The following is a 288,358-nucleotide window of genomic DNA, read 5'->3' on the forward strand; positions in this document are numbered from 1 at the left end:
ATGTATGGCAAATGCCTTGACCTTTAAATTACAACGTAAATGTCAACCATTATGATTCTTGTCAAAATGATCATAATTATTATTTTTGTTATTACATTTCATTTGCCGAGATTGTTAAGTGATATATCTGAAGAATCAACAAAATGTGAGGAATCTGGCTTTCTCTTGGCCATTTCTGTACCAATCAATCATATGCCTTTCCCTCTGTAAATAAGCAATGAATACTAAGAAATCATAGAAAAAATTAACAAGACCTTTTGGGAATGTAAGCATTTGTTCTTTAAGGGGAGGGAAAGGGTCTTTTCTTTTTAATCTGTATCCCCTCAGTACTTAGAATGGTACTGGGCACATAGTAGAAAACATTTATTAAATGTTTGTCGATTTAGATTGAACTAAAATGAAATTGTTTACGAAAGGAACAGAAAATATTTTTTTCTCAAACTAATAGCATTTTGAGACTGACAATACAAATCACTCATGCTCATTTGCCCTCCTCATTCCCTGTTTTCCATGCCACTATCTGGCAGATGAAATGTGTTAACAGGGGCACTTTGCCAAGACCCTGGGCAGAAAATGTCAAATGAATTTCAAAATGTCCAAGACTGTGAAAAAAATCAAGAATATTTTAGATGCATGTAGATAAGGAAAATAGAATTTTTCAGTTTCAAATTTCAAACATAATACACTTAACAAAATCTCAGTTTAAGTGAGGAATACAGCCTGTACTTGCAGATTTTGAAATTCAATATGACCTCAAATTCAGCTCCAATTTATCAAATGAGAGGCAGCACCAACTCTTAGGCTCATGTCTAACATGTATATAGTGCTTGCAATCTGAAAGGAAAAAAAATCGGTGTAGAATTCTGATCTTAGTTCTTAAAGACTCAAAGTAGTCACAGTCCAGCAACCCACAGCAGAAATCCCAAGTGGATGAAGAAAGTTTGTTGTCCAAATGCTGAAATTCAGTTGTGTGGACAGCCAGCCCTTCAGGGTAGTTTATCAACACATATTTCTTAGATAGATGTGGTAGATAAACAATGATCTGCATCCAGAATTTAAAAGAAAAAAGCAAAATAGGTTCAATAGAATAAGGGATGCTGTGCAACACTTTCGTTGATCCTTAGCTGATCCTCATAACAATACTTGAGTATTTTCAATGCACTTTTTATGTGTTATCTCATTTGGTCTTATGGCAACCCTATGAGACAGGTGCTGTGAATATTCCCATTTTATAGATGAAAAAACTGAGGCATAGAAAGGTTAAGACATTTACCCAGGGTCATATACTTAAAATGTTTGAGGCAGGATTTAAACTCCAATCTTCCTGACTCTGAGTTCTATGTACTATGTCACCTAGTCACCTATAACTCCCCAAAGAAATATATTACCAACTTACCAGGGAAAAATAAAAATAAAGATATCTTGAATGACATGTATTACCAGAAAAGGATGTAATTCAATGGTATAGCCAGAGGGAGAGATGGTAAATGGATTGCTGAAGGCTTCAGGGATGCCCACAAAATCTCAAAAGAACCTGATGTAAATCAATTTAATACAGATATACTTCTCTTTTCTTAAGTATAAAACAGAAAGTCATTTCTTATAGTGCTTGCTCTCTCTCTCTCTCTCTCTCTCTCTCTCTCTCTCTCTCTCTCTCTCTCTCTCTAGCTTTTGCTCTCTCTTTCTCTCTCCATCCCCTCTCCCCTCTCTCTTTCTTCTGTTTTTCTCCTCTCCTTTCTCTTTCCTCCCTTTCTCTCCCTGTTCTTTCTCACTATTCTTTCTCTTGTTCCTCCTTTTTTCTCTCTTCTCTCTGTCTCACTCCCCTTTGTCTCTTCTCTTTCCTCCTCTCTTCTCTTGCCTTTCTCTTTCCTACTGTTATCTCTCCTCTCTCTTTTCACTCTCTTCTCTCTTACTCTTATCACTGGATGTCTATCTTTCTGTCTGTCTCTGTCTCTCTGTCTCTCTCTGTTTGTGTCTATATGTTTCTCCCCCTTTTATATTTTGAAATCATAATAACATAGACTTATGGCTTTTGAGGTCTTAGGGGATCTTAGAATACCCCTAAACCCTTTATTTTACAAATGAGGATATGGAAAATATTTGCATTGGTTGTTAAGTTTGTAGTGGGGATGGATTAAGCCTCTGAATTCATCAGTAGAGGGAACTTTCAAATGAGGAAGCCCATTCTGCTAATGCAGGTCCACACCTTCTGTGCATCTTTCAGTCTTAAAGGATTCCTGAGACTTTAAATCACTATACAGACAGTAATCTGAGGTGGGTTCTTCAACTCAGCTTTGCCTGACTCCAATTTCTGCTCCAATACAGTCCATTGCCTCCCTTCAAATATATATAATTAAATTGTTTAGCTACTAGAGGAAGTGTTTCCAGTACTTTGGGCAGTTCCTCTGTGATGGATTAATGGGAAGACAAGGACAAAAATCGTGTAATATAAGAAGATATGAACAGCTTAAAGTCTGCAAAGCTAAAGGAAATATCCAAATCAATGACAACTCAGTAATATACTTTTAAACTTTCTTTAGATATTTAAACTCCTTAAGAGTAGTGACTGGGGGGGGGGCTTTAATTCTTTTTAAAAAGAGCTTAGCATAGTGTTCTGGAAATGATTAGCTTTTATCAAATGCTTATAGAATAAAATTAATAAATCTAGTATACCATAAATATGTCCAATCAAATTTCAAGTCATAAGACCATGGATTTAGAATTGGAGGACCTTAGAGGTCGTTCTGTCCAATATCTTCATTTTGCAGATAAGGAAACTGAGGCCACAAGAAATAAGTTGACTTTCCAGAGGTCATGGAGGTATTAACTAGGAGAGTTAGGATTTGAAACTTTGGCCCATGGCTTCTTTCCACCCAGATGCCATCAGGATTCTCAAGAATGAACTTTGTGGGCCCTGGGCCTTTTTGCCTGCATTTCCACTAAGGACCATTAGGTCTTTCCCTCCACCCTATAGCTGAATTCTTCTATGTTGTCTCCCTCAATTAGAATGTGAGTTCTTTGAAAGCAAGGATTATCTCCCTTTTTTATTTCTATTTCTGGTACTTAGCACAGTGCTTGGCCCAAAGTAAGTATTTAGTAAATGCTTTTCCATTTCTTTACATAAATATAATGCTTAAAATAAGGAGACCACTGTCTGGGAGGTCTTTTTTTCTTTTTACAAAGACATTGTTATAATCAGATTTGACCTGTACCACACTGGTCTCTTAGGGTCACAGAATTAGAGTATTGTAGATATAGAGTTGAAAATGACTCATTTCACTTCCTCTATTATATTGTTGCATATTAGTTTTCATTTGGATTTTGACAAGAGAAAAGAGCATAATTAAGTTAACGATAAATTCCCATAAGTCTTAAGAGTTTGAGTAAATTTTTGTTAACTTTCCAATTAGAATGTCCCCCCTCCACCAAAAAATAGCCCCATAATGTAAATAGTCTGGAAAATATTGAGATATCACGTAGCTAGAGCTTCAAATATGAGGTCATAAGGAAAGGAGAATTTTTTTGCCCAAACTTTTCCAAGCCTTCACATCTCTATATATGCCAAACATGACATTATGCATAATTCTTTCTGTTCCTAAACTAAGAAAGTGACTTTAGATCTGGGGGGAAAGCATTAAAAGATACAAGTATTACATATATTTTCTTCTTTCTCAAGATGTCCACTTACCCCCTAACCAGGGCTTCAAAATGTCTAGGTTCATATCACTCCATATAATGAAATCAAAATCAAAATGCTAGGGTAGTTTCTACCATGGAAAATTGAATAATGTACTAATAATCAGAGTTTTCACTTCAAGGGAGAAAGACACCAAAATCCTCTAGCTCTCAGAGAAATGTGCCTTGGGACTGACCAGCTTGGACTGGCCAGAGACCTCAGGTCCAGAAGCAGATAGAAAAGAGAACAAAAAGGAGTTAGACTAGATGATGTCAAAAGTACCTTCCAAGCTGATGTTAAATGATGCTCTGTGCAGAAATTTGATTATAAACATTGACTTTCTCTGGTCTGTGGTTTCTTTTAATAATGTAATTAAAAGAAGAAAAAAAATCTTATTGACAATACAATCAAATCCAGCACATTGTTAATATGCCTCTTATCTGAAAGCTATAACTCTATCTTTCCCAAAAAGTTGAAGTTATTTCTAGTTTCTAGAGTGAAATGTCACCTATCAGTGCTCTAGAGAGCATCATCATCAAGTTGAATTATTAAATCTATTAAAACTTGTTGCAGAAGCTACTTTTTAAATGTAATTGTTCTGGCAAAAAAAAGATAGTACATTTTTTGCCCTTTGGAAGGCATATGGAACCAGGAAGAGACAGAGCAAAGAAAGAAAACTATAGACCAATAGTTCTAGTGAACATTGATATGAAAATTTAAGTAAAATGTTAACAATAATATAATTCAAAAAGATTTTACTCTGTAAGGTTGAATTTGTAGCATATTACAAAGGCAACTCAACATAAGGAAGACTCTAAGTATGACAAACCATGGTAATAATGTAAATAATTAAAACCATGTGATTATATCAATAGATGCTAAAAAGGCTTTTTGATAAATTCCTTCACTTATTTTCTCTTCAAAACTCTAGAAACCATAACAATAAATGGGCATTTCCCTTCATGTAATAAATAGTATTTATCTAAATTCAAAAGTAAACATGCAATTGAAAAGTGTTTAAGGCCATTTTAATAATATCAGGAGTAATTCAAAGGTACTACTTAGAACATTACTAAGAGTCTTCCATTCAAGATGGCAGCTTAGAGAAAGCTAAAGTTCAGAGCTCCAGAAACCCTTCCTTACCAATCTCAAACTGAATATTCCTAGGGCACTGAAGTTTAAAACAAACAACAGAATAGCCCCGGGAACACTCCTCCTAGACCTGGATCAAAAGGTACGGCCCCCCAAAAGTCAGAACCCGAGATCACTCGGATCTAAGGGGTAGGCAAACGGAAAGGTCCCAGGACCCAACCCCCCAACCCAGAGCGCTGAATGCGAGGCAGCAGCAGGAACCTCAGGGCAGGCAAAAGGGCCTCGGGAGCTAGCTATTCTGAAGGCCGCTTCCTGAAAATAACCTGACCCAGTCGCGGGGGCACCCAGACAGCAGGGAAACAGAGAGAAACAGGAGGAGCCTGTAGCCCCCTGGCCAGATCCTTCCATCTGAGTCTCACCAAAGGTCCCTGCCCCAGGGCATACTCAGTCTGAGGTAAATCCTATCACCAGCCCTCAGAGCTCCTGGAAGCCACGGCCCCTCCCCCTCAGAGTGCAGGCTCCTCTGGCCAGCAAAGGCATTGAAATACATCTGAGAGTGTCAAGCCAGGCTCAGAATATAGAAGTAAGGTGACAGAAAAGCATCGGGAGGGAACTGAGGAGGGTAGTAACACCAAAACACCGAAACACCAGCAATTCCAGGCTTCCTGGGGAAGACAGACAATTTGCCTGGGGCTAAAGACACTGAAAACCAGACAGATAACAGAAGAGCCAGCCCCCTCACTCAGATACAGATGGCAAACAGCACAGAAGCAAAAAAGCCTCAAAACAACAAGAAAAACAAGAAGGGGGCAACTTTGGACACATTTTATGGAGCAAAAACACAAAATACAGAGAAGATAGAAGAGGAAACACAAGCAAATGCTCCGAAACCTTCCAAAGGAAATGGAAACTCTCCACAAACTTTTGAAGAATTTGAATCAAAAATTATCAAAAAGATGGAAGCCTTCTGACAGAAAAAGTGGGAATTAATGCAAAAGAATTTCATGCAACAACAAAACCGATTTGACCAAACTGAAAAGGAAAACCAGGCTTTAAAGGTCAGAATTAGGCAACTCGAAGACAACAAGCAGGTAAAAGAACAAGAATCAATAAAGCAAAGCCAAAAGATCAAGAAATTAGAAGAGAACATAAAATATCGCACTGACAAGGTGACAGACTTGGAAAATAGAGGAAGAAGAGATAATTTAAGAATAATTGGACTACCAGAAAATCCAGAAATAAACAGGAAACTCTACATCGTAATACAAGATATAATCAAAGAAAATTACCCAGAGATTCTAGAGCAAGGGGGCAATAAAGCCACCGAAAGAGCTCACAGAGCACCCTCTACACTAAATCCCCAAAAGACAACTCCCAGGAATGTAATTGCCAAATTCCAAAGCTTTCAAGCAAAAGGAAAAATCCTACAAGAAGCCAGAAAAAGACAATTGAGATATAAAGGAATGCCAATCAGGGTCACACAAGACCCTGCAAGTTCCACTCTGAATGATCGTAAGGCATGGAACGTGATTTTCAGAAAGGCAAGAGAGCTGGGTCTTCAACCAAGAATCAGCTATCCAGAAAAAACTGACTATATACTTCCAAGGGAAAGTATGGGCATTCAACAAAATAGAAGATTTCCAACTTTTTGCAAAGAAAAGACCAGAGCTCTGTGGAAAGTTCGATATTAAAAAACAAAGAGCATGGAATACCTGAAAAGGGAAATATGATGGAAAGGGAAAAGGAGAAAATTGTTATCTTTTCATTTATTCAAACTCTCTTCTATAAGGACTACATTTATATCAATCAATATATATTAATATATGGAAAATGTAATGGGTAAATAGGGGGAAAATAAAGACCAAATAGAATAATCTTTCTCACACAAAGATTCACACGGGAAGGGGAGGGGAAGAAAACTTTTATAAGAAGGAGAGGAAGAGAATTTTTACTTAAAACTTACTCTCAGGGAAATCAACTCTGAGAGGGAAAAACATCCAGATCCTTTGGGATCTTGAATTCTATCTTACTGAACAAGGGAAGGGAGAAGGGAAAACCAAGGGGGGAGGGAGGGGAAAAAAAGGGGATGGAAGGAGAGGGGGGAGGGGGAGGGAACAAAAAGGGTGGGGCTAGAAAGGGAAACATATCAAGGGAGGGGACAAGGGGGACTGATTTAAAGTAAATAACTGGATTAAAAGGTTAGAGCTAAAGAAGAAAGGTTAGAATTAGGGAAGGATATCAAAATGCCAGAGAATTCACAAGTCACAATCATAACTTTGAACGTGAATGGGATGAACTCACCCATAAAATGTAGACGAATCGCAGAATGGGTTAGAATCCAAAACCCTACCATATGTTGTCTTCAAGAAACACATATGAGGCGGGCACACACCCACAAGGTCAGAATTAAAGGATGGGGTAAGACCTTCTGGGCCTCAACTGATAGAAAGAAGGCAGGAGTTGCAATCATGATATCTGATAAAGCCAAGGCAAAAATAGACCTGATTAAAAGGGATAGGGAAGGTAATTATATTTTGTTAAAAGGGACTTTAGATAATGAGGAAATATCACTAATCAACATGTATGCACCAAATAATATAGCACCCAAATTTCTAATGGAGAAACTAGGAGAATTGAAGGAATAAATAGACAGTAAAACAATATTAGTGGGAGATTTGAACCAACCATTATCAAATTTAGATAAATCAAATCAAAAAATAAATAAGAAAGAGGTAAAAGAAGTGAATGAAATCTTAGAAAAATTAGAGTTAATAGACATATGGAGAAAAATAAATAGGGATAAAAAGGAATACACCTTCTTCTCAGCACCACATGGCACATTCACAAAGATTGACCATACATTAGGTCACAGAAACATGGCACACAAATGCAGAAAAGCAGAAATAATAAATGCAGCCTTTTCAGATCACAGGCAATAAAAATAATGATCAGTAATGCTACATGGAAAACCAAATAAAAAACTAATTGGAAATTAAACAATATGATACTCCAAAATTGTTTAGTTAGAGAAGAAATCACAGAAACAATAATTTCATCAAGGAAAATGACAATGGCGAGACATCCTTTCAAACCTTTTGGGATGCAGCCAAAGCGGTAATCAGAGGTAAATTCATATCCCTGAGTGCATATATTAACAAACTAGGGTGAGCAGAAATCAATCAATTGGAAATGCAAATAAAAAAACTCAAAATAAAACAAATTAAAACCCCCCAGCAGAAAACCAAACTAGAAATCCTAAAAATTAAGGGAGAAATTAATAAAATTGAAAGTGATAGAACTATTGATTTAACAAATAAGACTAGAAGCTGGTACTTTGAAAAAATAAATAAAATAGACAAAGTACTGGTCAATCTAATTAAAAAAAAGGAAAGAAGAAAAGCAAATTAAGAGCATCAAAGATGAAAAGGGGGACATCACCTCCAATGAAGAGGAAATCAAGGCAATCATTGAAAATTACTTTGCCCAGTTATATGGCAATAAATACACCAATTTAGGTGATATGGATGAATATATACAAAAATACAAACTGCCTAGACTAACAGAAGAAGAAATAGAATTCTTAAATAATCCCATATCAGAAAATGAAATCCAACAAGCCATCAAAGAACTTCCTAAGAAAAAATCCCTAGGGCCCGACGGATTCACAAGTGAATTCTATCAAACATTCAGAGAACAGTTCATCCCAATACTATACAAACTATTTGACATAATAAGCAAAGAGCGAATTCTACCAAACTCCTTTTATGACACAAACATGGTACTGATTCCAAAACCAGGCAGATCAAAAACAGAGAAAGAAAATTATAGACCAATCTCCCTAATGAATATAGATGCAAAAATCTTAAATAGGATACTAGCAAAAAGACTCCAGCAAGTGATCAGAAGGGTCATCCACCATGATCAAGTAGGATTTATACCAGGGATGCAGGGCTGGTTCAATATTAGGAAAACCATCCACATAATCGACCATATCAACAAGCAAACCAAAAACTCACATGATTATTTCAATAGACGCAGAAAAAGCATTTGATAAAATACAACACCCATTCCTATTGAAAACACTAGAAAGCATAGGAATAGAAGGGTCGTTCCTAAAAATAATAAACAGTATATATCTAAAACCATCAGCCAATATCATCTTCAATGGGGATAAACTAAATGCATTCCCAATAAGATCAGGAGTGAAACAAGGATGCCCATTATCACCTCTACTATTTGACATTGTACTAGAAACACTAGCAGTAGCAATTAGAGAAGAAAAAGAAATTGAAGGCATCAAAATAGGCAAGCTATCGCTCTTTGCAGATGACATGATGGTCTACTTAAAGAATCCTAGAGATTCAACCAAAAAGCTAATTGAAATAATCAACAACTTTAGCAAAGTTGCAGGATACAAAATAAGCCCACATAAGTCATCAGCATTTCTATACATCTCCAACATAGTTCAGCAGCAAGAACTAGAAAGAGAAATCCCATTCAAAATTACCTTAGACAAAATAAAATACTTAGGAATATCTCCCAAGACAAACACAGGAACTATATGAACATAACTACAAAACACTCTCCACACAACTAAAACTAGACTTGAGCAATTGGAAAAACATTAACTGCTCATGGGTAGGACGAGCCAATATAGTAAAAATGACCATCCTACCCAAACTTATCTATCTATTTAGTGCCATACCCATAGAACTTCCAAAAATTTTCTTTACTGATTTAGAAAAAACCATAACAAAGTTCATTTGGAAGAACAAAGGATCAAGGATATCCAGGGAAATAATGAAAAAAAAATACAAAGGAAGGGGGCCTTGCAGTCCCAGATCTCAAACTATATTACAAAGCAGCAGTCATCAAAACAATTTGGTACTGGCTAAGAGAAAGAAAGGAGGATCAGTGGAATAGACTTGGGGCAAGTGACCTCAGCAAGACAATATATGATAAACCCAAAGATCCCAGCTTTTGGGTCAAAAATCCACTATTTGATAAAAACTGCTGGGAAAACTAGAAGACAGTGTGGGAGAGATTCGGATTAGAACAACACTTCACACCCTACACCAAGATAAATTCAAAATGGGTGACTGACATGAACATAAAGAAGGAAATTATAAGTAAATTAGGTAAACACAGAATAGTATACACGTCAGACCTTTTGGAAGGGAAAGACTTTAAAACCAAGCAAGACATAGAAAGAGTCACAAAATGTAAAATAAATAATTTTGACTACATCAAATTAAAAAGCTTTTGTACAAACAAAGCCAATATATAACTAAAATCAGAAGGAAAGCAACAAATTGGGAAGCAATCTTCATAAAAACCTCTGAGAAAGGTTTAATTACTCAAATTTACAAAGAGCTAAATCAATTGTGCAAAAAGTCAAGCCATTCTCCAATTGATAAATGGGCAAGGGACATGAATAGGCAGTTCTCAGCCAAAGAAATCAAAACTATTAATAAGACATGAAAAAGTGCTCTACATCTCTTATAATCAGATAGATGCAAATCAAAACAACTCTGAGGTATCACCTCACACCTAGCAGATTGGCTAACATGACAGCTATGGAGAGTAATGAATTCTGGAGGGGATGCGGCAAAGTCGGGTCATTGATTCATTGCTGGTGGAGTTGTGAACTGATCCGGCCATTCTGGTGGGCAATTTGGAGTTATGCCCAAAGGGCGATAAAAGACTGTCTGCCCTTTGATCCAGCCATAGCACTGCTGGGTTTGTACCCCAAAGAGATAATGAGGAAAAGGACTTATACAAGAATATTCATAGCTGCGCTCTTTGTGGTGGCCAAAAATTGGAGGATGGAGGGATGCCCTTCAATTGGGGAATGGATGAACAAATCGTGGTATATGTTGGTGATGGAATACTATTGTGCTAAAAGGAATAATAAAGTAGAGGAATTCCACAGAGACTGGAACAACCTCCAGGAAGTGATGCAGAGCGAAAGGAGCAGAACTAGGAAAACATTGTACACAGAGACTGATACACTGTGGTACAGTCGAAGTTAGTGGACTCCTCTACTAGGGACAATGCAATGTCTCTGAACAATCTGCAGGGATCTAAAAAACACTATCCACAAGCAGAGGATAAACTGTGGGAGTAAAAACACCAATGAAAAGCAACTGCTTGACTACAGGGGCTGAGAGAAAATGACTGAGGAGAGACTCTAAATGAACACTCTAGTGCAAATACCAACAACATGGAAATGGGTTCGAACCAAGAACACATATGAAACCCAGTGGAATTGTGGGCCGGCTATGGGAGAAGTGGTGGGAGGGGGGCGGGGGGAGGAAAAGATAATGATCATTGTTTCCAATGAATAATGTTTGTAAATAACCAAATAAAATAAAGTTTAAAAAGTCTAAAAAAAAAAAGAACATTACTAAGAATGGCAACCATGGTAACAGGACAAGAAAACAATATTGAAGCAATAAGCATAGGCAACAAGAAAATAAAATTATTGTTCTCTTGCAAATTATATGATTGTGTATTCATAGAATCCTAAAGAATAGACTAAAAATTAATTCAAACAAAAACCAGAAAATGAGTATGATATAAGATAAAGTCACATAAATCACTAGCATTCCTATATATAACCAACAAAACTTAGCAGAAAGGGCTAGAATGAAAAATTCCCTTACAAACAATTGCCAAAGGAATAAGATTTTCAGAGTCTAATTACCAAGATTCAAGGTCTGTATGAATCTAATTATAAAACACTCTTTGTAGAAATAAAAACAGAACAAAACAATTAGAGAAACATTATGTATGAGTAGTTCAAGCCACTATCATAAAAATGACAGTACTACTAAAATTAATTTACTTATTCAGCACTATATCAATCAAGCCCCCAAAAGAATATTTATAGACCTAGAACAAATGAAAGCAAAATTCATATAGTGTAACAAAAGTTCAAGAATCTGAAGGGTAATACTGGGGAGTGGTGGTGGCCACAGGGGGGAATGGGAAAGAAGAGACTCTTATCAGTACTAGATCTCAAACTACACTACAAAGTGGTAATCATTAAAACAGCTTAACACTAGTCCAGAAAAAGAAAGGTCTATCAGTGGAATAGATTAGGTAGACAACATATAGAAACAAACAAAGTAGCATAGAGTTTGATAAACCCAAAGACTTTAGTTGTTGAGTGAAGGACTTATTCTTTGACGAAAACTGCTAGGAAAATTCGACCACAACCTGGAAGAAATCTTTATTAAATTAATATCATACTATATATCAATTTAAACTCCAAATGGATACATAATATTAATATAAACTGTTGTATCATAAACAAATTAGAGGACCAAGAGGGATAGGGGAGAGCACTGTCATATCTTTAAGAAAGAGTGATGGTAAAGAGTTCATGGCTAAAGAAATGATTTTTTTAAAAGGAGCACTCAATATAAAATGGATAATTTTAGTTACATAAAATTTAAAGGTTTTTGCACAAACAAGTCTAATGTGAAAATTAGAAAAGAAACAGGTATGGGCAAGAAATCTTTGCAATAACATATGCCCTTGCTGATAAAGATAACATATCCAAAGCTGATTCAAATATATAGGACAAAGAGCTATTCCTCAGCAGATAAAAGGTCAAAAAATGAAAACAAGCAGCTTTCAAAGAAAGTAATTCAAGCTATAAATAATCATATGGAAGAAATGCTCTAAATCGCTAATATTTAGAGAAATGCACTTTATTTTAATATTCTACTTCACATCTATCAGAATGACAAAAGAGCAAAATCACAAATGTGGAAGGACTATGGGAAAATAGATACACTAGTGCATCATTGGTGAAACTGTGGTTTGGTCCAGCCATTCTGGAAAGAGATTTGGAACTATGCTCAATAAGTTACTAAACTCTATACTACTGACTATTCTCTAAAAAATAGGAAAAGGGTCTATATATTTTTATAAATATAGATATTTTATACATATAGACATATGATAAATATTTTATATTGTAACATTTTATGTTAGACAAAAATTGGAAACTAAGGAAGTATTCTCCAACTAGGGAAAGTATATGCAAATTGTGATATGAATGTAATGGAATTGAGTCATAAGAAATGATGAAATGGACAAATTCAGAGGAGACTAGAAAGCTCTCTATGAACTGATACAAAATGAAATGAACAGAACTAGGAGAATGATTTGTAAAATGATAAGAACATTATCCAAAAGCAAACTTTGAAAGACTTTGAAGTTCTCTTCAATGGAATGATAAACTACAAATGTGAATTAGTATTAAACACACTTCTTGCCTGCTGATCAAGGAGTTATGAACAGAATATGGAAAGAAATATACATTTTCAGATATGGCTAATGTGATCATTTGTTTGCCAGACTATGCAGCTATGTATTGAGGGCTTCTTAAAAAATTTGCTCAGTTGAAAGGCTAGTAGAAGGAATAAATTAATTTTTAAGTCCTTGTAAATTTTAAAAAATGAAAAATATTCAAAAAAGAAGCAAAACATAAGGGAATAGTCTAGTGATAGATTTCTAACCTCAAAAATGGCTTCCTTTAGAAAAGAAAGAACATGACAAAGTTCTTCATGTCAATTCAGTGTACAAAGGCAGCCAAATCAATTTCAGACTGCAACGTTTCCTAAGGCAGGAGGCAGACTTCCCTGGGAAGACCACCCCACACACATCAGCAAACCCCATTTAAGTACCAGAAGAGTGGCTGAGCAAAACAATTTTCTTTTAGGTTTATGATATGTTCAATCTCAGCTCCACCATTGATTTGTTGCAGTAACTTTGGCAACTTAACCACTCGTGCCTGGGTTTTTCCATCCCATTAAGTTCAAGTAATAATATTTGTCCTTTCCTCACATGCTAGGGAAGGGAGGGTGGGGAGAGGTTAGCTAATTGGAACAGAAGTGTTTAAAGTTTGGCAATGTAAGGAGAAGGTTCCTCAACTTAGGAAATAAAGTTAAATTTACCTGAAATACAGAAATCATTTATGCTAGGATCACAATACACATTGATTGTTCAGTAATGAAAAAAAAAATTCCCTAGGAAATCAAAATGAAAAAGTGAAAATAAAGATGTTTAAAAAAACCCTGTATAACTTCCAAAGGGACAAAATTAAAATATTGCCATATTATGTGTATTTATCTAACTAATTAAAACACAGTACAGCAGAGTGGATAGAAGGCGGGTGTTTTGATTCATTCTTTCAACAAGCCTTTATATAGCATCTTCTTTTTTCCAAAAGATCTGAGTTCAAGTCCTGATTCTGTCATAGACACATTACCCTGGGCAAATCTTCTAATTTCTCAGTGACCCCTAAGCAACTCTTTAAGTGTACAGTTGCCAATCTGTGTCTGTGAAAGAAGTTTCCACACTTACAGGAACAGTAATAGGATCATAGGTTCAGGGAATCTGGAGAACAGCTTTAGAAGGCATGGAATTTAATTTACTTGTTTTACAGATGAAAAAAACTGAGATGTAAAGAGGTAAACTGACTTACCTAAGATCCACACAAAAGAGCTGAGATTCAAAGGCACTGAACAAATCAAGGGCTCTTTAGTTTTCATGTCTTGGAATCCTCAGGCAGTCTAGGGAAACCAACAAAAACCCTTCTCAGGATAATGTTTTCAAATTCATAAAATATAGCACATAAAATTACAAAATAAATCAGTTATGTTGAAATAAAGATAGGGAGGGAAAATGGAGAGAGACAGAGAAAGGGGGAGAGATAAAGAGACAAATAAAAACATACATAACAAATTTATGCATATAATATATATTTGTGCAAGCATGTGAGTATATGTAAATGCAAATATATAAGTTTATTATATATAATTTCCTAGCTATTTTAATAGTCAAATGACAATTTATTCCATTTTTCAGAGGGAAAAGAAAAAAGCAAACTGATTTACTACCTGTTGTAGAGAACAGTTCAGGAAAAAAAATTCTTGTGTAAAATTGATAGGTCTAACACCCTTTTTAGTCTGCAAATAAATCGATAGATTTTTATATAGCTCTTAAAAATAATAGAGTGGGAAACTGAGACTCAAATTATATTCAAATCTTCCTTTAACTCAGTTTGAGATTTTTCAAGGAAATAAAGAGAATTTGTTTAGATTAAGGTCTAATAATTAGAAGTTAATTACTAAATGTTGGCTAGAAAAATAACTGGTGGGAAAATGTCATGAGAATTGCAGTGTAACTTTCCCATTTTTTTAATAGGAAGCATTTAATATATGTGCTTGAAAGCATTTAGAATCATTTGCATTCATTATTCAGTTCACAAATTTGATGAGACAAATTGAGAAATTAGCAGAATTTTTTAACATTAAAGAAAAGTGGAGAATTCTATGGTCAACAGCCAAGGTAGAATTCAAACTCATAGTCTCTAAATTATAATACCCCTTCCATATATCTGAATTTGGACCTCATATTTTCTCATATTTAAAAAAATTTTCTATTTGCTGGAAAGTCAAGTATAAGCGCTTTTTTGAATCTCAGAGGCAGTGAGGCAATATTTTTAGGTTATTTTTAGACTTAAAGGAACTTTAGGATACAATTTGAACATTATTTATCAATCATTTAGAAAAAAACTGTTAATATAATGGTTAGGTTTCTCCCACAATACTTAAAAAAGTTATCAACACAATGGGGCTTTTGTGCCTTTTAGTGACTTTAGGACTGAGTCAGAGCATTGTGGTAATTCAAAATTCTCCACAAACAATTCTCAGAACAATGACAGTAGGCCAAATGAGGCTTAAGGTTTAGTACAAAGTACTGTGGATCCCCCAAATTGGCCTCAGGTTTGACATTGTTGTTGCTGAAGTCAAATAAGATAAAACCAGGAGCATCTAGCTTGTTGCCAAATTGCTTAGGACTCTATTCTTCCAGAAAAAATCTTCTTATAATCCCCTATGACTTTCCACATGTACAGGAACCTCCTAAAGCTCTTTCCCTCCTATCTTTTCTTTCTAAGCTCAGACAAACCTTGCCACATTTCTTTGATAGTGGATCATCCTGTTCTCCATAAAGTTATTCTGGGAAAAGTAAAAAGTGTGCTTTCCACCCACTCTTATGCCCTAACTCCCCCCCCACCCTCCTGTTAAACAACATATAGGTTTAAGTGAGTTAAGTGCTCAGTGGTGGTCAATTCCAATAAATATTTCAATAGCTTTCCAGCTCTCAATTCAAAGTCAAGGGATTTTCCTCTTGCAAGGATAGCGATGGTTGCAAAGAAGAGCAACTCCAAACTCGAGCAAAGAGACAGTTAGCTACTCGCCCTTTTTTGTGTTGATAATAATTACTTCTTATTAAAAGGGAGGATGGATTGAGTGTAAAAGAGATGATCTAGAAGGCACACAGAATTAGAGCAAAAAGGTAATAAATGCAGACTTGAGTTGCCATTGCAGAGCCCACCAGCATTCCTCGCAGCTAGTTACCCATCAGATCTCTGTATAACTCTTGCCAGACCATGCACTATTAGATACAATGAGTAGTAAGTCCGGGAAATGGGCATCCATAACCCTGACTCCTCTTGAATTCATCCCATACCACCTGCTCCTTCAATACCCAGATTCTTCCTCCTATAAAAGTAGCTTTGTCAAAATCTAGAGAACGTGTTCAGAAGAGGAAATGTTTTTTTTAAAAAACATAATTAAAAGAGTGTTTTACTAACTGCACCACCACAGAAGAGAAATGAAAGGGCAAAGAATCAAGAGGTGGACTTCGAGGGAATGACTAAAAAACTATGATGAGTTCTATGTCGAAATTAGTTAATCTAAGCAAAAAGGGTTATCAAGCAAGTTTAATTAGTTGTGTTGAGTTCAGGATTAAGTTTTTTTAAGATAAAACTAGTTTAGCAACCAGTGGAAAAGCATACCTAATATGGATGCCAAGAGATAGTTGGAAGGCTGACTCCTATACTCCAGTGTACCCTACTATTTTCCCTGCTTCTCCATCATTCGCACTCTTCTGCTTATTCTCCAAGATTTTTCTACTGGAGTATCCAATTGAGAAGGAAGCACCAGATTGGAAAATAAGACTGTACCCTCACCCTCCCAGGCACACGCATGCACACACACACACACACACACGCACACACACACACACACACACACCACACTCTTACCTACTATTCCCTTGTGTCTACAGTCCCAGTATCCAAGAATAAGAACCCAAGAAAAGGAACCAGAATAGCATTTCATTGAAGGAAAGAGCCATTAGTGAGAAGAGGATTCAATTGCCTACCACGGTTAGTCATCACAACATGTAATTGTGATGGCTTCATTGACAAAGAATCACAATTGTAGCTCTGATCAAACCCAAAATCTTCTATTTGGCTTTCGAAGCCTTTCATTAGCTGACTCCTTCCTATGATTCCAGTTCTGTGGTCTAGTCCTGACTTCCCTTCACATACCTTACAGGGTACCAAATATCCATGCTATTCCCCACACATAACACTTTATCTCTAGGTATTTTTACTAGCTTTCCTCCAGTCCTGAAATTCTCTCCTTTCTCATGTCTGCCTCCTGATTTCTCTGATTTCCTTTAAGTTTCATCCAAAATTCAACCTTCTACAAAAGTTTTTCCAAAACTTTTTAAATTTAATGCCTTCTCTGAGACTATTTCCAGTTTTTCCTGTATATATCTTGTTTATACAGAGTTGTTTATATTTTGTCTCTCCCAAAAGGCTCTGAGTTTTTTCAAAGCAAGAACAGGTTTTTTTGTCTTTCTTTGAATATCCAGTGCTTAGAAAAATGCCTGGCATATAGTAGACCATAAATAAATGCTAGTTGCTGCTAGGTGACACAGTGGAAAGAGCACTAGACCTGAAGTAAAAAAAGACTCATCTTCTGAGTTCAAATTTGACCTCAGATGCTTACTAGTTTTGTGACCCTAAGCAAGTCACTTAGCCCTGTTTGCCTCAGTTTCTCAATTGAAATAGCAAACCACTCCAGTATCTTTGCAAGACAACCCCAAATGGAGTGTCAAAGACTCAGACATAACTGAAATGACAAAACAACAAAAAACTGACTATGAAATGTATATGTAAAATCTTAAATATGTATTGCATGCATATCTTAGGATGCAAGAAACTATAACTTCTGATGATACACCATCTCCCAAATATGCTTTGTGCTGTTTTCCAAATTAATTCATTAAGTTGTTTACAGACAAGCCTCTATGTTTTCCTTGGGCCAGTTCCCCTCCCCCAAAATATCCTTACTGCCCCCATTCCTTCTTTTTTCCTATCCAAATGCTACTCACTTTTCAAGTCAGTTGAAACCACCCTTTTCTCTATGAAATCTTCTCAGAACCGAGCAGTTCACAGTCGGTTATCTCTCCCTCTTCTGAACTGCCAGAACAATAATTGTCCACACAATCCATTTGGCATTTAGTCATATATTGTTTTAGACAGTATTCTCTCTCTTTCCTCATTGCCTGGAACCATCACTTAAATCTTTTATTGTTTGACTTTACAACATCAAACAAATCTATCCCTTCTCAACTAGACTGGAAGCCCTCTAAGGGAAAGGGTTGGATTGCTACCAAACTAACTAGGAGTCCCAAGAATGCAATTCCAGAGCCAGAATTTAACCCTGACTAGCTATGTAGTCTTGAACAAATCTGTGTGCCTTGGTTTCTAGTCTATAAAAATGGTGACTTGGAGTAGATAATCTCTAAGCCCTCCAGTTATAACATTCTATGATCTATGATCTTTGGGACCTCTACATTCCTTTCCCAGTTTTAGATATACAACCATGCTATACCACAAGCTTTCCATTTCATAAACAGTTCCATTAAAGTTGCATAACTGCATTAACAAAGGGAATTTTGCCCATACAAAAGGACTGATCACAGGTTTCCTTTGGATCCTGAGTTTATAATGTCGTCTGATTTACACTCAACTTTTCAGGAAATTGTTCTTGTCTAGTGGTATCCGTTGTGTCCAACTCTTCCTGGTCCCATTTAGGGTTTTGTTGGCAAAGATCCTGTAGTGGTTTGCCATTTCTGTCTCCAGATCATTTTACAGATGAGGAAACTGAGACCAACAGGATTAAGTGCCTGGACCTGAGTCACATAGCTAGTCACTGTCCAAGGCCAGATTTGAACTTTCAGTGAGTCTTCCCTATGTCTAGACCCAGCATTCTATTTACTGTACCACCTAACTGCCCTTGCAGGAACATATCTATTGTAATAAAACCAAGTTCATACTCTTCTTTTTCTAAGCACTTATTCTTAGTGTGCAGATACTGCCATCATAAACACCTTTGATGTCTACATCAAGTCAATATCTGAGCTGTGCTCCTGACTCCATCATAAGGAGATTTAACTGACTTCACAAAGGATTGAATGTTGAAGAAAATCTGTCCAAGACTACAACTTTCCTGGAGAGCCCAAAAGGAAGCACACTATCAGATTAACACTAAGATACAACTGGGGATGGGTATTTGGGGATATTTAGAAAACAGCAACTGACTTTGGGCAGATTTAATTCTCAGTTTTATTTAAGTTATTTATTTATATGCCTACTTGCTCACTTGATTGTTTTTTATTAGGAATGAAGATCAGGGAAACGATGTTAGCAATTTATAGAATTTTTTCTCCCTTTAGATATTTAAGAGGGATAAAAGGAACAAGCATTTATTAAATGTCTACTATTTCCCAGGTACTGTGATAAGCACATTACAAAAATAATCTCATTTGATCCTCACAACAAATGCAATGAAATAGATGCTGTTATTATCTTTATTTTACAGTTGAGGAAACTGAGGCAGAAAGAGGTTAAGTGTTTTTTTCCCAGGATCACAATTCTAGGAATTTCTTGATTCTGGATTTGAACTCAGATCTGCCTGGCTCCAAGCCCAGAACTTTATCTACTACCATTTAAATATCCCTCAGCATAATAGTCCTAGCTGGGAGGTACTCAGAGCCAGTAACTTTGTGGAGATCAAACAATTGACAAAAACTTATTAAGTGCAAACTATATGACAGACACTGTGCAAGGCACTGGTCATACAAAGACAAAAGCAAAACAATTCTAACCTTCAAAGAATTTTAGTCCTACCTGGGAGACAACATATACAGAAATAAGTAGATACAATATAATTAAAAGAGTTGGATGAGATGACTGAGTGTTATTTCCACTTCTCTGAATTCTATATTTCTATGGCATGTTCTAGTTGATCAAAGGATTATGCAGTATGTTCAGACATTTCAACTGGGTCCAACTCTTTGCAACTCCCGTTTGGGACTTTCTTGGCAAAGATACTGGAATGGTTTGCTTTGTCCTTCTCAAGACCATGTGATAGATGAAGAAACTGAGATAGACAGAATTAAATGACCTACCCAAGGTCCCACAGCTAATAAATATGTGAGACCAGATTTTATTCATCAGGTCTTTCTGACTTCATGCTGGGAGCTCTATCCACTGCAGCCACCTAAATTATCCAACAATTCAACAATAATCAACCCTTTATTCCTTTCTAGGCACTATCCTATACCCCAGGGATACAAATTAAAATATTAAAATAACTGCTGCCCTCGAGGAGCTAGAAATCTAGTAGAATCACAGATTTAATAACTGGAAGGGACCTTAGAGATCAAAAAGTGCAACCCCTCTATTTTATTGATGAAGGATCAGGGTCACCCAGGAAATATCAGAGACTGGATTCCAACTCAGACCTCTCACATCAATAGCCCAAGAATATGGAAGTTTAGGAATATACCTTTAAGGCTATTCAGTTTTAGAAATATGGCAACTTTTGTGGGAGTGCCTAATGCATAAATGCAAAAAGATACATAAAGACAATAAATACAAATAAAGAATCATCTTTGTCTTTTTTAGGAGCTAAGAAGTTCTCACTCTTATATGGTGGTGATTTCGTTCTCCCAAATTCTCTCTTCCCATCTGGGCTCATATTTGTACTTTCTTCTCTCCTTTTCAACAATATTACCTATTTATTTGTATGTATGTACATGGAGAGAGAGAGAGAGAGAGAGAGAGAGAGAGAGAGAGAGAGAGAGAGAGAGAGAGACTGAGAGAGAGAGAGAGAGAGTGAGAGAGAGTGAGAGAGTGAGAGAGAGAGAGAGAGAGAGAGAGAGAGAGAGAGAGAGAGAGAGAGAGGTCTTTATTTTACTAGACCTGAGATTTCATTTCTGTAAGAACTTGTAATGAACTCTTACCAATGCAGGTGAAATTCCTGTTTAGTACTTTAAGTCTTAGAGCTTCCCAAGGGCACATAGCCAGTGTGTCAGAGGTAAGACTCAAACTCAGCTCTTCCTTACTCTGTGGGTGACTATACATATATAGGTATTTATATTTGTTAGGGGATAGGAATAGGACTTGAACCTGAGATTTCATTGTTTTAGGTACATATATGCATGTGTGTATGTATATAATTATATTGCGTATTATTATTTGTATTAATTTATATAATACATTTACATTATTATATATGCAATATGATATAATAACTATATAATTGTTGTATATAATTATGCTATAGGTCCCATATAATTATGCTATTATATACCATATACCATTATATTATCACATATATATACATATATATATGTGATCTTCATATACTATCAAGTCCACATCTGGTCTTTGTCTTAGTTTAGATGCCTTCTAGAATTTTGGCAGATCCTATTTTGCCCACTACAGTAAGGTTAATAGCCATTGAAAAAAGGAGAGAAGAAAATCCAAATATGAGCCTTAATGGGAAGAGAGTATCTGAGAGGAAAAAATCACCGGCATGGAAGGGTGAGATCTCCCCATCCCCTAAAAAAACAAAGATGATTCTTTATTTGTTCTTTTATTTTGTAATTTTAAAAATGTTCTCTCAATGGTTTACATTTTCTTTTAATAATCCCAAGTCCTTCATGCTTGCTGTTGTTAGCTACTGTCTCACAAACTACAGAACTGCCTTCCCACAGAGTCAAAATTGAGAGACCTTCTTGGGTTGTATTTGCTTTCTACTCAGAAATGAATTTCCCTTTTTAATTTTGATATCACGGTTCTTGAACGCATCAGCCAAGCAAATGAGAAGTCAGGTGGCCCATCAAACACCTCTCCCTCATTACTGAAGCCTAATATTTGCCATAGGCATTACTAGGAACGGGAGATCATTAGAGCCCTATTATGGATATACTAAATTCTCCACATGATAATGAGATGGGGACAAATACTAGCCATCAGCCGTTACTTTCTTCTGGAATTAAACTGAGAGACAGAAGGTAAAGCCCATTCAGGCTATTATTCATGTTGCTGGAAAAGAAGAATTCTACTCCTCCATTCTCTCTGAGATCAAGTAAGTCTCTGCAAGAAATTGAGCCTGGATGCTATCAGGAATGGGAAGATGTCCAAAGGCTACAAGGTTGTGATAAGCCTCTAAAAATAGTGGATCTTATTCAGAATTCAGGACTAAGAACGACAGAATCAGGGCCAAGAAACATGTGTGGTTATCAAAACCTTCTGATGCAATTCCACTATCAGGATAGCCTGCCCTGTGACATTTCCCTAGAACTACACTCAGAAAGCTGGGGTGCCCTCAGACTCAAAGCCCAAGTCCTCCTAGTCGTGCTCTTCTTTCCCAGCTGGTGTTCTCAGCACTGTTTGGTTTCCTTGAAGCCTCTTTCTTTTTAAAATAGTATTAATTATTTAATCCTCATCTATTCAGACCAAGAGTTTGGAACCTATTTTGTGTCATGAGCCCATTTGGGCAGTCCTGGTGAAATCTACGGACCTCTTCTCAAAATAATGTTTGCAGATTCAAATAAAATTCATAAGATTACAAAGAAAACAGCTATACTAAAATCCAGCTATCAGAATAGCATAGAAACCAAGTTCATGGACTCCAGGTTAAAGACATCCATTTGTCAACATCGAATCTAGAAACCCCAAACTTGTAGACTAGGAATATCTGATGAACCCCAAGTTTCAGGACTAGCTTGTAAGTTGGAGACCCCAAAGCTTGTCCTTGTTCCTTGTTCCCTGAGAATCCATCCTGAAGGGAATCTCAAGATAGCAGTTTCACACTGAATAATGGACCCTAAGGTAAAGACATCCACTTGAAGTGGAGGCTAAGCCCAAGCCCAGTGACTTCTTGTCTCCAGAAGCCTCTCCCAGTATATCACACCCTCCTTCTAAGGATCAAACTTGGGACCTTCAGCTTATGAGACTGACATGCTGTCTGCTGTGCTAAAGAGTCACTCAGCTTGGGCTTAGCCTCCACCTCAAGTGGATGTCTTTACTCCACCTCAAGTGTGTACCTCTGTACATACATATGTATAAATACACATGAATATTTTATGTATGTGGATACATACATACATTTGTATCTCACATTAGACTCTAATCCCATACTCTAATGATTAGAGTATAAACTTCTAGCAACTTGGGATTGTTTTATTCTTGCACTTATTTCCCATTCACATATGGATGGGAAATAAACATACAGACAGGCAGACAGGCAGGATATGCAGACGGGCAGACAGATAAGTAGACAGGTGGACAAGCAGGCAGGCAGACAAAGAGGTGGACAGACAGACAGATAAGCAGACAGGCAGGCAGAAAGACAGGCAGACAGACAGACAGGTAGATAGATAGATAGATAGATAGATAGATAGATAGATAGATAGATAGACAGACAGACAGACAGACAGACAGACAGACAGACAGACAGACAGATAGATAGATAGATAGATAGATAGATAGATAGATAGATAGATAGATAGATAGATAGATAGATAAACACATACATATATACACACATTTGCTATCTCCTATTAGAATATAAACTTCCAGGAAGCTAGAATATTTATATTTATATGCATATCTAAATATGCACATACTTGTATACATATGTATCTGTGTTTGCATTTACAAATATATTATATATAATATATCTATATACTTATGCTTAAATATAAAGTGAATAAATACAAATGTATATAATAGTGGCATACAGGGTGGCTTAAAGGGAAGGGTTCTAGGAGTTATGGGGATCATGAAAGGCTTCTTGCAAAAGATGGTGCTTGAGCTAAGTCCTAAAGAAAGACAAGGACTGCCTAAGATGGGGGTTAAAATAGGGGGTACATTTAGGGCCCATGGACTCCCAGTGTAAAGACATAGAGCAGTTTTGTGTGCAATTAACAGAAAAAAGGCCAACTATTGTAGGAGGGGAAGTCACATCCAGGGAGGATGAAAAGATCAGTTTGGGGGGTCAGTCTGTGCAGGGCTTTAAAAGCTAAACAAAGGAGTTTATGTTTTATCCTAGAGGAGATGGGAAACCATTGGAATTGGGGGTATAGGGAGTCACCGGTCAAAGTAACAAAGAGAATTTACTTTGGAGGCAGTGTTTGTTTGGGATGGACCAGAGTGGTGAGACATGGGGCAGGAAATGAATTAGAAGCTGTTGAATAATCCAGGGAGGAAAAACTAAGGTGGTAAGGAGCTGTGGGAGAAGAGAAAAAGGTGCCAGAAGAAAGAAACCCTAAGATCTGCCAATTGAAGAGATGAGGTTAGTGAGAAGTTTAAAAAAATGCAATAAATGCCTGCTCTGCATGATGTGTTGTGCTAAGTACCTAGGATCTATAAAAATAAATATGACAATGGCCCCTACCTTCAGGGCACTCATAGACTAGAACATATACAAGAAGAGAACCATCATGTGAAGTAGAGCAAAATACACAAGAGAACATTTTGAGAGTCCTGAAAATGCAGCAATGTTTTCTATTTTTGTGGAACAGATAGCATTTGAATTGGACTTGAAGGATTTCAAAAGGGAACAATTATGGGTGACAGAAGGGAGATATTCCAGGTATGGGGAACAAGATAAACAAAGAAGTAGAGGTGGAAAAGAGTGTTAAGCTCCCCATTAGTTTGGGAGCTCCTTGAGATCAAAGACTATCTTTCCCCTCCTTTTATAACCCCAGTTCTTAGCACAGTGCCTGCCACCATTACTCAATTCTGCCTCACTTAAATCCAATTTATGCATGAGTCAAAAGACATCATCAGTGATGTCATTTTTGTCCTCTCTGGGTATGAAGGACAACAACTACCCCTGGACATGATAGGTGATTAATAAATGTTTATTGATTAGTTGACTGATGTGAATCAGAAGTTATGGGACAATCCCTCAAGAAACCCATGGCATCTCTACAAGATCCAAGTCTCACCACTGCTTTGGAGATGGAAGAGCATAATCATGTCCCTTTGGCTGGCTCTACTGGTTCCATGACTGGTATTTTTTTGTGACTAGCCCTGTAAGCAGGTCAGCACTCTTCATCTAAGTCATTATAAAAACAATGATTAGAAACCTGAATCACTGAGGGGTTCAAAATACTATCCCTCACAGAGCAAAATCCAGAGACCCAGATTAGATCCCATGGACCCTCCTAGAGCTACCCCATTCCCACCTTCCACCCTACTTAGCAGTGGGTAAGTTCACACATGCCATGCTGTGCTGCCAAATGACAGGGCCAATTTCAGACTCATGACAATCTCTATTTTTTAAATTCTTCCTATCATTATTCTTCTTCCTAGAACACTATGCCCTTCCCCTACTCTATTTCCCTATCCATTCTCCTCTTTCTTTCTCCTTTCTTACAAAACCCCATTTCCCCTCAACCCTTTATGCCATTTTTCTTCCTTAATCCTCAGAGTGTACTTGAGCAATTGATAAATTTTCAGTGTGAGTATTTTATACCTTAGACATTGGCAAATGCAACAAATCAAAGCAGGAAGGGATGGAAAGAACTAGCATTTATTAAGCACTTTCAATACACTATCTTTTGATCCTTACAACACCCCTGGTGCTATTACTGTCTCTAGTTCACAAATAAGAAAACCAAGGCAGACAGATATTAAATGACTTGCCCAGGATCACACAGCTCGTAATTGTTCAAGGCCACATTTGAACTCATTTTCCTAACTCCAGCCCAGTACAAATCTTTTTAAAGGAGAGCCTTCTCTAAATTTTTTTTGTATTTACAATTCCACATGCTACAAATGGTTTCCAAGTATCTTTGCTATGTTTACATTTAATTCTTTCTCTTTTTGTTTTGTTTCTTTTTCCAATGGACTGTAATGGAAAATGTGCAAAAGAATGGGGTGGAGAGTGAAAAGGGGGCCCTGGATTACAGATTGGGAGTTCAAGACCCAGCTTTGCCAGTGACTATTCAAATCTCCACTTCAGTTTCTTCTGTAAAATTAGAGGCTTAGACTTTCCAGCCCTGGCATTCCATGATTCTATGTTCTGTGACTTTCTATAGATTGCTATTTAGCATGATCACAGATTTGTGTACCAGAAAATTGTGTAGGGCTAGAGCCTTAAACACTCTTTGGAAAGAGCTGAAAAGTAGCACTCATGCTATTAAGCATGATATTATCTCCACATTGAGATTTACAGAGTTTCCCACAAAGATCTCAGGTAGAAAATAAAAAACTTATTAATAACTAAAATCTACATATAATTTTAACATTGACAGAGCATGCTTCATAGGCAACATCTCATTTGATCTTCAAAAGAATCCTTCAAGTACTACAAATTATTTATTTTTTATTTTACAGATAGACTCTGGGTCTCTAGGATGTTTAGTGACTTGCCTGGAGTCAATTCAGAGATGTCTGATGCAATATATTCCAGTCTAGGTCCTCCTGACTCCAGTTCAGTGGCCTCTCCACTACTCAGGTTGCCCCTCAAATGTACACAACCCCAAATGGTCTTCCAAAAGATAAGGTGAGAAATTGGTTGTGTTTGTGGGATATGGTTTCATGAGAAGCCGACCTTGAAAATGTGTGACTTCTGAATTCTATCCCACAATTCCAAGCATAACAATTAATTACTGCATGACTCAGAGGAAAATGCTCCTGATACTCTGTTCTCTGGTTTTTTTTAATAGTTCATTCACAAACATGTGACTGATTATCAGGTTGATCAGCTATCTCAGGGATTGACGAAGATGCTATCTCATTGATCTAAAAGGCTTGGGGTTTGGGGGGGAGGTTGACAAAAATGTTTGTATTCCCTTGCATTTGTTCTAAGGGAAACATACCTATTACCCATCATTGGAGATGAGGGCCAAAGGTTATATTCTCTGGCAAATATGGAGAGGTCAGCATAAACATCCATATAAAAAAAGTCTTCAGAATTTCAATTGCTGAATGGTGGGCAAAAAAGGATCTGTTTAATAATTAGTGCCATAAAAAGTGACTAATATTTACCTGGTCATAATTGTGCCATGTGGAAGTCACTTATCTCCCTGCCAGGTGCTATATTTCTCACAATTATTAAGAAGAATGAGTAGAAATCTTTACTTTGTCATTCTTCTTGAAAGGCAGCTACACCACCATGTCTAGTTGACATAAGAGAAAAAGACTCAAAAGGTGAAAGATAAAGATACAATCTTTGCTCTGTTTTTATATTAGGTCATTTAAGACACTAGTAGTGAATTCAGATAGAAACAGATCCCTTCGGGCCACATTTTGATTTTTTTTTTCAGTTTAGTTGCTTTATGACCTCATTTGAGGTTTTCTTGGCAAAGATCCAGGAGTGGTTTGCCATTTCCTTCTCCAGCTCATTTTATAGAGGAGGGAATTGAGATAAACAGGGTTAAGTGACTTACCCAGGGTCACACAGTCAATAAATGTCTGAGACCAGATTTGAACTCAGGAAGATGAAATTTCTGGCCTGAAACTCTATCCACTATGTCACTTAGCTGACATAATATTTTTATTTAGAAAACCACAAATTAACATTATTCATGCTGTATTGTATTTCTGTTTATTTTGTTAAACATTTCCTCATTCTATTTTAATGTAGCCCCGGACCTCGTTTGACACCTCTATGTCAGAAGAATCTGAAGTGGAAGGAATCTTAGATAGAGCTCATGCAATCCAACCCCCCTTGCCTAACATATGAAGACACCAAAACCCAGAGGAGGCATAGGTGACCACTAGTGATTGCCTCTAGTATTGAAGAAATTGACCAAAATATGTCATAAAACTCAGACTTGGCATGAACTGGTTCAATATTTATAACTTTAAATAAACTTTCTAACCTCTAATGAAATGAGATCCCTATCTTTGTATATTCCAATCTTACAATTTTAAAATGTTCTCTCTCGTTCACACTTTAATGCTTCAATATGGTCCATGATTTCATCAGAGTGAATCCTCTCTCCTGAATGCAGAAAGAAGCAAATTCACATCTCCTAAATCATAGCTATTTCTATATCATGTGTTTCCAGGAGACACAGTATTGGACTTAGAGTTAGGAAGTTCTGAGTTCAAATAGGATTCAAACACTTACTGGCTTTATGACCATGGGCTACTCACTTAACTTCTGCCTGCCTCCATTTCCTAATCTGTAAAATGGGGATAATAAAAGCACTTACTCTCAGGATAGTTGTGAGTTAGCATGTACAAAATGTTTTACATACCTTTAAAATGCTATATAAATTATAGCTATTATTATTAATATTATGGATCTGCCAAAAATGCTATATGTCTTCTCCTGAGGCTTTGGCTAGGATTGCCATTTTCATTTGTACAAGACTTTAAGACTTAAAAGGTACTTACTTTACAACCTGAATGAATGAATTGACTCAATGTTTACAATGTGCCAGCCAGTGTTCTAAGCAAGGTTGTCCTCTGAAAGCTCCATTCTGCTGGGGAAGGGAACCCATAAGAGACAAGTGATGAGGAGTAGGGGAGAGAGAAGATGGAGGTGAGGAGAGCATACTCACTACTCTGGCTAGGCTGTCTGGTGTGAAATTTCTGAGAAGTTAGATAAAGGCTTGATTCCCAGCAAAATAAGGCAAAAAACTGACCTTTCAGAACTTGGTATCCCAGGGAAAAGTCCACAGTTCTGGTGGGAGGAGTATCAGAAAGATGTGTAGGTTGACTGTAGTACAGGCAGTGTGGGGTAATGGCAAGAGTGCTGGCCCCAAAGCCAAGAAAAATTAAGTTCAAACAGTCACTGATACATCTGGACTGTAGTTGCTGACCATCACTGAGAAAGAGTTTCTTTACTTTAGAGTTCCCATAAAATCATAGGTCCACTCCCCATTCCCATCTTCCTCACTCCAAGATCAGTACTTTATCTATTGGAAAGACATCATCTAGAATTCCCTAAGACTTAGGAGATCTGAATTGGTTTTTTTCTGCATCCAGGAGAGAGGATTCATCCCAATGAAATGATCTTTATACCATTTCTAGAAAGTATAACTATAGTTTGGTTGAAGATTTAAGGTTGAAGATTATTGTTGTTTTCCATCTGGTCTGGTTTCTGTTTTTTAGCATATAGAGATTAAGTAACTTATTTAGGATCATATAGGTCACAGAGATGGAGTCTAAACCCCTAGGTCTGTCCAGATTCCAATCCAATTTATATCCTATTACTTCATGTTGCTAGTAATTCATCAGATAGAGCTGCAATACCCACGTGATCCTGCTGCCATCCATTCCTCTCCTTATCTAAGCAACCCTCTTTCTTCATTCTTGACCTGGATGATCTTTTCCACTGTTTCTCACATATACCCAAGTAATTGTAAGCAACAAATGTCAGCCTATTTATGTCCACCAAAGGTCTGACCAGTGCCCTTGGGGATACCTACCATTTTGATTCTTCAAAGGTCATGGTGCTCAATGACTCACAGCCACAGGACACCACTGGGTCAATATGGTCTTTGAAAAAGATCATCAGAGCAAAATGTAGATAATTGGAATGCTTATCAACATGCTGAACATATCGAAGTTTTTACATGTGATTTTGCAAAAAAAAAATTAGATTTTCCCTCTTCCAATGCAAATGAGTCCCTCAAGTGCAACTCATAGTTTTGGAGGGCTACCTGGGTCAAGAAAGCTTAGGATCCCTCAGTCAGTCATCATCCAAAGGGGAACTTGAACTCTGGTGTTCCTGACTCCAAGGTCAGACAGATCTCTATCCATTCTGCTTCCCACTGTGGGAAGTAGCTCACCCAAAATCTAACTTTATACAAATGGAAATTTCTAACTAATATTTTGGACCACTAAGTCTCATGGAAGCCATCTCTTCAGGAAGTTTACAGTGGCTGTAACTCATTAACTGAACTTGAACGTTATCATAGGATGTGCTTTCATAGGATGTCATTGTATGCCTTTTAGATTTTGGCAAAGATGCCTTGGAGTCATTAGTCATCTGTCAAACATTTACAATTCTTTCAAGAATCAGTAAACAGATAGCATTTTGTCATTATAAGAATATATTCTTATAAATGTGAGTGACTGTAAGTATACTCTGTGGTGTGTGTAGCCTAGAGGATCCTAGCCAGGAGTGAGCAATATGAAAGCAGAATGCTAGAATGGAAAGTGCTGAGATGGATCAAATAGAAGGCTGAGTCTTCCTGGGAGAACTCAACACTCTAATTCCACGGTTCCCATTGAATGTGTATCTTTCCTTAGCTTTGTTATGATTTGCTTGTTATGTGTCTGCAGAGGCTGAGTTCTGAGCACCTGTTATTTGTACCACATGTGAAAGTTACTCCATTTCCTCTTTCAAAAAAATCTGTTCTTTTCTCACAAAGTCAAGTTCTAAGTGACTATTTCTACTAAATTAGTCTGTCAGATAAGCTTCAAAAGGCCATAGTCACTCATTAATAAAATGTTTCCTCAACATGCCAAAAAATTGGATGGAAGAGTGAATAAGAAGGTGGCACACAGCAAATAAAAAGGTTTTAAAGATTCAGGTGTATAACCCAGCCTAGGGATGTTATCATCCATTGCAATTTTTTTTGTACTTTTCTTTAACCATTTCTGCAGTCTGATCAGAAGCAGGTGGCATAGCTTGAAATTCAATCTTTGTACTGTTATATGTTTCATTAACCATATAGAAAAAGGAAGGGAATAAAAACAAATCATTTTATAATGCTATTAAATTATATGGTCTCTTTTTCAGGAAGTGTGTGAATCATATTAAGCCTTCTATAGTGTGTGCAATAGCATTTGTGACTAAGCTAGCAGTGAATAGAAGGGAATGATAAATATCTACCAAAATTCCAATATAGGAAATCCAACAATACCTCACAATCCCAATCATTCATACACTTCATCCCCATCAACATTTCCCAATGTTGTATTTTATTTGTGATCAAATAAACTTAGATCATTTAAAAATATGTCAACTGGGATAAAATAATGACAAAAGGTTACTATTAAAACATTACAGATGCTCTAGAGTGAAAAAAAACATTAATTGATGTTATTTTTTGCACTTGAGTCTGTGATTTCATTCCTGTAGAGGACTCACAGTAAAGAGATTCCCTCTACCAAAGCAGATCTGCAATGTTCTGAAAAATATAGTCTTGTCAAATTTCCTGGGGGACTAAGAGCAAGTGACTTGCCCAGGGTGTCACAGTATTATCAGATGCAGGGCTTTAATCCAGGGCATCCCAGCTTCAAAGCCACTTCTATTTACTACACCCCTGTTACTCATAATGACAGTTAAAAGTTCCTAAAGTTTATAAACTTGACTATTTAAATGCAAATATATAACTATACCTTATTTGACAAGAATAGATCCTTTCCTGAAAAGTTGCCTGTAAAGTAAATTTCTGTGTACAGAGGCTTTGTTGGTTCAATTATAAAACTGAAGCTTTCTTCCATGAAGGGGGAATAATGGCTGGCTCCAAGAAAATCACACCACAGGATGTGGCATGCCATTTGCAATCACATATTTAATAGAACATTTACTTTAATGCTAAAATAAATACTAATTGAAGTGAGATGGACATAGCTAGTGTTGGTGCTTAAAGGTATAAGCAAAATAGCAATGGCAGATGAACAAAAAAGATTTTTCAATCAGCAGAATAAAGGTTATTCAACTCTCCCAAACCCCTCCTAATCCAAGAAAATACCCTTTTCCATGGCATGATTCCAATACTGGACCACATTTAGTCTAACTGAAAACATTCTATTTTGGACAAGCTTCATCTAAGGGATAAGAGCCCAACTTCCATCCCGTCTCAGAGCTGTCTGTTATATTGGGTTTTACAGGTGCTGCTCCTACCTCTGCCTTCCAGAGGGCGCCCAGACTCCAACCAACCTCGTAAACTGGAGCCAGAAGAGAACGATTTTCTGCTAGATGTCTGAAGCCAAGGTAGGGTGTGGTCCAGGCTGGGAATAGCCACTAAAAGACTAGGAATAAGGGATGCAAATATATTTTCTTCACATTCTCCCCCATACCACTAACACCTCAGTTTCCCTGTGTGCTCCTTCACGGAGCTCTCTTTCTAGTATATGTGTGTGTGTGTGTGTGTGTGTGTGTGTATGCATATATATAGATACACAAATATTTTTTCAGAGCATAAATAAATTCATAGATGGGAATCTCCTTCTAGATATATACACACACACATATATATGCATATGTATGCATGTATATGTATATATAGAATCCCCCAGATTTTATACATATTATATTTGTGGGATGTGTATGTTTATATATATATATATATATACATATGTGTGTATATACATATATAATCTAGAGTATTCGACTCACATTTATATTATATGCAATATTACATATATAAAATATGGTGTCCAAATATAGTTCTATATATATTGACACATACATGTTCATATATTTATACATTTGCACATATATACACATATGCGCACATTTATGCACCTATAGACTGGGTCTCTCCATATAGCACAGGGATTATTTATTCATGGTCCAGCCCCATTCTTAATAGCACAAAGCTTTGGCTTGGTCCATTTCTGGGCAGTCTCTCTCTTCCTACGACATCTTGATGTACCCCAATCCCACAGGCTCAACATATTAACGCTGAATTTAATGTGAACACCTGACTGACTCAGTCCATTGCAGCTCAGGATGCCTAAGGTCAAGAGATAAAGCTAGCTTCAATTTGCCTAGATCCAGAGAGGACAGGTTTGCACTACTCAGCTCGGGCTTTATTTTCCAGGATGTTGAAAATGGCTGACTTTTTTTCAAATGAATAAGATAGTATGGCATGGTGGGGAAATCACCGAGTTTTAGAGTCAGAGTTTGGGGTTTCAATCGAGATTCTATTTACCCCTTATTTGAATGTGAGCAGTCATTTCACCTCTTTGAGACTCAGTTTCCTTGTCTGCCAAATTAGAGAATTAATCTAAATCACTACTGATACCTGTGCCAGTTCTAAATCCCTACCTGAAAGATCCAGAGTTATGGGAAAATAAAATATTGGGAACATGTCAGAAACAAAAATACAGAGTAGTGGTCAAAGGAATAATGGAGAAATATATACACATATATTAATGAACATAGCATTTATAAAATATTCTCTAAAACAACCCTATGAAGCAGACAGTATAAGTATTAGTCACTTTATTTTATAGATAAGGGAACTGGCTCAGAGAGTTTAAAAGACTTGCCTGAAAGAATATGGTAAAGGGCAGAGCCAGGATTAGAACTTGGGACTCCTGTCTTCAAGCCTTTGCTGCCTTTCTGATTATAGAGTTATAGAAACATGACTTGAAGTGAAAAATTAACTCATGGTTTGGTTTTAATATATGAAGCTATTTGTCAGTAGTTTGTTTATTGAATTCTGCCTAAAAGGGGATACATAGAAATCAATAAAATGAATGCTTTTAGTTAAAAGGTGTATCAATGGCATCATCTTTTAGTGCCACATTAGGTCTGGTAATCCCTTAGAGGTTGATGAAAAGGAATACACCTGATGGTTGGCCACAGGTACTGAAGCCCCAAAAAGAAAATTATTACTACCAAAGTCCTTGGAACCATTGAGTAGTTCAACATTTAAATGGCTAAGATTGTATGCATGGAAATGGCAGTAAAGAAGATGCATTACCATGTGCTTACCATATGCTTCTGCAGCCTAAGGACCATGGGACCTTGCCATATGACTTGAAGATGAAACCTTCCATATATATTATTTCCATAAACTCCTGGAGAGCAGAGACTGTCTTCACTTTTCTATTTGTATCCCCAACAGTTAGCACAATGCTTTGCACACAGAAAGTGCTTAATATGTTTTATCATTCATTTAAATAGCCTTTAAGGCTTTCAAAGCTTGCTTTGAAGAAATTATTGTATTTACTCCTCACAACGACCCTTTGAGATAGGAATTGCTTGAATTATATTTCCTAATTTTTAGACTTTAGGACCCTAAAGTACAGAGAAGGTAATCATCAGGATCACATAACCAGGAACAGTCTGAAACAAGATTCGAATCTAGACCTTTCCTGACTCTAATTTCAATATACTTTTCACTACACATTACAGTGCTTTCTCTAAGGATAATGCTTTTCTGAAACACCAACTAAAAATCAACCAAGTCATAAATTTTAAATTCGAGGCCCCAAGACTACAATTTCAGAAAATTCCCATGTAACTCCGTAATTCTTAATTATTCTATAATAACTGCAAAATAAATGAACCTCACCTAGTCCTCCTTTCTAACCAATGGCATACATTATTAGAAACTTACTAGGGCTAGAGGATTTCCAGGCAAAAGAAGATTTCTCTATTCAAAGCTGACCTCCACATGGATCAAAACCATGACCTTGAGTTTCAGATGAAGAAGTCAAAGCTATCAATAATCACATGAAAAAATGTTCTAAATCTCTCTTGATTAAAGAAATGCAAATTAAAACAGCTCTTGGGTACCATCTCACACCTATCAGATTGGCCAAGATGAATGTAAAGAAAAATGATAAGTGTTAGAGGGGATGTGGCAAAATTGAGACCCTAATACATTGCTGGTGGAGTTGTAAACTGATCCAACCATTCTGGAGGGAAATTTTGAATTATGCACAAAAGGCTATAAAATAATGTCTTCTCTTTGATCCAATAATATCACTATTGGGTCTGCATCCCAGAGATTTTTTAAAATGGGAAAGGACCTGTTTGTACAAAAATATAGCTACTCTTTTTGAGGTGGCAAAGAATTGGAAACTAAAGAGATGTCCCTTAATTGGAGAATGGCTAGACAAATTATGGTATATGATGGTGATGGAATACAATTGTGCTATGAACTTTTATGAGTGAGATGATTTCAGAAAGATCTGGAAAGACCTTCATGAACTGATGCAGAATAAAATAAGCAGATCCAGGAAAACATTGTACACAGTAACAGCAATATTGTGGGAAGATCAAATGTGATAGACTTTGTTACTAACAGCAATATAATGATCCAGGACAATTCTGAGGGACTTATGAAAAAGAATGCTATCTGCTTCTAGAGAAAGAAGCATTAGAGTAGGAATGCAGATGAAAGCATATGGTTTATCATTGTTTACTTGGGTATATGTTTGGGGGTTTTGTTTTATTCGGTTATTCACTTACAAAAATGAATATGGAAATATGTTTTGCATGATAATACATGTACAACTCAGATCGAATTGTCTGCCAGCTCTAGCAGTGGGAGGAGAAGAAGGGAGAGAGACAATTCAGATCATATAACTGCAGAAAACTTCTGTGGAAATTTGTTATTAAGATAAAAAAAAATTTAAATCATGACCTTGTCCTCATTAGGAATCTGCTATGAACAATGAACTAATTGGAACAAGGTTATAAGAATCTAAGAAGTCAAAATGAAAACATCAACTCCTGTTTGTTTGGTTGTTGTTTTGTCTTTAATTCTTGGGCTCTTGGCCTGAAGTATAGTATTTCTGTTAGCAATTTAGACCTATACTTTTGGTAATAGAAACCTAAATAATATTTGTTTTGGTAATAGAAACCTAAATCCATCAATCTAGAGAATTTGGTTTGTTAGGATGTTAGAAAATGTCCTTGAATGTTCCAGCCATACTGCCCTAAAGAAAATGAATAAAAAGCTGTTTGTCCAGAGATCAGTTTTTCAACCAGATGACAATGTATCCAAATGAAGGGAGTTAAGTTTAAAAATAATCTTGACTCTTGTTTCAAAGAAGCAATGACAAGCAAGTCTGGCAACCCAAATCATGGGTGTCTATAGTTTGCATCCCTCTCCCCCATGTTCTGAGAATTCTTTTACATGTTCCAAACAAGGGACCAATGGAGCTGTGATACTGACCCTGATGAGAAAGTGAAAAGTTTCTAGCCACAGAAAAAAATTTGCTACATTTCTCATTTTCCAACCTTTTTTCAGGGAGAATATTCACAAAGGAAGAAAGCACCTATTATTAACCTAATTCAGGATTTATTCTTCCATAACCCTACACTCTCTCTCTCTCTCTCTCTCTCTCTCTCTCTCTCTCTCTCTCTCTCTCTCTCTCTCTCTCTCTCTCTCTCTCTCTCTCTCTCTCTCTCCTCTCTCTAACAAAAATGAGAGCTTCTAGAAAAGACCAATGCCTGTTTCATGAAGAATTTTTGCTATACAAAAAAAGTCATCCCCTGGGTTTCTTTGAATAGACTCCTTTAGTGTGCTTAACATTAGATTGGGCTTGACAAAAATAAATAAACAAAAGCAACTTTTCACATTTTGTCTATTTCCTGAAGCAAAGTCCATCTGTTATTGAACCAACCTATAAGATTAACTGTTCCTTCAAGTTTCTTAGCTTTTCCATTTTACAAGTATGGATGCAGTCCAAACTATTTTGGCTTATGCATAATCATTTGCATAGTAGTAGATATATGATGCTTGTAATTTTATATGTTTTTTAAATGGTTCTTGTAAGCATACTTAAAGTCTAAACACCTTTTCATAGCATAAAAATAACCCTGGGTTCTGCCAGTAGAATATAAATTCTGGCAAGTGACACTAAACTGGAAGAGCTCCTAGTATCTGCCAAATAATAGATTAGATGTTTGTCATCTAGGAACTGACCTAACCAAGCTTCAGCATAGTTTTGGTCATTATTTTTTTTCCTCTTTTTGACCCCAGCATCTCTTTAAGTCACCGACTGAAGTATGGAAAGAGAATGAGAGAATGGTCTGCATCAGTTAGTCGATCACTGTGTGAGCCTTGGCAAGTGATGTTAGCCTCTCAGTCTCAGTTTCCTATACTCCAAAATGGGAATAACAGTCCTGACCTCAGAGGGTTATTGTGAGGATTAAATGAGATAATATTTATAAAGTTCTAAATCTTAAAGAACTACATTAACATTCACTATTAATAGTAGTAAATCTACTGGGGCAGCTAGGTGGTTTAGTGGTTAGAGAGCCAGGCCTAGAGATAGGAGGTCCTGGGTTCAAATGTGGCCTCAGGCGCTTCCTGGCTGTGTGACTGGGCAAGCTTCCAATGGCTTAGCCCTTACTGCTCTTCTGTCTGTGGACCCCAATAGATTGAAAGAAAGGTTTTGTTTTATTTTTTTAATAGTAAATCAACTCTCATTAAAATTAAAATCCTGTGTGCTTAAAATTTGAAATTGTTTATTAAATTTCTTCTTTAAGCCAAAATATTTTAAATTGGATTGAGAAAACAGAATAAGGAAGAGAAAAGGGGAGGAAAAAGATAGAATTATAAGTCACTTAAAAAACTGATCACCAATGAACTTCCTGAGAAAGATAAGTTCTTCATCATCAAGGAGTTTAACATATATTTCTTAAGCTGAGGATACACAAATGTATAGATGATGACCTTGAAGCATATCTAAAATGGAGTTAGGGAACCTAGATTCTAGTCCAATTCTGCCATTAAATTACTCTGGGCTTTGGACAAGTCACTTCAACCCTCTGAGCCTTGAGTTTCCCATTTGCATAATGAAAAGACTTGACTTCATGACCCTTTTGGTTTCTTTCAATTTTATAGTTCTGTGATTAGATGGTGTCATCTCTACAAAGACTCCTCTGTTTCCTCCATCAACTCCATCCCATTCCGATCTAAGAGTGTTTTCTCTCTTCTAAGAGTTTTTTATCATGTGCTGACTACATTTCTTCTTTTCTCCTCATCACAATTTACCTTATATCACATTTATTTGCATTCTTGTTGCATTGATTTTCTTCATTGTCCCACCCCCATTAACTGTTCTCAATATTTCTTTGTGTGTGTGTGTGTATGTCTCTCTCTCTGTGTATATATCTCTGTATCTCTCTTTGTGGGTGTGTTTCTGTCTCTCTCTGTCTCTCTCTTACACACACACACACACACACACACACCTCTCTTTATATATTTATTTATTTATATATATGTATATATATATATACATATATATATATATACATGTGTGTGTCCCCCATACTTCATGTGAAGGGCCCTATCAAGAGTTTAAAGGATATTATTTGTCTGAAAGAATCTTACTGTAATAAAGGAAATCACCATAAGAAGCTAAACATCCAGTAGGAGACCAGGAGATGCCCAGACTGACCTCTTCACAATTTGAAGAAGACCAAAAACTGAGCAACCCTCCCAAAAACTGCATTATGTGAGTGGTGAGATGACAGGGTTTTCAGGGCTGGGGATCCAGGGGGGAAGACCAGAGAGGACAGTCATTCCTGTGCCTTCTATCAATTTTTGTTTCACCATTTTAAGTCATGTCTGATTCTGAGACCCCATTTGGATTTTTCTTGATAAAGATACTAGAAAGGTTTGCCATTTCCTTCTCCTATTCATTTGTAGATGAGGAAACTAGTTAAATAGGATTAAATGGCTCTCCCAGGGGTCACACATCTATTAAGTGTCTAAGGCCAGATTTGAACTCAGGATGATGAGTCTTCCTGATTCCAGGTTCAATGGGCCGTCTGGCTGCCTATAATATAAGTAGCATCATCCTATCTATAATCTTACCCAGTTAAAATGTGTTTGTGGATTCTTTAAGTTAAACACCGACAGTCATTTATGGCTCCTGACCCCTGATTTCTAGAATTTTTCTTTCTCTGATTTATTGTCATTCTATCATAATCGACATAATCGACAAGAGATCATAACAGGCAATAAGTTAGGACATAATATTCAGAAGGTTCTTAAATAGAACTCTTTATATATACATACATCCTTACCCCAGAAAGTCCTACTCTCCACAATGCAAAGATATTTATTATATAACATCAAAAATGGTAATAATTTTTATCACAACTGTGATGATAATTAGCATTAATATAATACTTTTAGATTTTCTAAGCATTTTATAAATATTATCCCCCTAAATATTATCAAATCCCATAGGCTCTAATAAAGGCTAGCATCTCTGGTAGTACCTCATGGTAGGGAAGAGGGAAAAGGGAGGAGAATTACACAATTTTCATATCTTATTTAAGACACATGTAGATCAGGTTTCCTTATGCCTCTATGTTATCATTTGTAAAGATGGGCAATAGCATGGATTGAGGTGCACCCAAAATTAGAATTCCTGATGAAATATAGGATGTAAAGAGAAAATGTGAGACCATTGAACCATAGCAAATAGGAACTCACCTTCTACAAGAAGTCTTTCCCAGCCCCCTTTAATGCTAATGCCATCGTTCCTTTGATTATCACCATTTATCCTGTATATATCTTGTTTAGACAACTATTTAAATATTGTTTCCCCAGTCAGACTCTAAATTCCTTGAGAGTAGGAAATGTATTGGTTTTCCGGTTTGGGGTTTTGTCTTTAGTCTCTTTGGATCCCTAGTGCTTACTGGAACTTTGTTGTTGTTCATCCTGCAAGCTTAAAAAAGACCAATGATATTGCAGTCTTAGAGTCAGGATGTAATGTGTTACACTGGAGCTGACCAGTCTGGTGTGAGCTTGGAAGGATCTGCTACAGTCCTTTAGAACATCTGGGATGGAGATGTCTCTAGATTTACACATCTCACATTTCCTTTGGCTTACTGAGATTCTGCTTTGTTCATGGAGCCTTCTTTGCTGTGGGTTCAAGAGCCTTCTTTGATGTGGGTACACCACGATGGATGGTCCTGTGCCAGTGTCTCCCGTGTCTCACAACTGATATCAAAGTTCTTCAGAGAGACCTCGAGAGTGTCTTGGTCCTGCTTCTGACAATCCTGTGAGCACTTGCCTTATGTGAGTTCTCTGTAAAACCATCTTTTAGATTGGTGCATGTAGTAAACTAAAGCCTTGTTGACTTGGCTTGGCCATAATGCAGGGACCATTGGCTATTCAAGAGCTGCTAGTACCTCAGAGGAAGACAAGAGGAATCTCTCATGTCTAGTACCAGTGAGCTCCATGCACTCCAAAAAAGTCCACTACTTCCTTCACCTGAATATCCAGGAGTCTTTAGTTGTCCAAGAGACCAATACAAGAAGCAATCTTTGTAGAATATAGTATTAAAATTTGTGTTAGCTGATACTTTGGGGGGAAAAAACAAATAAAATAGACAAAGTACTGATCAATCTAATTTAAAAAAGGAAAAAAGAAAACCAAATTGACAGTATCAAAGATGAAAAGGGAGACCTCACCTCTAATGAAGAGGAAATTAAGGCAATCGTTAAAAACAATTTTGCCCAATTATATGGCAATAAATATGGCAATCTAGGTGATATGGATGAATATTTACAAAAATATAAATTGTCTAGACTAACAGAAGAAGAAATAGAATACTTAAATAACACAGTATCAAAAAAAGAAATTGAACAACCCATCAAAGAACTTCCTAAGAAACAATCCCCAGGACCTGATGGATTCACAAGTGAATTCTATCAAACATTCAAAGAAATTTGTGACTTTACTTACCAGTTCAGCCAAAGCCTGGAGAAGGGCTAGGGTTAAATCATATCACAACACAGATGGCTCAAGACTCTTTGGGATCAGGACAGCTAGGTGGCTCAGTAGATTAAGAATCAGGTCTAGAGAGGTAAGGTCCTAGATTCAGTGTGACCTCAGACCCTTCCTAGCCACTTAGCTGTTGCCTAACCCTTACCACTCTTCTGCCTTGGAACCAAAACACAGTACTGATTCTAAGTTACAAGGTGAAGGTTTTGGTTTTTTAAGAGTCTTTGGTGGAGAGGATCTCTACAGAGAACTGGCTCTCTCTGAAATTGAAGCTGCTGAAGTTATATTTTTCCCATTATTGCCCAGCCCCAGAGTCCTTTTTAATCAGGAAAGTTTTTGTTAATAAGAGCGTTCACAATAGCAGATCTCTACTAATGGGAACCAATGCCTGCAGGTTAGGAAGTATCCCTTCTCTGTCTGATGAACAGTATGAGCAAACGAAGAACGGCCCAACTGGACATTTTGTATGATGAGGGATCTGCTAGTGTTTCCAGGGTTAGGATGGAATTGTTTCTCCCCACTTTTGAAAGGTAACTTGGTGTTTGAAAAAGTACTGATCTGGAAGCCTGATGTATATAAATGGGATATAGTGCTAGCTCTGTGACCTTAGGCAAGTCGATAGACGTCCAAAGGCCTCATTCCCCTCACCTACACAATACAAAGTTTGGATTAGATCATTTCCACAGTTTTGTTCATCTTTAGGAAAGGTCTGACTTTTGTCCACCTCTGGAAAACTATTAATTGCACCATAATTTTGGTAAAGGCGTTTATTTCTTTCATGAAAATTCAGAGTTGTGATTTTGAGGAATAATCTAGCATATCTAAAAACCAGACATGGGAAAAATAAATAGGTAAAAACCACTCTTGGTCCTTTTAGCAATACAGTAATTAGGTTCAGTAAAAAAGCCACCAATCAAACTATTCAATGATGGCAGCCAGGAAAAGACATTTTTTTTTAATGGGTAAGATGTATTCAACATACATGATTTTCCCAGCATAGCAATACTTAACCTCAGAGTAAAAGTTTTACTTTATTGGGGAGGTGGGGGGGGGGGGAATAGGTTGCCCTCTTAACCAATTGACCAACTTACAAACAAGGTAAGGTTAGCCCTCTGTCTAATGAGTAGGTGCAATAAAAAAGGTCTGGTCAGCCAAAAGTGAATAAATAAATAACCATAGACTGGAAAATCTTACTCCTAGTGAGTCAAAGTGTCAATCATATTCACAGTCATCTCTCAAGGAATTAATGTCAGCCAGTGTTATCATCTAAAGCCTATTTGCAGAAGCCACAACAGCCATGTCTACTGTCCAGGATGCAAAGCAGTGACGACATCCAGAGGACATGTCACAAGCCCAAATTTATAGTTACAAGACTTAAGTTGGTGTGGAGTTTTGTCCACTAAGTATGATCCTCTGACCCCGCAGTTTTACAACTTTTCACTCTCTGCTGTATAGCACCTCTCCCCTTCTGAGTTAATCATTTCTCTGCCTTTATCTGCCAGGAGTTCTTATCTCTTTTGCTGTCACTTTATAACAGGGTCCTCTTATCAATCTGCAGAAAGTCACGTGATAGGACCGAGCCTATCGTAAGTTTCAATTCTTCTGATTAGAGACCATCATGAAACTGGATACATGGTTTACAGCAGGTCACTAATGTTGGAAAAAAGTACAGAGTCCAGCGAAAGACCTGCTTGTTACTTTCTGAATTCTTGGACATTTTGTGTGTGTGTGTGTCTGTGTCTGTGTCTGTGTGTGTGTATGTATGTGTGTGTCTGTGTGTGTCTGTGAGTGTATGTGTGTGTATGTGTGTGTATGTGTGTGTGGTTTGGGGTTTGGGTTTGTTTTGTTTTTTTTTTTTTTCGGTTAACTTTCACTGAAGGTTACTGTAGCCTGTGGAATCTTCCTCAAGGCCAGAAAAATTGACAAGCTTCACCTTTGTCTTCCTCAATGGTATAATGCTTTAAGTTCAAGAGGGACTTATAACTATACTTCAGAATGTCTTCTAATTCTGATACTGACGGCATCCAGGAATCACTAAAGCATGGAGTAACACCTATCAGTAAGTACAAGTTACTCTGCTTGTTATGATGTATCTGCTTTAATGTATAAAATCTTCTCCATGGATTCACTATTGCAAATCATGGCTTTTCACTTTGTTTTCCACAAAGCTGAACTTCCTGGAGGTAACAGGCACAGAGATGCACATGTGTAGCTCAAACATTTTAAAGGAAGAAATAATTTCTTTCAGCAGATAAAAATTATCTCACTATGTACAGAATAAGTGAAGTTTTTCATCTATCATTTATATGATCTAAAGTAGTTGGAAAATATAATTCATCGTATATGATTTCCACTTGTCTTACTGTTCTTAAAAAATTATTTTGTTTCAGTAAATAGTAAGTTTGAAAAGAGGAGGCATTTAGGGTGATCTAAGCATAACCTAGATATTTTTGTTTTGTTGGGTTTTTTTTTCAAATAATGCTTATGCACTTTGCAGGATTACTTCTGCAATGCAAAGTTGGTGTCCTAGTACTCTGTGACACTGATGAAAGCTTATAGTGTGCTTGTGCTTTAGAAACACATAGCCTTGCTAAATCTAGGCTTAACTGAATGTAAAAAAAATGAATGGTCACAAATATGTTATTTAAGGCTAGTTAGCCCCACAATTAAATGACTAAGGGGAAATTATTCAGAGTCTAGACTGATTGGCATGTTGTCTATTCCTCCCTGACTTTTGATTAATTCATTAATTCCAAAACAAGTGTTCCTTTCTAGCTGCATATGTTGTACCCTGCTAAACTTTCAGACTGAGGTTTCTCTGGAGTTTCCAGTTACCTATCATGAACTTCACAAAGTCTGAGTTCTTCTGTAACAAGAAGGGAAATTAGCAAGATTTCTTTTTTAATCCCTTCCCCTTTCTATAACAGGTTCAATCCACTGAATGCTCTGATAATTTTTTAAAAGGTAACAATACCCTAAAACATGTGAATTGAGGAAATGGTTACAAAAATGTGCTGTCCTCCGGGAAAAAAAAAGTCAATGGAGCATACATGGTACAACACAGGCTCAGTGGATTTGAGGAAAGAAGGCAGGAAGGAAGGCAGGAAGGAAGGCAGGAAGGCAGGAAGGAAGGCAGGAAGGAAGGAAGGAAGGAAGGAAGGAAGGAAGGAAGGAAGGAAGGAAGGAAGGAAGGAAGGAAGGAAGGAAGGAAGGCAGGCAGGAAGGCAGGCAGGAAGGCAGGCAGGAAGGCAGGCAGGAAGGCAGGAAGGAAGGAAGGAAGGAAGGAAGGAAGGAAGGAAGGAAGGAAGGAAGGAAGGAAGGAAGGAAGGAAGGAAGGAAGGAAGGAAGGAAGGAAGGAAGGAAGGAAGGAAGGAAAGAGGGGTGGGGTGGGGGACAAATATGTGGAGAAGAGAACTGAAAGAAAGACAGAACATTATTCATTTTCACCAGACAAGATCTTCTGCCGTGCATAATAGGGTTGTTGAATTGCTGGGAGGAAAAACTCTAGAGAAGTGTTACATGGTATATAAAGAGAGCTCAAGTGCACTTATAGCAAGTGTCATTTGGGTTTAAGATCCTGGACTGAGCAAAGCCTCAGAACTGTACCTAAACCCTGCCATTAGGAGCAATAACACTGAATACTTTTATGGCACTCCAAATGAGGGTTAGGGGTGAAAAAGGAACCCCCAGTCGGGGGAAACAGGGTGTACATTATAAATATATTTGACCAACAGATCCCAGGGGAATACAAAGACAACATTCCCTATTCTCCCCATATTTCCAACATGCAGCACAGGTACTAACTCATTCATATTTCATTCTTCAGGGACTAATAACAGTGAATGGTAGTGATTTGCTCCCTAAGGCTAGAGATAGCAGGGGAGGAAGGCAGGACCAGAGACGCTGAGCTGCTCCCCTGTGGCTGCTTTTCTTTGCTGGACTCCTGCAGCCTTGGGAGTTTTTTTTTTTTCCTAGGCTGATGAAAAAGATGGTCTGGAGAAGTTGAGGAGGGGTTGATACGAGTATGTGATGGAGGAAGAAGGAGGAGAAAAATGGACACTTTTCCCTTTCTCTCTAAGGCCAATGAAGAATACCACTTGCTCTCCCTCCTCCCTTGCAGCCCCCTCACTAAGAGAGACAGTGATAGAGGCAAAGAGTTAAAAATAGAGACATTAAGACAAACTGCTCCAAGTGATTTTCCCAACTCCTTCAGAAATGAAAGCTTTCTCCCAGGCTAAAAGGCTAAGGATGCCTTGGCCCAGGATACTGGGCCACTGCTTCCTCCTTTATCAAAGGATCTAGGGAGATGAGAGGCTTGAGTCACAGACCTCTCAAGCCAACTATGCCTCTGGGGTTTATCCTGACTGAGTTCAGACGTCAGTACTCACTCAGCGCCCCAGCCAGTACCCATTCCCCCTGACACTCTGACACCTTAAACCTGTCCTAGGGCTTCCTGGCGCCAGACCCAGGTGGGAGATAGAATTCCACAGTTGGTTCCCCAGAACCAGGGGCCTCTTTTGGGGTCCCAATCCTTCTCACAACACTTATACCCCTTCCCCCACTGTACTCCCATTGCAGTCATACTGGGCTATGCTTCAGTTTGACCTGAAGACCTCTAGGGGCATCTAGTTTGCATATCTACTATATATATGCCTGTCACTACTACACTAAACTGAAGTTTTATACAGAGGGTTCTAGGCTAGTGTGAACTGACAGCCTTTAGGGGAGAAGGGAGGTAGTCAAATGGGGTAAATGAGATAGAGCATAGATCATTCCCTTTCAAAAAAGGATGGGGGGGGATTAAGGCCCTCCAATTATCTGCCTAGGGTTATCTGGTTCCAAAGATATTATTTATGCAACTTTCAGAAGATTGACAGGATGCCCTAGTTGCTTAGAATGGAAACAAAATCCAAAGAGGGGTTGATATGCCATAGACATTATAGGCACTCAAATATGGATTTAAATTTATAGTTATGCAACCATAACTAGCCATGTATGGTTAGATATTTATGCAAAGGGAGAGCATTGAGTGGTGTCCTCTAGTCATGTTTGTGGTTATGGTAGAAAGCAGAATTAGAATTAGAAAGTAAGTATGGGAAATATACCCATTCAACCCTGGTGAAGAATATTGGGCCTGAGAGGCAGGAAACCAGGGTTCAATTACCAGCTTTGCCACTAATTAGACTAAGCTGCTTCCACTCTTTGAACCTCAGTTTCCCCCTTTATAAAACGAGTAGCCTGGAGCAGGTGATTTCTGAAGTGCCTTCAAGTTCTAATATTCCATGATTCTGTGGGGATACCTTCATCCTGAAGTTGATTAATCAGTACATTTAAGTTTTTTCTATGATTCAACAAGTCTTCTTTAGCTGATTAATGTGCTTGCAGGTATTGATATATTCATGAGGGAATGAATAATGTCAATCAAGTATTTGTAAGCTCAAAATGTGCTTTGCTTTTTATTTTACATATGTATGACTATTTTGTGGATATTGCATAGAACACTTTTTTAATACAGTTTTTTATACTCAATTACATATGCATGTGTAATGTAATATAAAAAATGTGGTGCACCTTACATTCTATCCACATAGCTCTCTGCACCTCCCCACCTCACCCCACCCCACCTCCATCCCCCATGATCCCATACAAAGCTCAAAAGCGTCTTGCTGGAATCCAGCGCCAAGAAAAAAATTCTCAAATTCTGTGAATATTTTGATCTTTGAAAGAGCATATCAGTCAATGAAAAATGAGATATCTAAGTATGTCACCCTAACCCGGGCTCTAGCATCCTTTCTCCAGCAGCTAGGAATGCCAGTTACCCAAAGAAGGCTTTGGTTCCCTTGTGAAATGGCTGTAGTCCGCATCTCTGCGGTGGAGACGAAGTTAGTTTGTTCTCTCTCTCGTTCTCCCTCCTTCTCTCTCTGTCTCTGTCTCTGCCTCTTTCCCTCCCTCTCTCCGTCTCTTCCTCCCTCATTCTCTTCCTCCCTGGCTTCCGCGGGGCTCTTCGGGTCCCTTTTCATTGGCTGAGAGAACAGCAAATTACTTACTGGGGGGCGGAGGGGGGGGGGGAGGTTTCCGCTAGGAGCACGGCGGCAGAAAGGGCAGAATATTCTGTTCTTCAGAGCCATGGGAGAGGGAGAAGCAAGAAGGTTGCAGATAGCCAGTGCCTTTTACAAATCCTTTCAATTCCAGTTTCTAGAAGTAACTTTGATTCTCTCTCTCTCTCTCTCTCTCTCTCTCTCTCTCTCTCTCTCTCTCTCTCTCTCTCTCTCTCTCTCTCTCTCTCTCCACTCCCCGTCCCCTTCGTCCCCCTAGGTCCCCCGAGACCCCAGTCGCTTCTTGCTTTTTTGCTTGGAGCAGAAGAGTCTGGTATCTCTCTTCCCTTCCCTCATTCCACAATCCCTCAGAGTCCGGCTCAGGACACCTATCTGGAAGTTATTTGACCACTTCCTTACCCTTATTTTGATTGAGCTTTACCTAGAAACTCTTCAGAGAATCCCGAGAGGTAGGGGCATTTGGACTTGAGGAGAAATAGAAAGAAAGCACGACCACTCTTAACTTGAGAAATTGAGAGATCAGGGGAATAAATACAAGCCTGCTTTATTGACGTTTCTCTAAAGGGAAGAGAGACACAGATAGACAGACTGATAAGGGCTGACTGACAGTCACTGTGACAAAGAAAGGAAGAGATACAGAGAAAGAGATTTTTAATTACAAGTGACTTAAAAGTCCAGATGACAGTTTTGGTAGGGGGAACGTAGTGGAGATGTTCGAGAAGAATCGTGTTGAGCGTTTGAGTTTGATAAAAACATGTAAGGAGGCATGTCCCATTTCAAGTTTACTTTTGCAATGATTCCCTAATGATTCCAAATTACGTATTGATAATTCTCCCCCTCCCTCCCTAAGTAATAGTTTGCAACTTCTCTTTAACATATGTAATGAGTTTTTTAAGTATTTGTTGGTACTTGTTAGGTCTTTTTTGAGGGAGGGGGATTTGGTTGTTACACACTCACCCTTTTAGGAGAAGGGAGAAAGGCCAGGAGACAGAGAATGACACAATTTGTACGTGTTAGTACAGAATTGAGGGCTGTAGTAACATATGTAAAGATACTGTTTTGGTTTCTCCTACTATAGTCAGCTGTATAACTGATGCCCCTCCGGAGTATCATGGGGCAAGGATCTAAATGAAAGAAGGGGGGGGGGGGGAGGGAGGGAAAGAGGGAGGAGGCTAGGTCTCAGAGTTTACAGGCAACTGAAAGCACTGGCCATTCTTACTAAGGGAAATCTATTGTAGAGGTACTGCTTACCGCTTAGTGTTAGATTTCTCTAGAAATACTCCCAAAGCTGGTGGGATGGAAGGGTGAACGTTAAGATACTGCAAGCTGTGTGGTCTCCAATGACAACCAGCAGAAGGAGCGAGACTGACAGACAGACAGGGTGCTGAAAAGGAACTGGGAGGAAAAGCAAGGCATCTAATTGTTACAAAAGCTTCTGTGGAGCGCAGATGGCAGCAGAATCACTCAAAATGAGCTACTGAGTTTAAGAAAAGGGAGCTAGAGGGGGATTAGAAAGGGAGGGGAGGGAAGGGAATGATGAAGGAGGTCGTCATAAGGACATCAGTGACTGGACTGCATGGGGGATGGAAGGATGGGAAAAGACTAGGACAGAATCCAGAAAAGGGGGGGGGGGGGGGCTGTGAAAGAGGATAATCTCAGAACAGGCATAAATGAATGTGTGTATTTTTTTTGCATATGTGTGTAGATGCATGTCCATGCTGTTTTTGCCTATAGCATGAAAAGGTGCTGGTCTCATATCCCAGGTTAAGGTTCTCAGTTTCATTCATTAAGATCCTGCTTTACTAAGTCAGGAACTGTGTAGAATCTGTTTTCCTTCTTCAAACTCAATATGTACCATCCCTTCTCCTAGAATTTGACCCAAATAACCTTACTATGAATGGAAATTCTTCTGGGAAGATCAGACAGGGAACCATAAGCAACCTTGTACAAGCCATGTGAGGGAAAGAATCATTGAGAAAGTCAGTGAATTCATCTAGATGTTGTACTTTCTCATTATTAAAATGGGACAGAACCTAAAACGTGGTGCCAAAAAGGCAACATGCTAGTTAACATTTTTCTTTTAATAAGTTGGGAAGCATAAGGGAGTTGATGGAAGATGCACCTTGAACCCCTGTTTAAAAATTCTACAGGGTAAGGACTCCAATTACAGTTACTTTAGCTGCTAATCCAAGCAACATCTATCTTCTTTAAGAGACTTGTCCTTTATAATTTTCTCCTATTAACAAAGATGAAGTTGGTTGGCCCCACAGCAACACCAAGTACAGTCAATCACTATCATTAGGTCTCAATGAAAATGGAAACCTTCAGAGTTTACCTTCAATCTGCAACTTTTTATTTAATTCCTACATTGGTGGGTGCAATGGACAGAATACAAAAGAATCTCTATGAGACCCAAATTTAGTTGAGCCTACAAATCTAACCTGAGATGACAGCACAGTGTTAAGGCTTGGTTGCTGCCCTTAGTGATCAATAGTAAGTTCATTTTGCCACAACTAAATGTTTTCTAACATTAAGCTCTGTAGAATTATGTGTACGTGTTCATTTTATTTCCCCAGAAACATCACAGTTTCTGGTGGCCTCTTTGACTGCATAGTGTTCAAACTAAAATAATAGTCACTTATGGTTGAGTGGAATGTAACTAATGTTCTGTGGTTGGTAGCAGATGGACTGGAAGGTACATAAGCCTAGTGAGTTCTACTTTTAAAGGAAGAAGACTTACACACCCATTTACAATTACAGTAAAGAGGAGAGATTAGACTACTTCTAGGAATTCATTTCTTCCCATCATCCTCAGAGAATTTTGCAAGACTTAGCAAGGAAGATCTAGATCTCAAAATTCCCTGTGAAATGCACTGAAGGAGAAAGTGGGTACATGGTCCTAGAACTTGACACAAGGATCTACAATAAGAAAAAGGGGGGGGGGAGGGTTCAGTAATTTTCCAGGAAAGTAGCTGTGTGTCAGGCAATTCAAAAGATTAAGGCCCAGATAACCCAGCAATGGCAGTAATGTTTGGGGATGGGGTGGGGGAAGTTTAGGGTAGTTTTTTTGTTTGTTTTTGCCTAAAGTACTCAACTAACTGCTTCAAATCTACATTTCATATTTCCATTACAGAAAAGATCTTTAAATTGGTAAAGTACATTGCAGATTTGGTATAAAAGACACTTGTTTCCTAGTTTGTTGGGGGTAACAAGGCATGCCTCTGACACTGGGCTTTTGAAAGAAATATGGCTACTGTATTTACAAAGGGAGGTGCAATGTGTTTTGTTTTGTTTTTCCCCAGAAAAGGTATGCTTTCCAGAAGAGAAATGTGCTCCAGTTGAATGTAGAGGCTTTCTTTCAGAAACCCCTGGGCTTGTAAATACTGTTTAGCAAATATGTAAAGTTCTACTTAAATGTATTGCCTCTCCCTGAAACATGAACTGGAAAGCTCCAGAAATATTAATAATAATCATAATAATAACCCATTTATATAGCACTCTTAAGGTTTGCCAAGAGCTTTCTTCAGGAACACATTGTTATTGATATCCCCATTTTCCAGAAGAAGTCAGGAGTAACTTTGAGGTTCTTTACTGCATGAACGCTTTCAGATATGCATTCCCTGTCGGGATGCAAAACTAAGTGGTAGTGGGGATCTGTGGAAGATCGCTAAGTTTTCTATTCTCCCCGCCACGGATTTCTGCCGTCTGCTTGTGTGCTAATGTTTATATAGTCTCTGCTGCTCCTAGCGCTGTTAAAGTTGAGCAGACACCAGATACATTGGTGAGAGAAAGAATAAACTCTCCTGGCTTTTCTAATAGCTCTAATTGGCCACCACTAGCGGCGGGTTAACATGGGGTGGGGGGGGTTAGGCACTGTGGGATGATCCCATGGGAAATAAATTTGTTGGGACAAAAGTAGAGACTTTCTAGTTAAGGAAGAACCAACATCAGCTCTTTAGGGGAACCTGCGTCCAGGATTCCTCTATCTTCTTTCTCCACAGCGCTCGACTAGCTGAGAGCCCAGGGAAACTTACAAAGTCTGTAAAGCTCGGATTGCTCACTAGAAGCCGGGAAACTAGAACCACTCTTGAAAATCTTGACATTTCACTGCCCTGTCCAGCCTGCACCAGGTTAAAAGTCCTCAGGGTTGAGCGACCCTGCACTTGTCATGTCAAGTACCGGCTGTTCTCAGTGCCCTCTCTGGAGTGCGGAGCTGAGGAAGTGAAAGGTTGGAACGATAATTGGGGAGGAGAAGCGGGGGGCTGGTGGGGGAAGGGCCGCTAGAGAAGAAACGGGGAAGTGGATGAGGGGGAATGAGACAATGCAAGTGTATGCAATGGGGGGCGGAGGGAGGGAGGCGGGGAGTGCAGAATAGATCTCCTTGGCTTCCCAGCCTTTGGTGTTAATGGAAGCACACACATCCATTGGAGCCCCGTGGATGGATAAAATATTCTAGGACCGTGCTCTTAGGGCTAATCAAGGCTACGGGAGCCTCCCCAAGCCATCATCTTTTATAATTGGAACCGTCAATCAAGACCTTCAAGACAAAGTCAGAACCAAGACGGGTGAACTCAGGAGAGAAGTCTTGGTTGTAAGAAGGGAGGATGAGCTGAAGGGGGTGGGGGGAGCACTTTGCAAGAAGTTGGCAGAGAGGCCTAGAAGAAATGGGAGTAAAATGATAATTAAATTGGAGCTTCCTCCAAGGGTTGCTCAAGGTGCCTGATTCTCAGGCCTGGCTTTGAGGAGCTCCAAGTTAAATTATCCCCAGAAACTAGAGCCCAGTCACCCCCAGATTGGGAAAGACGTTTTGCCAAATAATGGAAAGCTACCTGTTGTCTGTTCGCACCCCACCAACAGAAAGGGGGGGGGGGTCTTACGTTTCTGGGAAATGGTCCATCTGACTTGCACTGGTCCATCCGTCCATAATTCCAATCTCTCTGTCCCGTCATAGATTTAGTGTCCCCGCTCCCCCCGCCCCCCCCATATACACTTTCTAGCTCCAGTGACTGAGAAACTAATAATTTAGTCCAAATCTTTTACAGCCACGGGGCTAAATATTTACAGACTATTTCGTGGCGTCAATCCTGAACGGTTAGAAGCACTTTGAAATTAGATGATGGGGAGGGGGGCGGGGTGTGGAAAAGTGAAGGCAGGTGCGGTGAAACTTGCTTCCTGAGGATCCAACATGGGGGAGTAAGGGTGTGTCGCCGGGGGTGAGAGTGGTCCATTAGCACTGCCACCCTATTTGTATCAAACTACTTCAGTGTGATATTTAAAGGTAAAGCCAGTGACTCAGGGAGTTGTCCGGTCTCATTCTGAAGTGATGCAAAGGATCCCCTGAATAGGACCTGGTTTTAAGTAAACAATTCGTTTCAACTTTTCCCCATCCTGACTGGCTTGTTGTGAAGACGTCACAGTAGATCTGCTTCAAGCCCTAAGCGTGACCAGGCTGCTCGAAGAAGCCTCAAGAACATGGTTTGAGGTGAATGGAGAGGCTAACCTGAAAGAACAGGCTAGGCCGCCAGGCCATCCACTGGAGATTTGCTGAATGCAGGGTTTCCTTTGGCCACAGGTTTCCATTATTTTAGGTTCTACTCCCAGAAAAAGCTCTCCGCATCTTGTGCCTCTTGGAAGCTAAAGACAGTAACCAAATGAGGTTCAAATGAGAAGCCCCCAAGGCCAGCGGAAAAGCAAGAGTCAGGGCACCAGTTGGCAGTCCTCTCTGATATTAATGTGAGTTCTCCTCCTCCACCTCCCACAGGCCCCGGCAATCGCGACACAGTTTGGGGGCTGAAGGGAGAGGAGGTTCGTTTACCCCCCTAGGAAGGTTCACTACAGGAAAATAATGGACTCTGTCTATTTGCTCCTATAATAATTACCACTCATTCTCACCAGCTTCCAACCTCTCCCTTGGTAATGAAGGTTCTAGGTGTTCTGGGAGTGGGCTGGTTTAAGAGTTAGGTAGGGTCTAAGCTGTAGCGGCTGCTGATTCACCCCCACGACAATTTTGTTTTATTTTTGCTTTTTTTTTCTATACTCAAAAGTTGGAGTTTTCTACTCGCCAGCTCACTCGCCAGTTGGTAATCAAAAAGCCCCCAGATTGTTTGTAGAAAGGACAACAACCTAGTAATCCCAGGAGTCCTAAAAGATTTCTCCCTCTTGGCGCCCCACCCCCAAACCCCCACCCAAACCCTGCTCCACCATTCCGCAACTGTCCCTAAATCCGGAACCCCTCCTCCAGGTTTTAGAGAACCTGAATCTCAAGACACCCAACTCAGGTCAATATAAAGACCTCAGAACATGATCTTCTCTGGATCAGAGAAACTAGTGGTGCCAGTTTGGAAAGGGGTACATAAGTGATTTAGAGAGGTTTTTTGAATTGCTGTAAAGGGCATTTTGTGAGTTTTTTAAAATATTCATTAATCTTCAGAGTTTAGACGAAGAGTACTCTCTAACCATAGCAGAAAAGGTCAAAGCCATTGGTGACTCTTTCTAAGCTTTAGAGAAATTAAATTATGAAGATGTTACTTTTTGTTGGGTGTTGGGGATGCAATTTAATATCATCTGAATTATTTAGATTTAAAGGAGTAAAAGGCCTTAGTGGTTATCTAACCTAATTCCATTTTACAGATGTGGAAACTGAGACTCAGAGTTTAAACTGCTTGTCCATGGGGAATATGTAGCAAAACCCGGATTTGAACCCTTATGTTTTCCAACTCCAAATAAACTATCAAGTTGTAAATGCAATTTTGAAAGCCCGAGGCACTTGAAAGTCACTATCTTTTAAAATCATAATATAATAACAATAATAATCCGAAATCTATGTCTTTGATTTTTTTCTTTGAAACCTGACAACTTGGCTAAAAAAAACCACATTATATAATCTTGTGGCTTCAGAAACTTTGAAAAGCAAAATGAAAGTTGTCAGATGGAAAGGGGGAGTAAGCAGTTGGACATACTCCATTTAATATAAAAATGCAGATTATGCAAGGCACTGATTCCAATATTTTTCTTTTAACGTTACCCTAACTAGTGGACAGTGGGGTCTTGAATGCATAATCCCAGTGCTATTCAAATAGACGCCGTTTCGGATCTTTTGAGATTCAAATCCTTCCCAGTGTATTGAGATAGGCAGCAATAATTATGGGATCACAGTCGCAGATCCTGAATATGAGGCATTTGGAATGCACGCAGAATGTTGGAAAGAATGTTTTCATCTTGTTGGGATGAGGTCTGAGAACTTTGAAGAGATCGCTACTCACTGAATGCTGAGGCGGAGGTTGGTGCTATTGCGTAGCAGATGGTTCTTTAAAACGTCTTTAAAATGCTGGACCTCATGCAGATCCATCCCCCAAAGAGGCAGAGGCACCAGAATGAAAACTGAAAGCCCAGACTGATCTTTGTGTCTTTTATAAAAGACAAAAAAAGTTCACAAAATCTGCGAAGTCTGAAGAGCAGAACATACAGGTTCGGCTATGTCAAAGTAGGAAGCAAAAAAAAAAAAGAAGAAGAAGAAGAAGAAAGTAAGACCCCCCACCCCCGCCCAAGGACCCTCAGAAATAAAAAGGAAAGGTGTGAAAAGATGGTTTATTGACACCACTACCACCACCACCCACTCCGGCAACTGTTGGTTTTCACCTTGTTAGCCTGTCATGTGTCGTCCTCAGGGGCGACCTTTGGGGACTTGCAGAATCAGAGAGCCATTCTTGCCATATGACTGGAGAGGCCAAGAGGGGAACAGGTTATGAAGCAAAGGAGACCTTTGAACAAGTGACACCCTCCCCTCCCCAGCACAATGCATTTCAGAAAAACGCTGAAATGAGTTCAATCCACTGGTTCTCTATTTCCTTTAAGTGGTTATCTCTCCACCTCTGTTCACCCCACCTGCAACCCAGTCTCTTTTCCTTATTCCCTAAGACCCAAGCCTAGATCAGTTTCTTTGATTCCAGGACTTCCCAACGCTCCTTAGACAGAGGTTGCCTCTTTACTAGCAACAGGATCTCGGAATGATTTAGCAGCTACCCTGAGGGTGGAGGCATAAGAGGCTGAGGCATGAAAGAAAATTACGGTGTGCAACTCTTCCTCATTGGTTAGACCGGTGGTGTCAGAACCCTGGAGTCCCCAACCGCCACCCCTACTCCAATCCCCACCTTTTCACCCCTTCCTCAAACCATCTCCCTCTATCCCCAGAACTTACCTCCCTCCTTCCCATCTCCCTTTTCCCCTCCCTGCACCAGTACCACTTGGTTGAAAAGTCCTGCTTTTTGCTAGAGGAATAAACCAGGCAAGAAAGCTAAATCTAAACTTCAGAACTCAACACTTCTGATAAAGAGAAAGAGACAGAGAAGGGAGGGTAGGAGGAGAGAGAGAGAGAGAGAGAGAGAGAGAGAGAGAGAGAGAGAGAGAGAGAGAGAGAGAGAGAGAGAGAGAGAGACCCCTGCTGATCCAGAGCATGAGGGAAGGTGGGAGGGAGGGAGAAGAGGGAAAGGAGTCAAGGGAAGACCCTGTCCAGGAGCAGCAGTAGTAAGCGGCAGCAGCAGCCAGAAGCCGCTGCCGCAGCAGCCACAGCAAAGGGCTCCCGGACTGGGAGCTCCGCATGCATCAAGCCTCCGGGCAGCAGTAATAATTGCTGCTGCCGCTTTAGGCAAAGCCAGACTGAGGCGTCCGGGCTCTTCGCTCTTCGCTTAGCCCCTTAACCTGCGCTCCCCCTTTTTCTCAGCTCTAGGGTAGCGCGGGAGCAGAGTAGAGCAGAACGTACATAAAAGGGCAGGGCAGGGCCGGACAGCACTGGGCAGGAGGGGTCTCAGAGGCCGGAGGCGGAGAGCAGCCGAGGCCGGAGGAGGAGGAAAAGGGAGGGGAGGGGAGGAGAAGGGTGGGTGATCCCTCTCCGATCGCCCCCTTTCTCCTGTCCGCTCGAGTTGAATCTGTACTGCCCGTGTCCAGGTGCTGGGCTTCCGGACGGACACGGACACCCCATCCCCGCCCGCAGCCGTCTTGTCATGCTGCCCAAAGTGGAGACGGAAGCCCTAGGACTCGCCCGATCGCATGGGGAACAGGGGCAGATGCCGGAAAACATGCAAGGTAAGGCGGCACCGGTCGGCGCCTTCTCTCTCCCTTCTTCCCTTGCTCCCCGGCTCTGACTCCCCGGTGAGGCTTGGCTGCCTTCTCGCTTGCCGGGCATTGTGATTGACCGACTCGGGTTCAGGCTACGAATTGGTCTGAAACTGGGGTCATCCCTCTCCCTAGGTGCCTTCAATAAAAGTTTATGACTTCTGAAAAATTCAGGGCGGAGGTTTCCCGAGCTAGGGCTAATTACCGCTTCTAATTAATTGGTGATGTTGAGATCTTCGGCCGGGAGTCTCGAGGCTGGTCAGAACTTTAAACAGTAACGTTGATAATGATGATAATAGCAATAACCCAAACAGGAGAAGCTTTCTTTAGAAGTGAGAGTACGTTATGAACCTGGAGGAATTGGTTAGAACTTTACTTTGACTTTCAGAGTTCCTGACTTCAGGTGAGGAATGTGTTAGGAAAAGGAACGATTCTGCTTAAGTAAATTGCCGAGAGAGAGAGAGAGAGAGAGAGAGAGAGAGAGAGAGAGAGAGAGAGAGAGAGAGAGAGAGAGGACGAGAGGACTGCCTAAGAAGGGATTGCCTTTAGAGGCTCCCAGGCTAAAAGTTCTGGGAGCTAGGACGTGGCCAACTTCAAAGCCATCAAAAGAGGGACCAGAAGGGCACCCCCTCCCGGACACAACCTAGCGCAAAGGGAAGGGGTGGGGGTGGGAGACCGGCGGGATTAGCCTGATGCACTTAGTTCAATCAGAGTATTGGGAATATGCAAGTCCCATTTGTTTCTCTGGCTCTTGATTGCTAACAAGAAAACAAATAAATTCCGATGGCTATATTTTCACCGCACTCCTAAATAGCAACTCCAGATCTGGCTTGCATTAAAGCTGCTTAGAAGTTTATCACAGTTGCCCTGGGGTGGGGGAACGCAGGCTGGCTGGAGTGGGAGGGAACAATGTGAGGAAAAGTCACCGGTGCTCTTCCATCTTCACCGCCTCCGCCGCTCAGGATGTGGTGTTTGCCTGGTCTGTGATCTCGGAATACTTCCTGCCATCCCCCTTTAGCGAACTTTAAAGGGACCGGGACTGAAAGCACAGAGTTAAGGGCCAAGGGATAGAAGGACTTCGTCCCCTCTTGGGCTCATGGGGACTACACTCCTGCAGAAGGCCTATCCCGAGAATGGAGTTTGCTTGGGAGGGGTGGCTGAGGGAGTGGGAGGTTAAAATTAGTAACCTTTCTGCCCCTACAGAGTTATTCGGGGGGGGGGGGGGTTCCCAATTCATTTCTGAACCTTTACAGAGGGCAAGGTGACTCGCTATCTGAGATCTCCCCCAAGATCAGCTCTTGAGTATCTAAATGGATTGCCCCAGCCGTTCAGTTCACCCCAAGCGGCAAAAACTCCATAAACGATCTGGCGATGTAGATTAAGATGAAGAGGGTAGAGTTGAAGAGAGATTCCCTTTAAACTCTTTTACTTGAAAGGGACTTCAGTTAAGAATGGGCTTGTATCCTTGTGGCTGTTTCAGACACCCAAGTCTGAATAGGAAAAGTTACTCATTCCTCATTTGTACTCCGGAGTATGTTTCGTAGAGTTTTTTTTTTGTTTTTGTTTTCTAATTTTTAAAGAGGAGGAGGTGCTAAAAGCATTTTAAAGAAAGGGAGAAATAAGGAAGAACTTGTTTTTAAGTTATTCAGCTTTTTCAGTACTTATTTCTTAAAAGTAGGACGGTTTCTACCCTATTAGTGAGCTGAGAAAAAGTTGGTCCCACACAATCTTATTTCTCAAAGGATTGGGTGGTGGGTTCAATGCCTAGCTTGAGATGAGGGAGGCCTATAGACATTGTTGATTCTATCAGACCCCCATCTTTGGTAGGAGAGAGAATCAGGTAGGAAAGAGAAATTTCGTTCCCAAGTATCTTCAGTGTTTCTAGCCATAACCAAACCAGGTAGCAGGCAGGTGTCTGTCTGAGGACTAAAAGAGAAATCAAGAAGAACAAGATTCTTTTCTCCTTTGGAAAATGTCCACTAGTGAAAAGGGCCTTTTTATTTAGTTCCACTTCAGGACTGCTCAGCCAGTGAGCCTTAGTTGGGCAACTTCTCTGCCTGTCACTCAGTTTCTTAGTTTCCAGTCTTAGTCCCTCATTTCTCACGCAACGTCCCTCTTTTCTCTAGAGCTGCAAGAGGGACTCTAGAGCTGGAGAGGAAGCATGCCTTTGGATGGGTTCTGTTCGCCCAAGTTATTAAATGAGTCTGACCAGGGTATAGTGACCCTGTCCATCTAGATCACTGGGAAGTTCTGAAAAGTGGGTCCTCCTCTTCCTCCTCCCTCCTTCGCTCACACCCCTCTCCGGTCTGGCTTTGGCTTTTTTCTGAAGCTAGAGAAGTACTACCCCCTCCCCCCACACACACACCTTCATCACCACCATCTTCTTCATGCCCTATCCTGGAAAGTGGGAGCATCTGAATGGGAGGCAGTTCGGCATTCTCTGAGCCTCCTCCAATCTATAGGACGAGTATTGGGGGGGGGGGAGGCGCGTTGGGGGCAGGGGACAATTTTACGTGAAGTCTACTTCGTTTTTGGTTTGGTTTTTTTGTTTTTTGTTTTTTTACTGTTCCAAAAGTCCCATGAAAACAAAATCAAGAATCATTGGGAGCGATTTGCGCATAAACAAACAAGTCTCCAACCTCTAGCCTTGCGACACACATTCTCCAAGCCCCGAAGGCTGGGCTATAGAAGTGGGGGAGCCTGAATAACAGCCCCCTCAGACGCTAACTGGGCTCTCCATAAGACGTGAAGAACCTTTATTTCTTTATCTGCTTTTCCTTGAGCCTCATAACCTTGCCGCCAGCTCCGCGGAACATTTCTCCTCTTGGCATGGTATAAATTTCATTCAGAAGCAAGGGTAGAACTGGAGTTCTTCCTCAAGTACCCCGCATCTCCAGGGGTCCGTCGAGTACATTTTTGAAGCAATCCTCGACTTTCGCTATTGCTGTTGCTGCTGCTGTGTGCTCCAACTTTAAGACATCACGTTCTGCTCTGCAGACTTGGGACTGTTACCAGCTGCCCTAGATCCGAGGGCCCCCCAAAACCCACAGGCAAAGAGAACTTTGCTTGTCATTGCTGAGATGACGGCAAATGGAACAGGTAGTTAGAGTGTGCTGTACATTGGGGTTCTTGGGAGTCCGGGAGGCTTTGGGGAGAAAACATTTTTCTCCCTTTAGCGGGTAAACAAATGAAAGGAAACTTCTGTTATTGCCCCGGCGTCCGTTTCCCCCATCCCGCCCCCGCCAGGCTGCAAAATGCCATTGATTAACCTAAAACAAACTCAGCTCGGGCTCTGTTTTCGAAGCAGGTCGACAGGAGCCAAGCTGGGTAGGGGTGGAGAGTGGGACTGAGACGAGGGATTAACTAGGGGAGATCTCGCCTTTACTTTGGGAGTGAAAGGGGAGGGTCCGCAGGAGTGGGTGCCGGCAAAGCAGAGCTGGGCAATTGCCTTTTTATCCAGTTCCTTTTCCCGCTCGGAGATTTCTCCTAATAGCTCAAGGCAGCATTTTTCTCCCCTTGGAAGACGGCAGCCGCCTCTTGCGAATGCACTAAAGAGAGAGTGGTTGGATCAGGTAGATATACATAGATATATTTCAGTGTCTCCTAACTGCTGACCTTCCTGTTTACATTTTATTCATCTTTTAAGCTACAGCGAGCCATTCGCAGTCCTTTCTCTATAGGAAGTTGGTTACTTGATCTAGGGATGGTTAGCCGGCGCGTCTTTGGAAACTGACTAGGTTTAACTTGACCAGGGAAATCTAAAGGTGTTTATATTTTGCAACGATGATCGGAAACATGTGAAATGCATTACGGGTCTTCAATACTTCACCCAGAAACCAAATCCTAGTGTGTACCTCCCAACCCTCCTGTTTGATTTTCTTTGGGTCCCCTTCCCTCTCCTCCCTCCTTCTCTCTCCTCCACCTTTCCCCCCCCCTTTCACAGGAGAATTTCCACCGTGGGGAGATGAAAGTGTAGATACAGAACAGGAGTCCTGTCGATACGGAAACTTGGATGTTTCGATTAATCTAGCAGATCTGAGCCCAGGGAGTGTCAGACTTTTGTTAAAGAGGGGCTGTTTCTCAGAATCAAATTTCTAGGGTTTTAGATTGCAGTAGAGTCTTTTAAACCTGCAGCAGTGTAAGTAGAATGGCCAAGAGGGGAGCGAACTTGTTTGGTAGATTAATTGGTGCAGTCCCTTGGTATTATCATAACAGACATTTAAGGGAAGCCAGGCTGCTGGAAGGATTGTGTTGGGAGGAGAAAGGGGAAATACCACCACCACCACCCCCCTTCAAGTGTTATTTTGGAGTTAGCCTTTTTCAGGGCGGTTTGAATGACACTTAAAGAGTTAATTTTAAGTAAGTGTTTCTTCTCTAATTTGTGGTGCTCTAGAGTAATTCAATTTCTGTGCCATGATGATTTTAACACTTTTAAAGATAACTTTAGAAATTAAAACAAAGTCTACACTCTCTGGCTCCATAAGCTGTTTATTGTTTTACTTTCAATATGTTTTTTTTCTTTTCTCATGCCAACAGGAGTTATGTAAAAGTTTCTTCATTTTGTAGGATCTCTGAAAAGTCTGCCCCCACCCCACCAGGTCCTGAAATCTTTTTGAGCACAGCATCAAAACTCCTGGAACTGAGTAGGATGTATATAAAAATATGTCTCTGTGTGCATGTGTATATGTCTCTACTTTTTTTTTTTTGGCTTCTTTCAGTGTCTCAGTTTAAAATGGTGAATTACTCTTACGATGAAGATCTTGAAGAACTTTGTCCAGTTTGTGGAGATAAAGTGTCTGGGTACCACTATGGGCTTCTCACCTGTGAAAGCTGCAAGGTTTGGTACACATTGCTAACTAGAAATTTTTAAAAGTTAGAACCAAAATTAATGTGCCACTAAATGGGCTCTTTAGGCTATTTTCTTTTAAATGATGGGAGGTCACTTCTTGGGAAAATTCTTAGAAAAGCACCTCTGTTTTACATCAAAAAGCAGAGAAAACAATGTTGTTCCAAATTACCGTTGCCATTTTCAATACTTTGAAATATTTTATTGCTTCAAAGTGATGTGACTGGAGAAAGACCTCCAACAGCCCTAACTATTGATTTCAGGTGATTAATAAATACTTAGAGCATTGTTTTTCTTCAAGGGAAACATCAATATAGTTCTCAAATATATTTTCTTTTACCCTCATGGTCAGTATTCAGTGATAAGATTACTTTTTAGCCATTAAAATAAAAATATCCATTTACCTTTCTATAGTTTCATTCTCATTTATCCTTTAAAGGGATTATGTAAGTATATATTTGGAAATGTATGTCAAAGAAGCAAAGCACAATGAATAATACCCTATAACAGTATTATTATCATTTTCATATTATGTCATGCATAACTTATTTCAACTAAGGAAATGGTATTGTATGAATTAAGGACCTTTAAACCTTAAAATGAAATGATAAGCTTTTTTATTAGTGCATTTTTAATGTGGAAAAATCTATATAATTATTTAAATCAAGTATTATGTAAACTTCCTCAATGAGAAATGAGGTTTCATTATATGACTAACAGGATGAACCTAGAAAGCAACATTCTTATAGATCTGTTATAAAACTACAAATGTAATTTATTCAAAATTCCTCTGAAATGAGAAGTAAAGAAAGATAGGGAAAACACTACCAGCATCCAAACTTGTGTTTTCTTATGGAAAATGCTGGCTAAATTTTTTTTTTACCATTTTCCCCATTTAAAAAAAAAAGTTTCAATATTTGAATATATCTCATCACAGTTATAACTTCCCTCTATTACTCTTTAATTCTCCCAAGTGCTAACTTTCCAGTGTTGGCATTTACGAAAGATCTGTGGTGCCACACAATTCTATTTTCACTGCATTTAAGGTATTTATTACTTAATTTGTATCAGATTGTTTTAAAATAACAATCCCCCAAAAATATCTAGATATGAAATACAAATATTAAAAGCAGGACATATTTTAAACCCACATACATAGAAAACAGTGGTCAATATAGGGTGTCTTATTCTCAGGCTATTAGGAAAAGAACAGTCTCCAGCCAAGTCTCTGCAAAATTTGACGTAAATCTACAGTAATATAGCCCTGTTGCCAGAAAATCTGAATTATAGCCTGGCACTTTTTTGGAGGGTCTGTCCTGCTGAAATGTAAAATAAACCACAGAACCACATCAGGGCTCAAATTGGGTAATGAAAAAGGATTTTATGTTTTATTTTAAGGAAATCACCAACAGAGAAGCCTGGTGCTTGAGTTATTATATATCTTACTCTTTTCTCTCTTTTACAGGGTTTTTTTAAGCGAACAGTTCAAAATAACAAAAGGTACACATGCATAGAAAATCAGAACTGCCAAATTGACAAAACACAGAGAAAACGGTGTCCTTACTGTCGATTTCAAAAATGTCTAAGTGTCGGAATGAAATTAGAAGGTAAGAAGACTCTTCTGAAGATTATACTGCCTACTCATCTCCTACAAGATTTTAGCTTCAGAGGAAAAAAAAAACTACCTTGTTTCCTTGTCTACCCTGTAAAATATGTCAGCTTTTTATATTTTGACTGCCATCAACTACCTAGTCATAAATTCTAGCTATTTATCAACAAAAAGTAGATAAATCCCAATGGAAACAAACAAATAGCAACCAACTTAATCAAATAGTTTTATTAAGGGAAGGAGAGGAAGGCAAGTATATTTAAGATTACACATAAGGTCAGGCCAGTTAAGAAGAGAAGTCTAACCAAAAGTTCAATTTAGGACAAATAGGAACATGAATAAAGATCTTTTTTTAATCTATTACAGATTTTCATCACTTGGTTTGGGTCTGTATTTTTATATGTGATTATAACTGTCATTTGGTTATATATATTGACATGAGCCTCAAAGTAATTACTAAAGAGTCTTAATTGTGATGGTAATTTCTCATGTGACATCTTTCCCATATGTTTTTCTCTTGAGCTATTTTTTGAATCTATATGAGAAAAATGAGAAGTGGTATGAGTTCACTGAAGGATTTTCTTTAATTCTTTTATGAATTCTAAAAGAAATCTATGTGAAAAAATCACATAGTCTGAAGTGGCTAGCATTGGTTTGGCAAAAGAGAATGATTCCTTATGCTTCTCTAAACTTGGTATTGAAAGATGAATATTTGTGATTGTTATGTACTAAGTATGAGTATATAAGGTGAATATATTCTGGGACTGCTGCAAATAATTTGAAACTCATCATTTATTGCTGTGTTTGTTTTCCACTCTTTGACCTATGAAGTGTCCAGGGCTTAAAAACAAATCTTATAAACTCAGTATGGCCCCTCAATGGATGCATCTGATATCAAATGCTTATTTGTTTTAGTTGTTCAAAAATGACCACTTTAATTTATTCTTCTTTTATATAAAACTCAGGAGTTATACAAATACTCAAAGAGATCCAAATAATTCCTACTGAATTTTTTTTAATTTCCTTTAGCTTCCATTTAAAAACTTAGAGATAGCTACTTCACCTTATTATCAGTGTCATTGCTAATATGAAATCAGGAAAGCCTTTTAATTTGAGGGTACCATTTTACTACATTCAGAGTTCTGGTATCCTCACTGAAAGGTTATCAAAAAAGTATGACTATACTTAGTAGTAATAACTAAAAGATAATTAAAATTTTGTACAATACGGGGAAAATTTTCACTCAGAAAGCACAAAATTCTCTCCCATATGCCATATATATGTGGAGTCAATAACTAAGGTTGAGTTTCATTTTTATTGATATTATCCAAAATGAATATATTATTACACACCCTCATTAAAAGTCCAAACTCAGAGTTTCTACAGTACAAAGTTATATCAGTTTCATTTATTTTTTTCTTAAATTACATATTTCATTGTCCCAATCATAGTGTAACATTCCGTTAAGTATATTTCAATGACAGGAGGATAATAGACTAGATATAGATATAGATATTGGAAAGAATATCCTTTTGCAATTTTAAATGCCCAGTAGTGTATCTATTTTCCTCTCCATGACTTGCGAATTTGGATATTTTAAAAACAACACAGATTTTTAAATCTTATAAAGTACAAGAGCCTTTATGATAATGTGCTATATAATTAATACCCAGAATTTATGTAATAGTTTTAATGTTACATCTCTAGGATAAGAAGCTCAAAAAATTAACCTCTCCAAATTTAAACAATCTACTTAGAGTCACCTAGGTTCAGATCATAGCTTTGTCACTGAGTAGCCTCTATGATTTGGGGGAATCTATTTAATGTGTCCTTATCTGGGAAAAGATATAGTAGTACTACATAATTTCTAAGACCTCTTCAAGCTGTAAATCCTATGCCAACAAGCTGTCAGAGGGTTCTGTTTTCTGTCTAACTGTCATTGGCTTGTGTGAGCTTGACAATAACTACTGACTGATATGTTAGACAAAAAAAAAAAGCTTGAGAAACGTCTTCTTGTGTTGAAAAAAAAAAAGCTGGATTTTGGAGTTAAAAAGCCTGGGATATGGTATTTTTAAGTAGCTACCTGATGTTAGATATATCACTTTGGGTAGAAACTTCTTCATTGATAAAGTGATAAGGATCCCAGGTCTGTTGCTTACTTAGTTATGTGACCTTGGACAAGTAATTTAACCCCTCCAGCCTTTACTTTCCTTATCTATAAAATGAGGTGTAAGGCTAAATGATCTCTAAGGTATCTTTCCCCTCTAGACCTAAGATTCTGTGATCTTAGGGATCTCTGAGGTCCCTTAGAAGGTCAACAGTTTCTATGACTCTCTCTATATATATCATGATGAGAAATGTTTGCATGACAAAACCCAGCAAAATATACTTCTAAGACAGTTACTGAACTAAATTTGTTTTCGTTATTTCTAATGCTAATAATAGTAAAGTAATAATAGCACCAACATGTTCCAAATTACCTCTTATTTTCTCTGGGAAATTATAATATGACATACTTTTCGAAGGGAATCAAAAATTATTTCCCCAAAATAGCATGCCCTTAACACTTTTATCATGAAATGACCATGATGGTTTTGCAAGGGAAAGATGTCCTAGTGAAAATAGTCAGAGTTCAAGCTAGGAATATGTTACTGAATAGGTTGTTTTTTTTTTAATTTCTATGCAATTTGGGTCTATGAACAGAATCCCAAGTCAACATGACACTCTCTCCCAAGAACACTAACATTCATTCCTAATAAAAGTGTCAAAGAGCAACACAAAAAGTCCTTTTTATTTTGTGACAGATATAAAGCCCCCCTCCAAGTCCACAGAAGGGTTAATATAACCCAACATGTCCAAAATATTTTTCTGATGACAAAACACATTTGCAGGAAAGAATTCATAAATAAAAAGACATGACTTTTTTGGAATCCTGCAGCTATTGTGATGAAAACAACCACACAAAAAAACAGTTCTGGTCAATTTCCAACATTTCCGAACTGTGTTTTTTGAACTGAAGAATGCTATTGGTTTGCACTTTATTTATACTCCTACTTCCTTCTTCTTTTTTCTTTTTTCTTTTTTTTTGACCAACAGCTGTAAGGGCAGATCGAATGCGAGGGGGAAGAAATAAGTTTGGACCAATGTACAAAAGAGACAGGGCCCTGAAGCAACAGAAAAAAGCTCTTATCCGAGCCAATGGACTTAAACTGGAAGCCATGACTCAGGTGATCCAAGCAATGCCCACTGATCTGACAATATCCTCTGCGATTCAGAACATCCATTCTGTTTCCAAAGGCCTACCTCTGAACCATACTGCCTTGCCTCCTACAGACTATGACCGAAGTCCCTTTGTAACCTCCCCCATTAGCATGGCCATGCCACCCCATGGAAGCCTGCAAGGTTACCAAACCTACGGCCACTTTCCAAGTCGAGCTATCAAGTCTGAGTACCCCGATCCTTACACTAGTTCTCCAGAGTCAATAATGGGTTACTCATACATGGACAGTTGTTACCAGACGAGCTCGCCGGCAAGTATTCCACATCTGATCTTGGAACTTTTGAAGTGTGAGCCAGATGAGCCACAAGTCCAAGCCAAAATCATGGCATACTTGCAGCAAGAGCAAGCCAACAGAAGCAAACATGAAAAGCTCAATACGTTTGGGCTTATGTGCAAAATGGCTGACCAAACGCTCTTTTCCATTGTTGAGTGGGCCAGAAGTAGCATATTCTTCCGAGAACTCAAGGTAGGTCATGAACCATTACCGATTATTCCCTGCAAGGAGAGGAATAACTGCTTTTGGCCCTAATAAGTTACTGGCACCGAGATGACATTTTACATTTCTTCATGTATGTTTTATAGAGTTAGAACCTCTTATAAAAATGATAGCAGGGGGGACAGAAACAAGACCATTGTCACATAGCTTTATAAGGGACTTGTATCGTGTGCCATATTGGGAAAGGAAATTTGACCCAAGATAGCTAGTCATAATGAACTATGTGATGATAGGTTTTTACTGTATAACTCAATTAAACTTTCAGATTTATTACACTAAACCAGTAGCATCAATGCCAGAAATGGGATTTATTCTGTCATTTATCAAATGAAATCACATATGTAAAGTGCTTTGCAAACCTTTCATTCTATATTTGTCAGTTGTTAATGTTATTAACTAGTTTTCTGAAATGTGGTGTGCTTATTTCTTAGTTTCTTTAGGAGTTTGCTTTTAACTTTAAAAAAAAAAAAAGACCAACATCTTGAGACAGTTATATATAGTTTTCAAAGAATGCAAAAGACACCATTTGTCAGTTGTGTCTAACAAGTATTTACAACCTGTTTACCTAGACGTTTGGTTAGTAAAGTGGTTACCTAGGGAAGCAGATACCAATGAGATGTTTATAGTCTTTTGGATGACATTTTACCCATTTGAGAATGAGTAAAATAACCAGGGCTAATCTATTTGATTCAGGTTTTAGACCTCTAATGGATTGGTTTATCGTAAATGTTTAATCTCTTGTGTTATTTGCTTACCTAAGGATCTTTATTTGACTACATCATTGCACTTTTAATTGTATCTTACCTTGAAAAAATATGGGTAGGGTACTGACAAGTAAGTAGTGGTCCACGAACAGCTAAGTCTCTGGTTGAATTAGTCAGTAATCTAAAGAGCCAGAAAAGTCTGTTTCTCTGCTTTTTGATGCCCTCTGGGAAAGGGCAGTAGCCTCTACAATCTCTGGTCACTGCACATCTTGTAACATTCTAAGAGACATTTTAAGCCTCAGGTGCCTATCATGTGCCAGGCATTGTTTTCAGCTCAGGGGATGTAAAGAAAAGCAAAAGACAGTTTCTGCTCTCAAAGACCTCAATGAAAGGGAAAATCTTTATCCAACTCAACTTCTGATGTTAGTGGTTATCAAGTGGACTATAGGCTCTGGAGGATACTGGACAAAGAAAAAGAATACTCACCATGGAAGCTTTTTCATTTGATTCTTGGTTTCCTTAAGTATAAAATAAAGAGTTTGGACTAGACCCGAGGTTCTTACTTAACCTGGGGATAAAGCACTTGCCCATTTTTCTATTGTGACATCAACATTGTAAGAAAGAATGCTGATTCTAGGGAATTGATGAAAAATGTTGATGGTCTGAGAAGTTTGCAAAGCAGTAATAAGATATCTACAGCAAAAAAATTGATTGGACTTAGAGAGAGAAGTATCCTTAGAGAACAAATAGTTCAATTCTTTCATTTTTACAGGTAGGGAAGCCCAGAAGACTATTTCTTCAGTAGATGTATGCTTCTGGAGGGCAGAGACTATTTTGTTTTTTGACTTTGTATCCTCAGTGCCTAGTAGAGTGATCTGAACAATAGTAATTACTTAAGAAATGTTTGTTTAATTGAATCAAATTATTTACCTGAGGTCACATAGGAAGTAAATGGTAAAGTCAGGACTTGAAAAAAGGTCCTCATTTGCCATATCCAGTGTTCCTTCCACTATCCATGAAGTCTCTGACTCCTATAAGCATGATACCATTAACTAGGATAATCTAAATTTTTTAAAAGGCCATGTGTATTTACTATAGCTGAAAGATGAAATCTTCCCTCTTGAAATTTCCCACATTCAAAATAGATTCAAAGATGTCACAGCAACTGACAGGTACACAACTTTTGTACCGGACAAAACATACTATGTTCCCTTCACCTCCAAAAAGATAAGTGTTGGCTACTGAAGAAATCTCCAGGCTTTCATTAATATCTCAATAATCTAATAATAGTATTACTAGTAATCAGTGAGAGAAATTTTCTCAGGGTTCCTCTGCAGGGCATTCAGAGCTTGCCTCTTTGGAGTAAATGATCAGGACCATTCAGGAAACTGCGATGATTCTTTGAGAACACTAAAGTACCATTTAGAGCAGTGCATCAGTAACAAACTAAATGGCATCCAGTGCCTTATAAAAATCTCAAGAATTTTACAAATGTTCCTAACATCCTGGAAATAATTGATTCTTTAAAGCAGTGGTTGTCCAAGGTTGGCCTAGGGTCCCCTGAAGGTTTCTGATATCCTTTCAGGGAATACCCAAAATTAAAAAAAATTTTTTTTGAGAAAAGAAAGGAGTAGAGGGTTGTAGTCTAAGCCAAAGAGATCTTTTCTTTATTTCTTTTCTTTTTCTTTTTGGGATGGAGGGAAGGTCTTCAAAAAATTTTAAGAGGATTAAGGTCATTTTTTTTTTGTATTCTACCTTGTAGATACTATGGCAGATTGGCAAATGGCAAATTCTTAACCCTCAGTGCTACATTTAGGATGCATTAATTCATATAAAGTATATAGATATATGTATAGATAGATTGATAGAAAGAAAGAAATATATGTCTATAGGCATCTCTTGTGTTAATATATATACATGTATAGAAATGTATGCATATATATGCATATATATATATATATATCTTCCATTCCCTCCTAAGAAGAATTAGGGGTAAATACAAAATATAGAGAGTGTGCAGAGAATAGAGAACAGTAAAAAAGACAATAGACTGACCAATAGTGAGCTTTTAAAAATTTACTTTAACCACAGCCTTCCAAATCATTTGTGAGATGATGTCTTCTGGTTAGCATTAGCTCCTTCTAGTCATTTGGAAGTGATATGTGTCAAATAGTAGCCTGTGATCTTTAATTTAATTTTTTATTCCATCTTTGGAAATGATGCAAAAACAAGACCTCCATGAAGAAAAAAACTATGTTTATGAATCCAGAGGATACTAAATTAGCTTCCAATTATTTCACCTCAACTTTGAGTGATGGCAATTCTCCTAGGCAAGAAAATAAGAATAGGAAGTCTAGAGTAGCTAATGAATATCAGTTTCAAATCTAAAGAGACTAGATATCCTAAATGATGATGATGATGATATTAACAGAAATAATAAACATTTCTTCATACAAAAAAAACAGAACAAGGGGATAAAATTATGAATTTTCATTATATAGTTTGCTTTTTAAATAGCAAGTATTATGCTTATTATATAGTTCTAAGAACAACTCCTTCTGAACTTCTTATTTCCTTTAAACATTTCATTGGCACTCCTTTCCTTTTTTCAAGAAAAATCATTCTATGATCCTTCCCCATTTTTTCCCAAAAACTTTTGCCACCAAAAGTTCTCTTTTGTAACAAGTGTATTTAAACAAAACAAATCCACACAATTGATTTATTCTGAACATCTAGTCCATCACTGCTCTGCCAAGAAATAGAAAGAATGATTCATCATTAGTTCTCCAGAGTCATGATTAGTCATTACACTGACCTGAGTCCTTAAGTCTTATAGTTTCTAAGGGTTTTTTCAGTTATAGTATTAACACATAGTCATCATGTAAACTGATCCCCTGGGTCTAGTCATTTCACTCTGTATCAGTTGATAAAAGCCTGATTTTTCTGATTTTGTGTACCATTGGCCCAATAATATTCCATTACATGTACCTCATTATTTGTCCAGTTCTTCCTTAACTAATGGGTATTCCCTTTGTTTTTACTTTTTTTTAAAACAAAAAATGCTGCTGTCAATATGCTATGTCATATGGGTTTTTTTCCTCTTTCTTTTATCCCTTTAGAGGTATATTCCTAGTAGTGGTATCACTGGGTCAAAGGAACCACACAGCCCTAAGAGGATTCTGGGTATGGAGATTAAAACCCTCCCTTAGATAAACGAGTCTAACCTGTGCAATAGCAGCAAATCTAAAGTAATTTTGCCACATAATTTCTTAACTAGTTTTGCTGGGGGTGGGGAGGAAGATTTTTAAAGTTACTTTAAAAATGTATGGCACAGGAACTTGGCAATTTCCAAAGTCAAATCAAAACAGTTCCTATATAGCCCTTTATAAAGCAGAGAAGTTTTTATATGGAAGAGGCTTCATTTTCTTGTGGTCAATCTTCAAAGCCATCCTCAGACAGATTTTAGTAGGCTTAAAAACTATTTCTGATACCTTTCTTCAAACCTCAGTGATAAAAACTCACAATTCCCAAGACACTTCACAGTTTACAAAGAATTTTCCTTAGAACAACTCAGTGAAGTAGGTCTTATATGTCTTATTAACTAACATCACTTGATATATGAGGAAGGTGACATGAAGAGTTTAAGTCTATCCATAGTCCCAGGGCTAGTCTATGGTTGAATACAAGTCAAACTTGCAACCAGGTCTTTTAACTCTAAATCCAGTCATCTTTCTACTCTGGCTATACCATACTGCCTCACTCATCAGTCTAAAAGCCTATGGAATATGACCCAATCTAAGCTTGATTCTTAAGTAAACTTGTTTGGGCATTCCTTTCTTAAGAAGTGTGATAAGGAAAGCATGTGCACAATACCTAAGTCTGCCAGCTGATTCTGCTGGACTTTTCCTTTCTTCCTGTCATTCACCAGGAGACTGGTCCTTGGACTGATGAGTTCTAATTATAGCTTTCTTGCCAATTCATTTGGCACCCTACAGGTAAGTCTGAATGACACCCACTATCCATCCATCCACAGACACAGACATAGGACACACACAGGCACACACAAACACATACAAACAGGTTTTTTTTTTCTCTGACTGCAAAATTAAATAATCTAATAAGGAGTTTGAGAGAAGGAAGAAAACCTTTTTTTAAAAAACCCTTTTAATGTCAGGGCTAATATTGTTCCCAAAAGCACATTCAATCTCTCAAAATTACAGAACAGAGTTAGAAGAGGCTTTAGTGGCCATCCAGTTTAACCTATGAAAAAATAAAAAATCTCATCTACAGCATATCCAATAAATGGTCTTTTTTAGTCTTTGCTTGAAGTCTGCCAGTGAGGGGGGTGGGCAGGGGGTCAGCTACTTTCTAAAGTAGCTTCTCCTATGTCAGGGAAAGAAGTAAAAGATGTTTCTGTGTTTTGTTGTGGTAGTTGTAGCTGCGGTTGCGGCTCTGGATGTTTTTAATTTTTCTCTCTACCTGGATTTAGAGAGTATATTGTCAGGATGGGCAGGGCTGGAAGAGTATAATTGAGCTAATGACCCTGAAAATATTTATTACTTATTCAGAAACTACTGGGGGCAGCTGGGTTGCTCAGTAGATTGAGAGCCAGGCCTAGAGATGGGAGGTCCTAGGTTCAAATTTGGCCCCAGACACTTCCCAGCTGTGTGACCCTGGGCAAGTCACTTGACCCCCATTGTCTAGCCCTTACAACTCTTCTGCATTGGAACCAATATACAGTATTGATTCCAAGACAGAAGGTAAGGGTTTTATTAAAAACAAAACAAGAAAAAAACTACTGCTCAAACACAAAGATTACCATTCCCACTGGCTTTTCCTTGCCTATAGAGTATTGAATGAACCAGTTCTTCAAATAAGTCCTTTGAATGGAATAGGGTCTATTCTAAAGAAGGCAACTCAAAATTCCTAATCTGCATTAGTCTTATCTGTTCTGTGGGTAACCATTTTGTATTTAAAGATTTTGCAAGTTAAAAATCTTAATTGAAATGTATAAATTTTATTCAGTTGATAACTATCCAGGGCACCATGAACTAGAAAAAAAAGTCATAGATTCATAGCTCTAGGGTTTGAAGGAAGCACAGAGGTCATGGGATCCAACACCATCATATTACAGGTGAAGGTTCAGAGACTCACTGGAGTTCCATGACTTGTCTAAGTTTACACAGGTAGTTACCATCAGAAGAAGGAATTGAAATGAGACCCTCTGATTCTATGGCCTGTGAACTTTTTCGCTGTACCTTATGAATAATCTTATGCTTTGTTTAAAAAAAAAGTTTAATACTCTTTAATAATAGTTCAGAGTTTTGTAGCCCTTTAGTACTTACAAAGAATTTTCCCCACAACAACCTAGTCAATTAGGTAAGGTAGATGTTTTTATTCCAAATGAGAACATCCTCAAACAGAAGTCGGTCTAAATCCTAGAGTGGTCAGAGGGACAGAACATAGGACTTGAAGGAGGGAAGACATGAGTTCAGATCCTACTTGTGACACTTCATATGAGCCTAAACAAATCTAAACTCTCTGGGCTTCAATTTCCTTATCTATAAAAGAGAAGTTAAATTCATTGTATTTATATCATCAGGGTCTGGAGGAAGGAGTTTTGTATGCAAATTTCTGAGGATCCCTTAACTTAGATGAGAAAAAAATACATGTTGATTTTCACCAACATCTGGGTTCCTTTGTAATCCCACATATTTCATTTTATTCATTTAAAAACATCCTGAGAAACATTCACCAGTAAGAATCCCAAGCCTAGACAGTGCCTAGCATATTGTAGGCATTTAATATATACCTGTTGATAGGCACCTAATAAATCCTTGTTGATTGATTGGTGTTGATTAAGTGATTTGTCTGAGTTTACACAACTTGATTCAGTGTGTCTTATCCTTTGATATGACTCTGACAGGCATCCTATGGTCTTTGCTACCAGAGTGCCATGCAATAGTTATCTTTCTTTTAAAAACAAACAAAACCCTTACCTTCTGCCTTAGTATCAATGCCGATCCAAGACAGAAGTGTGGAAAGGGCAAGGCATCTTGCCCAGATCATACAGCTAGGAAGTGTCTGAGGCCACATTTGAACCCAGGACCTCCTGTCTCCTAGCTTGGCTCTCCATCCTCTGAGCCCCCCAGTACTTAACTTTCAATTAGCGATAGACAGAAAACTTGATTTAAACTCCAGTTTACAGATTCTAAAGTTCACCTCCATTGGAGTCAAAAGTATAGCATAATAAGGCAGCAAAGTGGCTCTGTGAATTGAGAGCCTGGGGGTCCTGGGTTCAAATTTGACTTCAGATACTTCCTAGCTGTGGGACCCTGGACAAGTCACCTCACTCCTATTGAGTAGCCCTTACCAATCTTCTGCCTTGGAAGCAATATGCAATATTGATTCTAAGAAGGAAGTAAGGGTCTAAAAAAAAAATAGTTCGACATGCTAACTAACTCTTCATGGGAACATATCCTGTATGAAAATCCAGGCTATTTGGTGGTGACATGAGCCATAATAGCCTAACCTCCCTCTGAGTTTGCTCATTCACATTGTGGAGACACTTCCTGTTCCTATTAATCTCTTTATTATCTCCTGGCTTGGGTGAGCACAACCACCACACCCAGGGGCTGGGTGTAAAGACTAACAACCTGCAAAGCTCTCTTCTCGCTTATGGCTGCATTCTCCTCTCCTGCGGTCTAGAAGGAGCAGCCACCTGGTCCAGGAGACTGTCCCCTGAAGACTAAAGGAAAGGTGGGTCAGAGGGAGGGAGAACGTGGGCGAGGGCGCTCATCACAGTCCATGCCCGAGGCTCTACGTGTATTTAGATACAAACCAGCCAGAGCCATTTTGGCACTAAGAGATCACTGATGGGTTGCCACTAGGTACTAGTCTGTTCGTTCTACAGTACGCAGACAGGTAGAAACTAACCCCAACTCCTGAAAGGATTGAGGAGAAAGGTTCCGGCTGAACCTGGAGATAAGAGGAAAGAAGCGCCAAACCAAACGGATTAATCCGCCTCTGTAGATGGGATTGAGCTGTTCAGGGAAAACGCTGCTGTCCTCAAAAAGAAAGTGTTCCCAATCCCAGAGTGGCCATAGAGAGACAGGGCATTGACTTGGAGAGAGGAAGATGTGAATTCAGATTCTGCCTCCGACACTATTTGTATGAGCCTAAACCAGTCTTCAACTCCCTGGGTTTCGATTCCTAATTTAGAAACTTGAAAATCTCTGGTCTTCCTTCCAACTCTAAAGCTATGATCTATTCCTGACTCTAGTTAGAGCCAAGGGCTCTGTTGATTAAAATGCCGACTTCAGAAGAGAACTGGTTATGAGGAAAGATTCGCCTATCTGTTAGATTGTAGGAGAAAGACTTCGCAGAGAGTTGTGGACCTACAGAAAGAATAACTAGCCTTAAGGTTTTCAAAGGGCTTTACAAATACTGTCTGGTTTCACTCTCATAACAACTCTGGGAGGTAGGTTCCATTATTATCCCTGTTTTACAAATGTGGAGAGTGAGGCAGAGAAGATGTGACTTGTTCAAGGTTATACAGCTTCTATGTCTCTGAAGCTGGATTTGATTCCAGGTCATCTTGACCTTACCTGAGGCTTGGCTGTTTCAGAAAATTACATCTGGTGCCCAGAAACTTAATTCTGGTGGAATCATATGATAGGCACTCATTTGAAATAACTGCTACCCTATCTCTGTTCTTCCCCTGAGGCAGCAAGTTGTTCTTGGAGTGATCACCACCAGCGTAGGATGTTCACTTAGCTTAGTGATCCTGAGCAAGTCATTTAACTTTTGCCTCAGTTGTTCAGTCTTGGTTCAGTAGTGTCCCACTCTTCATGACCTCATTTGGGGTTTTCTTTACAAAGGTAGTGTAGTAGTTCTTATTTCCTTCTCCAGTTATTTTTATAGATGAGGAAACTGAGGCAAATAGAGTTACGAGACACTGAATCACACAGCTAGTAAGTGTCTAGTGTCCAGATTTGAACTCAGGAAGATGAGTTTTCCTAGACTCCAGACCTGGTACTGTATCCACCTAGCTGCCCCTCCTCAAACTGGGAGATAATAATAGTACTTACTTCTCCAGGTTATTGTGAGGGTCAAGTGAGATAATATTTGTAAAAAGCACTTACTTCTTCCCTTCTTTATACCAACCTCCAAATAACATAGCAGGAAGGTATAAGACCATCATAATGAAGCTAGACTGAACCATGGAGATCAGCTAGACTTCCCTTCTCATATCACAGATGAGAAAACACAGAAGTATGTGAGTTGCTGAAAGTCACTGGGGTTCAGAATCAAATTCAGATGCCCTGCCTTTGAATCTGCCATGCCTTAATGCTTCCATTCAGTAGCCAGAAATTTTGAACCAGGTTATTTTAGTGGTAGGTGTAACCCTATCTGCTGAAGGCTGTGAGATGGAAACAATTACCATCCCATGTCCACTGGCCCAAAAAGGCCAACAACTCACAGCTTTCCTTCCAAGGCAAAGTTTAATAATGTTGCTTGTTAGACATGATGAGTTTTTAGGAGCAAAAGACCCCTCCCCACCCACTCTGAATTCTTCCTTCTGATGGAGGCAACTCCCTTGTGCTCCAAATTAGCTTTCAAAACCAGTTAGTCAATAAGGGGGTGGAGGGAATCCCAAATCTATGACTCAGAAGTGACAGCCCTCAGCACACTTTAGAAGGACTTTGGCCTCTGAACTGAAAAGGCAAATCAGGGCTTTTTTCTTCTCTTTTCTTTTCTTTCTTTTTGCTTAAGCCAGTATTGGTAAAGAATGACTGTTGTGACCTATTTTTCAGCAGCTTAAGAAGTTGGTCCTATGGGTCCTACAGGATTTGAAATCCATTTGCACAATGGCTCTAGAGATTGGCCATTTAAGCCTGCTCCAAGCTAAAGTCATTAAGTTCTTACTTGAGGACACCACCCATACTCTGGGACAATGACCCTGGATCACCTAACAAGACAGTTTGTTCAATCTCTCCCATTCTTACTTAAGGTTGGATTTTCCACTCCCTCCTTTGACTTTAATTTTCTAGGTTATAGATAGCAATAGCTGCCATCTATAGTACCAGTACTACTGGGGGGATCCTGAAGTAATGGATTATAGCATTTTGCCACCTAATTCCCAGCCCCTCATTTTCTTCTTCTCCCAACCAATGGTTAAATTAGTGCAGAGGATTCCCAATGTGAAAATGCTCTCCTTGATTCTTGCAGATCAACAACTCATCCATAATATATTGTCTTGGAGTTCTCTACAACATTGATTCATTGCTAGGAAATAAAAGGAACATTAAGGATCATCTGCTCCAACCCTCTTATTTGACAGATGAAAAAACTGAAGTCCAAAGAGTTTAAATCATTTTCCCAAAATCACAGAATAGCTATCACATGATTCCTCCAGAATACTACTGTTAATGTCTAGATTTGAAACCATTTTGGCTTCAAAGTGCAAATTCAAATCTAACCATTTCAGATTCAAAACTCTTTTTTCCACTTAGTTGATGTCTTGTCTATGGTCACAAGTTGGTATTTGTCAGAGGCACAATTTGAACTTAGATCTTCTTGACTCCTCACTTTGAACTTCTAGATTCCCATCCAACACCAAAGTTTCCTTGTCTTTCCCTTTCTCTCTTTCTCATCCTTTCCTTTCTCTTTCCTTATTCTCATTTATTTTTTCCTGTCCCCTTCAACAATATAGAGACATTACTTTGTGTAGCATTAGGACCAAAGAGGTCATTGATCCCTGAATCAGGCTTGAATTAAAGTGAAGTTGAGGGGGCAGCTAAGTGGCTCAGTGGATTGAGACCCAGGCCCAAAGACAAGTTCAAATCTGCTCTCAGACACTTCCTAGCTCTATGACCCCTGGCAAGTCACTTGATCCCCATTGCCTAGCCTTTACTACTCTTCTGCCTTAGAACCAATGCACAGTATTGATTCTATGGTAGAAGGTAAGTTTTTTTGCTTTTTTTCTGAAGTTAAATGGGGACTGAGAGCAGCAGTCCAATGGGGATTTGAGATCAGAAGAAAAGAAATGAAACAGAAAAGAAATCACAAAACAAGTGCTTTTAAAAAAGTTATTATTATCATTATTTAAGTGCTATTATTATTCTTTATTGGCACAGAATGCCAATACTAGGCAACATGTATAATTTCTACTTGTGATCATTTCTATTAGTGGCAGCAGTTTGAAGGTGAGGATAGAGAAGAGTCCCAGAAGGGCTTGGGAAGAGAAGTGGAGAAAAGTATAATTTCATTGCAGCAGATTTTCCCATTTAGATCTTTATGCAGTCTATGTAGCTTGAACACCGAGAGAACTACAAACCAAGCCCCCTACCTTATTTTTGCTCCAGGCTGGTCATGAGAGCAAGTTTTACATGGTATGTTGGAAGGCAGACATGACTCAACTCATCAACACAACAATTCCCCAGGATTACTCACGTTCATTTTCCCTTATAGTATAATTTTCTTGCTTCTTCTCATTTTGTTGATATCTTTTGTTTTTACATCACTTTCAATTCCAAATATACCCTCTCCACCCCTTCCCCGGAGAGCCAATTTTTTTTTTAAAACAAAGAATAATGGGGGGGGGGGGGCATTTCAGCAAAAATAACAAACACATTGAAAAAATTTGACATGATATAAAGTGTTTCATAGACATAGTCCCCTGCCTCTGTGAGGAAGGGAGGGGAGGTGCATTCAGGGCCAAGTTTGATCATTACAATTAGGCAGGGATCATTTTTTTTATTTTGTTTGGTTCTTTTCGTGTACACTGCTTCAGGCACTGTGTAATGTTCTCCTGGTTCTGCTTACTTCACTTGTACCAGTCCATGTAAATTTTGCCAGGTTTCTCTGTAGTGGTCTTATTCCATTACGTATATGCATCACAGTTAATATAGCCATTCCCCAGTTGACCACTCGGTATTTCTTTTGTTTCCAGTTTCTATATGGGATTATTTTAAAATGTCATATTCTTCTAACCTGAGGAGCCAAGTGTATATGTGTCTCAGAAGTCATCTATTAATAAAGACTATTGAAAATTATCAGGAAGGTGAAAAATGAATCTTCAGTATCCTCTGTTATCAGGTTGTGTAGCTTATCCTGGGAATATACTTTTCTTGAAGAAAAAAATGCTTTTAAAAATCATGTTACCTAGGGGCAACTTGGTAGCTCAGTGGATTGATGGCCAGATCTAAAGATAGGAAGTGCTTGGTTCAAATCTGACCTCAGGCACTTTCTACCTGTATAACTCTGGGCAAGTCACCTAACCCCCATTACTTAGCCCTTACCATTCTTTTGCTTTGGAACCAATGCAGAGTGTTGATTCTAAGACAAAAGGTAAGAGTTTAAAATAAATAAATTTAATTTAATTTAAAAATCATATTATTTGGGGGCAGCTGGGTGGCTCATTGGATAGAGAGCCAGGCCTGGAGTTGGAAGGACCTGGGTTCAAATATGTCCTCAGACAGTTAGTCCTTCCTAACTTTGTGACCCTGGGCAAATCACTTAATCCCGATTGCCCAGTTATTACTGCTCTTCTGCCTTTGAACCAACATGTAGTATGGCTTCTAAGACAGAAGGTAAGAGTCTTGTTTGTTTTTTTTTAATCACATTATCTGGAATATTTGGTAGTGTAGCTGGAATTGCTTAACAGTGAGGATTAAACTTTTTGACCAAGGGCCAACACTGATCCTGTAGGATTGCTTTTCCCTTACATGACATATGATGGAATCATTGGCCAATAGGGCTAAAGTCTCTCCTCCATTATGCAATGAGAATATGCAAAGGCAGAATTTAACCTCCAATTAGTATCCTTAACCCAGCAATGTTATTTCTTTTTTTTCTTTCCCCTTCACTTTAAGAGGATGGATGTAAATGGTTTGCCATCATTCTCCTATGTTTAAGTATTTTCCAAAAAACTCTCCTACATGAAGACCACCTCCTGTGGATTGACTCTCACATTTCTAGATAGGTTGTTTACATAAATATTTTATCTGGGAGAACAGTATTATTGTACCATTTAAATCAGAAACACATTTTTCATGTGAATGAAATAGATAGTAGATATTCAACAAATGCTGGTTAAAGTGAATTGAATTAAGATGCACAAGACTTAAAGGAGACAAAATCCTTAGTGGTAAAGGTTGCACATATGTAGCCCACTGAACCATGAATCTAAATTTGTTGGATCACGCATATTTCATTTTCTCCTTTTTTTCCTCCAAAAACTGAGATTAAAAGCAGATCCCAACTCTTGATTTTATTTTTAAGCAACATCAGGCAAACTAGAGCATTTTTAGTGGAAAAGGACCTCAGAGACCTTCATCCTATTAGATGAAACCTTGAACTGAAGTCTAAAGTCACAAGGCTAGTTAGTAACAAAACCATACCTAGAACTCACAGCTGCTGAATCCCTAGTCTTTTCTAAATGTCACACTCCAAATATTCTGAACAATCTTAAAAGGATCTATTAACTATCTCCTTAACTACCCCTTCTCATTTTATATATGCCTGCACGCTCATTTGCAAGAAAACCATTGGATACCCAAACAGGATTTCAGTTCTAAGGAACTTGTCAAGGCAGATTTCTTTGTGTATGCATGCCATTTAAGTAAAAGATTTGTAAATGCATATCCTGTTTTTAGATACCATTTCTCTGAAATGTTGGCTCATTCTAAGACCTCTTTTATTTTGACCATTGTATCCTGTCTCTTCTGAAATCACCTCCCCCCACAAGTGAGTGAGATTATTTACAACACACTTCTTATCATAACAGTCTTTTTTCTTTAATCTAAAAGTTACGGTGAATAGAGGTCTTTACTTATTGCTTATTTTTAAAAGATTCAAAAATTTAATAAATATTAAACTTCCTCTAGTAAAATAATGATTTAGATTACTGTTTGTGAGAAAATATTAGCAGCAGACTACTTCAAAAAGTTTTCCTTAGGGTGATGAAAAGCTGTTATATTATTTTGACTAACTAATCAAATGTAATTGGGTAGCTTGAAGTGCCTTAGATTTTCCTTCCACAGTTATCAAAGCAGGAAATGTAACTTGGAGAGCTGATGAAAGGCATCTCTCACAGTATTCTTTCAATTATAGATCTTACGGCGAGAATAAAAGAGCAGCTCGGCTGCTGAAATCATGGAGGCTCAAGAGTACCCTTAATGTTAACCGTCATATTAGCTAGTTAACATACTATTATATATTTTAATTGATTTCTGCTTGAGAAAAGAAGAAAAAATTGTTCCGGGGCTGCTCTATCTACATGTGACTAGGGAAAGACGTGGCAGTTCCATGATCTATGTTGATGCCCTCGTGGTTAGAAGAGGATCAAATATGTCAGATGCTTTTCAGTGAAAATTTGTAGATCTGCTATCCTGCTTTCAAAAGGAGGGATGACTGGTTTTATTAATTTAGCACTGACACTGTTCAGTCATATATCAGTGCTGGTATATTGAGATGAGTTATATTTCATATGCTCAAGAGTTTAGATCAGAAAGGGATCTCAGAAATCAGCCAGTTTAACTCCCACATTTTACAAATGTGGAAAAGGAGGCTTTTTGTTGTTCAGACATTTCAGGCAAGCTCCATTTGGGATTTTCTTGGCAAAGATAACAGAATGATTGGCCATTTCCTTCAAGAGACCATTTTACAGATGAGGAACTGAGTGTGTTAAATGATTTGCCCAGAATCACACAGCTAGTAAGTGTCTGAGACCAGATTTGAACTCGGGGAGATGCCTCTTGCTGGGCCAGTGCTCTGTGCTAGCCACCTAGCTGTCCACAGCTTACAGAGCTTAAATTATTTGCCCAAGGTCATACATGTCATAAGTGTCAGAAGAAGATTTGAACCCAGGACTCTTGACTCTAAAGCTAACACCATCCACACATGGTGTCTCAACAGATTGACTAAGAGCAGAAACAGATTTTTAAATGTAGCAAATCCCATGAGGGTAGTTTTTTGGGAAAAAAAAAAAAAAGATCTCAGACCATTTCCACAGACCCCACAGAACAAAGTTTGAGGGTAGGCAAGAGCAAAGAAGTTATGGATTCATGAACTTCCAACATGTAAGAGGACATTACCTCTGGGGGCGGGGGGAACATTTTTTTCCCTTTTGATATAAGTAAGTGAAGTTCTTCCCCAACAAAGAGGTTTATAGAATATTGTTTGAGTTGAATCTGTAACTCTATAGGGGACCAACCTAGGAGACACCTTCCCCTACCCCAAACTTATTTCTAGGCTTAAAAAAATGTAGCTCCTTTTTAATCAGCCCCAAAGCCCTATTTCAAAACCTTTAAAATTATTTCCTTTGACTTTCCATCATCTTGAAAGAGCAAGAAGGAGAACATAAGATCACAGATTTTTCAGCTGGAAGGAAGCATCTCTTGGCCTGTCTCCCAATCTACTGAGCCACCTAGCTGTCCCCCAGACCATATTATTGATACCCAATATGTGTGTAGGCTTGTGTACATATAGGACATATAGTTACATATATATGTATATGGGACATTACTGTCTACTGCTTCTAGATCTGCATGATGCTACCACAGCAATCTCATGAAATCATGAATCATGAATCTGGAACAGAAAAGAACTAAGAGTTCATTTAGTCCAAACTCTTTGTTTTACTGAAGAGAAAGCATCAAGGGAAGTTAAGTGAACTTGCCCAAAGGCAATCAGGTAGGACCATGGAGAGAGTGCTGAGCAAGGAGTCAGAAAGACCTGAGTTCATATCTAGTCTCAGATACTTACTAGCTGGGTGACTGTGGGCAAGTCATTTAATCTCTGCCTCTGTTTTCTCAAAATGGAGATAATAATGGTGTCTACCTCAGAGGATTGGTGTGAGGATCAGCTGAGATAGGAGAGATTTGAAGAGCACTTAGTTCAGTGCCTGGCACACAGCAGGCACTTAACAAATGCTTGTTCCTTTCTTTTCCCTTCACAAGGTCAAACAGGCAGTAAGAGCCAAAGGAAAGATTTGGGGTGCTCTGATCTAGAGCCAATACTCTTCCTGTTGTACAAAAGAAGATTCAATTAGTGTCATGAGACTCGATGCCTACTGACTAGTACTACATGCACATATCTTCTTGTCTTCTGAGTGTTAAAAATCATTTTGACTTTTACAATTATTTTTGGAGTTAAGAAAGCTTCTTGGTAGCCTACTTGCTAAGGCTAATGCCTGAATGAAGTATACTGAATTCTCTCAGACCTTGCCCTTCTTCCTTCTATTCACCAATAGCCAGAGGGAACTGAGAATAAGAATCGACAGGTATTTTCAAGTATAACCTGATAAGGATTTCAATTTATGCCACCAGAATTGATTAAAAGTGGCACTAATGTGAAGCAATGGTGAACTAGTTAAAAAAAAAAAACTCTTACTTTCCACCTGAGAATCAATATTGTACATTGGTTTCAAGGTAGACAAGCAGCAAGGGCTAGGCAATCGGGGTCAAGTGACTTGCTCAGGGTCACACAGCTAGGAAATATCTGATTCAAGATTTGAACCCAGGACTTCTCATCTCTAGGCCTGGCTCTCTATCCACTGAGCCACTGCTCTGTCCCCAGGGATCAGGTAGTTTTAATTTCCTCAAAAGTTTTTCATTTAATGTAAGTTTGAGGAAAATAATCCAGATTAGCAGAATAGTGAACTAAATTAACCATTTCCCCACAAGCCAGAATTAATATTCTTTGGCATCAAACTTGAGGAAGCATCTCCCCAAGCTCTTAATTAGTGTAACTCAACTTACCTCTGGCTTTCTTCTTTAACTAGAAAGATCCTCTCTAATGGGATCCAGCAAGGTCCCATTCCCTCTATTTTGTGAGTTCTAATTTAAGCATCACACTATTGGACAGAAGGAGCTACTTCTCCCATTTAAATCCTAATAATAGCTATAAATTCACATAGTTCAGTGAAAGGTGAACATCATCATCAAAAGATGATGTGGCCGTGTGAATCTGAGCAAGTCACTTAACCGCCATTGTCTAGCTCTTACCACTCTTCTGCCTTGGAACCAATACCAAGTATCAATTCTAAGAAAGAGGATAAGGGTAAAAAAATGCCATTGTGGTATAATGGAAAGAGTTATGGATTCAAAGTCAGAGGATGTGGGTTCAAATGACTCTTTGTGACCTTGACCTTTAGTTTGCTCATCTGTAAAATAAGGCTTTGGGACCAGATGATCTTGCAAGACCCTTCCAGCTCTACATCTATGATGCTATGATCCATTATCAAAACTATGGTCTCACCTCACAGCTATGGAGTTTCCTTAAGAAAACAGCATAAAATTCTAGTAAAAGTATTGATGCTTCTTCCTTTCATTGGTATTTGATTCTGATAGGCTAAACTAGGTTCATGCATTGGGAATATTGGCTAAATAAACACTAAATGTCTGGTTGCCTTTCAGCCGTTCATCTCATTCCACATTTGAAATCTGTTCAAAACAAACCCAATAAAACCCTCTTAAATAAGCACTTTAGGGTAGCCTCCAAAGTCCTATATCTAATTAGGAGACAACTCTGTGCACTTGTCTTTTAAGAGGTCATCTATAAACTGAACTTCAACTGGATTTAATGGCAGATACTAGAGAGGACTGAAGGAGGATGACAGTCTTGGACAGCTGTTACTCATTCCACAAACCTAGAACATATCAGGGTAGGGAGGCTTCCTGGAAAGTTAAGTAGTCAGCACTTTGCTCTGATTTTAAGTTGTGATGAACAAACGCAACCTATTTTCTAGTTACTTTCTCTTAAGAAAGAACAAATTTGATAAGAATTGGGAAGGAGGCCAAATGAGAAATCAGATACACATTCTGATTTCACAGGGATCTGAATTTGTGATGAAATATCATTTTTTAAACCCTTATCTTCTGACTTAGAATCAATACTAAGTATCAATTCTTAGGTAGAAAAGAAGTAAAGAGAGGCAATTGAGTCTAAGTGACATGTCCAGAGTCACACAGCTAGAAAGTGTCTGAGACCAAATTTGTACCCAGGACCTCCTTTCTCTAGCCCTACCTTTTTATCCCCTGTGCCACCTTATTGTCCCAGGTGAAATATTCTTTAGTCTTGTACTTTTTAAATGGGGAATGGAAGGAGAGAGGTATTGGAAGAGAGATCATAGACATGAAGCTAAGTTAAGAGTAAACAGAATAATAAAATGAATGAATGAATAACATTCATTAATTGTTCCCTATGTACTAGAGATTGTATTAAGTACTGAAAATATAATTTTTTAAAGCCTCTGACCTCTAAGAACTTACATTCTGATGGGGCAGACATCATGTATTATGGAGAGGTGACTTGGAAAGGTGGTTCTATTTGAGGGAGATAAGAAGGGAATAAGAGGAGGGACAGATGGAGAAGTAACTGGTATAGATGACTGGACTGGACATGAAAATGTAGTAATGCACTGCTTTAAAGCAACTATTTTGCCCACTAGCTAAATTGACCAATCAGAAGATTGACATAAAAGCCCCTGAATAACTTGTGCTCTCTCTCTCTCTCTCTCTCTCTCTCTCTCTCTCTCTCTCTCTCTCTCTCTCTCTAGCTCTCTCTCTCTCTCTGTTTCTCTTTCTGTATCTCTCAGTATCTCTGTCTCTCTCAGTCTCTTTTTCTGTCTCTGTTTCTGTCTCTCTCTTAGACTAATAGTTTTTGTTTTCTGAGGATATAGTGCAACTAATTGTTCATTAACAGGGTAGGCATAATTTCATTTGGGGCACATAGCTACTCAAAATGAGTGGGAATGAGCAATCTAAGAAATTCTCCAAATGACTATTGGCAACAGTGGCAGCAACTTTTGCAAAAGGAAGCAAGAGTCTCATTTCACTTTTCCAATATAACTTACAGGATCATAGGATTTTGAGTTAGAAAGGACCTCAGAGTCCAAGGCCTCATCTTACAGAGGAGAAAACTGAGGCCAAGAGGAATTGTGAGATTTTCCCAAGGTCACACCATAGCAGAGCATAAAATCAGATCTAGGTCTTCTTACTCCAAATTCAATGCTCTTTCTACTAAAACAAAACATTACTTATTTGGCTTTCATTTAACATACATTTCAAGGTTTCATGAAAGTGACTTTCTAAAAGGAATTTTCTAGTATTATTATCATTACAGTTATTTCAGTTTTGTTTGCCCCTTTCATGGTACAGGAAGGGATAAAAGATGACTAAATCTACCCCTTTGACAACTGAATTTATTCTATAATTTATCCAAATGAAAGATCTAGTGAGGAATTAGAAATCAGGCATACAAATTTCCTCATCTAGGAGAAGGACATTTTAGTTGCTAATTCTAATTTCTAATGAATTCAGTGAATTTATTAAATACACCTGGTTTGAAGAGAAAGGACTTGAGTTCAAAACCAAGCACTACCCCTTACTATTTGTCTGACTGAGAACAAGACATTTGACCTCTTCATGCCTTAGTTTCCCCAACTATAAAAAAGATGAGTTTATAATAGATGATTTCAAAGTTCCTTTCCAGCTGGAAATTAATGATCCTAAGAATGAACAGTTCCTTGTACATAGTGAACACTTAATAAATGCCTTATTCAACCAGTCATTCTAGTGTATGCTCCCCAAGGTTTGCTCTCCTAACCTAAAATTTCAAAACTCTTCTAGCTCATGCTGCCTTCCCAATCCTAGATACCAATATTTTAGGGAGTTTAGTGAAGTTCAGAAATTGAGTGAAAATAGAACATATTTAAACATAGTTTGTTAAATATTAAAAAAAGAAAGGACAAAAGAAAATAATTAACCAGTCAAACTTTAACCTGACTCTAAATTAGAATCAAAATGTACTGAGTAAAAAAAAATTCTTCTTGGAGTCTAGGGAATTTTCAAAGAAAATATAATTTTAAAAAATCTTCAGAAATGAAGAAGTATATCCACAGAATGATGTTCACATGGTTTTGGTCCTCTATTCATCATGACTTTAAGCCCTGTACTACTTCATTTTATGAGGCAGAGAAAATATTATATGCCAATAATTAGTTTATATCTCTTGCAGTCCAAATGCAGTATTTCCCAGAGGTTTAAGGAATAAGAAACATTTAGCTTTAACTTTATGAAAATAAAACATTAAGCAAAAGCTAATGTAGTGGTACTTAAAACGACAACTATGTCCAAAATCCATTGTTCCATTAAATTCAAGTGTAAGCCAGATCCAGTAGTTAAATTATCTTATATTGAGAAATGGTGGATAAATGGTCACATAATTATTCCCACTTTTGTTGAATCTCCTAGCTTAATCAGTTTTAAGAGCAGAGTAGTTAAAAATATTGTTATTAAGAGAGCTTTGGGGATTGAAATGTTCTAATCAATTGGTACTTGTCCATTGATTGTTTCCCTAAGTCTACCATATTTTTGATTTTTTTAAAAAATCTAATTACTTCCATTCCAGTAGGTCTTAAAAGTGTACAATGGATACCATTAATGAAAACAGAGCTGATATTCAGAGTAGAGAGGAGTGAGTATGGCCTACAGTAAGGCTTACTTCAGCAACTAAACTCAGCACATCATTTTTTCAGATAGTTTTTTTTCTTCATGTTGTCCTAAAAAGGAGTCTTTAAAACATACTCCAAGCTACCATTTGTTTGCAGTGACAATAAAGGGTCTTGTACTAAATGATGCAGAGTGTGGGAAACATGTTCAGGTAAACATAAGGCTGTGAATTTTTGTTTTATTTAATATGATATAGAAATTGATTTATGCTGGATGTCTTTGTCTTCTGAAGGAAATGCACAAAAATTGATAGGTCCTACCCTAACCAAAGACCAGCAGAAGCAACAGAATAAAACAAATTTAGAGTTTAGTTCCTTAGCCTCCAATTCCCCTTCATATGGGAAATCCCCACTGACTTCAAAGGGAATTCCCAGGTCAAGCCATTGAAGAGTCTCTCCAGAAGTGCAGAGCTGGAAGGAAGCTTAGACAGAGGCTAGTTAATCCAAAACCACCCTCCCTCCCCCAGAAGCATGAATTTCATCTCAGACATTTCCTTTAAATCTCTTTTTAATGTGTGCAGTATTTCTTCCTTACCCCAAACACCTCAATGAGTAGGCAACCAAATGACTTTTCTATTTCACAATTTTGAACCATATTCTGTCAGCCTTAATGGGCAAAATGGTGGGCAAAATGGCCCATGGATTTAACAACAACTTTGCTCTAAGGTCTAAAGGCAAAACTAATCCATGTCACTTTGAAATGAATGAACTATCATTCATTCCCAAAGATTCTTCTTTAACTAAATATACTAAGTTAAATGTTATGGCAAGACTTTACAACCAGCTTTCATTTGGAAGGAAAACAAAAGATCAATTCCCCACTGAAATCTGTTTTTAGTTCATACGGAAACAGGAGTAAAATATTTTATTGAATCTAAATATAGACTTTCAGGTATTAAAAGAAATGCTATTTACAACTAATTTGTTTCTAAATAAAATCTTGGATGAACATTTTTAATTACCAAAAAAAGTTAAGGTAACAATAAACACAGGAAATATACATGAATCAAGTGTTCAGAAAGTCAGCCTCTTTTAAGACTATAAATATCCCCCCAGCTATGGCACTATTATTAGAGAGTATGAACAAAGGAAGGTATCCAGAAATAGAAGGGGGAAGGGGGAGAAAGCATCTTGGTGAGCTTGATATTCCATGGCATAGGAAATGTTTCTAACAAGCTCATGACTTTGGAGGGTTAATTGGTTTTTAAAAGGACATTTCCACGCTGCGTGTTTGCCAAGAAAATTCTTTCCCTGCCATGTTTGTTAAATTGGCAGGCTGATATTTCCTCTGAGTGACACAAGATGTGATGAAGAATTTTATCTTCACTTCCTTGCTAAAATCAGCACTGAATACGAGCCCCTCTTTGTGAATTTATTTGATCGTTATCAGATAATATTTATGAATATTAATTCAAACTGTTTTACATCTATACTTAAGACATTAATGGGAAGTGGTTTGATATAGCAGAAAGAACATTGAGCTGATAGTAAGAAGACATGAGTTCTATACCCAAAATGACTAACAAGATAGTTGATCCCAGACAAGTCTCTTAGCTTCACTGTGCTTTAAAAAAAAATGAAGCTTTATCTTGCCTACCTTATGGAATCATTGTGTGAATATAGTAAAAAATAAATTTTGACAGTGCTCTGAAAATGAGGCTTTCTGCATCATACCTAAGATATTAAAATTTTATATCCTTCTTCTACCTGAATAGATTTCCCACATGTTGAATTATCTGGTAATAAAACCCTGAGTTGTCAATGAAATAAATGGTAGCTGAAGGTATCATTTAAAGACTCATTGTTTTTAGAACTATATATATATATGCATATATATATATATAATTGTCTGAAAAAAGTGAAGCATAGTGAAAATTAAAGGATCATTATTAAACAAGAAACACTCATAAACCAAACTTGTATATAAAAGAGACTTTGAATATATCCCCAAATATTTATATCTTTATGAGTGGTTTTCTTTCTGCTGTTTCTATTTTGCACAATGAAACTGTTAATTTAGAAAGATCTATCACCTCTATCATTTCATTCTTTAAAAAAATTTTTTAATATATTGAGCAGGGTTATAACTAAGGCAAAGTGACTAGAGCTCTGCCCCAAGGTGCAGAAATTTAGAGGCTTTAGCAGCACTTACATTTCTTCAGCTTAAAAATAACTAAGTTTAGCACCTCCTTAGCTAGAATAATGTTAAAATAAGAAGTTAACAGATAGGACGCTTCTGCCTCCATCAGGGCCACCCCTCTACCTTCTACCTCTTACAGTATCCTCTTCAAAAGAGACTTCATAGTGTCCCAACATCTTCATCTCCTCACCAAAGGATGGCATTGTGGAATATCCCTCTCTCCACACCCACTTTTGGCCCCAAAGGTATTCTTAGTTGTTCCTTGTTACCTGAAAACTATTTATAAGATACATTTCTAACACCTTGAGTGTTGTTAGTGATTATTGGTGTGAACCAAACTTGTATATAAAAGAGACTTTGAATATATCCCCAAATATTTATATCTTTATGAGTGTAATAATGGTCAATTGGATAATTATGAGAAGATATTTTGTATTTTGATGTTACATTTTGAAACAAGAAAATTATTGAATTCAAGGAAATAGAAATCACTAAACTGTAAACCATGTGAATTTACTTCCCTTTTTGGAAAAAATAAGCTAAATTCCACAACTCGAAGAATTCAAGAAGCTGCCTTCCCCTCCCCATGTTGCCATTCATTCTTCATTTTCTAAAAGCACCAATGACATTCCCAAGACATTTTATCTTCACTTCCTTGCTAAAATCGGCATGAATATGAGCCCTTCTTTGTGAACTTAATCAATCATTATCAGATAATAGTTATGAATATTAATTCAAAAATTGTTATACATATATATTTATACATGTAAACACATTAATGGGAAGAGGTCAATCATTTCTTTCAACTGTCTATCTTCAGCAGTAAATGAATGTCAAGAATCAGCCAGCATTTCAGTTGATGTCCCATAGAATCCAATCCAACAACATGTATGAAGAGCCTACAATGTGCAAGGCACTCTGCTGGGCATTGGGATGACAAAGCCAAAACGTAAGCCAAGCCCTGACCTCAAGGGGCTTACTTACATTCTACTGGGGCATACAACATGCCAACTGATCAATACATACATACATAATAAGGTGACAAGCAGGGAGAATGCACTAATCACTGAAGTGATCAGGAAATGCTTTTCATAGAAGATTGCTTAGAACTGAGCCTTGTAGGAAGCTCGAGATTCCAAGAGACAAATGTGCCTTCTGGATAAGGAGGACTGTTCATGCAGTTCTGAGTTTTGGAACATCAGATAGCCATATAGTGTGCAAAGGAGAAAAATAGGCAATAAGCCTGGAAAGGTGTGTTCCTCTATTACCCTAAAATGCTGGAGTGGGGGTGGGGTTAAAATATAATGTTTATATCGTCTTTGCACAGTCTATTCTTGTTCTACCTTCATTATTTCCATCAACAGTAATTGCCCCATTTTTAGCAGCGTAAATGAAAGGTAACATAATTTGTCTTTCTCCTTCCTTAGACAGGAAACACATTTTAAGAACATACAACTAATTTGACTAGAAATAGAGATAGGGTTACCAAAATGAGCAATTTCTATGTCTATCTTTACCCATTTCAACTATCCTGCTCATAGAATGGGCTTAAAATTTACTAGAAATATTTGCTTACTGTTTTTTCAGACTAATTTTGATGTTCTGCAAGTTCAAATGTCTAAGAGTGCATAGATCTGTACTCTAACCCCCCCCCCATCAGAACCTTCCCTATGGAATATTTTTCTTTCTATTAATATTTCTGATCAAGAGTGAAGACTCACCCAGTCAGGAGTCAGCTTTCTGCCCCCAATCAACCCATCAATCAATAAGGATTTAAGAACCACCCATTATGAGCACCTCAGGGTGGCAGTGCTTCCAGGAAAGACAGGCTTCTCTGGATAGTTGGAAGATTAACGAAATCAAACAAAAACTTCATACCTTAAAGCATTTTGAGTTTCATTTGATTTTTTTAAAGTAAAAGTAGTGTTTGTTCACCATCTTTGCTAGGAATCTTTGGATATATGGTCCTCGGTGTCTCCTAGAAGAGAGTTAGACACCAGGTCAGAACTTAACACAGTACCTGGCACACAGCAAGCTCTTAATAAATGCATGTTGATTGTCAACTGACTAGATGGCATCTTAAAACAGAAAAAATAGCTTTTGGTCAAAGATGGAAGGGGCAGCTTTGTGAGCACCCAAGGGTGCATTAGAGTAGGTTTGGGGCTTGAGTGGGGGTTTTTTATGCTTCAGAAGTAGCTCCATGTGGTTTAATGTGCTAACATAACCCCAGTTCCAATATTTCAAAAGATACAGAACTTCCCAGCATGATGATAAAGTTTTCCTGTGTTCCAATAATAAAGCCCCAGTGTCCCAATAGTTTCCAGTTCCTTTGTAGCCCAGCAGTTTGTGAAGACTAACTCGGTCCTAAGTGCCCAACCTGCAATATCAGTGTGGGAGTCGGAAACAGATGTTCACGGGACAATGCAATTTGTTGTCACTGTCGATACTATGTGGCACTTTTCCCAACTGAAATTGTTTGTGGATGGAAAAGAATGTAAGGAGTGATTCATGCCCAGAAGGATTTTTTTTTTCATTTGCTTTATACCTGTCTTTTTATTTGTTCTAAATGATAAGATGTGAGGAAATTATTCAAAATTGAAACAAACTGATAATTTTGCAACTCCCCGGGGCTTTCTTCCTTATATACTTCCTCCTCTTCCCCTCGCCCCCACAACTATTATATATAGCTTATTGAAAATGTTAAATGTCTTATTTACTATTATCAGGAAACTCTCCCAGAGTTATCTTTATTTTTTCAGGATTATTAACTATCTTTGTCATATGATATGCACAGAATTTCCATTTTATCATTTTTTTGATAGCATGCCTTTTTCTTGATAATTTTTAAAGTAATCTCTGAGGGAAAAAAAAAGAATATCTCCAATGGTCAAACATTGACTTCGAAACCATCTATTGGTCAAAGACAGCCCTGGATGATCTTCATTTGAAATCATCACTAACCCATAGTTACTTTAAGAGACGATGGATTTGTCTGGGTAAATTCAATATTAATTTTTTTAGTTAATCTTAAAATACATTTAACAATGTGACAGACTCATCAAAGCTCCTTAAAAATTGAGTCTGACATTTCATACAGTATTGATGACGACACTTTTTTTTTTCCAAAAAAGAAGAAAAATCTAACTACAATTGAACACACTGGATTTTGCAGGAGGAAGGGAATCCAGGTTCATTTCAGAATAGAAATTCTTAAAATCAACAGCTCCAAATAATATGAGAAATGAAGTTCTTCTACTTAAATATGAGTTTGAGTTTGTTTTTTCAAGATATTTGTTATTAGACTTAAACAAACAACCAACAGACTACTACTACCATGACTGATATTAGTTAGCATGTACATAGCACCTTCTATATGCCAGGCACTGGGCTAAGAGTTTTACAGATGTCTCATTTCATCCTCACAACCACATGGAGAGATAGGTGCTATTATTATCCCCATTTTACAGTTAAGAAAATATTCTCATAATTAGAGGTTCTAAATTAGAAGAAAAAAAAAGTCTTTTAAGCCAGAGAAATGCATATTTATGTTTTAAAAGGTAAATGGAGTGGCTGTGTATTGGCAATCAGAAATCCTTATTTCTTATCTTGGCTCTGCCTCTAGCTATCTGTGTGTGACCTTGTATAGATCACTTAGCCTCTCTGATCTCCAATTTCCTCTTCAGTGAAATTAGAAGATTAGATTAGATGGTCTATGAAGTCTCTTCTAGCTCTAAAAGTCTGTTGTTCCAACTTTAGATGTTTTTAGTGTTTCCAGCGTTACTTCAGATTTTGTGAGGTTTCAATTTGCATTTGACCTAAGAGCTGGCATTTAAAAATTCCTCCAAAAGTTAACGGCGGAATTATCTGTTTTGTGTGGTTCTTTTCAAGTTTGTCTTTATTTGAACCTGCTTTAAAGTTAAGACACGTGAATGTTGGTAAAATACTTTGGAATATATCGAATCTGCTCTTACTGGTTGACGAATGAAATAAATTCACTAGTTGCCCAGGGAAAGACCAAGACAATGCTTGTAAGTGATACTGGACATGTACATCTGCCAAGCAGATTCCCCTGCACCATAGGGACAGAGAGACAAGGGATTGAATAAAGCAAGTCCCACTTAGATGACCTGAAAGGGAAGATCAATCAAGTGCAAGTCCAGCTTTCCCTTTATTTGGGTGTCTTGTGATGTCCCAATAAGCTGATTTTCAAATTTAATGAATTTTTTAAAAAGGCAAAATTCAACATTCACTCTGACAAGTTGATGGGCCTCATCAGGCACTATATTAGGCCTTATCCTTTGCTCTACACCCAGGAGAAAAATATTAAATGTAAAAAAACACCAGGAAGAATCCAGAAGGAGAGTGTCTTTTGGATAATTAATCTGAATTAGAAATTTCTATAAAATTTGAGAATTTTAAAAAAAATAAAATTAAAATTCAGCAGCTGGTTTCCTCAAAGTTTTATCCTAGCTTAAAAATAATATCTTCTTATGTAATTTGACAACTCTTTTAATAATAGCCATATTTGACTGTCTCAATACATCCTGCCTTTTAAAGTGAATTTATATGTGCTCATTCATCTGATCCAGTCATTATTCCCTTCCATATTCTTATTAACTTTCTTTAACTAGAAATTGGGTGCATTTCATTCCAATGAATAGTAAGAGTTGTGAAAAACCATTGGATTAAACTGCCCTCTACTTTACTTAGTAGAGCCATCTTATCAGAGCTTCAGTGAAACTTACTTCCTATCTTAATAACCGTGGAATTTTCAAAGTCCTTAAATTGCAAAATTTCCCATCTGCTTACTATTACATCTTTCAAACGCTGCTGATTTTTGCATATTAAGCTTCAGTTGGGTAGATTTATGCTGTCTATTCCTGATATTCACATCAAGCAAGAGACCTTCTAGAGGAAACAGAAATTCCAATCCTGATATTACAGGAAAGACTCCAATTCTCACAGACAGAAATGATTTCCATTAGAGGGTCCCCAAACGACCTTTTGCATTTTCCTTCAATGACCAAACCTACCAGGGTCCGAGAGGCTCCTCACACGCCGCGCCACCTCACTTTGCACAGCACAGTTACTTAGAGAGCTCGGAATCTCATCTTTTGATCTCAAGCGATATTTTTCTCTGTTATGTCACAGAGGTCACCTGGCTCCATGTGTGACAAACTGCCTGCATAAGTCACAGTGCCAGTGGCAGAGATTTGTAACCATGTCCCTGGTCCATTGCCTTTGAATTATTTCACAGGCCCTCTGCTTTACATTTACACTCTGTCGGAAGATGAACAGGAGAAGGGAGTAAAATCAAGGGCAGGGTCTCATCCTGAAGGACAAGGGGAAACAGGTGGAAGGTTAATGGCCCTGGAGCGTATCCACAAGCCTCTCAGGGTTGATATATGGGCCTTGGGCCTAAAACGGGCATTGGCTTTCAAAGATATATTATTTCATTTGAGGAGAGACATTCTGGAGTTCCTGCATTTGTCTGCTGATAGATGATCCTCTGTCCACAATTGGTTATGGCGTGTGAGTTTTCCTTGGGCCTGCTCCCGTACATAAAATTTTTGCTGAGCTCCCCAACCTTTCACATGCCTTTAAGAATGGGATGTGTGCAAGCCCTCTGGCAGGCTGTTGGAGTTCTCTAGCTGCTATTTTAGTAGATCCTTTTGAACCATGAGGCAAGAGGGGGGATGAAAGACACTTCTGTTCATTCATACAGAACTTGATAAGGGTGGCCTTGCAAAGGAAAAAAAAAGAGAAAGAGAAAAGAAAAAAGGTAGAAGGGATGTGGGGGAATCAAGCCTGTGTGTGTCAGGGTGGTGAGAGAAACTATCTCCTATCAAGTCATTTGGATGTTGGAACTTCTGAGAGAGAGAGAGAGAGAGAGAGAGAGAGAGAGAGAGAGAGAGAGACAGAGACAGAGACAGAGACAGAGACAGAGACAGAGAGACAGAGACAGACAGACAGACAGAGAGACAGACAGACAGACAGACAGAGAGACAAGGAGAAAGAGAGACAGAGACAGAGAGAGACAGAGACACAGAGAGACAGAAAGAGACAGATACAGAGAGAGAGATGTGTGAGAGAAATGTGAGAAAGATGTGAGAGAGATCAGAGAGACAGAGAGAGAGAGAGAGACAGACAGACAGACAGACAGACAGACAGACAGAGACAGAGAAACAGAGAGAGAGACAGAGAGAGACACAGAGAGAGACAGAGACAGAGACACACAGAGAGAGATGTGTGAGAGAAATGTAAGAAAGATGTGAGAGAGAGACACACAGAGAGAGAGAGATGTGTGAGAGAAATGTGAGAGAGATGAGAGTGCAATATGAATGACCTTTGTATCTATGCCCTTATAAAGGACTAACTTTTCCCTTCTCTCACTGAGCAAATGTTCTTAACATTTTTTTTCTTCCTGTTTTCAGAAATATATGGAGGGAGGAAGGGAAGGGAAAGAGATACAAGGGTATTAACAAATGACTCTCATCAAAGACATTGCCTCAAAATCTGGACACTGTTTAGTTGGGAGCATTGAATTTTGTCAGTTTGCACGTTTAAATAGTTGCCCAAAGAGTATGGCCGAGTTGACATGAATATTTAAAGTGTTTCAAGTGAACTGTCTTGGCCATACCAATCTAAGTGAAATGATCAGTTGTTGGAACTGAACCAAGATCATCATAAAAGTTGAATTAGCTATGCATAGGGAGATGTCATAGGTCTCTAAGGTGGCTTCGATCATGAGAATCAGAGAATCATAGTCCTAAAGCTGGAAGCAGAGGTGTGCTGGAACCAGCTCAGACTGGCTTATAAGAGCTTAAACAGATATTGTTAATTAAATTTTCATTGTGAGCATTTATACATCAAGAACTAGCAACACCACAACTTAGTGCTTGATTTGAAATTTTATTTTTTCTATAGGCTTTTAAAAGTGATGGAGAAAATATTGATCATGTAAGATTAAATTTAGAATATGTTATGGATATATTTCACCACTCCTAGAGAGCTGGTTGTTAAACATTTTCCAGCAGACCATTGACTAGTAAAAGAGACCTTAGAGGCAGAGGATATCTAGATCTGGAAAACATCTGAGTCCTTATCATTACCCACTTCTGTGACAGAGGAGGAAACAGCCCTGAAGAGGGAAGGTAGTTTCCCAAAGTAATTTACATACTGGATTTGAATCCAGATTCTTTAACTCCATTTCTGTTGTTCTTACTGAATCAAGCTATTGTCTGAAAGGTGTGGAGCTCCAAAATATTTTAATTCAGAACACTAAGGCACCAATTATTTTCTTTTGGTTACATGTACACTTACATGCACATGCCACATGAATGATCTATGCACATATGTATACTTAAGAGGGCATATCTGTTTATACATATGTATTATACACACACACATAAATTGTGTATGCATAGTGCACATATAATGTATGTGTACAATTGTACACATAGTGTGCATATATATATATACTCTGTGTATGTTTTTATATGTGTTTCTGTATGTATGTAAATGTATGATTATAAATTACACACCATAACTAATTGTGGACAAAGGATCATCTCTAAATAATCTTTCTTTCTTCCCTCTCTCCTCTTCTTTCTCTCTCTCTCTTTTTTTCTCCTTCCATCTTTCTCCCTTTTTTTCTCTCCTCTAAGTTCCCCTTCTCTTTATTTTTATATATTAGGCATACATAGACATATATATCTGTAATCTCAACATATTCCTTAAACCTACTATGCAAGTATTTTATTAAGGTCATATTTATTTTTCTGATTAAAGATAGAGTTTAACTTTGTTTTCAGTTCTTTTCTGTTCTGGGGTTCATGTATCTAGTAGGATTTGTGCTCCTTTCTGGGAAAAAATTGAAATTTCACTTGTATATTTTTTATTTTTCATGTTTGTTTTTAAAGAGGTGCTTCTCACATGGGAGAATTTTCCACAGTTATCAGAGGAGAAAGCAATTGGTTTGAGATAGTTTTGAATCTTCTTTTTTAAAAAATAGCATTTGGGTATGAGAAGTGAACTTTGGGCAGTCAAATCCTGAAGATGAATGTGAATTTAATTTAGAGGACAGGCACTGCTGCATAAAATATCCTTCAAGTCTATCTCTACTTCCACTATAAATGTTTACACCAGGTTTATCTAGGCCAAACTTTTCTGGCACGCTATATAAATTGTCGCTGTTAAGTTCAGCAGTATCAGGTCATTGGTCCCCATTAAAATGACATGAAATTGTAAAGACAGATATGTGTGTGGGTTGGAGTCCCCCCCCCCTCCATTTTCTTTGAGGGTCGTACAAAATGCAGGTACTATCAGCAGGCTAAGGACCTGGGAAGCATGTTGAGTACCTGCTGGAACAGTAGGAAGGAAATGCAAGGACTTGTTTAAAGGAAAGATTTAGAATCAGAAATTCTAGGGAGAGAGCTGGGAGGGGGAGTGTTAGCAGCTAGGAGGGGCTGCTTTTCTACTTGTTGCTTTGATAATGGATAAAAGGCTGTCATGAACTACAAACTCCCAGCTGGGAGTACTGGAGATAGAATAATCCCACCAGACGGGCAGATCCCAAACCACACAAGCCTTCCTCCCAATCGCAGAACATAATATGATTGTTTCTCTTTATTCTTGTGGCCAGTTGGCCTCCTTTTCACATTTGAAGTTACTTATTTCAGTTCAGTTCATTTTTAACCTTCCTCTGGGGATATGTTTTCATTTCCTATTCAGTAGATCCCAATCCGCTGGGCTCTAGCACTGCCTAAAGCCAAAATCAAATCAAAGAATCCCACACAACCTCTTAAATACAAGAACTGTCTGAATGACTGCAGACTGCCAGGGCGGCAGAGCCATCTGAGCTCGGGGCTCCGAGTGGCACCTTCTTAGGCTGGAGCCACAGGGCACTTCATACCTGCAAAGAACTCCTTAATTGCTCATTTAGAGTCAGACAAAATGTTAGCCCCCCTCCCCCAGCCAAGACTTCAAAGCCTAGAGATCCCGGCTGCAAACGGGGTCTCAGTATAGACGCTTGCTTATAGTTGTAAAATTAGAATAACAAATGTTCCCAGCGTGATGCAAACAGAAACCTGCCAGTGTGTTATGTAGGGCTCGCTGTTCTGTTCCGACTTGCATTCTTCGAGGAAAAGAAAGAAGCTTACTTAGTGTTCTGTTTGTCATTCTATACTGCTTATTTTAATGATATATTTAGATCTTCGTCTTACTTTGTATTCTTATGTGTAATTACCCGTATTAAAAAAAACACTCATTAGTGTTCTGTTCCACTGACTTAATTATGCCCCTTAATTAAATCTTGACTAACTGGGGGTCACCGCAGTGTCAGTGGGATTTGTCACTGTTTGTCAGCAGGTGTCTGGCCACATCTATTTCTGGTTTCTCCATGGCTGGAACTGAAGCGCTTGGTCTCTTCCCCAAGCAAGGGGAGAGCTATTGCTGAGGGGACCGGGTGTTCATTAAGCAGTTTTCACCACTCCCCCAAACCTACCACCTTGGTGTCCGACCATGGGGAACGCTGAATGAGGAAAGGGGAAAATGACCAACAAGTCGATCCTTCGGATATGCCTGGGGGGGGGGGGGAGGGGGAGGAAGGGGGTTGCATATTTTAAGTATTTTACGTGTTTGTATTCCCTAGATGAAGCACAGTGTGTGTTTGTTTCTTTATTTACTCATTTTGTGCAAAATTAACATAGACACCCTGGGAGAGAGCGTCTTGATTATAAATTGTCATTAGGACTGCAATTGATTTGAATAGTTATCTTCTTAAATGATTGCAATCATTTATCAGTTTATTTCTTTGTATCATTTAACTTTCATTTTTCTTTTTGAGTTCCAAACTCTCTCCTTGCAGCCCCTCCTCCACACACTGAGAAGACAAGCAATGTGATACCCATTTTATATCTCACAATTATAAATTGCAAGAAGAGCATTTAATTAAATCTTCACAGGCACATTACTTTGCCAACATTTAGTTCATTACCAATGAATATCTTATTAAACAAATAAGAAAGTAGGACCCAACCTGAGGCCAAAGGGCTTCATCTGATTGCAGAACTATATAGATATAGATATAGATATATAGATATGTAGATATGGATGGATGGATGGATGGATGCATAGTACAGAGAGCACTTCTTTATTTAGAAAGAAGCCAAAGAGTAATACCACAATGTCTTCATGTGTCAAATTAGTATGTTTTGGGTTTGAGATTTTGTAAGCTACTTAAGGGAGGCATAATTCCCATGTTTGTGTACATAATAGGCACCTAATGTTCATCTGAATAATTGATTAGTCAAGACAGACTTCATAATTAGTTGTTGTCTTTTCAATATAAGCCCTCAAAACACTTGCTGTCAGTCTACAATGCTTTTTCATTTGTTAATATATATTTGTATGAAAAAAGCTACAGTAATTATCTGAGAGCATTTCAAATTTTTACTTGCTAGACTTCAACCATTTTTTTAATATAATCCCTTTTAAGGTTAGACTTAATTGGGAGGCAGCATGTGGGTATAATCAATTGAAAGAATACTGACTCAGGATCTGGGGTCAAATTTTGCTTCTACTGTTTACCTCATTGATTTTGGACTAGTAACTTTGTGACTAGTCACTTAACCTCTTAATTCCCCAATTTCTTCATCTGTAAAATAAGGAAGCAGCTAGGTGGTACCACTGTACCTGAAATCAGGAAAACATCTTCCTAAATTCAAATCTTGCCTAAGACATTTCCTAGATGTGTGACCCTGGGCAAGTCACTAATCCTTACTTCCATCAATTTCCTCATCTGTAAAACAAACTGGAATAGAAAATAGTGTCTTTGCCAAGAAAATCCCAAATGGGGTAGCAAAACATTAGACAAGACTGAAAAAAATGAATAAAAAATAAGGGAGTGGACCCAAGATAGTTTCTAAGGTCTCTTCTATGTCTAGATCCAGGACCTTATGAACTTTCACAATGATACTTCCTTTGGGCACGGGAATTTCTCAAACATCCTTACTTCAGTAGAAACTCTTGGGGATTGTGCAATATCTAATAACAAAAAAGTCATTCAGTCTCCTTGGGCTATACAATGAAGGATTTGGTTTAGATAGTCCCCAGAGGGTCCCTTCTGATTCTTCCCATGCTGTCTAATGTGGTCTGGAATGAAGATCATTTTTTCAGTTAAGGCATTGCTTTCTGACTTCCAAAAATGACACTGTGAAAAAGTGGGTTCTATTATCCCATCATCATCAATAGTGACTTTGGTACCTCTTTTTTTTTTGAGAGGTGAATTTATCACTGTGGTGACCAACTTCCTCCCACCTACACAGATCAATAATTAATCTATAATTTGTCATCATTGTTTGGGAACAATGAGGAGTGAAGGGACTTGTCCATGATCACCCACCTATTATGTTCTGGAAGCAAATCTTGAACCCAGGTCTTCCTGATTCCAAGGCTAGTTCTCTAATCACTATGTCACTGGCTCACCTGGTGAGACTATCAGTATTCTAGAAATCATAATAAATCATCCTAGACACAGATAACATACAGAAAAAAAGAAAAAACTTGAAAGACATACATTGAGTATTTCCATTTCTTAGAGACCTTCATATCTAATAAAGTCATGTTTTTCCCAGTACCCAGATTCCAACTGTCTTTTCTTGGGCAGAAGTTGACAGCTCATACAGAAAAATAGGAGTTGTTTTATTGAGTTGATAATTCTACTAATGCTCATCTCCTCATGAAATTTGTCAGCCTATATAGTAGTTGGGTCAACTGAGAAGGCTAAAGGAATATAGATGCTTTACTATGTTATGCAAACTCCTTGGATAGCCAGTCTGTCTCATGTTTCTATGCTATGTCAAGAAGTAACCAAAAGCTGCTATTATTCTGTGAAACTGGTATTTAGGCAAACGTGGGTCCAAATTGCCTGACATTTATATAGTTGAATTTATAAATGTTTTTCGATTAGCATATGGTGGTTGTTATTTTTTGAAGTATCAGGATGACTTAAAAGTACTTAATGAAAAGAAATTCTCATTTAGTCAATTATTATAATTAAGGATTAGAGGAGCTGTGGGATGAGATCTTCCCATTACCCTTGAATTGAAGTTCTCACCATTCCTCCTATAAGAAATATCTAAAGAGTTCCTGTGTATTTTACAGAAGTGTTTTATGGCTGTCTCTGTGGTTGGTGTGTGTTCCTAAAGCAGTAGTATTTTGTTAAAAGGAGAATTTTTGTTATTGAAGAACAAATCTATTTCTGACATACATTTACATTCATTAGCTGAGTAATTAAACAGATAACAGTGATGATAGAAGTCCAGAAGTGGATTTTAAAACTAGATGGGATCTCTAAGAAAGTTTTTCTAGATTTCAGTTAAAATGAGCCCCATTATATAGGCTTTCAGATAAACTACAAAGCTCTTCACTATGCTAAAACTTCATACATCTGCCATTATTCTTGGGGAATAACAGAAGTTATATCATGCAGTTTCATTAAAAATGCATTAATCCTTTTGTAGTAACCTCCTTCTAATTCACTGATTCAATTATACTCTGAATAATAAACATTTTGCTATAACAAAAAATACAGCATTTGAATATGTTATACCCAATAAAATGCAAATGTAAGAATCAAACAGAAAAAATACAAACTATTTTTGAAATAATCAATTTTTTAGAAAGATAATTTTATAGACTGCTTCTCTTGTTTATTTTAGACTGAAGGGCCAGATCTTGAACAGCTTTGATTCATTCATTCATTCATCCAGCTATTTACTTGCTTATTTATACCAAATTAAGGACTTAAAATAGTGTCATAGAAAAACTTGGGACAGGTTGTCTACTTCTCAAAGGCCAAGGTGTAGACTATGATTCAGGATACTAATTTTGAACCATGAACCAGATGTGGAGATCCCCAGTACTGCATTTGAAACTTGTCCTCATAAGGATAAAAGGCTTACTTTAATTGCGGTATTAATTAAAATAAGAAGAAAACCAACAGAGCTAACAAGAGCTAAGCTCAGTTCTGGAGATGCTCCCTGACCCTAGGCAAAACTGTAAAATAGGCATTAAAAAATAAAAATTAAAAAAACTCTTATTCTCAATTCTGATTCTCCTCCTCCCTTCAGAGCAGGTTAGTATTCTCCTCCTGCTTTCCTATTAACAGCTGTCCTAAAGAATCTAATGCTCATCTACATTAAAACAGAAATGACTAATAACAGTTTGTAGGGCAGATCCTGTCATTCCAGCATTCAGCAGCTTTCTATTACTTTCAGGCTAAAATACAAACTTCTCTGTTTGGCATTCACCACCAGGCTGAAATTTTACGTTTCCATTTCTTTTCATGCATTATTATACTTTGCACACTCTGTGGTCCAGTCAAACTGATCTACTTACGGGTTCCAACATGAATGTGGCATTCCAGCTCCCATGTCCCTTTGCAGAAGTGGTCCCCACTGATAGCTAGAATGCACTCTCTGATAATCTCCACCTCTCAGGATCCCCATTCCCTCAAATCTCAACTCAAAAATGCTTTGTAGATAAGCCCTTTTTGGATCTCTCTGACTTCTGGTACTTTCCTCTCAAAAGTGTCTTGCCTTTATGTATTTTTATATACATTGTACACATATGCCTGTATGTGTGGACATATTGACCTCATTGATATCATAAAAGCTACTAAGGGTAGGTACCTTAATTTCTGTAATTTTATTTCCTATATATATAATATATATAATATCTTCATATTATATATAATAAAGAGCTTAATATATTATATTATATGTAGTGATAAAGAGCTTACTATACCATATAGCATAATACAGAGCTTAATTTTTAATAATGACAACTAATTTTGCATATTTCGCACACATCACAGTGGGCTTTTCCAGATCAATTGTTTTCCAAAAGCAGCAGCAGCGTCTACACAGCCATGGTCTGTCTCTAAACACATGAGCTTATTACTGCTATGAAAAAAATCAAAACTGGTTGTTCAGTCCTTCAATAAAGAGGCACAAAGCCAATAACAGTTCAATATAGCATCTTTACAGTCAAGCAAACAGATAAGTGAGTTATAAGGGACTTTATTTGTAAACCCAAACTCTTTCTTGGTGTTTTAAGCAGTAATACTGGGATAGAATTGTATTAAAGGCACAAAGGTAAGCTTGTGTTGGCTTAGTGGCTAAAGAGCTGACCCTGGAGTCAGGAAGACTTGAGTGCAAATCTGATTTCAAACACTTATTAAGTCTATGACCACAGGCAAATCACTTAACTTCTATGTGCCTTAATCCATTGAGAAAAGGAAATGGCAAACCACTCTAGTATCTTTGTCAAGAAAACCCCATGGACAGTACTGGTATGGTTGGTCCAAGGGGTCACAAGAAGTTGGATATGACTAAACAGCAATAAAAAATGCTTTATTCTGATTGCAAACATGGGACTACTAAACTAACACTGAACACCGAACCCCCTCCCCAAAAAATAGCAATATGGCGGTACAAACACAGTCTTTCAATATTATGTTCCATAGGTTCCTATGTATAGCACATAATGGTATGGACTGGCTAGTCCATACCACTCCACTGCACTCTTACATATAGCACTCCAAACTCCAAAGGAAAAAATTAAGAAAATCCATTAGTAATTCTCACTGCTAATAAATTTGTTTTGCACCTTTTGAAGAGGGATCTCCTTTATAAATAGCTTTCCTTTGAATTTCACTCAAGCAGGAATTGCTAAAGGACAAGGCCTTCTAGGAGACAAACAAGTAAAATACACCACCCACTCAATTCATTTGTCATCTTTGGGGGGTCTGCCTGCCAGAGAGCAGCTTTATTCAAAGCAAGTGAGGAACTACGGTCTTCATTCAGGAAGGTGGTTTGTGGTAGGGTATAATTTGTACACCGGGCAAAGGTCACATTGGCGAGTCTGTTAATGCACTCACTCTGGGATAAGATCAATCTCCATACTTCACCATATTGATCTGATAGCTCATTGGTACTTCCCTCCTTGAACTGATTAGCTCGAGTGTGAAAGGAGATTGATGGGTTTTTGACCCTGAGGATTCTATCAGGGGTGCCACCCATGACAGCAAAAGTGGATGTTCTCACTTCTTCATTTTGGTGCCTCTCTCTGTGCCCTGTCAGAGTAGTAGGAAGCCAGGATTTCATGATTGTTATTCAATTATTCAGAAAAAAATGCCTTTTCAAGAAATAATTTATAAGAAATTCCTCCTATCTCCACACTAAAATTCTTTTTTCTTTCAAATTTTTTTTTCTCAAAACCCATAAATGTAAGCAATAACCTTGCTTTAATGGAATATGTATTTGTGTCTTTAAAACGTGGTTCACTTCTTAATTAAAATCTATCTGCCTTTCAGTGATCCCCTCCAGCTCTGGAGAAGGGGGTCACAGGGTACCTTCCCTCATTACATGGTTAGCTCCTATTCTTGTATATAAGTGTTAGTTTAATTGCATAAATATTGTAGTTCAGCAAGCTCAGCTCATAAGATGTTTATGTGATTGTTATTCACTCTTTTTCTAAGATAATTGGCAGAATGAAATCGAAAAATTAGATAAAAGCAAAATATATGGGTGTCTGTATATGTGTGTATACAGATATATCCCCAAGTATATTTTCCACTTTTATAATTTATGAATTTTTAGTCAAATTTAATGCCCAGAATCACTCATGCAGTGAACATTCATTAAGTCCTTACTTTTATTAGAGACCTAGAAAGACCTATGAAAATAAGCAAGATGGCAGCTCCTGCCTTCAAGGAGCTTATAATCTCTAGCACTTTTGATAAGGCATGCACACAGCTAATATAATAGAGATTAAGATAAATATGAAGAATACAAGTACATGAGATCAGCTGAGAAAGAGATTACTTCCAGCTGAGAAGATCAGGGAAGGTTTCATTGAGAACATGTTGAAGTTGAGTCTTGAAGAATGGATCAAATAGGGGAATCCCATTCTAAGAATAGGGGGAAAGGGGAGCAGAGATATAGATATGGGAAAGTAGATATATTGGTAGACAGTGAACAGACCAATTTGTATGTAATTACAGAATCCCTTCCAGTTCTAACAATTTTTGCTCTAGAACCCTTTAGGTTCTTACATTCTAGAGGCATATGTTCTAAAGTCCTTTACTGTTCTGACAATCTAGGTTTTAAGTCCAAACATTCTGATGCTTAGCATTCTATGTTCTAAGGTCCAATACAATTCTGCTGTTGTACATTAAGAGCCCTTCTAGTTCTAATAATAAACTTTCGGTGTTTTTCATGGACCCTGGCTACGGTTTAAATGCATTTAGCTTTGTGGAGATTTGCCTTATCAATCAATCAAAAAACATTTATTAGGTGCTTGCTATATGCTGCGTTGAGGCTAAGGAAGAAAGAGTCATGACTTCAGAGGACTGGTGGTAAAACATGTCTACCTCCCAGAGAGGTGGTGTATTATGGTGGCAGAATGATGCATTCATGGTCATGCATGGCAACTGGGTTTATGTTGTTGACTTCACTATATTTCTTTGTTAGGCATTTCCTAGGTCTTTCTTCCCCTGGTCAATGTGCCCTGGGTTGCCCGGTTGCTCACTGTTATCAATTGAGATGCTGGTAAATGAGTAGATTGGTGAGAGACAGAAGGGGGGGGAGAGAAAGGAGGAGGTGGAGAATGGGAGAAAGAGAGACAGGGAAACAAGGGGAGAAAGAAGGACAGAGACCTTTGGCCTAATGTCTATCCAATTGTCCAGTTCCCCCTGGAGGGGAGTGCTGCACTTAAGCAATGGGGTAACCAAAAGGAAAAGGTCTGAATGAACCAGGCAATTTTTCCCTTTCCCATCCATGAAAGGCATATGAAAGCAATTAGCAAGAGTCTTGAATCTGGCCTGTTGTTTATACTGAAGTCCTACCAGCCAGCCCCAGGAGATAGCTAGGGATCTCTGCTTACCTGACTCATGTAATGAAGGACTTTTCTAGTCTATTTAAGGGAACTCATCACTGCTGAGCCATTACTTGGAACTCAGCCCTTTGAACCGGGCAGGAGTCCTGGCTTCAGCCTCAATGGCTCTCATTCATGTGGTTGCCTGGTCCTTGGTATGGCATATTCCTCATCCAACATCCCTGGGAGATCCTTTGTAAAACTGACCTCCATCACCTATAAACTCTTTTTCCCCTTTAAATCCTTACCTTCCATCTTAGCATCAATACTGTGTATTGATTCCAAGGCAGAAGAGTGGCAAGGCAATGGGGGTTAAGTGACTTGCCTAGGGTCACACATCTAGGAAATGTCTGATGCCATATTTGAACCCTGGACCTCCTGTCTCTAGTCCTGACTTTTAATCCACTGAGCCACCCAGGTTCCCCTATCACCTATGAACTCTTAAGGATCTGGAAATTTTATAAACTTCATTTTCAGTATGAGTCAACAACATGACAATATGGCAGCTCCAAAAACCAAAGCAATTGTAGGCAACATGAAAGAAGCATAGTCTTGAGGACAAGAGAGGTGATCGTCCTACTATATTTTGCCCTAGTGAGACTACCTCTGGAATATCATATACAGTTTTGGGTGCCATGTTTGGTAAGGACATTGGAATCCACAGAAATATAGATATACCTTCTAGGCATAGATTGAAGTAACTGAGTAGGAGAACGAGATTTTGTTGTTAAGTCATTTCAGGCATGGGCAACTCTTCATGATCTTTTTGAGGGATTTCATGGTAAAGATACTGGAAGGGTTTGCCATTTCCTTCTCCAGTTCATTTTACAGATGAGGAAACTGAGGCAAACCGGGTTAAATGACTTTCCCAGAGTCACATAGCTAGTAATTTTCTGAGGCCAGATTTGAACTCAGAAAGATGAGTCTTCCTTATTTCTAGTCCAGCACTTTAACCAGTGTACTATCTATCTGCCCAAGAGAAGATTTAGGGGCAGATAATAGCTGTTTTCAAGAATTTGAAGGCTGTTGTGAGGAAGTTGGATTTGATCATCTCCAGAGGGCTGAACTAAAATAATGGAGAGAGGAATATATTGAAGAGATGCAAATTTATGTTTTTTCTCTATGGAAAAACTTCCTAATAATTTGAGTTATACCAGAGTAGAATAGGCTGGGATGTGACCCCTCCCTCAAAAGCAATAAAGGCTGCTAGGAGGTAGAATGGATAGAGTACTAGGCCTGGAGTCAGGAAGGGCAGAATTCAAATCTGGCCTCAGACACTTACTGGCTTGGTGACCTTGAGCAAGTCACTTAACCTCCATGAGTCTCCTCAAATGTAAAATGGGGATAATAACAGTACCTACCTCAAAGAATTGTTGTGAGGATCAAATGAGATATTTGTAAAAAAAAAAAAAACACTTAAGTACAGTGCCTGGCTTTGTCAATGATTATTTCCTTTTCTCCCTCCTTCAGACTTCATACCAAAGCTGTTGACCACCTGTCAAGGATGTTGTAGAAAGTGGTCTTGTTCAGGCACGAGCTGGGCTAGATGGTGACTAAGGTCCCTTCCATCCTGTGATTCTAAGATTCTCATTCTGTGAACAAGAATAATATTAACTAAGATAAATGCTGGATAGGGTTGGATTGGTAGATATTGGTAGATTGGAGCCACACTGTGAAGGACCTTGAATATCAAGTATTCAATTTACAGTATAAATTACAAATACAAATTCAATGCATGATATTTACAATATACAAAAAAGTAATTAATGAGCATATTTTAAACACTAGAATGATGTGTCACACACACATATCCATCCACATAATTGAAGCTACTAGTTCTCTACCTAACAGTCTTATAATTTGTAAATACTAAAGGGAAAGGATGAGAGATCCAAGTGACTCTGCACTGTCAGAGTAGAACAATTTTGGCTTCACTCAAATTCTACATCATTATCTTTAGATTGCATTTATTCTAGTTTTCAAGGCAAATTCTGCCCTGGGAAATAGAATGAAAGATGCACCCTACCCGTGTGTGAAATTTGGCATTTGGGGTTGAGCCCAATCTTTCAAAACTTTGGTTTTTTTCAGATGCATTGATTTGATATGACACTTTGAGTATAAAAAACAATCATTACCTTTCATCAAAAAGAGCACATTTTGATTTAGGATAGAAGTTGGATTTACAAATGAGGGTAAATGTTTATCAAAAGTCTTGTTGAGTGCTCAAACATAAAGAAGAACATAAAGAAATTATACTGATATAACCTAGAGCATGGCACCTTATAGAAGGTCCCACTAATCCTTTTTTGTAAGATTGTAGGACATACTGTTTTTGGTTATCTTTTATCAGCCCTAATTTTTTCTGATCTTTCTATAGCTTCTGACACCATTGATTATCCTTTCCTGGATACTCTGTCCTCTCTGGAATTTTGTAAAAACAGCTTACTCTTCATTCTACATTGATTCTACTCCTACCCATCTATCTGACCATTCTTCATCAGGCTCTTTTGTTAGATCACTATCCTTATAGTGCCTTCTAACTATGACTGCGCCTCAAGCTCTACTTTGGTTCCTTTTCTCTTTTCTTTCTATACTGAGGGCTCTTAATATGGGATCTGTAAACTTTTAAAGATGTATTTTGACAACTGTACTTCAGTATCATTGGTTTCCTATATAATCCTATATGCTTTATTTTATACTTTTAAAAACATCATTCTGATCATGGGTTGGACCATAGACTTCACCAGATTTGACAGAATGGGTAGGTGAAACAAACAAAAAATTCTGTCTCTGCCTCAGTCTTTCTCTGTCTCTGTCTCTCTCTTCTCTCTGTCTCTGTTTCTGTCTCTCTCCTCTCTTTGTTTCTTTCTGCCTCTGTATCTCTTTGTCTCCCTGTCTTTCTATTTGTCTGTCTCTCCCTCATCAATCAGCTTTCATGGGGTTAATTATTGTCTCTATTCATATGACCCCCAGCTCTATATATCCTAGTTCCTGGAACTTAGTTCTCCCACCATGGGCAAAGAGAAGGGAAGGGGCAAGGAAATGAATATTTATATAGTATCTACTATGTAGCAGGCACTGTGCTAAGCACTTTTTTTCAAATATCTCATTCTCAGAAACCCTGAAAATACACTTATGTTATTATCCTCATTTTATAGTTGAGGAAACTGAGGCAAATGGATGTTAAATGGTTTGCTCAGAGTCAGTCAGCTTGTAAGTGTAGATGTTGCACCTGAATACAGGTCTTCCTGAGCCCAGACCCTGCACAGTACTGAGCCAACAGATGCCATCACCATCTATCTATTATGTATTTATACTCCCCAATAGAATGTCAGCTTTCTAGGACAGTTTTTTTTTTCCTTAGTAGTGCCTAGCACACAGTAAGTACTTAATGCTTGTTGACTCATGATCAAAGAGGAAGAGAGTTTGACCTTTGCAAGGGTCCCTGTTGATTGATTGGCTGACCAAGTTCTATTTATTAAGGCCAGTTGGTTTTTCCATCTCCCTGATCCTGACATTTTCTCTGGCTGTCCTATATGCCTGGAATACTCTCTTTCCCCATCTCTGTCTATTGCCTTTTCTGGCTTCCTTTTATTGTTGTTGAGTCTTTTCATGACCTTATTTGAAGCTTTTCTTAGCAAAGATACTGGAGGAGTTTACCATTTCCTCCAGTTCATTTAACAGATGAATAAACTGAGGCAAACAGGATTAAATGACTTACCCAGACTCACATAGTAGGTGTATGAGGGTGGATTGGAACTCAGGTACTCCTGACTCCAGGTCTTGAATTCTATCCACTTTTCTTCCCCAATTAAAATCATAGCCTTGAGAATTTGGGGGCAATGGGGAGAGAGGAACCCCTAATAAATTATGAAGGAATTAAATGGAAAATCCTACTAATGTTTGGTTATGTGTGCTGTTATTCCTAAAAGAAAGAAAGCTCCTTGAGTACAGGAACTGTTTTTTTTTGTTTGTTTGTTTGTTTTTTGTTTTTGAAACCTGAATGCCTCCAAAGCACCTAATATATAATAGGTACTTAATATATGCTTGATTATTGATTGACTAGAGGAAATGTAGCTTTCCCCCCTGTGCTGGAATTTATCATCCTTACTTATATAGATCATATGATAAACTCATTTGAGGAACATCTATATTATGTTTTATCTCCATTTCTTGGAGTCCTTGAAGTCACTCTCATTGGTTGAATCTCAAAATAATCAGGTTTCCACCAGTCTCATAACACTCCTTTCTTAACCCTCTTATCTGCAGTGGAGCCAGTTGCACTCATGGCTATGTTATGGGGAAATTATTTTATAAGCACTATGTGGTAATAACTCTTTTCTGTGCCCGAGTCTAAATGGTATCAAAACCAACTTGGTATAAATATCTGTCAGGTGGCCCGGTTACAGCTTCTATTTGTTTGAATGAAGCCATTGGTTCCAATTCAATCAGGAGGTTCAGTCTACTAAACATGTGTAGACACAGTCCACTAGACAATGTCAATGTATGTGGGAAGCCACGTCTCTGAATAATTAGAATATATAAATGAGCAGGGAATCATGCCACTCTCTCTGAAGAACTGTCTTCCTCAAAAGAACTGCTTATGTGGAAAATCTTTTCCTGCAAATTCTGTGTACTTTTCCAATGTAATCAGTTGCTATACAAAGACCAATCCATGTCTCGTGTGATAGGCAAACAAATTAGTCATTTGTTCTCAATATTATTTAATCCCATGAAACACAAAGAGACAGAGTGACTTTTTAAAAAACGTGATACCAATTGCTATCCCAATATCACATTCCCAACATATTCCTCCTACCCAACCCCTACCCTAAAACGATTCTTCCTCTCTGTAATGGAAATCAACCTGGCAGTTCACTCTAATGCCACCTTTTGCTAAAACACAGGTAGTCATGTTTCAAGTGAAACATTCATGCCAGATTTGGTTCTATGCTTTCTATCTCTATTTCATTCAAATGTATACAAGAGGGAGGTATAAAGCATTGTTTATTTCCACATTGCAATGGGACAGCGATTTTATCACTGTAGCTATACAAAATACTAGCTATCTATGCCTTCTCATCCTATACAATTCTTATGTATATTTCCCCATAAGTCATCCAGAGATGAGCTTACCTAATGTGCTATTGGGATTCTAACAGTTTTTTGTTGTCTATAGACTATATTATATTCTATGGAGGCCAGTGCTTGGGCTGTCTGTTATCTCTTACTCTGGATATATTCCATTCAATTTAATTTGACAAGCATTTTTAAAAAACTCTTTCTTCCTTTGCCAAGTTCTAGGATGGAAGAGGAAGGGCTAGGCCACTGGGATTAAGTGACTCGCACAGAGTCATACAACTAGGACTTTTGATACGCCTTTGTAAAGCTATGTGCTAGGTATTGGGCTAGACTCTGGAGTTCCAAAGAATGAATATGTGAAAATAGTCCCTTGCCTCTCAGGGAGCTTACATTCTGAGGATTAGAGGAATAACATGTTTAAAGAGAAGTGCTTTCTTTCAATGGTGATGATGATGGTGGGGATAGTGATGATAGCTAGCATTTACATTGTGTTTTGAGATTTGCAAAGTACTATACAAATATTATAGCATTTTATCCTCACTACAATGATAGATTGTGGCTATTTAATTGACTCTTCATGACCCCAATCTTGTGATTTTCTTGGCAAAGATCTTAGAGTGGTTTGCCATTCCCCACTCTAGCTCATTTTACATATGAGGAAACCAAGGCTGACAAGGTTAAGTGACTTGGCCAGGATCATACTGCTAGTAAATGTCTGATTCCAAATTTGAACTCAGGTCTTCCTGACTCCAGACCCAGAGCTCTATCCACTATGCTACCTAGCTTACCTACAATTGTGGGAGGCAGGTCCTATTATTATGCTCATTTTACTGATAAGGAGCTGCCCAGGGTCACATAACCAATAAATGTCTAACATCTGGGGCTGGATTTGAATTCAGGACTTACTGACTAAGAACATAGTGCTCTCTGTTCACCACTTAGCTATGTAATAGATAGCATTTATTTAGTGTTTTTAAGATTTGCAAAGTACTTTATAAATATTATCTAATTTTATCTTCATAATAACCCTAGGAGGTAGATGCTATTATTATCACTATACTACAGATGAGAAAACTGAGGTAGACAGAGTGTTAAATGACTTGACCAGGATCACACAGCTGGGAAGTATCCAAGGCTGAATTTGAACTCAATTCCTCTTGACTTCAGGTCCAGAACTCCATCCACTGTTCCACCTTGTTGCCTAAATACCACTCTCTACATGAAACATTTCCTGATTCTCTGAACTGTTAGTACTTTTTATTCCTATCTTATAAAAATAACTACTTCATTTGTAATTGCCCTCTTTACATTTATTCTTTGTATCCTCATAGATGTACTTGTTTCCCCTTACAATGTAAGCTTCTTGTGAATAGAGATTGTTTCATTGTGTTTTTATTGCCAGTCCCTAGTATAGAGCCTGACCTATAAGAGCTTAATAAATGCTACTGGTTGATAAGTAAATAAAAAATATTTACCAAATAAATGCAAATGTAACCTGTGGCCCAGGGCCCCCCAAAGGACTCTGGGCTTACATGGAACCAGGTCTGATCCCAGAGGACTTATTATTTGATCAACTCTTCCCTTTGGTTCTTTGCCCTGCCCTGGAGATGATTCAGGAAAATCTTCCAAATAAAGCAATCCCTGAACATTCAGTCATGTACTAGAGAGAATTTCATTATTAGAGAGCTAATTTTTAAAAAGACATTGAATTCAGTCTGCAATCCCTTCAGACTTTCAGTTAGAGAATGTTGTGTGTTCCCTTAGAGTGTTCGCATGATAACTATCTTTTATGCCATTCCTTGTGCACAAGTCATCATCAGCAAAGTGCTCCCATCTCTTTATGCCCACCACAAGTCCATTGAGATATTTGCAGTTTGGATTCTTTTAACGCTGCAGCATTTCATTTGTTAGCATCCTTGTAAGATTTCTGAGGTTTAGAAGTTGGTTTTGGAACATTGCAGATGGGGTGCAATTGAATTTCCCCATGTCATCTAGACCCTCTCTTTCTCCTACTTAATTATGGACCCTGGTCTGTGTCCATCAGAAATAAGCATATTGATGGAGTAACTCAATGGGCTGCCCATGCGAGTCCATGCTGTATTCCAGACAGCACCATATCTCTATTCATTTGTGATTTGGTTTTAGTTTCAGTTGATTTTTCCCCCCTCTGGGATTATTAGACCCAGCTCATGAACTTCAAATTGAGGAAATATCCTAATTTATTTAATTTTATTTATTATGTTTATTAAGAATAACATTTTTAGGGGACAGCTAGGGAGCTCAATAGATTGAGAGCCAGACCTAAAGACAAGGGGTCCTGGGTTCAAATTTTACTTCAGTCATTTCCTAGCTATGTGTCCTTGAGCAAGCCACCCCCCTTTCCTACCCCTTACCACTCTTCTGCCTTAAAACCAATACATACTGGTTCTAAGAAGGTAAAGGGTTTTTTTGTTTTTGTTTTTTTTAAGGTTAACATTTTTTACTCTCTAGAAAGATAGGAAACAGAAAGGAATGAACATAGAACTCATAAAATAAGTAAGACATTGTTTTATACGTACACATATCTTTCTTGCCAAATGATGCTGTCTCTAATGGGGAAGGGAAGGGAGGGAATTCACAAGGTATTTAAATGTAACAAATAAATTAACTAATTAAGTATTTTTAAAAGGCACTGCCCAGTTCTTATCCCAGAAGGAAGAAAATAGCTAAGTTACACAGACTTACCTTTAAGTTAGGAAGGTAAGCAATAGAAAGCTAGTGTCACAATTAATTCATTTTATTCCTCTTAACCATATCTTCCACTATTAACCTGGAAGGTTGAAGGGAGAAAAGCAGAAAGCTTGAACCAGTGAAGTATTGGTAAACGTTTTAGCAGCTGAGTCTCCTAAATACCATGTGCACCCAACACACTCTCAGTTTAATCTACATTATTAACACTTTCTTTAATTTCCTAAAATGAAATGATCAACAAAACAATCAACCAGTTGATAGCTAGACAACTTCCAAGGTGTAAATGCTCAAACTGAAATTTAATAGTTCTCTCTCTCTGAAGCCAGTTGAAACTGACTCCATTAAAGGCCTGGCTTGAATCCCCTGTTTGGGAGGCAGAAGATGGTATTAGAAAGAGTATAGGAATTGCAGTCAAGAAGATCCAAGTCTTCTTGTGTCTCTATGTGATTGAGTGAATCACACCTTTGCTGTGACTGATGAGTTCCTTCATCAATAAAATGAAGGGTTGGACTAGATCTATGATCCTGTCCAGATACCATATCTTCCATGAAGCCTTCCTTTCTTTCCTCAGATGCAAATGGTCTCTTCCCTCCTTAAGTTTCTGTTAGAGCTTTCCCCTAGACATCTTTGTACATATCATCGTTATTTGTGTGCCCATCCACCTCCCTTCTCCCTTCCATCATTATGAACTCTGCATGCTTGGGTTCTGAACTTATTTTCATCTTTGCACAGAGGACCTATTAGAGTGCTTTTCACATATTGGTGACTAGTGAACATTTATTTAAATTGCATAAAGTTAAAATAGTAACAAGATGTTAGAGCTGGAAGGAACCACAGGCATCATGTAGTGCAACCCTCTCATTTTACAGATATGTGAATGAATTAAGGCTTATCGAGATGAAGCAACTTACTCCAGATTATTATATAGCAAGCCAAGGGTAGACCTATGACTTGGTCTTTTCTTTTTTTCTTTTCTTTTTCTTCTTTTGTAAGGCAAACAAGGTTAAGTGACTAGCCCAACGTCATGCAGCTAGGAAGTGTTGGAGGCCAGATTTAAACTGAAGAAAATGAGTCTTCCTGACTCTGTCCCAGTGCTCTACCAACTGTGCCATCTAGCTGCCCAGAGGCTTTTTCTATTATACCATCCAACCCTTATCTGGTAAACAAAGGTGGAGAAGGGTAGTTCCATAGATGTTTGCCTACTAGGCTTTAACAATAATAGTATAAGCAATCATGTGTAGAGTTCAATTTATTTCATAAAAATTGACAATACATAGTAATGCAGATGTGTTATTATGAGGTTCCTCCCAAAGTTAAATCAGAGGTACTCATTTGCCAAATGTCTTTAAAAAAAGATCCTTTTTATTGTTTTGTTATTGTATCACAGTCATTTATTTACCTTGTCTGGATCTGTGATTACATTGGTGTGGGGAACCCCCAGTGAGGAAACTCCTTTTACCAATATAGATGGACACCTGCCTTGAAACTTTAATTGCAAGTTAATTGTCTGGAAGTTCTTAGAGGCTGTGACTTGCCCAGGGTCATAGAACTAGTATGGATCAGAAGTGAATCTTGAATTCAGGGTTTCCTGACTCAAAGAGCAACTTCCTATGAATGAATGAATGAATGAATGAATGAAGGCTTACTATGTGCCAACATCTTTGCTAAATATGGGGGAGGGGGCACAAACAGAAGAGTGAGATCATTCCTGTTTTCAAGTTCTTCACATCCTAATCCAGATAGACAACACATATAGGCAAGGTTCAGTTGTCAAATGCTGCAGTATCCTCCCCATATACTCCCAGACACTGGTGATTTCCATCCAAAGGTTATCTTGTATTTATTTTGTATATATCTTGTATTTACCTATATATGTGCATAGTTGAATGCAAGCTTCTTGAAGGCAGGAGCTATTTCCCTTTTTATTTGTCTCCCAAAGGGTTAGCACAGTGCCTGGCATATGCAGTAAGCACTTAATAAATGTTTTGTTGATTATTATAGAGACATTACTTTATTGACACCTAAATGTGTACCTTATGTTTCTCCCAATAGAATGTAAATTTCTTGAATCCAAAGACTATTTCATTGTTGTTTTTATATCTTCAGAACTTAGTATAATACCTGGCACATAATAGGTATTTAATAAATGCTTATTAGTTGATTTATTCTCTGTTTAAAATGAGTGCAGCCTTCTACAAGGCAATCTCTTTTATTAGCCTTTTCTTCCATCTGATTCTAGTCACCCAGAAGTATCCATGCTTCCCTTCTCCACACCTCTCTTCACTCCATTAGAGGAGAGTTTATCATCTAGGAGATGTATGTTAGTGATGTCACCTATCTTACTTTTGCTTCACCATCCCCATTTCTCTAGAACACCACATGTCCAGATCATGTTGAGTACTAATCAGCCCATAACTCTATAACTCTCTCTCTCTCCCCTCTCTTTCCCTTTCCTCTTCCCCCTTTTCTCCCTCTTTCTCCCTTTCTTTCATAAATCCTTCAGAAGAGCCACCCAACATTCTGAAGGCCTCCTAAATATCAGTATGGCAAAGATACCAATGGAACACCTGAACTATCATCAATCTGTTGTCCTTCACTTTCACCTCATTCCTGACTTTTTTTCCCAACCAATACATCTCTCTGACAATAGCCTTTATGATGCTTCACCCATATAATTCTTTTGAAAATGTTTTATTGAGGGCGGCTGGGTAGCTCAGTGGGTTGAGAGCCAGGCCTAGAGATGGGAGGTTCTGGGTTCAAATCTGACCTCAGACACTTCCTAGCTGTATGACCCTGGGCAAGTCACTTAACCCTCATTGCCTAGCCCTTACCACTCTTCTGCCTTGGAACCAATACACAGTATTTTTTTTAAAAAAGAAAATGTTTTATTGAGGTTCTCTTTTCATTTTTTCCTTGGCTCCTCCCTGCCCCCAAATTAGAGGCTTTCCTTATAATAAATTAGTACAGTCAAACAAAACAAATCGATACATTGACCATGCCTGAGAAAGCATATGCCTTGCTCTATACCTGTAACTTCCTACCTGTTTGCCAAGAAGTGGAAGACATGCTTTCCTATCAGTCCTGTGAAGTCACAGTTGGATAGTGCATTAATCAGAGTTCTGAAGTCTTCAGTTTGCTTCCTCTTCGCTTTATTGTGAGCATCGTGGTTCCACTCCTGGTTCCACTAACGTCCCTTTTGGACAATTCAGTCCTCAGCTTGTAATATGTGGTAATCGACTAGCTCTCACCAGGAGCCTCTGACTTGGAGTGACCTGCAATTCTAATTCCCAGAAGCTCTAATATTCCACATCACTTTCAGATACATAACTTGCCTTATTATTCCCAGAACTTCTCTGAAAACTGCTGTCAAGACTTTAGGGTTTCCCTCAATCTAGATAAAGAGGTGAGAGGAAGAAAGATCCATACCTATACCTTAGAATGAGGGCCTTTGTCAATGACTATTTGCATCAAGCATTCCAAAATCAGTGAAAAATGTTCTTGCTTGTGGACTGAAGTTCCTATACAGAGACATGGTCTGTGATGTCATGGAATTTGTAGTGCAGGGAAAAAAAATGACTTGGCTGAACTTTGTATGTCCTACTTTGGATCCCAGAGTTTTGATTCCTAGAATTACCTAGTTTCTCACTTTGGGGGTTGGGAGGAGAGGGCCTCCCTCAGCTTCTGGGAATGAATATCTAGGTTCTCTAAGGCAACAGGCCAAAGGAACAGATAGCTTTGTGCCTTTATGAGCTAATTTAACTTGTGAGTAGGAAAAGTCTGTCAAGTCCACATCAGTGAAGAATTCTATTAAGGAATTCTCCCAGGAGCCATTGTGTTGGGAGAATTCCCATCATTGAAAAGACCCTAGAGACCTCTTCTTTACCTCTGTTCCTAATTTCTGTTGTATTTTTGGTGAATAATATTTAGGCTACTTGACTTCTTTCCTCCCCTCTTTGGCTGAATGCCCGAGTAGAGCAATCAGCCAACATGGACCCAAGGACATTTTAGTCCCTGAAAATTTCTTCTCTTGGCTAAGAAACTTCATCTTAGGGGAAGAATTTATATTCAGGCCTCAAGGGAACCAACCCCCTGAGTATAATCTGGAGACTCCTTCCCCATATGAGCACCTATCTTTCTCCCCTTCACTCTACCATCCTTGGGACTTCTTTCAGGTGTGTTCATTTCACAAGGTGTAGGGAAGTCAAGACAGACCTCATGAGCTTCCTGGCATATTTGCTGAGGAGCAAGAGAATGATCCTTTGTCCAGAGAGCAGATGTATGTGGCTCATGGCACAGTTGCCATTGAGTCTCTGTTTGAAGAGTGTGAGCCTAGCCCCATTATCCTGTTACCAATTCACATAATAATTACATCTCCAGGCCCCATTTCTGACATTCCAAGTGACTCAAAAGAAAACACATCATACTTGAATGTTTTGTCTTTGTTGCTTATTTAACATCTGCCTGGTCAGAGAGGTGACAGCCTGGCTGTAATTATACATAGGAGATTTCTAAATTGGAGTGCAGGAAATAGGAAGTAGTGGGAAATGGAACAATACCAGTAAGAAGGAGCACTGGAAAATATCTTGCGAGAGTTTACCTTCAAATGATACCTCTCTTTTATTTCTTCAGACTTTTCCATGGTCTGACATTTTCTCCTTTGCACTTTGGTATTTATTATATGATGTCTTATATTATTATCTTTTTATGCATACAGATCTTACATGCCCAAATGAAGAGAGAGACTGTGTCTTGAATTTCTTTGTTTTCCTTCAAAGGACTAATGAAGTGCAGTACTAATAATTGTTGTTCAGCTGTTTCAGTCATGTCAGACTCTTTGTAACCCCATTCAGGATTTTCTTAGAAAAGATACTGGAATGGGTTGCCATTTCTTTCTCCAGATCATTTTACAGATGAGGAAACTGAGGCAAACAGGGTAAAATGACTTGCCCAGGCTCACATAGTTAATAAGTGCCTTAGACCAGATTTAAACTCAGGAAGATGAGTCTTCCTGACTCAAAACCTGGCACTCTGTTCACTTCACCACCTAACTGTAGTAATTACTATTACACATAGTCATAGTAGGCACTCAGTAAAATACTTATTGGTTGGCCCTGAGAAAAGATTGCTTGTAATCTTTCAAAAGTTAACTCAAGGATCACCTCCCATAGTGAGCCATTCCTGGTCCCTCAGATGCCCTATAGCCTCTATTCTATGCTGCCTATTTTCTTGTGTATTAATATGAAAAAATACTAATAGCAAATATTGAAATTGAGTTTTCAAGTTTTCAAAGCACTCCTTTGATCCTAGCAATATGCCTGCACAGCAGAAGCTGTTACCATAAGAATAAAGCATTCTAGAAAAATAAGAAATCTACAAAATGGGTTTATGAAACTTGGGTTTGTCTTTTGTTTTCCCAAAGGGATTATTAATTGTTGTTGTCATTCAGTGGTTTCAGTCATGTCTGACTCTTCTTGAACCCATTTGGAGTTTTCTCAGCTGAGATACTAAAGTGGCTTGCTATTTCCTTCTCCAGCTTATTTTACAAATGAGGAAAGTGAGGCAAACACGGTGATTTGCCCAGGATCACTTAACATTTAAGTATTTAAGGCCAGATGATTATTTATTAGATGAATAAAATTCTCTGCCAACTCTAACATTCTCTGATCCTATGAAATAGATAACTTAGAAGAATTTTTGATTCTCTGTGATGAGCAAAGAATCAATGGCCAAGAAGTCTACACATTTCTGGGGGCATTATGCTTCTTAGCATCAAGAAAAATTAAGTAATAGTAATGTATCCTTCCCCTTGAAGAAATGATCCTCTTTTCCTTCAGCAGCACATATCTGGACTGGGAGGGATGATTATCTGACAGCCAAAGACAACTGCATTCTGCATTCTCACCATGTGGCATCCTGAGATTGGAAAAAGATATATTTCCCTGAATCCAAGTATGTGTTCTTTCTGTAAGAATGGCCCCCATAGGAAAACAGATTAAAAAGATCCAAATTTTTAAAATATTTTTAAATCTGAAAGGCAAAGGCTGAAGAATATGGTAAAAGTCTTTAAAATTGGTAAATGCCCAGTCAGGGATTTGCTTGTCAAATTCATGTACCATAGAATTTAGGAGACATCTAGTTGTTGAAACCATCACTTGGCCTGCAAAACTGCAATCAATCAGTAAACACTTTTAAACCCCTTACCGTCTGTCTTAGAATAATACTCCTCTATACAGGAGCCAAAGCAATAAGGGCTAGGCAATTGGGGTTAAATAACTTTTCCAGGTAAGTATTTTTTTTTTTAAAATGATGAGGGCTTCAACTACAATGGCAGCCACATGAGTAGAGAGAAGGGAAAGTGGAATCAGCAAGACTTGGTAACTGATTAGATATGTGGATTGAGGAGTGAGGAATTGTGGACAACTGAGATTACAAATCCAGGTTCCTAGAGGGATGAGGATGTCTGCCCTTGACATAAATAGGGAAGTGAGAAAGAAGAGTGTATTTTGGCAGAAAGATAATGAATTATCCTTTGGATATGTTGAGTCTGAGATGCTCAGGAGACATTGAAAGCCCCCAAATTCATTAGGACAGAGACAGCATTTTAGGTAAACTTGATTTCCTTTGTTAAATTAAATAATTTAATTACTAAAATATTAAAATTTTAATTATTTAATCTATTATATGCACTAATACGTGCCAAATATATGTATGTGTTTTCTTTACAAATAAGTGGTAGGAGGAAGCGAGGTGGCTCAGTGAACTGAGAGTCAGACCTAGAGGTGATCCTGGGTTCAAGTCTGAGCTCGGATACTTCCTAGTTGTGTAACCCTGGACAAATCACTTAACCCCCATTTCCCTTACTCTTTTGCCTTGGATCCAATACATAGCATTGATTGTAATGTGGAAGGTAAGGGTTTAAAAAAAACTAGTAAGTTGTAAACTCCTTGTGGGTAGAGACCCTGTCTCTTACTGTCTAATATTCCTCACAATATCTAGCACAATGCCAGTTGCATATTCTTTGGGTTTTATCCCTGATATTTTGACGTTTATATCTTTATCTGGAAAAGCAAACTTGCTTTCTCACAAGCCATTCCTTGCTGTCTCCATCAGAGATAAAATATGGTCCAACCATGGCTCTGACCTCATCTGTGCTAGCTAGTTTCATGAGAAGCAGACACTGCAAATTAGGGAGCCTCTGCATTCCATCCCATCACTCAGCACCTTTTCTCTATGATTCAGAATCATTATTATGAGCATGAGCCATTCTCCTGGGCTGTTAAACAGAAATGCCTTCAAGACTTACTGAGCTATGCAGGACATTTTGTCTCTCTTCTAACTGTTGTCAGATTGCAAAGTCCAAGAACTAGAAAATAGGTAGAAGGACTTAGCTGCTTTTTAGAATTCTTCTGGTAGGCATCACTTCTCATCATTACTAGTGTAGCTTGTGGGTCTGAGGGGCTACCTTACTATGCACACAGTCATCTGTCTATATGGTGGTCTGAGGATGGTTCTGCCTGCCTACAGAATACAGTGCATGGGCTTTGTGATAACTATTTCCTACTGATAAAACCTGTTCCCTTGTTTTGGTATTCAAAAAAACTGGAGGACTGAGATGATTAGAAGTCTACAAATTAGACAGTTTCCAATTTTCAATTACAACTTACAAATTATAAATTTCCAATATGGTTTGAAGGCATATATAACAGTGACTTAAGTCTACATCATATTTCTACTCTGAAATCACTTCTGCATTAACAGAAATTAGCAAAAGTGTTGTGAAAATCATTATGAACCATGGAAACAGATTGGAATTAAATAAAGATTCACACATGGAGAATTCAGGTTCCAATATTAGAGGTACCTAAAGCACATTGATTCCTGCGATAATAAATGACAACAAGATTCATTCATTCACTCATTCACAACAATTGTTCGTTCATTTCCTGCTCTCTTCTTTGGCATACAACTCCTCCCTTCATCCTTTGTCATCAAATAACCTCACCTTTTATTTTACCAAAAAGCATCCATCTCGATCATTTCAATCTCTCATTACCCTGATGGCAGCTAGTTGATGAAATGAATACAACACTGGACCTAGAGACAGGAAGACTTGAATTCAAATCTGGGCCTCAGATACTTATTAGCTGTGTGATCCTAGGTAAGTTACTTAACTGATGATTTCTTCAGCTTCCCTTTGGGGAAAATGAGGATATTAATAGTATCTCTCTCCCAGGGTTGTTGGAAAGATCAAATGAGGTAATATTTATAAATATTAAATTAAAATTTAATAAAACATATAAATATAGAATATAGAAATATTTAAAATTAATACTTAAAATTTAAAATAAATATATTAGATTAAATTAAAAATAAATAAATGTTTGCTTCTACCTTCCCTATACCCTATGTTTTTATCTATTTCCTTCTTTTTTACACCATTCTCAGAGAATGAATTATCCCTCATCTTTATCAAGGTAATGTGTCCTCCCATGCCCTTGCTCCTACCCCCTCATATCCTTCTATAATTTGTTCTTGATCATTCACTTGCTTGCTCATGTTTGATATTTTCCTTTCTATTGGCTCTTTCCTGACTTCCTACAAATATGTTGAGGCCTTCCCTATTCTAAAACACAAATAAATATTTTCCCTTGAACCTCAAGCTATCATCCTTTATTTTTCTTCCCTTCTGGGGTTCATCTGATTCCTTTCAGTTTCTTTCTTTGAATCATCATTCCTTCTCAGTTTCTCTTCATTGATTTCCTGTCTTCTTCCTGTTTCCTAGCTGTAGGTGGTGATTTCATCCTCACAAAATATTTTTTTAAATGGCAAAATATCAAAGTTAGGAAAGGAACTCAGCAGCCATTTGGTCCAACTCATACTTGAAAATCCAATCATCGCCACTGTGACAAGCCCCAGAGTGATCACATAGCCTTTGTTTGAAGACCTACAAGGGAAACCCACCACCTTCCAAGGCACCTGTTGTCGTCATGTCTAACTCTTTGTGACCCTGTAAACAAACCATACTGTCCATGGGGTTTTCTTGAAAAAAATCCTGGAGTAATTTGCCATTTCCTTCTTCAGTAGATTAAGGTAAACCAGTTAAGTGACTTACTTGCCCAGAGTCATGTAGCTAGTATGTGTCTGAGGCTGGATTTGAACTCAGGTATTTCTGACTCCAGGCCCACTACTTTATACTGAGTCATCTAAGCTGTCTCTTGTCTTCTTATGGACAGTTCTAATTCTTAAAATTTTTCCCCAACATCAAGTCTAAATTCGCCTTTCCTAGCTTTCACCTACTGCTTCTAGTTCCAACCTACTGGGGCAAACAGAACAAGTCTAATCAATCAATCAATCAATAAGTATTTATTAAGTACCTAACACTGTGTTAGCCCCTGGGTATACCAATACAGTGAATGAAACAATATTTACAAGGAACTGACTGGGTGAAAACAAGCATATTATAAGTCTTGTGGCTCAGGCATTTATCCATCATGTCTGGCTCTTCATGAACCATTTGGGATTTTCTTGGCAAAGATACTGGAATGGTTTCCCATTTCCTTCGCCAGATCATTTCACAGATGGGAAAACTAAGGGAAATAAGTGACTTTCCCAGGGTCACACAGCTACTAAGTGTCTAAGGACAGATTTGAACTCAGGATGATGAATTGTCCTGATACCAGATGCAGCACTCTAAACTGCTGTACCACCTAGCTGTCCTATGGAATATATCAAGGAGTCTGAAATCTACCTAATGGCATTTTTCAGTAGCTTAAATAAGTTGAACCATGAATCAGAACACAAGACCAACAAGGCACATATTCTGAACCCTGAAATAAATTTAATTTTTAATAGATTCATAAGCTAAAGCAAAGGATTTGTTACTACCTATTTTTAAAGTTCTGATTCAATCAAAATTTATATATAAATAGAGAGAAGACCAGTTTGGCTAGACCACAAAGTAGAGGAAAGATAGAGGGAGAGAGGGAAGAAAGGAAAGAGGGAAAGGAGTGGGGGAGAGACAGAGACAGAGAGAGGGACAGAGACAGAGACAGAGACAGACAGAGAGTCTAAGTGTATAAAGAATTAGTCTGGTTAAATTATCAAGGTTAAAGAATATGTTGGAGAGGGAAAGGAAGAGAGAGAGAGAGAGAGAGAGAGAGAGAGAGAGAGAGAGAGAGAGAGAGAGAGAGAGAGAGAGGGAGAGGGAGAGGGAGAGGGAGAGGGAGAGGGAGAGGGAGAGGGAGAGGGAGAGGGAGAGGGAGAGGGAGAGAGGGAGAGGGAGAGGGAGAGGGAGAGGGAGAGGGAGAGGGAGAGGGAGAGAGGGAAAGGAAGAGAGAGAGAGAGAGAGAGAGAGAGAGAGAGAGAGAGAGAGAGAGAGAGAGAGAGAGAGAGAGAGAGAGAGAGAGAGAGAGAGGAGTTTATAGTGGATCCTCAAGGCAATAAGGAGTCAGTTGAAGATTGATTGAAAAGGGCACTTACATGATCAGATATGCACTTAAGGTCAGTCATAGTCAGTGCTTAATAAATGTTTGTTGAATAAACACAAACATCCTCAGCCTTATGCTAGTAAGTCAGTGGGGCAGTAGGGTACCCAACAAGCATCTCTTTTCTTATACTAGATATTTATTCATTCAAAAGCAGTTACTACTGAAATACCTACCAAGTCTGGATAACAAAAAAGGAGAGCTGTATTCAGGGTAAGATGATATATAGTAGGATTGCTAACTCAAGAGTTAGAAAGCTAAGATTCAAATCTTGTCTCTGTCACTTAGGATCAGCGATCTAATGCTAGAAGGGATCCCAAAAGCCATCTAGTCCAACCACCTCATTTTACATAAAAATGAAGCCCTTGGGGAAGTTATAACTTGGCCAAAGTCACCTAAGTCTGAAATGGAATTTGAATCCAAGTCTTTAGACTCCAGAATCTGCAAGCGTTCATTCTATTCTACTGTGCCAGATTGCTTCCTTTCAAGCAGTCAGTCAGTCAGTCAGTTAGCATTTCATAAGTACGGACCTAGTGCCAGGAACTGTACTAAACAGTGGGGATACCAAGAAAGACCTAGAGGAGCTCACTATCCAATGGGAGAGAGAATATGAAATCACCTCTGTGCAAACAAGATGTATACACAGAATCAAAAAGAAGGAATCAGCTGAGGGAAGGCACCAGAACTGAAAAGGCTTTCTATAAGAGATGGGATTTTAGCTAAGGATTTAGGGTGGATACATAAATAAATGTACATATCTATCTACATACATACACATGTGTGTGACTATGTATATGTGTATAAATAATTGAGGACTGAGACTATCAGAAGTCTTACTATAAAACTAGTGAAATATTACTAATATGATTGACATATATATTACACAAATATGTGTATATGCATCTATTCACAATTATGTGTGTGTGTGTGTGTGTGTTTGTGCACTTGGGTGATACACTCACTGGTAGTCAATGGTCCCCATCTGTAAAATGGGAAGGTTGGACTAGATGACCTCTGAGGTTCCTTCCAATTCTAGTACATGACCCAGTGGTGCCTTGGCATAGGAATTGAGTCTGATGCAAGATCACCCCATTAGTTAATGATTCTCTCAAGAGCATTTGTTGGAAACCTGGAGTACAGAACCCTGAGTCAGACATTATGAAGGGTACAAAAAGAAATAGAAGCTGTGGCCCGTGCTTGCTATAACTTGCAATCCAAATGGAAAAGTAGAACAGAAACAAAGGGCATGGCCAAAGACTGCCAAAAGAGTCTCCCAGCACCAAAGCAAATTGATAAATTACAAAATAAGTCCAAAATATTGCAGAGTAGAGGAGGGGGGATGGGGGAGTCACTAATAGCAGGGACAACTGAAAGAGTTTCTTGGGAAAGAATATCATTGGCACATTTGAACAGGAAGTATGTTCTAAAAAAGGAGATGATATTTTCTCTAATCAGTCAGGTAGAAGGAACAGGAAACTGATTCTCTTTTCTGGAACAGGAGTCTCACTTTCTAAAAAACAAAAAAAAAAATCCTCTCCTAATCCCCTTCATACTAGTTCCTTCCCTCTTTTGATTATCTCCAATTTATCCCGCATAGAGCTTGTTTGTACAAAGCTGTTTTCATGCTGTCTCCCCCATTAGATTGTGAGCTCCCTGAGAACAGGGACAGTCTTTTGCCTTTGTTTAAATCCTCAGAGCTTAGCACAGTATTTATGGTACAAAGTAGTTGCTTAACAAATGGGGTCAACTAGATGGTGCAGTGGATAGTGTGCCCAGCCAGGAGTCAGGAAGACTCATTTTTCCTGAGTGCAAATCCAGTCTCAAAACACTACATGTGTGATCCTGGGCAAGTCACTTAACCTTGTTAGCTTTGGTTTCCTCATCTATAAAATGAACTGGAGAAGGCAAACAACTCCAGTATCTTTGCCAAGAAAACCCCAAATGGAGTCATAAAGAGTCAGACACGACTGAAAATGACTAAAAATAACAAATGTTTATTAGTAGTGAGAAGGGAGGTCCATGAGATAGGATAGAATCAGAAGCTGATTCTGGTCTCTGTAACTAGAATGGATTAGAAAAAGGGGAAATGGGGGGGGGGGGGGAGAGAAATCATCTGGGAAGTTACTGCGGTAATCAAGGCATGAGGTGAAGTGTTGACATTTGGCACATTGGTGAAAATGGAAAGGCTCTACTTACCTCCAATCTCACCCTACCCCTCCCCAATACTGGAAGGGCTCATCCCAGAGCACACGCCTTACCTCTAAACTCAATAAAAAAGAGATATAGACCAAGCTGCCCTATTTCCCTAGTGACACATGATAAAAACAGTTTATTGCATTATGAAATAACAGTAACCCAATTATGAAGTTCATCAGCATCTCTGCTGCTTATCTCCACCCAGTAGAGAACTTGTCATTTATAAATCTTTTGTGTATTGCATCAATCAAGAAGGGAGTTTTATTGGCTGTTAATTCTTTAGTGCGGTACTGTTTTTGGAGCTGGTTTAATCATTGTTAATGTTAAATCATTTTTCTTGGACTTTGTAGCTATTTATTGTGGAGGTTATAGATAATCATCAAACTCTTTTTAATAGCAGTCATAGATTCAGGTCATTGTATGTCTCCTATTCATAGTGATTTCTACATTGTAGGTGTATAATGCATTTTATGAAAAACTTGATTCTAGAGCAGCTGGTGATTCAGTGCATTGAGATCCAGGTCTGGAGATAGGAGGTTCCAGTTTCAAATCAGGACTCGGACATTTCCTAGCTGTGTGACCCTGGGCAAGTCATTTAACTCCAATTGCCTAGCCCATACTATTCCTCTGCCTTGGAACCAATACTTAGTATTGATTCTAAGACAGAAGATAAGGGTTTAAACACTTTTTGTTCTCTTTTGATTCTCCAAGGGATTATTGACATGCTAAAAAAGATAATTGAATGAGTTCCTTTAAAATGTCTGAGATTATTTCCACCCTGAGTTTGAATTATTCAGGGTTCAAATTATTCAAAGTTTACAGAAATCCATTCAACCTTTACCACAAAAGGACATTTCTGACTTGGATCATTAAATATCCTCTTAAATCTTATCTAATAACAAAAGACAAAATGATTTGGTAATTAGTGTCTAACATAAAATCACAGTCACTATCACACTGTACTCATAATGAAACAGACTATCTTGAGTTTTGAAAAGGAGATGGGTATCTGGAGAGTTTAAAACTTCAGAGCAAAGCTTTGGGTCACAATAGAATCAGAAGTGTTGTATTTAAATCCCTCTCTCATGTAACATAGAGCAAATCACAACCTCCATGGACTTCAAATTTCCTCATTTGCAAAATTAGAAAGTTGGACCAATTAGTCCTTGAGACCCCTTTTAGCTCCAGATCAAACATCCTAAGAAAATACCAATAATTTCCAACCAAAGGCTTACCCAACTGTATAATCCTCAAAGTCCAGGAACAACCATGATTCTAAGTAGATCAATTTAAAAACACATTTGCACAAGTAAAAATGGGCAGAAAATCTCAGTTATTTCAAGCATTTTCTAAAAGCTGGGGCATGAGGAGAGAACAATGGAGTGTTGATAAGAAAGAGGTCCGCCTAGGAGAGAGATGTGCATTTTTCTTCATTTTGGTGTTTACTAAATTCACTCTTCTTCTGAGAAAGCAAAAGTTTATAATGATTAACAATTCTGGGTTGTGGGAAGTTGTGCCCTATAACAATCTACCTCTTGTATGACTTTAGACTCTCAGCTATCACATCAATACAAATAGTTTCTCAGATGACTAACGAATCATTTCTGAGATAAAGTCTTTCCTTTATCATAAGCTGATAATGCAGGGCTATATAGGATTGTGTGGCCAACCCTGTGAGAGTCTTCACTGCATGATAAAAATTATTTTCCCAACATTCCTCCCCTTAGTCTATATTAGCCATCCCCACCCTCCAAATACCACTCTAGGTTGTTTTCTTGACAATGTTCATACTATGATAATCTATTTAAAATAAGTACATCATTTGCTGTTTATTCTCAATGAAAATTATCTTGAGAATTACCAAACTTCTTATCTACAGATAATGAAGAATTAACATCATATGCATCCCTTCCTTTAATTCTTGGCTATGATAGACATGCATACTCTCAGATATGAACAGAACTCACAATGAAGCTGCCATTTACTTCTTTGATTTGTAAAATATCAAGTAATCAACCATTTATGAAAATAATCAAAACACAAATTCTTCAGGAAAATCTCTGTGGAAATTGGTAATTCAAGTCTTTGAAAACATTATAGACTTATAAAAGTGTCTGTTGAGAGGTGATCATGTTCCAGGGGGATAGAGAACTGGCCTCAAAATCAGCAAGAGCAGAGTTCAGGTCCTATCTCTGACATGTACTGACTGTGTGAACCTGGGTAAATTTTGGATTATAAACTCCACGAGGGAAGGGACTGTCTTTTACCTCTCCTTTCACATAGGAGGTGCTTAATAAATGTTTATTGATTGATTGACTTAACTTCTTACTTCCCCAGGGGAGCTCTAGGACTAAAAGTTGCATGGGAGATGCCAAACTGCATTGGTAAAGGAGATTCCTTATCCCAATGAAGTCATAGGTCTAATCCAAAACAAATAAATGTCAATTATAATTATTAATCCAACTATCAATGGTGGACTGTGCAATCCACAGTGAGATATACATGAAGAATAAAAGGTATAGTCCTGGGTCACAAAGAGCTTACAACTTGAGATAAAGGGTCAAAGTAAAGATAAGACTGGAATCCATGAAAAAGGTGCCATTTAATATAAGATGATTAAGTACTGAATTGTTTGGTACAGATGTGTTAGGCTTCAGGTGTCATGGTAATATCTAAAGAAAGAGGACAGTGGCAGTGGCCACAAAATATGCAGATCAAAAATGGATCCATCTGGGAGAAGGAGATGAATGAGACTGGTTTTCCATTTGGTGAGCTTAGAAGGAAATCTATGAAGAAAGCAAACAGAAGCAAAGCCACCCTATTCTCCTTCTGTCTCTGTCTCTGTCTCTGTCTCTGTCTCTGTCTCTGTCTCTGTCTGTCTCGGTCTCTCTCCCTCTCTGCCTCTGTCTGTCTGTCTGCCTGTCTGTCTCTCTCTCTGACTCTGTCTCTGTCTCTGTCTCTGTGTCTGTCTTGGTCTCTCTCTCTCTGTCTCTCTCCTCCTCCTTCCCCCTCACCATTTTCCCCTCTTTTCTTTCCTCTCTTCTCTTCTCTCAGAAAAGCCCACTGGCCAGGGAAGATCATAAACACAAGCTAGGAAGCATGTAGGTAGTTTGTAGAACCTGCCCTATTTCCCTTTTCTTCATGCTAGGCATAAATGCATTAAGAGGTTTTCTCTAAAAAGTGAAAAGAATAGCAAAGATGGTCAGATTTCTGATTTTATATGGGGTTGTATTTGAAAGGGTACTTTTCTATATATCCTCCCTCTTCCTGGTCCTTTTTTCTTTTTTAATAAAACAGGATATCAAATTTGGGTGGAGATCTACAGTATTACAGTTGTATGTTTAGCTTCCCTCCTCCCCCCATGGCTACAATTTTTTTTTTTCATTTTGCTGTTCTGTCCTTCCTTAATTCTTGTATCTGAAAAATGAGAGTAATGAATGCCTCTATTGTGAGTCTTAGTAAAATAGTGTTGGTACAATATTTTGAACTCCTCAGAAAAAGATGTCACATAATGAAGGCAGTAAGGTGGCATCGGGAATGGAACATTCAGTTTGGAGTCAGTAGGGCCTGAGTTCAAATCCTTCCTCAGAAACAAATTGTCTGTGTAACCCTAGGCAAGTCACTTCCCCTCTCTCAGCCTTGGTTTTATAAAATGGGAATAATAATAATACCTACCAGGGTTATTCTGAGGGTCAAATGAAATAATATTTGTAAAGCAATCTGTAAAACTTAAAAAACTATATAAATGCTAGTTTGTTGTTGTTGTCCAGTTATTTCAGTCATGTCCAACTCTTTGTGACCCCTTCTGGAGTTTTCTTGGCAAAGATAGAAGATTAGTTTGCTGTTTCCTTCTCCAGTTCATTTTACAGATAAAGAAACTGAGGCCAACAGGACTGTGTTAAATTAAAAAAGTCTGAAGTTGAATTTAAACTAAGGGAAATGACTCTTCCTGATTCCCAGCCCAGTGTTCTATTCATTATGCCACCTAGCTGCCCCCAAATGCTAGTTATTTTCTATTATTAATAATATATTTAATAATAGCATATATAATGATATTTCATTAGGAATAAACTAATTCATCTAATAAATTATTAGGAACAATCAATTCAGGGATAAGTTATTGTTTTATTAGGAGTCAAATAATCAATTCAGGGATAAATTATTCTTCATGGTGATGACATATAAGTGACTGTACCAACTACCACAGGCCAATAATTCAGTAATAAACCGATTTGCTGGAATAGTCATGTTACAAATTGAAGAAAAGCAGCATGCAGTCTGTATGGAAGTCACTCCCCTCACTGGAGATAGTTGTTTCCTGGAATGATGCTCCATGTGCCATGACGATGAGGTGGTCAGAAGCGTGACCTTCACTTTGTAGCAGTTATTTCGAGTCACCTATATCTAAGTTGAGCTGCTGCAGGCTCAGATGTGGAATCCTGCATCAGGCTTTGCAGATCTTACTCCGAATAAAATAATATATAAATAATACATATATTATTTATATATATTATAAATATGTCATATTTAATATAAAAACATATGAAATATATAAAATAAATAAATAAATAAAATTTATATATAATATAAAAATAAAAAATAAAATAAAATAAAATAAAAACTCCAGTTTTGTTCTAGGAGACTGAGGAACAACGAAGCGTAGTTCTGGGGAGGAAATAACGTCTTGAAGGGTCTCAGAGTGGGATGGAAGGAGAGGGAAGTATCCGTGGAACAATCCTTGCTTCCCTGCTTGTAATTTGCTGAAGGGTGATGTGCGTAGGAATGGCTGGTCCCTCCTTGTCCCTTGTTACCAGAGCCTGCCTTTCCCAGGCTCCCAAACATCCTCACTTTTATTGGACTCGGGCTACGTGCCAGGCTTGACTCTTTGAATGTGGCAGGAAGGTCATGATGCCCCCTGAACTTCCATGGCCTGCCATGAACTCATGGTTATAGAGTCAAGCACAGACTTTAAAAAATAATGAAAGTTCTTTGAGATTTTGGCTTCACTTTGCCAAGGCTTAGCATTTCCATCAGTACAGGTAGAACCGGAAAGAACTGTAGTTATTCAATTCAATTTAATTCAATTAACATTTATTATGAACCTACCATGGGGGCAGCAAAGTGGCTCAGAAGATTGAGAGTCAGACTTAGAGATGGGAGGTCCAGGGTTCAAAGCTGGCCTCAGATACTTCCCCACTGTGGGATCCTAGGCAAGTCACCTAACTCCTGTTGCCTAGCCCTTACTGCTCTTTTGCCTTAGAACCAATACATGGTGTTTTTTCTAAGACAGAAAGGAAAGGGTTAAAAAAAAACAAGCCCTGAGATAGAAAAAGAGAAAAAAAACAGTCTCCAACCTTCAAGGAGCTTACAGTCTACTGGGGGACATGGCATGCATACAAATACATTCAAAGTAGTTATATGCAGGATAAATTAAAAAAAAAGAAGAAGAAGAAGGGAAGGCTAGTCAAAATCCCTCATTTGAAAGAGGATGAAATTGAGGACCGACTACTTATGTACTTTGTTGAAGGCCAGATAGGTACTTGGGTCAAACTCAGGTCCTCTAACTGCAAAATGAACACTAAAACACTCCCCCATCTTAGCAGTTCCCACCAGTTTTTAAAATGCAAGCAATTAGAGTTTTAGTTGGTAAGTGATTTAAATTAATAATGTTTTGAGAGTTTCTAACATTCCCCTGGGAGAAGGAGTGGAAACATCTTGCTATTTTAAAACATCAAAACTGGAAATCACTACCCCAAAAGTTGGGTAAGCTAGGAGACACAGTAGAGAGAGCACTGGATTTGGAATCAGGAAGATATGAGTTTGAATCCTGCCTTAGACATGTGCCAGTTGTGTGACCATGGAAAAGTCACTCAACCTTAGTTCACCTCAGTTTCCTCATCTGTAAAATAAGGATAATAATAGCACCTATATCCCAGAGTTAAGAGGATCCAATCAGATATTTGTAGAATGCTTTGCAATTTTTAAAGTACTATTTAAATACTGTTATTAATATTAAATTAGCTCATAGATTGGAGACCGGGGAGAAGGGGAACAAGCAGGGATGCAAAATGAGATCTCTCTCTAATCAAATTTAGGTTTTCTGATGACTCCAAGGACTTGGCTAGTAAAGAAAGACAGAGATAGACAGTCAGGGAAATATACAAAAAGATAAAGACAGACCTAAAAAGAGATTGATCTAAATTGTAATGATAGGAGGGATGTATAAGCATAAATTGGAGCAGTATATGAAATGAGTGTACTTGAAATAAGTGAAAAACTTAAGAAAAATAACATTTTTATGGTCCTTTACATATATTATCTTGTTTGAATCTCATTAATGAGATTTGAATTCAGGATCTTTTACTTTCTAATTCTTTCAACAAGATATAGGAGACAGAAGAGAAAAGCCTTGGAGTCTAGAAGACTTAGGTGGAATTCTGCTTCTGACATAAACTAGCTATGTAATTATGGACAAATCACTTAATTGCTCAGTGCCTCAGGCAAAACACTAAAAACTTAAGTTACTGAAGAAATGCCAATATTCATCAATGAAAGGAGTTTCCACACTGAGAGTTCTCAGCACTGATGATTTCACTGGATCAAAACAAAAAATTCTCTCCATTTGGCTGACTGATAGAACAAAATATTTACTTCTTTCAATGATCATTCAATACATTAGCCTTCAGGTACATAAGCACGAGATACTTAGAATTATTATAATGGTGCCTGTGGATTGCTCACTGTTTCACAATCTAAAATGCCCAAACCTTCCATGAGGAGACCTTAATAGCTCTATTAATGCTCTACCTACTACTCTAATGGATTGCCTTTTCCTAGCAGTTCATTGATCATAAATACTTTTAAGTATTTATACATGGCCTGAGCTCCTTTTGTTTTGAAAAATAATGATCTGCTTGGTTAAGATCTGAATATCTGTACGATGCTATCCTTAAATCACCCAAAGAAGCTGACGCTCCTCTAAGAATTATGCATCCCCCCAAAAAATTATATATGTAGTAAAATTCCTTCTTTTTCTTTTGCAGGTTGATGACCAAATGAAGCTGCTTCAAAACTGCTGGAGTGAACTCTTAATTCTCGATCACATTTACCGACAAGTGGTACATGGGAAGGAAGGCTCAATCTTTCTGGTTACTGGGCAACAAGTGAGTGTGGAGGCACTGCAGTGGGAAAGTGTCTTTTTATTAAGCATGTTTGGAATGGCTGGATTCTAACTCAGTCAGAAGCATTTCTGTGCTTAAAAATGGAGAGACTGGCTCCACACAATTTAGAAAAGATGACTTGGTGTACTCTGTTCCTCGCATGATGATTGTGGCTAAACTTGTAAAAAGCAAATATAATCATAAGCACTCTCCTTTTTCTGACCTGGTATATGCTGTTCTGATGAGAAGTTACAGGAAGGCTATTTCAAGAAGTTCCGCTTCTTAGACAAACAGGCAGACAGACAGGCAGACAGATGGATAAATAGATAGCAAGATGATAGAGATAGATGGAGAGAGAGAGAGAGAGAGAGATGGAGAGAGAGAGAGAGAGAGAGAGAGAGAGAGAGAGAGAGACAGAGAGAGAGAGAGAGACAGAGAGGGAGAGAGAGAAAGAGAGAGAGAGAGAGAGAGAGAGAGAGAGAGAGAGAGAGAGAGAGAGAGAGAGAGAGAGACAGAGAGGGAGAGAGAGAAAGAGAGAGAGAGAGAGAGAGAGAGAGAGAGAGAGAGAGAGAGAGAGAGAGAAAGGGAGAGAGAGAGAGGGATGGATGGATGGATGGATGAATGGATGGATGGATGGATGGGTAGACAAAGAGATAAATAGACAGAGAGTTGATAGAGAAGGATAGACAAATGATAGATAAAATTCAATTGTGAGCTTCTTGAAAGCAGGGACTGCTTTTTACTTTTCTTTGTATCCTCAGGACTTAGCACAGTACCTGGCACATAGAAGGTGTGCATCTAAAGCTTGTGATGTGCAGCCAGTCAGGTTGATCAGGAAGCCTTCCAGTGTGCCACTTAGGGAAGTATGGTTGATATCCACAGCCGGAAAGTGAGATGGGCCCCATTGTTAGTTCTCAAGATCCAGATTCATTCAGCAACTATTTATTAAACACCTGTTACATGCAAAGCACTATAGAAAACAGTGAGAATACAAAATAAATCATCCCTCCCTTCAAGGAATTTACATGCTACTGAAAAAAAGAGGGAAAGAGAAGGCTGAGAGCCTAAGGTTTCTTTTTTGCTCATGTGATCAAGGTGAAAGATTGCTGGATTTAGTCAAAGGATCTGAATTTGAACCCTTCACTTACTACCTGTGAGAAAGGCATTTCACCTCTGAACCTCAGTTTTTTCATCTGTAAAATGAAAGGGTTGGATTAAATATTTCCAAAATATCTTCTAGCTATTGAACTATGATTGAATATACATAGAAAAGTATATAGAACAACATAATTTCAGGAAGAAACAAGCACCATCAATTAAGGAAATCTGGGAAGGCTTTGTGGGAGAAATGGTACCTAAGATAAAGTTTTAGAGGAAGAGAAGACTTCCTAGTGATCTAGATGAAAAGAATATCTATTCCAGAAATGATAAATGGTTTGTATAGCTGAACACGAGCAAAAGATGGACTGCAAAGTTTAGGGAAATGCCAGCAATCCAGTTTGACTAGTATTTAGAGTACATGAAGGGCAAACATGAAGTAAGGTTGTGAAAGCAAGGCTTTTAAACAAAGTTTATTAAATATCTTTTAAAAATATTTTGATAAATATATTTTAAAATAATTAGTTTCCTTCAAAATTCTATGTATTTTATTTTGTATATTTAAAAACATTATTCTGAGAAGGGATCAATAGGTTGACTACCAAAAGGCAGCGACACATTAAAAAAAGATTAAGAAGCCCTACCGTAAAGGTAGAAAGGAGTCAGACCATAGAGGGCCTTGAATGCCAAGCTAAGAAATTTGCATTTTATCTTAAAGACAATAGGGAACAGGGACATTTTGATGGCTCAGTGGTTACTGGGTCAGGCCTGGAGACAGGAGGTCCTGGGTTCAAATCTCCTCTCAGATACTTCTCAGCTATGTGACTCTGGACAAACTACTTAACCCCAGTTGCCTAAGCCTTACAAATCTTAGAACTTATTCTAAAACAGAAGATAAGGGTTTTTAAAAATAATAGGAAACTCCTAGGTTCAAATCTGGCCTCAGCCACTTCCTAGCTGTGTGACCCTGGGCAAGTCACTTGACGCCCATTGCCTAGCCCTTACCACTCTTCTGCCTTGGAGCCAATACACAGTATTGACTCCAAGACGGAAGGTAAGGGTTTAAAAAAAAATAATAGGAAACAACTAAAAGTTTTTGAGTAGGGGAAATATTTTAAAAGCTACAAGAAAATGATAGAGGAAGAATCATAATTTAGAAACCAAGATTTAAATAATCACCTATCTAGGCAGATAGGTGATTATGAAAATAGTTCTACACTTCAGACATCCAGAAACTTAGATGCACAATCTGCCCAAATTTCAAACAGTTTTTACAACATGATTAAGTCATTTAAATAATAACAATAATAATCCCATTTATATAGCACTCTTGAGATCTTCAGTAGAAGTATTATGAATCATACATCAAAGAAAAGGGACAACAAATAGGCATCAAATGAGAGCAGAGACTGAAAAGGAAAATTGAGGCTGACCTCAAAAAAAAAAAACATCATGAGAAGCCTGCATTTCTTAGGCTAGTGACATAACACAGTCCCCTGGGAACAATTTCTAGAAGGGGCAAATTAAACATACACAAGGATGCCTAAATGTCCTATATTAAAACCCTTTAACCTGTCTTTCCTGGTTATATTTAGTGGAGATAGATTGTCTTTCTCCTCCAGATATAGTTCAGGTTCACACAAATGGAAGAGGGGAGGATAACTGGAAGAGACGAATAGGGAAAAATAAAAAATGAAGGAATATTCCTATTAAGCACTATAAATTCTCTAAGGTTACGTTTCCCATAGGAAACTCTAGTCCTTAAAATTTTGTGTAGCTGCTCCCTTTCCCATCCACCACTTGGAATACTCCAAAGATTCTCTGATGCAACTGAGCAGAAATCTGAAAAAGGGGATATGATAGGAGCCAACAATGGGTACTCTGTATTCAGGTAACTCTTACCTTGTAGAACAGTCTTTGAACTGAAGGAAGGCAATCAGTGTATCAACATATATTTATTGAGTACCTATTTTGAGCCCTGCCCTGTGGGAGCTTCTTTGGAAAAAATAGAAAAATGTGATTGGGTGATCCCTGCTCTTGGGGAAACAACAATCTCATTGAAGAAACATTCAAAATTAACATCTGAGAAACAGTACTTAAATTGATCTGTGATCTCACTGGTATGGGCATTCCTTCCAATGAAATATTTTGCAACTCATCCTTATCATCCCATCCTGGGCAACTCTTGCCCATGTCCTCTCAAAAAGTTTGCCACAAGGGGCTCTCTTGGTGTGCTGGGTGCCCTCCTCATCTAGTGCTTCAGACATTCTGAGGATAAAAGTGAGACACACTGATTAGCTCTCACTCTTGCCAAATAACCAGCCAATTGTTTTTCTTGCACACGCAGTATTTCTTTGATGATATTCTTTTTTCATTTTCTCAATAATATGTTATTATCTTTTTCCCAATTACAAGTAGAAACAATTTTTAGCGTTTATTTCCTGACAGTTTGCAATTTGGGTGATGTTCTTTACACAACTTTTCCTTCATCATTCAATTAAAAAGTACAAAATTATGTGGATATAGTTATAAGTGTAAATAGAATTAAGAGAGGAGAGAGTTATTTAGAACCGCTGTTCAGGGAAAAAACGAGGAAAAAGGTCAGCTTTGACCTGGCCTCTGGAAAAAAATGGATATTGGAAAGTTGGGAAAGAACAGGCACAGGGCATCATAGATGGAAAGAATGGTGGCAGATGCAGACAGGCATGAACTTGGAGACAGAGCACTGACCTGACTATTGCCTAGAGTTTATGTTGGGAAGTAGTTGAAAATAAGATTAAAAGTCTTTATTTGATCTATTTGAAATCTAGCTAAGAATAAATTTCTGTAAGGTTTAAGATACTTCCTTCACTGACAAGCTACTTTACAGCTAGCATTTATTTAATGCTTTGTGGTTTGCAAAACACCCTATAAATCTCTCATTTTAACCTCACAACAATCCCTGGAGGTGGGTGCTATTATCACCCCCATTTTGAAACTGAGGCAGTCAATGATTAAGTGACTTGCCCAGGGTCACATAGTTTGTAAGTGTTAGATGATAGATTTGAACTCAGGTCTTCTCGACCCCAGGTTCATTGGAACTCTCTTCATTGCACCACTTAGCTGCTTGCAACTCTCTAACTGTGAAATTATAACTTCACATATGACTTAGACTACTTGATGCTACTTTCTATTATTGGCCGTATTGTTGAAATGAATGTCCAAAAACTGGACATTTTTTCCATATTTTATTCCATGGATCGCACCTTTTGAGGGTACTAGGTTTTCTGTATTTATTATATTCTCAACTTAGCCATTTTGAAGCAATGCTTCCAGATAATGAATGCTTATGTGCCAGTAACCAAGACAGTGTATATTAGAACATGAGACAGTTTTCTACCCCCACATTACCTGCCTTATAATTCAGAAAAACAGACAATATTCATTTTCCCTTACTATCAAGTTCAATAGCAGACAGCTTTAAAAGTATTTTTTAGTTTTTATTTTCAGCATTTCTTAAATATTTAAATTAAATTAAATTTTAGCAGCTTTCTTAAATCCAATTCTCCAGATGATTTTTTTAAGATTTCTAATAAGTCTGATATGCTTTCTGAGTTTCTCTTCTGCACCTTCTCATCCAAGAGCTTGCCCTTTCACTCATCTCATCCCCACCCACTCCAAACCCATTCATGTACTCTATATCCACTTTCTCATCTTCATTGTCTTATCTACTAGCTTCTCTCATGCCTACAAATATATTCAGATCTGCTCCATTCTTAAAAGGCACTGGATTTGCCATCTGTGATATTTCCTCCATTTCTCAGCTGAACTCATAGAAAAACAAATCTGTGCACATTGCTTCTGCTTCCTTGTAATCACATTTCAGTCCCTTGTAATCTAGCTTCCAACTACATCACTTGGGTAAAATTGTTCTCTCAAAGTTTATTGATGATCTCTTTTTTGCTCATTCCAATGACCTGTTTCCGGATCAAACAAAATATTTGTAAAGTGCTTGCCTGGCACAGAGTAGGTACTTAATAAAGGCTTATTCCCTTCTAATTCTCCCATAGTCCTTAGTCACCTTCTCTGCAGTTTTCGACACTACTGACCACCATTCCTCTTCAACATTCTGCTTGAGATAGAATCTTTTCATAAGCTTTCATGCTGCTGCTCTTTCCTTGTTTCCCTCTCTTCTAGTTTCTTCTGTCTCTTTTGATATTTTATCACCTATCTCTCATCCCTAATCAATCAATCAATCAATCAATCAATTGAGCCCCTTTTTATAGGTTTTATAATAGACCTTTTTCTTAGCTCTCATTTCATGTCCTCTTTCATACTGAGCTCCCTGATCTATATAGCCAGCTCTATCTTCTCTCCTGATTACCAGTCCTACACAACTACCTGCTAGAAATTTCTGCCTGAATGTGGCCTTTACATCTAAGTCAATGGAACTCATCCTCCCATTTCCCTTTACCTAGCGCCCAGCCCCTCAACTAAATCTCCCTGTTTCTTTTGTGGATACCACCATCATCTAGGTGTGCAATGTCAGAGTTAACTTTAACTATCTCCTTTCATTTATTTGCCTCTCAACCCATCCAATCAGTTTGAACCCCCTTCCCTTCTTCACAAGACTACCACCCTTGTCAACTCCCATCTGTATTATTGCACTGATGTCCTAATGAAGGTCCCTGCCCCAACTATCTTCTCTATCAATTCTTTAAGCAGCCCAAAATAATCTCAACACATAAGTCTCCTGCTCAAGAAATTTCAATGGCTCCCCTTTACTTCTGAGATTAAATACAAAATTCCCAGTTTCACATTCAGAGCCTTTTAGAATCTGGCTGCAATCTCTACTGTTGAAGCCTTATTTCCTATTACTCCTCTCAGCTAGTCTTCCAATTGGCCAAACTGCTTTATTTACTGTTCCCTGAACCAGACATTCTAACCCTCCAATTCCATGTTTTCATAGAGGCTGTCCCCAAGGCTTAGGATGTTCCCTGTCATCCCCTCTAGTTTATAGAAACCTTAGCTTTCTTCAAGGCCATTTCCTCCACAAAACCTTCCCATTCCTCCTAATCATTGGTGTTGCCTCTCTTCTCAAAATATTTTGTACTCATTAATTTGCTTACATGTGGTATCCCACAGTAGAATCTAAGCTCTTCAAGGGTAGGAAATTTGTTCACCCTTTTTTGTGTTTGTATCTCTAAAATCCAAAACCTGTACTTAATAGGCATAGGTTACATTTTTGTTGAACTGAAAGCAATTGCATTTAGATTCAGGATTCAATTCTTTGGCAAAAAATACCCATCTAGTTACTGCACATAGGACCATCTAAACTGGAAGTGGCACCAAAAGAACAAGATTCAGCAAGCAAATTAATTTGATTTGATTTCAGTTTGAGTTTCAGAAATAAAAATGGACTTCTTGTAAATCTCTCTCAAAGTACTCCCATTCCCATTCTTTAGAAATACACTATATTTCTCATTTTATTTCAGCTCTAAGTGCTGCCCCTCAGCAAAAGTAATTACCGTTTCGAAAGAAAATAAAGTCGAATGAGTGCACTTCTCATCTCTGTAAATTTCAAAACCAAGAGCAAAGATTGAATTTCACTCTATTACTTAAACCTCAAAGTGCTATATAAATGCTAGCAATTAATTATAAATTATTTCAGTTTCCCATATTGCCTAGTTAACACCATCAAGCCATACCATAGACAGCAGCCAACTTTCAAATTCAAAATAAAACTTCCATGATTTCCTGTTAGAGTACCACATTTTTTTCCTTTTAGTCCACTGCTAAGTCAGCCCAGCTACCTTTTTTTTTTTCCAAACCCTTGTCTTCTGTCTTAGAACCAATGCCATGTATTGTTTCCAAGACAGAAGAGCAATAAGGGCTAGGCAATGAGGTGTCAAGTGACTTGCCCAGTGTCGCACAACCAGGAAGTGTCTGGTACCAGATTTGAACCCAGGATCCTCCATCTCCAGGTTAGGCTCTCTATCCATTGAGATATCTAGTTGCCCCCATCCCAGCGACCTTGATACCTTGACCTTAAAAGAAAGATAAAGTAAGTAGATAGAAAGCTCTTCTGCCTTTAAACGGATACTTAATATCAATTCTAAGACAAAAGGTAAAGAGTTTTAATAAAAGCAATTTTAGCATATTTTTCTAGGGTACACAGCACCACAAAATAATTGGACCATACACTAGGTAAGAAGACATTTGCCCAAGGAAACTTATTAACCTCTTGTTGTAAATTGAAAATCTAGAGGCATCACAGTGATAACTTACTATGATTAGATATTATTTAGGGAAATTATTAACTAGATTACTTATTTTCCTAAATGAAGTGAATTGGATAAAAAAAATACCCATATTTTTCTTCTCTACCTCTGTATCTTCTCTCCTGTCTTCCCCACCCAGGACTAAAAACAACAGTCAAAAATAAAATGGCTCTGTACATTCATCCCCTTTCTTGTTAAAAAATCAGAGATATTTTGAGTTCAAGAAGTTAAGGATATATGGGGTACTTCACCTATATGCCCCTGACACAATGATGACTATATTTTTTCATGGAATCAAAGAATTTGAGAATCAGATGAGGCCTCTGTGGCCATTTGGTCCAATCCACATTCAAATAAGAGTCCATATTACAATGTGCCCTCACAAATGATCATCCAATGTCTTCTTGCCAAGGAAGCTCATTCCACTTTGGGGTAGTTCTGATTGTTATAGGAAGTTTATCTTTAGACCACACCTAAATCTACCTCATTGCAACTTCTACTCAAGGGCCAGGTTCCTCCCTCTTTGATCAAATAAGTCAGATCACACTATAATAGAAGCTCAATAAATTGTTTATTGAATTATTGAATTGATTTGGAGAAATGTCCATTTCAGATATTTCAAATTCGACTGAAGTAGCTTATTGTTAACTCAAAATAACTTACATGAAATTTTCTAGTTTCCGAGCACTTTATTATATTATTTCATTTGGATCTTAGCCCAGTTCTGTGAGGGAGATCATGAAAATACTATTTTACAAATGATGCAATAGTGGTGTGTTGTTCATTCATTTTAATCATGTCCAACTCTTTGTGATCCATTTGGGGTGCTGTCGGCAGAGTTACTGCAGAGGTTTGCCATTTCCTTCTCCAACTGATTTTATAGATGATGAAACTGAGGCAAACAAGGTTAAGGGACTTGCCCAAGATCACAGAGCTAGTAAGTATCTGAGACTGAATTTGAAACTCAGGTGTTCCTGACTCCAGGACTGACACTCTAACCATTTGTACCACCTACCTGCCCAATGCAATTTTGACCTGTGATCCTAAGAGCATAGAATCATAAATCTGGAGCTGAAAAGAACTACAGAGGCCAACTGGTCTAATCTCAGAAAGATACTGATACAAGATCAGATGAAGTGATTTGTCTGAGTTCACACAACTCAAGACAATAGAGGCAGGATGTGAGCCCAGGAACTCTGCTTCTAGGGCATAGGGTTAATCAGTAATAGAAATGGGACTTAAGCCCAAGCTTGTTGACCCCGAAGCCCCATCATCTTTAATCATGTTTCCAAGTCTTCCCATCATCTTCTAGAAATTTCTGGGTGTTTATAGTAGAACTGAGGCACCAAAATTGTCATTGTATTCAACTATTATGAAAACCTTAAAGTGCTTTATCAATCTGTGCTACACTAGTATTATTATTGAATAGGCAGGTAGGTGGCACAATGAATAAAATGCTGCCCTTGGCACCAGCAGACCCAAGTTCAAATTCTGTCTCACACTTTTACGTGATGTGTGGCCCTGGGCAGATCATGTAATTTATTTGCTTCAGTTTCCTCAACTATAAAATAGGGGTAATACTAGCATCTACCTCAAAGGATTGTTGTGAGGATCAGATGATATAGCATGCAAAAGTGCTTTGCAGAGGGCAGCTAGGTGTCTCAATAAATTGAAAGCCAGAGTTGGAGATGGAAGGTCCAGGGTTTAAATTTGGCCTCAGCCACTTCCTAGCTATGAGACGCTGGGCAAGTCACTTAACCCCCATTGCCTAGCTCTTACCATTCTTCTACTTTGGAACCAATACACAGTAGTGATTCTAAGACAGAAAATAAAAGGCATTTGTTTTTGTTTTTTTTTAAGTGCTTTGCAAAATCACTATGCAAATAGCAGCTATTGTTATCATTAAAGCAAGAAAAAGAGAGAGACCAGATTATTTATCATCTATTAGGATATACTTTTACTCACAAACTGGAGAACATTGTGTATCTATTCCCTGATACTAGTGCCTGGAAATCTTCAGTGATTAGACATTTTGCCTTAGGGCACCTTGAGCCATCATTGCCCAGAATCCCCTTTACTTGGATAAAATGGTTATATAAATCATCTTACCCACATTTTTCTTCAGTACCTTTGGCTTCTTCTTTTTTCCTCTGGACAGATTCAATGATGCTACAAAATATTATTTTCCATGTACATTGCTTTTCCCCACCAGAATCAGAAAGATTTCAGGGCAGTTCTGTGTATCTCTAATAGAGCAATGTCAAGGAACTGTAGTCTATATGTTTTCCTCTTTAAGACAGAGAAAAAGTATTAAGAAAATACTGTTCCTAATATTATCTTATATTAAAATAAATACAGACAGCCAAGCTATACATTCCAAATATTTCATTTAATATAATTTTTCCATATGATCTGTGATAAATTCTAGAAAAATTAAGGAAATTCTTTTTAACTTTCTTGAAAAGATGAACTTCATATTAAATCTTAAAGATGACAGAATATAAGAGATTCATAAGTTTATCACTCAGAGTACTTCTTCAATCTCTCAATCAACAAGCATTTTTTTAAGTACCTACTATGTTCTCAGGCACTGTGCTAGACCTTAGGGATACAAAGACAAAAAAAGAACCAGTCTCTGTCCTTAAGAAGTTTACATTCTAGAGCAGTGATGGTGAACCTATGGCATGGGTACCAAAGATGACACAGAGAGCACTCTCTGTGGGCACGTGTTCACCTCCCAGAATTCATTACTAGAAAGGCAAAGAGACTCAGGGGGAGCTGCTCCCCTCCCCTTCCCCATCATGCCTGGTGATATTTTTTCACATCACCCACCCCACTGCCCAGCAGCCCAATGGGAGGACAGAGAAGATAAAGTGGACAACTCACAGGCAGCAGAGCTGGAGGGGAGCAAAGCACTGGAGCCATTTCCCTCCCCTCTCTATATAAACCCTGAGGACATTCCTCATTTCACCCATCCCTCTGTCCAGAAGTCCAATGAGAGTGCTTCCTCCCTCTAGGAGTTGGTGGAGGGAGGGACATAGTACATGATATCATGGTGAGGGGCTGGCACAGCATGCAATTTGGGGAGTGGGGCCTGGCAGTCCATCTCTAAAAGGTTCACCATCACTGTTCTAGAGGGGTAGGGGTTCTTAGTCTTTTTTTGTGGCAGTATATGCCACCTATGGGGATTCTTTCTCAGGAAACTTTTTTTAAATGCATAAAATAAAATACATAGGATTGAGTTCATAAATCTCATATTGAGAACTCTAGCTAGAGAGGGAGGCAATGTGTACATAGTAAAGGATTTTAAAATATATGTAAAACATATACATAAATACAAAGTAATTTTTTTGAAGAAAGACACTATCAACTGGGTGGGTAGGTAGGGGGTACTCATTTTAAAAACTTCCAGGAATCTAGGAGATAGTGAATCAAACACTAGACGTAGAGTCAAAAAGACCTGAGATCAAATCTAGTCTCACTTACTTACTAGCTATATAACTGTAGGCAAGTCATTTAACCACTATTTGCCTCAGTTTCCTCATTAGTAAAATGGGGTTAGCAATAACATCTCCCTCCCATGGTCACTGTCAGGATAAAATGAGATGATGTGCAGTACTTAGTAAAATTTAAAGTGCTTTATAAATACTAGCTATGACTATTTTTTAATCATTAAAAATAAATAAAAAATAATTTTAAAAATCATCAGCCAGTGGGCAGCATTCTAGAAGTGAGCCTCTCTGCAATTCATTTACTGACTCTTAGAGAGCAATTGGTCCATCACAAGTATATCCCAAAGCTTTCTGGTTTGATAAGACCCTCCAGAGCCTTAGGTATGGACTTAACGACATGGGAACATTGAGCCTATATCTGAAGTCTCTATGGCTTGGAAGAATGTCACAGTTTGTGCTTCACTGGCAAGTCATTTGAGAACTCTGGATGCCCAGAGTTTACCTTTGTACCACAATGAGACATGCTAGGAAAGTCTTAGTGGAACAATATGTATTAAGAACAAAAAACTGCCCGTGCTCTTTAAACATTTCTTGGCACATTCAGGGGGTCTTAAATGTGTTTCTTGATACTTAGTAGACTTAATAGACTTCAGTCCAAACACAATTCATATAGCTTTGGCGCAAAAATAAAATTGGGTAAACTATAACGTCAGGTTCTCATTTGATGAGTAATTCAAAAAGAAATACCAACTTCAGGCTTCACAAGACGAGATTCTGCGCCCACCACCCCCCACCAGTTCCCTTTACAGAATGTTCTAATGCTAATATGAAATCAGATCTTTGTTCCCTTCTGTGAGCTACTCCAAGGTCATTCCTCAATAAATAAAATTGTTGTGTCTTAACCAAAGTAGAAAAGCATATATTATCCCCATTTGAGGCTGAGGAAAGCTACCAACTATGAAGACCTTATACAATAAATCAGCCTTATAAAAAGCCATCTTCTTTTGCCATGATCTAAACAAAAATTGTTTTTATTGTGAATGTCTGAGGCTAATATTTTAGTGGTTAGCCAGGCTAGAGTCAGGAACAGTGAATCTTTGCACTATTGTTAATGAATTAGGTTACAGAAAAGGTACTGTTACAGAAAAAAACTTCCAGTGTCATCCACCATTAAAGACCTGTCTGGTCCTGGGCAAATCACCTATAACCTCTCTGGGCCTCAGGTAAGGACCAGATGACTTCTAGGGTAACTTCTAGTTATAAATGCATGATCTTAGGATCTTAGGACTTGAGGCATTTTAAAAGATGATTATCTTTTTAAAAACTATGTCCACAATCCCCATGGATAAAATGAGAGACGAAACTGGAATACTACAGAGAAAATATGTTTAGCCTTTCACCTGATGATTAAAAGAATCCACAACCTGTGCTGGGCTTGCGATCATGGAACTCAAAGTTGGAAGAGGCCATACAAATCATCCTGCCCAATCTCCCTTCATTTTACAAATGATGAAGCCAGAGCTCAAACTGGTTAAGTATCTACCCCAAAGTTATTATTGATAGCTAGTTTGTGGGATGGGAGACACAAAATGCTACATCTTCCATGGGATAAAAATGCTGCAGAATATGTCAAAAGAGCTACTGTATATTCAAATCCCAGCTCTGACTTTTAATATCTGTGTAACTTTGGGGAAATTCCTTTACCTCTCTGGGCTTCAGTTTTCTCATCAATTCCCTTAGAACTCACATATGATACTTCTTCTATCCTGGTCATTCCTTTGGTTAGATTGTTTCGCCATGACTAGAATATACTTCCTCCTCTCTTTGACTTCTTATAATCTCTTGTTTGTCCCCAAACTCATTCCAAGCACCATCTTTTACATGGTCTTTCTTGATCTTCCCAATTTCTTAGTTCCTCCTCTCCCCTTATCTTTTTATGCATTTCTATATATTTTGAATACATTTATCTTCATCTGTTTTGTCTCCCTAGTGGAAAATAAGCTAACTATGGGCAGAAACTTTCATTTTTGTCTTAGTATATCCAGCCTAGCACAGGATCTGGCCCATAATAAATGCTTAATGTTAATTGGTTGATTGATAGTCACATCTCCAGGGTTGTCCCCTCTGACACAATGCTTCCTGGAAGCCTCCAACATTCCTAAAGTCTTGTGACTTAACCTCTGTTCTTCCTTCTGTCCCTCATTCAAAGCTCACTCTTTTTAGGACCTCCCATTAAGTTCATCTTCCTCATCCAAAGGACAGCACCTCCCCTAGCTCTGTTGCAAAGCAGTGCTAAACTGAATGTAATCAGTGAATAAGCTTAGATTTCCAGAGACTACAAATCCACCCCACCCCACCCCAACCCCAATCCTCTCTGATGCCTCATTTGGGTGCCACACAATCACTACCAGGGCAATAGTGGTCCAAAAATCAACTACTAAAGTTTTATAAAAGATGTTCTAACAATATGATCTCCATGGGAACAGAGACTTTTTGAAGGGAAAGAGTCTTTATATCCTCAGGAACTATCTTGCACATAGTAAATACTGAATAAAAGCTTATTGCATGCATGAATGAATGAATACAAAATACTTTATATTGTTATAATCACATTACACATAATTACCTATGTTATATATAATTTCATATAATATATAATTAGAATATATAGTATATAAAATATATGATACTGAATGCATATACATACATATACACATATAAGGTGAAAATAACAGACATTTCCATAAACAGTAAAAGAATGACTTCTTCCTCACATAATTTTCTGTTAAAATAAGCATACCAGATGATTAAAAAAAATCTTCATATTTGATAAACAGCTAAGTAGATGACCTCTAAAATTCCTCCCTGATTTAAAATGTTATTCATTTTACAATAGTGAATGTAATCCAATAAGAATCGCTATATCAAGGCTCTTCAAATAACAATCCTTTTCTCTCCAGATGAAGTCTTTTCTTTTACCAAATAATAATTATTATTAATGATAACAATAATAATAGCAGTACAAAGGGATGAACTAGGATTATTTCTATCTAAAGTCCATCAAAAAGATGAGAATTAGATAGCCACAACAATAATAATATAAAATAACAACAATTATAATAACAATAACTAAAATGTATCTGGGCTTAAGCTTTACAAAGTACTTAACAAAATACATGACCTCATCTACAATGCAAATACTCTATAGCACTTTGAAGTGTTATCAGTTTTAATATTTGCATATTTTAGCTAATTAACAACTGAGTAACATCATCCTAAGGAAAGGGTCTAATGGCAACTTATTCATTATCCTCTATTATTATGTATCATGTTAAAGTGACAGACATTGGATAATGTACAAGTCATCAACATTTCACTCCTTAGAAGGAAAGATGATTTAGCTAAAATGACTTTCTTATTCCCCATGATGGAAATTTATCCGAAAGGGATGGCAATTTAAAGTATTTATTCAATATCTCTCTAGGTTGTAGTGGCAAAAACCTCATGTATAAGAGAGCAATCAATTAATTTTACTAAGTACATAAAAGACAAGGCCAACTGCCCCTGAAATGAACAAAAACTCTCAGAGTTCAAACAAGGAAAATTTAATTATGTTTATGATAAAATATAAAGTGTTTCAGCTATGCTGACAAGTTTAGGAATAGTTATGCTTTCATTGTAGCTATGTAATTTTTTAAATTACAGCTGATGGACTGGATGACCATTGAAGCCCCTTCCAGACCTCAAATTCTGTGATTTCGTATTATCACAGTCATTTTGAAAAGCCATTGTTTTAATTTTTTAAAAGGTGGGAGTTTTTTAAACCCTTACTTTCCATCTTAGAATTAGTCCTGTGTATTGGTTCCAAGACAGAAGAGCAGTAAGGGCTAAGCAATGAGCGTTAAGTGACTTGCCTAGGCTCACACACCTAGGAAGTATCTGAAGCCAAATTTGAACTCAGGAAGATGAGCCTTCCTGACTCCAGGACTCCAGGACTCTAACTACTGTTTCCACTAATAATGATAAGCTATCTATTATTATTATTATTAATTATTATTATTATTATTATTATTGATTTGTGTTTTTTTCTAATTGCTGCTCCTTATATCTGATTTTTAATCTCCTATCTCCATACCTTTTTATATAATACTCCTCAGGTCTGGAATACATATATGCCTCTTCCTCCAGTCTCACGGAAAATCAAATTTCTTTTCTTTTCCTTATTTTAAAATCCTTACCTTCTTTCTTAATATCAGTTATAAGACAGAAGAGCAGCAAGGGCTAGACAATGGGGGTTAAGCAATTTGCCCAGGGTCACACAGGTAGGAAGTATCTGAGACCAGATTTAACCCAGATCCTTCTGATTCCAGGTCCTCTATTCACTGTGCTACCTAGCTGTCCCATTCTAAGTTCTTTCAAAGCTCAATTCAAAAACTATATATTATGTGAGACTCTTCCTGCTTCCCTCCCCACCAGTGGTTTTCTCCTTTCGCCCCAAAAAATTACCTGGCATTTACTTCACATATATTTCATATTTGTATATAGACACACATGCTATTTCTCCTATAGAGTATAACCTCCTTGAGGGCAGAAACTGTCATTTTTCTGTTTCTATCCTGTCCCTTTATTTGTACAATATTTGGCACATAGTAGTCACTTAAACACTGCTTGATTGATTACATTTGTTTAAATTCTAGAAAATATTTGAAACTGTCTTTTAAGATTTCTTATATTTCAAAGTACAATTGTTTGAATTCATCATTGTATAATAACCTCACACAAATCCTTTCAAAAATATAAGCTTCAGAACAATAACCAAAAACAATAGTGATAGTAATGGCTAACATTTATAGAAGAAACACTGTGAAGCCACAAAGACCTGGGTTTAAGTCCCACCTCTGACCCAGTCACTGAAGCTCTCCTTATCTAAGAGGTTATTAATCTGGTGTCCATAAACTTGTTTTAAAATATATTTAATGACTATGTTATAATTGATTTTCTTTGTAATCCTATTTTATTTTATGTGTTTAAAATATTATTCTATGAAATGGTCTATAGACTTCACCAGATTGCCAAAATGAAATGATGCAAAAAAAAATAACACAAAATTAAGAGTTAAAAAATAATGGACAAGAACTCCTAATCTAAGGGGATAAGTAGCAGATAAGGCATTTGTATTGGCAGAGGGAATTTCCTCATCCAGAAGTATCCTAGATCAATGAAACCACAATTCCAGTCCCTATTCCTAATATTTCAATAGCTCTTAAGATTTTGCAAAACATGCCTGTCTATGGAACATCATAACAACCCTGTGAGACAGATAATATAATTAGCCTCATTTTACAGATGGGGAAATTGAGACTTAGAAAGGTTAAGTGGCTTACCCAAGGCATTACAGTGTATGCCTAAGATTCAAATTCAATTCTTCCTGACCCCAAGTCCAGCACTCTGTCATGATGTTACCCAGTTGCCTGAAAGGCATTCTGAAGTAGTTTGTCTATTTATTTGCATGCCTATAAGGAAAATCTAATGTGCTTTCCAAGCGGCAGTGATAATAGCATTAAGTTTTGTGTTATTTTTAAAACTGTATCATGATGAAGAAAGCAAGACCATTCTCATAATTTAGAAATCAATTAATGTCTTAAAGAGTCAGCAGTAGTTTTCAAGAGCTGTGAGCTATAATTTATGATACAAATGTGTCTACTGTTTTGTTTTAAGTTAAAATTCATAATAGAGGTCCAATGGCTCTCCTCGTTCCTAACTGATCCTGGACTCCATTCTACCATAATGGGAAAGCCCAGGTGATAGCTAATCTCCTATATTCTTCTTCTGGGCAAGCTCTCAGACAGTGATCTCAGTCAATAATTATTTGTTTGTGAAGTATTTCTAGGGGAATCTCTTCTACTCTGGTCTTTCTTTACGTGGAACAAATTGGCCCATGTACTTTTTAAATTAGAATTCAGATCCCAGGCAGAATACAGACATGACAAGGACTCCCCCAGATGCCAGTAGGACCTTCACCTGTCTGTAATGAACAGCTCCCTAACTGACATTTAAGGATAAGTAGAGATTCTGCCTTCCTGGTTGGTGTAGCCCTGCATGTGCCTCAAGCATTGGAATAATAATAACAATGGAAATCACAACATACTCATCACATCCTAACAGCTTGCCAGCTCTGTTTTCAGCTTGGCATCTGAGTCACAAGTGTTCTGACCATTTCCAGTCTCACATTCTGAAGCAGAGCATTTCTGAGGGCTTTGAAGATTTGAATTGTAAGGACAACTATCAGCCCACCAACAAAGTAAAAAGGACAGCAATGTGCTTAATGGGAAAGCCTTGCCAGAGTAGACATTAACTGAGGCTTTTTCATGCACAGTTGACTTTATATAAACTGATTGACACCTTTGGGGGTCGTCTTTCCACTGACTCATAATTTTTCTCACTCTTGAAAAAGGTTTCTTGTACACTTGGTATTCTCTAGTTAAAGCTGAAAATTCAACTCATCATATTTACACAATAAAAAAAAATCCATTCTGCCTTGTTTTTAATTGCAAATCCTACTCAAGGGACCAGTTCTCCTGCTTAGGAGGCAGCCCTGTGCCTTCTACGAGAGAACCAAGAGCAGTCAATTATGGTAATGAAATGTCAATAAATATAAAAATTTAATACAGTCTGCTCTTGGTGAGTGGCAGATGAGGACTTGCCTCCCAGACAAATTTGCTGCTGCTGCAAATATTAAATGCACCTGAAAGAGTAGCCCGTTGCCTGAGAGCTCTCCGAGAGAAGGAGGATGGGAGATTCAGGTACCAACTGGGCTTTCCCATTATGGTATAATCGAGCAGTAAGGCCAATACTATTCTTGACATCCATCCAAACATCTTAACTTATTATTATAAATTGAAGCTCCAATGTTCCCATGAATAATATAAAATTGGTGCCTCACAGAGAATGTTTTTTTTTTCTTTTCTAATGAATCAGGGAAGCATTTTCGAGGCAAAGAAAAGCATTTCTTAAAAATAAGGTCATTACTATCTTGGAAGAATACTGCAAAAACATCACCCTAAAAATATCCTTTTGGTAACTTTACACAATTTTGTGGGTTTCAGTTTTTTCCCCCAAATAATCATGGAACTAACCAAACAAATTACCTTAAAATATTTTCCTTCCTTGTCCCAGAGTAATATTTAACCACAGTTACTAAGAATTTTAGACTGATAATATATATAGAGAGAGAATGATATATATCTACATAGGTATATTTCAACATATAATTCCCTACCTTTACTGGAGTAAAATTGATACTTCAAAGGAGTGGAGCACAAGGTATAATTATACTCCATGGAATCAAACTCATTCTATGGAAAAACATTGCCATTATTGCTTCTATTTGGTGAAATTGTTTTCTTTGGCACTTGGATGGCCCTTTTCTGATTTGTATGACACACTCAAATCTGATCCACTTTTGCAGGTGGATTATTCTGTAATTGCATCGCAAGCCGGAGCCACCCTCAACAACCTGATGAGCCATGCCCAGGAACTAGTGGCCAAGCTTCGTTCTCTGCAGTTTGATCTACGAGAGTTTGTATGTCTGAAATTCTTGGTGCTCTTTAGTTTAGGTAAGGAATCTCATTCTATATATTTTGAACCAGATATGTAGTATTTTCCTAGTTTGGATGGTAGCTTGGGGGGAAAGATTATTATACTTCCAAAAAAAAGAGAGAAACTTTTTCCCATAATTTTTTTTCAAATTTTTATTTACATAAATATTTTACATGATCAATAATCACTTTGAATATCAATTCAATTCAACAGATATTACTCACCTTCTACATACATGGTACTGTGCTAGAATCTAGGGTTACAAAAACAAAATCAGAAGTCTCTGTCCAGCACTAATCACACATATACATTGGTATGTGATTTGGGGTTTAGGCTTTAAAAAATTTCTCTATAGCAAAAATGAATAATATGGAAATAGATATCAAGTGATAACATTTGTACAACCCAGTGGAAATCCTTGTCGGCTCTGGGACGGGAGAGGGAAAGGGGGAGGGAAAGGAAATTAATCATATAAACATGGAAAAATATTTAAAAATAAAAAAAATTTAAAAAGAGGACATCTCTGTCCTCAAGGAGCTTACATTCACATGGCTTTGATGGATATATTGTCAAGAGACATTAGGATAAAGCCTTGAAATTTTTCCCCACAAGTAGAAAGATTATTGTGGACTCTTAAGGAAAGAAGCATGGTCTGGGATAAGAGTTAGAAGTTCGAAGTTTCAGTATCTTTCTGGAAAAAGGAAGGTTTCACCTTGTTTTAACACTCTGTTTCCAGTTTGGATCCAAGTCTAGATCTGTGATCTGGGAAGGGCTCAGTTGGAGAAGGGGGCAAAATGTGCATTGTTATTGACATAGGAAACTCCCAATATGGCAGCTCCCTCCTCTTTTGCAAGATTAGATTGGCAACTCATATGTAATTTAGAGAGTTGCCTGGGGCAATGAGAACTTAAGTTGCTGCCCTTGTCCCACAGTTAATATATGTCAGAGGCAAGTCTTGACTCCAAGGCCAGACCAATACTATTACACCATGCTGCCTTTCTAAGAGGGAGATAGAAAAGAAAAGCCTACTTTGCAAAGCTGTATCAACAGCTAACTAGTTAGCAGAGGACAACATCCATAGATATGTGAACACTTGCACGCATAATAGATGAATAATTTTTGTCATGAAACTTGCAAGAAAAGAAGCATATCTATCTCTATTTGGTGCTGTTTTTATTGTTAATATAGGAAGAGCTTTGGCAAGATATACCTATGCTATTCACATTGCCTAAATCAAGGTCTTCAGTAAATCAGTCAAAAAAATCACCATTGTCAGGATTTTTTTTTAAATAAAGGATTAAGGAGATGGATTTTTATTGACTTCAAAGGAACATATTTTTCTGCCTGTCCCTTGCTTGATTTTTGCATTTTGTTAGCTTAATAAAGCCAACTTAAATAAACTTTTTGCCAAATGCATTTATTACTTATTGGCAGACAGCTGAGGGAGGAGACTTCCCTTGAAAGAAAAAATATGCAGAAATCAGATTTACCAACATGTGTTTTTTCTTTAGTTTTCAGTTAGAGGATAGCTGTGAATTCATATATGGTGAAATAAAACAATAATGAAATGTTTCAACTGCAAAGTAAAACAGATGTGCCTGCTTCCCAAATTGGGTCTTTTAATTTCTTAAATTCTCCTTGACAGTACTACACAACTGTTGCTAATAAAAGGAATAGTTTGAAATAATATAACCAGAGTTAATTTTTCACATGTAGTCAGTGTTTAAAAAAAAAAGTGGTAAGAGTTTCATAGTTTGGAAACTATGATAAAGCAAAGCAAATAGAAATGTTTTTTTTTTATGAGAAAAGAGTTTTACTGATCAAATGTATTGTTCAAAGATTCTATATAAGATTCCATTTAATGAATTAACCACAAAATATAAAGAAATCTCAATTTTTGAGGCTGTCTCTTTTCTCCATATATAAAGGTTTTAAAAAATTCTTTCAAGGAACATGTTATCTCACAAATTAACCCAAGTTTGTATCTGGCATGATTTCTGGGTTGTTGAGTTTGTTTTTTAATTCTGGTATATTTTATCAGTAATTAGATGGTGATGTAGCAATATCTGTAGAAGGAACATTATAACGACTCAGTGATAAAATATTTAAAGAAATTCATCTCACTTCAATGGTATTTTAAATTAACTGAATAACTGAATTTCATTTGAAAATGTTCACATTTACTATGAGCCAGTTTTGGTTTGCATCACTTTAATCTTTCCATTGAGTGCTCTGATTCATGTTACATAATTTTTTCATTTTTTTATTATTTGGAAACAGGGATGGGGAGTAGACCTTTTGTAAACTCACACATTGTCCTGTTGAAAATATTCAGCTAGATTTCCCCCAGTGCCTAAATTATTCTGATATTTATAGAGATACATTAACTGTTTTAGGTCACCAGGCTGACAGTTCAGATACAGCATAATCATTCTGTTTTGTTTATGTACACACATACAGAGAGAGAGAGAGAGAGAGAGAGAGAGAGAGAGAGAGAGAGAGAGAGAGAGAGAGAGAGAGAGAGAGAGCTTTTAGAGCAAAAGTAAATAGTGGTTTCAGCCAAAATTTGGTTAAGGCATTGGCAAATGAGTGGTAAAATATCCCAAATAGTTTTGCAATAAAAATGCTTTTGATTCATTTTAGAGGAAAATAAAAGGCAAGGAAAGCAGAGTAAAAACATTCACTTACGAGCTAAGATACTAGTGAATAGAAATTATGAAACTGAAAAACAGAACGAGTGCTTTTTTTTTTTTAATGAGCTTTTTCTTTGCTTGTAAATCAATGTAAAACTTTATAGGGAGCTTCTGTGTAGTCTGCAGTGTTGGATCCCTGATTTAGTAGGGAAATCAACAAGCCCTGAAGTTGTTCTCGCCTTAAAGAGGCTATGATATGGAATTAGAGTACGGGTTATATCCACACATGTGGAGAATTGCTGAGTTCAGCTCTCCCGACTCCTGAAGAGATACTCATAGTTTCTGACTTGCAGGTGTTAGGCTCTTCAAATTAGAATGTTAGCAAATGAACTATTTAATTATCACAACATGTTTCTCAGAGCAAAGGGTGGGGGGAAATGCATACCCAGAAATTCACCACTAAGGACAGCACCATCATGACCATGAGAGTGAAGTGGAAATTAACCACATGACAAGTGCCCATGAAGAAAATGCTTATTTTCCTGCATTTGAATGAGGAAAGACAGATTTTTCAATATGTGGGCTGCTTTGAATGGAATCTAGAAATGAAATATATTTATCAAGTCATAATCAAAAAGCAGGGAAAGAATAGACATCTTCAGTGATATTTTGCATTTAAATTTTAAGAACTTCTAAAAATCCCCGATAGGATGAAGTCCTTGGAAGCCTTAAAGTTAACTCAGTAAAAATGGATGTGGCTCTGCCTCCTCAGATATGTGACAGTGTGTTTGGCTGGCCTAAGAATGGTTCCCTCATCACAAACTATCCAGTTTCTCAAGATAGTGCTGGGGAATGCAATACTGAACAACGATATAAGCTATATACTTGATGGAGTTTTTTAAAGTTCAAATTAAACTGCCTATAGACTGTCCCTAAATATTTAATAACCTACCTGGAGCAACCCCATTGATAACTTAGGAAATGAAAAGATTTTCATTTTACATTGGCTCCCTAAAATCAATGGCTCCAAAGCAGGCTAAAACATTATAGTGAATCTGCCCTGTTGTCTGCCACCAACAAAAGCCAAAATGAATCACAAGGATAGGAGTAACTACAGTTGGTGGAGGAAGGAAATAATTTCATTATCTCCAAGCAACATATCCATGTTACACAGATAGGGTGAATTCCTGTCAACGGGAGCTTCTACAGAGCAGACTTGCCCAGTTTAGAACTACAATATCTCAAATCATGCCACTCTGTGATGAAACCTACATCATAAGGACATTGAATGTATTCTAAGTGCCCTGAGTACCAAGTGTTTAAAATGTGCCTGCTAAGAAATCACTCTACCTGAAGACAAGATGACTGCCTAAGTGAACTGCATTCAGCTGCCATATTGATCTTCCCGGAGCACAAACATGGCATATCACCACCCTACTCAATAAGCTTCAGTGGCTTCCTATTACCTCCGTGATCAAATATAAAATCCTTAGTTTGGCCTTTAAAGTCCTCCAGACACTGGCCCTTTCTTACCTTTCCGATCTTCCTACACCTTATACCCATCCATTTACAATCTTATGATTTTAGTTTCTGCTATTCTTCAAACAAGATTCTCTATTCTCACTGGCTTGACATTCTCTCCTTCCTTATTTCCACGTCCTTTCTTCCTTGACTTCCTTTGAACCCAGCTAAAATCTCAACTTCCACCAAAAGCCTTTCCCGATCCCCCCTTAATGCTAGTCCCTATCCTCTGTGATTATCTCCATTTCCATCATTTGTCCATATCTCTTTTTACTTTGTCTCCCCCCACTGTCTAATGACTGTGGGGAGGCACTTGAGAGCAGGAACATTTGAGGGGGGGGGGGGTTGCCTTTCTCTGCAGTCCAGCACTTAGCACAGTGCATACATATCATAGGCATTTAATAAATGTTAATCGACTTGTTAAACTTTTCAGGTGCTTGGCTGAAATTAAAACAAACTTCCTTCTTTAGATCTAAAATAAATTCCTCAAATATCTATTAGATACTTCCTATGTTCTGCTAGACAATAAAGGAGATAAAAACTAATAAGAAATAACCCCTGTGCTCAATAAATTTACAATCAAGTAGAAAATAGATAGCAAATACACAATTAACTTAAATTATAGGATCACAAATTTAGATCCAAAAGAGAACTTAGAGGTCATCAATTCCAACAATTTCATTTCATAGATTATAAAACTAAAGCACAAATAGACTAAGTGAGCTGCCCAAGATCACTCAACTAGAAAGTATGTATTTCTGACTCTCACCCAAAAAACCCATCTATTATGCCATGTTGCCCCTAATATAAAAAAGAATCTGAAAAACACATAGGAGAAGTACAGCATACTATCTTGACTACTGAGTCATTGCAAATGAAGAAGGCGCATTTCAGAGTGAGATGAAATTTAAACTGGATCATGATTGACTAGTAGGATATTGGCAGGTGAAGATCAGAAGGAAAGCATCCCAGGAATAGGAAAAGGCATAAGAAGAGGCATGGAGATAGGGAAAGGGAAACAGTGTATATCATACAATAAGTAGGCTAGCTTCAATGAACCACATGATACCTGGAGTTGGGAGACGAATTTGAAGTGAGATTGGAAAGATATCATATAATGGGAGATCTGAGGTCATCTAGAGGCAATATTTTTATTATATTGTGATATTAAATTCGATATCACAAATAAGTGGTTAGCCTTCATATGAAGACATTCCACCATAGGGATTCCACTACCTGCCAAGAAAACTCAATTCTGTATTGGATAGTTCTAATTGTTAAGAAGTGTTTCCATAGCTTGAGCTCAAATTTGTCTCTCTCAACCTTCTCCTCATCACTCCTAATTCTGCCCTTTGAAGCCAAGCAGCACAAGTCTAGTCTCTCTTCAATGTATGGGTTCTTCAGATTCTTGAAGATAGCTTTCATTTGCCCAAGATGGCTACCATAAGATGGTATAATTTTGGAGGATTTTGAATGAATAGTTCAGGAATCTGGGCTATATTTGGAGAGGAGGAAATCTTTCTTGAAGCTGGGGAGAAAACCAGCTAAGGGTTTCCCAACACTAGATTGACAGGCTCAGGTTTGAACATAAGGAAGATGAAGCTTGAAGTGTATTGAAGAGTGCATTAGGAGGGTGGTTTGGAAGTGAAAATTAGACTACTGTTGCCTTTGTAGAGATTAGAAGGAATTTGACTAGAAGCTTTGGAAAGGTAAAGACAGAAACCAGGAGATTTCTCAGCTGTTTGAATGAGAGGGGAGAAGGAAAGGAAGAAGCCAATGATGATGCCTAGGTTTTGAGAATAGGAGCCTAGAAACCTGAAGTCAAACTGAAACCAAACCAAATATAATAAAAGTTGTTGTTGCTCATCCTTTCAAAGAAAACCAATGACATCATAGGTGATGACGTGTGTGTGAACTGGATTTAAGTGAAACAAATTTGTGCAAAGGTTTGTGATATGGAAGAGGGAACAGATTTCTACCAAAAAAAAAAAAAGAAACTGTCAAATGCCAGAGGCCAAGGATCAAGAAGATAGTTAAAAATAATTTCTACTCAAGATAAAAATAGAGGAATTGGGGGTCATTTTGTTCCACAAAAGAAATGAGCCATCGATTTAGAACTGGGAGAGACCTTAGTGGTAAAGTCCACCCCCTTTGTTTTATAGATGAGGAAACTAAAATCCAGAGAATGGAGACAACTTGGTCTCAGGTAATACAGTCACATAAGCAACAGAGGGATAGGATCAAATCTAGGTCCTCTGACTTCAAATCCTATATACCACACTGACCCTAAGTCAGGTGCTCCTAACTTTTTGCATATCTTGGAGCCCTTTGGCAGTCTGGTTAAGCCTACATACTCATTCTCAGACTAATGTGTTTGTTTGTTTTGTTTTGTTTTGTTTTTAATTTTTTAAACCCTTACCTTCCATCTTAGAATCAGTACTATGTATTGGTTCCAAGGCAGAAGAGCAGTAAGGGCTAGGCAATGGGGGTTAAATGACTTGTCCAGGGTCATATAGCTAGAAAGTATCTGAGGTCACATTCAAACCCAGGACTCCCATCTCTAGGCCTGGCTTTCAACCCACTGAATCATCTAGGTGCCCCCAGAATAATGTTTTAAATTACTAAAGGAAATGCTAAATTTCAGTTAAATATCGATGAAAATAAAAATGTAAAAAAAATTCCTGTCCAAATTCATGGACCCCATAAAATATATCCATGGATTAAGAACCCTTACTCTAAATATTAAACACGTCAAAAAATTAATTAATTAATTGTTGAAAAAGATGCATTAACTTCCTATTTACATTAAATCTGGACAACTAATCAAAGTGGGAAAACGATAAATAATATCAATCAGCAATCATCTATTAAGCACTTACTAAGTGTCAAGCATTAGGTTGGCCACTGGCAATATGAATATAAAGAATTTTAAAAGCCCTCCTTGCAAAGATGTTGCACCCAAACAGGAGGGGATAAGGAGCGCATATCTAAGTTTAGAAAGAATAAATAAATACAACAGTTTGGAGGGAGCAACTGAGGGAGTCAGGAAAGGTTTCATGTAGAAAGTGCTGATTGTGGAGGAAGAGAGGGATTCTTTGAGGCAGAGGTGAGAAAGGAGTCCATTCCAGGCATGGAGGACAACAAGTGCAAGGGCATGGAGAGACAAAGGAGTGATTTGTGTGAAGAACAGAGGGGAAAGTTAGTTTGGTCAGCCCACCAGGGTGTGAGGAGGGAGCAATGTCCAATGAGGCTGGAAAGGTAGGTTGGACCCAGATTGCGAAGGGCTTTAAAAGCTAAACAGAAGAGATGGCATTGTGTCTTATGCTTTAACTTTAAAGTTTGTAGAATAGAAAAGGCATCTACAGATGTGCTAAGAAATGATGAATGGTTAAAACCAAGTGACAGACGCCATAATGGCTCTCGTGTTGGACTTGGAGTGAGAAAGACATATTCAATTCCTGGGCTGTCATACTTACTAGCCATGGAGCTATGAGTGAGTCACAGGTTCTAAGATCCAGGTTCTTCATCTCTACCATGAGGATAATAACGACTCTTACCTTATAGGATTGTCTTAAGGAACAAATGAGATATTGCATGTGAAGCATTTTGGCAATCTTAGAACATTACATAAATGCCAGCTTTTAGTATTATTATTATTATTATTATTATTATTTACAACAAATTCCAAATTCCATGTGTTGTATAATTCCTTCTTAGTTTAAAAATAAGTGACAATGACAACAATAATAATAGCTGACACATATGCAACGCTTTAAGGATCATAAAGCACTATTAAATCTCTAAATTTATTAGATGCTGTAATTGTTCCTATTTTACAGATAATGAAACTGACCCTCTAATAGATTAAGTAACAATAATAATAATAATAATAATAATAATAGTTATTATTATATAGCACTTCCCATATGGGAAAGCTAGATAGAGCGATGGATGGAGCTCCTGACCAGGAGTCAGGAAGACTCATCTTCCTGAATTCAAATTTAGCCTCAGACAATTTATAAGCTATGAGACCATGAGCAAAGCACTTAACCCTGTTTGTCTCAGTTTATTCATCTGTAAAATGAGCTTGAAAAGGAAATGACAAACCTTTCCACTATCTTTGCCAAGAAAATCCCTCTTTGAGTCATGAAGTTACACACCTGAAATGGCTGGACAAATGTTACCTTGACCAAGTCCCTTAAACACTCTCTGTCTGAGGTTTTCTCATTTGTAAAATAAAGGAGTTGGACCCAATGGCCTCTAAGGTCTCTTCCATTTCTAGATATTATGATCTTCCCATTGGTTTGCCACAGGGGTCTCAACCATTCCTTCTAGTCTTCTCATATTGCAAACATATCATTGAAGTACTCAGGCTATCCGTGGTTATCTTCCCATGTGATCTTTTTTCTAGCATAGCTTTCTTCAATGACATCCTTTTTATAATAAAGTTAACTTCGTAATGAAAATTTTTAAATAATATACCTCAGAGGGAGGGAGGAGTATGAATGTGGATGTGTGTGATTATATACACAGACATGAAGCAATATGGTATAATGAATAGAGTATGAAATGGAGAGGGGGGGGATGACAGAGTTTTCATTATGTTTCTGCAATTTCCTAGCTACGGGAGCCTAAATAAGCCATTTCTTTTTGCCTTAATCAATTCCCTAGGATCATAGATTTAGAACTGCCAGAAACCTTGTTGTTCAGTTGTTCAGTCATTTCTGACACTGTGACCCATGGACTTTATTCATGGAGTTTTCTTGGCAAAAATACTACAGTGGTTGGCCATTTCCTTCTCTAGTGTGTCATCATTTTACACATGAAGAATTGAAGCAAAAAGAGGTCAAGTGACTTACCCAGAGTCACATAGCAAGTAAGTGTCTGAGACTGAATTTTAACTCAGAAATCCTGACTCCAGACTCAGTGCTCTATCCACTGTGTCACTTAGCTGCCCCCTATTTATTCCAAGTACCTAAGAGGCTAGTTATTCTATTCCCATCATTTTATAAGCAACAAGAGAAATCCTAAAATTGCCTTGCTCAAAGTCAATGTAGTGATTCATGACAGGAAAGAAACAGGATTTGAACTCAAGTCCTCTGATTCCAAAACCTACTGATTCTTACCCTACAATTCACCATGATAATGAAAATGCAGAATTTTAACCATATTCCTATATGTATATGCTGTGATATGTATACAAATAAGATGAAATACACTCACATGGGAGCAAACTCAAATGAAAATCTTTCCTGTAATTCTCACTTACCTTACTTTTTGGCATATTCAATCCTACCAAGTGAAATCTGAATAGAATCCAAATCAAAAAATGTTTCCAAATTCTAGTGTAATTTTGCCTGCTGTGGGCAAGCTTAAAATTATAGACGTAAAGTTAAAGGACTGAGGGAAAGGCACATTCCTACCTACACCTTCCATCCCAGAAATTGCCCCAGGAGGAAATATTTATTTAACCCTTTTTTCTCTCTAAATTTCTGAGCATACCTGGAAGATCTCTCAATATAAACTGTGTATAAATATGAAGGTAAACATCATTGTCAAATTTAGAGTTGGCAATCAGAAAACAAAGCTAACTTGGACTAACTAATTTTTAACAGATTCCAACTTAATCCATTATATAGTCAAGTATAAGTATAAACAATTTCAGGTGTTACAGTTTTCTTGAAAATAGGCATAAGCCCACAAAATTTTGTTCTTCACAGTCAAAATTTCAGAAAATTCTCAAAAAGTTTTATGTACATAAAAGTCAACTAGAAGTATATGGATATTAGACAGGCAGCTGAGAAGCCATATTGCAGAGTAGATGGTCAGCCTTAGAGTCAAGACCTGAATTAAGAGCCTGTCTTTTAAAATATACTTGTTCTGAGATCAAAACTTCTCAGTGCCAATGGACAACTCTCTTAAGACCTCAATTTAAAATGCAAGTAAGGAGAGAGCATCTAGCTGGCCACCAATAGATAGAGAGCCATGCCTGGAGACAGGAAGTTCTGGACTTATATGTGACCTCAGACACTTCCTAGCATTGTGACCCTGGTCAAGTCACTTAACCCCCATTACCTAGCCCTTACCACTCTTCTGCCATGGAACCAATATACAGTATTGATTCTAAGATGGAAGGTAAGGGTTTAAAAAAAGTGGGGGAAGGAGTTTCTATATTAGTAAATTTCTACACAAATAAAGTCACATATGAGGACCTCCCCTCCAAAAAAAGAAGTTTACAAAGATTTGGGATAAATAAATAATTTCTGGGATAGTTTTGAAGGTCCTTCTTGGTTCCAAATCTATGATCCTATTGTCAGTCTAACCCTCTAATGTCTAAACCCCTGGGATGTTGGTCTTTTGATTTCCTCTCAGAATCACAGAATTCTAAAAGTAGAGGGAATATATAAAGAGAATAAATAATCACTTGCTAGTTTCCTTTTTCCTTAATGAAAGAAAAATAAAGCATTTGAAATTTAACTGGAAGAATTTAGGTTACATTTATAATTTCAACAGAAAGCATTGTTAAATGCTTTTCAGGTGACACAGCACGGAGAATACTTTAGATGACTTAATAAGAGCCAAAAAGGATTTCAGCTGGATGGTGCAATAAACCAAGTTGAATAACTTAAAATGTAATAAAGATAAAAATAAAGTTTTACATGGGTTCAAAAAACAACTACAAAGATACAGTATGAAGAAATGATGGCTAGTCAACAGTTCCTATGAAATATATTTGAAGGATTCAGTGGACTTTAAAAGTACAACAGTGAGATTGCAGCCACAATTTCAGGCTAAATTTAGAGAGGTGGGTCCAGAGACAGGGCTGTACAGTGCCCTAGTCATATCACATCTGGAGTATCATATTCAATTATGGATACCATGTTTTAGGAAGGGCATCGACAAGATAAAGAGGAACCCAGGAGGGCAACCAGGATAATGAGGGAACTGGAGACCATGCCATATTGAGGATCCACTGAAGAAACTAGATAAGTTTGACCTGAAGAAGGTAAGACTTAGAGGAGGCATGGTGGCTGTATTAGAGTTTATAAAAGGTCTATTATATAGAAAAGAGATTTGGCTTTATTCTCTTTGACCTAGAAGACAACACTTAGAATAATGGTTAAAAGTTGGAGAGGCGAATTTCAACTGGACCTAAGGAAAATCTTCCTAATAATTAGAGCTTCTCCGAAAATGGAATGGTCATTGTGTGTTTCCCAATACTGGAGGTCTTTGAAAAGAGGCTGGCTGGCTGATCACTTTTCAGAAATGTCGTAGAGGGTATTTATATTCTTATGGGAACTGAACTAGTTTAACTTGGAGGTATCTTTTGACTCAGAGATTCTGTGTTCTATAAATGACATATAGGATACTATGATATGCCCTTGCTCCTTGGTCTCATGCTTTGGGTCCCTGCCTATTCTTTCCCCTTCCTGCCTTGAGAATACATTGCTAGTTACATAGAGGGGAATGTGAGCCAAGTACCTAATCCCCCTTCAATCAACCAATAAATAAACATGTACTGAACACCTGCTATGAGCCAGACATACAAAATGGTGTTCATCATCTTTTTTTTATAAATAGAATTTATTTCCAACTATCTTAGCCTCTTCCTCCCCTCCCCACATCATAGTAGAAATATCACCCAATAAACATATATATATATATATATATATATTATGTGCTTTGTGTTTCCATTTTTCAATTCATTCTCTGGAATTAAACATTCACAAGTTATTCTTCAAGTATTAAGTCTGTAGCTGTATATAATTTTTTTCTTGGTTCTATATTTCACTGTTTGTTATTCCATGTAGTTCTTTCCAAGATTTTTTTAAATAGCCTGCTCATCATTTCTTGCAGTATAATAGTAGATCATCATTCTTTTAACCTGCCTATCTCCTAAGAACATATGATAAAACATAACAGCTATGTTGTGCAGTGGCTAGCGCATCAGATCTGAAATCAGGAAGACCTGAGTCCAAATCCAGCCTCAGATACTTACTAGCTGTGTGATCTTGTTTGCTCCAGTTTCCTTTCCTCACCTGGAAAATGTAGCTAATAATAGCACATACCTCACAGCATTGTTGTAAGGATCAAATCGATAATAATTATAAAGCATTTAGTACAGTGCCTGACCCAGTATAAGTCCTAAACATTAGTTATTATTATTGTTGTTGATATTATAATTGCCCAAGACTTAATCTCCCAATCTGGTATTTTTTCTCTCAGAGTGGTATCAGGGAGCATGTACTGGGTTAAGAGTCATATGATCAATTTTGAATGTTAGGTATATACCCTAAACATACCCCTCATTAATAATCTGTCACATGTTCATTTGTAGATACCTACATAGAATTGCTTGACTTTTTGAGCTAGAATAAAACTTTGAGTTCCCCTAGATTGAGTCCATCATGTTGCAGATGAGGAAATCTGAGCATCAGAGAATAAAGGAACTTGTACCAGGTCCCACAGCTAGCTAGTGAGAGAAGCAGAAATAGAATGTGGGCATGCTAACTCTCAGAGCAATGATCTTTTGATCATGGCACACCATGCTGAACTCCTCAGGATGGTGTCTGTATAACTAATGAATGTTAGACAATTAGTGCATAAACATTAAGGCTATGAGCAAAATGAATCGAGAATCAACCACTCAAAACTTTAGGTTGCAAAAAACCCCAAACCAGCCTTCAGGAAACATTTCAAGGAAGAATGTACATTAATTTCCAGTCTACCCTAATTAAATAGTCTGAATTGTTGCCTGGTTTTCTCTTCTTCTTGGCTTTTATAGCTATTTTAGAAGATGTGCTATCTGAACACAGAGTCATAGAATGTTAGAACTGCAAAAGGCTACAGAGATCATCTAGGGCTAGGCCAACCCTTAATTAATTAATTAGTTAATTAGTTAATTAATTAAAGCCCTTACTTTCCATATTAAGATTTGTTCTAAGACAGAAGAGCAGTAAGGATGAGGCAATGGGGGTTAAGTGACTTGTCCAGGATCATGCAACTAGGAAGTGTCTGAGTTCAGAGTTGAACCCAGGTCCTCCCAACTCCAAACCTGGCATTCTATCCACTGTGCCGTCTAGATGACCTCCTGTCATTTTCTTTCTTTTAAATTCTTACTTTTTTGTGTTAGAATTGATACTGAGTATTGGTTCCAAAACAGAAGAGCAGTAAGGGCTAGGCAACTAGGGTTAAGTGACTTGGCCAGGGTCACACAGCTAGAAAGTGTCTGAAGCAAAATTTGAACCTAAGTCCTCTTGACTCTAGTCCTGGCACTCCATTCATTATTCTACCTAGTTGCTCCCATTCCTTCATTTAGTAGATCAGGAAACTGAAGCCTGGAAAAGTTAAAACAGCTTAAAAAATTCTAGACTGGAGACTATTGCTCTGACTCCATCTCCTGCTAGCCATATGACTTTAGGAGAGAGCCATGTCTGAGTATCAGTTTCTTTATCTATAAAAAGGGAATGATAATACCTCTACCATTACTATTATTAATCAGTCAATAAGAATTTATTAAGTGAAGTCTTGATCATGTGCCAGGTGCTGTGCTAGGGATTAGGGATACAAAGAGAAAAAGGAAACCATTTCTGCCTTTAAGGAGCTTCCATTCTAGCACAAGAAATGACATGTACATATATAAGTATATGTAAAATGCATACGAAATAAATGCCACTCATCATAATAACATCTGAATTTTACCCAGCACTTGAAGATTTGCAAAATATTTTATACTCCTGGTATGATCTGAGCTTTAGGTAAGCCCTAAAGGCATCATCCTTCCTACTTTACTGATGAGGAAACTGAAACTCAAAGAGATTGAGTGATTCCCCCTTGGTAACACAGAGAGAATCAAAGGCAGCATTTGAACCTCAGTGTTCCTGACTCTGAGCCTAGCATTCTATGACTTTATTGGGTTGTTGTGAGGAAACACTGATCACATACAATGGATAGTGCCAGACCTGGAATCAGGAAGATCTGAGTTCTAATTTAGTCCCAGACACTTACTATTTGTGTGATCCTAGGCAAGATGTTTAAACTGCTTGCCTCAGTTTCTACATCTGTAAAATGAGGCTCACAATACATCTGCCTCCAAGGGTTGTTGTGGGGATCAGCTAGATAATAGTTGTAAAGTACTCAGCACAGTGCCTGACACCTATATATGTTAGCTATCACTTATAAAATATGATGTGAATATATAAAATATGAATGGAAAATCCATTTGGAAAATATGGCAGATGACACATACCAGGAGTCTGAGCAGGTGACTGATCTCTCATTACTATACAAAAACTCTAATTGAAATGAATAAGTAAAAATGAATGGCTAATAAATTTAAATGATCATAAAAATTAAGTAAATACAATTACATTTTTCTTGCCAGATAACTAACATGTATGGATTAGTCCTCTGAGTAAGAAAACATATGGCTGGACTTGTTTTTTCCAATCATTTTCAGTTTCTGAATGTGGCTGATCTTTTCTTTACATCAATGGTGCCCAGTAGCTAGCTCTCTGTCCTGGTTGTTCAAAAGAAAATGCAGTCATTGCTCCCCCATTACCAGGATATTCCATTTGTCCTGCTGGCTCTCATTATTAGGACTCAGCAAGAATGCTTTATCAAGTTTCCATCAGAACAGTTTGTAAAGTGAAATGCCAATAGGAAGAAAGTTAGACATCACTTGACCCATGTCCAGTCCCTCGTCTGTCGGTGGAGCTTAGCACCGTAACATAAGCAGCCTCCAACTGGTGCTCCTCTCTTATCACTGTCAGGACACAGACGAATGTATTTCATTTAAAAAATGAAGGCTTTATCAATGGGCAAATAATTGCAGAGCAACTATTGATCCCACATCTCACTTAACATGAGACAACAGGGACTTGTCGAAATGGTAAACATTTAATCATTACGCACAGCAAACAGCAGGCTCTTACTTAAACAAAGAAAACTGGGGTTCTTCAAACAGGCCATGGAGTCACCTGGTGAGACAAGCGGGATTCCCTCTGGCTTTTTTTTTAAAGGAAAGGATGTGTTATCATCTACTAGATAGCTAGGAAAGTTGTACTCAACCCTCCATTTAGGATTGGATAGTCTCTGCAGAAGACATTTAGGCTTATAAAACAGCTTCTTCCAATTTCTTGTTTCATGATCCTGTTCTCTTTCCCTTTGGGAGCTCATGGCTAGTCACACCTAGGAGAGTGTGAGACCCATCCTTCCCTCAAGCAATCAACCAATCAATCAAAAGGCATTTTCTAAGTGCCTACTAATGTAAAAATTAAAATTAGTCATCAATAATTTAAAATATTATCTTTTAAAAGATTTATTAATGATCATTAGAACTAAAGGAATAAAAAGATAACAAAATAAAACCATGTGCCCATGGCTAATCTACCTATTCAAAAACCATGCCCCACCACAGTCACAACATAGAGGAAGCAGAGGCCATCATTGTAAAAATTAAAATTAATATGCAATAATTTAAATATTAATTTTAATTTTTACACTATGTGGTAGGTATATGGGTGCTAGAGATTCTAAGACAAAAATGAGACATTCCCTATCCTTAAGGATCCCGCATTCTCTTGGTGGAAACAACATAAATGCTTTAGATACAAAATACATGTAAACAAAGCACAGGGTAAAAAATAAGGTCATTTTGGTGGGGGGTTGAGTGGCATTATGGGAGATGCTAGCAGCTGGGCAAAATCAGAAAAAGAATTCATGCACTTGAGCTGAGCTCTGAAGGAAATTCAAGATATTAAGAAGCGGAATTGAGAAAGGATGGTGTTCCAGGCATGGGATACAATCTAAATAAAGACATAGAAAGGAGAGATTGAATATCATATAATGGGGAATACCAAATAGGCAAGTTTAACTGGACCAAAGAGAATATAAAGAGGGAGGGGGTATAAGGTACAATAAGACTGTAAAGACAGTTGGAGGGAGATGGTAAAGGTATACCAAACAGAGGAGTTTACTTTGGATTATTGAGGTAATAGGGAATTTATTGATCAGAGAGTAACATGGTGAGACCATTGCTTTAGAAATCTCGCTTTGGCAACAGTTCAGAAGATGGATTAGAGAAGGGAGTAACCAGAAGCAGAGAGATGCACTAGGCAGTAACTGCAACAGCAGATTTGTCTTTTCTATAATCATATACCAACACCATTTTGAAACAAAAATTATCAGTAAGGGTATTCTTCTCCCTCACAATCACAGCAGAAGGAGCAACTACAATTTGAGCTTTCCTGGCAAGGAAATTCTGGAAGTGGAGTACAGTAGAGCGTTGCACCCCATCCACATGCCACTTTTGCAATTAGTAGGGAAATGTGTGTAATAAGTTCAAATATTACCAGTTCTCTAGGAGGAGTAATCCTTCACTAATTTGCCCAGAGGATTCCCAGCATGAAAGGGAACTGTAAGAGTGTCACAGATTTAAAGGTTTCTCATGAGTATGTGTTATCCACCATGCTTCCCAAAAGGGAATCTATAACTTATTGAACTTGTGTTTCCTCCATTAGACTCCATAAATAGATACCTTTCCAATAAAGTTTTTTTTAAGAACAAGAGACAGAAAGAGATACCAGGACAGGAGAATGACAGCCAAGGTAGATCACAATCTATGTTTTTAAAGCATTTTGTTGGTTTGGGCAATAATGCTGCAATGTCAGGAAAATGTGGTTTCCCAAACTTAATAAGGTAAGTGATCTCATCCAATGGAGAGTGAGTATAGTGTAGTAGATGAAGAGGTCAGGAAAATCTGTATTTAAATCCTGACTGATACATATTAAGTGTATGACCCCGGACACACATCATTTAAGGATTCAGTACCACTATTAGCTCTCTAAAAAAGCAATTTATAGAAAGGTTGCTGATATTCATAGGTTGAAGACATTTCTACAAAGTTCCCAACATTGATTATATAACAGGACCAGAAAATAAATAAATGAGTGAGTGAATAAATGAGGAAATGAATGAAATGAATGAATAGGTAAGTTAATGGTCAAATTAACAATAGAAATGAGAATTCCAATTCCCATATCATGGCATTTCCTCTCATAATGAATCTTTGAGAACAATGATTTTTTAAATTCATATAGTACAATATGGATTTTCTAAATACTAATTTCTATCTCAATCAAATTACTTTTGTGGAATAGCATGTTGTCAGTGTAAATAGAAGACTTCTTTCAGAGAAGAATCAGAGGAGAGTCTGACAATTTCATATTAATTATCCATTCTGAGGTTATTTTGAGTTAAAGCGTATGAAGAAAATGCAGAGATAATAATGAAAGGCAGAAATTTATGGAAAAACCTGGAGAATGGAATCAGGACTGAAAAACCAATTGAGGGAAGAGAAGTAGAGAGAAGGTTGGATTTTTGAGACAGAGAATCTGAATTCAAATCCAAATTCTGCCATTTAACTTGGGCAAGTCACTAAAACCTTCCTGATGTCATTTCCTCAACATAAAATTAAGTAGATGGCATATAAGAAGCATTTAACTCCTGGCATATTGCAAAACTCCAAAGTGCTGTAAAATCTAGATTAAAAAGTAAATTGGAAATTGTTTAACAAAATATATAAATATATAATGGAACATAGATAATGTTCATTTGTGGTTTTCTTTCTTTTCTTTTTTTTTAATTTTACCTTCCATCTTAGAATCAATATTGTGTATTGCTTCTAAGGCAGAGGAGCAGTAAGGGCTAAGCAATGGGGCTTAAGTGACTTGCCCAGGGTCACCAGCTAGGAAATGTCTGAAGTAGTATTTGAACCCAGAACCTCCCATCTCTAGGCCTGGCTCTCAATCCACTGAGCTACCTAGTTGCCCTCTATTTGTGTTTTTCTAAGTCAGGAATCCATTTCTATTTGAGGTCAATACCACTGGACTAAAGCACTCTGCTTTAAGTTGTAAATTAATGATGCTATGGTTGTTCATAATGTAATATGTGCATTTATATAGGTCTATCATCTATCTCTGAATATATGAGATATACAGAGTGTGTATATATGTATATATAAATATGTGTGAGCGTATATGTATATTTATATATGTTTATGCATTTGTATATATCGAGAAACATATACACATATATAATATTGTATATACTTATTCAGAACTGTGATTTCATTGATGTGGTGAATGGATACAACTTGGCAACTTTCTGTAATGTGTAACATTAGACAGTTGCCCGGGGCAATGAGAAATTAAATAATTTACCTGAATGTGTTAGATTCGATTAGAACTCAGGTCTTCTGACTCCAAGAATGACCCTCTAAACTATACCATGTTGCCTCCATATATACATATAAACATAGTTAAATCTTTGACTAGATTAACATTGATATGCTTAGGGATAGCCCTGTGAAAATCTGAGTAATAATATATTCACTTCACACTTTTACCCAGATGCCTTTGTTAAATTGTATCTGGTGAAGTCCAATAAGCAAAAGAAATATCCTGGGGTTCCTTAGCACCATCAACATTCCGTCCCACCTTTTAACTCCCCATATATGATTTTCTAATTTGGAAAAATACTTACCGTACACTTGTCAAATAAATGCACATACCTTGATATTAATGCTTGACTAATGTATGCAACTGAGAATAATGCCGGCAAATAAGCATCTCCTAAAATTTATGTAATCATTTGAAATTCAGAAAGGATTGATTAGCATTCAAGTGATGCCACCACTCAATATTTACACCATAGAGATTTGGCAGAAGCAAATAATGGCACATAAAGTTGATGCTTGTCTTAATTAAATGTAGTATAATGGGTGTTAGATGGATCTTGTTTTGTTGGGTTTTGTTTTCCAGTGAGCGAAGCAGTTTAACAATGACCAGATATAATTCATTTTGAAGTTCTGAGCTTAAATTTAATCAATATGTATTTACAGCCAGGGAAGGAGTGGATATCATTTGTTATCTGGTAGCATTGGAATATAATTGTCTAAATAGCATTCATTTAAGCATATTTGAAAATGATAGGTTATGCCAAATATATTTATGCACTAACATGGTCATTTCCTCAGAGCTGCTACTTAGAAGAGGTGATTTTTCTGGGATGAGCTGAGATAAGGAAAAAGCAAAATGAAGTGGTAATATCAGACTTCACTTGGGTAGAAAGTTTTAATAGCATTGGGGGTGGCCACATTGCCAAGGTCTTAAAATCAAATTATTGGGGCATCTAGGTGTCTCAGTGGATAGAGAGCCAACCCTGGAGATGGAAGGTCCTGTGTTTAAATATGACCTTAGACACTTCATAGCTGTGTGACCCTACTTAAGTCACTTAACCCCAATTGCCTAGCCTTTACCATTCTACTGTCTTGGAGCCAATATTTAGTATTGATTCTAAGACAGAAGGTAAGGGTTTAAAAAAAAATCAAATGATTATCTTTGCCCTGACTCAATGCAATGTGGCTCAGTGCTTAATAGAAGTGGCTGTTTAGAGAATGTGGTACACTCAGATCCCTCTTCTTTAGTGACCTCTGGATTCAAAGAGCCAAAGAATCCCTCCCACAAGCCATCAAATCAACAACTCAGCTCTGAGTCATCTCCTTCTTCTGCTTTACTTAAAATACAACATGCTCAATTTTGGGCCATGACTGCTATTTGAAGAAAGTCTATAAGTTGATAGAGTCTGGGTTTAATTAGCTCTAGCCCTCAGGAATATTGGGCTTCCTGAGACATACAAGTATGGGACAAAATAAAGGATGAGATGACCTGTCACGAGTAATTGAAGACGGAGTTCATTTTTGTCACTATGGCACAGTGCATGATGGGTTTGGGTTGGTTCTCAGTAACACAGCTGAGATCTCTGAAGTGAACACCAAACTGCTAAGCTAAACAGATTGGTGAGACACAAGAACCTACCAGAAGGAAATGTGTTGCTGCTCCATAATTTTAGCCATGTCTGACTCTTTGACCCTATTTTGGGGTTTTCTTGGTAAAGATACTGATGTGGATTGCCACCTCCTTCTCCAGCTCACTTTACAGATAAGGAGACTGAGTCAAACAGAGTTAAATGACATGGCTAGGATGACACAGCTAGTAACTGTCTGCGACTGGATTTGAACTCAGGAAGATGAGTCTTCCTGACTCCAGGCAAATATTCATAGTTCTTTCATCTAGTCTTCCTATATCAAAGGCAACTAAAGGCTATAGTGGATCAGGTACTGGGCCTGGAGTCAGGAAGATCTGAAATCAAACCTGACTTCAGACTCTTACTAGCAGTGTCACCTTGGGCAAGCCACTTAACTTTTATCTGCCTCAATTTCCTCATATGTAAAATGGGGATAATCATAGTACCCACCTCCTAGAGTTGTTGTGAGGTTCAAATGAGATAATATCTATAAAGTGCTTAGCACAGTGCCTACTACATAGTAGGTGCTCAACAAATCTTTCCTTTCCATTGTTCGCTTAACTCCTTTAGCTGATAAAGGAAGTTCATTAAGCCACTAGACCTATACAAAGCCATTTCTCCCCAATCTTGTACTCATGCAATTGATTTTCCTTTAACACAGGCACTTTCTATCCTTATTAAATTTTATCTCACTCAATGTGGTCCACTGTCCTAGACTGTCAAGTTCCTTTTGGATCCTGACTGTCATTTAACATACTTCTCATCTCTCCCAGTTACCTGTCATTTGCAAGTCACTGATGAGAATGTTGAACAACAGAAAGCCAAGGACAGATCCCTGAGATACTCCACTAGAGACATCCCTCCTCCTTGATAGTATCCCCATTTAGTGGGCAGTCTTTGGGTCTGATCATTCTATCAGTTCTGAAACTCCAAAACTATACAACCATCTAGCCCATATTTCTGGATCTTTTTTATAAAGCTTGACCGAGAGACTCCACCAAATGATTTGCTAAATTCTAAATATGCCATATCGATGGCATTTCTGAATTCTACCAGTCTTGTTGGACCAGACCCATTGTCATAGGTGTAGGTGGGTTCTGGAGAGGCATTCTCTCTACCAAATGCAGATCAGGACCTCTTCTGTTAGTCTTATAAAATTGTCTGTGGCACTGGGTGACTTGTTCAGGATTCTATGGCTAGTATGCTTTAGAGAAAGAACTTCAACCCATGTTTTTCTGATTCTGAGGCCAGCTCTTTAACCCCTACACCACACTGCTTCACCAGTCTAATTACAATGAAAAGGAAAAAAAAAATGAAAAGAGGTTAGTATGGCTTGAAGAGCACTGCCTGAACTCACATTGGTTTTGAGTGACTTTTACTTGCCTTTTAAAAAAGATCACAAACCAGACCTTTACTTATTCATTCTAGGGGCAGGTACCTCAGTGGATTGTGAGCCAGACCTATAGATAGGAGGTCCTGGATTCAAATCTGACCTCAGATGCTTCCTAAGTGGGAAAATAACTTAACCCCAATTGCCTAAATCTTACCCCTGTTATGCCTTGGAACCAATATTTAGTGTTGATTCTAAGATGGAAGGTAAGGGTTATAACTAAATAAATAATTTATTCTAGAATTTTGGCCTGTAGGTGAAGGTTTGGCCTTTAAGTGAAGGAGACTTTGATCTGGCTTGATCAGTTTATATCATAGTTGTAATCCATAAGATTCTTTTTTTGTTATATACAGTAGGACTATATTTCAAAAGAAGAACTGGTAGACTATTATTTCCTACTAATTTTTAAGTTCCTTGAGGGCAGATGTTATATTTCTTTGGCTTCTCTCAAGCCAAGCACACTGCTTTCCATAGATAGGGTATAAAATAAATGTTTGGTGAATTAAATTTTTTGAACCGAATTGATCATAGACAGGCCTTTGACTTTCTAACTTCATGAATGTGTAAAGTAAAACCAATAGTATAAGAATAATAATAACTGGCATTTATATAGCACTTTAAAGTTTGCAAAGTAGTTTACAAATATTATCTCATTTTAGCCCCACAACAACCCTGGGAGGCAGATACTATTAATATCCACATTTTATTTTATTTTTTAAAACTTTACCTTCTGTCTTAGAAGTATTGGTTCTAAACAGAAGTACCACAAAGGCTAGGTAGTTTGGGGTTAAGTGACTAGTCCAGGGTTATACAGTTAGGAAGTATCTGAGGCCAGATTTGAAACAGGGACTTCTTGTCTCCAGATCTGCCTCTCTGTCCACTGAGCTACCTAACAACCCAACATCCCCATTTTAGACATGAGGAAACCAAGGCAGACAGTAGTTAAATGACTTGTCCAGGGTCATATAGCAAGGAAGTGTCTTAGGTCACATTTGAACCCATGACCATCCATCTCCAATCCTGGCTCTCTGTCTACTAAACCACCTAGATGCCCCTTATATTCAATCCTATAATCATTACCAAGTATTGGTTCCAAAGCAGAAGAATGGTAAGGGCTAAGAAACTGAAGTCAAAAGATTTGCCCAGGGTCACACAGCTAAGAAATGTTTGAGGTCAGATTTGAACCCAGGACTTTCTATCTCCAGGCTTGGCTTTCTAGTCACTGAGCCACCTAGGTGACACTTCTATGATATATTCTTGAAAATTTGGCCTCTTCAGTGTTGCAGCCCATTAGATTTTCTTCACTACAAACCTCACAGCTTGCCTTATTGCAAAACAAATACCTCTGAGCCATATCAAACAAAATTTCCCAGCATTTATAATGAGTTATTTTCCCTACATGTTGTGCCCTAGGCTGCTGCCTATTTTGCCTCCACTTAGTTCTAAGTTTCAGAGCCCATGAGGCCCTAGTTAGGACAGCATAGTGTGAAACAAGTAGTGCCTCTGAACTTGTTTATTGAGGGAGTCTTGGAGAGGGGGGAAGGTGAGGTGGGAGGAACCCAAGCACTAAATCCACCTGTCGATGAGAATCAGAATTGGAGTGGTAGAGCAGTTATTTGGTGATATTCTCTCTCAAGCTCCAACATAGGCTATAGTTCTTAGCACCCCATATAAAGGCCAACTCTGGCCACTTGCTCTGCTTTCTCTTATCTCAGTCTAAAACATAGGGAATGGTTATGCAGTAGGCAGCAGGCAACTAGGTGGCTCTATAGTTAGAATGCTGTATCTAGAGCCAAGAAATTGTGAGTTCAGATCCAGTCTGAAACACTTACTAACTTATATGACCCCAGACAAGTGACTTAACTTCTTTCTTTATTTATGTTATCTTATTTGATTTAATTCTCACTGTGACTGAAAAATTCTTCCATCTTTGACCACTGAGGTAGTGATTCACCCTGAATTTATCCAGAGAAGTTCTCAGAGGATCAATATAGTCTGTCATTGGACCTATACTTAAAGTCTTTTCAGTTTGGCGAGATCTATCCAAATCTATGCTCCCCTGAAAAGTCTTTGAAAATTATAAGGTTATCTCTGAAATGAGGCATCAGAATGAGAACTGAGTAAATGGGGAGTGATGGGTGCAGGTTGTCTCAAAAGTCTTAGGGCAACTTTTAGGTGAAATAGCTTTAAGGTAAAGAGCTAAGATTTGTCCTGTTGGCCTTAATAACCTATAACTGCACTTAAATTTTGGGGATACCCAATACATGACTCCCAGTCCTAACCTGTACCTTGCTTTCAAAAAAGTAGGCTAAAAAAAATATAATACACTATCTCTCCCCCAATGCCTGAAATTCTCTCTCTCCTCATTTCCAACTCAATTTCCTTGGCTTCCTTTAAGCTGCAAATCCATTTTACCATCTGCAAAAAGTTTCTCCCAATACCCCTCTCAAATGACACCTTCCCCTCTCAACCCACCCCTGTCTACTCCATATAGATCCCATACTGACATAGTTATTTATGTATTGTCTCACTCAGTAGACTTGGAGCTTTTTTTTTCTTTAGAATATTGTTCCATGGTTACATGATTCATGACCCTTCTTCTCTGCCCCAGCCCCCCAGAGCAGACAAGCAGTTCCACTGGGTTTTACATGTATCATTGTTCAAAATATATTTCCATGTTATTCATATTTGCAGTAATTTTTTAACATCCAAACCCTAATCGTATCCATATCAAACCACGTGATCATTCATATGTTTTTCTTCTGCATTTCTATTCCCACAATTCTTTCCCTGGATATGGATAGTGTTCTTTCTCATAAGTTCCTCCAGATTGTCCTGGATCATTGCACTGCTACTAATAGAAAAGTCCATTACATTGTATTGTACCACAGTGTATCAGTCTCTGTGTACAGTGTTCTCCTGGTTCTGCTCTGCATCAGTTCCTGGAGGTTGTTCCAGTTCACATGGAATTCCTCCACTTTATTATTCCATTTAGCACAATAGTATTCCATCACCAACAGATACCACAATTTGTTCAGCCATTCCCCAATTGAAGGGCATCCCCTCATTTTCTAATTTTTGCCACCACGAAGAGTGCAGCTATGAATATTTTTATGCCTTTTTTCTTATTATCTCTTTGGGGTACAAACCCAACAGTGGTATGACTGGGTCAAAGGATATGCATTCTTTTAAAACCCTTTGTACAGAGTTCCAAATTGTCCTCCAGAATGGTTGGACCAATTCACAACTCCACCAGTAGTGTATTAGTGTGACTGGGACCTTCTTAAAAGGCAGAGACTATTTTTGCCTTTCTTCATATCTCCAGCACTTAACAAAGTGTATGGCACCTAGCGAACATTTAATAAATGCTTGTTGACTGGCTGCCTAAGGCCTCAGGACAAAGGAGTATGTTTGCTTTGCAGCAAGTTTCCTCTAGGGTTTCTTTGCATAGTAGTCATCATTTAAGCATCCAACATCTAATTAGCTATATGTATATTATATGTGTATTAGCTATATGGAGCTAGGTGGCACAGTGGCTAAAAAAGCAGACCCTGAAATCAGGAAGGCATAGGTTCAAATATGACCTCAGACACTTATTAACTATTTATCCCCAGCAAGTCACCTGTTTGCCTCAGTTTCCTCATCTTTAAAAGTAAGCTAGAAAAGAAAATGGCAAAATCCACTCCAGCATCTTTGCCAAGGAAACCTCAACTAGGGTCATGAAGAGTTGGACATGACCAAAATGGATATTCAGCTTAATAGAATTTTCTCAGGAATACACCTCTCCCATGTGCATTTCAATTTAAATGAATTCCTTTCCATTTTTTATTTTACCAAAATGAAAAAATTGAGGTCTGGCCATTCATTTTTACATAATGATCTATCATAGGATTCCTATGGAAAATAGACTAAACTAAGCTTATCTGAGTGACCTTAGGCAAATTTAGCTTCTAGGAGCTTTACTTTCCTCCTGTGTAGAATGAGGGCATTGTCTCTCAGACCACTTATAGCTCTAAACTATTATCCTATACTGTTTTGGCAAAGGTATGGCATTCCTGCCCTGACAACATGGAGGGGACTGCTCCATTCCCCTTTTCCACAGCACCTGAGGACATTTTTTGCATGCCCCATCCCTCTGTCCAGCTACCCAATGCTAGCACCTCCTTCCTCCATTGTCTGGGATAATGAGGGGGGCTCACAGGCAGCTTGAATTTGCAATTTGGGCATGAGATTTCAAAAAGGTTCACCAACACTGCTTAAGATGGTTTTGAGCTTCTTTCTAGCACTAGATTTAACTTTTTGTCAGTGGATTTCTCTGGAGGTCACATTGTGTGATAGAAAAAAACTCTGAACTTTGAGGTCAAAGCTGTAGGTTCACATTCTAGTCCTGTACCTTACTTACAGGTTTTGCAAATTTGAGCCACTTAAGTGTCAGTTTCTTAATCTGTAAAATGTGAGTTGTGGATTTCATGATCCTTAAGATCCCTTGCATCTCTCTGTCTCTGTACCTATAAACTTTCCAGGAATACATATCTTCTTTACATCTATGCACATATTTGGAAGAAATTCATTAACTGCATCACAAACAGAAACAAATAAATAATGACATAAGAGAATATGCCTTAAAATCTTGATCTCCTTCAGTGAACATTCTTTCTCTATTTGGAATAGCTCATTCAGTACTGTAGTAGTGGATAGGCATAGCTTAATGTTTCATTAACACAATAAAAACTGTGATTTTACCATGCTGAGTAAATAGTACTTAATGTCCAGACCTGAGACCATGTGGCATTCCTTAACTTTATACTAATCATTTTCCCAGTGGATTTCTAATGAATTAAGATTCCATTTTCTAATGGTGGAAGCCTAGATGTTTTCTTGAAAGGAAATCAAACCAATATTTATATGTGTTGAATTCCTATTATAATAGCTCACATAAATACTGTACTTTGTGTACACTATAGCATTTTATCCCCCCAATAATCCCATAAGATCTACACTATTATCATCCCCATTTTACATATGAGAAAACCAATGCTTGTAGAGATTTGGTGACTTGTCCAAGGTCATATAACTTAGTATTTCAGACAGAATCCAGACTTGGGCCATTTCAATTCCAACTCCAAAACTTTCTCCATGATACCAGCCTTCATCTAACTATAAAGGCGTAGATCTAGGGTCTGTATGGATGATTTGTATATTCTCTGTTATTGTATAGAACATAAAGGAAAAATAATGAATGGAAAGCAAGGCAAGTGAGTTTTGGTCCTTGAAAAAGAATAGGGTTGCAGTGAGAAACTACATACCAGTAACTATTAGTTTAATATAGAAGTCACTTTGTTTCTTTTTTTTAGAATTTGTGAACACTAAAAGTATTATGTAATCAATGAAATAAAAAATGGTTTTCAACTTATGGAAACTGAAAGAGGAATGTAAGGGGTGCCATTTTATTGCCTTATGGACATAGTCATTCATGCATTCATTCAACAGACATTAAGTACCTACTACACCAATAGGTAGAGTCATGGTAGGTCTTGGGACAGATACAGAAGTTAATCAGACATAATCTCTGCCTTCAAGGAGCTTCTACTATAGTCATTATTGAATAAAGGGAGTAGATCTCTTCTTCTGAAGGGAAGGAAGAAAGATTCTGTTGTAATTTTACCAATTGGCTAATGTCTAAAATGCTGCTGATATATTATCTTTCTTATTTGCATTAATAATCATAGTACATATGTATGCACATAATTGAAAATACTTCTTTGTCATCAGGATTTTCCACCATGACTTCTTATAGACCCTTGTCTTTCAGGCCCTGGTGTGATGTTTTTTTTAAAACCCTTACCTTCCATCTTAGAATCAATACTGGGTATTGGTTCTAAAACAGAAGAGTGGAAAGGGCTGGGCAATGGGGGCTAAGTGACTTACTCAGGGTCACACAGCTAGGAAGTGTCTGAAGTCACATTTGAACCCAGGACCTCCCATCTCCAGGCCTGACTCTCAATCCATTGAGCCACTCAGTTGCCCCTCTGGTGTGACCTTGATATGGCTCTTTTGATTCTATAATTCTATACATTGGCTCAAAGTAAACAAAGCTCAGTTTCTTATTTGGGCACACCAGGCTGATCTAGAGACTCTCAATAGGTGGTGTGATGGATAGAGTGCCAGGTCTGAAGTCAGGAAGATTCCTCTTCCTAAGTTCAAATCTGAACTCAGACATTTACTAGGCAAGTCACCCTAGGCAAGTCACTCAACCCTCATCTGTAAAATGAACCAGAGAAGGAAATGACAAACCATTCCAGTATTTTTGCCAAGAAAACCCCAAATGCAGTCACAGTCAAACAAAACTGGAATGAATACATAGCTGTGCTTCACAGGTACCCACCTATAGTAGAAAGGGGATAGACAAGGGAGGCAGCAAGAGGTGGTGGAAAGGGGACCTGTATTTAGAACCTAACTCTGCTACTCATTACTATGCCACTATAGACAATTCATTTCATCATTCTTGCTCCAAGTTTTTTCATTGGTAAGATAAGGACCCTGGATGACTTCTCAGGACCTTCTAATTCTATGGAGGGTTGGCCCAAAGTGCAACTCATTTGCATTTTAACCATTCCTTTTGAAATAGGTAGATCCAGAAGTAGACCCAAGATGTTTACATATCTTGGCAGGCTGCACACACCACAATGATACATACATACACTGAAAGTTCACCAGCAGAAACCATGTCTTGGCCTTCTTTTATGCCCTCTTCCCTCCAACCTTGGCCCCTGAGTGTAGAATATAGTGTAGAATGCTGAGTGTAGAATATAGAAATCCAGTCTTAGAGTCAAGGAGACTTTCAGTTTAAGTCCCACCATATCCACAGGTTGTTTGACCCTTGGCAAGTCATTTAATCTTTCAATTGTCCCAGGCAATTTTCCAAGTCTATAAATCACCAAACAGTTGATGGAGGAGAAGGAGGAGGGGGAGGAGGAGGAGGAGGAGGGGAGGAAGAAAAAAGGAGGAGGAATGGGACCAACTATAGAAATATTTTATTTAAAGTGAAAAAATTATATTACTCTCCACTAATTATCTATAAACTTAAAATATACCTCCCTGTGGGCTCAGTGGTTTGAAAACCAAGCCTAGAGACAGAAGGCTCTAGTTTCAAATCTGGCCTCAGATATTATCTAGCTATGTGGCCCTGGGCAAGTCTCTTAACCCCCATTGCCTAGCTCTTACCACTCTTCTTCCTCGGAACCAATACACAGTTTTGATTCTAAGACAGAAAGTAAGGGTTTAAAAAAAGCCACATGCTTTGAATCCTACCAATTAATGTACTATTTGGATGATGCTTATAAAATGTTTTGAAGATTTAAAATGCTACATGGATGCAATTGTATCGATGCCCATGTCACTATAAATGTCATAAATATGGAGGTAGATGAGTAGATCAACATACCAATATAAAGGCTTTGGTGGTATGGCGGTCTTAACTATTATTATTAACTATTATTAACTATAGAAAAACTAGTAATAGAGAAATGATACGTGGAAATGTTCGTTCAACATGTGTGATGCAGATATTCCTACCCCACAGACTATTTGGCGGGCACATTTCTATTAACATTCAACCATTACCAGTAATATGTTCCTTTGTACCCTATAAGTTCCCTGAGGGCAGGACCTACTTATATGAGTAGGTTGTTTGACCCTTGGCAAGTCACTTAATCTTCCAATTGTCCCAGGCAATTTTCCAAGACTATAAATCACCAAACTGTTGCTGGAGGAGGAGGAAGAGGGGAGGAAGGGGAAAAAAGGAGGAGGAATAAGACCAACTATAGAAACATTTTATGTAAAATGAAAAAATCCTACTATTCTCCACTGATTATCCAGAAACTTAAAATATGCCTCCCTGTGTGCTCAGTAGATTGAAAGCCAAGGCTAGAGACAGAAGGCTCTGGGTTCAAATGTGATCTCAGATACTACCTAGCTATGTTGGAGTAGTTACATGGGCTTAGATATATTACAGAGCACTGTGGTGGCACATAGCAGGCTTCAATCAATTCTTGTTGAATTGAATTAAACTGAGATTGCAGAAGATTCTCTTCTCAATGTCAATGGATCTAGAATTGGCCATTGTGGAAGGAAAAAAACATTCAATCTATTTGTCTTTTTCCTACCTAAATAACTGAAATGTTTTTTACCAATATGAAAGTACCTCAATCCCTCAAGGATTTCGTTGCTTTGTACCATAGGTTCCTGGAAGTTTCGGATTAGTGGCAGTTCACTTTTATCACTTATACTGCTTTCAGAAAATAGCCTACACACATTGAGCCCTTTTGAATTCTACAACAATTCTGCTCTATGGGAGAAGGGAAGGAGGAATGGTAAGAAGTGAAGAGAGATAAGAGGGAAGAGAAAGAGAAGGAGAAAGGAGGAGAGGAGAGGGGTGTGTGTATGTGAGAGAGAGAGAGAGAGAGAGAGAGAGAGAGAGAGAGAGAGAGAGAGAGAGAGAGAGAGAGAGAGACGCAAAACGGATTCCCCCAACAGCAAGCTGAAATGCCAAAAACCTTACTTAGAAGATGAAACATTGTGTTGTGTCCTTTAGCACTATTATGGGCAGTCAGTCTGTTAGGACATATTGGGCGATTATAGGGCAGTCTTTTCAGAGAAAGCCATGGGTTTCAACTTAGCAGTAACCATCTATCAATTCCTAAGATTATGCCATGATTTACTGTCAGAGCATCATGTATTTTCTGATTTTCTGCCTCCCATGAAACATTGTGCTTTCCTTTTCTATTGATGTATCAACTATAATAGTTACAAGCAGCTACAGAAAAATCAATAGCAAGCTTTCATTACTGTGTACATAAAGTAAAGAGACCATGCTGCAAGGGAGTGAGGGCCTGGCCATTAAATAGTCGCCAACGTAAGACACCCAAGAAATTTTACCAGTTACTTTAACTCTATAGGAAAGATGGCAAAATTTGCAATGTCAGTTCTTTGGATTTTTTTCCTATTTTTTTCTTGTCTTCCTTTTTTCTTTTCATTTCTTTTAAATTCATCTCAAGTAGCACGTACCCCAAGTAAAGAGATTTGGTGGGATTGAAACATTTTTCCTACGGTATGTTGTTAATAGAGCCAAGGGTTTCCTCCTCTGATTTCCTTATTCATTTCTTTCCAAAATCAAACTGGCATTTTCAAAGTCATTCTTGTGTGCTCTGTTTTGCAATCATTTTGCTAAGATCAACTGGACTAGGGGATCGAGGGTTGCCCGTGTTAATGTTCACTTAAACCAGTCCATAAACAGAAATCTCACACTGATTAAGGTAAACGGAGCAATAACCTGTGAGTTAAATACCCAGATAAGCGATAACAAGGAGGACAAAAGAGTTCGTTCAATATAAAGTAATATTGCCAAAGCCTTATCTGATTCAGACGTGGTCCTAGCATGTGTATGTATAACCTCCACACATACATACATGCACACATACATACATGTATATGTCTCAATATTATACACACATGTGTGTGCGTGTGTGTATAAAAAATTGAATTCCCTGACAAAACAGCGCTGGGAAGAAAGAGGTCTGGTTATTAAGCAATAAATCTCTTTATTCGCCTTTGGGAATGCATTAGCGACCAATTAGTGAATGTAAATCAAGAATGCTGAAAAACAAAATGTATGAGCAGATAGTCTGGGATATGGTCAAGGCCCCTGGAATTCTATTACACTTCAGTATCAATTTGTACAAAATGGAGATGAAGATTCCAAAGCAATTCCTCATAAGCTCTATGGTATTTCTGAACAGGGTTAAGATGAGTGAATGATCTTAGGCATCCAAATTCTCAATGATCTGGAGACATATGTAATTAGTACCAAGGGTTTATATGCCCAGTTAAGTATTTAGTAGATTCTTCTCTGACAGCAACAATCTATAGAAAGATTTTCTACCTTTCATTACTTTGATCTATTTGTAAAACCAAGCCTTCCTGAAAAGGGTGCCGTGAACCTGAGAAACACAAATAATTATTCAAGGATGCATGTCAGCTAGAATTTAACAACTCATTGCCTATAGTTGGTTTTCATGTTTGCTAACAAACATTAAGTAACCCCAAGGGAAAATTCAACTTTTGTGGGGGTGAGGAATATTAGGAAGGGAAATGAAAACACTAGAAAACTGCCCCCAATGTCAATTTAAAAACCTCAAAAAGTACCATTTGAAAAAAATGATACAGATGGGCAATGGGTTTATTTAATTGGAAACTGGAAGTATTTTGGTAGAGGTTTCTCAAGTTTCATAGGCTTTTTGTATATTCTACCTCTAATCTGTCTTTCTTCTTATCTTTTTCTCTTCTCATCTTCCTTCCTATTTTTCTTCTCTCCACCCCCATGGATCTACCTGCCTTGAAACTGCATAAGCATTTGGAATTACCCTGTTGGTATAATGTCAACATGATTGACAATTCAAAATACGTACTACATTCATGATTAAGCCTTCTAAAAGATTTTCTCTGTTAGAGTAGGTTTCTGCGAAAAGATCAATCATCTCAAATCAGATACACCTTAAAAGAATATGTGAAATCTTCATCAGACTAACTTTGATTATGCCATACTTCATGCAAAAGGAAGTTCCTTAATGATCTCAGTCAATCAGGATATGATATGGTTATAAATGTAAGGACTTGATTACTACTGGTAATTAGAAGACTACCTAATAATGAATACTAGCAATCAGATCTAATAATACCATTCATAGAGATTAAAATGGCTACATGGTTTAAACTTTTTTCTGATATTTACTGAGGAACATTTTCCAGGATAATTATGTATTCATTAAGAATTTGAGGGAAAAGATTTTATTTTTTGTTCTTTTTATTATGATGGTACTTTTCTTGCTATAACATAGAACTAAATAAAATCACTTGGATTTGGTTGTTTTTTTTAAGGAGGTTATTTTAGAATCTACCTTATTTTTATAAGAATATCCCATAGTTATTCTCTATTTCACTCTTCTTTGTACAGTGCACTTTTAAAAAAATCTTTCACCTTACCAAGAAAGCCCGACTGATTTTCCCCAAAATAAACAATCATTCACTGGTCTCAATGAACCACAGTAGAGAATACCCTTTGGCTTCCCCAGGGCTGCCTTTGGAAATGTGTCCTCTTGCATCATTCTCAGCATTCCTCAGCATCCCAGGGCTTTCTTTGAATGTTATAGTGTGCACTGCAAACTCATCTGTGACAGGAAGACGCAGGACAGGATGTTATGCACATTATGGGGCTTTCCAACTGAGCTGTTCCAAGCACTTTAGGATCAAATGAATGGGAAAATCCAGTAACAACAAGTCTGCCATAAATTCAGATAGCTCCCCAGCAGAGGAGTTAGTTTTCAGAAGTTTACATTTGTATTTTGTGTGTCTAGGGGTGTGTGAATACCTATATGCAGCAGGCATTCAATAATTGCCAATAAACTGCATACTGAGAGGTCCTTTTATATACAGTAGTATAACATACAGGGACAGCAGAGTATTATAGCATGTAGTGTCAATGAAAGGGCAGATGGGTAGGGAAATTGATAAATGTAAACTTGAAAGGGACTCAGAGATTCCTTAATTCTTTTTTTTTTTTTGGGTAACTCTTGCCTTCCGTCTTATCAGTTTTATGTATCAGTTTTAAGACAGAAGAATAGCAAGGGGCGGGGTAATCTGGGTTAAGTGACATACCCAGGGTTACACAGCTAGGAAGTGTCTGAGGCCAGATTTTAACCCAGGTCCTACTGATAACTCCAGGGCTACTTGGCTGCATTGAGATCCTCTATTAACCTGGGGTCCATGAGCATTTTAAATATATATAAATAATTCTATTTTTATATAATTTGTTTCCTTTGTAATTCTATGTGTTATATTTAGTCCATTTAAAATCATTATTCCTAGGAGTCTTTAGCCTGCCAAAGAGGTCTATAACACACACATACATACATATACACAAAGTTAAGAACTCTAGATCTAGACCAACACACACCTCCCACTCCTCTTTTACAAAAAAAAAAAAAAAAAAACTAAAACAAATGCTTAGTAGCTAAATGACTTATCCCTAACCACAAAGATGGCAGCCAGCCAGAATTTTAACCAAAGTATTCTGAGTCATAGTCCCATGATAGTCCCCCTCTGCCTTGACACAGAGGCAAAACAAGGTTTACTCTGGGCAACTCCTCATTTAAAAATTGAAAATCCACCTATTCATTCATTAAACAAGCATTTATTTAGCACCTTTGTGCCAAACACTGTATGAGGCATTAAGAATACAACGAAAACACACAGAAAAAAATTAAATAGTCCCTTCCCTTGAAGAGCTTACATCTTCCTGCATTTCTCTGTGCACAGGAGGTTCTGTTCACATCTTCAATGGAAGCAACTATATACATCTTGATTGATCACAAAAAGAAAATATATGTTGAAAATATGTGCATTCAAGAAATTCCTAATGGGATAAAAAAAATCACATCATTGCATGCTGCGATCCAGGTAGTTTTCATGCCTATAGTCTGGGCTTTGCCTTTTTCTCAATTTGGACAAAAAATGCTAGTAAAGATGATGCATGATTGTAAGTGTCAATGACTGGTAGAATTTTTTATGATGAATCATATGAGTAGAAAAAGCTGATCCTCAAAATTAGTAAAAAATGATATGAAAATATCTTTAACTGAAACTTGAGAGTTGTCTTTATTATCTTGAGTCTTTCCAGTGATTTGATCCAGGTAGCATAGAAAATGGTTACCTTAAATATTGTCTTCTTTCCATGAATTTTTAAGAAGTTTTTTCACTCATGTAACATATTCTGTAGGAAAAAATGAATTATTCCAAGTTGATATTATACAGGTACACGTATGTATGTTTTGTACCTATGTAGGAGATTGGCAAAGAGTGGCAAATCAAATATGGTAGTCATGAGCAAGTCTGTCTTCAGATGATTACTTACATGGCATTTGTACCCCTAATGACTCTTTTTTTGAAACAATAAAGCTGAGGTACTGAGAGGAAAAGATTTTTTAGGATGTGCCCCTGGAATATGAAAGAAAGTGTGATATAATCAGTAGAGGGCTGACCTTGCCATCAGAAAGGTTTGGGTTCAAATCTTACCCCTCACACTGACTGTGTGAACCTGAGCCCCAAATAATAAACCCCAATAAACCCCAAAATTATGGATGAGGGACCCAACTGTATAGATGGAGGGAGTTCTCTATATAAAGGAAAAGCAAAATTCAGGAAACAAACCATAAAAGGAAAAATCTAAAACTCCACAACCTTACACACAGAGGAAAGAAGGGGAAGATATGATATCAAATGAATTATGCCTCAACTTTTTTTATTAAAAACTGAAAATTGAACATTAATGCAACCAACAAAATTTCCTTAGTAACTTTTTTTCAGCCATGTTTAGTCATGTCTGACTCTTTATTGACCCCATTTGGGGTTTTCTTGGGTAATATGCTAGAGTGATTTGTCATTTCCTCCTCCAGCTCATTTAACAGGTAAGGAAACTGAGACAGAATTGTAAAGTGATTTATTTGCCCAGAATCATACAGCTAGTAAGTGTACAAATTCAGATCTGAACTCAGGTCTTCCTAACTCTGCTGCACCACCCAGCTGTCCTATTTATTATTTACATTTAAGCTAATTTTGAGGTATCAAGTATAAACACTTTTTAGCCCACTGGTCCAAATCTCCATCAGGAGTCTCAGCCTATTCCTTCTCATTCACTTCAATAACAAAATTCCTGTCAAATTCATTCATTTTCCCTCTTATGTGGTTATTTTTAATTTATTTTACATTGTTTTGTAGAGATCCTTCCAGATTGCTTATACATTCTTTGTCTTTTTTCAGTCTTAATTATATTATCGCATTCCATTATATAAATGGATCACATTTGTTTAACCACTCTTCTATTACTGAACATTTAAGTAACTGCCAGGCATATTAGGAATTACACAAAATGCTACTATGAAACCCTTTGAACAAATAGCTCTCTTTTTTTATATTGCTTTTGATAACTTTGGGTGTGTGGGAGGAGGATATTTTCCCACAGATAGAATTATAAATGAATTAATGTGAATTATTTAAGTTGTCCCATTACATACTCTAAGTTAATTGGGTTTGAGAGTTTCTTGACTTTGTTTTAAGACTCTCTCTTCTTTTTCTTCATATTTACTTGAATGGAAATTACACCTAAATGCTTTCGTACTATTGCCTCCCAGAGAAATTGAACATTTGTATCTGCTCTAAAATGTGCTGAGGCAGCCCCTAAGCTCAGAGTTACTGTGTCTAGAGTTTACGTCACCGATGGTGTTATTTCCTATGCTGGACTTCCCACTGATAGCAATGATACATAAGTGATACATCTATGAAGGCAACAACTTTGTCAGGAACTAATCATAAACTCTCCCTCTGAAGTCTGTGGCCCAGCAACATGGTGTGTTCTGGGATAGACCTACTGTGCAAGTCACTGACCCTCATGAGTACCCCCTGAGGTAATCAAAACAGCAGACCCCCAACAATGGGATCATGCCTGTCACCTCTGACAATCCTCGCCATTCTCTAGAGTCAATCTTTTGTTTTTTTCTAAGAATTGAAAGGGCTGTGCATTCATTCAACCAATTTAACACCCAACCAAGTAATATAATTTCATTATGGGAGCACAATTACAAGACAAAGTTGTTCCTTCAGCATACCTCAGAGCAAAGCCTGTTTCTGCCATTATCTTGCTGGTCCACACATTATTCTACATGTATATCTTATCAATTGGGTGCCACTTTGAAAGTCAGAAAAAGATGTTTCCTTTTAGTGACCCATCAGTGACCCACCTCCTTCCTTTCCCTAATTTGATAGGCAGTAGCAATCATTCCCGGGGAATAGCAGGAAATTCTCTCTTCAACCCTTCAGTATTCACTTTGGAATTCTAATGAATCAACATTCCCTCCCTACACTATGGTTCTAAATCATGAGTCCATTCATTGACCAGCTCCCTCTCAATTTGATGGCAGGTCCCTACCGCAAAGACCTCATACCTCTGGGAAAAAGAGGTCTTACAATTTTACTAAACTTCAAGTTTTACTGTGATATGGGTGCTAAATGTGAGATGGAATCAAATATAAAATTCTTTGGCTCTTGCAGTCAATCCTTGCTAACCTGACTCCTTTCTACCTTACCAGGCTTCTCGTATTTTATCTACCCTTAGGCACCCTCCAATGATGCTGGCCCCCATCCCCTGCTCTGAGAGTTTTCACTGGCTTGCCCCATTAATGGAACTCCCCTCCTCCTCACTTTCATGTCATGGCTTCTCTGGCTTCCTTCAAGATTCAGCTAAAGTCTCTTTTCCTCTCTCTCTGTCTCTGTCTCTCTGTGTCTCTCTCTCTGTCTGTGTGTGTCTCTGTCTGTCTCTGATTCTCTCTCTCTCTCTCTCTCTCTCTCTCTCTCTCTCTCTCTCTCTCTCTCTCTCTCTCTCTCTCTCTCCCCCTCTTTTCTGAAAAAGCTATTTCAGGCCTCTTTAAAACTAGTTCCTTTCCACCCTGAGATTGTCCCCAATTTATCCTTTATATAGCTTATTTGTACATGGTTTACATGTTGATTTACACAGTCCTTTAGGCTGTGAACTCCTCTAGAACAGGAACAATTTTTGCCTTTCTTTAGGCTTCCCACATTTGAGCATAATCCCTGGCACATAGTAGGCACTTCATAAATGTTAGTCAACTTATTGATTAAAAGGGCATCCTTGTTCATGTATAGGTTTGACTAATGGACTACTGAGACCTCTTCCAATAATGAGATTTTTGTGGTTCTGATTTGGGGACTCATTGAACTGTTACACATGTTAAACCTGGGACCCATCTGTGGCCATTCTTATTTATGCCAGTGTTTTACACTTAGCAAAGTGCCAGGAAGATAGTAGGTCCTTAATAAATGATGGGTGATTGCCTGAATCAGAGACTTCCAGCAGATATCCACAAGATTCAATCTAGTGTCTACTTGGAGGATACAGAGGGCATGTGCCTACAGCATCTTTGCTCCTAGACTCCAGACAGCTACATGCTTTCTGAGCTCTGTATATGTCTTTTAGGCTGAAGATTGCCAAGAGCCATGGAGAGGGTACAGGAATCCCCAGAGCAGCAATAGTACCTTTAGGCTCTCGCTCAATCCCAGGAAATTTTTGGCAGCTAGGGGAGCATTTGCAAGCACTCGAGTGAAAATTCCCAGTGACTAAATCCAGTACCCTATGGAAACAAAACACTCAGAGCAAACTCCTCTTTTCAACGTGAACATGCTTCACGTCACCTTTCGTCCTGACTTTTGCCTTGCCCCTGCACTTCAATGACTCTGGAAGAGAGAGTGGGGCTGACTGCAATTCTGCTTCACTGCAATCTGACACACACAAGTCAAGACATCATTAGACCTTCCACCTCAGTAGCAACTAGGAGATGCAGTGAATAGAACACTAGACTTAACAACAAGGAGACCTGAGTGCAAATCCAGTCATAGACAGTTGCCAACTGTCTAATCATAGACAAATCATGTAACTCTTCCTCCTCAGCTTCCTCACCTCAAAAATGGAGATAATAATATCTACTACCTCAAGTTATGAGGATCAAATAAAATATTTGTAAAGCACTTTGCAAACCTTAAAAAGGACTATATAAATGCTTCCTATTATTTTTCCCGCACTTTACAGAATGCCTGACACATAGTAGGCACTTAATAAATGTTTATATATTGGCTATCTGTAATCTGGATGGGGAACTCCTTTTTGGAAAACCCCACCACCAACAGAGACACCAATTCATCAGAAACTCCAGGGTTATAGGCTTGCCTACAATGTAGGAGTATTGAGTGGGTAAGTGTTCACATTACAATCACAGACCAAAATATCATCAGAACTGGAAGGAGCCTCAGGAGCCATCTCATTGGGTTCAACCTCTCATTTTATAGATGAGGAAACTGAGGTCTAAAGAGGTTAAATATTTTGTTCAAAATTACCCAGAGGTAGGGGACAGCTGGATTGAGAGTCAGGCCTAGAGACAGGAGGTCCTAGGTTCAAATCTGGCATCAGATGCTTCCTAGCTGTGTGAGCCTGAGCAAGTCACTTAACCCCCATTGCCTAGCCCTTAAGGTTCTTCTGCCTTGGAACAAATACGCAGTATTGATTCCAAGACAGAAGATAAGGGTTAAAAAAAAAAGATTACACAGAGGTAGGGGACAGGGAGGAGTATGGCTAAATGGTATAGTGGATTTAGCACAGGACTTGGAATCAGAAAGACACATCTTCCTGAGTTCAAATTTGACCTTGGACAGTAACTAGCTATGTGACCCTGGACAAGTAACTTAATTTTGCCTCAGTTTCCTTATCTGTAAAATGAGCTGGAGAAGAAAATACTCTAGTATTTTTGCCAAGAAAACCCTAAACTGGAGTCATAAAGAATCAGATACAACTGAAACAATTGAACAAAGGATCTGAACACAGGTCCATGGACTCCAGAGATAGTGTTCTCCCCAATGTTCCATGCTGGTTCACAAAGTTATTATTTACCAAATACAGGGTATGAGCCCATGCCTTCCTTACTTCATGACCTCTATACAATTCTGTCTCTCATTCTATGTATATTTCTCCTACTATAACATCTTATATATTCCTAGTTGGTGATGCTGTTGTAAGTTTTCATGATAATAATAGCTAGCAATTATTTAGTATTTTAAGAGTCTTAGGCTGCTTTACAAATATTTTTTCAGTTAATTGTCACAGCATCCAGAAAGGTGATATTTTATCCCTATTTTACTGACAAAGAAATGGAGTCTGGCAGAAGTAAGTGACATGACCAGCTTGAGTCTGAGGCAGGATTTGAATTTGGGTCTTCCGGACTCCAGGTCCAGAATTCTGACCATTGTGCCAACTGGCTACCTCATATATGAAAGTCTGGAAAATATATCACAATATCTTATATTTACAGACCAATATGTTTTGTTGTTTTGTTGTTGTTGTTTTTTAAAACCCTTACCTTCCATCTTGGAATCAATACAGGGTATTGGTCCCAAGGCAGAAGAGTGGTAAGGGCTAGGCAATGGGGGTCAAGTGACTTGCCCAGGGTCACACAGTCAGGAAGTGTCTGAGACCAGATTGAACCTAGGACCTCCCATCTCTAGGCCTGGCTCTCAATCCACTGAGCTACCCAGTTACCCCCCCCAATATGTTTTTAAAAGATTTCCCTTACAATAACCTTGTGAAATAGGTAATGCATGAGTTATTATTCTCATTTTACAGATGATAAACTGAGAGAGATAAAATGGAGGTAAGCTTGAACCCAGGACTTCTGACTCAGAATCCAGTGGAAATTAATACTATTCCATGGGAAACACCTTTTTAATATAACAGCCTAACATTAAAAAAAAAAGCTATATATGCAAAAATAAAGATAGCTTTCAGGATAAAATATGCACACATTTAAGGATTGACTTCATGCTCCTTGTTCTACCACATGTTCAAATGAACACAAAACAAATCGGTGCTATGGATTTACTGTGTTTCACACACAAATACATATCCCTAGGCAATTAGATGAATTATTAATTTAAATTATGTCAAAAAAATTGATAAGAATTTTGCTTTAATGGCCTTGTTAGCTAATCAGTTTTTGCCAATGGATTTATCTTTTCTTCTACATCTTTCCCCTCCTCCCCAATGCTGGGACTCTTTCCTTTTTCCTTTTTCCTTTTTTCTTTTTTCTTATTTCCCTTTTCTTTTTTCTTTCCTTCCTCCCTTCCTCCCTTCCTCCCTTCCTCCCTTTCTTTCTTTCTTTCTTTCTTTCTTTCTTTCTTTCTTCCTTTCTTCCTTTCTTTCTTTCTTTCTTTCTCCAGAGCAAGTACTGGCTTACAGAATGGTTTTCTTTCACTCTATCCTGATCTTAACCAAGCAGAATTTCTCATAAGCTAAGGGAAATTATGTCATAACAAAGAGAAATCAACTTTGCCCTTAAATGGCACTTTTCCCTTTACTCTACAAAATAATAATTGCAGTAGCTCAAAAGAAACATGAGATACACAAATTGAGGGGCATCTCAATCCCAAACTGTTCACATGGGCTATTTGTGCTCCATCTGTGTTTGAGCCTTCCAAACTAGAATCAATCTGGTTATCCACAGTCAGAGACTTTGGACATTGACCTCAATGTACTGAATTTCATTTTAGCCCTCTTCAAATCCAAAGGACAACAATGACCACCACAAAATAACAAAGCCTTTTGTTTTGAATATAGAAGATTATATACATAAGACTCTTGCAGGCAAGACTATAATATATCAGGAGTATTAGGGACTTTGGAGATTATCATTTTAGGAGGATACTGAGGACCATATGACTAATTATAGGTTCAAGGTCACACAGACAGTGCTCCTGACTTCTAATTCAGTGTCCTTTCAACTACATATACACAAAAATGCATACATTGTGTTGCTACGAGGGTGACTATAACTATAAACTGAGTACAACAAACTTGCCTAAATCAGAATAATTCAGACCATTTTGAGAATAAACAAATTATAAAATTTTCCAAAGAAATGCAGTTATACTATTCAAGTGAGGACATACTGTAAAAATGCAAAGAATAAAAAGAATAAATTAGCCACATAGTAGAATGTAATGACAACAAATCGAATCAGGAAGTCTGAATTCTAGTCCCACTTCTCTAACTAACCTTTAGTGTGTAACTGTGGATAAATCCTTAGGTCTTAGTTTTCTTATCAATAAAATGGAAAGATTAATACATTTCTTACCTATTTCACAAGGGTCTTATAAGAACTAATATAAAAATATGTGAATGCTCTTAAAAAACAGAAAACCATGAAACATCATTATTTCAAAATTATGACTCAAAAGAAAATCGCATTTCATATTTGAAAGGGACCTATGATTTTATTAGTGTCAGGGTGGGAAATTCTCTCATAATGGAACACCTCATCAGAACCATTAAGGAGCTTTTGAAAACATGCATCTTTTATTTTTTGTTAAAAAATTATTGGTTTTAATATTGCCATAATATCTAAAGTATTAACTATTCTCTTTGGCCATTGATTTTCCCCCTTCTTCTGCTTCCTTCTACCAAAGGAAGTGGTAATGTATTCTGACTTAGGGAATAATTCCTGGAAAAGCTAAGTGACTCACTGTATAAGGAGCCAGGCCTAGAGATGAGAGGTCATTGGTAACAATATATTTCCTAGCTGTGTGACTCTGGACAAGTCACTTAACCCCAATTGCCTGTCCTTTATTGCTTTTCTGCCTTGGAATCAATACTTAGTATAGATTCTAAGACAGAAGGTAAAGGTTTTTTTTTTTTTTAATGGGGAGGGGGGAGGTGATAAATTCTAAAGAAATGTGTGCAGCACCACTTGCCCAAAGTAATTCAACCAGGAAGAGTCATAGGCAGGCTTTGATTCAATTCTTCATGAAGCTAAATCTAGAGATCTATCCACCATATGACATTGCCTTTGCAATTCAAAATCATATAATGTGAATACACAAAACATAATTAACTATTCATTTCATCACTTGGGGCGGGGGGGGGGGGGGGGGACAAACACTTAGAAAGAAGAGAGATGTCCACTGATTTAGGAGTGGCTAAACATATTTTGCACCTGAATAGAATGAATCATTTCTATACAATAAAAAATACCATACATGAAGAATTCAAAGAAGCATGTGAAAGCAGGAACTGAGTCTGAGTAAAGTAAGAAAAGTGAAGAAAATTATATACAGGATGACTCAGATAATATAAAGATAAAGAACAAAAGACAAAACTGAATTGTAGGTTATTATAATGACTAAGCTTGACTTCAGACAAACATAATGTCTGTTCTCTTCATGCAGAGGTAGGGGACTATTAATGTCAGTGACTGGCATTTATTTAGCACCTACTGTGTGTCAGACATTGTGACAAGTACCAAAGATACAAAAAGGGAGGAGAGATCTCACCATCTACTGGAAAGAGACAATAAGCACATTTAAATAAAATAAACAAGATATAAAAATGAGGATAAATTGGAGATAATTTCAGAAGGCATTAAAATTAAAGAGGACTTAAAAAGTCTTGCAAAAGATGGGGATAGCTTGAGACTGAAAGAGACCAAAAAAACCAGAAAGTAGAGATGGGGCAGCATGCAGGACAGTTAGTAAAATGTTCAGATTTGGGAGGATTCTCCTGGGTACGAAATAGCTAAGAGGACTGTGTAACTGGATTTCAGGGGCCCAGTACATGGAGGAGAGGAAGGTATAATAAGAGTGGAAAGGTAGGAAGGAGTCAAGTTATAAAATGTTTTAAGAGCCAAACAGATGACTTTGTAGTTGATCCTATAAATGTTATGAGGCAACAAGGTAGCACAGTGGATAGAGTACTGGATCTAGAGTCAAGAAGATCTGAATTCAAATGTGAACTCGGACACCAGCTGTGATCTTGGACAAAACACTTGACTTCTGTCCACCTCAGCTTCCTATAAAATGGAGATAGCACCTATTATTGTACTGTCTCCATTTTAGTGTGAAGATAAAATTAAATGATATTATTAAAGCATTTTACAAACCTGAAAATGCTATATAAATGATATTATAATTGTTATTATTACTGCTCCTTGGTCTCAGAAGTTGAAAACACATTAAAGGAACTCCTAATTTCTTTAACCCTTGGTCTTATAAAACCTACTGATTTTAGTCCAGATTCCCTTCCTTCATTAATAAAGTCCTAAAACTTTGTAGAAGAAAAAAATTTAATTCCCAATTTAAATTATCACAAATTGGGGGCAGCTGGGTAGCTCAGTGGATCGAGAGCTAAGCCTAGAGACAGGAGGTCCTAGGTTCAAATGTGGCCCCAGCTGTGTGACCCTGGGAAAGTCACTTAACCCCCATTGCCTAGCCCTTACCACTCTTCTGCCTTAGAACCAATACACAGTATTGATTCTAAGATGGAAGTTAAGGGTTTAAAAAATTATCACAAATTTCTAGACAGTAGAATTCATAATTAGTGAGGTGTTACTAAACATGTTGTGACTTTTCCTCATTACTCATCTACAGACTGATAGAATACAAGAGCTGGAAAAAACCTTAAAGAGCATCAGGTCTAACTATTTTATTCCTTACTGCACTGAACACAACATTTCTTGCCCAGCTTCTATTCCTTAGCCTGGCCAGTTTGTCATTGGATTATTTTTAGCCTATCACTATTTATTTTTCCAACTATTCTAAGATATCTTCTTATTCTGTTTTCAAACTGGCTGTGAAATATGTAATAAATGTTTGTCAAACTGAATTCATTCAGTACTTCTGAATAGGTGAGCCTATCATTAATTCTTCTCTGTCATTTGGTTGGAATAAAAACTAGTAACTAGGACATCAAATGCCTTTGTTTTAGTTAACCCAATGTTAATCTCACCAGAAAAGTTTTCTCCTTCCTATAGCCTGCATTTTGGTCAGTTATCGCTATCATCAGATGTAAAAATATTGGTGCACCATGTGATTTACTTCATACCATACCCTTTAGGAAAGGAAGCCCCATACTAAGCCACCCAGTTGCCAAGAAATTCTTCATTGGTATATTTATTCTTCAGACTCATAGTAAGAGTAGCGAAAGGAGAGAAAATCAAGGGTTGCCTTGGGGATGTTTGCCTGTTGGGCGATGTTGACCCTTCTACACTGGAAAGCTATACTTGCTACCAGAAAGGTAAATTTGATTGATAAGTCCTTTCCAATAAGTTATTAGAGAAGGGGGGTCTTGGGACATTCAATAACCAAGCCAAAAGGATCTTCCTCTATGCCAGAAATAGGCTCATGAAAGTGCCAACAGAGTAGAAACTTGTGGGTCCATCTATGTCACCCTCATCTATGTCAATCGCATTTTTTAAAAGAAATCTTTCTTGATATCCTTTGAACTCATTTTAATTTTTTCCCTGAAAGCAACTTTCCCATTTTCCTTCATGGGACTATGGGCAACAGCCTGTATTCTCCATGCTCTAAGGCCTAAGGGATGAAGAACAACACATTCACCCACTCCTCTGTGGAAAAGCCGATTCCAGAAACGAGAAGCTGCTGTTGGCAATCCTAACTGCGTTATAGACTGGGGGCTAACATGCACAGTTTAAAGGAAGAGGTTTCTTTAAAATGCTGAATTATGAAGGAGTATTGATTATGTTGGCAGAAATATCCAGAAGACTGCATCTGTGGAGGCTTAAAATTTGAGGAAGGCTGAAATATGAAGACTGATGTTACAGGGACTCTTACTCTATTCTAAGGAGCACATCTTTTCAATTAAGCATAGATTCTTCCCTATCTTCTGATAAGAAGTTACTTAGAATTTCAGCAAGAAACTCAGAGCACAATTCCAAATTCAAGTAAGTGGAGCTGAAGTCGGCAGTTATGCACAAAGAAAAATAATATTTTAATTGGCTAAGCTAATATTTTATCCAAGTTCATAAAAGTCTGAAACAGAATAATTAAATGCAAATACAGTCTTCATCCCAAAGACCATAAGAATGCCTTTAAGCTAATATTTTTAACAAGAACTGCTCGACAGAGCTCTCTTGTAAATTTTATCATACCTGAGGCAGTTTTCCTCATTCGATTAGCTGGAAAGCTGAATTTATCCTGAGGCAAACCAGACATCTAGTACAGGCTAAATTCAACAACTGGAGCTTAAATTTGGCTTAATATATCCCCACTTGGATCTGCCTGTTTAATTCTCTTTCATATGATAACGTTGGTTTATTCATAGTCTGGACTTGCCACCTGAACAAACTGAACCCAGTATCTTATTCTAATAGAATAAGAAAACTTTGCAGAAACCACAAAAGTTCCTGAATGGAAATCAAATGCAAACTTGGATTTCAAAAAAAGATATTTTGTGAAGTCACTACCTGAATGGATTGGGAAGTTTTTCTCTGGGAGAGAACTCTTTTGTTGTGTGTAATGTGCATGCATGTGTGTGTGTTTTTATGAATGTGGATTTTTCATATTCTGTGGAGACAGATGGTCTTTGGACATGGCCAACTCCTCCAGAGGCTTTTCAGCTTTTCCCAGCAGCTGAACATGAAACTTTATATGCCACCTAGTCTATCAAGAACCATTTGTATTTGTTCTTATTATTTCTGTTTTAAATAGTAATCTATTTAGAGGTTCGGGAAGGGGAAAACCAGGAAATTATTCCTACACCCTAAGAGGTTCTTTTCTCCTTTCTTTCTCCATGCTTTTTTTTTCAATTTTCACCTTGGTTTGATAGATGGATGATGAGCAACATATGATTTGCTTCAATCCACAACTCTGAAACTCTACCATGGCTTTCCCTCCTCATTCTCATTGCTAGGAATTCTGAAAAACAAATCACTGATTTGAACGATATATATACAATGGAATGAGGCCAATGCATGTGTCATTTGATGCATTGCCAGGAAGAGGCATCAGTTCAAAGAGAGACTAAAACAGAAATGTTAAAATGACTACTTTAGGATATGAAATCTAAATTTTCACAGCAAAACGTGCCACCTGCTATTTTATTTATTCTACTCACTTATCTGATGTTATTCAGCCTTGATTTTAATATCAACAGCCACCTCAGTTCCATCCTTACCTCCCATCTCTTTCTCCAAACTCTCTATCAAAATATCCAGTTTTCTCTCATGTTATTGGGCCTTATGGTCATGTGGGCAGATCAATCATAAGTGACTACTCTGTGCCAACAATACAAAGAGAGACGAAAGGGTCTCTGCCCTCAAGGAGCTCACAATTTGATGGAGGAACTAACAACAGACCAATATATGAATGAGCTATATACAGGATAAATAGGAAAGGATTACGACAGAAGGCACAAGAAAGAATTAAGTTGGCAAAGGCTTCATGTAGAAAATGGCATTTTAGCTGAGTCTTAAAGGAAGCTAAATAAGCTGAGATAACCAGGAGTGAGCATTCCAGGCATAATGAACAGTCAGAAGAAATACCTGGAGTGGAGAGATGGAGTGTTTTTTTTTTTTTGAGGAACATACAGGAGGTCAGTGTCATTGAATTGAAAAGTACATGTCAGGGAGCAAGGCATAAGAAGACTGGATAAGGAGATGGGACTAGGTTAGAAAGGCTTTGAAAGCCAAATAGAGGGTTTTGTATTTGATCTTGAAATCAATAGGGAACCACTGTAGTTTGTTGAGTAGATGTCACATAGTCAGTGAACTTTTGAGAATGTTGGGAATGGAAAGAGACTTGAGGCAGGCAGACCCACTGGCAAGCTATTGCAATAGTGCGGGCATGAGATGATAAGGGTGGTAAGGTCAGAGGAGGAAAAGGAACCTACTTGAAAATTATTCCAAAGGTGAAATCAACAGGCATTAACAACAGATTGAAACTGAGGGAGAAGGGATGAGAGATAATAAGGAGTTGCGAGTAACTTCTAAGTGTTGAGTTGAGAGAAAGAAAGGATGGTGTTGCCATATATTCCAGGTTTCCATATATATATAGTGGTTAGGTGGAGGACAGGGTTTAAGAATAAGAAAATGAATTCTGCTTTGAATACACTTAAGATATCAATCAAATACCTACTGAACACTATTTTGAGATATCTGGAAGGTGATTAAATATGTGAAATTGGTAGTTAAAAGAGAAAATGGAACAGAATAGGTAGATTTGAGAATCAGAGCAGAGAGATGATAATTAAAACCATGGGAGCAGCTGAATCACTAAATGGTATGGAAGGAAAAGAGAAGAAGGTCCAGGTCAGAGCCCTATGAGACATTTACAGTTAGAGGGCATGATCTAGAGGAGAATCCAGCAATGGAGACAGATGAGTAGAAGGAAAACTGGAAGATAGAGGTGTTTCAGAAACCTAGAGAGAAGAGAGTATAAAAGAGGAGATCATAATAAATATAATAATAATATAATGAATATAATAATAATTATAATGTTATAATGCTATAATAAATATTATAACAATTATAATAACATAATAAATTATAATGATAAATATTATATAATAAATAATAACTAAAAATTTAAAAAATTTATTAGCATTAAAGGCTGTCAAGATGAAGATAAGAAACTCTTAGCAAGGTCCCAGTGAAGTCCTTTTAATCCAAGTAGGACCCTATATGTGTCATTGTATAGATATATACATCCCATGGATGACGTCTTCTACAACTGTTGTTAATCATATATGATATAAAGGTTTATTATGCATGTTTGCAGCAAAAAATTAGAAAAAAATGTCCACTAGATTCAAGAGTTCTTCTTTTGATATCAAAGATCCCTTTGACAATCTGATGAAGCCTATGAGTCTCTTGGCAGAATAATGTGTTTAAATGAATAAAGTGAAATACATAGAACTACAAAGGAGCATAATTGTATTGAAATTCAGTGATCAAATTATTTTTTAAAGTTCATAGACCAGATTAAAAGCATCTGCTAACTAGACCAAAGTTGTTCGTCAATTCTCCTTTCCAAACTGAAGTTGCTTTGTGGTGGCTTGAAACTTCTAGGTAGACTGACACTTCATACAGAAGATCTTTATGGACTGTTAATGGGCTTACTAATGAAAATAATTCTTCAGATCATCTGTCTTTACTGGCCAAGTTCAGGCTTGAGCTCTGACACTATGTCTTTCACACAGTCTTCTTCCTTATTATTCCATTCAAGGAATAACAGTTTGCATACTGATTTGGAGTATGTAGTTTCTACAGACATGATGTTAAGTAATAATAGTAATTTGTGATTCAACAAAATATAGGTCTAAAGTTTTACATTAATGCCTTTTTTTATAAACAATTTCCAGATTAGTAAAAAATGGCATTTTTCAAAGATGTAAATGCTTTTATTGTATATTTCAGTAAAATTGACTAGATCTTTGGAAAAAACCTTGCTCAGAGAACATAATCATTATATTGACTTCATAAACTTTGTTAAAGTTGAAATAACCTTTTCTACTTGTAGTAGAGCTATAAGAAAGTTAAACTTTAGGTCCAGGAACTGATTTTACAAGTAAAGGCATATCTCAAAGTTCATTTATTAAGTAACTACTATGAATATTGGAGAACACAAAGACAAAAATTTAACAGTCCTTGACCTCAAGGAGTTTTATGTTCTACCAGGGGATGCAACATATATGTGAGTAAGTAAATACAAAAATATTTACAAAGTAACAGAAGGAAATTTCAAGCGGGAAAGAGAACTGATAACGTGGGAGAATCAGAAAAGATTTCTGGAAAACACTAGAGAGTACCTAGCTCACTAACAAACTGTATAAAAGTAGAGTTGACTTGGATTTGTTTTCACAGACAGGCTATTGGAAAGAATGGGAAATATTTTTCAAGGGCAACAAAGTGTCTTTTCACCATGGAAAATTAGCTTCACTCTACATAATCCCTGAATGACAAATTTCTACTTTATTTAAATACCAAAACTGTCCATTTTATGAAGAGGATGGAAGACACCAGATGTGTTAAAAGCTTCAGCCTGTTGGCAGAAACTGCCCAGATGTATACAACAGAGGCAGAATCAGTCTCTTAGATGAATAACTGCTATGCAAATTCATTTTCTGAAGGTTTTCTCTCCCTTTATTCCAGCACTGCTACTAGACAGCTATTATTATCTTGAACTGTAATGTTAACTCCTTATTGTCATTTAAAATACACGTCTCTTTCTCCCAATTAGATTATAAAGAACTTGAGGGCCCAGAGCCTCTTTTCCTTCCCATGGGTGGTGCTCTTTACAGAAACATTTGGACTTGATTTTACTTTTCCAGGTGCCAGTATCAGGCACAGTGGAACTAAAAGTACATTCCCTCAGTTGGTTATTGCCAATAGATATTGGGGGGGGTTTTGTCACCCCTTTTAGGTTTTGAGTTCCTTGAAAGAAGGGACTGTCTTTTGCCTTCCTTTGCCCAGTATTACCACAGTATCTGGCAAATGGTAGGCACTTAAATGCTTGTTGATTCACTAACACCCTAGTTCAAATTCAAACATCCAAATCCAAATGAAAACAGAATTTTTCCACTCAAAACAAGACAAGGGGGGAAAATTCACCAAAATGTTGTCAATAAAGATGAGTTTTTCATGTTGGTGAATTTTAATGACTGCAGTAAAAATGTACGTTGGGAACCCGGGCACATTGGTGGGGAAAAAACCAAGATGCAAGCAAAAGTTTTTGTAAAGTCCTTTAAAACTAACATGAGTCACAAAATGGACTCACTGGTTATTATTTCTCTGAGTTATGGCACAGTGAGGCTGTTTTTATGTTTTATTTTTCACCAGAAATTGTTACCCATGTCTGAGTAATACAAATTCCTTCTGTTTGAGCTAGCTAGATTCTGGCTTGTTCCTTTCTAAATTAGTTACCTATTTCCAGCATTTGACAGTATTTGAGGGAAGAAAAAAAGTTGATTCCTGTTTTTCTTTTTTATCCTGTGTAGTATTTGTTGAGTTTTGGGTTTCGATTGGATTTGTTTGTTTTTAGTCACATCTTAGTTCTTGTCTAAACCAACATAAATAATTGGATCTATTATTTCTTTAGTATAAAGAACTCTGTAGTGAGGAAATTTCATCTACCAATGGGAGTCACTCATTCTACTTATAATATTAACAAACTGCCTAAGAACACTGTAGGCAGCTGGATGATGTAGTGGGTAGAGTGCCAAACCTGGAGTCAGGAAGATCAGAGTTCAAATCCAACCTCATATATTTACTAGCTGTGTTACCCTGGGCAAGTCACTTAACCCTGTTTGCTTCAGTGTTCTCTTCTGCAAGATGAACTAGAGAAGGAATGGCAAACCACCCCAGTGTCTTTGCCAGCAAAACTCCAAATGGTGTCACAAAGAATTGAACATGACTGAAACAATTAAACAGCAAGAACACTGAGGCATTAAGTGACTTGCCTTGAATCAAACAGAAATAAATAATATAGTCTGGGAAAGTGTTAAAAAATATGGGGTAGGGGTAACAGAGAGAGAATTCAGTGTTTACAAAATTTTGGGAATCTGCCTTGTCTTTCACAATGTAAACTAATGCAAACTAAGTTGAAAATCTGTATTCATTAAATATTTGGAGGCTGGCATGGAATTCAGACCCAACTTATCTAGTTCAAAAAATATTCACATAAAATACTTCTTTCCCAACTTCAATGGCTGTCCCCTGTACCTAAAATTCTCTCCCTTCTCATCTCCATTTGGGCATTTAGTCTCAGTTAAAATACCTGCAATGTTCTACAAAAAAGCCCTTGTCAGTTCTCCTTAATGCTAGTACCCACCTTCTGTCATGATCTCCAGTTTATCCCAAAAATATCTTGTTTGTACATGGCTGTTTACTTCTTTCATTACTCTCAGATCTCTCTTGAAGTAAAGAACTATCCTTTGCCTTTCTTCATCTCCCTTAGCACTTAGCACAATCCTGGCATGTAGCAGGCACTTAATAAATGTTGACTGAAACAGATAGATGCTTTTGCACAAACAAAACTCCCATTTATTTTTAGCGATAGCTTTTTTGGTGAAACATTAATGACTATAAAATTCTTACTTTAGTACAAATATTCAAAGAGGAAATAATCAAGATTTCTTAAAAAAAAATAGCCATTACTGAGAGATGTGTATTTGGAAATGTGTATTAATGGTTGTATTCAACTGAATATGTGAATTATTTCCTGACCTTAATGCAGGGCTACTGTTAGGCAGCCTATAGTGTGATGGGACACAGTTGTCTGTGAGCTGGTCAAGTGTCAATCATTCAGAAAATATTAAAGTAAAATGATCCCTCTGCATGCAGAATTGGAGGGGTTTTAGCAAGATACACACGCAGGCTTCAGGTTATAATGGCAACACACAGCCCTAATTCCTGTTTGGATAGCCCTGCCAACAAAGAACAACACACAGCAGGGGTTTGGCATCCATTCTGTTACAAAACAAACCCCTGTTCAACCAAAATAGAATCCGACGTGAATTTGATAGGATGAGAATCGTGGGAGAAGGAAAAATAAAAATAAAAACTTTAGTTTATTGGGAACAAACCATATGAATCAAGCTACAAATTCCTACTAATTAATAGAAACAAGTCAAAACTAAAATTCTAATGTCAAAATATTTAAGTACTCTGATGCTGAACTTTTAGATTTCAATACTATATCCTGTTTATTCATTAAAAGACAAGGAACACAGCAGGGTATGACCCTTAAAAATGTTCACCAATGAATAAATTCAGTCTTTCATGGTAAACATCAGGCTCCTTTTGAAGCAACTACATGCCTCATTCATTTACTTATTAGAACTCTAAGTCTGGGGAGCTAAACTACATAGAAATGTTGTAGCCATGCTATTAATTCACTTGTCAAATTCCAATGGCAAGATCAACATCAAACAAAACAAACAGTGTAATTTGTAGCTTATACCAAATAGATACTTAGAAGAATTCAGGTAATTTATCCACATTGGAGCAGCTAGGTAACAGTGGGTAAAATCACAACTTGGAATCAGGAAAGCCTCAATTCAAATTTGACCTCAGACAATTACTAGCTGTGTGACCCTGGGCAAGTTACTTACCCTTGTTTGTCTCAGTTTCCTCATCTGTAAAATGAGCCAGAGAAGAAAATGGCAAATGACTCCATTATCTCTACCAAGAAAACCTCAAATGGGGTCATGAAGAGTCAGACAGAACTAAAATGACTTAACAATTTATCCAGACACATCAGTCAAAAACAGAAGTGGATGCTTATGGGTATAGATAAATATAGCGCCCAAGGGTATAGGATCATAAAATAGTGCAAATAGTTCTTAATATTATTAAAATGTGGGCATTGATTTGGATTTGGATTTTTCCTTTTTGTTTTTTTTTTTAATTATTGTGTTTTGGTTTTTGGTACCACAATCACTTCAAATAACCCCTTTCTCCTAGTTCTCTCTCTTATAACAAGTTAAACAAAATCATCTGAAATAGCAACCATGACAGGAGGCATAAGTAACATTCTATTCTAGCATACCAATACCTTGGATGGATATTTGCAACATTTGCCAGTTGGAACAGTTGGTAAGCACGGCTTTTGATCCAAGTTTTATTGTCTTTTAGTGTAGTTTTCATTTGCATTATTGTAAGCTTTGAGTATCTGGTTTCCTTAGGTCTGCTATCTTTGCTCTGCATCAGTCCATAGTTTTCTTCCAAGTTTTCTTTAAATTCTTCATGCTTAATATTTGTCGCAACACAGTATTAGCATTCCCTTACATCCATAAAACACAATTTCTGCCATTCTTTCCCTCCTTTTCACAGCCCTGACATAGGTATAGAACGTCAAATCAGAAAGAGACCTTAACAGTCATCTCTAGTTTCCTCCTTTACAAAAAAAAAATGAAAATGAGGCTCAAAAAATGTGAAATGTTCTGCTTTTTAATTTAGTGTTCTAATAAATACTGCCTTGAAGGATATTTTGTAATATAGGCTCAAATACTGATAAGAATATGTAACACTGTAAGTCCCTGTAATATTTTGCATTCTGTTCCATAGGTGACCTGGAACATTTTGTACCCTAAATGATATATAAAATATAAATTTACATATATAAATGTTATAAAATATAAATGTAACAATAATACATATAAACTAGGGGATGAAATTTTTTGAGGTCACACATGAAACAGAATACTATATATAATGGAAGCTTAGAAGCTGTTCATATTAGTTCAAATATTTTTTTGTGACTGAAACACATACTCTTGCTAGAAATTATAGCATTAAGTTCTCTCTTCCATTAATACTTGGGACATCACCTACAGAATTAGTCTTCTACGTAAGGAGCATACACTGCAGGTAAAAAATTTCTGCCTACACAATACACACATATATACATTCTTGCTGTTCAATCATGTTCATCTATTCATGACCCCGTGGACTATAGCACACAAGATCTTGCTTGCTTGCACATTGCACAAATGTAATTATGATGTCTTCAATTCATCTGATACATTTGTCTTCTAAATAATAAACTGTATACCTTACATTTGTAACAAATATGAACCCTTGAGCCATTCTCTCAATCCCACTCCCATTGGCAGGTTATTCCCCCAGAGCCTAACTAACTATATCTACCTTCGAGGTTGGAGGGGTCTTGATGGATTGAGGTTTCCTTGACTAAGTACCCAAGTTGGTGCAAGTGGAAATGAATAATCACTGAAATCCTGAGTGAAACTCTGACATACTATGATTCTCACAAAAGCTCTCAGAGGTAAGATATTCAGAGTAGGCATATTACTCTCATTTTTAGATAAATAAACTGAGGTCTAGAGCAATTATGACTTGTCATGGACATAGAAACTGCCAGCAAAAATGTCAGGACCAGAATAAAGTCTCCAGATTTCTGGCTTTGGTTCCATCCACCAGACTTGCTACCTTGCTTCTTAGTTATAAAGATTTTTCCCTGAATTCTAGCATCCCTTCTAAATGATCAAAGATTGAACCTTGGTACACTTAGACCATCAGCTATGTCTAATGTCAAAGCTGAAGCCTGAAAGAAATATTTGGTATATTAGCATTAAATGGGTTTAACTGCATACAAACTTTTATGAAAATTAGTAAATATCTATGATTCTTTATTTTCTGATTTCATCCAGAAAGGAGATTTCTACTCCCAAATCAGTCAAGCAAAAAAAAATTTGCAAAAAAAGACTATCTGCCACCATAAAAGAAACAGACTGAGTCTAAATGCAGATTGAAACATACCATTCTTCACTTTCTTTCCTCCTTGAATTTTTCTCCAGTGCAAGCAATATGTGTCTTGTTTCATATCACCTGCCTTCTTGGGGAAGAGGGAAGAGGTGAGGGATAAAGACAACATGAATTGCAAAGTGTTAGGAAGTGAATATTTAGAAATCATATCAATATAAAATCTGGACAAAATAACACTTTGAAATTTTTAAAAAGGCACAGTGGTTGAGTGGAAAGGTCGTTAGCCTGAGAAATAGGAAACAGCATTCTAATCGCAGTTCTGCCACTAACAAACAAAGTTAGGTCAGTAGCTTACCCACTCACAATTTCATTTGCCTCCTCTGTCAAGTGAGGAAACTGGCTTTCTTGATCACATCCAAACCTAATAGTCTATGAATTTACTCATGAAGGTGTTCCTGGGTTCTTGAAGGCTATGCCAGCAGAGCTAGAACCTTGGAAGGAAAGGAAAAGCTTCAAGACAGAGCCCTGTGGCAAATTGTTTGGTTCTCATCTAAGGACCAGACTAACAAGTCATTAACAGGAGGTTGGCCAAGAAACCAATACTCAAAGAATATAGCATGGGGACATCTAGGTAACCAGGCCTAGAGATGCAAAGTCCTGGATTCAAATGTGGCCTCAGATACTTCCTAGCTGTGTGACCCTGGACAAGTCACTTAACCCCCATTTCCCAGCCCTTACCACTCTTCTGCCATGAAACCCAATATTGATTCTAAGACAGAAGGTAAGGGTTTAAAAAAAAAAACAGAAAAAGGAAGAATATAGCTAAAAGAAAAAAAGATCAATTATACACATTGAGCTTACCAGGGGCTAGTTTGTCTTATTGGGTTTGGGATTTACTGACACTGCACTTGGGATCATGAGTTATTTACAGAAGAATTTTTTATCCAAAAGGCATTATACATGAGTATATTCAAAGCCCTGAGTGTGAAACTCTGCTATGAAAGGAATGAATAAATTGACTCAACTCTATGTGCTTTGACCTAATCATTAAAGACTATCTGAAATCATTTCTATTTGATGAGAAATCAGTATATGGAGCAAAAAGTAGCAAGGGAAGGGCACTGTAATGAATAGAGTGATAACCTTGGACTAAGAAAGACCTGGATTCAAATCCTGCTTCAAACACATTCATTATGTGACCCTGGGGGGGGGGGGAGGGACATTTTACTTCTTAGTGCCTTGAGATAACTAAAGTGATAAGTTAAATGTAAATTTCTAATTTTGACCTTGGAGGAGAGATAGACCATCTTCCATGCCATGAAGTCACAGTTCTGTACCCCATCCTGAAAAGAAAAAGAACAGAAGAACATTGTAGGAGCATAGAACTGACATTACTCAACACGCACCAAAAAGACAAGAGAAGAAAAGTGTCTTCCCTGGAAAATATTTACATAATTTATTCAGAACAACTCCTCTTGAACATTAGTATCCAGTTCCTTACAGCAGTGTCATGACATTTCTCTCCTATTTCAGGAGTTGTCAAATCAGTGAGCTTTCTCTGGGGACAAATTACTATTTGTCATATCTTATTCTTTGGAAAGTCTCCAAAAAAAGCCTCATTGTCTTTACACATTATAGAACTTATTTTCAACATAATTCAACAATTCAACAAACATTCAACATAATCTTATTCTGTGTTCATAGGAATATAGACTTTGGGGAAAACTAGGTAGAAAGAGAATCAGACCTGAAGATTAGAGGGTTAGAGTTAGGGTTAGAGCTAGAATGGGTGCAATAATAAATATTGAAATTGATGATGTTAGAGGTCGTAGTGGTTCTTTTGTAAAAAGTTTAACAGCATCTGCAAATGGTTGTACAATGCCATAGGGTCCGATGTTCCAGGTCCGATGAACCAGGTCCTGGGTTCAAATGTGGCCTCAGACACTTTCTAAATGTACGACCCTGGGCAATTCACCTAACCCCCGTTGAAGAAGAGCCCTTACTGCTCCTCTGCCTTGAAACCAATGCTTAGCAGCAATTCTAAGACTGAAAATAAGGGGTTTTTTTTAAAAGAAAAAAATATAGTATTCAGGTCTTTCATTCTAAGTGCCTTCTCTGCAGATGCTCCCTACCTAATTTATCCTGTCTGTATCACATTTGTATGGAATTGTTTGCATGTTGTATCTTCCATTAAACTCCAAGCTCCATGAGAGCAGAGACTATCTTTTGCCTGTCTTCATATCTCCAGCACTTAGCAGGTTCTTAATAAGTGCTCATTGATCAGTCCTACCCTACTCTACCTTGGTCAGACCACACGTCGCACATTTCATTCATTTCTAACCTCCCCATTTGAGGAAGGTTGAAAAGCTGAAAAACTGAGCATCCCCACAGAAGGGTGACGAGGGTGGCAAGAAAACTGTAAACCATGATGAATCAGTGATGTTTCACCTGGATGAGAGGAGACTGGAGGGGAATATAATTGTTATCTTTAAGTTTCTCAAAAGCTGTCAGGAGGAAAAGTGATTCGGCTTCTTTTGCTTGGCCCCATATGGTAAAACTAGGAACAATGGTTGCTGAGAGATAGATTTCTTTTCATTGTCAGGGGACAAAAAGGTCTAACAATTAGAGCTGTCTAAAAGTAATGGGCTGCTTTGGGAGGCAATGGACTCCTCTTAACTGGAAGTCTTCAGATGGAGACTGCCTACTTATAAAGGATATGTAGAGGAGATTTCTGTTCACGGAGAAGTTGGATGAGATCACCTCTGAAAGAGCCTTTGAAATTTGGAATTTGGTGATTCTGCAAAGTACACTTTTTAAATGGGCAAAGAAGATGTTTCACTTTGGGGGAAATTTGTGTATATGTATGTCTATGTGTGTGCATATACTCACACATATATGTATAAATGAATTATGCATCTATCTTTTCAGCTGAGACTCTGAGAAGTTTCAGGCTAGAGGCCCTTGTTTCAACACAGGGGTCCCAACCCTGAAAAAAGAGCATTGAATGGGAATATTTACAGGCCATGCCAGCAAGAAAAATGTTGCTACTGACCCCTCTGGAGCCAAAAAAAAAAGTGTCTTCATCTTCAGTGAGAGCATAAATTCCATGCATGACAGAAGAACTGGTGCAATGCCTTGTAAAACATGTAATATATTCAAGAAGACCTAAGGGTTTACTCTCCAATAAGGATGGAAAAATCTGCGTGCCCCACTGTGAGCTCACAGTAAGGCTGTTTCATGTAAAAAGTTGGTAATTAGTCCCTGAGTGAATAAAGTAGAATAGATGATAAGGAATTGATACCTAGAGTAGCAACACAAAATGCTCTTTCTAGTCATCAAAATTTAAAGGTTGTAGAGATTGCTAGGTGGTTGCCTATTTCTACTTATGGACAATTTCTAACCTTTATAACTCTGAATGTGAATGTTATAGTTCAACAATCTATGCTTTCAATTTATATTAAATAGCGCATACATAAATTTCAAAGGAATTTGCAAAGCCCCAAGTGCAAGAGACTTTGTGATGCTGGGGGAAAAAACTCTCCGTGCAGGCTTGGGAGGATTTGGGTCCTGTAAAAATCAATAAATCACTGCTTCTCATGATCATGAGTCTCATTCCCCAAGCCAGATGTGATACACCGCAGTACCAAATGGAAACTGTACACTGAGTACTCATCAACACTTAAATTTATTTTTCTAAGGAATCCAGTGCTATGTAATTATCTATCCAGATTTTATGCTTTTGTTTTCTCAAACAATTCGTTGTCAGTTCCTTTGAGAATTCCTCCTCTTGCCGGCATCCATTTCTAGATTAGTTATGGTTCCCAAGCATCTCAGAAACCATTAAAAGGTTAATGCCACAGGGACTCGATTTGGAATATGGACAACTTAAAGGAAATCATTAACATTTTAAACTTCTATGAAAGGGGGTACATCCAATCGAATTGTGTTCATGGTTCTGTGCATAGGATGCTGGACATAGAGAGAGAAAGCTCTGAGTTGAAATTCTGCCTCAGACACTCACTGATATAATCCTGGACAAATCACCTAATCTCTCTCCACCTCAGTTTCATTTTTATTAACTGAGGATTAAAATAGCACCTACTTCCCATGTTGCTATGACTCTTAAAATGAAATAATAGACACAAAGGACGTTGCCAACTTTAGAGCATAAGTGCAATATTTACTGTAATCTGCATATTAATATTAATTCCATGAGTACATAACAATGATAGCATATAGACTTAATTCTTAGACTGGGGGAGATGAAGGGAAGAGCTGGAAAACAAAACAAATTGGAAACCACCTCACAAGGAGTACTATCTGTGGGTTAGCACTTGTCTTTTCATGTTTTCAGGGCTTTATGTGCCATCTAGACAAGAGTTGAAAGTCATGACTTTTCCAACACAAATTGCCATTCTACACTGACCCACCCCAAAGAACCTGAAATAGATGATTTCAAGCCACTTGAAATTGTCAGTGTATAACACTTTAGGTAAAACTTATGTGGAATATATTTATGTAATATATGTGAATGTATTTTTGAAACAGATAAACAGGTGATTCATCACACAAAAGTATTTACTTTGGGGATTCCTTTAAATAACAAGAGTCCCTTTCTTCAATACTTCCATGACTTGTGATTTGGTAAGGATGGGTACTCCTTCCATCAACACAAGTCACAGTCCTGCTACTTAAGAACTTTTAGAATTGCCACAGCCAAAAAAATTAATCCCTCTATAGTCAATCTACTAGTGAGTCTCTCCAATTTTAGCTGGACGGGAAAAGAGATATACAGTTAACTAGTCACACCTCTTCCATGTTTCTTCTCTGCTCAGTAAACTCTAACAGCCCCTTATGAATCAAGGACAAGCTCCTCTATTTGGCATTGAAAGTTCTTTATTCTTTGGTGCTAACTTTCTTTTCTTTTTATTTCTTTTTAACTTTTTTATTAATGGAATTTATCTACAAGTGTCTCAGTCCCTCCTTCCTCTCCCCACATCATAAAAGACATCATCCAGGAGGCAGATATGTATATAGAGATTATGTATTTTAAGTCTCCATTCTTCAGTTCATTCTCTGGACATGATATTCACAAGTAATTCTTTAAGTCCTGAATCTGTAGCTGTATGTGATGTTGTCTGGGTTCTACTCATTTTGCAGTTCATTATCCCATGCAATTCTTCCCAAGTTGTAGGGGGGGCGGAGTTGGGGTGCGACGGGGTTGGCAAGTAGACTGCTCATCATTTCTTATGGCAGAGTGGTATTCTATCACAGTCATATACCACCATTTGTTTAGCTATTCCCTAATTGGTGGGTATCCCCTTGGTTTCCAGTTCTTTGCGACCACAAAGAGAGTTGCTATAAATATTTTGGAACATGTAGATTCTTTTCCTTTTTCTGTAATCTCCCTTAGAAACAGATCCAGTGGTGGTATTACTGAGTCAGTGGGTATACACAATTTTATAACTCTCAGAATATAATTTCAAATCTAACTTTCCTTTCAAGCTGTATTTTACACCACTCCCCATCAGATACCCTTCAGGTTGGGTCAAATGGACTTTTTTTGGCTATTCCCACATCCCATAGCAACCCATTTCCTATCTTTGTACAAACTATCCTCCAAATCTGAAATATACTGCTCTTCCTTCTCATCTCCACAGTTACTCCAAAAGTAATCTCTAGTTTCCTTTAAAGTTCAACTCAAATGCCACATCCTACCTGAGATTTTCCCCAAGTCTATAGCTATTAATGCCCTCTTCTGAACATTACCTAACTATATATGTGGCCAGCTACTGATTAGTACGAATAATGAATCCCATGAAGTGGTCATTTGTATCCAAACTCATAGTACCTGAAGTTATGATCATGCAAAATATGAGAAATATTTTTGCCAAATAATAGCAAATAATTTTGATGAATAATATTTATGGTAAATAATGGAAATATACCATGCAAATTTAAATACTGCAACAACTTCAGGAGGATTGGTTATTAGTGCTAATGAGGACCTGGTTATATTATTTTGCTCATTTGTGTATGTGTTGTTCCCCTTTATTCAATGTGAATTCCTTGAGGGCAGGAACTATTGTAGTTTTGACCTTGTGTCTCAGATGCCCAGTTCAGTACATAATGATTGTTGATTGACCAATGAAGCTTATCCTTTGCTGATATGGTCCCTGAGAACATAAAGCCACTTCCACCCCCAAGAGGAGGCCTTGAAGGAAGACATAAGTAGAGCAGATTCCCCTACAGCATTTTTAAATTTTATTTATCTGTTTATTAAAATACTCAGGTAACCCCCTCCTTCGATCTCCATTCCTCATTAAAGAAGGCATCATTTAACAAAAAAGATATTTGCATATATAAAGTCCATGTCTTACTTATTTCTCTTTATCATTACTTTCTCCGGAGGTGGACATATACAAATCATTCTTCAAACAATATTTCTGTTGCCGTATGTAGCATTCTCCCCTACTCTGTTTGTCTTATTTGATTTATAAAATTGTGATTTATAAGCAACTTTTCAAAAATGCATGTTATGTAAAATTCAGAACTTTCAAAAAAGCCCTAGTTGAAATTTTTTATAACTTATTCTTACAAGATAGCAATAGTCACATATCTCTTTTTCCCAAATGATATGAGAACTATTCCAGACTTTTAACTGAATGTAACATGAACTTTTTTCCCTCCAGACAAAGTTCAAGAGAAAAGAGAGTAGTTATCCTCCAAATATAACTCTTGTAATTAAGTAATCTTCAGAATCAAGACCAACCTGTATTTTTCTCTTTTCTCCAATTGTTGGAGCTTTGGGATGGATGCCTCAAATCCCAACTCCCTTTGCCTGTGGAGACATAGAAAGAAACAACCAAAGAGTACATTCAGTCAACATGCCTGTGTGGTACAATTAGCTCCATGATTCCTATTATGGGTAATAGAAAAAACCATGGCAACTGCCTCAGAGTAAAGATACACCGTTGCGTGAGCTCGGGTCAAAAGGATTCCAGTGGAAATTGAATTGAAGAGAATTTAGCTACAGTGGAGGGAAATTGCATGTTTCACTTCAAGTAATGATGTGAAAGTATAGTACCTGACAAATAATAGTCACTTAATAAGTGCTCATTGGTTGAGAGAGAAGGCAAAATTGAATACTTTCTTAGGCTTTAGAAGTAAAATGGCCAGGCCTGATCAGCTTATCAGCTGTTATTCAAACAAAAATAAAAGTGTTGAGGGTTTTTTCAAATGCCTATTTTATATTATTAATTTTTTTTAAAATAGGATTGACTTACGAATGGGATTCTTTTGTTTTCTTTTGTGTGAATTTAAGCATGAATCTTGCTTTACCCTTCTCCTCTCCCCCCAAAAAAATGTGCAACTGGTTCTTAGAGTCACATTTATCAAGGGAAACATGTTTCAAATGTTCACTTTTAAATAGGTCACTGTTTATCTCACATTTTCCACTAAACAAATCCTGACACCCTCCCTAAGTCACCATTTGACTGTTGTTCACATAGCCCGCCTGTGAGAATTTCTTTCACTGTAACATAAGCCATTATTTCACTTTATCCTTAAAAGTAACTCATTTCAAAATCACAGTAGGGTTTGATATTAACTTGTTTTCTTTAACAGTCTCCCACAGACAGTTCTTAAAAGTTAGTCAACTCCCGTCTCCTGTAGGACGGGTGAAGAGTAAAAGGAAGAATTTTCCTGAGAAGGGCGTCAGAATTTGAGTTGTAATTTCAAAATGGCATATACCCTCTCTATCAAGCATGCCTTGTGACTGTCTTGTATCAATGATCAGCAGAGCAAGACTTTATAAGCATCATAGAACCCGTTTATAAAATTAGTGTCAGGAGCACGAGGAAAGCCATATCTTAGAGTTGTTATGTTATACCAAGAGTCTCAGGGTACTTTCTAACAAGGTTTTTTTTCTTTATCAATTGTATTTGACAGTAGTTAGTCAAGTATAACTTTGGTGTGTCTTTGAAAGCACACACTTCGAAAAAGGAAATCTTTGCAGTCTTTCCTACACAGAGGAACTAAATGCAGCATAATTAACTGTAGAATGCATAAGAGCCTTCATTTTGCAATTAATGAAGAATGAAATAAAGTCTTTAAAAACTGCACACAAATTTCATATGTGTTGAATTGAGGATTCCCGTATCATCAAGAAGGAAATGTGTAATTGAAACAAAAATAGAGTGGCAGAGGGAATCATTCCTGGCCAGAAAGGCATTTGAATCTTGAAAATATCTTTTTTAAATCTGCTGGAATTAAGTGAGTATAATTCTGTGCATTTGCCTACACTAAGGGATGTAGGTGTGAGAATTCTTCAGGCTTCCTGGTATTTTGAAGAATTATGAACACTCTTTTATGTCTCTACTTCTAGAGACTTCTACTTCTGCATTCCAGAGTGAGGAGAGACTTTTATGTATTTGGGCAAGCTGAAAGTAGGATGAGTAGTAATAACCCATTCATGGTACAATTTAGGGCTTGCAAAAACCCATTTACATATCTTATCTGATCATTTAAGACAGTGGTTTTATCCTGACAACACACTTGGATACTTGTCCTTTGAGTTTAAATACCATTCTGAGGCGCAGCCCTCCCAATAATGGACTTTGTTTGCACCAGTGATTATTTGAGGATCTCATTAATCCACTTAGACAAACATATTTGATTCTACCATCACGGCTTTGAAATAAACATCAACTCTGAATCTCACGTTACCCATGTTTATTTACCTTAATACTCAATTCCCTCACTGTTTTTAATTTGGGGCGGAGAGTTGGTGCAGGGGGGTGGAGGGCACATCGATGCAAAATTATAGCTAAAAATGTAAACATCCAAATCATTCTGGACACATTTCTCCAGCAACTGTAAACCAACTCTGTTGTATATGGATACAGAGATAACTAAACACACATATATACACACACAGACATGAATTGAATGGTATATAATGCAAAATCATGTATGAGAGAGTAATGGTTCCTTTGACAACCATTAACAGAGTTGATTGGATTTTGTGCATTTCAGCTTTCAACAAGAGCCTCAGCGATCTTGCCTCAGGATCACATAGCCCCGAACTCTTTCTTATTTATTTTTGTGTAATTGGAAGGAGAGAGGGCCTGCATCTGCTTACTTCACACACGTGCAAGTTTGGATTTATCTGCATGTGTGTGTCACTGCACATGTATCTGCATACTATGTACACACTGGATGCAAGGGGTACCGCTGGCATAAATAAACAACAGAAGGGGTGTTTCATCAAAGAAATTTTCAATGAGCTATTCTCACTGTCTTTTATTTCAATATTTATGGGGTCCCCCTAAGGCAGAGATGCCCTAAAACAACTATAGAGGGCCATTTGCATTAAGGCAAAATGAACTTCCAAAGCCCACCTTCCCTCCTCGAATGCTGAGGTGCTCAAAGAGAAATGCAGAAGCCAGTGTCCGGTTAAAGGGCACTGTCCTGGCCTGTTATTTTGCCCAAAGGACAAGGCTTTCATTTTGCAAAGATCATTAGTCACCAAGATATATATTTTAGAGAGTTTCTTGTAGGGAAGATTATGTTGGCAGTCACTGGAGTGTACCAGATGGTTCATTAGCATGGGTTAGACAAGTCAAAGGCTTTCAGAATCATTTAGAAAATGTCAAACAGAAACAAGAACCCTGTCACTTTTTATTAGAATTAACTACATCATACCCTGGACACAGATTTCACCTTGGGTCAGAAAAATTAATACAGAATTATATGAATTGTGTAATATACTGGGTTAAGATAGGTCTTTCTCTGGGGACTCATTTGCTGGCAATATATTATGGTCCCTCTACTTTAGGAATCCTCAAACCTTTCCCTTTTGTAAAATATGAAAAGAGTTGACCTTGCTCAGAATCCATTGGTGTCTAATTGATTTGAGGTATATGCAGAATTTCAACAAGATACTCTGCTCCTCTCCTTTTGTGATCCTTTTTCCCCCAAGAAGCCTGGTGAGTGGGATCTACTGAATATTCAGCAGCATGTAAAGTATGCTTTATGTCAGGAGGAAAATACACCCATTAATTGAACGCAAGGCTTTGGTAAACAGGAATTAAAATGCAATTGAAATCGTGTGACTTTTTTTTTTTAATCCAGATGTCAAAAACCTTGAGAACTTCCAGCTGGTGGAAGGAGTTCAAGAACAAGTGAATGCTGCATTGCTGGACTACACAATGTGCAACTACCCACAACAGACGGACAAGTTTGGGCAGCTTCTCCTCCGGCTACCAGAGATCCGGGCCATCAGCATGCAGGCTGAAGAATACCTCTACTACAAACACCTGAATGGGGACGTGCCATGTAATAACCTCCTCATTGAAATGCTGCATGCAAAGAGAGCATAAATTCTTCCCCCATTCCCTCGCCCCCAAGAGCTTATTTCTGCTTTTGAAAAAAGAAAAAAGATGAAAAAAAGGAAAGAAATACTCTGAACTGCTCCAAGCAACACTAATTAAAAACTTGGTTTTCAGACACTGAGAAAATGGTATAATAATCAAATACTTAATAGTAAATAAGTGATGTATCAGGGTATTTGTATTGCAAACTGTGAATCAAATGCTACACATCCCCAAAGGAATATAGGACACTACAATAGAACTTGATGAACTTTGCAGGTGGACACCATCACCATGTTGGATGGGAAAGGACAGAACAATTCTTGTATATTTAAACCGATCTCCACTAAATGAAGAAATCTAGGAACAAATTGACCTGTGTATTTAAGCTATTAGATTGGGGAGGGATTTGCGTGCACTGAATTCCTTCACCAGATAGCTGGAGTAAAAACGATTCTAGAGGATGCCAGCTGAACCTTCTGGCAGCATCCTTTTTGCATTATCCTTCCAAGGACCCAACACCTACTCTCTTCTGTGATCATGGATGTGTTCTCTATGCAGGAACCTGTTTAAAAAAAAAAAAGAAAGAAAGAAAGCAAAGACCTCTGGAAGGCCACACACACACAATAACCATGCCACCAAATCATAAAAAGCCTGCACGTCGGGCCAACAAACCGCTAGTACGAACAGTCTAAGAATAAGTTAGCTTGCCATTCTCAATATGTTCTAAAGTTTGTTTTGTCATGTGTTCATGTTGTTAAAAAAAAAAAGGAGGCAGTATCCCTCTTCTGGTCTATGTCAGCATGATACAGGAAAACACGCTTTCACATACTTTTCAACTGCTCCAAAGCTAAAGCTTTAAGGAGACCCATTTCTGCTGCTGTAGCAGTGAGGTGGCATCTGGGCATCCCCACATGCTGGTGTCTGTTAAATTTTCATGCCAAATGGCTTGTTAGAGAGTATTGGTCTTTTCACCATTCTGTTTGTAGTTCATTTTTAAAAATTATTTTTAAAAAATCTGTGCTTAAGTTTCAAAGAGCTAGGTTGTTTGAACTAACAAGCACAAGCCAGTGGAAATCAAGTCATCTGGTCTCGTAGCAATTGAACATGGCCAAAAGGTGGGGGGGAAGGGATTTGTGTTTTTAATATGTATTAGGGGTGGGGGGGTGAGAGAGGGGAAGACTATTAAAAGTAATTAAAAGCTTGACGAAGAGGACAGAAAGAAGAGTGATACTGCCATTTCTAAGTAGACCAAAGTCTGCTGCAGAACAAATATTGGTGAAAGACAATTACAAACAATCTCTTTCCAAGTGAAGATATCAGTATTATGACATGTAAAGTCACAGTTATGAAAGTCTTGCCTTATTTCACTATCCCAAGAGTTAACTGTGCAGGTGTGGATCAGGATATGTTAAAAATAAAGTATTACTACTTTTGCATTCAAAGAAAACCTAGTGTTTACATTCTTTAGGTCCTGTGGGGGGGGGAACCGCGATACTACACGTCACAAAAGCAGTCATTTCCTTGATGTCGCTTTCTGATTGGTAATTATTTTTTACCAGTTCTTAATTACTGTATGTCGTGAGACACTAAAATCAAAAGGGAATCTCATTTAAACTCTAATTTTATAAGATTATTGGCTGCACAATCACTTGCTGAAACTGTTAAAAACAAAAAGAAAAAAAGAAGAAAGAAACCTCCTAGTCCCTTAATTTTTTTTCATAAATATTGCTGGCTTTTAAATAGTTTATTTATATTGTATATCATAGTTTCAACTGTAGACAATTATGATGCTAATTTATTGTTCCTTAGTTTCCCCTTTGTATAAGATATAGCCAAGAATGAAGAAGCCAAATATATGTGTTTACTGTAGCATGTCTTCAAGTTAGTAGAATATATAGTTCAGGGACATACAAGAGTCTTAATGAATGAAAATCAGTCACTTGACTCAATGCCTGTAAATCTTCATAATCCTCAAGGTAGTATATTTAAAATCTGTTGTAAATTATATGACTTATAGCATCCTCTGTTTCAAGTGATCTTAACTTAGAGAGGTGGGCTCTTCACCTTAAATTCCTTTCCAAGCATTGTACATTGTATACCAAAGACATCAGTCAGTGCTTCTCTAGTCATTCAAAGCTGTCCATCTCATCACGTTAATTACGCAGCTCAAATATTTTGTCCATGAGTAGGGTACAAATTTAGCAAAGTTGAGCATCTGCGACTCCCTGCCGTATGTCCACTGCCCTGTCTAACCATTCGTTCTAATCTAAACAGATCAAAGGACCCCGGGAAAATAGCTCAGCAGAATATCATATCTAGCATATGAAATAAGAATTTTTTTCCAGTGAAACCAAGTTTGACCCAGTCACATATGGAGACCAATTGTTTTACTAGTGAACTGTAAAAGTGGGTCCAGTCATATATGTACAACATGGGTGAGGGGGTTATGGATTGTTTCTGTTTTGAGTTGTTGGGTTTTTTTACATTTCAAACATTTGCATCACATTCTGTAAATTCTATTTTTTCTAATACAGTGCTCCTCACTGAATATTAAAACCTTTAAAAAAAAGTCAACTAAAAGTGTGTTATTAACTGTATCTAAAGCACTACAATCTCACTAGAGAGGAACGTGACAGAAGGGTTTGTAAAACAACTGCCAGTCAAATTTTGCATCTACCCTGATGGAAACACAAAGTTCAGAAGCAGATAAGCTAGAATGTATATTTGCCAGTATCTGTGGTTCTGAGAATCCCTCCAGCTTGCCAAAGTTTGTGAACTCAATTTCTCTAATGTTAATTGTTAACCACTTTGTAACCAGACATTTACTTAATGACTGCCTTATCAATTACAGGACATATTAGTAAAAGCAGACTAAAATGAAAAGGTTTGGGCTTTGGCTGGTTTATGATAGTTGTTCTATGTTTGTAAACAGACAATCTGTAATGTCTGAATATTTGTATTACAGATGTTCTGCAGCTGCCTTGGGTATAAATCCATGCAACTTTTAGAATGTGCAGTTAGTTACTTGTTGGAGTTCTCTTACTGTATCAGTGAAATACATATTGTCATGTCAGTTCTTTGCCAGGAGTTTCTCAACACCAATGGAAATTTTTTTTCAGTATTTCAATAAATATTGATATGCCCAGCCTGATTATTTTAAAATTGTTTTTATACAACCTTCATTGCATTAGACACCTAACCTGTCAAGTTAATTGAATAGGATTTCAGGAAAGTTAAAAAAAAAAAACCTTGCCTTCTCCAAATACTATTTCTGGATAGAAAAACCTATTGACTTGATCAGATCTGTTCAAATCAATTCTACAAACATTTTTAAGTACCTAGGTGCTGACTAAGGGGGCAAGTCACTTACCCCTGTTTGCCTCAGTTTTTTCATCTGTAAAAATGAGCTAGAGAAGGAGATGGCAAACTAATATCTTTTTTTTTAATTATTTAATTTTCAAGTATTTTTCCATGATTCCTGTTCTTCCCCCCCCCTTTTCTCTCCCCCCTCTTGTAGACAACAAACAATTCCATTGGGTTATACATATATTATCACTCAATACCTATTTCCATATGATTCATTTTTTGTAATAGAATGATATTTTAAAAGCCAAAACCCCAAATCCTATACTCATCTAAACAAGAGATAAATCATATGTTTTTCTTCTGTGTTTCTGCTCCCACAGTTCTTTCTCCAGATGTGGGTAGCATTCTTTCTCACAAGTCCCTCAGGATTGTCCTGTATCATTGCACTGCTATTAGTAGCAAACTCGATTACATTTGAAAATGTTTCACTTTCCATGTACAATGTTCTCCCAGTTCTGCTCATTTCTCTCCACATCCATTCGTGGAGGCCTTTCCAGTTCATATAGAAATCAAGCAGTTCATCATTCCTTACAGCACAATAATATTCCATCTCCATCACACTCTAGTATCTTTACCAAGAAAACTCCAAATGGGATCACAGAGCCAAACAAGACTGAAACAACCGCATGACAAAAATCTGCCAGATATTATGTTAGATGGTGAGAATTCAAAGATTTAAAAAATTTGTCCCTGACTTCAAAGAGCTTACATTCAACTAGAAATTAAGTCTTCAATGCAATACAAGTAATGTTATCACCATCCCTTAATCAAGGCATAAGGTCTACAGGGTCTACATTTCTAATCATAACTGACCTTTAGAAAATCTAATAAGGAGTTTTAACTAGATTCTAGCTAGATATCAAAAGGAGAAAATAGGTCTTCAGGTGACAAATGAATGTCCATGTAGTCCAGCACCTACCAAACACAACAGCTGCCTGAAGAGTTTGCTGTTCTATGGAAACACACACACACACACACACACACACACACACACACACACACACACACACACACACACACACACACACACACCCTTCCTTTCCCTTCTCCTGGCTTGCTAAAACTGTAAGATTTAGAACTAGAAAGAACCAGAGAGATCCCCTAACAACTCCCTCATATGATAGAGGAGGAAATTGGATGACATTTAACATAAGAAAATTCTCTCTGAGACCATTTTAATTGTTAGACACAACCTTTTTTAATTCTTGAGTAACCCCTGTCATCAAAGAACCACAATGCATTCTGTTTGGTCTGTCCCAGGAGTCATCAGGGCAGCCAGAGAAGGCTGAGATGAGCAACAGGGCTCCTGGTAGTTTCCCTTGAAAGTAACTTTTATGGGAATGATAGTACAGTAAACTTCCTGCTGGTAGAACAACACTAAGCAGGCACTTAGTTAGGTTAGCACAACTGCATCAAGACAGGAAGTCAACAGGAAATGGGGTACTGCTGGTTGGCTTCCATACTTAGAGTTCTAACAGATCTCAATATTGTTAAAGAATTGTTAAAGTCATTTTCCAAGGAAAATTATTCAGTCACAGAGTCTAAGGAGGAGGATCCTCAGAGGCCATCCATTCTAAGCCACCCCTGAACAACACTAATAAGTGAGCAAACATCTTTGCTCCAGTGAGATATAATGTATTCACTATTCTCTGGGGAAACCCATTCAACCTGTAATGTTGCCCATTATTAGGATTTTTTTTTCCCTATAGCATCAAGCCTAAATTTAACTCTTTGCTTTTTTCACTCAAACTCTTTGTTTCCTCTGAGTTGTTTGGCAACCTGAAGTTAGGGGATAGAGAGGAGGAGGATTCAGAGAAAGGTCAGAATATACAGAAACGACTATGTGAAGCCTCTCTATGAAAACATGACATAACTGGGGCAAACATTACATTTATCAATGTTCAACATATGAGTGTGTGTATGCATATGTGTATACATACATACACACATGTTATTATATATGCATACACGCACTATATCTACTATGCTGATATTTTATTATAATTGAAAATAAATGCAATTATTTGCTAGAAACCCTCTGTTTTCTCCCATTGGCTGCAGAAGAATAACCACTACTCTGGGGAGCTGCCTCAGAACAGTACCCTGTGGGAATTATGATGTTTAGCTAAGAGAGCAGGCAAAAAGTCTGGGGATGAAGGAATATGGCTACTATCTTCAAGTATCTAAAGGGTTGTCATGGGAAATAACGACAATATTTGTCTTTCACAATTGTACAAAAAAGAAATAGAAGTAGAGATAGCAGAAAAACTGGTAAAAGGAAACTTCCTAATAATTAGAACTATACAAAATAGCTTGGGCTGCCTTAGGAGGCAGATATCTTCAAACAATGCCTTGAAGTGGGGAACTTGGGAGTCTCCCCCCACCCCATGCTTTCAGGCTGGGTTCCACATGAGATGACTACCTCAGATTCAAGATAATCTGTGCATCCATAATCTTTAAAATTATAGCTCAAGCCCCCACCAATGTATTTATTGTTCTGTAGTCAGTCAGAGAATGCAATTAGGTCACAGCAAAGGCATTTAATGAAATAGCATAATAAGAAAATTAGCGACAAAAAATTTTTCATCCTCCCAAAAGTTCACACAAGACAGTAAAAAGACTAGAGCTATCCATTAGGTTCACAATCAAAGAGGTCCACATACCTATTGGGAAATTGTAGAGGAGAATATTTTATAGTTATGGGTTGAATGACAAAGTTTCTGAGGCCTCTTTTAATTATAAGATTCTATGGTGTCATGATTCTATAAATACAATACAGCAAACAGATTTTTTTTAATTTCATTAATTATTTTACCAAAAAGATGAGAGTTTTTGTTAAGCAATTTTTGGCACTAGCCCAGTCAGAATTCCTTCCTATTAGTCCCAGATGTGAGGAATATCTTTTTTTAATTAGAGGTTCCCAAATCACTCTAAAGAGTTCTCATTAGAACACAGGATCTTAGAGCATGGAAATTACATGTCCATTGTCAAAAAAAAAACCAACAACAACAACAAGAATTTCATCTCCACTAAAACACAATTATAAAAGTCACTCCCCAAAAAGCTATAGTCCTTTATTAAATTTCCTTTGTTTCTTTTTTTAAAAAAAAGCAAGAGCAATAAGTAAAATACAAAGAAGTCCATTTAGACTTCAATGTCAGGAAAAATATCTTAACAATTAGAGCTAGTTGAAAATGCATTGGATAGAGTGATGAGCCTGGAGGCAGGAAAACCTGAATTCAAATCCAGAGTCAGACACTTACTAACTATGTGATCCTGGGTCAGTTTCCCTCCATTTTCTCATCTGTAAAATGAGCAGAAGAAGGAAATGGCAAACCACTCCAGGATCTTTACCAAGAAAATTCCAAATGGCGGTCATGAAGAGTTGGACGTGACTGAAACAGCTAAATAACAAACAACAAAAGTGAAATGAGTCACCTTGAAAGGTATTGAGTTCTCCATTCTCCTTCCCTGGAAGTCTAGCATTAAGAGCTTACACAACCACTTATAAGGCACCCTTGGTAGAAATGCCTTTAAAGGGTGGGTTGGGCTAGATATCCATTGAGGTCCTTTCAAACTCCCATTTTCTGAGATCCTGTGATTTCTGTGAGTCCATGAAATTACCATCTAATTGAGATTATTTTGGGCTTCTGATGTCATTAACTTCAATAATGCCTCAAAGTGAGATCCTTTTCTCTATATTGGCAGACTTATATGTGAAAATTTTATTTCACGACAGAGATTTTCACACTTAATGATTGTACCTAATATTTATGGAAGACTTGTAGAATTCTCTCTATGCCCATGATTCTCAGATCTAATTGTCCAGCCCTAACCTCTCTCCTGTTTCACATCTCCAATTGCCTATTGGACATGTCAACAGTATGCCTCATAGACATCTTAAAATTCAGTATGTCCACAACTGATCTCATTATTGTTCCTTCCAAACCCTCCCGTCTTCCTGACACTCTTATTATTTTTGAGGGCACTATCATCTTCATAATTACCTGGGTTCACTCTCTTACTGCCCCCTGAAGTTCAATTATTGTGGAATCCTGCCAATTCTACCTTCATAGCAGGAGGAGGAGGAGGAGGAGAAGGAGGACGAGGAGGAGGAGAAGGAGGAGAAGGAGGAGAAGGAGGAGAAGGAGGAGAAGGAGGAGGAGGAGGAGGAGGAGGAGGAGCAGCAGCAGCAGCAGCAGCAGCAACAGCAGCAGTAGTAGTAGTAGTAGTAGTAGTAGTAGTAGTAGTAGTAGTAGTAGTAGTAGTAGTAGTAGTAGTAGTAGTAGTAGTTGTTGTTGTTGTAGAAATAGAAGTATTTATATAGTAGTAATATTTATATAACACTTTAAGGCTTACAGATATTAATTTTTAAAATATTCATCCATTTTTATCTCCACAATAGCCCTGGGAGGTAGATACTAGGCTGAGACTTGAGCAGAGTCACAAAACCAGTAAGTATCTGAGTACAATTTTGAACTCAGGTCTTCCTGCCCTCCTTCTCTCTACTATACCACCATCTCTAGTATAAGCCCATTTCTTTCCTCTGAACCTACCAGGCAGTGTACAAGTCCTCATCATTTCATGTCTGGACTATTGTAATATTCTTCTTGGCTAGGGGTAGCGTAGTGGCTACAGCGCCACTCCTACTGGAGTTGAGAGGACTTGGGTTCAAATCTGAATTCAGATACTTCCTAGCTGTGTGACCTTGGGCAAGTCATTTTACTCCCATTGCCTAGCCCTTATCTCTCTTCTGCCTTGGAACCAAAACTTAGTTTCAATTCTGAGACATAAGATAGGGCCATTTTTTTAATAGTCTTCTAGTCTACAATGTACTTTCAAGTTCCAATTTATGGCCCTAAATCACTCCTTCCCTTCTTTTTTCTAACTTTTGCTGCTCTTGGAAACTTAGTTTTCTCGTGAAGATACCACATCTTTTGGAACCTTCTCCAAAACTAACTGTTCCATCTCTTCTACCCATTGATATAGGGCCAAGAAGAACAACTAGCAAACTTCTAGTTCCATTTTCAAATCCTCCTTCTGCCACCATTACACAGCAATGACAACAATCGTTACCATCTGTGGCATTTTAAAGTCTACAAAACAGTTTACATGTTATCTCCTTTGACCCTAACAACAACCCTGGAAGGTAAGTGTTATTATATGTGTGTGTGTGTGTGTGTGTGTGCGCGCGCGCGTGTGTATGTGTGTGTATCAGATTGAGGCTCAATGACTAGCCTAGAGTGGCATAACTAGCAAATAAATGTCTGAGACAGGATTTGAACTTAACGTCCTGATCATTCTCCTTCATGACCTAACTATCTCCGCTGGTCCACTACTCCCATAAACTGTCTCTAGACTACCTCAAATCATGACATGCCCAGGACTGGTCATAGCTTTCACACCTCATCTTCCAATGAAATTGACCCCAGGTGAGGTTCAAATCTGACCTCAGACACTTCCCAGCTGTGTGACCCTGGGCAAGTCACTTAACCCCCACTGCCTAGCCCTTACCACTCTTCTGCCTTGGAACCAATACACAGTACTGATTCCAAGACAGAAGGTAAGGGTTTAAATAAAAATAAAAAGAAATTGACCCCAGGTGTTGGAATTCCTTCTTGCAGTCCTAGAGTCCTAAAAAAAAAAAAAGTATCACAGCTGCTACAGTCTTTGTAAAGGACAGAAAAACATCCATCTACAGAAAATTCCAGGAAAAATCTGAACATTTTTGTTTTCTGTGTATGTGTATACATTTTTCTGTATACATATATTCATAAAATTGCACCAAATTTGTGTTTAAGTCGAGAAGAAAAACCAACCTCAAAAGAAGTCTTTCTTTGCGAAGGCAGCTCAGATACTTTCCTGTACTAGACTCTGTACTAGAGTGACCGAATAGCCCCGTACCACCCTCAGTGCCTGCCCCCGCACTCCCTTACTTGGAAGAATATTGGAAACTGTTTTTATGAGTTAAAAAATAGTGACGGGGGGAGGGGATCCCAATCCAGTCTTTTGACTGCTGTCTAACCAGGCTAAAATAGCTACAAATACAAAAGGTCATTCAACAAACCAAGGCACCTGAATTCCATCATTCAGAATAACACCCACATCGATTTTCAAATCCAGCAGCCCCATTACCTAAGGAAAAAAAAGCCCTAACACTGATGTACATTTTATTGTTACAGTTAATATCCCCAATAACTTTGAAGAGGTTTGTACCTTTAACTAAGTTTGACATTTGGTTTGAAGCGACCTCTGATGTATATTTTTATTAGAAACATACAGAGAGTTTGTTCCACATAGCATAGGTCGACATGCTACAATACTTAGCGAGCTTGACATTTTCCTGGAATACTAAAGAACAATTTTCCTCAGCTCTGAACAGGAAGTATGTAGTTTGGTCACTCAATATAAATATTCTAGCAATACTTTAACTATCTCACATAAGCATTTGTTTTACCTCAAGTTAGGTATTAATAATCCATGGATACATCAAGTCTTTCTTGTGGTTTAGTCTGCAGAAAAGCTAGGAACCCAGCTAGGAACTCTCAGTGCCCAGTGGTATTGCTAAAATAATCATGAGGCATAATTAGATTCCTGAAACTGGTATGGAAAGAGGTGGAATTTGCAGTGAGACCTGCTCGATAAGCGAGGGCCATGCTTCATCTCCCACTGCCAGTCCTTTGGGTTAGCTGATTCCATTTTTGTCAGTCAACATTTTTTAATGCCCTACTATGTGTCAGACGCTGTCCTAAGTGCTAGGGAGATGAAAAAAAAAGGCAAGAGATAGACCCTGCCCTCAAGGAGCAGTCATAATAGAGAGACAAAATCCATAGAACTAGATACAAGCAAGATATGTAGAAGATAAACTGGCAATCATCAATAGAGGACGGGCAGTAGAATCAAAGAGGACTGAGAAAGGTTTCTTGCCAAAGGTGGAATTTTAGTTGGGACCTGAAAGAAATCAGGAAAGTTAAGAAGTAAAGATGACGTGGGACAATTCCAGTGAAAACTCCTGGGTTCAGGGGATAGAGTGGCCAATTGGAGGAACAGCAAGGAGGTCCATGTCACTGCATGGTAAAGTGTAAGAAGACTGGACAAGTAGGAATGGACAAAGTTATTGAGGGCATTCAATGACACACAAGAGGGCAGCTAGGTGGCTCAGCGGATAGAAAGCCAGGCCTAAAGATAAGAAATTATGGGTGCAAATCTAGATTCAGATACTTTCTAGCTATGTGACCTTCTGCAATTCACTTAACCCCCCTTGTCTAGACCTTACCATTCTTCTGCTATGGACTACATAATATTGATTCTAGTGCAGAAGGAAAGGTTAAAAAAAAAATCAAAAAGAAAGGATATTATCATCAGTTTATACAATAGTCCACCTAGACAGAAAGAGAAAATGAATAAGGAGTTTGCAAAGCGATTCAATAGATGAAATTGAATAAGGGGGAAATGCCTAATTATTAGACTAGCATTTAAGAAATTAATTTTAAGTACAAGATAGGACAGGCATGATTAGATAGTTTGTCTGAAAAATATCCAGAGGTTTAGCTCAATATGAATCAACACTGTGAGATGACTGAAATAAAGAAGCCTCTGCCTTTCACTGAGCTTTTTTTTTTTCTTGAGTCTATTTTCATTTTATTGTTTTATTGGCAGAAGTTAAGAATACAGCAAGTTGAGAAATCTCATGGTGAATGGAAATATCACAGATGCCTTTCTGGAACCTCAACCCTCCATGATCCCCAAGAATGTGCTTTGTGGCTTTGGTAATTTGAAGTGGGGTGAGGGGGAGGCATACTGAACAAGGCCACTATCTAATGGGGGAAAAAAAGATGCCATAGAGGTTCTAACCTATGACCAAAAGAAAATTAGATTAAGATTTTAAGGATGAAGGTAAGATAGTCCTGTATTTTACTCTGCTCTGGTCAGATCACACATGCAGGACTGTGTTCAATTCTAGACAATTCTTTTTAGGAAGAATGGTGATAAACTGGAGAAAGTCCAGAGCAGAGCAACCAGGATGGTGAAGGGTCTCAAGGTCATGTCATTTAGAAAACTCAAGGAACTTGGGACATTTAACCTTGAGGAAAGAAGACTCAAGGGGAACGGGATAACTGGGTTCAAGTTTTTAAAGGGCTTCCATGTGAAAGAGATTAAATTTGTTCTGCTTAGTCTCAGAGGGAAAAAATAGGAGCAATGGATGAAAGTTCAAAGGAGACAAATTTCGGTTTGATGTCAGGGAAAAAAACTTCATAAGAATTAGTGCTTTCTAAAAGAGGTACAAGTGACTTCAGGAAGCACTGGCTTCCCTTTTAGCCCAGGTCTTCACACAAAGGTTAAATGTCTGCTTGTTGGATATCTTATGATAGAGATTTTTTTTTCAGACATGAGTTGGACTAGATAGTTGTTGACATTCCTTCCAACTCCAAAATTCTGTGCTTCTGTGTTTCTGTTTAGCTTTTTTTTTTTCATCAACAACTTGAATAAAGGCACAGATAGTAGGTTCATCATACTGATGAACAAGTCAAAGGTTGGATTGCATGGCCAGTGAGATTCCTTTCAACTCTGAAATTATGATTCATTACCTACTACTGGATTTCAAAGGGGTTAAAATAGTAGAGTTGACAGTTAAATTGATGCACTAATGGAAGAGTGAAGAAGTATGAACAGTTTCATAGAGATAATTCCCAAATCTTTTCTATTTGTCTTTTGGTGGTATCATGAAGTTAGCTCAAGCTCATGAAGGATGATTGTTAAATTTCCAATATGGGCGGTAATACCTCAGAAAGGAGCAAACGAAATTGAGTTTGATTTATTGTTCTGTTGATTGTCTAGATTTAAGAAAATGATAGATAAAATATTAATGGAGCAGATAAAACTTAAAAACATGTAATAAGTACATTGTTTTGGAGAACCAGTTGTTAAAAATTTGCCAATATTTCTCTCCTATGCATGCCTTTTTCAGGGTTTCTCATCTATCTTTAGTGTCTACTTTTCACCCAGTCCTCACCTGTAGCTCCCTGGTAAAATCATCTTGGCAGACAAGTTAAACCAGGTTAAGGGTAATCAATAGGCCTCAAACCCATCAATGAGTTAACTCTTTACAGCAATTGAGAATTGACTGTTCTCTTATTAATAAAAATCTTAGCACATAGTGAGTACTACATAAATTTGGTATTATTTATTAGCTTAAATTATAAGATACCTATTCATGAGGAGGATATTCTGACTCCCTTTGACTTTCCAGTCAAAGAACTATAGTATGTCATTTAATATAAATCTCAAAACCCATTGGTATGGGATCTCTCCTCATTGGTCTCCACTAATACTCTAGGCTTTCATGAGGAATAGAGAAGAGAAAAGAGAATGCTGGGGGTTCTTCGGGTCTCTTCTAAACTAGTGAGTCTCTTCAGGCTTTGGGCACTTCTGACTTCCAGCTTCAAGAGAGATGGTTGATACCAACTGCATTTCAAGATATTGAAGGGAAAATAAAACTCTAGGAAACCAACATGAAAGGAAAGCAGTTCCAATCTAGATTGGTATACTAGAAACCTTGGGGAACTTTCCCTTAGGTAAGATTTAAAATTCTCTCTCTCTCTCTCTCTCTCTCTCTCTCTCTCTCTCTCTCTCTCTCTCTCTCTCTCTCTCTCTCTTTCTCTCTTTCTCTCTCTCTCTCTCAATGGCCTTACTCTCAGTAAGAAAATCTCTTCACTCTCATTGTCTGAGATAGATAGATAGATATATATAGACATATTCTCATTTGTATACATTCTCTGATTTCTGTATTGCTGTGTACTTGAATAAATGATTTTTTGTGCTACTTACTATGTGTGTTCATTTGAAATTAATATTTGGTGGAAAAGGAGTTATCCTAGATATAAAGCTTGGAATCCTCCTTTTTCCATTAAAGAAAAAGTAATCAGAAGTTAACTTAAACCTAACGACTATGTCCCCTAGAATAACAATATCTAAGGGAACAGATAGTTATAATTCTCATCCATTTTCCCTTCTCTATGAGAGCAGAGTGGCCAAACATCTGGTCCCAACCTCCTACTTCCCCTCCTGGCAGGAATTCAAGTTTCCCTTGGAGAAGGATTGGAAAAGAAGAGGTTAGAGATGTCTACTCTGCTTCCCTTTGAACCATACTATGACACCCTTATATTACCTGTAGGAGACAAGTCTCAATACTGATAGAAATGAAAGCAACCTTAGAGATCTAGTCCTCTCCTCTCATTTATACAGGAGGAAACAGGTCAAGAGAGGTGGGAGAACTTGACTAAAATCACATAGCTAATTAATTTAGGATTGGAACTATATATACTGTAGATTTTCTGGCAAGTGCTAATCATGTCAATAATCATTTCTTTAAGTACTTCCTATGTGCCAGGCATAATGAATTCAAATACAAGCAAAAAGAGTGACAGTCCTTGCTCTCAAGAAGTTTACATTCTAATGGGAGAAGACAACACTACTATAAAAAGGAGCTGAATAGATGGGGTATGAGGTGAAGGTACTCTCTGAGAGTCATGGTGGCAAAGTCTAGAAAGCCATAAGCAGAGCTGAGAGAGGAATGAAGGATGGTGAGCCCTTCCTCAAAATGGAGGTTCTCGAATAACTCATAAGTGGGAGAAGGGAGCTACAGGAACAGAGGAACTTTCAGGGAACTTCTAAGGAGAGAGGGCAGCTTAATCATGGTGGTAAGCTACAGAGAATAGAGCTCTCACCAGATAGCCCTTGAGGCATGATAAATAAGAATTGACGGGAGAATTAGCCAGGAAAAGGGGGGGGGAGGAGATGGGGCTGGATTCTTGTAGTACCTGCCATTAATCATGGTCCTCCCCACCTTTAAAAAGGGCCTCTCTAATGCCCATTGGATTTTCTCCTAAACCTGTGTTTCTGTCTGCTCCCAGAGACTATTTCCCAAGCTGAACAAGATGGGGAAACTAAATCATTCTCATGGTCAGGTACAACATGAGTTGGGGAATGGGAAAAAAAAATTGGGGAAGTTGCCTAGTGACCACATTGGGGCATTAGGGCACTGGACTTAGAATCAGAGGACTTGGGCTTGAATCCTGCCTCTTCCACTTACTACTTTTATGGGCTTGGGTATGACATGATTCTTGGGTCCTCAGTTGCTTCCTCTGTAAAAGGAGGGAAGGTCAGATTAGTTGACTTCTAATGTCCCTTCGAGCTCTAAGCCTATGATCACTTATGCACCATTTTTTTGCACCATACATCCACCCTTCTGTTCTGTTGTCAACAGTATAAAAGGGGGTACAGGGAAGCAAAAAGAACTCTATGCTGGATGTCAATCATGCCACATGTGATTTCTGAAACAGATGTTTCCTGCTTATGATTAAGAGAGAAGCGTGAAATTAATTGAGTGGCAAACTGATAAGAAGTCACTGAATTGGGGGAGGGAGGACAACTGATGAGAAGGAGGGGGTTGCAATTTGCCATATGCCACCTGGCAAAGGGACAAATGCAAAAACAGACATATTCTAGATCGGCTCTGGAAGCCTGTGTGAAATGAATGCTGAGTGTCACTAATTCACATCATCCAACCAGCCAGCATTCAGCTAAGCCCATGAAGGGAGGAGATGGTGTCAGGCACAATTTTAGAGGTTGTAGCATTTTACAAAGGACTTTGTTCACATCTCTGATGCTGGCTATTAATGAGTACAGACCATTCGAGAGCTTCTGACAGCTTCGGCAGGTGCCAACTTGTGAGTGCTTTGGGAATGTCCACAAGACAAACATCCTCTTCTCACTGTAAGAATTTGGGGGAGTAAGCAGAGTCCACATAGCCCTCTGACAGCGTCCCTTCTTAATATAGTTAGCACGCCTCCTTCTTGACTCTATTTTTAGCCCAGCCATATCATACCCATAGGAAGTTCTAGATACCAGCCTTCCACTTTTGTGATTTGTCTTATACTATTTGTTTTACCACGAGGCCACATGAAAAATATTTTATGTGGCTAAGTTCTTGGGCACTTTGTAAATGAAAAGTAATTCAATTTAAAAAGAGAAAACATTTTGTCCCATGGAATCACCTATCCCACCCTCCCTTTTACAAAATGAATTTAAAATGTGAAGAATCTACAGCAATAAAGGTAACACTACTATAAATAAGTGTGGAAACACATGTGCTACATTCCCCCTGAGTGTTGCATTAGCAGGTTTTATTTCCCCTCTGTTCCGGCCCTGTGGCCTTGTGTTATTTGAGTGTCAAATGTTCCGAGGACCATTGTGTGGATTGGATGGAAGCCAAGTTCCCTAGGTAATGCCCCAGCCCGTTCTCCCATCCTCCCTTGACGATGTAGCCTTCGAGATTATAGATAGCATAGCATCAGTGCAAGGAGAAGCCTGGAAAGAAGCTGCTCAGTCTTTGGGTGCCCTCTGTCTCAAAGAAAATGGGCACTTGTCCTGGCAATGCTCAAATACACTGAATGTTACTTTGAGTTTAATCAGTGTCCCTATGAAGCAAAACATCAGAGTTGGGTCCAGCACTAACAAGTTTTGCAACAGGGCAAATGGCATGAAATGTTCCCTCAAATACAAGTGAGGAGGCTTCTTGCAAGAGAGGTGGGATGATCCCAGCAGTATGGGAAGCTGCTCAACTGGGGTATTTTATCTAACTACGCTATTTTTTTTTTAAACCCTTCGCCTTCCATCTTAGACTCAATACTATGTATGGGTTCCAAGGCAGTAGAGTGGTAAGGACTGAGCAATTATGGTAAAGTGACTTGCCCAGGATCACACATCTAGGAAGTATCTGAGGGCAGATTTGAACACAGGACCTCCCATCTCTAGGTCTCTCAATATAAAGAGCCATCTAGCTGCCCCCTTTTAATTATGTTTTCCAATCAGATGCTAAAGTCAGCTGTTTCCAGCTAAAACAGTGTTACAGATGGCAGCCCACTGAATCTAAATTCAGAAAGTCTTTCAAATCCTGGTTCCTATGTTTATATGAGTCAACCTGGGAATTTGACAACTCCCTGGAACTCAGGCTCCTTACTGATGTCACAGTGACTACCCTGACCCTTGCTGTCTGAAGACCAGGAGGCTACATTTTGTCCTTCCACAGAATTCTCTGGGACCCTCATAGGAGCTTAGTAACTCAGCCACTGACTCAGTTGTTGTTCAGTCATGTCCAACTCTTCATGACCCATTGGACTATCCTGCCTGTGTGGGGTTTTCTTGGCAAAGAGACTGGAGTGGTTAGCCATTTTCATTTTCATTGAGTTAAGGCAGAAGTTAAATGACTTGCCCAGAATCACACAGCTAGTTTCTATGAACAGATTTGAACTTAGATCTTCCAGACTCCAGCCCAGTCTCTTTATCTACTGGCCCACCTCACTGATTCCTAGGTAAACAGAAGTTAAGTGCCTTGCCCAGGGTCACACAACCAGGCAAGTGTCTCATGCCAGATTTGATCTCAGGTCATTCTGACTTCAGTCCCAGGGATCTATTCACTGAAACGTCTAGCTTCCCTTGCTATTGGCTCAAGCCCCACCAATTGTGTTCCCCCAATTTTAGCATGTCACCTGCACCCCAGTTCCAATTAACTGCTTAAGTCATATTGGCTTTTACAAGGAAACATTTCCTTCAGAGGTACAAGAACAAATACATAAATATCCCTTCACCATCTGGGGGACATAATCCTTATTATACCAAGTGTCTCTGGGAGGGGATAGGGATTTAACTCAGTTCCTATGTAGCATCAGTCTCACTATGTCCCAAGTCCAAATACCTATGAGTTCCTGAGCCAAAAGACCAGACTTTCAGGGCTGGACTGGCAGCAATGTCCAGCCAGGAATCTTGTCTCTAAGGTGGACACAGCTTGGACTTCTAGACCCAAAGATTCTACTACCTGTGCCTTCAAATGAAAGGAGAGACAAAACAACCCCAGGCTCCATCCTCAGAGAGCCAGGACCTAAAAGGAGAAGAAGAAAGCTGGCCTTTCCCCCACCCCCAGCTCAGTGCATGGTGCCCAGGCTTCAGGTGAGCAGGACCTTCACTCACCTGGGAACGTGACTGTTCCCATCTCAAAGCCTATTCTGGCCATACAGCCAATGGAAAGAGGCCATGTGGCTGACTATATGGTAAGAGAAGTCAAGCCGTCTTCTCCCAGAAGCAGGTCCCTGCTGTCTCCCACACAGGTGCTTTCATCTTAGGTGATCTGGGCATGTGGCAGAGTCTAGAGAATTTTTAATATGAAGAAGTTAGGCTGGATGGCTTCTGCAGTACCATCTTGCTTTGGGACTCTGGCAAGAAACACAAGCTTCTCAGGGTCCTCTACATTTAAACCCTGGGGCAAAGCCTTGTTCTAGTTGTGCCCCTGGCGAGAGAAACTTCATTGGGATTGCTTCATTCTACCTCCACCTCCTTTTTCCATTTCTGTATCATTCTTCCTTTTACTTTTGAACAACATATCATACTTTATCTCCTTCAAAATAGAACAGGCAATAAAATCTGTTCTCTATTCCAGTCGGTTCCATCCTTGCTCAAACAGGTTGGGTGTGCAGGTCTACCAAATAGCAAAATTGATGGTCTTATGCTCTAAGTAGTTTGTCCCTTGGCTCATTGAATAATTTATCATTGTTTCTTGTATTTAGTGGGTACCACTTTCAGGCAGATCATTCAATTACTGGTCCTGAGTCATCCTTTATGTCTCTAGGAAATAGTGAGTACTTCTCACTGCACTTCTAGGTATGATCGTTTAGTTCAAGATTTAGCCAGTCCTCACCCTCCATCCTACTTCAAGAGTGGTTAAGGAGCAGGAGGACTTCCAGGCTCCTGAGCACCATGATTATTATAGACACAGGAACAGCTATATGTCTCTAGAAAAACCACAGTAGAGGGAGACACATGATATCCGAACTCATATTTGCATAAGTCTACTTTGAGAATGATTGGGCAGATAGGTGGCACAGTGGGTAGATAGTGCCAGGAAGACCTGAGTTCAAATTTATCCTTAGATACTTACTGTGTGACCCTTAGCAAGACACTTCCCCTGTTTGCCTCAATTTCCTCATCTATAAAATGAAAAGGAAATGGCAAATTACTCCAGTATCTTTGCCAAGAAAACCCCAAATGGGGTCACAAAGAGCCAGTCACAAGTGAAATGACTATTATTGGATAACATCGGAAATCATATTTAACTGAAAAGGGGGTAGTTTCATAAAAACCTTGGAATATGAATATGAATTGTTGCAGAGTGAAGTAAGTAGGATTAGATCATTGTATACTGTAACAGCAATATAGTAATGATAAACAACTGTGAAAGACTTAGCTACTCTGGTCAATATAATAACCCAATACAATTCCAAAAGTCCCAAGATGAAAAATGCTCTCCACCTCCAGAGAGAGAACTGATGAACTCTGAGTGCAGTTTGAAGCATCATTTTTTCACTTTCTTTTTCCTGCTTTTTTTAAAACCAGAACTAATACGAAAATATGCATTGCACAATTTACATGTATAACTGATATTTATATTGCTCGGGTCAGGGAGAGGCTGGGGGAGAGAGAATTTGGAACTCAAAAAAAATTTAGAATGTTAAAAATAAAACTAACAGATTGAAAGATAAATTTTTAAAAAGAAATCATATTTAATGAAGTGCCCAATCTTGGCTCCAAGTGATAGGTGAAATATAAGCTATAAGTAAACTATGAGTATAGAGTGTTGCAAATCCAAGATCTTTTTTGGTTGGCCTTTTTTTAAACCAATGTTTCTTTGATGTAAAGGAATACTCTCAAGGTGATTTTGGAAAGTGATTATGGAGTAAAAAAATGAAAATCATCAATGAAGCATTTTTAATCTTTAAGAAAACATTGAAAAGAAGACACATTTCCTATGTGAATTTTTTTTCTCTAGTATAAGCAATATGTGTCTTCTTTTACATCATGATGAAATGGAAATATTTGTTGTATGATAACATATATATAAATTATATCAGATTTCCATCCTGAGGAGAGGGGAAGAAGAGAAAGAGAGAAAACATGGATCACAAAATGTCTCAGAAAATGACTATTAAAAATTGTATCAACATGTAAAAAGAAAAAGAAAGGAAAGGAAGGAAGAAACAGATTGCTTGGGGAAATAATATCTCAATCACTTCCAGGCACAGGAAGCAGAATGTAGAGAATACAAACACACAAAGAAATGGGAATGAGAAAGACAGAAGATGAATTTGTATGGAAGAGAGGCGGAGGAGGAAAGTGAGGTAGGTATGAGAAGAATGAATGACAGTGTCTTAAAAAAATGACCAAAAGTTTTAGTTGAAAATCATAGAGGGACTCAAAGAGATTGTGTGATGAGACTGTCACATTGACAAAATACAATGATTTTAGAAAAGGCATTTTGTATAAACTGGGTGAAGAACAAATGTAATTCCTTCTAGTATAAAACTTGTCACTTTGTTATCTCTCTTGGGGAGTGAGCTTTGCTGCCTAGTCAAGTGTCAATTTACAGGGTTTGAACTGCTCTCATGTGGACTATGCAATTTTCTGTTCAATTCTTTATCCACATAGCTACTATTCCCCTAACATCTTGTACTAACATGAGGTATAGGAAGCAGCTGGCAGGGGATCTTAGAAGTTATTTTAATGGTGCTTAATTTGGGTGGCACTTTGAGAGTCAAAAGGAGGGGTTTTCCATCTACATTTTGATTTATGCCTCATCTAGATGCCAATTTCCTGTTTTTAAGCTCTGCAGAAAACTTTTCCAAATAGGGACTGAAAAGCAACAGAGCTTCCTAAAGAGGTAAAGACAAGGAAAGCTACTATAAAACAATGCTAAATGAATTGTTGCTCTTATAAGTGACGGATTTTAGAGTAATTCAAGGAGTGGCTTTAGATTCTAAGTGGCATTTTGCATCCTGTTGAGCTCACTAGAATAATATACATTCACTGAAATTGGGAAAATATGGGGGGCTGTCAAGTGTAATTCTGGTTCTATTAAGAAGGAGTCTATTAAGCTCTTATTATGTGTCTTGCACCATGCTAAGCTCTGGGAAGATAAATATAAGCAGAAAGCTAGCATAAGGGACTTCTTTCCCTGTCCTCAAGAAACTTACATTCCAATGGTCGGAAGACATATATAAAAGCAAGGGGGGAAGGTAGCCAGTACAGGAATATTGTTGGAGAAAATCCAGGAGGAGAATCAGGAGTACAGTCTGGAAAGGAATGAAGAGGGGTGGCCTTGGTGGCCTCCACTTTGTTCTGGAAAGAATTAGCCAATTGGAAGGAGGAGAGGAGGGGCCTCATGGGTAGAGTGTACTTCCAATGTGAGATTCAATAATAGCATGTTCAATTCCAGGTGTGTCACATTTAAGGAAGTTGACAAGCTAGAAGCATCTAGATAATGGCCACCAAGATCTTGAGGGGACTGGAAACCTTTCTAAGCAATCAATAAGTAAAGGGGCTGAGGGTTGATAACTTGGAGATTTATTAACAATATGATAGATTGTCTCCAAGTATTCTAAGGGTTGTTATGTAGAAATGGGATTAGTTTGTTGTGATTGTCTCTCCTAAAATGTGGTGCCCAGAAATGAACAAACTCCTCTAGAGATGGTCAGATGATAGCAGAGAATGATAGAATCATTACTTCTTATAGGTTTACATTATCTTCATCTTAATGCATCCTAAGATTGTATTGGGCTAGGTGGCACAGTGGATAGGACACTGCACCTGGAGTCAGGAAGACTCATCTTCCTAAGTTCAAATGTGTCCTCAGACATTTGCTTGCTCTGTAACCATGGGCAACTCACTTCACCATGTTTAGCTCAGTTTGTTGGTTTTTTTTTTTTCATTTGAAAAATGAGCTGGAGAAGGAAATAGCAAAATATCCCACTATTTTTGAGAAGAGAATTCCAAATGGAGTCATGAAGAATTGGGACACAATTGAGCAACAACAAAGACTGCTTTAGTTTTGTTTTTGTTTTTATTTTTGTTTTTTTTTTGGCAGTCATATGACACTCTGATTCATTATGAACTTAAGGGGCACTAAAATCCTTCAAATCTGTCCCCTTCTTTTTATACTTGAAAAGTGTTTTTTTTTTTACTCAAGTATAGGACTTCATATTTCTCTCTATCAAAGTTCATTTTATGTAGTTTGGCCCCTTGTTAATTTAGCCTATTGAGATGTCTTTGGTTCCTAACTCGGGTCAACCCACATGTCATATCCTTCCTAATTTTATGTCATTCACAAATCTGATAAGCATGCCATCTTTACCTTCATCCAAAGATGCAAATGTTAAACAGCACAAGGTCAAACCCAGTTTCCAGGGATAACCACTTTGTAATGTGACAATATTATTACTGATATGATAATTATATTTATAATTATAATTATAACAATCAATAACAATTATTTATAATAGTAGAAACTACCCTTTGAATTGAATTTTTTCTTTTATATATCAATATAATATTTAATCATCATTTTCTGACATTTTGGGATTCATGTCCTCTGTCCCTCCCACCCTTCCCCCTCCCCAAGAAGGCAGGTAATGTGATATAGATTAGTATGTGTTGTACAAGGTTACTTCTAACTCTAAGATTCCATGACAAGTCACATGGTGAAGTCCAATGTAGTGCCCTGGACACAGAGGCTGATCTGTCTTTGAGATCTGTCTCTGCCACTTATTTCCTGTATAATGTTAGTAAGCAATAGGTTCACTGTATAAAGCTAGTAATGAATTTGCTTGAGTGAATCATCCCACTTCTCTACATCTTTGGAGGGAGATCACAACTCGTTGGAGTCAAAAACAACCATCTTCTTTTACCTAACCTAATAATGAACCTCTCTGAATGGAGAATGACCTGGTCTTTTAGATGACAGGAACCTATTCCATTGTTGGTCCATACCCAGAGTCTTTCTATTTTGGTACAAACCAAGCTGATACTCTACTGGTATAGATAGCATCCAGAGCATAAGGATACTTCTATGTCATGAAAAGGGCATTGCAGAAAGACTAGGGTGAAGTAAGAGGAAGGAAGGAAGGAAGGAAGGAAGGAAGGAAGGAAGGAAGGAAGGAAGGAAGGAAGGAAGGAAGGAAGGAAGGAAGGAAGGAAGGAAGGAAGGAAGGAAGGAAGGAAGGAAGGGAGGGAGGGAGGGAGGGAGGGAGGGAGGGAGGGAGGAAGGAGGGAGGGAGGGAGGAAGGGAGGAAGGGAGGAAGGAAGGAAGGAAGGGAGGAAGGGAGGAAGGGAGGAAGGAAGGGAGGAAGGGAGGAAGGGAGGAAGGGAGGGAGGAAGGGAGGAAGGGAGGAAGGGAGGAAGGAAGGGAGGAAGGGAGGAAGGGAGGAAGGAAGGAAGGAAGGAAGGAAGGAAGGAAGGAAGGAAGGAAGGAAGGAAGGAAGGAAGGAAGGAAGGAAGGAAGGAAGGAAGGAAGGAAGGAAGGAAGGAAGGAAGGAAGGAAGGAAGGAAGGAAGGAAGGAAGAGAAGAAAAGGGAAGGAGGGAAGGAAGGAAGGAAGGAAGGAAGGAAGGAAGGAAGGAAGGAAGGAAGGAAGGAAGGAAGGAAGGAAGGAAGAGAAGAAAAGGGAAGGAAGGAAGGAAGGAAGAGAAGAAAAGGGAAGGAAGGAAGGAAGGAAGGAAGGAAGGAAGGAAGGAAGGAAGGAAGGAAGGAAGGAAGGAAGGAAGGAAGGAAGGAAGGAAGGAAGGAAGGAAGGAAGGAAGGAAGGAAGGAAGGAAGGAAGGAAGGAAGGAAGGAAGGAAGGAAGGAAGGAAGGAAGGGAGGGAGGAGCTAATTATTCAGTTAACCACTCAACAAACAATATACACCTACTATGTGCCAGGAATTGTGCTGAGTGTTGGTGATACAAAGAAAGACACAACAGTATGAGGTAGATAGTTGAACCATCACTATGCCCATTTATAGATGAAGAAACTGTCACTCAAAGCGATTCAGGGACCCCCTTGTTCCTGAAACACATACTAGAATGCTTCTGGGAAATGTCCTTCTCTGATATATACATATACATAAATATATACACAGACATACAAGTCTAATTTTTTTTCTTCTTAAGCCCTTTCCTTCTATCAATTCTAAGACAAAAGAGGGGCAAGGGCTGGCAACTGGGGTTAAGTGACTTGTCCAGGGTCACATAGCTAGGAATTATCGAAGGCCAGATTTGAATCTTTCCAAGCCCGGCGCTCTATCCACTGTGCTACCTAGCTGCCCCTGATATGTCTAATTCTTTCAATCAATCCCAATACATTTTGTCATCTAATTTTATCCCATATCCCCAAGCACTTCACTCTTTCCCAACTAGATTAATTAAATATTTAATTCGTGCTTTTGATTGATCAATTCAATAGAAGTGTCTAAGAATTGTTCATATCCATTTTATATCTTTGATTGATATATTGGTTCTCCAGCTCCAAGAGACTTTCTCAGTTGTTAAAGCATCAGGTTATAGAGCATCTTGCTAGTTACATGACTTGAGATTGGGGTACTTTATACCCTGCCCGTAATTAATTATGACTTCCTGAGTTGAGGTAGAAATGGATATAAACCTGCAATAGTGAACAGAAAACTGGGCTAGAAGTCCAAAGATCTGAGTGTGAGTCTCAACTCTGCCACTGACTAGCTGTGAGACTTTCAGCAAATCTCTGACCTAACCTCTGTAACAGTTTTCCCATTTATAAAATGAAGGTGTTATAATCTTCTAGCTCTAGCAATCCACAAATCTATTTCCTGAATTATTCAGGGGGGGGATGTAATGGTTCTATCTCCCAGGCAGAGGACAGGGAAAGAACTAAAGGGACCCTGCAAGCTTCCAGTATCCTGAGGCAATGTAATTTGTCTGCAGGAGACAAAGGCAGCAGCCCTGGTCTAGGTGAGAGTCAGAGACTCATTCAAAAATCACCACATGGTCCATGTGTCAGAAAGGTCCAACTTCTCATGGCTTTAACAGACAGGGTCAGAACTGCAGTTGCAAAAAAGAATGTAAGCAGAGCATTTGACGGTTGAATAAATTAGGACAAACCATTCCAATTCTGCCTTGGAAGGAGGTCCAGATCTGTGTGATATTCTATGATTGTCTGGGGCTCAGTTTTTCAGGGAAGCACTTTGGAAATTTAAAAGCTCTATAGAGCCCTTGGTTTTTGTGTTCATTATTATGATCTTTATCAAGTATTTGATCTTTCTATGCAAAGTCAAGAATCTGCAGGTACACTTCTAAAGAGCTGGACCAAAAAAGTCCCTGCTGTCAAACCTTTTATGTAGCTCTCACAGACAAATGATGAAGTAGAAATAAGACTGTCTAGGAAGTCAGGAGGCTTCCAGTTGGAGGCTTATCTTTGTTTTGGGGAGATCTTGGACACTTTCTTCATATCTCAGTCCTTCATTTTGCTTGTTCATATCTTAGTTTCTTCCTTTGTAAAAGGAAGGGGTTAGCCTAGATAGACCCCAGGTACCATCTACCTCTATCTTTCTGAGAATTAATAGCCAGCTCTAATAGTCAACCTTTTCCTTTTTCTGGAAGTTTCTGCTATAGCAAAATCCTAATTCTGTGTTTCTGACTGGTAAACCCAATAAAAGGAGAATTTTGAGGAGATGGGACTAGATCCTAACATGGACCCAAAGACTCCAGAATTTGGAAGCCTTTAAATGTGAGGTGAACTCTAGATCACAGGATTCAGAGCAATTTCCCTGAGAAAAGGAGGAACCACTTGATATCCTTCAGGACTAATATTTGGTAGCAATAATATCTACCAACACATCCTTACAACATGAGTTAGACCAACTCTCTTCCTTCCTGCGAGAGGGATTCATTTCTCCCAAAAAGAAATAAAGCAATCCTGAACATGATCAGCTCCTTTTTCTGGCTATAAAAAAGCCCCCTAACTTGGGGAATTTCTGAAGACCACATGGATTACTATATGTCTTTTTCCATATCCTTCCCTAATGACTGGATACCTTTCCATCTGGAGATGAAGAGGACAGAGTCTAGAGAAGCCAAGTATCACTGTATCTTGTTGTTAGGGCAACACAAACTTCCTTTCGTTAATTGTTAGTGATTTGTCAGAGTCTCATTTCTTGCCAATTTTGAATTAAAGCTAAGAGTTCTGGAATTGGAAACTCCTCCAATTCTCTAGAAACGATAAAATTTCAAAATATCCCTTGGTACTGTAGTAAGCAAAGAAAGATTGCATTATGCAAAGCATAAGCATGTGACTCAGAACCTCATGAGAACTTGGGTCAACATTCCAAGGGGGAGATGTGGTCCCAACTGAACAACAGTTTTTCCTTCTTAGCAGAAGTAGGAGCAGTAAGTGTGGCTGGTAGCTAGCTACAATTTCAACTATACAAAGATACCACTGGTCCTTGGAAGACATCAGCTGTGGAGAGGGACTACTTCAGCCAAACAGCAGGTCACCTGGACTGGAGAGTATAAGGAAGATTCATCTACTTGGCTGGGAGCTTTTATCTTTCCTTTTGGACTTTGGCCCATCTTGGACTCCACTTTGTGAGATACTATTTATGTGGGACTTAACTTATTTAGCTTAGGAAGTTAGCCAATAGGATAGTTATTGGGGAAAATTAGTTTGGGGGATAAGATTTAGAAATGTCCCTTCTCCTATTCCATTTCCTAATGAATAGACTCAAAATATTTATATGTTTACCTCTTGTTTCTTCCCCCTTAAATAGCCCTTAATAACAGTTGGCAGAGCTGGGTAGGTTATATTTATTAATTACTATTAATTGTCTGTTTAAGTGTAAGTTAAGTGTAATGAATGTACTTAGGGGAAAATTCAGTTAAACCAACATTCTAAAAATTTCTCTGAGATATGCATCTCTTTCAGCCATGCATCCCTGAGTGATCCCTATGATTGTTATTATTCACTTCAGGGGGGCCAAGTTATTGTTGTGAACTTTGATTTAAATCTGAGCAATTTTAGGACAAGAAACTTGCTACTTCCCAGAGTCCAGAATGCGCCACGAAAATAGATGCCTGCAGAGACCACATGCTGCACCAGAAGATCCAGAGTGAACTTTGGGATGTGAATTGAATTATGGCAGGGGTTGAAATGCCTTTGTTTTGAATGTATACTCTTATGCCAAAGGGGACTGCCCCCAAATTGGCTTTTTGTCAACCTAGTTATCATTGTTTTGTTCTCTTTTCCTTTTATTCACAAGTTATTGCAATCTTTAAGTTGATTATGTTTCCATGATCCTTTGGGGGAAATTAGTTTCCCAATAGGATCACAGGGAAGTATGTATAAATGGAGATTTTGAGCCTTTGGACTTCATCCCCCAGAAAGCCCTTAGTATTTCCCAAAATTCCCTTTTCCTGTGTCCCAGCATTTTGCATGGTTGTATTCAAATGGCTGTAACTCCTCCATCTTTCTTTTTGGACCTGCAACCAAGCTGAATTCAGGCAGTTCTTTTGCCCTAGTTGTTATTAATAAAACTTTTAAAATATAATAGTTATTGAATATTAATTGTTAAACTCGCAGCTATAAAACTTTGATCTGGTAATGCCATTACTGGGTCTGGATCCAAAAAAGATAATGAAAGGGGGAAATGACCTACTTGTACAAAAAATAATTCCAGCTCTTCTTTTTGTAGTGACAAAGAATTGGAAATTGAGGGGATGTCCATCAATTGGGCAATGACTGTACAAATTGTGGTGGTGGAAAAATATTGTGCTATAAGAAATGATAAGCAAGACAATATCAGAAAAAAGCTGGAAAGATCTATACTATAGATCTTCTAGTTCTGCTTATTTCACTCCTCATGCAGAGTGAAGTAAGAACTAGAAGAACTATAGGAACTGATGCAGAGTGAAATAAGCAGAACTAGAAGAACATTGTACACGGTAACAGCAATATTGGACAATGATTATCTGTGAAAACTTAGCTTTCAGCAAGGCACTCATCTGGGATAATCCTGAAAGACTCATAATGGGAAATGCTCTTTGATCACCAGAGAAAGAACTGTTGGGGTCATGTTTCATATCAATATAGTTATAGTTTTATTTGGGGGGGCTTGATTATGTATGTGTTTGCTCTTACAACAGTGACCAATATGGAAGTGTGTTTTACATGACACTAAAAATAAAAATTTTTAAAAAGAGAAAGCACTTGCTATGTGTCTTAACCACTGGGAAAACAAAGAAAGTTATAACATAGTCCTTGCCTTCAAGGAGCTCACAGTCTAACAGGGGAAACGACATAGACAAAAAAGCTGAAAAGGGGCAAAGAGGGAGTTCAATAGATAGAGATCCACTAGAGATGAGAGATCCTGGGTTCAAATCTGGCCTTGGAAATTTCCTAGCTATATGACCCTGGGCAAGTCACTTAACCCCGATTGCCTAACCTTTGCCTCTCTTGTACCTTAGAACCAATACTTAGTATTGATTCTAAGTTAGAAGGTAGAGATTTTTTTAAAAAGCTGAAAAGCTGTATGATAGGGGAAGAGGTTACCAAGATACAGGGGGCATGACAGAGTCTTATCCCTAAAGTAGGAAGTAAAGTTGAAGAAGTAAGTTGATGAGTTGATTTCATCTTGGGGAAAGATGAGTTTTTGGACAGAAAAGTAATGGGATAATAAATATTGAGAGCACCGATTTGATTAGCTCAGAGAATTTAATCCAGACATGAGAAAAGATCCCTTTTACAGTATAACCAACAAATTCAGCTTCCAGATTAAAACTCCAAGATAGAACCTGAGTTCCTCCTGAGAGAGTCCATTCCAGGTAGTCTGGCATTCAAGCCTTTACACGATCTGAATCAATCCACCTTTCCAACCTTATTTCCCTACTCCTCTAAATATATTCTATGCTCTAGATAGGTTTTTACTCTTTTCCTGGCCCTCTGTGCCTTTGTTCACATAACTGCCTCTGCCTAGGATTTCTTCCCTTCCATTTCTAGGTTAAAATCCTACCCATCCCTTAAGGTTCAACTCCCAAATTTTATATGAAGCCTTACTGATTGCATCGCTCATAAAAGATCTCACTCTCCTTTTAGACTCACTCAATATTTTTAAATCATCTCATGGTTATCATACATTCCCTTCATTTATAATTAACTATTTGAAATTAAGCACCTCATAGCCTCTCTGGGTCTCGATTTCCCCCTCTGTAAATTGTTCTGCACAAAGGAGGGGTAAATGTTTACTCAATTAAATTGAAGGGTTAGATGAGCCAACTCTAAGGCACTTTTTAGCCTCAGCATGGTATAATTTTGTCTCCATACACATGCATTACCCAAATAAACACAAGGAAATATTGGCCAAATCAAGGAATATTGAATATGTAAGATTCAGAGAGATTGTGACACCAACTTCCCTTTCCTTCAGGGAGTTGTTACCACCCTGCCATGCTCTTGTCATTTCCACTCTCTTTGTCAGTCAGTAAACAAACATTAAGTGCCTTACAGTGTGCCAGGCACTCTAGTAAGCCCAGAAGATATAAAGAAGGCAAAAGACAGAGCCTGCCTTCAAGGAGCTCCCAGTCTAATAGGGGAGACACTGTGTAAGCAATCATGCACCAGCAAGGATAAACTGGACATATTCAACAGAGGGAAGGCACTAGCTTTAAGGGAGAAAGGGAAAGACTTGCAAAAGGAAGGATTTTAGTTGGAACTTGAATTAAAGTAGAGAAGCTCAGGGATAGAGATGAGAAGAGAGAACATACCTCCCACTATTACCTTGCCACCATGTTCTTCCCCATTCCCAGCTGTTACAAAGGGTGGCTCTTGAGAAACAGTAATTCATAGGTATTTCTCTCACTATATAATATACACTGAGTACTATCCAAGAAGAAAATAGTGCCCTCCTTTTATTAAGCAGCCAGAGTCAAGTAGAGCTGAATTCGAATCCTGTCTCATACCTAGCTGTGTGACCCTAGATAATTCACTTAAACTCTATCTCAGTTTCCTCATCTCTAAAATGATGATCATAGGGGTTCAGGGGATAGAGAACCACACCTGGAGTCAGCAAGACTTGGGTTCAAATCTGGCCTCAGAATCTTCCTAACTGTGCAATCCTGAGCAAGTCACTTAACCCCAATTGTCTAGCTCTTGCTGCTTTTCTTTCTTAGAATTGATACTTAGTATTGATTCTAAGACAAAAAGTAAAGGTTTAAAATTAAAAAAAACAAAATAAAATGATAATCATAATATCATCTACCTTTAATAGTTAGGAGGGCAAGTAGGTGGCACAGGGAATATAGAGCAGCAGGCTTGAAATCAGGAAGACCTGAGTTCAAATGCAGCCACAGATACTTACTAGCTATATGACCCTGGACAACCCATTAACTGTATTTGCCCCAGTTCCTTGTCTGTAAAATGAGCTGGACAAGAAAATGGTGAAACATTTAGTATCTTTGCAAAGAGAGTCCATGTAGGGTCATGAAGCATTGAACATGACTGAAACAATAGAATTTTATATATAGTTATGAGGATTATTATTATATAGTTATGAGGATAAATAGATTATAGTTGAAAAATATTTTGCAAATCTTAAAGTATTAAATAAATGCTAAGAATTATTATTAGTCCCAGTGTTTTTACTTTCCTGATCGCAATAGGATAGCATCTTCTCAGTAGCCAATATCATTTCCAACCAGGTTAAAATTCTATTAGATAAAAACAAAGCAATGACAAAATACACTCTCCAAGAAAGTCATCTATATCATATTACCTTAGTTTACATTTGTCAACAACTTCTCCTTTTTATATGTGGTGTTTTACTTTCATCTGGAAAGAAAATCACTCTCAAAGTAGGGAGTGCAGTCTATTATTCCCTCCCTCCTGCTGCATCTTCAGACACTTTTCTATATGTTTTTCTTTTTCTTTAAACCCTTACCTTCCGTCTTAGAATCAATACTGGGTGTGGGTTCTAAAGCAGAAGAGTGGTAAGGGCTAGGCAATGGGGCTTAAGTGACTTGCCCAGGGTCACACAGCTAGGAAGTGTCTGAGGTCATATTTGAACCCAGGACCTCCTGTCTCTGAGCCTGGCTCTCAATCCACTGAGCCATCCAGCTGTCTCCTTCTATATGTTTTTCAAAGTCCCAAACCCCTGTTCCTGGTCCTGGAGGTCCCTTAACAGTCAGCTCTATTGGGATGGTGTATAGTCATTTTACTGGTCCTCATGTTAAATACGTGTCTTTCTTCTTTATTCCCATTAGCTGTTTTATGTCCACAAGCCCAATACCTGGCTGCTCTTCTCCCTCAATTAATGGTAGGTTCCATCTACTAATATACAGAGAAGCCTTATCACCTGCTTTATTTCCTACCTGATGATGGGGAAGGGAGGCTTGTATTAACAACCCTCACATAGCAATAGCTAAGCATAGGTGTGCTTCAAGTCTGTGCCAGGCTTGTTGGTATACCCTGTGCCATGCATTTCTATTGGTCTTCCCCTTCTCTTCAGGGGAAATAAAGGCATCACCTCTAGGCAAATCTCTGATTAACTTACTCCTTTAAACATTGTCCAGACTAGTAGATGCTTACTTAAATGCTGGTTGACTTGATTTGACTTAATACTATAGCTTATACTATCAAGATGCTGGTGTTTTATCAACCGATTTTCCTCAAAGATTTTCCTAAGTTTTAGAAAGGACTCAATGATGGAAGAAGAAAATACATCTCATTTTACTAAAACACATTTCAAAAATGTGATTTTGCTCCAAAGCAATTAACATAGAAAGAAACACGTTGTGCATAGCATGAATTTTGACTTGCTTCTCTAAGATTCTTTGGGAGAAACAGTGAAAAAGCAAAAAGCTTTACTACGTCACAATATCTCAGAAGCTGCGAGCCTCTGCTCACCCACAAACTTCAGGACTGCATTTAGGTATAGGGCCAGAGAAGGGCTCATCTATACCATCCCCACTTCCACACCTTTCTGCCATGCACTTCCACATGGAGTTGCAAGTGTCCCACTTGTTCGTTTTGATTAGGTTCCTACCAATTTTTATGTCACCAATGAAGTTTTTGAGCATCGTACCCCTAACCTCATATTCTTCATGAGCTCTAAGGTTTCTATTACATAATTTTAATAGCACTATTTGGTATAGCAAATGTGAATCATCTCATATTGTATATTTTCCATAGTTTGGGGCAACGAATGTCTTATCATAGCAGAATAGCCTGGATATTAGGAAAGTACTAGGGTATAAAATCAAAAGCATCAAAACAATTTTTTAGCTACACTATTTAAAGATTCTTAATTAAAACTAGGGTAGGAAAGTCATTGCCTTGTGTTACCCCTAAAAACAAGGATATAGCATCATTAGTATTTCCTAAGCCCCAGTAGAATTATCTGGTTCCCTGACTCCATACAGATGAAACTGAAGGCACAATTCTATTTACAAAAACATAATTTCTCACAAATGGATTTAAAGGAAAGGCCAATAAAACCAGCCTGAAAGAATCTTCCTTGTGTCCATTAGGCATCCCTTGGCCTACATAAAAGTCAGGAACTTTCCATTATTAGGACAGGATGTTCAACATTCCAATAATTAAGTGATGATAACCCAGATATGAAAAAAATCTATTTTTGAAAACAAAAATAGCCCATTTAGACTCCTCAGACTGCAAATGCTGGGCTCACCTGCTACCAACTTGAACAATTGTAGCTAGGGGAAAAAATCAATTTGAGGCTATGGAGTCATATTTTTTTTAAATACCTTTTTCCAAAGCCATTCTCTTAAGTGGAAAGGCTCACTGTATCCTCACTCTATTTCTTTCCTCCTTTATTAGAATGGCTTTGGGAACATACAGCTTAAATATTAAATTGACAGTAATTTTTATTTCTTTGATTCTTTTCTTCAAAGGCTTATGCCCCTCTTAGTCTATTAGAAAAGCATATCAATCATTTCTTTATCTAATGATTTTCATTCTGTATATTCTTAAAATCTCTCCAGTTAACAAAGAGAGATCAAAATGATAAGAATAATAAAAGTCTCCTCCCTTTGGGGAGAGAAAAATTCATGTTATAGGAATTGTAGGAACAGCAAACTCTAGGATTCAAGGGAAGATGACTGTCTAGTTTCTATCTTTTACTTTCCCAGAAGTATAGGTGAAGTCTCCTTAATTAAATAGGGACTCCCCCTGAGAATAAGGAAGATTAAACTGGAGCACTAAGATGGCATAATGGAAAGAGTACAGGACTTAGGAGACATAGATAAAAGTAGGGGCTTGTGCTCCTCCCTCATTGTCAGAGCCTGAATGATTGATTCAAAGCTTCTCTGTCTCAGTTTCTTGTTCTATAAAATGGGCATAATCACACTCACACTATCTACCTCAGGATTGTTGCACTTGAAAAGGCTTCAGAAATTTAGTCTATTGGTCTTTACCACTTCTTAACACAATTTCATGAGGTTCTTAGGGCAGTTCTGGGAAGATAGGGACCTGAAAAGCAAGGTAGGACTCCGTCATATTTTTCCCATCAATTTGATACCAGACCAAGAAATTCATCACAACAACTGCAATCAATAGGGAGAACAAGCCCACTGATTTTTACCATTTGATTTGCCCCATATTGATATTGTCAGAGCATGAGAAACGCCCATTCACTGAGCAAGCAGTTGATGTGTGGAAAGTTTTACTGCTCGCCTTTAAAAGGAGTTTCGCACACCACGCAGATATGTCGCCTCCTGGGTTGCTGAACTGTAATAAAATACACCATTAAATGAAACATTTGATGGAGGAGCTTGGCTCATTGGTTCGGTGGTTCTAGTCATAAGAAACTCCTCATGAAGCTAATAGATAAAAATGAGCTAGTTTGATTTCTAAGACAATACTTTTTGCAGTGAGAAGTGCTCTGCTCTGGCAGTTTCTAAAAACACCTTTAATAGGAAATATAACCTGACACTGTTAAATACTAGAGAGGGAAAAGGTGGGGGGGGGGGGTGAGGAGTGGTATCACATTCAGATCCATATTACAGGAGCTGGAGCCCTTGCTGGCACAGAGCAGACCCAGGGCACATCACCCTGTGTGGGCTACCACCCCTCCTGACATCTGTAAGAGGGGGAAATGTTCCAAATGAACATGAAGGGCAGCCTTGGCAGGAAAGGAAATCCCCTGGGGCAACATGAGAGGGAGGGAAAACAGTGCTGGCACTAGTTGGAGCAGCCTTGGGTCTTTCTGGATCCAAGCTGCCACCGCCATCTCTTTCTTCCATGCCCACTGCTCTCTTGAGTTACTGCTTAGTTGCTTGGTCTCCATAGTGAGAAGTGGAGAGATGGTCCTACCATACAGACATAAAAATGTTACTGAACAGCAGCTAGGTAACACAGCAGGTAGAGTGCATGCCTCAGGGCTTCAAATCTGGCCTTAGATACATCCTAGCTGTGTGACCCTAGGCAAGTCACTTAATCCCAATTCCCTAGCCCTTGCAGTTCTTCTGTCATAGAATTGATACTAAAATAGTAGATATGTTTTCTATGGAAGGAAAAATGTTATTAAACCCACATGCCTTTGAGGTTGAGTATGTGAAAGAAAGCAATTATTTTCATTCATGATTTTTTTATTCAAAGACATTTTGTTTTCTTAATTACATAGAATAATTTTCAAAATGCATTTTTCAAAATTATGAAATCCACATTCCCTTTCTGGAGATGGTAAGCAATTTGATCTGGGTTATATATGTATTCTCATGCAAAACAGACTTCCATATTGGTCATTGTTGTAAAAGTGCTCATATAAAAATAAAAACATAAATAAACAAATGTGAAAGATAGTAAGTTTTTATCTGAATCTTGCTCTAACAGTTCTTTCTCTGGAGGTGAATAGCATTCTTTGTCATAAGTCCTTCAGAATTATGTGATGGACTTCTCTACAAGCAGCAATGCAATGATCCAGGACAATTCTGAGGGGCTTATAAGAAAGAACACTATCCACATCCAGAGAAAGAACTGTGGGAGCAGAAACTCAGAAGAAAAACAACTGCTTGATCACATGGGTCGAAGGGATATGACTGGGCATGCAGACTCTAAATGATCATCCTGGTGCAAATATCAGTAATATGGAAATGGGTCTTGATCAATGAAACATGCAAAACCCAATGGAATTGTTCATTGGCTACAGGGAGGGGGTGGAAGAGGGGAGGAAAAGAAAATGAATCGTGTAACCATGGAAAAACAGTATACTAAAACATCATCACTATATTCAATACATTTGAAAGGGGTCACCTTCGAGACAATTGCAAGTATAAAGGGGCAAAAACAGACAAGCAAAAATTTTTAGTAAACCTGCTTAAAAAGGCTAATAGATCAACAACAACAACAACAACAACAACAAAACTTTAATGAACAAGATGAAATAACCACAAAATTGGCTATTAACTTCCAACAATCAGGAACTTTACCCATTGGCCAGCTGTGCTCTCTAAGTTTGAGCTAACTTTCTCTGGATTGTGCATGTACCTGCTGGAAAATGTGCCATCGATCTTCTGGAGAATGTTTTATGCCAACAATTCTTAATATACCACTTTTGTAAATACCCATTTTGTAATGACGACATAAGGCTAAATTGACTAAATAATTCTCAATTTATAATCTCTGGGAGAAACACACTGGTTGGGGCTCAAGCCAATGACATTAGAGAACTATTTATGGCCGCCCATAGATATCCTAGAAGCTTGAGAGGGGACATGTATCTAGTCAAGGACTAGGGACCCAAATTGGAGGGAATGAAGGTTGGGCCATGGACACCTCAGAGCTTACACCTACATGATTATTGTCACAGCTGTCACATCTCCATAACTGGCAGACTTAGTTAAACCAAATCTATATTCTAGCTCTTTGAGAACTGCTCATTGAAATGACCTCTGCTTTCTCTGTTTTTTCCCCAGATTATTACTTCTGCACTTTCCCCAGTTGATTACAATTCATAAATCTTATGCTCCTGTGTTGATCTTGAAGATTTCATGAAATGAAAAAGAGTAGGCGATACCCTGTTGCCTCGCAGAATAGGCATATGGTCTAGACCTATGATTTCATTGCTATAGAGATCTTCTACATAAGGAATCTTTGTCTACCAAAGAAGACCAGTAACTTTCTCTACAATCTAACGTCTCAGATAGTTTCCTAGAAGGGGCATCTGGGTGGCTCAATAGTTAAAGAGCCAGGTCTAGAGATGGGAGTTTCTGGTTTCAAATCTGGCTTCAGACACTTCCTAGCTGTGTGACCCTGGACAAGTCACTTAATTCCCATTGCCTAGCCCTTACCACTCTTCTGCCTTGGAACTGATACTTTAGTATTGATTCTAAGACAGAAGGTGAGAGTTTTCAAAATAAAAGAAAACATTGCCTCATTCCATAGAAACCTCTCCACCCACCAAGATTCTTCCCAGGCTACATCTTCATTCCTGACTCATCACAAAGCTTGGTCTACTGTGACCCAGTGTGAGAACATTCATTCATTTCCCGTACTCAACTCACACAGCTCTACTTCTCAGATTCCTTTTCTATGTTCTCTCCTTACAGTAGAGTGTACAGTTATTGAGGACAGAGATTGTCTCTCTTTCTGTTTGCATTTATATTTATATGTTATTGTTTGTACATTACACAGTGCCTAGCACATTATTGTTGGGTTATTTCAGTGGTTTCTGACTCTTTGTAACCCTATTTGGGGTTTTCTTGGCCAAATTTAAACTCTGGAAGATGTCTTCCTGATTCCAAGCCCAGTGCTCTGTCCATTGTACCACCTAGCTGCCTGTCTAGCACAAAGTAAGGGGTTAATAAATGCTTCTTAAATGATTGATTGAGAGGTTAAAGCTTGCCCAAGATGACACAGAGGGCACTTAAATCCAGGTCTTCCTGACTCTGGAGCCATCTCTCTATTCTTTATGCTTCTTATTCATGTCCTAAGTAAATATTTCATTTCCTTCTTGTCAAACAGACCACAGACACACTGCCATCAGCCATTATTTAATCTCAGGAGCCCTGAAACAAGATGTGGCAGGAAAAAAAAAAGCAGAGCACCCTGAAAGTCAGTGAACGCAACCAATCAGCCTCGGCACTGAGCACTTCCTTTTGTCATCAAGCTTGCCAAAGTGGCAGGCTACCTGTGGCCTCTGGCAACTACCACTTGTAACAGTGCCACCTGTAGTGAATGTCTGTCAAACCCTGCAAGGCTCTTAGGAGCAATCACAAAGGAAAGAGGCTTACTGTTTCTGTTTCTTTTTTTAAGATTTATAAGTTGCTGTCAACTGTGGAAAATACAGAAGTAATCATCTAAGGGGGGGAAAAGAAAACAAGAAATCTTGGTTCATTTCATTGAGTAGTTCCCAAGGATCTTTTATACTGGGGATCTGGAAGTTCTTGTCCTAAGTGATGGTAACTATAAGAATTTAGCTTGGGGGTCTCAAAGATATTTTGATTATGACCCCTTCGAATGCATTCAATATGTTGTTGTGGCTCAGTCATTTTTCAGTCATGTCTCCTTTTGAGATTATCTGGACAAAAATATTAGTGTGGTTTGTATCATTTCTTTCTCCAGCTCCATTTTATAGATGAATTGTTATTGTTGTTGATGTTGGGTCATTTCAGTCACATCTAACTCCTTATGACTCCATTTGGAATTTCCTTGGCAGATACTCAAATGGTTCACCATTTCCTTCTCTGGCTAATTTTATAGATGGGGAAACTGAGGCAGACAGGGTAAAGTGAATTACTCAGGGTCACACAGCTAATAAGTGTCTGAAGCTAGATTTGAACTTGGGAAGATGAGTCTCTCTGACTCCAGGCTTGGCACTCTACCTACCCACTGTGCCACTTAGCTGCCTCTACCTTGAAGATGAATACTCACAAATGGTGGAGAAGGCCAAGGAAAAAAAAGAGCAAATTCATCAATGATATTATTTACAAATCAAACCAGAAAACTGATTAGCTCTCAGTCAGTTCTTCTTTATAAATACCTATCACATTCATCCCTTTCCTTTCCTTACATTACCGCTACTAGCAACCAAGATCAGGTTCTGATCTCACCTTTTGTTTTCCACTTTCATAAGAATCTATTCAATGATCCAAAGTTTTTGAAGCAACTCCTCCAGACAGATCAAATCACTGTTGAAAAATGGCATAAGATAAATGAGAAGGAAAGCTTGGAGATATCAAGACTTCTTAAAGATGATAGAAATAAATCAAATAGCAAATAAGCCCATTTCAGACATGACAGTGTTTTTATAAAATATTTGAGGCAGGGTGTAGTACAGTAGAAAGAACACTGAATTTAGAAGAATAGGACCTAAATTCAAATCCTGACTCAGCTACTTACTATCTGTGTGACTTGGAACCATTCATTTAATCTACTGGCCCTCAGTATCTGAAAATTAGGGAGCTGGTCAAGATGGTTTCCAAGGTCCCTCCTAACTTTCAATGGATATCATATCAGAAAGCTTTAGATAGAATTAGATTGAAAAAATTAGACACAGATAAGTAAGTTTTGAATTGAGATGGGAAAAGAAAGAATTTGACCTTAAAAAACAAACACCCACAAAAAAAACCCTTACATTCTGTTCTAGAATTGATACTAGGTGTCAGTTCCAAGGCAGAAAAGTATTAAGGGCTAGGTAATTGGGTTTAAGTGACTTGCCCAGGGTCACACAGCTAGGAAATGTCTGGAGCCAAATTTGAACCCAGGAACTCCCATCTCCAGGCATGGCCCTCTATCCACTAAGCCAGCTAGCTCCCCTTGACCTTTATTTCTTACAACAAAGATTCTTAACCTTTTTCTTTTTGGGGGAGGAATGGATCTTCTTTGGAAGTCTGGTGAAACCTATGGACCTCTTAAAATAATGTTTTTAAATGCACAGAACACATAAAATACAAGAAAACCAATTATATTAACAATTATCAAAACATTTTTAAAACAAGCACACAGACCCCAGTCTAAGAACCCCTGCCAGACAAAATTGTAATTAGTAATAATAAAAGGATGGCTTGTGAGCATTTAGAAAATGAAGCAGGAATCACAAAACATCAGTGGAGGTTTGCCAAGAACAGACTGAGCATATCTGAGTAGGAGTGTGATATGGTTCAATGAAGACTGAAATCTGTCAGAAGAGATATGATTTTGCACTCCATCTCCACTACCAGCTAAGTATGCACACATAGCTATTCAAATCATCTAACCTCTCTCCCTAAGCTTCTTTTGTCATCTATAAAATAGGCATAATAATACCTGCAATCCCACAAATAAAGGATTTATTGTGAAGATCAATGAAATAAAAAATTTGCTAAACTAATATTGCCATCAAAATGTCAAATCTATGTCTTTAGTGGTCAGTGACCTAGATTGTCTTTGACCCTGACCACTTAGGGTCCAGTCCATACAGTATTGCAGTTGACTCAGTGTGCAATATTAAGAATAAATATTATTCCTACCCTTAAAATCCTTATAATAAAACATATTATAATTATATAGTTATAATATATTATCACATTAACATATTATATACAATATTATATGTAATTTATTAAAATGACATTTTAATAAAATATTAACCTTCAAATAATAAACCTAATACTTCTTCAGTTCTTTTTCGGAATTCTATGTAGTCTCCCTTCTAACGATCAGCAGGTACTTGACATTATCTTGAGCCTTCTCTTGTTTCTGAGGAGTACTATATAAGCCTCTTTACTGCCTTTACTAAGAGTCAGATATTTTCCCCCAAAAGAAACCAAATCCACTGCCTTCAACATTCCCTCTTTTTCCCATCAAAAGAAGGGAACAATTTTTTATCTGCTCTTTCCAATCAGAGAATACATTCAGAAATAATGTTCTTTAGAATAGTAACCTGAAAAAAAAACAGTTGATCCCCAATTTTTCCTGTTTCCTATAAATATAGAAGAAAATACTTTCCCTTTAAGTAAAGATACAATGATGAGAAATAAGCTATTACCCAGGAACCTATATGGAAAGTTGATTCCAAACACAAGTTCCAGGGGAAGCCAAGTTTGATCTTTGTTGTCCTTCACTTCCAATTCAACCAAACTACTCTAGAACAACCCTTTCAACTTCAGCCAATATTACTGAACTGCTTTTGTTGGAGAGAAATCTTTGAAAAGTTCAATTGTGTTTTGGCTCAGAATCATTTGCCATTCTCCTGTCCCTTATACACAGGTCTCTGTGTGTTGATCCTACCAATTGGTAGTGTTTTGGATAATACATCATGGAGCCAATGGCGCCTTAACGATGTATTTCATTAATATATCATCAAAGCCATGGCATTGTTATGATATATTGCTTTAATACATCATTGGAGTGCCATTGCCTTAAGGATGTATGACTCAAAACCCTAGCAACAGCTAGAAAGATCAAGATTGGTTTCGTATTTTTTAAAAACTTATTCATAGCAAATAAGGGTTTTTTTAAGTTTCTACAATAAAATATATCTTCACTGGGAATAAGAAGATGCAAGCACTCCTAATAATCTTGGAGATGATTCTTGATTACTTTCCATCAGTGACATTTTACTATCCTCAACATTCTTAAATATATTTTTCAGAACCTGTGGAAAGACAAAGCTTTGAGTAAATATAGAATTCTGTGGATTTTTCAAGGTTGTCTGTTCTGATCGTAGACCCATACACTTCTGTAAGCAGCCAGGTTTCTGATCCCGAATCATACGCTGTCTTCTCATTTCCTTAAGGACTATTTTTGTACTGCCTACTCTGAGGTTTCACCTATAAGGGAACTATCCCCCAGTTTGGCCTTAAATTGTAACTCAGTCATCTTAATCAATCTCTACCTTCCCCCAAAGAAAATATTGTATTTCTTTTTGTACAGCATGACTAAGATATCATAGGAATTTAAAACCTAACCCCCAAATCTCAAGTTTTCTACTAGTCAGTATTATTAACAGAAGGGGACAGTGATGGTTTGGAAGTGAAGTTTCTTTATTACACCATGAAAAGAAACAAGGAAAATTCTTCTTTACATTTCTTCATTATATACTGTTTCTCTATAGTAAGAACTTCATGTGAATCTTGAGTATATTAGAGCAAATATCTTTAAACCAATATAAAGAATGTAGTGGATGATGTACTGGGCTTAGAGTTGTAAAGACCTAGGTTCAAATTTTGACTCTGACACATTTCCCCTATGTCACCATGGTAAGTCACTTAAGTACCTGAAAACTCAGTTTTTTCATCTATAAAATGGGGATAATCAATCATTCTGTATGGCAATTTGGAACTATGCCCAAAGGGCTTTAAAAGACTGTCTGCTCTTTCATCCAGCCATACCACTGCTGGATTTATACTCCAAAGAGATCATAAGGAAAAATACCCATATAAAAATATTTATAACCACACTCTTTGTGGTGGCAAAAAATTGGAAACTGGGGGGATGCCCTCCAATTGGGGAATGGCTGAACAAATTGTGGTATCTGTTGGTGATGGAATATTATTGTGCTCAAAGGAATAATAAATTGGAGGAATTCCATGGGGACTGGAACAACTTCCAGGAAGTGATGCAGAGTGAAAGGAGCAGAACCAAGAAAACATTGTACACAGAGACTGATACACTGTGGTACAATTGAACGTAATGTACTTCTCTACTAGCAGCAGTGCAATGATCCAGGACAATTCTGAGGGACTTATGAGAAAGAACACTATCCACATCCAGAGGAAGAACTGTGGGAGTAGAAACGCAAAAGAAAAACAATTGCTTGATCACATGGTTTGATGGGGATATGATTGGGGATTGTAGACTCTAAATGATCACTCTAATGTAAATATCAGTAATATGGAAAATAGGTCTTGATCAATGACACATGTAAAGCCCACTGGAATTTCAAGGTGGGACGGGGGGGGGGGAGAGCAGAGGGAAAAACATGAATCTTGTAACCATGGAAAAATATTCTAAATTAATTAAATAAAATTTTCCAAATTAAAAAATAGAGGGATAATATCTATAGCACATACATCATAGGATAATTTTGTAGATCAAATGATTTAATATTTGTAAAGTACTTTCAAGCAATCAACAATGACGAACAATCAAGTATCTATCTGCTCCACACACAGCACTTTTCTGGGTGCTAGAGAAAGACAAAAATTTGACATAGCTAAATTGACACCTTAGCCTCCTGGACACTCTCTTCTATGGGTTTTCATGATCCTACTTTCCCTTGGTTCTCCCTCCAACCTATATAAACACTCCTAAGTTTCCTTTGCTGGGTCATCATCCATGTTGTTTCAATTGTTTTTCAGTTGTGTCTGACTCTTTGTCAACTCATTTCAGGTTTTCTCAGTAAAGATACTGAAGTGGCTTGCCATTTCCTTCTCCAGCTCATTTTACACATGAAAGAATCTGAGGCAAATAGGGTTAAGTGACTTGCCCATGGTCATTACAGCTATTAGGTATCTGAGGCCAGGTTTGAACTCAGGTCTTCCTGACTCCATGCCCTGCACCCTATCCATTGCTCCATCTAGCTGTCCTCTGATGACTTGGCCTCCTTGTTATTTATTCCATGAACAAGTTACTCTATCTCTAGGCTCTGGGCATTTTCTTCGGCTATCCTCCAAGCCTGGAATGCACTCCCTCTTCTCCATCCACTGACTTTTCTGGCTTCCTACTTAAAATCCTATCTTCTGCAGAAGACTTTTCCAATCCTTAATTGTAGTGTATTTCTTCATTTAATTAATTTTTATTTTTCCTGTACAAATAGTGTGTTTGTTTATATTTATTTGCTTATTATCTTCCCCATTAGATTGTGAGTTCCTTGATAGCATCAACTATCATTTAACTCTTTTATTTTTCAGAATTTAGTGCCATGACTAGTAGTGAATGTGTATTGACTAAGAAAAGAGTACATTCCATGCATGGAAAATAGCTTGTGCAAAGGCATGTAGATATCACGTTTGAGGAACAACAAGTAAGTCAATTTGACTGAAACATGGAACTCATAAAAGAGAGCAAAGTGTAGTAATAAGGCTGGAAAGGAAGACTCAGGCTAGCTTGGGAAGGCTTTATATACTAAAGAGAGAAGTTTGTAGTTTATCCTAGAAGATATAGGGAGTCACTGGAACTTGACTAGCAGAGTGCAGTTAAAGTCAGTTTCCTGCTATAGAATCATTGGAGAGGAGGAAAACTAGAAAAGGAGAAACTAACTAGAAGATAACAATAATCTGGGCAAGGGATGATGTGGCCTTGCCTAGAAAGGTGGCCATATTAGTAGAGAGAAGAGGACAGATATGAGAGATGTTACAGCAATAGAATCAACAAGACTTGGAAACTGATTAGATTTGAGAGGGAACAAATGAGAAAGTGAAGAATTTCAAATAACTCCAAGTCTGGAAGACTAAAAGGATGGTGGTACCCTCTATAGAAAAAGGCACTGAGAGACGTATTAGAGGAAAAGATAAAAAGATCTGTTTCAAGAAATGTTCAACAGAAAACTGGAGACCCAGGACTGGAACACAGGAGACCAAGTAGGGCTAGATATACAGATTTGGATTATCGGCTTCATCAAGGCGTTCATTTAATTCACAAAAGCTGGTAAAGTCATTAAGAGAAGAAGCCAGAGAGAAGAGGGTCTAGAATATAGCCTTGGACTGTATCACCACAGTTTGGAAGAAGTACGCAACTGATTATTCAGGTAAAATAGGCTGAGAAGGGGCCAAAAAAAAATGACATGCCTACTATGTGTAGAAAAGAATTCAATATTTGCCCTCGAGGAGATTATATTCATCCGATAGGATAGGATATTCCATAGAGAAGTGCAATATAAGAGAGAACGTTATGGACCAAGGGAGAGAATTATTATTCTAGACAAATTTGAGGGGGAGAACATTTTCAGCTGAGCATGGAAGGCCACACATCAAGGGAAGATGACATTGGTTCCAAACATCACTAATGAATGGGGGAAGAAGAATAAATGATCCCCATAATTTTTTTTCATTCTTGTTTTTTTGGCTGGTGGAGGGGAAAGAGGGAGAACCTTGGATCTTTGATTTTAATAGACTTTAACAAGTTTAATAAAAAGAAACTAAATCTCCCTTTAATTGATCACTAAGGAAATTTGAATCACAGACCCCGAATTAAATTCAGTATTGATAATATCAGAAGAAGGGAGAATCAGTTGGAGTCAAGGGTGAGAGATACAGCTCATTCCTGAAATCCCTCGAATAGTTTTAAATTCCTTAAATGATGGGAATTCGAAGTCCCATAATAAACATAAATTCTCCCCTCCCAGCCAACTGGTTTCCCTGTCAATCCTTCTCTCTCTTCCTCCCAGGCTCAGTTCAAAGGCATCCTGCCAACACCCTTGAGCGTGATGAAAGCCTTTCCTCATTTCTAGAGCCCAGACTTCAGAATTGAATTCTCTTTCCCTCTTTCTCTCTTCATCTAGGCTGAAGGGCTACGAGGAGGAAGCCAGCTGTGTGAGAATAGATTAGCAGAGAAATGCTGATTCAGCAGCCTGCAGTTTCCAGCCATGTGCCAAAGGATCAGTTTAGTCTCAATCAGCAGATAGAGAAAGAGAAAGCCTGGGGAGGAGGCAAGGAGAGGCAAGCCAGATAACAAATGAGAGGCCAAACAGCTCCAAACCCGGACGCACCCGGATGTGTGAAGGAGGCTGGAGGAAGTCAGAGAAGGAGCAGGGAACAGGGATTTGGGGCTGCTGGTAAAGATCAAAGATCAGAAAGCTTAGGTGGCCTCATTTCTTCCTCCCAGCTCCTGCCTGGCTGATTGCAGGACTAGAAAGGAGCGTAGAAGAAGCAGGATATAGCAGATGGAAGCCTGAATTTGGAGTCAGGAAGACCCAGATTCAAATCCTGACTGACATTTACTAGCAATGTGATGACAGAGGATGTATGTAACAAATCATCTGATAAAATGAGGGAGTCAGACTTATTGGTCTCTAAATATGGTCCCTTCTAGCTCTAAATCTATGATCTTAAAATAAATAATAAATCTGTGGTCTGAAGTCCAACCCCCTCATTTTAACAGATATGGAAACAGAAGAGGGATAGGGGAGAAATTTATCCAGTAATCCAAAATTGTCTACTATAATTACTTCCTATATATGTGTTACATTTAAGTGTATTTGTGTGTATATACATATATGCAGATATCTCTAGCTTAATAAATATAACACATGCACAGTGGGAAGAACTTTAAGCATATAAATACATACAACATATAAATATACACATATGTGTATGTAGAGTATATATTATGTATATTAGAGTATATATATATATGTATATTAGAGAAAAATCTATAGATAGATTTGGACCCAGATCTGTCATTTAATTGAGTTTCCAAACTCCAAGCAATGAAATGCTTTACCGATGCAAATTAGCAATCATCCTACAACTTGGAATAAGAAAGACCCCAGTTTAAATCCTGCCTCAGACATGATTTGGCCCTGAGTAAGTCATTTTATCTCTGTTGCCCTCAGTTTCTTCCTTTATAAAATGGGGATAAAAATCACCCAGGGTTGTTGTGAGGATGAAATGAGATAACATACGTACAGTGACTTACAGATATTAACGTGTTATATAAATGCAAACACTATTATCTTTAAAAGCTGCTTAGGGCCCTAAGAGGTTAAGTGATAAAAGGATATTTACCTTGAAGATTTAGCAAGAATAAACACAAACTTTCCCCCAACACCTAAAGTGAGGAGGGAGGAAAGTAGAGTTTCCAAATTTAGCTTAGTTCCTACTTAGCATTGGTCCCACCACATTTGAGTCAAAAGGTAGCATCTTTAAGGATGCGTTTTTATCTCAGCTTCTAATAGGAAAGGTCCAGAAGAGTCCAGTCCTTGCTCCCCAGAGCACAGATGCTGAATTTGCTACAAATTTGCCTGGAATGCCAGAACACCAAAGAGCTCTATATTCTGGATGCCAGAATACTGAGGTGATCCCCCAAAAAAAAACAAGATGGAGGGTGCTCCATTCCTTTCACCTTCAATAGAAAAGAATAGAGGCTGAGGACTAAGACCATTCCCAGGGCCACAGGAACCCAAGGACCTCTCCCCTTGAAGAATTATATCTCACAAGAAGAAAGACTAAAGTCAACAGTTCTTTTTGAAGGTATCCACAGCTAATCAACAAGCTTCCTCTTCTACAAGGGGAGCTATGGCATATCCACACATGCTCCGCTGTGTCTCCAAGTGACTTTTATTCCAAATCATCAAACTTCTCTTGCAAGCAAGCTCTCTAGTCTCCTCCACATGGAAAGATGCCATCTGAAACACTCTCCACATGTACCTGACTCCATTATTAAAGCATCACCCCAATTCTCCTTGACCTGCACAGATGTTATTTTAAAAATAATGTACAGGTGATGTCTAGCTCACCCTGCCCCCTTTTCACCCTAATGTAATAGATCAAGACTTTTTCTTTCCTGACAGGTATCTGTCAAGAAAGAATAAGTCTTGATTGAACCAATCAAATCAGAGATAGGGACAAGACCTAAATACCTCTATTCAATCAATAAATCATAGACTTGAGATTAAGTGCAAAAAATTCTTGGATGAACTGGACTGACATTAACAGGAAGAGTATTCACACTGGAAAACAAGTCACCCCAGGCAGGGCATCTCTAAAATGTCAAAGCATTTTGGACTGAGTGAGTGGAATGAGTTACGAACAGAGAGCAGAAAACAGGGGGGAAAGAGTCCTGTGAACAGAGAACAGGGGAGAGACAACATTCCAGCTAAACTGAGAAGAAATTATGAAGAGGAAAAAACCAAAAATCGACAGTGTTTTGAAGTCCAGGAATGCCAGATTACCACATAATTGATCATAAACTTGTTCATTCGAAGATAAAAGTGTGGGGCAGAACTAAGTGCCTTGTATACTTGTTGAATATCCCTTCTGTGCTATAGGAATACACTTGGTTTAGTTTAAAAGACAAGGTGCATACGCTATCTCTTACTCTCCCTTTGGAACACATGCCTCTTTTTCTCCAATTGTACATTTCCCTGGCAATGTCCTTTTCTAGCATAATTCCTTATTTGTCTTAAGGTATAACCTTCTCATGTCTGCCATGTGCCTCACCACTCCTTTATGTATGCCTTAAATTTCATTTCTTCTGTAACCTTAGCAATCATTCAAAAGTGCTAGAAAAATATTGGTGATGGGTCTCACCCCCTCTCTACTTTTCAGAAAGAAGAGGGGTGATTGGGGGGATGAGGCAACACAGGGGTAGAATATCACATAGAATGAAATGTTGGCCATGTTGGTTAATTTTGCTTAATATCCTCACCCTTTCCTTAGGCTTTATTATAAGGGATAGGTCTCTGGTACAGAAAGAGAAGCAATATAAAAGCAAAAAAATGAAGGAAAAAGGTTTTTAATAGGAACATGGGGCCAATATGACAGAAAATGAAAGTAAGTTTGGAGGGGATATGAGAAAATTGGGACACTAACACATCATTGATGGAGTTGTAAATTGATCCAATCATTCTAGAAAACAATTTGGAACTATACCCAAAGGGCTCTCAAATTATGCATAGTCTTTGATCCACTAATTCCACTCGTAGGTCTGACTCCCAAATTGATCCCAAAAAAGGAAAGGGGCCTATTAGTACAGAAATGTTTATTTTAGCTCTTTTGTAGTGGCAAAGAATTGAAAATCAAGGAGGTATCCATCAATTGGGAAATGGCTGAACAAGTTATGGGATCTGACTAATGGAATAATATTGTACTATAAGAAATGATGAAAGGGAAAATTGCAGAAGAACCCAGAAAGGCTTACATGAACTGATGGAAAATGAAGTGAGCAGAACCAGGAGAACATTGTACATAGTAACAGCAATGTAATTTGATGAACACCTGAGAATGACCTAGTTATTCTCAATACTACAGTGATCCAAGATGATCCCAGAGCCTCCACGAAAAATATCATCTGCCTCCAAAGAAATAACTGATGGAGTCTGATTGTAGACCAAAACATACTATATTTCACTTTCTTTTTTCTTTTTTTCTTGTTTGAGATCTCTTCCACAAAATGACCAATATGGAAAAAATGTCTTACATGATTGCACATGTGAAATCTATATCAGTTTGCTTGCAATCTCAGGAAGGGGGGATACATGGGAGGGATTGAGAGATGGATGGTGGGAGGGAGAGAATCTAGAACTCATATAATTTTTTAATATTAAAAATTCTTTATATATATAATTAAGGGAAAATAAATAAAGAAAATAAAATAGAGAGATGGACTTTTTCAATGAAAGTCTTAGGGTCATTTAAAGAGTTGTGCCATTTTCCAAAAACAATCTAGTCCACATTCTAGCTTGTTTATGTTCTTCCTTGCAGATGTTCTTTTGTACATAATGACTTCTTTGTCACTCTATATTTTCTTCCTTTCCTTATATGAATCTTAGACACTCTACTATGGTTAGATAAGACACTGAATTGGGTTGCCACAATGAAGGATACCATTTGAACTAGCATGCCACCAAGTTTTCTTGCCTCCATTCTCTTCCCCTATCTAATTGACCTTTCCTATGAAGGTCAGATTCTCCACTCCTTAAGAATAAATCCATTGGGATAGCAAGGTGGCACAGTGGATAGAGCCCCACACCTGGAGTTAGGAGGATCTGAGTTCAAATCTGGTCTCAGACATTTCCTAGTCATGTCACCCTGGGCTAGTCACTTAATCCTGTTTGACTAGTCCTTGCCCTTCTGTCTTAAAGTTGTTACCAAGAAAGAAACGGGATTTTTTTTTCCCTAAAAAGAATAAATCTATTCATTCTGCTCTTTGGCTCCAAAAACTTCAGTAGCTCCCTATTTGCCTATTGAATAAAGTTTGAAGTATTTTGCTTAGCATTCAAGACCCTTCATTATTTGGGGCTATTCAAGCTATGTAGTCTTATTTCATATTACTTTCCTCTGTATTCTCTATGCTCCAAACTAAGAACTATTCTTTCTTCTCTGAGCAGGAGTGCTAGGCTCGGAATTAATACTATCTGTGTTTAAATCCCAACTAGACACAGATAATGTGACCTTGGGCAAGTTGTTTAACTTGCCTTGGCCTCAGTTTCCTTATTTGTGAAATGAAAGTAAGTGCTAGATCAATAGAGTCAAACTTGCATAGAAACTAATCCCTGCATGCAGTATGTTGACTTGGGAAACAACAAAATAACATTGTCTGTGTTGTATTGCATTTTTACTTATTTTGTTAAACATTTCCCATTTACATTTTAATATGATTCTAGCAACGTTCAAGTGTTCTCCAGCCTCTTGTAGCTCCAGCAGGAAGTTTGACCCCTCTGTACTAGATGACCTCAGAGGACCCTTCAAAATCTAAATGTATGATGCTGTGATCTCCCACTCCACACTTTCTTCTCTGTGTCATTTTCCCCTGATCCTGGAATGATCCTGGCACCTCCCCCCCCCCCCCCCCGCTGCATTATCACCTATTCTTTAAACCTCAATTCAAATGATACAAATCTTCCATAAAACCCTTCCCATTTTCCCCACTTCCATCTGTAATTCCCAGGGCCTAGATCTCTGCCCCAGGTGTGTGTTTAATGGACATTAAATTGCTCAAAAGGAGGCAATGGAAAGAACGCTAGATTTGAGGTTCAAGGGCACAGATTAAGATCTATGGCAATTTTAAGAAAGATGCCATTTCTATAAGCTCCAACCTCTTCCTTTGTAAAGTAAAACAAATGAGTTTTAATGTTTCTCCAACTCAGTCTATAATAAAATGTATCAGAGGCTGCCATCAAAATGCTAGATCAGGGGAAGATTTCACCCAGCCCTTCTGGTTAGTTAAACTCATTTTTAGTTTATTTCCATATGGATATAAGTCCTGGACCACAGGGGAAGAGGTGGAGAAGAGATTACAGCATGTTTCCTATAGGTAAATGCATCTATTCTCTCTCTCTGGAAGAGGAACAGTTGATTATATATATATATATATATATATATATATATATATATATATATATACATACATAAAAAATATATATACATATGTGTGTATTTTTTTTCAATTAAGCATTTATTTTTGCTCTTCCCAATCTACCCCTCCACAGTGGAAAAAAAATCTCTGTAACAAATATGAAAAACAAATTTCCATATTAGGAATGTTGGAAAATGTGTGTAAAATGAGCAATTGAAAGCGATAGAGATGGAAAAGTCAGACAGGAAATGACATTGCTACATCAGAGGGCAGCTAATGACAAGTGTGCGCCCTGATGAATTTTCAGTGGATTGAAATCCATTACCCTAGAGTTGGATCCCACTTCTTGGCCACTTTTAGAAGCAATCCCTTTTCAAAGATTGGATCCACAAGCTAACACAGTATATTATTAATAATGTGTTATTCCTTCTTCAATAATACCCACAGGATGGGACTCAGTACTCTCCAGCCATAATAAGTTAACATCCACTAAAATAGCAGTTACACAACTTCCTTATAAGTTACTGGCTGGAGTAAATTATAAGCTTGGATTTTTTGCAAATGTCCTGCCTATGTCATTTTTCTTTCTCTGTGCCTCAAAGGAGGATGTCTCCTAAACAAAAGTGAAAATTGATTGCTTTGTACCCATCAAAGATGACATTCTAAAAGCTTCTGTGTGACTGAGAAGAAAAAAAAAGCATTATCTCAAATGTTACCTGCTGTAAAGGCATGGTATAATTTGCATCACTGAAACAGTGATGGAGAAACTGACATCATAATAACTAACATTTCTATCTATTATTTCATTTGTACCTTACAGCAACTATAGGAAGTGTTATAAATATTATTTATACCCATTTTAAAGACATGGAAACTGAGCCTCAAATTTGTCTGCATATGTACATGTCTATCCAGTAGTTTTCCAATCTGGAACTTGAACCCAGGTTTTCCTAACTCCAAGACCAACATTATAAACACTATGTCATGCCCTGGCTTAGATTTTGGCAGGATTAATTCATTAACAGGTGTAGCTCCTCAGTATAATTGTGTCTAAAAGAAATCCTGTGATCAGTAACACCATTAGTTTTCAGTCCATGTAACATGATCTTGGGCAGATTGTAAATGGGCAAGTTAAGCAGAGGGTGTACTGTCAGACAAGAAACTTAGAGCAATGACAGACAATGCCCAATGGCCTCAAAAAGACCATCAGGCTTTTTTAATAAAGTGAAAAATATGGCAAAGAAGGCACAACAGTATTGATATCACTTACAATGTCTTCTGGCACAGCTGCTGTTTTTAACTCTGAATTAGAACCCATTTTTGGAAATTGTCATTTAAAGTAAATATTATGACAGTGAAGAAGTAAGGGGAGAAATGAAAAGGAGAGAGAGGGGCTCTTATCACATAGAAATAAAACCAATTCAAATCCAATAGGGAATTTAAAGGAAAGCAATCTGATAAAGATCACAGAGCTAAGAAAATTAAACAAGTGTGGAAAAACAATTTAAATTCCTCAGTATTTTAAACATGGACTCAATGAGACAAATTTGAAAATGGAGTCAAATGCAAACACAGATTATTATGTGATGTATGACCTATATTATCTAATAAAGATAACATGCTAAACTTAAAAAAAAAACTAAGAACCTGAATGCTAACATTATTTGTTAAACCTTCCATGACAACAATTTGAAAGGAGAATGTGCAACTCCAGAGTGTTTGATTGCCTGCGGGATGTTGTAGAAGATGCCAACAAAAATATGCCCCCCAAAATGTAGCTCATCCTCATTCTTCTCCCTCCTGCTCTGAGGGATGCAAACAATTTTAATTTACGTCATCTTAACCAATTATGTCTTGCTCAGTTCCTCATAGAAATTTATCGCAAAATTTGCAAAGCTTTTGACCTGTATCATCTTATTAAACTTTTATGAAAAATCAATGGAGTTCAATCATGTGGTGGGGCTGTTCCTCACACAGATGTCAGTGGTAAATGGAAACATCTATTTATTCCAAATTCTGCAGGAGAAACTGGGGAAAGTTCCATTCTGTTAACACTAGCATGGCAATGTCACAGAGAAAAGACTTTTCTTTTCCTAGATGCTGCATTAAAATAAATACAACCCTGTGGGGGGAAAAAAGAGTAAGGATGGCAGGGGTGGGAGGAAGAGTAAACTTTTAATCATGTGCCTTTTCAGATGCTATCTTTGGCTCTTCTCCAACTATAAATACACGCTAGCGATCTAGGACCTAGAAGGTGAACCATGCCAAAGCCAGCTGACCTATACTAGAAAAACAGATTGGCCTGGAGAGTCAAGCCAAGAAGGAAAAGAAATCGCTCCAAGGCAGGGAATTGCCAAGTTTGGTAGGGATGCAGAGCTCAGACACACATTCCTTACCTCCTAGACTCAGTAAGTTCTAAGTTGGGGGCATTCACAGCTTCATTGCTTTTTCAAATGCCAGGTTTCCACTCAGTCATTCTCCCAGATAAAGATATGACTCCTCTTCTCTTCCTACTCTCCCCCTCCCCACAGAAAGAGACAAGATCAGAGATTCCAGGGGGCTTTGGGAGAAAGAGATTGATATGACAGCAAAAGAGAAATCCACACTGAGGAAATTTTGATAAGGGAGATTGCTGTCAACTGGGAAAACCAGACAATCTTATCAAGGAAGTGGCTAGTGGACCTTTAAGGAAAAAAGAGATTTCAGCAGGTGGAGATGTAAAGGGATTGTATTCTTGGAATGAGGAGCAGTTTTCTTAAATACATAGAGGCAGAAAGGGGGGCAGGGAAACACCAAAAAATAACCAGGAGTCCAGTTTGACTGAAAAGGAATACAAAGGGAAATGACTGGTAGGAAATAAGGCCAGAATGACAGGTTAGAGACAGATTATGGGGAAGAATAAGAATAAGAAATGATTGTAACTTTAGCTGATCAAAAATCACATGAGAGAAAGAATATAATCATTGAAATGCACCGATCATCTCTTTTCAAACAATGGTTTTTACCTACTACTACTGCAACAAGCTTTTTTACTGCAGCTGCTAATAAGCAGGAATGCCAGTGATTTGGGGATATCACTTGGGGAAGCAATTATCCCTCCTGTGATATATGCAATGAGTAGTCAACTAAAGTCAAAAGGAGAATACTTGAATAACATTTAGACTAGATAATCATTGACCTATGAATCACTGAGAGTTGGCCAAAAGCAAAGGCAGGGAATCAAATTGAGGTAATATGTCAAATAACAGCTGATTTTTAAAGAAGAAAGGTCCAAATTCTAAGATTTTTAAAAGATCTAAAATAAAAAGTCTTTAACAACAAAAAAAATCATTCTATATTCATTAATCACTGTTTTCTCCATGACCAGTTTTCTATATTTACTCCCATACCCTAGTCTCAGCCAAGAGAGAACAACCATGCTCAATTTAACCATAAAATTAAACCATAAAAAATAAGAAGATGAAATGTATAGCCTAAATGATGCTTTAATGGCAAGCATAAATGCAAAAAATAGTCCAAATAGTGGCTGATTATCAATAAATTGATCAACAACCATTTATTAAATAAGTGTTATATACCAGGCATCATGCCAAGGTGGGGAATACAAATACAAAAGTGAGATAAACCTCTCTGACCTCAAATAGCGTACATTCTATAGGGTAGGGAAGGGGATCTAACAAGTTAAGAGAGAAGTGAATAAAAGACAGATACAAATTAAACACAAATGATCTTGACAACTAAGGAAATCAGAAAGTCTTCTTGTAGGAGGTGACCTTAAGCTGAGCCTCAAAATGAGCTATAGACTCCAAGAGGCATAGGCAATAGGGGAAGTATTCCTGGCATGAGGCGTGGAAGTAGAAGATAAAATGTCATATATGCTAAGTATAATATATTCATCTTTCATATACATCCAAATATGAACATAGTATAATATATAACTCATGGTCCCAGGTCACCTCGTACAGAATGGATTTCATCATTTTCTTTCTTTAGTTCATTTTATTTAGAAAATCTCCTAAAATTAATTTAGGTAATCACTCATTCCTAGACTTCCTAAATATGGTTAGAGAATCCATTCAACACTCAAGTTGGCAAAGCTTATGACAAGGACAGCCTTTCTTCCTTCACTACCCTAAGAAAATAAGGAGGACACAAAGGACTCACAGAAGCCCATATACAGCACATAAAGTTCTCAGATTATAAATTCCTTTCAATGAAATAATATTTGTAAGGGACTTAGCACAGTGCCTGGCAAATAGTAAATCTTAATAAATACTTGTTCCCTTCTCTACCTTCCATTAGAAGGGGTTGCTTTTGGTGAAGCCTTTGACATTCTGGAGAGTTTCATTCTTATAGAATCATACACAGTAGTTCCCATCTCCACCTTTCTAGTATCATCATTCCATGTTAAAGATTCCCCTGAAAGGTAATACTTTGACAGCTGCTGAAAAAGTAATTTCCTCACCATACCTGCTCTGTCCAAATAACTCACTGTAATAGCAAGAAGTGGTCAATTTCACAGTTTTGGCCCCATGTGTGGCAGCTTTAGTTCTTAAACTAAAAGAGTTATATACAATCAAATGTGATTGACTTTGCTACTAAAAGCAATGCACGATCCAGGACAATTCTGTAGGACTTATGAGAAAGAATGCCATCCACATCTAGAGAAAGAATTGTGGGAGTAGAAATCCAGAAGAAAACATGTGATTGATCACTTGTTTGTATGGGTATGTGATTTGGGGTCTTGGTTTTAAAGAATTACTCTTTTACAAAAATGATTAATATGGAAATCAGTTTGAGTGGTTTATGTTTATATATATATATATATATATATATATATATATATGCAATTTCACTGGTAGTGGAATTGTTTGTCAACTCCGGGAGTGGGGAGGGATGAGGGAAGGGTGAAAACATGAATCATGTAACCATAGAAATTTTTCAAAAATCAAAAAATAAATAAAGGAACCATATAAGAGGAACTTATTTCTCCAAGACTGGATACTGTTCTGGAACTACATGAGTAGTGTTCTTCTTATACTAGAGCAAAGTTCTTAACTTGGGGCCCAGTTCCTTGATTTTTTAACAAATATTTTTATGATGGCATTTCAATATAATTGGTTTCTTTTATAGTGTAATATATTTTATGCACTTAAAAACTATTCTGAAGAGACAGCTAGATAGTTCAGTGAATAGAGCCAGATCTAGAGATGGGAAATCCTGGGTTCTGATCTGGTCTTAGACATTTACTTACTCTATCAAGTCACTTAACTTTCCAGGGTCTCAGTTTTCTCATTCTTAAATGAGGGACTTGTACTAAGTGACCTCTGAGGTCCCTACCAGCTCAAAACTTGTTTTCTAAAATATACCCAAATGCAAAAAACAGAGGAAAAAACCCAGGTTTGATGTTTAATTCTACATAGCCATCATCTATGGAAGCAAATCCTTTAGAGAAGGGGTGAGCAATCCCCACCATCTGCTATCCACAGGACAGGCAAGGCAGCCTAGCTGAAGTAGCAAAACATCCTCTGGGAGAAAAAGGAGGCAGTATGTATCAGCCAAGAACTACTTCTACCATCTTGGCTACTATCTCCCCTCAGACTCCAGTGGAGGCAGCCCAGGACCCTTCACCCAAGAGAATTAGGACTAGCAATACTTCCAATCCACTGCACTCCACCATCATCCTGGGGAGCTACCCCTGTGGAGGTACACAACAATGTCAGCTAGGAGTTTTTTGTTGTTGTTTTTTTTAAATGGAAAGACCTACATGATGTCATGGAGAGTGAAATGAGCAAAACCAAGAGAATATTTCTTACAGCAATAGAAATATCATTTAAAGAATGAATGACTTTTATATATCCGCCTCCAGAGAAAGAACTGATAAATAGAAACAAACAAGACACAGTTTTATATACATGTATCTTTTTGCCAAATGATGCCTTCTCTAGTGCAGGGAGGGGAGGGAGGGAGGGAGATACCTGAGAATTTAAAAGTAAGAAACAAACAACTGAATAGATAAAAAGAAACAGATTTCATTCTATCAATGGAAATAGCATTAAAGAAGAAGCAACATTATCTGCCTTGCTGCTACACTCTAAGGACCATGGGACCACATTGGAAGGGGAGTTCCTTGAGAGCTGGACTTGTTCTGCTTTTCTATTTGTGTTTTCAACACTTGGAAATTTCTGTACAAAGTAAGAGCTTAATAAATGTTTCATAGACTCAAGGAGAGGCCCACTGACCTCCTGTTTAGAAGTCCTCACTGATTTCTACCAGTTATGTTCATGGTTAATAAATTTAGAGCCAGTAAGAACCTTCGAGTCTAACCTCCTCATTTTACACATTAGGAACTTGAAGCCCAGAGAAATGTGATTACATAGATGGTGGATGGCAAAGACAAGATTTGGAGCCACATTATCTGGCCTCAGGTCCATCTTTTTTCCCTCTACAGAGTCAGGCTTCTAGGGGTGAGGGGTCAGTCACTTCAGCTTCCTAAGTCTCTGTTTCCTCATGTGTAAGATGGAGATAATTATAGCTACACTATTACCTCCACTAATTATCTAAAAGGCTAGTCATGAAGAAAGCATTATCTATCAATACATATATACACATATGTAACATAATATAAACACATATTTACCTATATTGTATTATTATATATTATAATTCTATAATGACATGTATAGTTAGTTGTGTGTTAAATAACATTATATAATAATTATTTTATATTAATATATAATGTAGGCATGTACATACATATAACATCAAAATGTGATTCCTGGATCTATAAGTATGTGAATTATTATCATTATTATTGTTATTATCATATAGTACCTTTAAGGCTATCCAAAAAAATGTGCTGCTAATTTTTCCACCACTTGGACTCAAGAATTCTGACAGTCTCAGATTGTACCTTTGGGCTTCAGAAAGAATTCTGGGAAGGGAAGAAAGACTAATCCTTTATGAGATCTGAATTTCAAATATGCAAAGGCATTTTGCAGCCACTTACACTAAACAGTTGCATGACCTTGGGCAAGTCACTTAACCCATCTTAGCCTCAGTTTCCTCATCTGTTATAGAACCTACTTCCCAAGACTATTGTGAGGATGAAATAAAACAATTGCCTAACATGTTTTGCAAATCTTCAAGTCTTATTGTTGTTTTCATTTTTTGATAGAGTATTATGATAAAATGTACCTCTCTCCTTATTTCAGAGAAGTGCAAATCTAAAAATGTGGAATATCAAATATATAGACAAGGCTGATATTTTGGGTGACTTTGTTGAATGTTTTTCTCTATATATTTCTCTGTCTCTCTCTTTGTCTCTGTCTCTCTCTGCCTCTGTCTCTCTTTTAGCTTTATTGCAAGAGAAGGCTTGCTGGATAGAAGAAGAAATACATTTGGAAATGAAGGTGATATAAAAACAAAAGATACCAAAAATAAGAGATTTTTCTAAATAAAATTTTTAAATTCAATCCTTAAAACCAGTGAAATGGTAAGTGTGGAGTCAAGCAAGTTTTGTAAGAGCTATTTAGAATAATGAGCAAGGTCAACTGAGTGAGAAGAGAAAATATGCTGAGAAGAAATCTTACATTCATTTCTCTGCCTAACACCGTATCGAAGATCTGAGGAATAAAGATTTTCTCAAGTAAATATTCAGGAATCATTTTGGTGGTAAGTTACAGAAGTCCAATCAAGTTAAAATATTATCTTCGAGAGGACTTGGTACACTACACTGGTCTTCTGGAAGTGTTCAGTTCATCTTGATAGAGTCTCTGAAGAGAATACCATTTTTCTTTGACTTTCTCCTTGATTACTACAGGGAAAAGCCTCAAATGGGATGCTCTCTTGGTCTGATAGATAAAACATGTGTGCTGATGCGTCACATAGCATGAGCACAGGTCTCTAAGGATTTGACTGTTTAGCCGTTCTGTGGCTGACGTGGTATCATGCCCTACGTTTGAATGAAGCTCTGTTTATAGGAAAGCCTGATTGAGGGAAACTGTTTAAAATACTGCGGCATTTAGTACCTTTTAATCAAATAGGGACTTTACATAGGAGTAAAACAATACATGAACAGTTTTTTGTGCTTTTTAAAAAAAAAAAAGATAGTAGGTAAATATAAGTTGTATTCCAAATAGAAATAGTTCCAAGCTGTTTGATAAAGTCTGCACTCAAAATAGTAAAAGTGGATGAAGAGGCCCATTTGAGCATGTAAATATTCGAGGGGGGAAAGTGGTTTCAGAAAATAATCAGATCATAAATGTATTTCAAAAGAAAGAGGATGATAAAGAGAGATCTATGTCATTTCTTAGTTTTGGAGATGGATAGCAACCCCATGAAAAGGGCCAGAGAATTTTATTTCTAGGACTAGAGGATGAGACCTTTCTTCATGCACAAGATAATTGTTGGATTATTAATTTTTTCTAAAGACTTTGAAAAGCCCCTAAGTATTTCTCCCCATCTCCCCAATAATAATGGTTTGTGCATCTTGTACTGGTTTGTTATTGTTGTTCAGATATGTCTGGCTCTTTGTGATACCGTTGGGGGTTTTCTTGGCAAAGATACTGGAGAAGTTTGCCATTTCCTTCTCTAACTCTTTTTACACATGAGGAAATTGAGGCAAACAGGGTTAAATGATTTTCCCAGGGTCATATACCCAATAAATATTTGAGGCTGGATCTGAAGGTTCCAAGCTTGGTGCACTTATCCACTGTACCATCTGACCCAATACCAGTCTAGCAATGTTCATTTTGTAGATTCTATCTTTTTGTATTCAAAAATTGTTGAGTGATATGTCCTGAGTGATTCTCTGGACAATGTTTACAAGTGATTCCAGTTGATAATGTCCTATTGAGCAATGGGTATACAAAGGAGAGGTCTACTTTCCTCTATTTCACCTCTCCCCACTACATCACCACCATCATAGGAGTGGAGCATAGCAGTCATGTGGGTCAACTTCTATCCAACAGGCAGTCATGCTTTGCCTCCATCATAGCCACAATTTCCCTTCACCCAACTACCTTTCCAAACTGGAGTTCAGTCCTTCGTGGTGTTTACAAACTAACCCCCTACTTCAGCTGGCAGGTACCACTGGAGGAAAAAAGACCACCTCTCACCCCTACTCTCTACCCCTGGGATACTCAGATGGGGAACAGGTATGATGGAAATTCCTTCCCTCTGTTGATTATCTGAAGTTTCTCACCTATATGCACATATGCACATATACATATAGTATGCATAGTTCATTATGTGTGTGTTGTACATAGATGTGTATGCAATATATTTTCATTGTAGTTCAGTCATTTTAGTCATGTCTGACTTCATGACTTCATTTGGGATTTTCTTGGCAAAGATACTGGAGTGGTCCACCACTTACTTCTCCAGCTCCTTACAGATGAGGAAACTGAGGCAAACAGGATAAGGTTAAGTGACTTGCCCAGGGTCATACTGCTTGTAAGTATTCCAGGCCAATTTTGAACACAGGAAAATAAAACTTCTTCTCTTCAGACCTAACACTATCAACTGCATCAGCTAGTTATCCATATATGTATGTAATATATGTATGTGTATGTGTACACAGATACACACATATACATAATTCATCTCCACCATTAGACTTGGAACTCCTTGAGAGCTAGGACTGTCTTTTAATTTTCTTTGTATCTCCAGTGCTTAGGACAATGGCCAGTACATGGTAGACACGTAATAAATGTTTCTTAATTGAAAGGGTAAGTGACTAAAGAACTATGAAAGAGCTTAAGCTACCATAAAGTAAAATGACATAACTTCCTCACAGACCTTTCACTCAATTCAAAAAAAGTAAGTACAGCAGTGGTGTGGTGCCTGGTTCTATGCTGAGACAGTAAGCAAAGTTGTCATCGCCTTTTTTTGCAGTGATAAAGCTGCCCTTCCCCTTGGCTATGACTATCTCTTCATCTATTCCCTTGGCTCCTCTTCTCTGGAAAGGATTTCTCTCTTAAACCAAGATGGGGGAAAGGAAAAGGGGGAAAGTCCCTGCCCAGACATTGGTATTTAGTATTTATTTGGCCACTCCCAGTCATTGCTTCCCTCACTTTTCTTAGAGGGATTCCCATATAAACTTTCTGTCTCTGTCATAGAAAGTTGTAAAAAAAAGAATTAATAATTCTTGTTTTCAGCTCTGAGCCCCCAGCCAACATATGGAAGAATAACATATAGGGGAGACAAAAAAAAACCTTGAAGCTTTAAGTCTATTTCAGTCTCTTACAAAGCATTCTTTAGTTGCACTTCTCAACTTCATGTTAGCAATAACAAACATAGATTAGCAATGTGATAGTTAAACCTATTTAGCATAATTATTGGTATAGGAAACAAAGGAAATAAAAAGGGAAATAAACTTTTAAGAGATTCCTTGTGGGGAAACAGGTATATGCCCTCTTGGAAAATAAGAAGTGAAAGGTAAAGAAGGAAAGTCAAGAAGAGAAATAGAGAATACTGGTCTTCTGTTTCCTCCTCTAAACAAATTCTTAATTGAAAGGGTAAGTGACTAAAGAACTATGAAAGAGCTTAAGCTATTGTAAAGTAGCTTAAATTTTTTTTTTAAAAAAGGAGCAAAAAAATTCAGGAAAGCAGGTCCTCCCAGACATACTTCACATAACTCTAGAGACTGAGATAAGTCATTTCATACCACTATCCTGCTTCCATATCTACTAACCTTTTCCCTTCTCTCACAGTTTCTCACAGTTATTTGTTGCCTCCCTCTACTTACTGTTTCTCATGTCTTCTGTTGCCCTCTCTGCCTTAGGAAAAATCATCAGTTTCTTTCCACCAATCCTCAGATTAAGACAAACTGGGGTCAGGGAGGGGAGTGGATTGAGAGGAGACATCTACCCAAAGCTGGCAGGCATCCACATCCAGCACCTTAGTCTCCTTTGGTAAAACAAAGACAGAACTACAAAGGAAAGGAAGGATTTTTTAGAAGGAAGAGGAGTACAGGTAAAGAAGAAAGAAGAAGAGGGAGAGGGAGGGGGGGAAGAAAACCATGAGGATGGGCATTTGGGATGGGGGAATAGAAGGAGAGAGAAAGAGTCATAGATTTAGAGATAAGGTCCTTCAAAGATCACCCAGTCCAACTTTCTCATTTTATAGATGAAGAAACTGAGGCCCAGAGGAACTAAGGAACTTGCCCAAGGTCATACAAGCAGTAGGAAGTAGCCAAGATAGGATTTGAACCCAAGCTATATAACTCTAAATCTAATAAGCTTTCCACTCCACCACATGGAGAGATTGGCCCGCAGGGAATGGAGGAGGCAGGGAATGAGAAAGAAGAAGAGAAAAAAGAGAATATATAACAATCTATCTGTTCCCACCAAGGTGAGGGGGAGGGAGAAACTGACTCAGAAAAGTTGTTGCTAAAAACAGTCAATCAGAAATTTCAAGTTTGCAGCCTATGAACATTTCTCAACACATTCTATAGAAGATTTCATTTAAAGATTAGTATAATCTTATAATCGTATAATACTTTAAAAAGCTTAGAAGGGTCCTCTTTTCCACGAGGGGCATAGAAAAGGAGGGGAAAGGAAATGGACAGGAGATGGAGAAGAAAAGGGGGAAAGAGACTTGAAGAAAAGAAGAGAAAATGAATTAGAGGAAGAGAAAAAGAAACAATGTTCCTGTCAGATTAGAAGACATTCAGAAGAGAAATCTAGTCTGTAACCTATACATGTTTTCAAAACACATCTTCAAATTCTAATTTTTAAATGACCACATCAACACCAAATCACCTAATAGATCTGAGGATAGTGTAATGATCCTAACAAAATCTGTCCTTGAGATTTCTACATCGTTTTGTGATGTGAGAATCTTTGATTTAAAATAAGAGTTCTCATTAGATTGCTAATTTTAAAAAATACACCATAAGAAAATCATTCCTTTAGCTTAAGACAGGGGTTCTTGACCTAGTTTTGTGTCATGGACTCCTTTGGCAGTCTGGAGAATCTAGTGGATCCCCCTACATATTAGGGCCTATACTCATAATTAAAGAAAATGCTAAATTTCAGTTAGAGGATGGTAAAAATAAAAGTATAATTTCTCCATCCAAATTTATCAATCCCCCTGAAATTGATCCACAGACTACCTCATATTGAGAACCCTTAATATAAGACTTTCACTTAATTGAACATAGTGTTACTAGTCAATTGCTTATAGTGTATGGAGCTTTTGTCAAGTCCTTGACAGAGAAGAGATATAATAGAAAAGAGAGACTGTTGGGATTTGACTAGAAAGGAGAAGGGAAGCAGTTGATTGAAGGAAAGAGAATGTTGACAACAAACTTCAACAGCTTCCAGAGTCAACTAGTCATGTCTTTCCTGGATGATATAAACAGGTGTCAGAATTTGGAAAAGATCAATAAGAATATTGCACACAAACTGTTCAATTCAGCAAATATTAATTAAATGAGAGGTATTATGCTAGTCCTGAGGGATAAAGTTTTGATGCCTTCAGATGGGGCACAAAGGCAAATGAAACAAAACATACTCCAATTACCCCATATCTGTGTTGGAGTAAACAGAACAGATTTTAATTATGGATAATTTCAGGTCAAATGTATAACAGATGACCTTTCAGGCAGCAGTAAACTTGGCAGACTCCCTGAACTCTCCCCCTCACCTCTCCTCTTTCCTCCTTCCTCCTTTCCCTTCCCTCTCCTTTCCTTTCTTGTCCCCTCCACATCCCGTTCCTCCTCTCTCCTCTTCTCTTTTCTCCTCCTCTCTACTCCCTCCCCTCCCCCTCCTCTTTCTCCTCCTCTCCTCTCTCCCTCCTCCTGTCCCTCCATCTCTCTTCCTCTCCTTCCAATCTCTCCTCTCCCCTCCTCTCTTTTCTCTTCTCCCCTCCACTCCCTTCCCTTTCTCTTCTCTCCCCTCCCTTCTCCTCCTCTCCTCTTTTCTTCTCCTCCTCTCTACTCCCTCCGTTCCCCCTCCTCTTTCTCCTCTCTTCTCTCCCTCCTCTTGTTTCCCCCTTCCCTCTCTTCCTCTCCTTCCCATCTCCCCTCTTCTCTTCCTCTCTCTCCTCCTCTCCCCTCCCCTCATCTCTCCTCCTTTCTTCTTTTCTCTCCTTCCCTCCCTCCTCTCTCCTCGACTCCCTTCCCTTCCCCTTCTCCTCTCTCCTCTCCACATTCTGGGTTTTGCAAAGGTCACTTAATTAGTCCTATCAATAATGTTACACTACCTTCCCATCACCTCCCTCCACCTAATGATAGTATTTTTGCATGCGCTAAGTCAAACAGGAATTAACAAAATTCCAATGGCTTATTTAAATGATAAATAATGAACCATTTTAAGGAAGACGTCTCCTGGGGAGGGCGGAAAACCCTGCAGCTGAAGGCAAGTGAGTCAGGATACGGGGCCCTGAACAGGCATAAACAGGAAACGGGCCAGCTTGTGCAAGGGATGACAATCGGAGTGGGAAAGCTCCATCCCAAGCAAGCGGGCATGCATGATGCGCGACCCTCCTCCAGCACCACAGCCAGACTTCAGCTCCATTTCTAGATCCTTTCTCATTGGTACCGCATTATTTTTGTAAGCATTCCTCCTCATTCGGAAGACTGAGAAAAACACTCCATTTGCTAAGAACCAATTTTTTTAAAAAACCATTTTCCTGACCCCCAATACAGGCATGTTTGAAGCTTAAATGGTTCTTTTTTTTTTCATTTCCTTTCCTATGATGTCACTTAATAAAATCATTAGGATGTAAAGGTTCACATAGACTTACAAGCCTTATAAGGAAGCCATTCGTGTTCCACCCTAAATTGACTATTTAGGGGGAGGCTATTTCTCTGGGCTCACAGTTAAGAGGTAATAACAAAATACAATAGGCATGCATGGTGTTTATATAATCTATAGAGAGCTGATCTCAAAATTAGGACAGTTCTGCCACCTCCTGACTGTGTGACCCTGGACCAGTCACTGAATTCCTCAGTGCCCCCAGGTAACACTCTGAAATTACAAATTACAGATCAGGTGATCATCTGCATTGGTAGAGGTGTCCATACTGGGAGTTCCCTATTCCATTGAATCCTTTAGGGTTCCAGCATCCTCCCCACCCCCATACAAATAAATTTGTAAAATATTATAAAATTTTCTTTTTAAAGGGTCAGGCTCTCTAAATAGTTTCCTTCAAAAGCTCTCTACCATCCATGAGGAAGAAGGGAAGGATCCTGTCATTTCATCATGTAGGCAACTTTAATATGAAAACTCTCCTCTTGAACTATTCCACAATCCATAGAATCACTGAGAGATCAAGAGACTTGCCCAGGGGAATACAATCATATAGGAATCAGCATCAGGATTTGAACCTAGGTCATCTTGATTTAACATATTGCCTATGAAAGATTATTAATCTCTTTAAAAGAATATTGCAAACTTGGATTGAAGGACTGATGATGAAGATGGTGCAATGGATAAAGTGCCAGGCCAGGAGTTAGGAAGATCTGAGTTCAAATCTAGCCTCTGATACTAGCTGTGTGGCCCTGAGCAGGTCACTTTATCCTATTTGCCTCAGTTTCCTCACCTATAAATTGAGCTGGAGAAGAAAATGACAAACCATTCCAGTATTTTTACCATGAAAACCCCAAATGCGGTTGCAAAGAGGCAGACACAACCGAACAACAACAATGATGATGGTAAAACATATCTTCTCTACCACATAATAGAGAGGTGTCAAAGTAGGAGCACAGTATGAGACATATATTGTCAACTATGTTCAGTGTGTCAGCTGGTTTTTGTTAACTATTTTGTTACAAAAGAGGGTTTTCTTGGGAGGAAAAAAATATGAAGAGACAATAATATGAAAAAAATTCAATAAGATACTTTTTCCAAAAAGTTATTTTGAAATATAGTATCATTATCAACAAGTAAGCAATTACTATGGGCCAGACATTATTTTATAAATTTAATAATTGTTCACAAAATTCATACCTAAGAACAAAATCTAAACGTATTAATATTTTTAAATTTCCAGAAATTCCCTTTTTTTTAACTCTTTCCTTTCATTTTAGAATCAATATCATGGATTGGTTCCAAGGCAAAAGAATAATAAGGGGGGTTAAGTGACTTGCCCAGGGTCACACAGCTAGGAAGTCTCTGAAGTCAAACTTGAACCCAGGACATCCTATCTCTAGACCTGGCTCTCCATCCACTGAGCCACCTAATTGCCCCCTTGCAGAAATGATTTTTTTTTGTTTCTTTCAAATACAATATAAACCCCTTGGCAGTAGGGAATGATTGTTTTTTTAAATTACTCAGCACTTATCTCAGTTTCTTGGATATAATATATTTAAAGAATATTTATCACATGAGATATAGTAAAGTGCCTAGTACAGTACAGGAAATTAATAAATGCTTATTCCATTCCAAAAGGTTGACTTGGATTCAATTGAAGTTAAATGTGATAAAGGTCTTTTCTCTCATTATTTTTAAAATTAAATGAAAAGATAACTGTTTTCAGTGCCCATCATCTTCATTCTTCCCTGAATAGTCCATCAAAACACACTAGCAGTAATGGTTTAAGAATTAAACAAAAGTCATTTTTCTAGTCTTTTTTTTTTCCCTCCTAGATTCCTCATTGTCAAGAAACCAGCAGAATGATCCTGAAATTGCTATCATCATCAAAAGCAATGATAAGCATTCACTAGGGGCAGGCAGTGGGTCTGAAACATATAAAGTAGCCACTGTAAACAGGCCAAAAGGAAGAAACCAAAGAATGTACATTTATCATTCCTATAGCGTAATCGCCAACGAGACAGGACTTGATACCATGGGGTCCACAGAGGAAGAACACAAGACATTCTCAGCATAAACATTCCCACTGGAGAGCCAACAAGGCTCCTTGGCACTGTCTGCAAAGAGAGATAGGCAGCTCAACTACCCATCCATCCATTATACAGGCCAAAGGGGGTGCAGAGGAGGAGGAGGAGACAGAGGGAAAGACAGCCCTGAATCATCAGTAGCGAGTGTGGGGCAGGAAGATGGACAAAACAGAAATATCTGCCATCGCATGACTAGTAGGCATTTTTCCTGCTTCCTAATTCACCACCCAGAGGTCCTCCCCACGTGTCACCAACACCACCAGGTCCCCGGGCAAGAGCAGTTTATAAAAGGCTGCTCGTGGCCCAAGCCTTTGGGTCAGAGCTCCTCCTCACCTCAGCAGTGGCACAAGATAAACTCTATCTACTGCATGAAATACTGGAAGTTGATGTAAACAGCTTTTAATAGCAGCGAACATTTGTTCGCTTTGTTTGAGACCATCTGGATGTTCCATTGTGTTCAGTCCCACACTAACTGCCGACGGGTGACAGTTGATATATGTTAAGTACAAGCAAAGTGCCTCAGCCCACTCTGGGGACCATCAGGAGAACTTTTCAGTGTTTTGTGGAATATTCTGTCAGATCACAGCTGAGTTGCCTGCATCCTTGATGGCACGGCGCCAAAGTCCTCCCGGCTTTTTTATCAAAGGAGAGTTTTGCTTTTACTGTTTGAAAGGTTAGGAAAACTATGCCAAAGTTCTTCCAGGCAGCTTGGAGAGCATTGGCTGACAGGAATGATTTTCAATATGGAGCAAAGAATAAAGAGACCCACTAATCCTGGGAGATCCCTGGCTTTGCTTATTTCACATGCAACTTGGAGCACAAACAAGCTATTAAAACACATCGAAAGGAAGCCTCACCAATAAACACGATGTGGTTATTGTTCTAAGAAAGAGAGGAGCCATTGAAAAGGACACACTGTCCTACCTGCCAAAAGCTCTGAGCTACTAAAAATTCAGACTTTTTACTTCAGCCTGTTGGGAACCAGCATTTTTTTAACCCTTAATTTCTGTCTTAGAATTGTTAGGACCAGTTCTATGACAGAAGAGCAGTAAGGACTAAGCAATTGGGGTCACATAATTAGGAAGTGTCTGAGGCCAAATTTGAACCCAAAACCTCCTGTCTCCACATTGTATCACCACTGATTAAGTGCTTACTATGTGCCAGGCATTTCGCTGAGCTCTAGGGATACAAAGAAAAATTATGTTGCTCCTTTCTCAGTTCAGTTGCTTAAGGGAAGCTTGAGGAAGAGAACACGAAAACTCTAGGAGCACAAGTTTAAAGTTGGAGGCAATTTTAGAGGTCACCGAGTCTAACCCCCTCATTTTACAGAGAAGGAGACTGAAGTATGAATTGGTAGATAAACCCCATCATTTAGGAAGGAAACTGACAATGAAACTGAAATAGAAGGAGGCTAAGTAACTAGCCCAGGACCACTCGGTTCTGAGATGGGATTTAAACCCAGGTTTTCCTGATTCCCAGTTCAGTGCGCTATCCATTGTCAAAATGTCTACATCTGTTCATATACATAAATAAGTCTGAATTCTGTCTTTTCTTTGAATAGCTAAGTTAGGACTGAAAATGGTACAGATACACCAGTGATGGTGAACCTTCGAGAGACTGGGGAGGGAGGAAGCACTCTAATTGGGCTGCTGGACAGAGGGGTGGGTGATGAGAGAAATGCCCTCAGGTCATGTGGATAAGGGGAAGAGAGCAGCCCACTCTGGCACACCTGCCACAGGTTCACCACAATGGAGCTAGACCATCCAATCAGGTCTGCTCCCCAATGCCATCATCCTTATCATCAACATCGTAATCAGTAGGTAATATGTTCAATATAAACTATAGATGGTACATAAATAAATTAGATAGAGGATTTATTAAGCACCTAAATTTATGCCAGGTGGGCAGCTAGGTGGTGAAATGGATAGAACATTGGGCTTGGAATCTGAGTATAACTCCAACCTCAGACACTTATTAGCTGTGTGACCCTGGGTAATTCACTTAACCCTGCTTGCCTCGGTTCCTCATCTGTAAAATGATCTGGAGAAGAAAATAGCAAACCACTCCAGTATCCTTGCCAAGAAAAGTCTAAATAGGGACATGGAGAGTCAGATATGACTGAAATATTTCAGCAACAACAAAAATGTACCAGGCATTGTGCTAAGCACTGAGGATATAAATAGAAGTCAGCCAAACATTCCCTGCCTTCAAGGAGCTTATGCATTAATGGGGGAATATAAAACCTAGAAGGCGGCTAGAAGTGGGCAGGGAGAGGCCATCACTATATGAAGATGATTTAAGCAAAATGAGCTAAACCCCTCCCTATCATTCTGATCCTAGAGTGGTCCCCAGGATGAAGCTAAAGTTCCTGCTGGGAACAGGTGGGGATGAAAGCACAAGATGGAAGAACTGGCTCACTTTTTATCTGCATCCTGAGGGACATGGATTTACAAATCAGAGGACGTGTTTGAACACATGAATTTGAATTCTTCTCTCTAGAGCTTTGACTCCAACAGAGGCTGGACGGCTTCTTGTCCAGGATTGGTTAGAGAGGAATTGCTGCTCAAGTATGCAACAGATGGGCTCTAAGTTCCCTTTTAACTCCAAATTTCTATGCCCCCACCATTCCTTTAATCAAATGCCAGCCTTCTCACTAGTCTTCTTGCCTCAAGTGTCCCCCTGGTCCACTCCATCATCCACATAACAGCCAAACTGATTTCCCTAAAATGAAGGACTATGGTGGGGGAGGCATCTTTCCCCTCCTCATAAACTACTAGTTCCTTATCTGCCTCTAAGATCAAACAGGATCTCTTTTTCTTTTAAAGTCACATGACCTGACCCCAATCTGCCTGCCAACCTTATTATATATTTCTCCCTTTCCCACATTCTTTGGTCTGATCAAATTGGCTTGGCTGATCTTCATACATGATGGTTCATCTCCAATATCTACACCTTTGCACTGACTGTCCTTCATGCCTGGGAGTGTATGACCAACTCAAATCATCCTTTATTTCCTTTAGAATTCTGCTCCACCAATTCCTTCTATAGGAAGCCTTTCTTGTCCCTCCTCCACACACACACACACACACACACACACACACACACACACACACACTCAGCTGTTTTTGCACTCCTATCCAAAAATTGACCTTGGGTTTATTTTGTATATACTCTTTACCAAAAGAATATAAACTCCTTGATGTCAGGATTTTTTTTTCTTTTTTTATTTGTTTCTTTGTATCCTTAGCAATGCGCACAGTGCCAGACACATAGTAGGCTCTTAACAAATATTTATTGAATTTTATTGAATCGGGGGTTGATTAGATCCATGATCAAGAAATTGGGGCTAAAAATACATATTTCTTTTTTTTTATCTTTACCTTGTCTTAGTATTAATTCTAAAATAGAATAGTAGTAAAGGCTAGGCAATTAGGATTAGGTGACTTGCCTAACACCATACAGTTTGAGGTCATATTTGAAGCCAGGCCCTCCCAATTCCAGGACTAGCACTCTATCTACTCTGTTACCTAGCTGCCCCTAAAAGTGCATTTTCCCCTAAATCTTTATCTTCCATACTAAATTCAATATCATGTATTTGGTCAAAGACAGAAGAGAGTAAGGGCTAGGCAATGGAGGTTAAGTGACTTGTCCAGGGTCACATAGCTAGGAAATATCTGAAGCCATACTTGAACACAGGACCTCCCATCTCTAGGTCTGACACTCAATCTACTGAACTACCCAGCTGGCCCCTAATATATATATATATATATATATATATATATATATATATATATTTCTTAATTCTATCAAAGCCTTTCCCCACTGTTCTATGAACATGGGAGACTTCCAGGATGGAAAAACATCCATAGTTGTTCTTGGGTTTATTTGTTTGTTTGAATGTCATTAGAAAAAGCCTTTATTAAAGTCTTTCCAATGCATCATTGTGACATGGAAGTTACCCTGGGTTCCCAAAGACTATGCCAGCAGAACTCAGGCTCTGGAAGATTCTATCAGGCTGGAAAGGATCTGAATATGGTCCTGGTAATAAACTCAATGTGTGTCATCTAAGGACAAGTACAGCTCAATTCAGAAAGGTTCATTGCCAGAAGGTTGCCACTAAACAATGATTTTTTTTTTTACAATAGCAAGTTATATTATCTGCTAAAGTGTTGATGGGGTTGTAGCTTGCATTGGTGGAGAAAATATCTGTCCTGATGAACCCATGGATCTTTTAATATTTTTAAAGTTTCAGAAAAACAGAGACTGATAAACAACACTTCAGTAATAACAATCATTAATATTTACATAGCATATTAAGGTTTTGCCAAGTACTTTGAACTTATTATCTCATCTGATCCTCACAACAATTCTGTCTTATTATTATTCCCATTTTATAAGTGAGAAAACCTAGGCTCAGCAAAGTTATGTGACTTGCCCAGAGTCACACAATTCACAAGTATCCAAAATGAGAACTTGGATCTCACCAACTCTAAAACAAGCACTCTACACTCTATGTCATCTCACTGTCTAATTTTACATGCAAAACTTTGTATAATTCCTCCGTATATGCCCTTACTGCCATCATCATCCATCCTCTCCCCTTCAACAACCACAACCAACACAGCATGAGATCAGGTATCAATGACGAGAGAGAGAGAGAGAGAGAGAGAGAGAGAGAGAGAGAGAGAGAGAGGGGGGGGGGGAGGGAGGGAGGAAGGGAAGAAGGGAAGGAGGGAGGGAGGGAGGGAGGGAAGGAGGGAGGAAGGGAAGGAGGGAGGGAGGAGGAGACTAACAATACTCCAAAGGCAACATTCATGACAGAACATGAAGTCTAAGACAGACAGGATGAGCTATTGGTAAAAATGGCCAGAACTAGGGCAGGTTGGACAGTTGCTCAAAGAACCAAGATGGAATGAGTCCAAATGTAGGAAGTAGGAAGCCATCAGAAAAAGTCAAAGAAGAAACATTCTACTATATGACAATGATCTCTAACTGGTAGCTTCCTTTTGGGGAAAAAAAACTGGATTGTGCCTGCCATTTCTACCTTTGAATCTTAAAGGAGAGACCCTATGGGACCCAATAACCAGATCTCCCTCTCCCATCCCATTTGATGGTCATTGACATCTTTTAATCCTTCACAGCCCAGCTCAGAAGCCAGGTCTTCCAAGATGCTTTCTCTAATCCTACCAGCCAGATGTAACCACTCCTTGCCCTGTCCTTCCATGGTACTTTATATCTCCCTTAGGCCACTTATCTTATTTCCCATTATATTATTGCCATTTTCTCTGGCTGTCTCCCATGCCTGGAACACTCTTCCCTCCTCTGCTACAAATACCAACCTCTTTAACTTCCTTTAATCTCCATCTAAAATTCCATTATTTCCTGAAAGTCATCCCCAATACCTTTTAATTCTAGAGCTTTCCCATTATTCATTATTTTCCATTTATCTTGCACATAACTTGTTGTATATATAGTTGTTTACATGTTGTCTCCTCCATTAGATTGTAAGTTTCTTGTGGGCAGGAATTGTTTTTTTGCCTCTATTTATATCCCCATGCATTTAGCATAGTGCCTAGCACATGGTAAACAGTTGATTGACTGAGTGTTTTACTTCCAAAAGTAGATTATGAGTATATTAAGGGCAAAAATCCAGTTTATTTATGGTTATACCCCTACTTCTACAGTGCTTTTCACATAGTAATAATTCAATAAATACTTTTTTTCAATTGCATTTAATTCCATTGTCAAATCAACAGACACTTATTACATACCTCCCCTGTGTCAGGCCCTGCACTCTGATCTGTTTGTTTTTTTTAATTTTATAGTATTTTATTTGATCATTTCCATGCATTATTCATCAAAGACAAAGATCATTTTCATTTCCTCCCTCCCACCCCCCCGTAGCCGACGCGTGATTCCACTGGGTATCACATGTGTTCTTGATTCAAACCCATTGCCATGTTGTTAGTATCTGCATTAGAGTGTTCGTTCAGAGTCTCTCCTCTGTCATGTCCCCTCAGCCATTGTAGTCAGGCAGTTGCTTTTCCTCGGTGTTTCTACTCCCTCAGTTTGTCCTCTGCTTGTGGATAGTGTTTTTTCTCCTAGATACCTGCAGATTGTTAGGGACATTACATTGCCACTAATGGAGAAGTCCATTACGTTCGATTATACCATAGTGTATTAGTCTCTGTGTACAATGTTCTCCTGGTTCTGCTCCTCTCGCTCTGCATCACTTCCTGGAGGTCGTTCCAGTCTTCATGGAATTCCTCCACTTTATTATTCCTTTTAGCACAATAGCATTCCATCACCAACATATACCACAATTTGTTCAGCCATTCCCCAATTGATGGGCATCCCCTCGTTTTCCAATTTTTGGCCACCACAAAGAGCGCAGCTATGAATATTTTTGTACAAGTCTTTTTGTCCATTATCTCTTTGGGGTACAGACCCAGCAGTGCTATGGCTGGATCAAAGGGTAGACATTCTTTTGTCGCCCTTTTCCTATACTCTGATCTGAATCTTATTGGTTCTGGACTACTGCCAACTCTCAATGTCAGTGGAAGAAGGGACAGAAAGTGTCATATACAACCAGAGAACTGTAAATGTATCATAATGCAAAGAAAGATCCATAATGAATTCTTCGGACACATAATACATTACATGAATAAACACTTAAAGAATTAGGGAAGGGGGGGGGGGAAGGAGAGACTTTTATTAACCATTCTAAAAATTCTTGCCAGAAGAAAAAGTAACAAGAAATTCCTGAAATGAACATGGATTGCTCCGGCAAAAATATCATCTTAAAATGTAGTGGATAAATCATGCTTTTAAGAGTAAGATATACTTTCCAGAAGTTTCTGAAAATGGTCTCTGTTTCCTGGCTCCTTTCAGGAGAATTAATTAAGCAACAACTTGCCATTCAAAAGTGAAAGAGAAAATTATCTTAAATAAGAAGTAACATCATCTTTTTTCTCTCCTTTATTTTCCTTTTCAAAAAAAAGTGCTGACAATGATATTTATTAATGCTACATATCTGAAAATTTATTTTTAAAGAAACATTCAAAATAGTGAAAAGGAAATGCTTCCGAGGCATTCATCTCCACTTTAGGAGGTCACCACAAATGATGCCAAGATTTATTCCTGCAGGGGGAGCGGGAAGGGGAGGAAGAGGAAACTGCCCAAATAATAAATAAATGGAAACATTAGAGACAATCTGGTTCCTTTCCATCAATATTTCACACTGTAGAAGCTAATGCTGAAATAAGGATAGGTTGTAAGCCAAATATTGAGGGGAAATAAACAATAAAGTAATATGGTTCCCAGGTCAAATTCTACATGTTTAACTTCTCCTGTTGGTCTGGATTTGGAATTTCATTGGTTCTAAGAACTGGTATGGAAGATTCCCTCTTCAGAAGCATATTGGCTAGTAAGTGACTCATCTGCAACTTATCATTTTAGAGTTACCTGAAGCACTGTGAGGTTAAGCGAATTACCCAGAATCACTCTAGTGTGTATCAGAAGTAAATCTTGAACCTGATTGTTCTTAACTCCAAGGCTAGTCCTCTAGCCTCCATACCACTCTTTATTTTCTTTTTCTTATAAGTTTTATTGATGCTATTTTGTTTTTACATCACATTTCTAGATATTCTCCTACCCTCAATTGAACCTTGC

At 38.0% G+C, this 288,358-nt stretch overlaps 1 protein-coding gene across 5 annotated transcripts; it reads left to right on the forward strand.

Moving 5' to 3' along the window:
• The first annotated feature begins 42,006 nt into the window (after positions 1–42,006).
• NR5A2 (nuclear receptor subfamily 5 group A member 2) lies at positions 42,007–216,337 on the forward strand. 5 transcript variants are annotated; one of them, XM_056815692.1, is made up of 9 exons: positions 42,007–42,470; positions 50,469–50,695; positions 55,411–55,548; positions 60,297–60,415; positions 61,890–62,031; positions 65,130–65,779; positions 132,646–132,765; positions 151,041–151,188; positions 215,398–216,337. In XM_056815692.1, the coding sequence occupies exons 3-9, from the start codon at positions 55,467–55,469 to the stop codon at positions 215,643–215,645; spliced, it is 1,509 nt and encodes a 502-aa protein (XP_056671670.1). In that variant the 5' UTR covers positions 42,007–42,470; positions 50,469–50,695; positions 55,411–55,466; the 3' UTR covers positions 215,646–216,337. The 5 variants fall into 5 exon arrangements, with proteins under 5 accessions (XP_056671670.1, XP_007481090.1, XP_001377433.2 ...); XM_001377396.5 differs by lacking the exon at positions 50,469–50,695 and having other exon boundaries at positions 42,008–42,470; XM_007481028.3 differs by lacking the exons at positions 50,469–50,695; positions 55,411–55,548.
• Positions 216,338–288,358: the final 72,021 nt, after the last annotated feature.

The sequence above is a fragment of the Monodelphis domestica genome, chromosome 2 (assembly GCF_027887165.1).
Source record: "Monodelphis domestica isolate mMonDom1 chromosome 2, mMonDom1.pri, whole genome shotgun sequence".
NCBI classification, from domain to species: Eukaryota; Metazoa; Chordata; class Mammalia; order Didelphimorphia; family Didelphidae; genus Monodelphis; species Monodelphis domestica.

Coding starts and splice junctions, on each gene's coding strand:
- NR5A2 (XM_001377396.5), top strand. CDS start 42,407: ATGTCTTCTAATTCTGATACTGACGGCATCCAGGAATCACTAAAGCAT. Junction 60,416..61,889: donor TCACCTGTGAAAGCTGCAAG/GTTTGGTACACA, acceptor TCTCTTTTACAG/GGTTTTTTTAAGCGAACAGT. Junction 132,766..151,040: donor TTCTGGTTACTGGGCAACAA/GTGAGTGTGGAG, acceptor CCACTTTTGCAG/GTGGATTATTCTGTAATTGC.